This window comes from Bos indicus, chromosome 27 (assembly GCF_029378745.1).
Source record: "Bos indicus isolate NIAB-ARS_2022 breed Sahiwal x Tharparkar chromosome 27, NIAB-ARS_B.indTharparkar_mat_pri_1.0, whole genome shotgun sequence".
Lineage (NCBI taxonomy): Eukaryota > Metazoa > Chordata > Mammalia > Artiodactyla > Bovidae > Bos > Bos indicus.
The window spans coordinates 24,829,760-25,110,684 of record NC_091786.1 but is presented as its reverse complement, the minus strand read 5'-3'; the positions used below and the strand labels follow the sequence as shown (position 1 = coordinate 25,110,684).

Sequence of the window (280,925 nt, the reverse complement as noted above, 5' to 3'; positions counted from 1 at the left end):
AAAAGCTATGCATATTCAATTAGGAAAAATTTTTTAAATAGAGCAATGCATTCCTTTGAGAATTTAATGTCAATAATATCAGATATTTTCTCTTTAAAGACAACCCATAGGCTGTACCTGAAGTTAGTTTCTTGAAATGCCACTAGAGGGCGATAAATTCAAAAATTGATTTATGATGTATAAACAGGCTTCTGTGCAGCAGAGGTGCTGATTTTCAGTTTTAATGTGGAAAGACAGCAAAAAAAGAAGAAGAATTAAAAATGTAGTTGGTAGAAAATATATCCAAATAATTGTGGTGCTGGAGAAGACTCTTGAGAGTCCCTTGCACAGCAAGGAGATCAAACCAGTAAATCCTAAAGGAAGTCAACCCTGAATATTCATTGGAAGGACTGATACTGAAGCTGAAGCTCCAATACTCTGGCCACCTGATGCAAAGAGCCGACTCATTGGAAAAGACCGGGATGCTGGGAAAGATTGAAGGCGAAAGGAGAAGAGGGTAGCAGAGGATGAGATGGTTAGATAGCATCACTGACTCAATGGACATGAATTCGAATAAACTCTGGTATATATTGAAGGATAGGGAAGCCTGGCATACTGTAGTCCCTGAGGTTGCAAAGAGTCAGACATGACTTAGCGACTGAACGACAACAACATATCAAAATAAGTGTTTGATTTTTTAGAAGGTTCACCACTACTCTTTTGGGAATCTAATTATTGTACTAAAAATTATTGAATGCTTTGAAGGACAAGATTAATTCTGCCAAAGGCAAATAAGTCAGAAGAATGCCTCTTGAAGAATTGAACCTTGCAGAATGAATAGACTCTTTTGAACTTGCAGGTTAAAGTAGTGGGTTGAACATATGTGTTTAATTTTCCTCCCGTTTGAACAGAAAAAAATAAGTGTTTTAGGACCTAAGCTCACACAGATTAGGAAAATAGGAGAGGAGACAATAGCAACAAATTTATGGAAGCTGAAAAACTTACAGATCAATGGTAAGTGATTTAACAGACCTGAGAAAATGAAACTTCAATCCATCAGTGGGAAAGCTGAGAAATATATACCCATAAAGGGAAAGATATACCCATTTGATGCAGAGTTCTTCCCTGGTGGCTCAGGTGGTAAAGCGTCTGTCTACAATGAGGGAGACCTGGGTTCAATCCCTGGGTCGGGAAGATTCCCCTGGAGAAGGAAATGGCAATCCACTCCAGTACTATTGCCTGGAAAATCCCATGGACAGAGGAGCATGGTAGGCTACAGTCCATGGGGTCTCAAAGAGTCAGGCACGACTGAGCAACTTCACTTTCCTTTCCTTTCCTTTCCAAAGAATAGCAAGGGGAAATAAGGACGCCTTCCTCAGTGATTAATACAAAGAAATAGAGGAAAACAATAGAATGGGAAGTCTAAAGATCTCTTCAAGAAAATTAGAGATATCAAGGGAACATTTCATGCAAAGATGGGCACAATAAAGGACAGAAATGGTATGTATCTAATAGAAGCAGAAGATATTAAGAAGAGGTGGCAAGAATACACAGAACTATACAGAAAAGATCTTCACGACCCAGATAATCACGATGGTATGATCACCAACCTAGAGCCAGACATTCTGGAATGCAAAGTCATGTGGGCCTTAGGGAGCATCATTATGAACAAGAACTATACAGAAAAGATCTTCACGACCCAGATAATCACGATGGTATGATCACCAACCTAGAGCCAGACATTCTGGAATGCAAAGTCATGTGGGCCTTAGGGAGCATCATTATGAACAAAGCTAGTGGAGGTTATGGAATTCCAGTTGAACTATTTCAAATCCTAAAAGATGATGTTGTGAAAGTGCTGCATTCAATATGCCAGCAAATCTGAAAAACTCAGCAGTGGCCACAGGACTGGAAAAGGTCAGTTTTCATTCCAATCCCAAAGAAAGGCAGTGCCAAAGAATGCTCAAACTACTGCACAATTGCACTCATCTCACATGCTAGTAAAGTAATGTTCAACATTCTCCAAGCCAGGCTTCAACAGTATGTGAACTGTGAACTTCCAGATGTTCAAGCTGGATTTAGAAAAGGCAGAGGAACCAGAGAACAAATTGCCAACATCTGTTTGATCATTGAAAAAGCAAAAGAGTTCCAGAAAAACATCTTTATTGAGTACGCCAAAGCCTTTGACTGTGTGTACCACAACAAACTGCAAAATTCTTCAACAGATGGGAATACCAGACCACATGACCTGCCTCTTGAGAAATCTGTATGCAGGTCAGGAAGCGACAGTTAGAACTGGACATGGAACAACAGACTGGTTCCAAATAGGGAAAGGAGTACATCAAGGCTGTATACTGTCACCCTGCTTATTTAACTTATATGCAGTGTACATCATGAGAAACGCTGGGCTGGATGAAGCACAAGTTGGAACCAAGATTACTGGGAGAAATCTCAGTAACCTCAGATATGCAGATGACACCACCCTTATGGCAGAAAGTGAAGAGGAACTAAAAAGCCTCTTGATGAAAGTGAAAGTGGAGAGTGAAAAAGTTGGCTTAAAGCTCAACATTCAGAAAACGAAGATCATGGCATCCGGTCCCACCACTTCATGGGAAATAGCTGGGGAAACAGTGGAAACAGTGTCAGACTTTATTTTTCTGGGCTCCAAAATCACAACAGATGGTGATTGCAGCCATGAAATTAAAAGACGCTTACTCCTTGGAAGGAAAGTATGACCAACCTAGATAGCATATTGAAAAGCAGAGACATTACTTTGCTAACAAAGGTCCGTCTAGTCAAGGCTATGGTTTTTCCTGTGATCATGTATGGATGTGAGAGTTGGACTGTGAAGAAGGCTGAGCGCTGAAGAATTGATGCTTTTGAACTGTGGTGTTGGAGAAGACTCTTGAGAGTCCCTTGGACTGCAAGGAGATCCAACCAGTCCATTCTGAAGGAGATCAGCCCTGGGATTTCTTTGGAAGGGATGATGCTAAAGCTGAAACTCCAGTACTTTGGCCACCTCATGTGTAGAGTTGATTCATTGGAAAAGACCCTGATGCTGGGAGGGACTGGGGGCAGGAGGAGAAGGGGACGACAGAGGATGAGATGGCTGGATGGCATCACTGACTCGATGGACGTGAGTCTCAGTGAACTCCGAGAGTTGGTGATGGACAGGGAGGCCTGGCATGCTGCGATTCATGGGGTCGCAGAGAGTCGGACGTGACTGATCTGATCTGATCTAATCTGATTGATTAAAATCAGGCTTCTCAAGATAATCCATAGGAGGCTTTCCTGGTGGCTTAGTGGTGAAGAATCCCCCTGCCAATGCAGGAGACACAGGTTCAGTCCCTGGTTCGGGAAGATCCAGCATGCTGTGGAGCAGCTAAGCCCGTGCACTGCAACTATTGAGCCTGTGCTCTAGAAGCTGGGAGGTGCGACTACTGAAGCCCTAGAGCCGTGCTCCGCAGCAGCAGAAGCCTCTGCAGTGAGAAGCCCGTGCATCGCAACTAGAGAAAAGCCTGCACAACAGTGAAGACCCAGCACAGCCAAAAATAAGTAAATAAAACTATTTCTAAAAGAATCCGTAGGATATTTAACTGTTAAGAATTTAGCTGTCTTTCAGTCATCAGGAATGTGACTTTCAGTCACAGAATAAGTCACGGAATAAGATAACCACACTGTTATAAAAACACTGAATTAATTTTTTGTTCCGTAGATTATGCTGATTGAAGAAATTGGAATTTGCCCACCATAGTAAATGAACTCGCTCAGTTTGTGTTAACTGACTTCTTATATTCTTATGTAGGTGCTTCTATTAGAAAGGTCCAGGCACTGAGGCTTCGTTTTCTGTTTCAGCCTGTTCCGTATAGAATGTATCTTTAGCAAACAAATCCAAACACAACAGAAAAGCTGGTTCCTTTGATGTACTTTGCAAGTACTTTCATTAATAATGAAATAATCTTATTGCTATATTTACACATATTTGCCAATCGAATCCTGAAAAACAGCTACGTGAGTTACTCAGGACAGTTCTGTGCTCCCCCACTTAATGGAGTTGCTGTCAAGAGATTCAGAGAGCGTTCTTCCCAGTCTCTCAAAGCTGGGACTTGACTGGTCCAGTCAGCCTCAACTAAAGATCCTGCATGTCAAAACCGAAGATCGAGGATCCAGTGTGCTGCAGCTGAGACCCGGTGCAGCCAAACAAATAAAATATTTTTTTAAAAGAGTTATCTTCTAAATCAAGCGAAAAATATATCTTCCTTTGAAAAAGAAAGCATAAGAGGATACTGCAGTTACATAACAACAACAAAATCATGTCTTTCCCAATCTATGAAAATATTTGTTTTTAAAAAAACAAGGCTTTTTCCCTAGAAAAGTCATCCGTAGGGGAACTCATTCCAAGAATGTGGACAGCAGCCCTCCTCACGGCCCTTTCCCACTGCATCTCCCAGGGGCTGGGATGCTCATACGTCGAAATCACACACAGGGGTGTTTACTTTCACCACCACAGGACCAGAGTGTATGTTTTGAGATTCAGTCCTTTGGGGAATTGCTTTCTCTTCCCCAGTCTGGCCTAGCCTGCTTGTCTTTTGGAGGGCTCCATCTCTTCAGGGCTTCCCTGGTGGCTCAGATGGTAAAGAATCTGTCTGCAATGCGGGAGACCTGGGTTCAGTCCCTGGGTTGGGAAGATCTTCTGGAGGAGGGCATGGCAACCCACTCCAGTATCCTTGCCTGGAGAATCTGACTGACAGAGGAGCCTGGCAGGCTACAGTCGATGGGGTGGCAAAGAGTCGGACACAACCGATCGACTAAGCACAGTGCAGCACCTCTTCAAGAAGCAGATGAAGAAAGCACCTACAGGTGGTGGGGGGGGGGGGGTGGGCTGCTGGAGGAGCAACGTCAAGTTCCCAAAGGCAGGGGCAGTAATGCCCACAGCAGTGCCCACTACCTCGTGCCAGCATCAGTGGTGGACAGGCTGCAGGGGCGGGGGCGTGTCTCATGTCCGCGACAGCAGCAGTGGTGTCCTCGTTGGACTGGCTGGTGGTTCTGGCAGCTGCCCAGCCTCCTTCGACACTGTCTCTAAGCCTGATCCTCCAGCGTCCTCACAGAAGTGGGAGCTCCCGAATAGCCTTCAAATGCTATTCTTCCTTCTTCAGGTATTGGAGTTGGATTCTGTCCTTTGCAAATAAGATCCTTCCAGGTACAGTTTGCTGGATTAGAGGGATTTTGATCTAGCTCTCAGGAAGGAGTGCAATCCCTTCTTCTTCCTTGGATTGCTCATCTGTTTGGGCTGCTCTGGAGGTTGTGATTTGAACTGGGTTTAGAGGAAGGAGGCCCCTAGAGGCCGCTCATCCCGCTCTTAGGGTGAAGCCCCTTGGATCTGCCTCTAGCCTTGGCCAGGTGAATCCTGCCCATCACTTAGCCCAGCTCACCACTCTACAGCCTGGGAGCTAAACCCTCTCTCCCTCTATGTTCCTGGTGGTAGCAAAGGAGTGAAGTGAGTAACAGCTTGACTCTCCCACCCTGTTCTTTCAGTCTCGATACCACAGATCAACTTACACTTTCTGGGTAGACTGTACATTATAATGAAGATGCTAGTCCATTTGGTAGAGCCCTAAGGTCCAGAAAAGTGCTGGTTTCACAAGTCTGGGGTTGGTATTTATAGAACATCAGTTCAGTTCAGTTCAGTTGCTCAGTCGTGTATGACTCTTTGTGACCCCATGGACTGCAGCACGTCAGGCTTCCCTGTCCATCACCAACTCCCAAAGCTTGCTCAAACTCATGTCCATTGAGTTGGTGATGCCATCCAACTATCTCATCCTCTGTCGTCCCCTTCTCCCACCTTCAATCTTTCCCATCATCATGGTTCTTTTCCAATGAGTCAGTTCTTCGCATCAGGTTTCTAGAACATAAATTTCTATCCATTTATAGAACATAAATGGGTAGAAATTAAAATACAAGATATTTTTAGAGGAAAATGAATGAAGCCTAGTATGTGCTTTTGTGGAAGAGAATTAACAAGTCCTATTGCATAGGCTGATTGCTAAATGGGCTTGGCAATGGGCATCCCCTTTGTCTCCATCCTGAGTTCCCTCAGGGTTCATCATCGACTATAATATCCTTTGTTTACTGATAAGGCAAGCAATGCTTTAGTTCATATACTAGAAAAAATGAATACCAAAGGGAAGGGCCTAGCCACCCTTATTTTTTTAATGTTTTCCTAAATGATCTCAGTGTGCAGCCAAAGTTGAAAATTCTTGCCTCATCTCCTTCCTCTTAGTATAGGCTTCTTTGTTTGGACAACTCCATGTCTATTTGGTAGATAGCATATAGAATCTTCTTGGGATTTATGTTATTTCCAGACAAGCAAATGACACTTAGCCCTGCAGAAGGGATGCTGTGCTCAAGCAGGCTTGACATGGTTCTTACAGACAGGCAGCTGTTTGGAGATGGAGAAGCTGAGAATTCTGTATCTCATGCCCTCGTTCCATTGAGCTCATCACTGGCCTCATTTTGGGCTGCCGTGTTATTCTCCATGGCTGAGCTGCTAAGGCATCACCTGGCCTTGGGACAAGCTGCTCTTACATAAAATGCTTAGAAAAGCTTTTGGAGACCTAGCTTTTTTTGATTTGTGAATAAATAAGTCATTTCAGCCTAATCTCAAAGTGCCAAGTTCTCAGAAGCTATTCCTTTTATTATGACCATTTTACCACCCAGCCTGTGGTCTTCCCTGGCAGTCCAGTGGTTAGGACTCTGCACTTCCTTGCAGGGGGTATGGATTCGATCACTGGTCAGGGAACTAAGATGCTGCATGCTTCATGGCATGGCCATAATAATAACAACAGTAAAATTAAAAGAATAACAGTGTTCCATCTATTTAAAAAAAGAAAAGTCTGGTTTTCAGCAACTTCGCCTTCCATTCTTTGATTCAAATCTCAAAACAGTGAATAAAATATGCCAACACTGTGTTCTTGTTGGAGTCAGAATTCTATCTAGAACAGTGGTTTAAAAGGTAAGGCTTTCCTTGTGGCTTAGCTGGTAAAGAATCTGCAATGTGGGAGCCCTGGGTTCGATTCCTGGGTTGGGAAGATCCCCTGGAGAAGAGAATGGCTACCCACTCCAGTATTCTGGCCTGAAGAACTCCATGGACTGTATACTCCAGGGGATTGAAAAGAGTCGGACACGACTGAGTGACTTTCACTTCACTTTAAAAGGTAAGATGGTTTGGAATTACCCTGAGGAGATGTTCTGGAAACCTGTGTGGGAGAGAGGATTAGTTGTCACAATATTTGGATAGTGTTGTTGGCATGGGACACTTTCATCAACTTTTGAATACCCCATCAGATCTTTGTGTACGAAAACCAAATAAACCAAACACTGTATTTACGATTACCAGAGCCTGGAACCCAACTCATTTTACCTATAAACACAAAATATTTTTGCATGGCTTTCATATACACTGAATTTCATGAATGTAATTATAAAGTAGAAAGGGGAAGATCACACTTTGTTTTGCTTGCTTTACTAAGAGTTATTTGTCATTTCAAAAAATACTAATAGTATCACCAATTTGGGATATTTTACTTGTCAATATGAGACACTTGTATAAGCCTTCACTTGCGGCTGTCACTTTCATATGTGACTCTACATGTAAGGGATGCTACATCGTGTCCCTGTGTCATATTAGTATTAATGTCTTCCTTTTTATCTCTCCTTTATATTTTACTTGGAGCATTGTATTGATTTTTTTAAATTAAGTTGTAGGTAAATGATATCAACTATAAATTTCATTTCAAGATAGTTAAGGAGGTATTACAAAATTTCCATGATAAAAAAGTGAGCACAGTGTCTAATAGGATCAAGAACTCTTCTGTTAGAAGGAAATGGAACCTTGCTTTTCAAGTTGGAGCCAGAGGAATCTTGAACCTCAACTCTATTTAATATAAGAGTGTTATATTAAGTGCTAAAAGTGTTTTCCAAACAATATCTGCTCAGAAGTACAAGGTTTCTAAATAAGTGGAGCATTATGTAATTATAGGCAATCAGTTCAGTCAATCATATCCAGTTCTTTGGGATCCCATGGACTGGTAGCACGCCAGGCTTCCCTCTCCATCACCAACTCCCAAAGCTTGCTCAAACTCATGTCCATTGAGTTGGTGATGCCTTCCAACCATCTCATACTCTTTCATCCCCTTCTCCTGTCTTCATCTTTCTAGCAACAGGGTCTTTTCTAATGAGTCAGATCTTTGCATCAGGTGGCCAAAGTATTGGAGCTTCAGCTTCAGCATCAGTCCTTCCAATGAATATTCAGGACTGAATTCCTTTAGGATTGACTGGTTTGATCGCCTTGCAGTCCAGGGGACTCTCAAGAGTCTTTTCCAATACCACGGTTCAAAAGCATCAATTCTTCGGGGCTCAGCTTTCTTTATAGTCCACCTTTCACATCCATACATGACTACCGGGAAAACCGTAGCTTTGACTGTACAGACCTTTGTCGGCAAAGTAATGTCTCTAGTTTTCAATGTGCTATAACTATATATTTTATATGCAATAGCTATATATAATCATATATGCATGTTGTATGCACTGTATATATATATATATCTCCATCTATATCTTGCCATATCTATCCATGTCACATCTATATATTTACAATTATCTAGAACAGTGCATGCAATTATATAAATGTGAACTAAGGTGCAATACTTGCCCCTCGTGTAACTGTTCGAAATAAGCATTAACTCTTTTTTTAAAAGACTTTTTATTTTATATTTGGAGTATAGCTAATTAACAGTATTGTAATAGTTTCAAGTGGGCAGCAAAGGGACTCAGGCATACATATACATGTGTCCATTCTTCCCCAAACTCTCCTCCCATCCAGGCTGCCACATAACATTGAAATAAGCATTAATCAAAGGGAAGGGCTTACTTAAAAATTTTTTTTCAGTTGAGTTAGCACCATGCAGGACTTCATGAATACATCCTTGCCATGCTGGTCTTAAAGGCCTGCTCACCAGGCCCTCCCTTCCTGTGTGTGTGTGTTAGTTGCTCAGTCATGTCCGACTCTTTGTGACCCCCATGGACTGTAGCCCTCCAGGCTCCTCTGTCCATGGAATTCTCCAGGCAAGAATACTGGAGTGGTTAGTCATTCCCATCTCCGAGGGATCTTCCTGACCCAGGGATCGAACCCAGGTCTTCTGCATTGCAGGCAGATTCTTTAAAAGGGAGAGTCACACCTGTGGAAGAAAGCAGGGCTTGTCTTTCTTTGGAGGCTTCATGTTCCCCAGCAGAGTGGAAGCCTCATCTTGTTTTGCCATAGGAGCGGTAAGCCTGTGTTGCAAGGGTGACTCCATCAGTGAAACAAATACAGGCAAAGAGCTGAGAAGATTTCAGTTTTCAGAAAGTGCTTCAGACCCCGAGGAACGAAAACAATCTGTGCAATTTAAATAGGATAAATCTCAATGCCCCCAAGGGAAGTGGGGGTTTATTTTTAGGCTGCAAGCACTGCCACCCAGACTTTGGGAATGACAGACTGAAAGTCCAGAGCAGTGTGGAAGTGCGTCTGTGGCCTTGCAGGGTTAGGACCCTGAGCCGGACGGAGAGATGGAAACAAAGCAGCATGGGGGCTTTCCTTCCCAACCACCACCTCCAGGCTGCCTGCTCCTGCACCCTGTTAGCCAAGACCCCATTTCTCAGAGGGGGACTCACAGCAGACCCGTTCGCTCCACATCTTCACCATGCTTGGGAGCCAGGTGGCGGCAGGAGGGGCTCGTCTGGCAGGTGAAGCCGGTGCTGTGGGATGCATGGACCCGGTGGCACGGCTGTGGCCGTGGTCCACAGTGATCACCAACCAATGTGAGAGGCACTTGGCAGCCCAGGGGGGCTGCCTCTAGTGCCTGACAGCCTGGAGGGAACCAGAGGGATCCCGGAGATAGAGGCCGAGCGAGACGAGCTTTTGCCAAAGTCGTGCCAGTGGACAAGGGCACACCAGGTCCACACCAGCTCCACCTGAGGCAGGACCTGGACGGGTCCCAGATGGCTAAACAAACTAGAGAGGGAAGAAGAGCATATGGCTCTTATAAAACACGATTAGAGCATCATAGTCCTGGTTTGGTTTTGAAATGCTTATTAGGCCAATGTTATTATTGGCCTTTTATTGTTACACATGAATATTAAAAGCCCACATTAAGTTAGTTTAAAATTAATAGACTTCTTACAACCCCACTCCAGTACTCTTGCCTGGAAAATCCCATGGATGGAGGAGCCTGGGAGGCTGCAGTCCATGGGGTCGCGAAGAGTCGGACACAACTGAGCGACTTCACTTTCACTTTTCACTTTCATACATTGGAGAAGGAAATGGCAACCCACTCCAGTGTTCTTGCCTGGAGAATCCCAGGGATGGCGGAACCGGTGGGCTGCCATCTATGGGATCACACAGAGTCGGACACGACTGAAGTGACTTAGCAGTAGCAGCAGCAGACTTCTTACAAGAGCAGCTTCAGTTTTACAGAAAAATTTAGCAGAAAGTGTAGAGAATTCCATGTGCCCCTACTCCCCTCCCCAGTTTCCCTCTTAACATCTTGCATTAGTGTAGTACATTTGTGACAACTGATCAATCAACATAGTGAAAGTGAAACATGAAAGCAAAAGTCACTCAACCATGTCCAACTCTTTGCAACCCCATAGACTATACAGTCCATGGAATTCACCAGGCCAGAATACTGGAGTGGGTAGCCTTTCCCTTCTCCAGGAGATCTTTCCAACCCAGGGATGGAACCCAGATCTCCCGCATTGCAGACAGATTCTTTACCAGCTGAAACACAAGGGAAGCCCAAGAACACAGCTGCATTATTACCGACTCCATAGTTTACCTTAGGGGTCACTGTTGTTATTGCCTTGTTCTATGGGTTTTGATGAATGAATGTCATGAATGGATCATTACAGTAGCACACAGAATAGTTCCATTGTCCTAAAAGTCCCCTGTGCTCCACCTGTTCATCCCTCTCTCCTCACTCCTCTCCCAACCGCTGGCAGTTGCTGATCTTTCATGTCACTGTAGTCTGGCCTTTTCCAGAATGGCATACAGTGGGAATTACACAGAATGTAGCCTTCTCAGATTGGCTTCTTTCAAGCAATATGCTTCTTTCTTAACAATGTGCATTTAAGGTTCCTCCGTGTCTTTCACGGCTTAATAGTTCTTTTTAAATCACTGAATAATATTCCATTGTATGGATATTCTATGGTTTGTTTATCCATTCACCTATTGAGGGTCATCTTGGTTGCTTCCGATTTTCGACAATTTGTCATCGGCCCTTTTTGGTATCTGCAGTTAAGAGATTATAGATCAGAAGTAATCTGAATACCAGTATTTATTAGCCAAACATGATTATCAGTGACATTCTGCATCCAAACGCATTTGGGCACTGTGATGTCACTCTTACATTGCTCTAACACCTCTTATGCCTTCTTTTCCTTGCATAGATCACGTGCACAAAGAAATTTTCTAAAAATATTTATTTATTTACTTGGCTGCGTGGGGTCTTAGTTGCTACATGCAGGATCTTCCATCTTCGGTCTTCTTTGCAGCACGTGGGGTCTTTAGTTGAAGAATGTAAACTCTTAGTTGCAGCATGTGGAAACTAGTTCCCTGACCGGGGATTAAACCCAAGACCTCTGCATTGGGGGTGCAGTGTCTTAGCTCCTGGACTGCCAGGGAAATCCCCACAAAAATACTTTTAAAAGTTTAATTGTTATAAAATGATACCTTTGGTACATCCACTATACTTCAATTTTTAAAAGGTCCAAGCACAAGAAAAAAAGCAAAAAGGAAAAAGTATTAAAAAAAATGATACCCACTCAGGTCAACTTTTTTTTCAAAGATGGCATATAAAGTGGGAAGCAAAAACTCACTCCCTCAGCCGTCTCCAGCCCCATCACCTCCCCAAAAGTAGCCACACTTAACATTTTTATACATGTCTGTCTAACTACTTTTTCTTCATATACAAGCATTCATGTATAGCTTTCTTTGGTAACAAAATACATATGCTTTTCAGAATATACGTGTGTAAATAATTTCTAAAGACGATGTCCTGCTTTTGTTTATAGGAAAGTGCATTTGAAAATATAGTCAAATGGAACAGTTATTTTTTAATTTGTATTTATTTTATTACATGTTTATTTATTTATTTTTGGCTGTGCTGGGTCTTTGCTGCAGTGCAGGGCTTTTCTCTAGTTGCAGCGAGCGGGGGCTATGCTCTAGTTGCAGCGTATGGCTTCTCGTTGCGGTGGCTTCTCTTGTTGCAGGCTCTCGGCATGCAGCCTCAGTCGTTGTGGCACGTGAACTTATTGCTGCTTGGCAAGTAGAATCTTCTCGAACCAGGGATTGAACCTGTGTGCCCTGCATTGACAGGTGGATTCTTAACCACTGGACCACCAGGGAAGTCCTGGAACACTTATTCTAAATCCTCCTTCTGGCATCTTCAGTGGGAGAGAGCCTTTTGATTTCTTTTCTCCAAAATGCTACCTTGTTCCATGGTCCCTAGAGCTACAATCAGTGAGAATACACTGGTATTACTCCAAGCAGGAGGGAGTTTGGAAGATGGGTTATGTATCCCACTCCCATGGCAGATTCTTCAATCAGCCATAATTTATCTTCTCCTACTCTCACCACATTCTTGGTGATGTCACCCTTTTCCTGGGAAGCAACTTGTCCCTTCCCTGATAACCAAAGTTCCATTCAGAATTTCTCATATGGTTTTCGCACAGTAAACTCTTTTTTGGGGAGGTACCCTTCTATTTCCCCATGTACTTATACCACAAAAGCTGTTTTTGTTGTATTTTAAGCCTAGGTACTTCCCTCAGGTATCTGTCCTGCCAAAGATATCTGCAATTCTTTGGAAAAAGAAAATAATTCAAGTTCCTAAACTCCCATAAGGGGAATAATAACCATAGGAGAAGCTATGGATAACCTAATAATAGAAGCTAATAATAACCAAAGGATAACCAAACATTCATCATTTCCATGGGCTTCCTTGGTGGCTTTCCTTCTTTACCCCAGTGGTAAAGAATCCACCTGCCAGTGTAGGAGATGCACTTTGATTCCGGGGTCGGAAAGATTCCCTAGAGAAGGAAATGGCAACCCTCCCCAGTATCCTTGCTTGGGAAATCCCATGGACAGAGGAGCCTGACAGGCTATAGTCCATTGGGTCACAAAAGAGTGGGATGCGACTTAGTGACTCAGCAACAACAACAGAAGACCCAGTTGCAAAAGCCACTCCCTTTTACAAACTGTTGCTTTTCCAGTGATCATTTACAATCAAAACATCTTTTTATAGGATAAAGTATGGCTGCAGTCCATGGGGTCGCTAAGAGTCGGACACGACTGAGCGACTTCACTTTCACTTTTCACTTTCATGCATTGGAAAAGGAAATGGCAATCCACTCCAGTGTTCTTGCCTGGAGAATCCCAGGCACGGGGGAGCCTAGTGGGCTGCCAACTATGGGGTCACACAGAGTCGGACACGACTGAAGTGACTTAGCATAGCATAGCATAGCATGAGTGTTTTTACACTGGATCTTTGGACCTCTCAGAGGATGTTTTATTCTTTTGAAAGCTGTCTTGAGTACTCAACTTTGAACATCACTGTCTTATTAAACTGCCTTGGGAAGAGGCTCTCATCTCAGCAGGGGTGCTCAGTACATGAATGAGCCCCTACACTAGCCCTTTGGTTGGTTCCACTGACAGAACCTTTGCACAGAGTCAGCTGCACTCTGTAAGTCTGGTGTGTGAGCAAAACCATAGTTCAGTGAGAGACCACTGTATATAAGAAATCCCTGCCTGAGAGATTCCATTCGGTTCTTGTGTGTCCATTTCAGTAGGCTCTTGAACATCAACTAAATAAAAAAGTAGAAAATGGAGTGGAAAGAAGCCAAAGAATGGGCATCAGGAAATATAAACTATCTAAGGAGTTAACAGTAAGGGAAGGATGATGGGTTTTATCTGATGCATATGAAATATTAATATTTAATTTATCTAGATTGTGTAGATAAATGTGTATAGTTAGGAGAGATTAGAGGTTGTCTTTTTAAAAAAAAGTCATCTAGCACTATTACCGGCAAATGGTCATATTTGTTCTATTTGTAACCACTATATGTATAATATAAGGAACTGAGGTAGAAGAGGGTTTCCCCAGTAGCTCAGCTGGTAAAGAATATGCCTGCAATGCAGGAGACCCCAGTTCAATTCCTGGGTCGGAAAGATCCCCTGGATAAGGGATAGGCTACTCACTCCAGTATTCTTGGGTTTCCCTAGTGGTTCTGCTGGTAAAGAATCTGCCTGCAATGTGGGAGACCAGAGTTTGATCCCTGGGTTGGGAAGATGCCCTGGAGAAGGGAACTATTTCTATTTGTAAAATCCCTAAGCCCAAGTATGCAACAAAATCTAGGGTATGTGGAAATGTTGGGATGACAGAACAGTGAAGTCATCCAAATGGTCTTGTTATATTCCTAAACTCCTAAAACCAAGTAGGTTAGAGGGGACTATTTCCTAGAGCTGAGTCTCCAGTAGATAAATTACTAAACACTATGAATTACTTGGCCAAATGCTGCATTACTGTTTCGATTATGCTTTGATACAATAATTAAACAATTCGGCCACTGAACAGGTCATTTATAAGTACATGCAGGCTACTCATTGGTAAAAAAGGTACTCTGTGACCCTGAGATTCTAGGATAGTTTTGAACTTTTCCAGCACGTGCACCCACTTGGTGCAGACTGTCTGAAGGGGACAGCTAGCCAACTGTTCTGCCAGTGAGCTCAGAGTACCTCAGCAGTTCAATGTAACAACCGTGAGTAACCTGAAAATTTGTTTCTCTTTCTTGTTTTGAAATATCTTCAGGTTCAAGAATTCTAGCACTTCTGCATTCACAAATGTCACACAAACAAAATCAAATACCCCTTAGTTTAACAGGTCAACAGGCTGCTACAGCCAAATGCGTGTAAAATTTTTTGCGTCCAAGGAAAAGACACAGACTAGGAGGTAGAGAAAATTCTTAATTTTATTTTATTACACTTCTTAGGCTTTTTTTTTTTTTTCAGGAAAAATTGATTTAAAAAGAGTTTTGCTTTGGAATATTTCTTTTGCTATTTATATTTGTGAAATCAATTTTATCTAATTGTGGCAATAAGCTGTTATTCATAAAATGTTACATTGTATTTTCTATGTAAGTATTTATTTATTTGATTTGTTATTTACCATTCCATTGACTATCAGATGTGACACATATCATCCTAATTGAATTCCATTATTATCTCTGATGATCATACTTGTTTTTTGATCATATTTGACCATTAATTATTAAGCAATTTTAAGGCAAATTTGTTCACTTTAAAATTTCATGCAATCATCTGATCATTTTCCTTTTAGTTTGGCTAATAAAAATACAGGAATGGGTTAAATGTTTACAGAAAATATCTCAAGTAATTGGGAACAACTGGTGCTTTCATATTTGCACACTTTTCATTTGGAGGGAAGGTAATAAAGCCCTAAGAATTACAGTCAAATAGCCTGCCAGCCATGGCATTCTGAGCACATAAATCACACCTTGTCAATATCCCATCAGTCAAATGGGCCAAATAGCACTAATATATTTATGAATTCTGTGTAACTATTAATAGAACATGAACAAGTACATCTGCAGATGACATCACCCTTATGGTAGAAAGTGAAGAGGAACTAAAGAGCCTCTTGATGAAGGTGAAATAGAATAGCGAAAAAGCTGGCTTAAAACTCAACATTCAAAAAACTAAGATCATGACATCCAGTCCCATCACTTCATGGCAAATAGATGGGGAAACAATGGAAACATTGAAAGACTTTATTTTCTTGGTCTCCAAAATCAGTGCACATGGTGACTACAGCCATGAAATTGAAAGACACTTGTTCCTTGGAAGAAAATCTATGACAAACCTAGATAGCATATTAAAAAGCAGAGACAGTACTTTGCTGACAAAAGTCCATTTAGTCAAAGCTATGGTTTTTACAGTAGTCATGTATGCATGTGAGAGCTGGATCATAAAGAAGGCTAAGTGTCAAAGAAATTATGCTTTTAAACTGTGGTGTTGGAGAAGACTCTTGAGAGTCCCTTGGACTGCAAGGAGATCCCATCAGTCAATTCTAAAGGAAATCAGTCCTGAATATTCATTGGAAGGACTGATGCTGAAGCTGAAGCTCCAATACTTTAACCACCTGATGCGAAGAGTTGACTCATTGGAAAAGACCCTGATGCTGGGAAAAATTGAGCATCTTCCCTCCCAGCATGGAGGGAAAGGCAAGAGAAGGGGATGACATAGAATGAGATGGTTGGGTGGTGTCACCGACTCAATGGACATGAATTTGAGCAAGCTCTGGGAGATAGTGAAGGACAGGGAAGCCTGGCACGCTGCAGTCCATGGGATCGTAAAGAGTCAGACATGACTGAGTGACTCAACATCAATAAGTAAATCTGAAATCTGAAAGGGTTTGATTCCAAAAAGCGTCTATTTTCATAAAAGGAAGTGGTAATTCAAACAAAGACCGAAAGAGATTATTTCTTGGCCATCCACCCTCTAGATTTTCAGAAAGTTCTTGTTGGATGTACCTTAAAAGGACGGGGAGGGAGACCCTCCTATGTCCCTGGATCTATGTTCACACTGTATATGGTATCCTCCATGTCATCCCAGTATCAGAGACAGCCTTTTCTGAACCTTATGGATTCTGAAGTCCAGTTTGTGGTTCTGACAATACCTTACACTGAGAGAATGTAGCTGTCGAGTTTACCTACTCTTGCAGAAACAAACAGATGCAATGTGCAGTATATACCTCCAGCATTCATTTGTCTGAAAAGTGAAAGTGTTCGTCGCTCAGTCCTATCTGACTGTTTGTGACCCCATGGACTGTAGCCAGCCAGGCCTCTCTACCCATGGAATTCTCCAGGCAAGAATTCGACCTTTAATATGTTTGGAACAGAAAAGCCATGCATTGTTTCTAATTTGCTTCATAACATGTGGCAGCGGTTACCTCTTATGTAAGTCCACGTGTTTATGTTTGTTTTTAAATACTGGTGCTCCCTAAGCATTTCTATCTTAGACATTTTGTGAAGTGAATGTACTCAGGAAGACACAGAATGGGGGAAAAGCCACATTGTCCATTCATTTATCCAATAAAAAATAATTACCAGGCTCCTACCATATGCCCGGCGCTCTTACAGACACCAAGGATGCAGAGGGGAGCGGTATCATCGCCGGTTTTGGTGGCAGTTGAGCATCCATCGGAGAAGTTTCCTGGAATGTGTTTTGAAAAAAAAGCATCGCTCCCACCACCTTCCAGTTATTTCTGCTTTACTCTCGAAGTAGAGAGGAGGTCCTCAGGGTAACCTGTCTCTAGAAGCCCGGAGTGAGCGGTGGGGCCAGGTATGGAGCCGGGGTTGTGACCACCCAAGACCGGAACCCCCAGTCCTGGACCCCCTGCCCCGACCCCTCTCTGGGCAGGGAGGGGCGGCGCTCTCCGCTCCCGGCTGCGCCCTTCGCCCGGGGCCTGCAGGGGGCGCACGCAACCAGGCCTTGGCGCCGGCTGTGCGAGGGGTAAGGGGTGAAGGGGGGCGCGTGTCCTCCTCTGTGAAGGTCCTCAGCTGAGCCGCTGTCCTCCAGCCGCTGCAGGCGCCCTGCTCCTCCCTGCCGCTCCCGCGGCTCCCCGGAGCCAGAGGGGAAGGTAGTGTGACACCCCCCGACCCCGCCCAAGGCCTCCCCGCCGCCCTCCAGACGCCCCCGCCCCGGGCCGAAGCCCCGGCAGCCCCGGGGGCCGGCGTCAGGTACGTGCGTCCGTCCCGGGCTGAGGCGCCAGACCATCTTGTGAGGTGTTCGCTGCGAGCCGCCGCCGCCGCTCACGGAAGAGCGGCGCCTCAGTCCCGGGAACTTGGGTCCCCCGTCTAGGGCTGCCCTCCGCCCGGCTCCCTGGGCCCGGCCTGCGCGTCCTGAGGGGAATCGGGTAGCAGCGCCCCTCGTCCCGACAGCGGGGACGTAGAGGGTTGGGGGGGGGGGCGGCGCTGTGCGGGGTCCCGGGTGGGACTCAGCCTCTCAGCCTTTAACCTCTCCTCTCCCTCACCCCTTACAGTACGTTCCTGTAATATTTTATTGACTCTTGGGGAGACCCAGGTTCGATCCCTCGGTTGGGAAGATCCCTTGGAGGAGGGCATGGCCACCCACTCCAGTATTCTTGCCTGGAGAATTCCATGGACAGAGGAGCCTGGCGGGCTACAGTCCAGGGGGTTGCAAAGAGTCAGACACGACTGAGCGACTAACGGTTTTACTTACCTTTCCTGCTTAATACTGGTCCATAGGCTGGCAGCCCCCTTGATTCAGCCACGTTTCTCTGTGCTCCTTCCTCTATTGAATGAAGTTCCTGAGGGTCGGGGATGGGGGATCGGCTGGAGGGACCCTTGAGGCCCTGGTCTCGCCCGACTTTAGGTCACAGACTCCCGAGAACCCTTCGGGTGGAAATGAGGGGATTTCAGTGGCTTTTGGAGCAGTTGCCTCTGCTTCTTCACTTCTGTCTTCAAAACTATGCAAAACCAACTCTTCATCCTCTTGCTGCTTTGCCAGGATTTTTTTCTTTTTAAACTCATTCCTGCTTTATCTCAGTAGTCACAACTATTATTATTTCTGCTTTACAGGTGAGGAAATTCAGACTTAAAGAAATTAAGTAACTTGTCCAAGTTTACATAGCTACAAGGTGGTAGAGTTTTAATTCTGTACGGTTCTTTTTAAATATAATTTATTTTTAACTGGAGGATTATTGCTTTACAGTGTTGTGTTGGTTTCTGCTCTACATCAACATGAATCAGCCATAGGTATACATATGTCCCCTCCCTCTTGCCAGGATTTTTAAAGCACTGTTCTGTTGGTCTTGCCTCATTTGGTTTTTGGTTCCCTGAACAGCAGTTTTGAGCTGTCCAAGGTATTTAAAAGTGTTCTCTTAAAACTGAGACTAAACCCGGCTCTTGGAAAAACTACCCTAAATTCAGAGGAGGTATTCCTTTCTCCCCATTCTTTCCACTGCCCTCTTGGCAATCTCTGGTCTCAAAGACTTTCATGTTTTATTTTTTGCTTTATGTGAAAAAACCTTCTCCCTCAGTTCAATTCAGGTCAGTTGCTGTTGTGTCCAACTCTGCGAAACCCATGTACTGCAGCATGCCAGGCCTCCCGGTCCATCACTAACTCGCGGAGTTTACACAAACTCATGTCCATCATCGAGTCAGTGATACCATCCAACCATCTCATCCTCTGTCAGGCCTTTCTTCTCTCACCTTCAATCTTTCCCAGCATCAGGGCCTTTTCTAGTGAGTCAGTTCTTCGCATCAGGTGGCCAAAGTATTGGAGCTTCAGCTTCAGCATCAGTCCTTCCAGTGGATATTCAGGACTGATTTCCTTTAGGATAGACTGGTTGGATCTCCTTGCAGTCCAAGGGGCTCTCAAGAGTCTTCTCCAACACCACAGTTCAAAAGTATCAATTCTTCAGTGCTCAGCTTTCTTTACAGTCCAACTCTCACATCCATACATGACTACTGGAAAAACCATAGCCTTGACTAGACGGACCTTTGTTGGCAAAGTAATGTCTCTGCTTTTCAATATGCTGTCTAGGTTGGTCATAACTTTCCTTCCAAGCAGTAAGCATCTTTTAATTTCATGGCTTCAGTCACCATCTGCAGTGATTTTAGAGCCCCCCAAAAATAACATCTTTCACTGTTTCCATTGTTTCTCCATCTATTTGCCATGAAGTGATGGGATTGGATGGAATAATCTTAGTTTTCTGAATGTTGAGCTTTCAGCCAACTTTTTCACTCTCTTCTTTCACATTCATCAAAAGGCTCTTTAGTTCTTCCGTTCCTGCTATAAGGGTGGTATTATTTGCATATCTGAGGTTATTTATATTTCTCCTGGAAATCTTGATTCCAGCTTGTCCTTCATCCAGCCCAGCATTTCTCATGATGTACTCTGCATATAAGTTAAATAAGCAGGGTGACAATATGCAGCCTTGACATACTCCTTTCCCGATTTGGAACCAGTCTGGTTCCATGTCCAGTTCTAACTGTGGCTTCTTGATCTGCATACAGATTTACTAGAAGGCAGGTCAGGTGGTCTGGTATTCCCATTTCTTTCAGAATTTTCCACAGTTTGTTGTGATCCACACAGTCAAAGGCTTTGGCATAATCAATAAAGCAGAAGTAGATATTTTTCTGGAACTCTCATGCTTTTTCGATTATCCAACGGATGTTTGCAATTTGTTCTCTGGTTCCTCTGCCTTTTGTAAATCCAGCTTGAGTATCTGGAAGTTCATGGTTCACATACTGTTGAAGCCTGGCTTGGAGAATTTTGAGCATTATTTTACTAGCGTGTGAATTGAGTGCAATTAGCTTTTGCCCTGCTTCATTCTCTAATCCAAGGCCAAATTTGCCTGTTACTCCAGCTATTTCTTGACTTCCTACTTTTGCATTCCAGTCCCCTATAATGAAAAAGACATCTTTTTTGGGGTGTTAGTTCTAGAAGGTCTTGTAGGTCTTCATAGAATCGTTCATCTTCAGCTTCTTCAGCATTACTGGTCAGGGTATAGACTTGGATTACTGTTATATTGAGTCATTTGCCCTGGAAATGACAATATCTGTCATTTTTGACATTGCATCCAAGTACAGCATTTCGGACTCTTTTGTTGAACCCATTTCTTCTAAGGGATTCTTGCCCATGGTAGTAGATATAATGGTCATTTGAGTTAAATTCACCCATCCCAGTCCATTCTAGTTCACTGATTTCCTAAAATGTTGATGTTCACTCTTGCCATCTCCTGTTTGATCACTTCCAATTTGCCTTGATTCATGAACCTAACATTCCAGATTCCTATGCAATATTGCTCTTTACAGCATCAGACCTTGCTTCTATCACCAGTCACATCCACAGGTGGGTGTTGTTTTTGCTTTGGCTCCATCCCTTCATTCTTTCTGGAGTTTTTCTCCACTGATCTCCAGTAGCATATTGGACACCTACTGACCTGGGGGGGTTCATCTTTCAGTGTCCATCTTTTCGCCTTTTCATACTGTTCATGGGGTTCTCAAGGCAAGAATATTGAAGTGGTTTGCCACTCCCTTCTCTAGTGGACCACGTTTTGTCAGAACTCTCCACCACGACCCGTCCATCTTAGGTGATCCTACATGGCGTGGCTCATAGTTTCGTTGAGTTAGACAAGGCTGTGGTCCATGTGATTATATTGGTTGGTTTTCTGTGATTGTGGTTTTCTGTGATGTGTAGTTTTCTGCAATGTGGTTTTCTGTGATGTGTAGTTTTCTGTGATTGTGGTTTTCATCCAAAGATGGGAACAATATAGGACAGAAATGGTATGGACCTAACAGAAGCAGAAGATATTAAGAAGAGGTGGCAAGAATACACTGAAAAACTATACGAAAAAGATCTTCATGACCCAGATAATCACAATGGTGTGATCACTTACCTAGAACCAGACATCCTGGAATACAAAGTCAGGTGGGACTTAGGAAACATCACTATGAATAAAGCTAGTGGAGGTGATGGAATTCCAGTTGAGCTATTTCAAATCCTGAAAGATGATGCTGTGAAAGTGCTGCATTCAATATGCCACCAAGTCTGGAAAACTCAGCAGTGGCCACAGGACTGGAAAAGATTAGTTTCATTCCAATCCCAAAGAAAGGCAGTGCCAAAGAATGCTCAAACTACTGCACGATTGTACTCACCTCACACACTAGCAAAGTAGTGCTCTAAATTCTCCAAGCCAGGCTTCAACAGTATGTGAACCGTGAACTTCCAGATGTTCAAGCTGGATTTAAAGCTTGGATGTTCAAGTAGAAAAACATCTACTTCTGCTTTATTGATTATGCCAAAGCCTTTGACTGTGTCAGTTCAGTTCAGTCGGTCAGTTGTGTCCAACTCTTTGCGACCCCATGAATTGCAGCACGCCAGGCCTCCCTGTCCATCACCAACTCCCAGAGTTCAACCAAACTCATGCCATCGAGTCAGTGATGCCATCCAGCCATCTCATTCTCTGTCATCCCCTTCTCCTCCTGTCCCCAATCCCTCCCAGCATCAGGGTCTTTTCCAGTAAGTCAACTCTTCTCATCAGGTGGCCAAAGTACTGGAGTTTCATCAGTCCTTCCAATGAAAACCCAGGACTGATCTCCTTTAGGATGGATTGGTTGGATCTCCTTGCAGTCCAAGGGACTCTCAAAAGTCTTTTCCAACACCACAGTTCAAAAGCATCAATTCTTCTGCATTCAGCTTTCTTCACAGTCCAACTTTCACATCCATACATGACCACAGGAAAAACCATAACCTTGACTAGACAGACCTTTGTTGGCAAAGTAATATCTCTGCTTTTTAATATGCTATTTAGGTTGGTCATAACTTTCATTTCAAGGAGTAAGTGTCTTTTAATTTCATGGCTGGAATTGCCATCTGCAGTGATTTTGGAGCCCCAAAAAATAAAGTCTGACACTGTTTCCACTGTTTCCCCATCTATTTCCCATGAAGTGATGGGACCAGATGCCATGACCTTAGTTTTCTGAATGTTGAGCTTTAAGCCAACTTTTTCACTCTCCACTTTCACTTTCATCAAGAGGCTTTTTAGTTCCTCTTCACTTTCTGCCATAAGGGTGGTGTCATTTGCATATCTGAGGTTATTGATATTTGTCCCAGCAATCTTGATTCCAGCTTGTGCTTCTTCCAGCCCAGCATTTCTCATGATGTACTCTGCATATAAGTTAAATAAAAAGGGTGACAATATACACCCTTGTCATACTCCTTTTCCTGTTTGGAACCAGTCTGGTTCCATGTCCAGTTGTAACTGTTCCTTCCTGACCTGCATATAGGTTTCTCAAGAGGCAGGTCAGGTGGTCTGGTATTCCCATCTCTTGAAGAACTTTCCACAGTTTGTTGTGATCCACACAGTCAAAGGCTTTGGCATAGTCAATAAAGCAGAAATAGATGTTTTTCTGAAACTCTCTTGCTTTTTTGATGATCCAGTGGATGCTGGCAATTTGATCTCTGGTTCCTTTGCCTTTTTCTAAAACCAGGTTGAACATCTGGAAGTTCATGGTTCACATACTGTTGAAGCCTGGCTTGGAGAATTTTGAGCACTACTTTGCTAGCGTGTGACATGAGTACAATCATGCAGTAGTTTGTGCATTCATTTGCCTTTCTTTGGGATTGGAATGAAAACTGACCTTTTCCAGTCCTGTGGCCACTGCTGAGTTTTCCAGACTTGGTGGCATATTGAATGCAGCACTTTCACAGCATTATCTTTTAGGATTTGAAAGAGCTCAACTGGAATTCCATCACCTCCACCAGCTTTGTTCGTAGTGATGCTTTCTAAGACCCACTTGACTTCACATTCCAGGATATCTGGCTCTAGGTGAGTAATCACACCATTATGATTATCTGGGTCGTGAAGCTCTTTTTTGTATAGTTCTCCTGTGTATTCTTGACACCTCTTCTTAATATCTTCTGCTTCTGTTAGGTCCATATCATTTCTGTCCTTTATCGAGCCCATCTTTGCATGAAATATTCCCTTGGTATCTCTAATTTTCTTGAAGAGATCTCTAGTCTTTCCCATTCTGTCATTTTCCTCTGTTTCTTTGCATTGATCACTAAGGAAGGCTTTCTTATCTCTCCTTGCTATTCTTTGGAACTCTGCATTCAGATGCTTATATCTTTCCTTTTCTCCTTTGCTTTTCGCTTCTCTTCTTTTCACAGCTATTTGTAAGGCCTCCTCAGACAGCCATTTTTCTTTTTTGCATTTCATTTCCATGGGGATGGTCTTGATCCGTGTCTCCTGTACAATATCACGAACCTCCGTCCATAGTTCATCAGGCACTCTATCAGATCTAGTCCCTTAAATCTATTTCTCACTTCAACTGTATAATCATAAGGGATTTGATTTAGATCATACCTGAATGGTCTAGTGGTTTTCCCTACTTTTCAATTTAAGTCTGAATTTGGCAATAAGGCATTCATGATCTGAGCCACAGTCAGCTCCCGGTCTTGTTTTTGCTGATTGTATAGAGCTTCTCCATCTTTGGCTGCAAAGAATATAATCAATCTGATTTCAGTGTTGACCATTTGGTGATGTCCATGTGTAGAGTCTTCTCTTGTGCTTTTGGAAGAGGGTGTTTGCTATGACCAGTGCGTTCTCTTGGCAAAACTCTATTAGCCTTTGCCCTGCTTCATTCTGTACTCCAAGCCCAAATTTGCCTGTTACTCCAGGTGTTTCTTTCTTTCTTTTTTTAAATATAAATTTATTTATTTTAATTGGAGGTTAATTACTTTACAATATTGTATTGGTTTTTACCATACATCAACATGAATCTGCCTCAGGTATACACGTGTTCCCCATCCCAAACCCCCCTCCCTCCTCCCTCCCTGTACCATCCCTCTGGGTCGTCCCAGTGCACCAGCCCCAAGCAACCAGTATCATGCATCGAACTTGGACTGGTGATTCATTTCATATATGATATTATACATGTTTCAATACCATTCTCCCAAATCATCCCACCCTCTCCCTCTCCCACAGAGTCCAAAAGACTGTTCTATACATCCGTGTCTCTTTTGCTGTCTCACATACAGGGTTATCATTACCATCTTTCTAAATTCCATTTATATGTGTTAGTATACTGTATTGGTGTTTTTCTTTCTGGCTTACTTCACTCTGTATAATAGGCTCCAGTTTCATCCACCTCATTAGAACTGATTCAAATGTATTCATGTATTCTTTTTAATGGCTGAGTAATACTCCATTGTGCATATGTACCACAGCTTTCTTATCCATTCATCTGCTGATGGACATCTAGGTTGCTTCCATGTCCTTGCTATTATAAACAGTGCTGCGATGAACATTGGGGTACATGTGTCTCTTTCAATTCTGGTTTCCTCGGTGTGTATGCCCAGCAGTGGGATTGCTGGGTCATAAGGCAGTTCTATTTCCAGTTTTTTAAGGAATCTCCACACTGTTCTCCATAGTGGCTGTACTAGTTTGCAATCCCACCAACAGTGTAAGAGGGTTCCCTTTTCTCCACACCCTCTCCAGCATTTATTGCTTGTAGACTTTTGGATCGCAGCCATTCTGACTGGCGTGAAATGGTACCTCATTGTGGTTTTGATTTGCACTTCTCTGATAATGAGTGATGTTGAGCATCTTTTCATGTGTTTGTTAGCCATCTGTATGTCTTCTTTGGAGAAATGTCTATTTAGTTCTTCGGCCCATTTTTTGATTCCAGGTGTTTCTTGACTTCCTACTTTTGCATTCCGGTCCCCTATAATGAAAAGGACATCTTTTTTGGGTGTTAGTTCTAGAATGTCTTGTAGGTCTTCATAGAACTGTTCAACTTCAGCTTCTTCAGTGTTACTGGTTGGGGCATGGTTTGCCTTGGAAACAAACAGAGATCATTCTGTCGTTTTTGAGATTGCATCCAAGTACTGCATTTCGGACTCTTTTGTTGACCATGAAGGCTACTCCATTTCTTCTAAGGGATTCCTGCCCACAGTAGTAGATACAATGGTCATCTGAGTTAAATTCACCCATTCCAGGCCATTTTAGTTCACTGATTCCTAGAATGTTGACGTTCACTCTTGCCATCTCCTGTTTGTCCACTTCCAATTTGCCTTGATTCATGGACCTGACATTCCAGGTTCCTATTCAATAGGAACTGTGTGGATCACAACAAACTGTGGAAAATTCTTCAAGAGATGGGAATACCAGACCACCTGACCTGCATCCTGAAAAATCTGTATGCAGATCAAGAAGCAACAGTTAGAACTGATCATGGAACCAGACTGGTTCCAAATCGGGAAAGGAGTATGTCAAGGCCGCATATTGTCACCCTGCTTATTTAACTTATATGCAGAGTACATCATGAGAAATGCTGGGCTGGTTGAAGGACAAGCTGGAATCAAGATTTCCAGGAGAAATATAAATAACCTCAGATATGCAAATAATACCACCCTTATAGCAGAAACCGAAGAACTGAAGAGCCTCTTGATGAAAATGAAAGAAGAGAGTGAAAAAGTTGGCTGAAAGCTCAACATTCAGAAAACTAAGATCATGGCATCCAGTCCCATCACTTCATGGGAAATAGATGGGGAAACAATGGAAACAGTGAAAGACTTTATTTTGGGGGGCTCCAAAATCACTGCAGATGGTGACTGCAGTCATGAAATTAAAAGACAGTTGCTCCTTGGAAGAAAATTTATGACCAACCTAGACAGTATATTAAAAAGCAGAGACATTACTTTGCCAAAAAAGATCTGTCTAATCAAAGCTGTGGTTTTTCCAGTAGTGATATATGGATGTGAGAGTTGGACTATAAGGAAAGCTGAGTGCCAAAGAATTGATGCTTTTGAACTGTGGTGTTGGAGAGGACTCTTGAGAGTCCCTTGGACTGCAAGGAGATCCAACCAGTCTAACCTACAGGAAATCAGTCCTGAATATTCATTGGAAGGACTGATGCTGAAGTTGAAACTCCAATACTTTGGCTACATGATGCAAACATCTGAAACAACCCTGATGCTGGGAAAGATTGAAGGCAGGAGGAGAAGCGGATGACAGAGAATGAGATGATTGGATGGCATCACCAACTTAATGGACATGAGTTTGAGTAAACTTCGGGAGTTGGTGATGGACAGGGATGCCTAGTGAGCTGCAATTCATGGGGTCACAAAGAGTCGGACACGACTGAGTGACTGAACTGAACAGGACTCAGAAGCACTTGCCTTCAATAGAATCAGAGTTCTGCTCTTGTATTACCATGTGAAAATGTGCATGGACATAAAACCTATACTGTTCCTGTGAATGCTCAGTCTCATGTTTATTCTTCCAGACACACTCTCAGCATAATTTATTTGGAGCAGGAGCCAATGGGGTCCAGTGAGCTTCCCAGCATAAGACACGTACTTTCCTAGAGCTTCTACATATTTCTTTAAAAATAGTTTTTTCCTGAGGTTCCTGAGTTGGTTTTTAGTTGTTCTTAAAAGACTTTTATCCCCAGGATTCTGGTAGCAACATGACATTTTACTTGATCATTGATTTGTCTTAAGGAGATCCTGCTTTGGGAGGTTTTGATTAAAAAGTGCCCTGTACTAAAGGGTTTCTTGATGTGTATGTAGACTTCTGATTTTTAAAATACTGCATTTCAGTTAGGAAGAAGCAAATATGTTACCTGTTTTTAAGGAAGTTTTATGTAGTATTGCAGAAAGTAGAGGCATTGATTCTTCTTGTCAATAAGATGATTGGAGTTCATCATCATGTCTGAGCATTTTTAGACTATATTGACTATAAGGAATAATCACAGAGAAAAAATTGGGTTAATGATGGACTCTTGATTCTTAATTGCATTTGAGTCTTTTGCAAAACCAACTGAATTTATGTATATGGTTTACACTCTGCATTTCTCTCTCTTCTCTTCACAAGTTCCCTGAAATATAACACTTTAGACCTTTCTGGTCACCTTTATTTACATAAAGAAGGAATTTTTCCATTTGTGGGTAAACATGTTGCAGGTGAGTAGTTAATATTGTGTAGATTCCATGTCCCACATTTTCAGAGAGTTCTCAATTGAGAACAGAAAATTGAGAAGAGGACTCTGATAATGCCAGCCCTGCTGATTGGGAGAAAGTCTCTATACCAGTTGGGAAAGTCACTTCATGAGCCTTTGTATAGTCAGAGAGATGACCAGAGGACTGAGATTTCATGCATTTTGAAGAGAAAAGGGGCTGAATTTACTCTGTATATTTACTTTTCCCATTTTTGTCATGTTACTATTTTAAAACAAACAAGCAAAAATACCTTTGGATCCCTGCAGTAACCCATATTGTCTTGGCAACAGTAGCTAGTCCACTGGAGTCACAAAATATCAAGACAGAAAAATTAAAATGCATGTAAGGAACTTCTCTGGCAGTCCAGTGTTTAAGACTTCACCTTTTAGTGCAGGGAGTGAAGGTTCAAATCCTGGTCAGGGAGCTAAAATCCTACTTCCCTTATAGTCAGAAAACCAAGACATAAAACAGAAGAAATATTGTAACAAATTCAATAAAGACTTTAAAAATAGTCCACATCAAAAAAATCTTTTAAAAGAAAATGCACTTACTATGTCCGATGGTTCAATGCATTAGAACTGACCTTCCAGCACATGGTAAAGGAGTTGGCTTTAATTCTCTTCCTTTCTCCTGATTGAATGTAGATGGGAAAGATAGATTATAGAACTTTACTTCTTTTTAGGATGTCCTAAAATTCTTTAACGGTTTTTCTTTTGAGGGAAGCATGTTATCAACATTAAGGGGGTTGGAGCAATACCTTTCTTTGAGTGAGGTGCTCTTGTGGAGGTTGGTGATAAGTCCAAAATCAAACTCAATCAATGGGTCAGACAAGATGTGCCGTGTTTTCTGTGCTATTTGAAATAGTATATAGTAGAACCTCAGTTAGCATTAAACTTAACCAGTGAGTATCTGCCAAAACTTGTGACTGCAGAATAAAGACATAGTAATGCCTATTATGGGCTTCCCTGGTGGCTCAGAGGTTAAAGTGTCTCCCTGCAATGAGGGAGACCTGGGTTCGATCTCTGGGTCGGGAAGATCCCCTGAAGAAGGAAATGGCAACCCACTCCAGTATTCTTGCCTGGAGAATCCCATGGACGGAGGAGCATGGTGGGCTACAGTCCATGGGGTTGCAAAGAGTCAGACACGACTGAGTGACCTCACTTTCACTTTAATGCCTATTATACCATCAGTTTTTCTGTACTGGCAATCACATTTATGTGGGAGCTTTCTGTTTAGTCTATTAACTACTAAATACATATATATGAAATATAGTATATGTTTTTGCTAAGTTAGGAAGTGCTAGGAAGTCCTGCATAGATTTTGTGACCCAACTACAATAAATTATGGGATAAACTCCTGTGCTTTCATCTCTTTTTTCCTTCCTTTCATTTTAAAATCTCAATATATTTTTTCTGTATTATTATATTGATATATTTTTGCTTGCTGCTACAAACTCCTATTTTTTTGGACAGAGAAGAGAAAAAAATAGTAACTGGATAAACCTGTCTTTCTCTTCCTTCCCCAGAGAAAAGAGCTGAAATATTGTTAGCCCAGATTATTAGCTTTGAAAGAGCCAGACTACTCTTTGAATTGAAGTGACCTTCTCATTTCAGAGGTCAGTATTCATCCTTCTCATTTCAGACCTGAGAAAATAGAAACTGAAGGTTATGTGATTAGATACTAGTTAATGACACCATCTGCATCCTTGATTATTCAAAACACATTTGCCAATTGGGTGTCTGGTGTCTAGAAAGCGAGGCAGCTGTAGGTGGAATTTCATACAGTGTTACAGACTAATAATGCCACTTGAAATTATTTATGTTGTTAATCATTGACAGTAAACATTGCCTCATATCATAAACATTTTTATCCTTTAGTAAAGTCAAGCTGCCACTGTTCTACATTTTTCCGTCAGGTTTTTTTTTTTTTTTTAATAAAAGACTGTTTTCGAATAATATTTGAAAGGGGTGATGGTGAGAATGGGGAATCAAAACTGCAGATGCCGGAAGAGAACTCAAGAGAACACCCCGCTGACCAAGGTTGTTAGCCCTGAGGGGCAGGAAGAACAGAGGTGAAGTCCAATAGGGAGGGCAGTTCTGGAAGGCTGTCCCTATAGCCTTTAACCTCAAATTGCAATAACATCAATGAGAGTTAAGTAGAATTAAACATGCTCTTCTGCATCACAACCACAAGAGACTAGAAAGTGCTACTTGGAACTGAGCAGAACAGGAGGAAGAAGGAAAAGAAAAAATAATCCCACAGAAAATTGGCCACAGGCCAGTTCTCACATGCACTTGAATTTGGGGTGCATACAATCTGAGGGCAGAAAGTGAAGAGGAACTAAAAAGCCTCTTGATGAAAGTGAAAGTGGAGAATGAAAGAGTTGGCTTAAAGCTCAACATTCTGAAAACGAAGATCATGGCATCTGGTCCCATCACTTCATGGGAAATAGATGGGGAAACAGTGGAAAACAGTGTCAGATTTTATTTTGGGGGGCTCCAAAATCACTGCAGATGGTGACTGCAGCCATGAAATTAAAAGACACTTACTCCTTGGAAGGAAAGTTATGACCAACCTAGATAGCATATTCAAAAGCAGAGACATTACTTTGCCAATAAAGGTCCGTCTAGTCAAGGCTATGGTTTTTCCTGTGGTCATGTATGGATGTGAGAGTTGGACTGTAAAGAAAGCTGAGCACTGAAGAATTGATACTTTTGAACTGTGGTGTTGGAGAAGACTCTTGAGTCCCTTGGACTGCAAGGAGATCCAACCAGTCCATTCTGAAAGAGATCAGCCCTGGGATTTCTTTGGAGGGAATGATGCTGAAGCTGAAACTCCAGTACTTTGGCCACCTCATGCGAAGAGTTGACTCGTTGGAAAAGACTCTGATGCTGGGAGGGATTGGGGTCAGGAGGAGAAGGGGACGACAGAGGATGAGATGGCTATAAGGCATCACTGACTCAATGGATGTGAGTCTGAGTGTACTCCAGGAGTTGGTGATGGACAGGGAGGCCTGGCGTGCTGCGATTCATGGGCTCTCAATGAGTCGGACACAACTGAGCGACTGAACTGAATTGAACTGAACTGAACAATCTGAGGGAGCCAGAGAAAGTCACGCCTTAAATTTGGTTTGACTTGATTCCCAAGTGGTGGCGTTTCTAACTCTGACAGCAGCAAATGCAAAACCCAGAGGAGGATGCATATTCATCTCAGGCCATAGGAAAACCTCACAGGCAGTCTTCAAGGTCAGTGGCAAATGTGCAGTTACAGGTAACCAAGCTCACAAGAGAGAAAGACATCAGGAGGGAGAATCAGCTGAAATAGGACAGCAGGAAAAGGCTGTATAGACTTCCAGTGTCAGATAATAAGCTGTTTTGCTTACTGGATTTAAAAAAATAATAATATTGAAAATATTTGCAGGAAACAGAAAACTATAAAAATAACTTTGGTTAAGGAACAAACATTATATATATGTGTGTATATATATAATAAACTGTATATATTTTATAATTTATATATATACACATACATATATGGACATCTTTTTCAGCAGGTTGGACACTAGAATACAGCAGAAGAAGCTTAGTGAACTAAACATAGCTCAGAATATATTATCAAGAATTTAGAATAGGGAGTCAAAAACATGAACTAGAGAGGAAAGAAACTTGCCTTCCTGCATCCTGCTTGGATATGTCCCTCCACTCATCAGATGCTGGCATCTCTGCCTCATGGTTTATGTTCGGATAGTACTCAGCTTTCATGGTTTAGCTGAGGCATCTTTTCCCCTGGAAACTTTTATGAGCTTTATGCTGGGCTAAGTGGTCCTTTTCTGTGCCCCATTTCACATTTCACTAAATTTAAACATGAGTTTAGTCTCCTTCATGTGGTTGTAAGTGCTTTGAGGAAGGAAATTTTGACTTAATCATTTTTGTAATTCCAGTGGTCAATACAAATGAGGGTAGAAAAGATGGGAAGAAGGATTAATAGGTTAAAAAATAATTGGTATGATATTTAACATATCTAATCTGATGGAGTGAGTGGCACAGGAAGGTTTCCTTGTCTTGGAGAGTAAAATGTTGTGAGAAAGAAAGGTTGGGGCAGAAAGAAAAGATCTTGCTTGTGGTCCTATTTGGCACTTTCTTAACATTGGTTTATTTATGAATGTGGATATGACATAGGTGTGGCCTTTGCTGTTAACACAGGAGGCTGCTTGTTCTAAATAGTTCTCTGTGAAGGACTAAATCAAACCACTTTATTGTTCTTTTGACCCTTGCCATTTGCCTCCGAGGTCTTTTGGTCCCTGTGAAAATCATGGGAACAAGGAACGTGGATACTTTGATCTGGTCATACAGAAATATAACTCCCATGAAAGTCAGGATGAGACGCTCTTGTCTAAGTTTCTATCTTTTCTTACCTTGTGCTATTCGTTACATTATCTGGCTACTGGTTTCCTTAGTAAGTAATTAGGAAGCATTAAGTAATTAACCAGGAGCAGCATAGAGCCAGTAGTGATTATCCTCAATCCCTAAGTGGAGTGCAAATTGTAGTGAAAAAAAACAAGAATTAATTTAGTGAATAGAGAAAACAGGCAGAGCATCTAACCACAACCACTAGTTAAACCATTGACCAAACAAGATCACTCTCCCTAGGCAGGGTGAAATTGAATGCCAGAAATAAACTGAATCGAATAAGTATCAAGAGCAAAACCAGAAAGCCATAGTGCAATCCTAAGATGGGGTGCAAGGCAGGATCCATATGTTCTAAATAGTAACAGGAAAAAACCCAATGCAAACATGTTTAATCAATAAAAAGGATTTTTGAGACCATAAAAAGGAAAAGAGGCAAAGAAGTGAACTAATCAGGAGAGACTAACACTAACTGATAACCTCAAAATTCTGATGATTTCACATAATATAAAATTGTTTTTCCATGCAGTTCAGTCCAGCATTCCTGGTCAAGCAACAGCCCTGGTATGCTGTCCTCCAAGTGGTTACCCAGGCTCTCCCCATTGTGGTTCTCCTCTCAGTCAGCAGATGGGGAAAGAGGAGGGAGGACCACTCGAGCAGGCTTGAAAGAGGAGACAGGAGTTTAACCCACATTCCATTGGCTAGAACTCGGCCATATGGCCACGGAGGCTGGGAAATGTAGTGACCTGTGCGCCCAGGAACAAAGGAAACACTGGCAAATGTTTAATTAGCTTTTGCCAGCTCAATGGAAGCCGAATGTTTTCTGGCTTGTTCCCAGTGAGAATAGGGCGCCTCAGTCCCTGTATTCTAAGAAAGACACTGAGATTCACTTGGAGTCACAAGCACTTCCCTGAACCGATGAACTGACCAGGGGACTATAACGGGCTTATGGCCTCTAGCCCACCTCTTGAGCTGGAGGTGGGGTCGGCTTTCCCTGAAATGTCTGGATTGCGGAGGAAATTGGAAAATATCAGGAAGACAATGTAAGTATATTAGGAAGTAGAAACAGATGGTGGTTAGTGAACTAACAGTGTCCATCTAAGGTCCTCGCCCTAAAAAAATGGGATATCAAAAAGAGATGCCAGGATAACTCAAAGATCTGGAGAAAACTCGGAGAGACATGTGACCTGGTTACTGAAACTTGTACCTGCCAGACCCTCAGGCACTGGGGATGAAACATAAGAATAGAAAGAGAACTTCAATTCCAGAATCCCACACCCCTTGATCCTGTGAAATTTTTGCTCGTTTTTAATATTCTTTGTTTTTCAAATTCAGAGCGGCTACCTGTATTCAGGACTCTCCGAGTGCCACTATCTTTCCAGTTATATGTTTGGATTTTGCTGTCATCCATCCAGGGAAAGATGTTCAGGAAACTTTCCCTTTAAGGTTAGATGTGCTTTGAAATCTAGAGCATATTCCTGCAATACCATTTTGTTTCCTGAGCAAATGAGGTTTCCCACCATTCAGAAAAGCCCTGAGTGTTGACAGCCCAGAGGGGAGAGAGAAAGAGAGAGAGAGAGGAAGGATGTAAGGATGTGACAGGCATTCAGAAATAGAGTCCTGGTGATTTGGTCCCTGACTCACCACTCCACCCACAGGGGTGCTTCAGAGTGGAAATCACCGCCTTTTAGCCCTGTCAAACCTGGAAACTACACAGCTCAGAACAAGGCATCAATTCAACAAACATTTAATCTAGGGCTTATCCAGGCTCTGTTATTATGGAAGGCATCTCCCAATGAGAGAATCAACACGTGGAAAAAATTTAAATATCATTCTTTCTCTCTCTTGCTTGCTCTTGCTCTCTCTCTAATATATATATATATATATTACATTATGTATTATATTATTATATATTATTATATTATGAGGTCAAAACCTGAATCATTCCCTGATATTTGACCCAACCTTGGCCAACCTTCATTATCTCAGACAGTTGGAGTATAGAGACATTATCTTTTCTATTATTCCAAAGAATGCCTCCTGCAATTCCTTCCTAGCCATTCCTTCTCTTAACTAGTAACCCCTCCCTCCCTGTGTTTCCACACCTGTCTCTGAGTAAGATAATTCACAGGCTTTGTAATCAGAAATCCATCATTCAACCAACAGACATTATCTCTACCCTATGTCCAGCCAGCCCAGAGGACACACTCTCTCATCACCATTCTCCAAGTTCTGCTTTTCCCTGTTTCCCAGTGACCAACTTCATGACCTTTCACTTCATTGCCTTTAACCTATATTTCCTTAATCTCACATTGTCTCTGTTTCTCTCCCACTCTGCTCATTTTCTGACAAAAAGCAAAAACCAAAAGGGCATGTATGTGTTTCTAGGACAGAGACTATTTCTTACTAGTGATGAAAATTTTCAAGCACAATAAATGTGCCTAACATCTATTCAAAACTTCAGACAAATAAAAATAGCTAGTAAAAAAATAAAAATAAAAAAAATAGCTAGTAAAATCCATAAAACCAACAGCATGCTTTTACTTTATTATGGTGCTTTTTCACATATGTTTTCCTGAAGGGGTAATATATGGTGCCCAGAGAGGTTTAGGGCTGTACAGTGCTGTGTAAAACTTGCTTTTTGAATCAGCTACACTTCCCTAAGCATCTTAATATTTTAAATTTTGCATTACAAGTCAAAATGCTACATTCAGTCAGTAGTTCAGTGCAGTTAGTAGACTGTAAACTATTTGATCATTATAGAATCACTGCAATAATTATTTGTGATTAAACTTCATTTATGTGAATTGAATATTCAAGAAGCATAATTTAACTATACCTATGCTATGCTAAGTCACTTCAGTCGTGTCCGACTCTGTGCGACCCCATAGATGGCAGCCCACCAGGCTCCCCCGTCCCTGGGATTCTCCAGGCAAGAACACTGGAGTGGGCTGCCATTTCCTTCTCCAATGCATGAAAGTGAAAAGTGAAAGTGAAGTCGCTCAGTTGTGTCCGACTCTTAGCGACCCCATGGATTGCTATATTAGTTCAAATTAAGTTCAGCTTCATGTAATAGTTGGCCACTTTCTCTTGCAAAGGGATTTTTACAGGCAGTTTGGGGTTTTCATGGCCAAGAGTACTGAATTCATTTTAAGAACTCAGTCTCCTTCTGGTTGTTAGCTCTGTAATCTCTAAAAGTATGGACCTGGTATTCATTGTCTATGAAGGTAACTGGCGTGCCAGCCATCTCATCTATGTTCCAAGCTGGCAACAGATGAGGAAGAATAAACACATAAACACTTAATAAGGAGACTTCACCCAGAAGTGCTACACAGTATTCTCATATCTCTGTGGCAAATACCCCAACATCTGACTCAGTCAACTGCTCATGAGAATCAGAAATGTCATCCTTTAATTGGACTGCAGTGTACCAGCCAAAAATTTGGACTCTGTTACTAAAGGAAAAGGGGAAAATTAGACTGGGTGAAGAAATTTGCATTCCCTCACACTGTCTTAAATAATAGCATGATGATTGAAAGATGTTATACCTCTTTATAATACTTTGAATTCTGTTAAAAGATAAAGCATATAAAAACCTTAATTAAAAAAAGAAGAAAACCTAGTTCAATTAGTACAGTGTATCATCAGAATTGAGATAGAGTCATAGTGTCAGGAATGCACAGATGGGCTGCATGTGAGCAGAGGTTGCTCTCAGGGATGCAGAATATTCTGAAGCAACCACAGCTTCCCATCATAACAGTGGCTCAGGAAGATCTGGGAAGTCCATTTCAGATCTTCGTGTCTGACTGCAGAATTCAGTGCAGACTACAGAAGGAAGCGGAAGGTAAGGTTCCTGTCCCCAAAGGCTTTTCCATTTAGCCTGGGAAGTAAGTTCAATAAATCCTTCAACTTTTCATGTATTCAGTATATAAGAGCTCTCAATACAGTGATAGAAGACAATCCACAAGTCAATGTGTGATTTTCTTTTTTTGCCATTCAAACATATAGAGGATTAGTGAAGCTATCACAACATTATAAAGCAACTATATGCCAATAAAAATTACTTTTAGAAAAAAGTAAAGGAAGAAGTGGTTTGTAAGAGTAGTAAATCCAGATTGCAGATTGGGGAATTAACATTCTTTGAGCTGTGCTCTGTCAGGCACTTTTCCAGGTGCTTTATGTAATCTGTGGGATAATCATTGCTATTCCATTTTTTTTAGATGAGGAATCTGAAGCTCACGTAAGTAGCTTCTTGTTAACAGCCAGTTAGAAGAGGGATCAGAATTGGAATGTGGGTCTCTTTCAAAATCTGTGCTCTTTCCATTACAGAATTCCACCTGGGATGGGAGTCAGGGTGGAAGAGTGTTGTATAAACGTATTGTTGTCTAAGTATCACTAGCTGGGAGGTTCTAGATGAGTTCACATTTGTATAGTCAAGATTTCACTAGCTCAAAGTCCCTACCACTCGTTGAAGAATTCTGATTTTCACCCAGTGAATCCATCTACTCTGCTATCTGCACTGGCCTCTTCCCCCTGGGAAAACTGTCCCTCACTGACCTTGACTGCTCCATGTAGACCCCCAGTTCCTCCCTCCACCCCACCATGATTCTCTCAGTGCTGACAGCTTAGCAGTCGCTTTCACTGTCAGAAGCCACCAGTCAGGGAAAATCGGTGACATCGCAGGATTGATTGACTTGCTGGAATATTTATCAGGGGCTCTGTGAGAGGGGGAGGTGAGCCAGAGCTCTGAACTTGGCTCTTACACAGAGGCAGGTGTTGGTTTAGTGAGAGGAGGCAGACAAGAAGCATGATAATTGCCAATTGTGGTAAACGCTGTGAAGAAAATAAACAGAGCCCTGTGATAGGAAATAATGACAGGCAATGGGAGGGGTGAGGGCTTCTCAGAGGACAGCCGTTTCTTTTCACAAGGCCAGCTTTTTAAAATTTGTTAATTACTTTATTTATGTATTTATTTGGCTGCCTCAGCCCTCAGTTGTGGCACACAGGATCTGTTTTTTGTTGCGGGGCACAGACTCTCTGGTCGCGGCACACAGGCTCCAGAGCTCTCGGGCTTCGGTAATCGTGGCATGCAGGTGTAGTTGCTTCCTGTATGTGGGATCTTAGTTCCCCGACCAAGGATCAAACCTGAGTCCCCTGCATTGCAAGGTGGATTCTTTACCACTGGACCACGAGGGAAGTCCCCAGCTTTTTTTTTTTTTTTAAACAGAGCAGTCATTCACATGCCTTCCCTAGAGCCATCATTGCCCTCTGAATTCCATGTATGGGCACAGAATCCCAACAGCCGCCTTCATCTGTCTAGATCAGTGGTTCTGAAACTTGGCTGAGTTATCAGAATCACTGAGAGAGCTTTCATAAATACAGATTACTTGGGCTCTGCCTTTAGAGACTAGAGTTAGTTGGTTTGGGATGGGTCTCAGGCGTGAAGTTTGAAGTTCCTAGATGGTTTTAGTGTGTAGGCAAGCATGCAAATCACTGGTCTAAAGCAGGGGTCCTCAAACCACTTGAGCATGCATCAGAATTGTCTGTAGAGTCTAGTCATTGCTCTGCTGGCTGGTTTCCATTGCCTGACTCAAGATCACAGCCTGGGTGCCTCAAGAAAGTCACAGTGGCTCCTGATTTTATGATGTGTGGGTCTCATACTTAGGGCAGTGCCTCTCAACCTTTAATGGGCATATGAATCAGCTGGGGAGCTTGTCAAACTGAAGTTCTGTGTGGTTGCCACTGGCTGGCGAGGGGGGCAGGGAGGAAATGCAGAGTTGTCTTAATGGGTACAGAGTTTCAGTTTTGCGAGATGGAAAGACTTCTGGAGATTGGTCACACAACAATGTGAATAGACTTAACACTCCTGAACTGTACACTTAAAGACGTTAAGATGGCAGATTCTGTGTTATGCCTATTTTAGTGCAGTTATTTAAAAGTGCAGATTCAGTAGGTCTGGGCAAGGCCTGAGCATCTGCGTTTCTTACAAGCTCTCAAGTGATGCACTTGCAGAAGCAAGGGTTCAGGGTGTGCACCAGGATTACCTGGGAGGACCTGACTCAGTGTAGGCTCTTCATCCCCATCTCAGAGATCGTGATTCAGAGAGTCTGAGATGGGGCGTAGGTGTAGCTGCTCTGAACACCCACTTTGAGAAATAACCTTCTATGGGCTTCACTTCCAAAGGTGAGATAGAGTGTTTACAGGTGCAAAACTGATCCTGGCGTTTTATGTCTGAAATAAAAAATTCTGAGTATTTCACAGCTTTATAAAGTGCAGTGGTTTCCATAGTTAAGTAGGCTAGGAATGGAAGAGATCTTTAGCTGCAAGACCCTCCAGAATCTAGGGTCAGGGGCAGATTGTGGGTTGATGATTCTCCTGGAGCTCCTGGAAAGTGTGTCGCCCCCAGCTGATCAAACCTCAGGGCCCCACAGTGTGCTGTACATGACTGGTATCCACGAGGCCTCCCATCCTACCACCAAACCACTCTCACATTTTATGGGTGAAAAAATAGTCTCTCTTTAATTTGAGTAATGCACCCAAGTCATAGAGCCAGGATGTGACAGAGCCAAGATTTGAAATGAGCTTTGCCTGGCAAAGATGCCCGGATTCTTTACACCATGGAGAATGGCTTTGCACAGGCCAGGAATCTGGGCCAAAAGTGGATTGCAGTGCAGGAGCACTAATTAGCATTAGAGCTGTAACCTGTATGCCTGGAGAGTCCTCCATTCAAAGTACGCTTCTCCATGTGGTGATCATTTTGTATTGTACAAAAATATCAAGTCATTCTGTTGTACACCTGAAACTAATATAATATTGTGAGTCATTTATACTTCAATAAATAAAAGACAAAATGAAGCTAATATAACATTGTGAGTCAGTTATACTTCAATAAGCAAACAACAAAGTATTCTCACTGCCCCCAGCATGTGGCTTTCCACAGCAAAATTTCTATTTAGAATAATTTGCACTGAAGGGTAAATAAGGCTTAGCTTTCCCAGCAAGTAATGAAGTTTCTTAAAAGAGTAATTTGTTAGCCTAAATAGGCCCTTGGTTGATAGAAAATGTAAGAGAGGACTTCCCTGGGGGTACAATAGATAGGAGTCCACCTGCCAGTGCAGGAGACGTGAGTTTGATCCCTGATCTGAGAAGATCCCACATACCTCAGAGCAACTAAGCCACTGCACCACAACTGTTGAGCCTCTGCTGTAGAACCTGAGAGCTGCAACCACTGAAGCCAGTGTGCCCTAGAGCCCGTGCTCCAAGACAAGAGAAGCCATGCAAACGATCAGTCCCTGCACTGCAACGAAGAGTAGCCCTCACTCACCGCAACTAGAGAAAGCCCACGTGTAGCAATGACAATCCAGCACAACCCCCAAAAAAAGTTGTAAGAGAAATTCATGGGAGAGTGAACTGGGGGTTGAATGTGGAGGGACTTTCCTCTTAGATAAGATCTTTGAAACTAAAAAGAGACCCTATGTCATCTGGTCTCATTTTCCTTTGTTTAAAGATGAGTTTCCATAAAGCAAATTGAAGTTTGAACATGGTTTCATATAGATTCTCCCAGGGCAGTTTACACAACTTTTTTCATCTAAAGCTCCTCTTCCCCTCCCCCTGTTCTAAATAGGAATTGCAGATGAGATGATTAGAACGCAGATCTAAGTATGGACTGAGCACCTGTTTGCCAGATTCTGTGCTGGAAATACAGACATCAAAATGAAATGCGTGGTTCCAGAAAACTCTCGCTGTCCTCTGTAGATAGCGTTGTCTTGGGTGCTAAGGCAGTTCGAAGGAGGAAGGGACACAACACCTGGAAGAGACACTCTAGCTGGATGTTGAGTGGTGACAGGCTTACCAGTTGACCAGGCTAGCAAGCAGGGGCAAGAACCTTCCAGGTAGAGAGCCAGGGAAAGGCACCTGAAAGCCAACAGCAGATGGTTCCTCCTGGAGCTGAGGAGGGTGTAAAGAGCAGCATGGTGTTCAACCAGGTGGCAGGGCTAGTGAAGTTTTAGGGAGAAATGAAAGTGTGACTCTAACAGACATTTGCAGAGGTGTGCAGCCTGGGTGAGCCGGAGGCCACTGGGATGACCACACAGCCTGCAGAGTGCATGCACTAAGAAGGCTGAGCACCAAAGAATTGATGCTTTCAAATTGTGGTGTGGAGATGACTTACAAGAGTCCCTTGGACTGCAGGGAGATCAAACCAGACAACCCTAAGGAAATTCAACCCCAAATATTCATTGGAAGGACTAATGCGGAAGCTAAAGCTCCTATACTTTGGTCATCTGATGTGAAGAGCTGACTCATTGGAAAAGACCCTGATGCTGGGAAAGATTGAGGGCAGGAGGAGAAGGGAGCAACAGAGGATGAGATGGTTAGATACCATCACCAATTCAGTGGATGTGAATCTGAGCAAACCGGGAGATAGTGAAGGCCAGGGAAGCAGGCGTGCTGCAGTCCATGGGGTCGCAAAGAGTGGGACACGACTTAGTGACTGAGCAACAATGACAGCAACCTCCCTAGATAACTCTACTGGCCATTTCTGTTAGAGCTAACAGTGACTGCCAGGCAGGTGTAGCATTTAGTACATGCAGCACATTGGCAGTACCTGTTCACCTCTGAACAGGCAACTTTCTCCACCACTTCTTGCATCTTCCTCTCAGCCATACAAACTGTCTGGGCAGCACTGGACGAGCTTTGCAGGTTTTCTGGCAATCTCTCTGTGACCATGAAGTCAGAGTGGCCTGATTCCTATTTGCCCAAACATAAGAGAACACTGGTTTTTTTCCAACCTGTTTTTCAATTACTGATACTAGAGAAGTAGGAAGCTCTCCCAACACACACACAGACACACACACACAAACACACACACAAATGCAACGAACAACAGCAGCACAACATTTAGAAAAAGACTTTATATATTATTTGGCTCTCTAAATGACCTTTGCTGCATATAGAAAGATTGAGTGTTAGATTCAACTTTGTAGCTGAAGAAACTGAAGCTCAAATAGTAACTTGGTTACTATAGCTGTTTAGTGGGAAAGCTGAAACCAGAGGCATCTCTTAGCCTGCACTTTTTCATTATACCTCCTCCTAATTCCCATTTATAAAAGAACTATCTGGGACCTTCCCTGGCAGTCCAGTGGTTAAGACTCTGAGCTTCTCTTTGCAGGGATTCGATCCTTGGTCAGGAAATAAGATCTTGCATGCCATATGGCAAGGTCAAAATTTTTTTGAAAAATAAAAAAATATCTGGAGAGGAAAAATGATCCATGTGGAGTTCATCATTCAACAATCAACCACACTAGTCCCTTCATTCGTGATATAAGTAAAATTCCCCTGAAACATCTTATAGGTAAAGTTTCTACTGAAACATATTTCTTTAGTCAGATATTTCTTCTTTGATTCCTGAAGCTATCCCTAAAGAAACGGCCTGGAGGAAAGCAAAATTTCAACTAAAAAAGGAATCTTTTAGAAACAACTCCTGCCATTCTGAGCATTTAAGTCTCCAAAAACAATATCATAATTGATATTGTGAGCAGGTAGAGCTCAGGAGCCTTGGAATCTGCATATATCTTACAAACATTAAGATAGTATTTCCAGAAAACTGAACCAGATCATGAGGAATATATTGTACTTTATATACATGTGGCACAAAATTAATGTCCCTGGCTTTAACCTAAAAAATCTGTGTGGCAAGCAGTTCTTTTAACAAAATTACTTTGCTCTGAATCTAATCCAACTGAGAAGATGATGCCTGAAGCCTCAAATGGGAAGACATTTATTCTCTGAAAACCAGGTCTCACGTAAATAGAGGATGCTAAAACTGGAAAAGAAGGTTAACAGGTCAGGGTCTTTGCATTTCAAAAAAGAGGATTTTTAGCCAGTGGGAGACATGTTCCAGGATCAGAGAAAATCTAACTATTTGCCTTTCAAAAATTATGATATGGTTTTTGTATATCCTGATTTTATGCCATCACCAGGATTAGATTTCATTTCTAATTTGTCTGAATTGTGGTTTATCATAATTAAGTTTTGGATGGGGTAGGGGTGTTGTACTAAGAAGATGTACATCATCTAAAGAAGAATACCCCAGCTACTATTTGGACTCAGCCATTCTTCTTCCAGGAATTCATTTTAAGGAAATATTTCAGAAGGGAAAAATGCTAATCATGCAGAGATGTGTGTAATCAGCTTTTTTTTATGATAGCAAAAAGCAGGAATAAGCAACAATTAGACAGTGTTTAAATAAACAATGATAGCAATTCAATTTGAATATTTTGTAACCATTGAAAATGATGCATAAAAAGCATGTAAGAAGCAATCACTTGTGAGTATTATATCTCACAATCTTACGCTTTAGCGTTTACAAATTGTGTTTATGTTATATTATCTCACTTGTGCTTCATAATAACCTTGTGAAATTGAGGCAGTTCTCCCTGTTTGCTGATAGGAAAACAGACTAGTGGAGCTGACGTGGTTTGTCTGGGATCACTCATGAAATATTCAACACATTGACCACAAGATTTAATAAACATAGGCTTATAGATCAAGATTGGAAAGACCAGATAACAAGTTGCAAATAGTTGTGCTGTTAAAGTGTTTTTCTTCTGTGGGTATATGCATGTGTTGGGGGGTATATGTCTTTTCATGTTTTGTCTTTTTGGTAAAACTACTTTTAACACTGAATACTTCTAAGATGATTTATTCTAATCATTGACGCTAAGTTCTTCAGCTTTCTTATTAGACATCAGAGTCCTGAGATTACCAATGACAGATTCTCTTTGCTTTTTTGCACATACACACTAAATCATGTTTATGGCCTGCATTCTCATACAGACAAGAAGATTCTCTGGGATGGCCAAACACGTGGCTTTTACATCTTGCTTACCTTTTATGTTCCCAACTCCAATACTGCCATGGCCACCGGGGAGCCCAATTCCACTGAATTTTGCTTGAGACATTCTCTTATATACCCACTAAAGTAGTTCCTCTGTGAGAATCAAGGCCTTGAGTCCTTCGGGGTTGGAAGTTTTCAGATTTCTGGAAAGGTGTTCTGTAGTAGTCAGAGTGATTTAGTGGTTACATGTGGTCAAGCTTTCAGCTTGTGTTCCTGTTTTAATATTACAAATCCCTCATCCTCAATATTTTGTTCCCTCTGTTTCTCTTTGTTCTCTTTGAGTCTGAGTGTCCTTTCTAAGATCTAAGCATTTTCCACTGGGAATGTTCACTCCGATTCAAACATCTCCAAAGCTGGATAAAGTTGCACACAAGACAGGATCAGTGTTCTCCTTGTCAACACAGAAACAGATGTTTACTTCTGTGGAGATCATCCTTTTTCTGGTTCAGCAGGAACAATTTCTGTTGAAAAGTCTTCTTTAAAGTGTTACTGCCTGGCTGCGACTTAATTGTAAACTACAAATATGATCAAAGCAACTGAAATCCCCAAGTAGTTTTCAGTTACCAGTGGGCATTCAGGGCATACGATTTGTATGGTGTGTGTATGTGTGTGTGTTTAAATTCTCAGGTCTGATGGACTGAGAATACTTTGCAAGATCCCAGTTTGAAAAACATTGCTGTAAACCTACAGCCTTTGGGCCACAGCCCCCTTTCTCTCCTCCCTTTCAGAATCGAGCTTTCTGAAAGAACTGTCCACACACATCATCTCCACATCTTTCTCTGAAGCATTCTGGCATAAACCACTCCCACTCCACTGACTCTATCCTTCCAACAACTCCTTTGGAGAAATTGATGGCATATCCCTTAAGTTATCACATACACTGTCCCTGGGTCATCCACCCATAATGACAGATGGAAATTGATGATAAATAACTCACCCTTCATGGGGTGACAGCTCTGAGATGCATATTCTTCACTATTTCTAAAATTTCTAATCTCCTGAGAGATTAAATTTCAATTGTCCACAGCATGACTTCCTTGACAACATACCGTCTTGTTTGTTTTCTTCTCTTCCTCATTTCCTTAACACTATTTCTTGGGATCACCCTGCCTAAATAAATGACTTGCATTCAAGGCCTTGTTTCAAGATCTACTTTTGGACAATCCCCAAGTAGGACTCCATATTTCTTTTGGGAAGTAGTTACTTTGCAATGTGGAACTGTGGGGCTACTTGTCTTCCCATTGGGTAAACCCAAGCAGAAGGCCGGAAACCCAGGTGACATGATGTGTATACGAGCTGTGTATATGAGGCATGGCTTCTAAGAGGATGAAGCAGCACAGAGGAGGTTGGGAGAGTGCTTCTGGAGGAAATGGGGTACAACAAATAGAACATAATCAGCACAGCACTGTTAGAGGCAGACAGGCTAGCCTACCATGCTTTTTCGATGGAATTCTCTTTGGCCATTGGATTATGTTGTGTCCTAGGACTTGTTAGGCCTACATGTGTTTCCTGATTTTTCTACAATATTGAATAGATAGACTTTACTTTTGCAAGAGGGATAAAGATTAAAGATAATATATATATCAAAAGATGAAAATCATGCTTTTAAATAAAGTGATTCTTCTTTATAAAAAGTACACATCATAAACATGTGACTCAAAAGAGCCTAAAACTCTAATCTGGTCTTCATTTGGGGTCCATTGTGATTAACCTGGGTCTCTATAATTAGCATGTATGTATCTCTGTGTGATAGTATCTCAGTGTTTCTGTTTAGGGCCCAGATGAGAAAACAAGCAAAGCTAGTGATATTGCCATTACATTGCTGAACAGGATCATTTACAAAAGCCATGTAGAATTTACGAAAATTCTGCTTAGACAAAGCAATAGCAAAATACAATTTCAAGTCTAGTTCAGTTTTAAATATATTTTGTTTAACTCTTCAGGATAGACAAATTTGAATGTCTGGCCATTGAAGGAAAAAGACCAAGGAGGAAACAACACAAAGGATATTTGTTAGAATACATATTGTTAATCCCTTCCCTCCTCAAAAGAGTCATTCTTTCACTTAAAAAAAAAAATTATTGTTCATCTGATACCAGAATTCCCAGCAAGAATCAGGCAGGATCTTGTTCTTTCCATTGTGTGGTCCTTCTGTTCATCACGCAGTCCCCACAGTAGATTTTTCTCTCCCTGCAGTTATCCACTGGCACACACGGAAAAATCAGAGTACTGTTAACATTTGGTCTGGATCAAATAAATGCTTTGGAGTTTTTAAAAATTGTGGTAAAATATATATAAGTGAAATTTACCACTTTAGATTTCGCTGTACAGTTGATTAGCATCAACTACATATACAGAGTTGTGCAGCCGTCTCCACTGTCCATCTCCAGAACTTTTTCATCTTCTCCAACTGAAACTCTGGACCCAACAAACAATAACTCCATCATTCCCTGCCCCTACTCTCACTGCAGTCCCTGGAAACCACCACTCTACTTTCCATTTCTGTGAATGTGATGACCCTACATACCCCATACAAGAGAGTCACACAATATTTATGCTTTTGTGCCTGCGTTATTTCATTTAGCGTCATGTCTTCAAGATTCATTCACATTGGCACTTGTGTCAGAATGTCCTTCCTTTTTAGGGATGAATACTATTCTGTTTTTTAATACAAGCCACGTTTTGTTTATCCATTCATCTGTTGATAGACCCAGGTTTCCCACCTTTTGATTATTTTGAATAATTCTGCTATGAACTTTATCATGTACAGATATCTATTGTATATACAAATATCCAAGTCCCTACAAATTTGATTTTTAATAGATTCCTAACCCATTCAGCACGTGATGTGTATTCAAACAATATCAAGAGGCTTCTTTTTCAAGAGATTAAAGAGCTCCAGAGACTTAACCAAGAATTCATACATTTGAAATATTTTCCTAATTTTGAAATGTAGTTAAACCAAAGGAAATCAAAGTGCAGCTTAATGACTAGATATAAATATCAAATATCATAACCACTGTAATACATCCTGCATTTATACATCTCCTTTTATAGGTATTTGTCTTAGTTTCCTGAAACTGAACATAAAGACATGAAAACGTGGGGGGCTAAATTGATTACAGTGCTCTTGTGTATGCATGCTCAGTTGTGTCTGACCTTTTGTGACCCAGTAGACTGTAGCCCACCAGGCTCCTCTGTCCATGGGATTTTCCAGGTAAGAATACTAGAGTGGATTGCCATTTCCTCCTCCAGGGGATCTTCCTAACCCAGGGATTGAACCAGTGTCTCCTGCATCTCCTGCATGGGGAGGTGGATTCCTTATCACTGTGCCACCTGGGAAGTCCCTAGAGTGCTCTTAGAATGATACTAAACTCCAGTGAAAATTACTTACCACTGATTTAAACTCTTCAAACTTACTTCTGTGGGTTTCAGGAAACTTAGTTTTCTTAAGTTTAAAAGTGGACTTAAAATATTTCCAAACTCAGCTGCTATCCCTTGCATCTGGGAATTTTGAGAGAGATTTTGTCTTGGCTTCAAATACCATCATACTTTCTCCTCACAACCTAAGTGAGGTGTTTTCTGTAAACACAAGTACATTCTCCTGTCACAGGGAGATACAAATAAAACAGATGGTCTGTTGCACATCAGCCCACGTGACCCCAAATAGTGATTCTTATTTTGAAACCTATGGAGAAGAGATGTTTAGTGGAGCGAGTGAGTATGTAGCTCAAGCAAGCTTTTAACTGTAAGCCTCTGGCACTAGTCCTTGCAACACCAAGCTCAGACTGTTGCTAGGTAACCATTTTGAAATGGACACCTAGCGACTATTAACTGCCATCCTTCCTTTCTGCCCCATTATTCTATAAACAGACTTGTAATTGCTAAATCCAGTGTAACATCAGAAGTCCAGGGCAGGAGCTAGGGGGAGAAAGAGATTTTAGACTATTAGTGCCTATTTATGGAAATACTTGAGAAACATATGTCAGTCATGAATGACTATATTATTATTTCTACTGTTTTAGACCACAGACTTACCACTTTCCAAACCAATGTGTTAGTATTTTAGTTTTGTGTTGCTTTGCATTTTAATTTATTTTTTATTTTTGCCTTTTATTTGCTTCAAAATCTTTTTTCCAGTTTTATTGAAGTATAATAAAAATTGCATAGTTGAGGTGCACAATGTGATGACTTCATATTAATGTATGTTGTAAAATGATGATCATCATAGTCAAGTTGATTAGCATTCATTACCTCACATGGTTACCTTTTTTTTTTTTTTTTCATTTTTCCCCTCTTCCCACCTCCACTCTGGCAACCACCTGTTTGTTCTCTGTACCTGTTTCTGTTTAGTTATGTTTGTTGATTTGTCTTGTTTTTTAGATTATACTTGTATGTAAAATCATATGGTATTTGTCTTTCTCTGTCTGACTTATTTTACTCAGTTTAATACCCTCTAGGTCCACCCATGTTGTTGCAAATGGCAAGATTCTTTCTTTTTTGTGGTTGAGTAATGTTCCATTGTATGTGTATATATACATATACATATATATATATGTATATATATCACGTCTTTTTCCATTCATCTACTGATGGGCATTTAGATTGCTTCCATGTCTTGGCTGTTGTAAATAATGCCGCGATGAATATAGGCATGCATGTATCTTTTCAAATTACTCTTTCTGTTTTCCTTTAAAAAATACCCAGAAGTGGAATTGCTGGATTGTATAGTAATTCTGTTTTTAGTGTTTTTGAGGGACCTCCATACTGTTTTCCATAGTGGCTTCACCAAATTTACATTCCCACCATGTTGCTTTAACTTTTAAAGGTTATGCTTAACATTTCTCTCAAAATCCAGTAAGTACATAAATTTGATATAAAAGAAATAAAAACTAAATTTGTACTGTCCTTCAGCTCATTTAAAAATGCTTTTGTGAAGATGATGCGTTCATGCAAATTATGTTCCCAATTATTACTCCATTCATGGGCATAATCTTGTGAGCAGGAGTCCACTCTATGTCCCCCTTTCATTGGCTAGAATTAGGTGCTTAAGAAGACCACAGAGTGCCTTAGAAAGAGAGTTATATAGTGAAAAGTTATGTACCCTCACCTTGTGAGGGATTCAGGGATTGGTGGAAGGATAGAAGGTAGGAAGGAAAAGATACAAGTAAAATCTATATTAGTTGGGATTAGATTCCTTTGTGACATTCAGAACAAGAGTGGGTTAAATAAGGCAGAAATATCTTTGTCATTCCATGTCAATTCAGCTAGTATGGTGGCTCCACAGTCACGAGAAGATGAGTTTCTTCTGACCTCAACCCTGTCTTCCACCTTGTCCCAGGTGTGGGTTCCTGCTGGACATGGTGCCCCACTGTGCTCAGTGGAAGTTTCACATCCCACTTCCAACTAGACCACAATGTTCATGGACAGTTTCTTTTGCCTGTAGTCTGACAGACTCCACTCACTGCCAGAGTTACTTAGATTAACACTTGATTCCCGGCTACCCTCTCCTCCCGCCAGGAGGCTGCTTTATACATTTAATACAGATAAATTGTTTTGTCAATGCTGTGTTCTATCTAAGGATCTCTCACCCTCCTCTAAACGATTTATAAATTTGAATATACTATGATTCACTCTTTGTGCTATAAATATAAAATTCTGTAAGCTTTGTTACATATAATTTTAAATATTAATAACATATACTGTTTTGATATTTTAATATGTATAATAATTTAGTCTAGTAATTTAATATATTATGTATAATAATTTACATTAAAATAGATTATGCTATGCTATGCTATGCTAAGTCACTTCAGTCGTGTCCAACTCTGTGCGACCCCATAGGCAGCAGCCCACCAGGCTCCCCCGTCCCTGGGATTCTCCAGGCAAGAACACTGGAGTGGGTTGCCATTTCCTTCTCCAATGCATGAAAGTGAAAAGTGAAAGTGAAGTCACTCAGTCATGTCCGACTCTTATCGACCCCATGGATTGCAGCCTAACAGGTTCCTCCATCCATGGGATTTTCCAAGCAAGAGTACTGGAGTGGGGGTGCCATTGCCTTCTCCGAAAATAGATTATAAACCACAGCAAATAGTTTGCTTAGCGTTCCACAGCTGTTAAGTGGCAGAGCTTGAATTCAAATCCAGATGAGTGAATCTTCAAAGCCTCCACTCCTTCTACCATGCCAGTCTCTGTCTCCAAGAATCTGAAATCTGAATCTTCTCATGTGATGGGGAAAACTTTAGATGTCCCTATGTAGAGTTGCTTGCTCTTTCCCATATATTGGCATAACACTTTCTAGATACCAGGTCAGGCCTGGAGAATGGCTGTGAAAGGTTGTTTTTTGTTGGTTTTTTTTTTTTTAGAATTGCCAAGTGTCATTGGATGAAAACAGCACATTGGCAGTTGATTTGGTAATAGATCAATGAAAGGGCACAGACCTGTCAAAGCTGTGGATAAAGCCTCATTAGCGGTCAACTGTAAAATCCCATTCCATCACACATATCTCCCCCTTGTTGTATTAATACGTCGGACCTGTCAGTACCTATTTGCAATCTCTGCTACCTCCAGCTGACCAGCAACTAGCTGATACTTTGTTTATCCATCGCTCGCCACCTTATTACCCAGCTGTGCCCTCTCACCTCACATGTTGTAATGTACCTGGTAAAGTTGCTCCCCTTCTGTTATGATTATGGCTGTGGAGGCTGAAAGAAGGTGGAACTGGCTCAGTGGCAGAAGAGAACATGAGCTTTGTGTCAAAAGTTTTGCAGTCCAAGGAAGAGAACAAATGCCTTTTTCATAGAAACTCAGCTAAAATTCAAAATGAACCTCACTGTATTTTTCTCTGCCCTGACCTGCCATACCAATGCTTTTTATGGTGGAGAGCATTAATCCATTAATGGTCTTTATCCATTCCTCATTCTTCCTTGGTAGAAAATCGTTCAGTGATACCAGGCTCATGGCTGTCCAGAATAATGTTTTTCATACTCTCTGGAAAAGCACTCTATTGATGCAGTTGCCTCCCACAGGAGTGAAGGTTAACAACAATTCTGAAACTGCTATACATGTGTACCAGAATTGAACAGTTAAGTAAATAGACATGGATGGTGAGAAATAGTTTTTCCTCTGTTGTAGCAAGGGAAGTTGGCTATACTGATCTATGTGGTAATGGTTTGAGGTGAAAGTATCTATATGATTTCAGGTTTAGATTAATATACATACAAATAGTTATGTATAGAAATACTGAAGGATATGTGTCAATACATGAGTTAGTATACATACATATAGTTCCTCTTTCAGCTGAGAAGCAAAAACACTCCAGTAGCAATGAGCACATTTATCACCCAGATCTTGATTTCTAATACCATCCTCCAATAAAAGGAACTGGGGCATCTCAAGAAATGTCTCATCCTAAGACTGTGGCAGAAAATATGCAAGATGAACTTGGAGCATCTTATAGAGCCAGAAACTGAAGAAGTGCTGAAGAAAAACCACAATGAAGGGCCATGTCAAAGAAACAAGGAGCCAACTGAAAGGTTCCCTGTGGTCAGAGCTGGAAAACTTGAGCAAGAAATTTAAAAGTGTTTACATCAACAGAGGAATGGATAAAGAAGATGTGGTACATATATACAGTAGAATGCTACTCAATCATAAAAAGGAATGAAATTGTATCATTTATAGAGATGTGGATGGACATAGAGACTATCATATAGAGTGAAGTAAGTCCAAAAGAAGAAAATCAGATATTGTATATTAACCATATATGTTGAATCTAGAAAAATGGTATAGATCATCTTATTTGCAAAGTAGAACTAGAGACACAGAGAGCAAACATCGATGCCAAAGGGGAAGGGGGACGGGTAGGATGAACTGGGAGATTGGGATTAACATAGACACACTACTATGCATAAAACTGATGACTAATGAGAACCTACCGTACAGCACAGGAAACTCTACTTGGTGCTCCGTGATGACCCACGTGGGAAGCAAATCCAAAAAAGAGGGGAGACATGTATGTATACATATGGCCGATTCACTTTGCTGTTTAGCGGAAACTGACACAGCAGTATAAAGCAACTACACTCCAATTTTTTTTTTTAATTTAAAAGTATTGGATTATAACTAAAAGTGTATTTCAAAAAAAAAAACCATTAGTCTGTACAAATACAGAAAATGACTGAATAAATAGGATCTTCAAATAATTTATGTAGATAATCCACCCTCAAGGAGATGGATCATAACTCCCTACTCCTTAAGTGTGAACTATGCATTGTGACTTCCTTGTGAAGGCTACAGAATGGAAAAGTGGGAAAAGAGGGCAAATTGTAAAGTTACCATAGTGGAATCTGACAAATGTTACCTCAGCCAAGAGATTAAGGGTAACATTAATAATGATAACCCATGCTGATAGTTTATGTTCTTGACATGATATGATGAAAATGGCATTCTACTACCTCTGGGATCTTCCTCTTAAGAACACTTAGCCCCAGGGGAATTCCTTGGTGGTCCAGTGGCTAAGACTCCATGATCATAATGCAGGGGGCCTGGGTTCAATCCCTAGTTGGGGAACTAGATCCCACATGCCACAACTAAGACCCAGTGAAGCCAAATAAATAAATGAAGATACATTTTTTAAAATGTCCTTAAAAAAAGAACACTTAACCCCAGTCTAATGAGAAAAATAAGAATTAGACAAATCTCAATGGAGGGACGTTCTATTTATTCCTCAAAACTGTCAAGTTCACCAAAAAGAAAGTCTGAGAATCTGTCACTGTCAACAGAAGCCTAAGAAGATATGATGATTAAATGTATCCAGGACAAGGTCTTAGAACAGAAAAAAGACAGTAGGAAAAACTAAGGAAATATGAAAAATAGGGATGATAGTTATTAATAATATGTCAATATTGTCATGATAGTATTTCATTACACTAATTGTAACAATTATACTAATGTAAAACAGTAATAGGGAAGACTGGGTGTGGGATACATAGAAACTCTCTGTACTCTTTGTAATTTTTCTGTAAATATAAAACTGCTCCTGGGCTTCCCTGGTGGGTCAAAAAAAGTGGTTAAAAAAAAAAAAAATCCATCTGCCAATGGAGGAGACTAGGTTCGATCCCTGAGAAGATCTTGCCTGGGAAGACCCCACATGCCACAGAGCAGCTGAGCCTGTGTGCCACAACCATGAAGCCTGTGCTCTGGAGCCCAGGAGCCACAGTCACTGAAGCCCAAGCGCCCTAGAGCCTGTGCTCCACAACAGGAGAGTGAGAGTGAAAGTTCACGTCATTCAGTCCTGTCTGACTCTGCGACCCCGCGGACTGTCCATGGAATTCTCCAGGCCAGAATACTGGAGTACGTAGCCTTTCCCTTGCTCCAGGGGATCTTCCCAACACAGGCATTGAACTGGGGCCTCCCACATTGCAGGCGGATTCTTTACTAGCTGAGCTATCAGGGAAGCCCACAACAAGAGAAGCCATTGCAATGAGAAGCCCATGCACCACAACCAAGAGTAGCCCCTCGTTCTTGGCAACTAGAGAAGCCTGCATGTAGTAATGAAGACTCAGCACAGCCAAAATAAATAAAAATTTAAAAACGGCTCTAAAACAAACTTTATTTTTAAGATAATGATACATGAAAAGTACTTGGTACATTGTAAGCGTTCAGTATGTGTGTGTTGACCTGTTGTTTCGTCGCTCAGTTGTGTCTGACTCTTTGCTACCCCCATGGACTGCTCTCGCCAGGCTTCCCTGTCCTTACTATCTCCTGGAGTTTGCTCAAATTCATGTCCATTGAGTTGGTGATGCCATCCAACCATCTCATCCTTTGTTGCCCTCAATCTTTCCCAGCATCAGGGTCTTTTCCAGTGAGTTGGCTCTTGGGATCAGGTGGCCAAAGACTGGAGCTTCAGCATCAGCCCTTCCAATGAATATTCAGCATTAATTTCCTTTAGGATTGACTGGTTTCATCTCCTTGCAGTCCAAGGGAATCTTGAGAGTCTTCTCCAGTACCACAATTCAAGAGCATTTTGGGGCTCAGCCTTCTCTGTTGTCCAACTCTCATTTCCCTACATGACTACTGGAAAAACCGTAGTTTTGACTATGTAGACTTACTGGTAATGTGATGTCTCTGCTCTTTGATATACTGTCTCGGTTTGTCATAGCTTTTCTCCCAAAGACCAAGAGTCTTTTCATTTCATGGCTGCAGTCACCATCTGCAGTGATTTGGGAGTGATAGCTTATGGTGAACAGTGTCAGATTTGTGATCTCTGAAGATTTTGCTTCAGGACCAGGGACCAGGCTTGATCACTCAAGAGCTTTTGCGTAGCAGAGTTTTATTAAAATATGAAGAGGGACAGAGAAAGCTTCTGACATCGACATCAGAAGGGGGACAGAGAGTGCCCCCCTCGCTAGAGTTAGCAAGGGAGTTATATACTTTTTTAATTAGTTCTTACAATAAATCAAAAGAATGTCTCAATTTTGTAAAGATCTTAACTAGACCCACTCCTATAATTTACATTCTAAGATAACAGGATTAGTTAGAAGGTTTTTAGGAAGGAGAAACTGTCCTCAAGCAGGATACATTGTTTTATAATCCTTGCTGCTGCTGCTGCTGCTGCTGCTAAGTTGCTTCAGTCCTGTCTGACTCTGTCCAACCACATAGATGGCAGCCTACCAGGCTCCCCTGTCCTTGGCATTCTCAAGGCAAGAACACTGGAGTGGGTTGCCATTTCCTTTTCCAATGCATGAAAGTGAAAAGTGAAAGTGAAGTCGCTCAGTCGTGTCTGACTCTTAGCGACCCCATGGACTGTAGCCCATCAAGCTCCTCCATCCATGGGATTTTCCAGGCAAGAGTACTGGAGTCGGATGCCATTGCCTTTGTACAGAGTTTAAACTGAGTAGTTTGTTGTGTAATCATCAGTTCCGGGATTAAAGAAAAAAACATTTTATGTGACTAAGACAAAGGAATGTAGAGAACAAAAAAAAGACACATTTGTCCTTTTCTCCTTCTTGAGAGCCCTAGACCCCTCTCTCCTCCTCAGGGACCCCAGACTTTCTATCAACCTGCCTAGGAATTGACTCTCTCAGGAGCCCAAGAAAATAAAGTCTGTCATTGTTTCCATTTTTTCCCCATCTATTTACCATGAAGTGATGGGACCAGATGCCATGATATGAGTTCTTTGAAAGTTGAGTTTTAAGCCAGCTCTTTCACTCTCCTCTTTCATCTTCATCTAGAGCCTCTTTATCTCCTCCTCACTTTCTGCCATTAGGGTGGTGTCATCTGCATATCTGATGTTATTGTTAGTGTTGACCTGATCTTGTTAGTGTTATTAGTATTAGTATTGTTTGTGCTGACCTGAGCTTGTTGTATTGTTGGTACAGTTCCCCAAACTGAGGGAACAAATATCTTCCCTGCCATGGGAACTCTGTATAGTGAGACAGCATTTTTGGAATTTCTCCAAATTCCTGCAGAGTTAGTTCTTCTCCTGAGAGGGTGTATAGAACATGTTTTCATAAAGAAAACAAACAGCCTTTTTTTTTTTTTTTAATCATCCAGAGTCTGGAACAAATATGGACTTGAACACCAGAGAGTAGGGAGTGACATATGAGCACAAAGCTTATGTTGAAACTGACTTACTTCTCAGAAGATAACAGAGTTGCAATGTCCTGATTAGTCACACCCCCTACTCTGCTCTAATGGTGATTACAAAAGCCATACTGTTTTTATGGGCGACACCCAATGAGCCAGACTGAACAGGAGGAATTAAGGGAGTATTTAAATAGGAGTGCCGAATAATGACACCAGCCTAGTTGCTTCAGAGAATTTATACCAATTTCAAGCCCAGCAACTCGGAGCAAAGTGGGGGAAACCAACTCTTTGAAGGAGCTTAAGTAATCAAGTGACATGAAACACAAGATGCAGAGGGACTCAAGATCCAGACAGTTCTGGAAGCACCCAGCAAGATGAGCCACTGAGAGAGACAGGGTTTCTCATCCTGGCTTTTAGGGACCTAAGCTCATGTACTTTTCCATGCTGATTTCTTTTTTTTTGACAAATCATTTCTTTTTCACTAATTCTTTCCTCATTTGTTTCCATTTTTCTCTGTTGCCTTTGCTCCATTCATAATCGAGCAAACCAAATAAGTACCAAGTGTAAGAAGTTGACAGAAAACAAATGAAAACCATATATGCTTTTGTGGTGGAGGGATCTTCATTGCTAAATGTAATGAGTGTGTTACAACAGGGTTCTGTTTTACTTGAAGCTGTAGGTATTAGAATGGGTAGAATGTTCAGACATGGGAAACAAACATCATCTTCTTTCTGCCAGTGAGACTGATTGATGATGAAGGCATAATGTGTCCAAAATACAAGTAAACACATTTGGAGTGAATTTTGTTTATTACTAAGAATGATTTTGTAAACAGTTTATATCATACAAATGGCTGTTTTGATCCTGTGTGGCTCACGTAGCATGTCAAAATTTTGACTACTATTAATTGTATCTCACATTTCCATAGCTTGACAGTTTTAAGAAGTGTTTCAGACACTTCATCACCGTTGGTGTCACCTTGACATCTGTTTCATTTTAGCTCAAGGTAACTTAAATCTTAGAAATGTATTTAAAACTAGATCCTTCTAAAAAACAAAACAAAACCCCAGGATGAAGAATACTGTAAGATGTTAACCATTTCGTAATAATTTAAAATATGTAGTGTGAAAGTGAAAGTCGCTCAGTCGTGTCTGACTCTTTGTGACCCCATGGACTATACAGTCCATGGAACTCTCCAGGCCAGGATACTGGAGTGGGTAGCCATTCCCTTTTCCAGGGTAAAGTATGTAGAATTACACAGAAATCTAGAAACCATTACATCATGGTCCTCTGGCTTTGTCTCCTTCCTGGAGTCCATTCTTAGGTCATATCAGAAGATCCCTGAACTGAGGCTCTTCTACAAAAGTTTCCATTTGGCTGCACTTCAGAAGTTTCTATAAGGAAGCCACACCTTGGATAAAATAAATCAGTATCTCTGAGAGTAGGGTCCAGTTATCAGTATTTGTAAAATTTTCAGGTGATTCTAAAATACAACCAGATTTGAGAACCACTGTCCCTATACAAAGGAGAAGGAAATGGCAACCCACTCCGGTATTCTTGCCTAGAGAATCCCGTGGACAGAAGAACCTGGTAGGCTGCTGTCCATAGGGTCGCACAGAGCCGGACACGACTGAAGCGACTTAGCATGCATGCGTGCATTGGAGAAGGAAATGGTCTTGCCTGGAGAATCCAAGGGACGGAGGAACCTGGTTGGCTGCTGTCTATGGGGTCACACAGAGTCGGACAAGACTGAAGCAACTTAGCAGCAGCAGCAGCAGCAGTCCCTATTCAAAAAGGAACTGCTTGATGAAAAATGAGATTGTGTGGTCCTCCGGCATACAGAATTTTGAGGTCCCATCATTTCTAATAATGTTTGAAGAATCAAAAGCAAAATTAGACTTTGAGAAATTCTTTTACAGATAGTGCATAAAAAGCTTTCTCTGTGTTTGTAATTGATTTGGGGTGGTGGAAGCATTTTAAAATTAAATGAGGGATGGGCATAATGAAACTAATTGGTAATTACTTGTAGACCATATATTTTCTGCTAGGGCAGCAGCTTGCTTTGTTGGAATTACTGGCTACAGATTAAGGAACAAGATCTTGAAAGAACATTTACAGTAACTGAGTCACCTGCTGTCACAACAAACTGATTTCTTACCTGAAAGGCTTTCAAACTCAGGAATAGTAAATGCTTTTAAATGAGTTGTAACAAGCATAAGATGTAGATAAATGACTTTGGGGAGTCGGTTGCTCAAGACTGAATATCCAAAATTCTTCTCTAAATCTAGCTCTGACATTGATTCACTCATTGATCTTTTGGGATTTAGTTTTTTATGCTTTCATTTTCCCAGCTATAAAACAGAGTATTAGGATGTGTTTCATGGAAGTATTAAAAAATTATTTATAATGTACTTTAAAGATGAAAAATACATGTAATTAACTTCCATGAGAGTTCCCATAGAAGCTGCTGAAGATATGACTAAAGCTCATTGTTCAAGCTGAAAGTTAGACTCTTAAATGCATGCCTTTTCAACTCTTTGTCCATTCATTGATTCAACAAATATTCAATTGTGACCAACCATGTGCCAAGGCTTAGGTTACTCGGGGATGAAAAAAATCCCCTATCCTCATGAAGTTATAGTCCTGTGTGGGGAAACAGAAAACAACCAAAGATATCCAGGTAAAGATAAGTGCTTGAGGATGGGGTAGAAGGAGATGGGTAAAGAGATAGAGTTAAACATGGTAGGAATGTGGATCCAATTTGGTTAGAGAAGGTCTCTAGGGAAGGGAACAAGAAAAAATGCAGGAAGGAATTTCATGCAAACGTCTTAGGAGAGAGATTTCCAAATAGAAGGATTCATTAGTGGACAGGGTTCCAGATCTTCAGGAATGATACAAAGGCCATCACAAGTGGGATGGAGTGAGTGGGGAGATACTATTTTAAATTAGTATTAATCCATGCATTATCTGAGTCAAAGTAATACTATACTTCTTTTCCAAGTATACAATGATGGTTTACAGATTACCATAGGAACTCCAAAAACATAGACCTAAACATTCTTTTCTCTCCTTCTCTCCTTCCTTCCCTCCTTCTTCCTTTTCTTTCTTCCTTTCTTCTAGTTTTATTCAGATATTAATATAATTGACATACAGCACTGTATAAGTTTAAGGCATACAACATAATGATTTGACATAGATACATCATGAAATGATTATCACAGTAGGCTTAGTGAACATCCATCATCTCACAGAGATACAAAATAACAGAAAAAGAAAAAAATATATTTTTCCTTGTGATGAGAATTCTTAAGAATTACTCCCTTTAACAACTTTCATATATAATATACAGCAGTGTTCATTATATTTATCATGTTGTATATTATATCCTTAGTATTTATTTATCTTATAGCTGGAAATCCTTTTTTTTAGTCAAATACTTACTAGTATTCATTATTTCCTAGATTAAAAAGGTAAATTTTGTTCTCAAGCAGTATACTGTTTAGAGAATTATATACCAAAGTTTGCTCTCAGATGAAACTAAATTAAATTAGTATTAAGTTTGTGCTAGCATTTAGACAGATTCTATGGTGATGTTACACTTTTTAAAAAAATTCTAGCCAAGTTACATAATAAGAAAAAAGTGACTCCTAAAAAATAATGACATTGGAATTAGACTCCAAAAGACTAATTTTTAAAATTTTCTCTATGATCTCAAGCAATCCACTCTATTTTTTGATTAGGCTGGAGGATTATTCAGAAGCACACAGTGAATGCTTTCTAGAAGTTATATCTTGTAGAATATAGTACTGACAAAGGAAAACATATTAACAGGTTTATCAGAATAATAAGAAAACATCCAAAAGATATTGAATATTTTAGGCAAACCAAAATGTATAGATAATAACGTAATGGATAACACGTTTTGGTTAAAGATAATCTGTAATCTGTGTTTTATTTCATTTATATAAGATGAAAAGCAATGCCTGCTTAAATAACTTGGTCTTTTTTTCTCTTTCTCTTTTTTTAAAAAAATTTAAACAACTCATGGCCAAAACTGTATCCAGTATTACCCAGATGACAAATAACATATCATTTTATCTGTAAATATTACATTCTGTACCTTGAAAATTGGCTTAGTCATTCAGTCATATCTGACTCTTTGCTACCCCATGGACTGTAGCCCACCAGGCTACTCTGTCCAGGGATTTTCCAGGCAAGAATACTGGAGTGGGTTGCCATTCCCTTCTCCAGGGCATCTTCCTGAACCAGGGATCAAACCTGGGTCTCCTGCATTGCAGACAGATTCTTTACCATCTGAACCACCAGAGAAACCTGTACCTTGAAAGAAAGTGAAAAGTGAAGTGCAAGTCACTCAGTCCTGTCCGACTCTTTGTGACCCCATGCACTATACTGTCCATGGAATTCTCCGGGCCAGGATACTGGACTGGGTACCCTTTCCCGTCTCCAGGGGATCCCCAGAGATGGAACCCAGGTTTCCCACATTGCAGGCAGATTCTTTACCAGCTGAGCCACAAGGAAAGCCCAAGAATACTGGAGTGGGTAGCCTATCCCTTCTCCAGGATATCTTCCCGACCCGGGAATTGAACCTGGGTCTCCTGCATTGCAGGCAGATTCTTTACCAACTGAGCTATCAGTTCAGTTCAGTTCAGTCACTCAGTCGTGTCTGACTCTGTGACCCCATGAACCACAGCACACCAGGCCTCCCTGTCCATCACCAACTCCTGGAGTCCATCCAAACCCATGTCCATTGAGTTGGTGATGCCGTCTAACCATCCCATCTTCTGTCGTCCCCTTCTCCTCCTGCCCTTGATCTTTCCCAGCAACAGGGTCTTTTCAAAGGAGTCAGCTCTTCGCATCAGGTGGCCAACGTATTGGAGTTTCAGCTTCAACATCAATCCTTCCAATGAACACCCAGGAGTGATCTCCTTTAGGATGGACTGGTTGGATCTCCTTGCAGTCCAAGGGACTCTCAAGAGTCTTCTCTAACACCACATTTCAAAAGCATCAATTCTTCAGCACTCAGGGAAGCTCAAAAAGATAGTCTTAACACAAACAAACAAGTAAAAAACACTGAACAATTGTTCAGTAGTAGTGTGACAACCTCCATTCTACTTTTTGTCTCTGTAAGTCTGACTACTCTATATACCTCATGGAATTGGAATCACACAGTATTTGTCCTTTTGTGACCAGCTTATCTCACTGAGCATAATGTCTTCAAGGTTCAACCATGTTGCAGTGTGTGTCAGAATGTTCTTTCTTTTTAAGACTGAATAACATTGCATTGTGTATATTTTGTCTATCTGATTATCTCATAATTCTTTTTTAACTGTTTTATTTCCATCTTTATTTAGAAATTCACTGAATTCTTTAGGGGCAAAAGGCCACATAGAAATAGTGATATTTCAAAACCCAAAGAGACAAGGAATCTAAGAATCAACTGACAGAATATAAATGGTTTGTAAGATCATTTTAGGAACTCCAACAATCCAAAGTCAACCACTTCAAAAATAAAAACAAACTGCTTGGGAATCCCTGGGAGCCCAGTGGTCAGGGCTCAGTGCTTTCACTGCCATGGGTCTGGATTCAATCCTTGGTCAGGAAACTAAGATCCCACAAGCCATGCATTGTGGCCAAAGAAACAAACAAAACCAAACCAAAAACATGCTACCTTCCACAGGACCAGTTTGGTGGATACGGTAATCTGCCCCACAGTCCAACATCATTGCAGAGTGCTCTGAACCAGTGAGCCAGGCTCTGTGTGCCCAGCTTGGCTGGCTGGGAATGAGGACTGTGCTCTGGCATGTTGATTCAGTGCCCTTGGCAGGGGCACTGCCAGTGTTTGTTCCCACACAGAATTTCCCAATACATCTGAAGTCAGCCTGTAGAGCAACAAGATGCCGTGAGCCTGCATGGTCATTAAGTCACTTCTAATGCAGTCTCTTGAAAGACTATGTAAATATCAGAGAGTCAAATGGGAATAGATATTTTGCATTATTGATGTCAGACAGGGAATGAAAATCTGAAGGTTCTGAACTTATTGTAGTTAATTATATATTAACAGGGTTGGAATATTGGAATTACAGTTCTAGGACTTCCCAACTTCTTTCCAACCTACTCTTTAAAAATATTATACTAAGGTCAACATCAGGATCATATATTAACATTTATGAAATTTAAAATATATTTTCCTTTTTTTTTTTGGCTGTGCCAGACAGTATGTGGGATATTAGTTCCCAGACCAGAGCTTAAACCTGAGCCCCCTGTATTGAAAACAGAATCTTAACTATTGAACCTCCAGGGAAGTCCTTGAAATATTTTAATTACATTGACTAAACCAACAAATTGTGTGGTTACAAAATTTTCACCATTGACTTGAAATATATTGTTGTTGTTCAGTCACAAAGTCATGTCTGATTCTTTATGACCCCATGGACTGCAGCCAGGCTGCAGGCTCCTCTGTCCTCCACTATCTCCTGGAGATTACTCAAATTCATGTCCATTGAGTGGGTGATGCCATCCAACCATCTCATCCTCTGTTGTCCCCTTCTCTTTTTGCCTTCAATCTTTCCCAGCATCAAACTCTTTTCCAATGAGTTGGCTCTTTGCATCAGGTGGCCAAAGTATTGGAGCTTCAGCTTTGGCATCTTCCAATTTTCTCTCTTCCAATGAATATTCAGGGTTGATTTCCTTTAGGAGTGACTGGTTTGATCTCCTTGCAGTCCAAGGGACTCTCAAGAGTCTTCTCCAGCACTGAAATTCAAAAGCATCATTTTTTCGGTGCTCAGTTTCTTTATGGTCCAACTCTCACATCCATACATGACTACTGGAAAAACCATTCTTTTGACTATGTGGACCTTTGTTGGCAAAGTGATATCTCTGCTTTTTAATATGCTGTATAGGTTTGTCATAGCTTTCCTTCCAAGGAGCAAGAGTCTTAATTTCATGAAATATAATTGATAGTTAACTTTTTTTTTTTGAAGTATACTTGATTTACAATGCTGTATTAGTTTCAGAGGTACAGCGAAGTGATTCAGTCATATATATATATACATATATATATATACACACACACATATGTATATATATTCTTTTTCATATTTTTTTTTACCTTATATATATACCATAAAATATTGCGTTGAGTTCCTTGTGCTATACAGTAGGTCCTTGTTGGTTGTCCATCTTATATACAGTAGTGTATATCTTTAATCCCAAACTCCCAATTTATCCCTCCCCCACACTACTTTCCCCTTTGGTAACCATAAATTTGTTTGCTATGTCTGTGGGTATATTTCTGTTTTGTATATAAGTTAATTTGTATCATTTTTTGTTTTAATAAGCTTTCTGTATTTTGTTCTCTTGTACATATGTATCTATACAGACCCTTCCTGTCACAAAATGCCTTATATATGAGAGAGGAAATTAATAATATTCACTTCATCTTCTAATATTATTATTGGGAGAAATAATATTTACCAATTTGAAGTCTAAGTAAACCAAGCATGATATAAAATACAGTTCTCTAGTTGTGCTGCTGCTGCTGCTGCCAAGTCGCTTCAGTTGTGTCTGACTCTGTGCGACCCCATGACGGCAGCCCATCAGGCTCCAGCGTCCCTGGGATTTTCCTGGCAAGAACACTGGAGTGGGTTGCCATTGCCTTCTCCAATGCATGAAAGTGAAAAGTGAAAGTGAAGTCGCTCAGTCGTGTCCGACTCTTAGCGACCCCATGGACTGCAGCCATATCCAAAATATGCCTAAATGGAGAATCATGGAATATTAATGTTGAATGGAATGTGAAATTTCTGTAACTCGGGGATACATCCCTTTGGATACATGAATTGAGAATCAAGTGAAAGCTATGGATCTTCTCTCTCAAAAAATGCATATAATTTTTCTTATAATTTCATGTGTTTATGGACCATCTGATACCTCAAGGATCTGGTATAATTCATTTCCTTTCTTTTATGCTTAATGGAATTGAGAGTCATGGTGACTAAGTGTCCTGCCCACAGCTACAGATTGAAGTAGGGTAGAGAGTTCACTCGGAGAAGGCAATGGCACCCCACTCCAGTACTCTTGCCTGGAAAATCCCATGGATGGAGGAGCCTGGTAGGCTGTAGTCCATGGGGTCGCTAAGAGTCAGACACGACTGAGCAACTTCCCTTTCACTTTTCACTTTCATGCATTGGAGAAGGAAATGGCAACCCACTCCAGTGTTCTTGCCTGGAAAATCCCAAGGATGGGGGAGCCTGGTGGGCTTCCATCTATGGGGTCACACAGAGTCGGACACGACTGAAGCAACTTAGCAGCAGCAGAGAGTTCACTCCAAATGATTTTTACTATCTTGGTTATGAAATTCCTAAGCAAATGATTGATGTGAGCAGCCTCACTGGGCCCAAGGTATCACTCGCCCAGCTTCTGACAGTGCCTCAAATTTTCACACGTGGGGGGTTTCAGGTAACACTCAGCCCTTGGTATCTGAGGGGGCATTGGTTCCAGGAGCCCCATGCATAAGAAACCCATGGATGCTCAAGTCCCTTATATTAAATGAAGTATTTGCACATTACAGACACACATTCTCCCTTATACTTTAATTCTTCTCTGCTGCTGTGGCTAAGTTGCTTCAGTCATGTCCAACTCCATGCAACCCCATAGACGGCAGCCCATCAGGCTCCCCCGTCCCTGGGACTCTCCAGGCAAGAACACTGGAGTGGGTTGCCATTTCCTTCTCCAATGCATGAAAGTGAAAAGTGAAAGTGAAGTCGCTCAGTCATGTCTGACTCTTCGCGACCCCATGGACTGCAGCCTACCAGGCTCCTCTGTCCGTGGGATTTTCCAGGCAAGAGTATTGGAGTGGGGTGCCATCGCTTTCTCCATTAATTCTTCTCTAGATTACTTATATTAACCAACACAATGTAAATAAATGCATGTACATGACAAATTCAAGTTTTTTTTGGATGTGGAATCTGAGGATACGGAAAGCCTGACTGCACTTGTATTAACATAGACAAGACATTAAGCGCTGCCCTGCATCCAAATGCCAGGTTCAGGCACCCAGAGGATGACCAGGGTCACTCACCCAGACTCTCTCTAAGGCTGAATTCTCCTTTGGGACTCTTGGACTCCTAATCTGTTGTTGTCTTTGAGGCTTTTATGCATTTGCCTTTTCTAATGACCAGCTCTGTAGAACATGGAAGAAAAGAGGCTAGAGAAATCTGACGTCAAAAAAGCGGGGGGGGGGGGGGGGGGGGGTGGGCAGAAAACTCTCTTTACCCAGATTAAAACTAAGCAAAGGCAGCATTTTCAGAAATTGAACTGATTCGATTTTTTTTGTAGCCAGAAGTGAGAGTTCTGGGAATTTTTTTTTTTGGCGGGAGTTGGCGGGGGTTGGGGGTGGGGGTATGTTTTGTATTGAATTACGAGGCAATGTATTCTCAATATTTTTGAAATGTATTTTAAAATACCAGCTTTATGGGTCTCATGCAATTAACCTGGGGAAATTGCACATGCTAAATAAAGGTTGCACAAAGGGCAAGAAGGAAGCTTAGATCCGTATTCCAGGGAAGAGGGGGTATTTCCTTGTGAACATACTTGCTGTCAAACAAATCACAAACTGAAATATAGAAACATAATCTTAACTATAACTTAAATATAACAAGCACTTTTGTGATTGCTTGAGCAAAACATATGTACTTTTTTGCATGACTTTCTTTTGAAATATAACTTATTCTAATGACAAAGATAATACCTATTATAGAAAATTTGGAAAAAAATTTGTAATTCCAGGTAAAAAAATTTTTTTCCAATTCAGGTAACAGCTACTGACAATTTGATGTATTTTCTCTGATATTGTCAGGCTTTTTTCTGTAAAGGTCCATTTATACTTCCTACCTCCTACCCCAAACATACACACATATACATGTAGGTACTAGAATTGAGCAGAGCCCTATGGGGCCTTCCTGCCATACCTCCCCCTCATCTCTGCCCCCCAACCCTGTCCTCCTCTGCTTGCCTCATGTTTGTAGAAAAAATTTAGCCTCCTAAGCCTTCCCTGAGTTCCAAAGAATATATTAAATCACAGAAATGAGAAAATGCAGAAAGGAAAACAGTCAAGCAAGACAAAATAATAATAGTTTAGGTCCATTACACAAAGTCAAGGACCTTTAGTTCCTCCTCAAGGACTATAGATAATATTTTGAGACAAATCCTTTGGGCTGTTTTACAGATACTGAAACCTACACCAAGTGGAAGAAGTTAACTACTTATTGACCACAATTGCGTAGACCCCAGACCATGTGAAACCAGCAAATTGATAATGTTGAGTCCAATTACCTCACCACCAAGCTATCAGAAGAATGTCCATGAGCTGATCACGTACCCCACAGCTCTCTTCCTCACCCTGTCTTTAAAAACCTTTCCCTGAAACCCATCAGCAAGTTCAGGCCTTATGAGCACTAGCTGCCTGGACTCCTTGCTTGGTTTCCCACAGTAAATGGTGCACTTTCCTTCGCCACAACCCAGTGTCAGTAGGTTGACTTTACTTGGGAATGGACCCTAATTTGTTTTGGTAATAGTATGTGTGTATGTATTGGGTTGGGGCTTCCCTGGTGGCTCGGTGGTAAGGAATCTGCATGCCAGTGCAGGAGACATAGGTTCAATCCCTGGGTGAGGAAGATCCCTGAGGAAGGAAATGGTAACCCACTCCAGTATTCTTGCTTGGGAAATCCCATGGACAGGGGAGCCCGGCAAGCTGCAGTCCATGGGGTCGCAGAAGAGCTGGACATGACCTAGTGACTAAACAACAGAGACAAATGTATTGATTTGGTCAAAAAGTTCATAACAGCTCATGGAAAAACCTGAACAAAAGTTTGGCCAACCTAGTATTTACATTAACATGAGGTAATGCTTATATGAAGAACTGTATATTTTCAACAAATGTTATGACATAGGTATTTTTTAAGTTCTTAAATTTTCTTGGAGAGCAATTTCTAACGGCTACATAGATTCTATTATATATGCATGCCAACATTTACTTAACTGTTGGAAATCAGGATGTTTTCAGTTTTCCCAACTGGATATCCTTGGATATGGATATTTGAGGGCCATATCTACCTTTAGAAGAATTCCCCTGGGTAGAATATTTCTTAAGGATTTTTCTACATATTATTAAGTGCCCTGAATGAAATTGTACCAATATTGTATTAGCTGTAATAACCTGAAAGTACCCCATTTTTTCCTATTAATATTGCATGTTAAAACATTTTTTTCTTTTTTTGCTTTTACTTTTTATTATACCTGCATGAAATGATGGATGCTAACTAAACTTATTGTGGTAATCATTCATAATATAAGTCAAACTGTTGTGCTGTACACATTAAATTTATATAGTGATATGTATATGTATAAATTATATCGCAACAAAACCGAAAAAATTATATACACACTGTATGCCAGTTTTATAGGCTAAATATGGTATCCTATTTTAATTTGCATTACTTTGATTACTCTGGAGTTTAAACTATTTTTAAAATATATTCATTACCTATTTGTATTTCTTCTAGTGTAAACTATTTTCCTTGCCTTTAAAAAAATTAGTTTATTCATCATTTGCAAACTGATCTGCAAGAATTCCTTGTATTTGTTTAAATAAAAACCCCATGTTGTATGTGTTGAGAATATTTCCTATTTGTCATTTTCTTTAGCTTATGTTGGCACTTTTTTCCTCCAGTGTATCATGAAATGTCACCTGTGCTCCCAAATTGATTTGAGCTGAACTATTTTACAGTGGGCACAGGTCTTGTCACATTTATCTGTTGAGATGAGTGGTGGCAGGGCCACAGCAGATTTGAGGTGTTAAAGCTGGAGTTTGGGGATTGAACTCTGTAGCACACCTGACTTTTTCAGATATTCCAACACTAATTGTCGAGATTATACATTTTCTCAGTAAATACCCCAATTTTAGTTTTGAAAACAGTCACAAGATAGAATCTGGTTATATTGGTCTGTGTCTTTTTAGATGCTTCTTAAACTGACTTTGAGCAGTTAGATGGCTGGCTGCGGTCAGGAAGGATCCTGGTACCCACTTGAATTACGACTGCTTTTCTGTCTGCTTTTGGCTGGGCAGCCTTGGCCTCAAGCCTCTCTCCTTCTTGCTCTTATTGCATTTCCTTGAAAGGCTGCAAGAATGGAACACACTTTATCATCTTCTCTTTTGTTTCCAGGACTACCCACTTCTCACCCCATCTGCTTTGACAACCGTTTCCTTGAGCATGGTCTGTAACTTGCAGACTCACTTCCAGAAAACAGTTTCTCTGCTAAGAGTGCTTTGGTTTCAAGGAAGAGAAACCAATTCAAGGGTGTTGTAGCAAAAGCTCAGACTCAAGAATGCCAGGCAAGAAATCAAAGTGCTGAAAAACCAAGAATTATGCTCTCTCACTAATATCTGTGGTCGTTTCACTTCTGCCTTTTTCTTTCTTGGTGAACCGGATTTCCTCTGTTCCCAAGTCTCTCTGATAGTCTAAGATAACAGCTCAAGGTTTCCAGTGTAACACCTGGACCCACAGAAAGACTGACTTTCATACTTTTGGTCCTGAATGATAGCAGAATATCTCACCCTAGCATATGCCACTTTGGCATAGTTATTATTTTGAGCTGAAGGCAGTTGAAAAGCAGATATGAGAAAAATCTGTCTTCCCCCCGATTTGCCAACATCCAGTGAAGTTCCTTAAAAAAAAGTCTTTTCTCTGCTTCTTTTCTATTTAATATTTTTTGAGCATGACCAAAATGAACCCTTGTTAATTCATCAAAAATGCTGACAATACTAAGGAAAAGGAGGACACATAGTTTCAAAAGTGTCCCTTCCCTACCAGGAAGGACAAAGGTTAATCCTTGTAGGCAACTTTAGACCCTTATCAATGGAGAAGGTATGGACCTAAATGTTCATAACACACCCTCCCATCACCCACAAGACTGGTCTGCCCTGTACCTTTCTTATGTCTTCAACTGGAGATGCTGTATAAGCCAGCATTCAAAGCCACCGTTTTGAATGACTCCTTTTCCCTTGGGTTTCTCCCATGTATGCGTGCATGTGCTTAGTCACTCCATCGTGTTCCACTCTGCAACCCCATGGATGGTAGCCTGAGGGCTCCTCTGTCCGTGGGGGTTCTCCAGGCAAGAATACTGGAGTGGGTTGCCATGCCCTCCTCCAGGGGATCTTCCCAACCCAGGTATCGAACCCAGGTCTCCCACATTGCAGGTGGATTCTTTGCCGTCTGAGCTCCCAGGGAAGACCTCTCCCATGTATACGTGAGGTATATGTGTTAATAAACTTCTGTTTGCTTTTCTCTTATTAATCTGTCTTTTATTACAGGGTTTTAGCTAAGAACACAGAAGTAGAGGGGAAATTGTTTTTCCTCCCCTACAAAGCTCAATGGGTATGATAAAGCTCCAGTAATCTAATTGGTTTATTTTGGGGCACAATGTCATTTAATTTGTACATCATGTTAAACTTTTTTAAACAAAAATTTATTTTTAAAGCACCAAAGTAAGAAAAAAAGAATAAATTTAATATTCTGCACTAGAACATTACCCAAACTCCTAATATATAAACTTAATACTCTTCATTTTGAAAATGTAAAGTACATGTTAATGTAACAGCCTTCAAGAACTGCAAGACCATCCCTTGTGGCTGAGCTGGTAAAGAATCCACCTGCAATGCAGGAGACTTGGGTTGGGAAGATCCCTTGGAGAAGGGAAAGGCTACCCACTCCAATATTCTGGCCTGGATAATTCCATGGACTGTATAGTCCATGGGGCTGCAAAGAGTCAGGCACAATTGAGTGACTTTCACCTTCTTTTGTCTCTGAAGAGCCATTGTGGTGCAAGGACAAAGGGACGAAATTGAGACATCTGCTAGACTTCCATCAAATCTGCTCTGAAAATTTTGAAATAGACAATATCTTTGTAACTGATGAGAGGTCCTTGGCTTTTGAAGACTGTCTTAATCAGCAGTAGACAATGCTTTATTTTTATACCTTGACAAAGACAACAGAGACAGAAGCCTCCTCAAATTATCTCGTATCCAGGCACAGTGCACAGTCTTACATAAGTATGTGCTGAATTAATATTGACCGACCAAGTTATGACCGACCATGATGCTTGTTTCATGACGTGCCATCATCCCTATTGTTTGTGCACCATTTTTCCAAGTTACGTCACCATTTCTCCAAGTTACGTCACCATTTCACGTTATAAAGTGGAGCAGGTAGGGAGTCATGTTTTATTGTTCTACAGAAGAGTAAATAGAAACTTTTTTTAGAATGCAAGAGTAATGAAGTATCAGGAAGAATATAAATGGTGACTTTGGCTTCCTTGTCTTTTAATAAATACATGAATTTATTATGTTGTTGTTGTTTAGTAGCTAAGTCATGTCCGACTCTTTGTGACCCCATGGACTGCAGCATCCAGGCTTCCCTGTCCTTCACTATGTCCCTTCACTATTACTTTTATTATAATGATCATCAAAATTACAGTTCTTTGAGGACTTCAGATTTGTGATGCTATGCTGTGCTTTATATTATGTGTTATGGTAGACTTTATTTCTACTATGTCATGGTAGACTGAGTTTATATTTTAGAAATATAATGTTTCTCAAGGAAGAAGCAACATCCCAGATGTCATTTATTTAAAAGCCAGCAGTTAACTAAATTTGTTTTTTAAATGGGAAATACTTTGCAAAACTGTGCAGAGAGAAGGACGATCTGAAACCATTTGTCTCTGTCACTGAATCTCACGAACATTTCAGACCAGTAACTAAGACTCCACTGCCACGGCTATGCAGCTTGTGCACTGCACATACCACCCTTGGAGGCAGGGACCAGAAGCTGAAACCACATGATTCTCCTAGGTCTAGCAGGGTGGTGCACTGTTCCACTTTTCACAAAGGCACACCATATGGTGGCTCCCTGTCCATGGCTTACCTTCCACCTGAGGCACTAAATTTGGGGGGAACAAACTCTGCTCCCCATCCTCCCCACCTGGTGCTCAAAGTGCCAAGTGAGCTATGGTTAGTTTCATTTGTCGTAACTACTTAACATGTTTTTCATTTATCCTTCACTGGAATGATTTTCCTCCATTTTCTCATAAAGAGGATGTTTGCACCAGGATTGGGGGTGGTGTGATGTGTTTGGGGAGAATGCTATTTACAGACCCCTGGGGCAAGTTCTGGAATTCTAGGTAACATTGCTGCAAATCCTTTGACTCTCAGTGAAATTGCCTAGATCCTGCAGACGATCTTCAGCTGAAAGTACTTCCAACGGATGCTAAAAATACATTGCAGTTTATTTTCCTCAGTAGGGAGCATATGTGTTCCCACTTGACCTGGAAACACAAAGAGATCCAATGTTAAATTTAATGCTGCCTATTCCAAGATAAATTTGTTTTCTGGAGAGCAAGGGAAAGAAAAAACAACACCCATATTGATATAATTTTTCTTTTGCTCTCTGGGGGAGACAGTGCCTTGAACACATTTTTTATGTTCCCTGTTGGTAAATGACCATTCTCAGACTTCCTAGCCATTGCTGATATAAACTGGCTTGTATACAAATCAGATGGAGAGTCCAAGGCAGATTTATTAAATATGGGGAAAGCGGGGGAGATGGGGTGAGGAAAGTTTGATTTTTTTTTTCCTACCCAAACAAAAATGTCAGATTCTTTGTATCTAATCTTAGCTTGATAATTCAGGTTTCCATCGTTTTCTTTCTTTCTTTTAATGCTCTTCTTAAAAGACAGAATCTGAAATGCCCTCTAATTGAAGTATAGATTTAATGGACATTTACATTAAATCCTTTCTCTCTAAAACAAAAAGCAAACAAATCAAACACAACTACGGATGGTGTAGAGATTCTGTTTCCTGCTGTAACACTGAATAACAGATGTTCAATCCAGTTCTTGTAGTTTGGGGATACTGTTTGTTTAGAGCTTTGGGTTGCCCAATATGACTTTCTTCAATATTGTAAGAGCAAAGTTCAGTTTCTACTGAAGATGAAGTGTCAGGCCTGCTCTCCAGCTGGTACCACTCTCTGCAGCTTTAAATACACTGTCTGCTGACGGTGAACTGAGACGCATCCCCCTCTCCCCCTGCCCAACCCCCTAAGAAACAGAACAGCGAATAAACATGAGCTTTGGACTCTGCCTTGTTTTGAGTCTCGATTTTGCCACTCATTAATTCTGTCCATCTGTAAAATGAGGATGATGATGGACCTGCTGTTCAAGGCTGTTGTGAAGGTTAAATGTAATACTATGTGAAACTCATATAGCACAGTGCCTGAGTACGTAGAAAATCTTGAATCCATGTTAGCTATTATTACCAGTGATGATTCTCAGATACGCCAGTTAGTTGTGCCCAGTATTAAAGAGTTAATCGACACCTCCTCGAAGATCCACTTCCTGAACTGACCCACATCAGTTCTTAAGGCTTGATTTCTAGCTTCTTCTTTGGGATAAGCCTAAAACCTTTTACAGAGGCATCGCTTCCTTTGTCCTCTCTGTTTTTTTCCCTTGATTTCTTCCTCTAACAAAACTAAGACAAGAAGGGTATTGTTGTTGTTTAGTCACTAAGTCATGTCTGACTTTTGCAATCCCATGGACTGTAGCCCAGAGGGTCCTCTGTCCATGGGATTTCCCAGGCAAGAATTCCAGAGTGGGTTGCCATTTTCTCTTCCAGGGGATCTTCCTGACCCAGGGATGGAACCTGTATCTCCTGCATTGTAGGTGGATTCTTTATGGATGAGCCACTGGGAAGTCCCAGGAAGGATATAGTCTGATGAAAATCATGGAAGTGGATTTTCCCTTATGACCTTTAATCAGATAGGAGACAGCATTTTTGTTATTGTTTATTTAAAGCAAAATATTCACTGGATCTAAATTGTAGGAAAGGAGAAATGTGGGAAGCCCTTTCCCTCTTGGCATGATAAAGACAGCATGTACTGGGGCCCTCCAGACTTCAAGGAGACAACTAAGTTAAATCCCCTCATTGCCCATCCTTGGGTCTCATTTACACTGAAGTCTTAAGGAGTAGCCGCGTTTCCTTTTGAGACTAGATAGGTACGTTTGATAGTCCTAATATAGTTAGAACCTCAAGCCCATGAATGTCTTTTCTGATGAGTTAATAAGCATTTACAGGCCTGCCTCAGAGCTGCAGTGGGTTCAGTTCCCGACCACAGCAGTAAAGCAAATGTCACACACATTTTGGTTTCACCGTGGATATGAAAGTTATGTTTCCACTATACTGTAGTCTATTAAGTGTGCAATAGCATTATGTCTACAAATAGTGTACAGATCTCTTCTTCTCCTGTACAAGGAAAATGTAATTTATGTCAGAAATAATGGTTCAAGTGAATGGGCTGTGTAGGTGTTCATTGGTGAATTTAGACTAAATAGGAAGTGATGTAAATTATACTTATTACACTGCTGGGAAATATATTAAATCCAGACAGCATTCAGACAATGCACAAGGAACTCATTGTGTTGAAGGAAATCAGGCAGCTTTGGTGGGAAGACAATGTACTATATGGTATGAAAACCATCGGTGGCCACTTGGGACTGAAATAACTTTTTAGGGAGTATGATTTTGTTCTAACACTGAAATATTTTTCTTTTTTGATAAAGCACCGAGCTATTCTAGTCTTTTTTTAAACTAATTTTTATTGGAGTATGGGTGCTTTACAATGTGGTGTTAGTTTCTGCTGCACAGCAAAGTGAGCCAGTTATACACATACATTATGTGTGTGTGCTCAGTCGTATCTGACTCTTTGCAACCCTATGGACTATAGACCACTAGGCTTCTCTGTCCAAAGAATTTCCCAGGCAAGAATACTGGAGAAAGTTGCCATTTCCTCCTCCAGGGGATCTTTCTGACCCAGGGATCGGACTCACATCTCCTGCATTGCAGGTGGATTCTTTACCGTTGAGCCATCAGGGAAAGCCATATACATACATATATCCCCTCTTTTTTAGATTTTCTTCCCATTTAGGTTGCCATAGGGCATGGAGTAAAGTTCCCTGTGCTATACAGTATGTTCTCATACCTTAATTAAAAAAGTACTTTATTGTTAAAAAAATGCTAACCATCATCCAAGCCTTCAGCAAGTCATAATCTTTTTGCTGATGGAGGGTCTTGCCCTGATGTTGATGGCTGCTGACTAATCAGGGTGGTGGTTGCTGAAGGCTGGGGTGGCTGTGACAATTTCTTAAAATAAGACAACAGTGAAGGTTGCCAAATCAGTTGACTCTTCCTTTCACTTAACACTTTGAGGCTATTGTAAAGCTATTGAATAATAATTTCAATATTATTGTGTTTCAGGGAGGCCTGAGGAGAAGGAGGGAGATGGGGAAAGAGCTGGTCATTGGAACACTCAAAATATGCACATTTATTACGTTTACCATCTTATATGAGTACTTGCCCTGAAATACTTACGAGAGTAACATCAAGCATTGCTGATCACCATAACAGATATAATAATAATTAAGTCTGGAATAGTGCATGGATTACCAGAAAGTGACTCGGAGACATGAAGTGAACAAATGCTGTAGGAAAAATGGTGCTCAAGGCAAGGATGCCACAAATCTTCAATTTGTAAAAAATGCAGTATCTGCAATGCACAATAAAGTGCAATAAAACGAGGTCAGCCTAAGTAAATACAGAAGTAAATAATACAGAACTATTTTGAAAGTCTAAAATAGCTGAAGCAAGTAAAATCCTGCATTTCTGTTAAGCTGCGTATTCTGAACTCTTGAAAGGTAAAGGGAGAGCAAGATAAAGACGAAGTAGGTTCAGTAACTATACTAGTTCCCTAGGATTGCCCTGGTTTTAGGTATAGAACATCTCCTGTCCTGGAACACCCCTCAGTCTTGTGCACCCTGGGACATTTGGTCACCCTAAAATAAAGACCTCAGTTGTGGTTGGTGAAATTAAAATTTAGTGCCAAGGGTACTTAGATGATTTTTTCCAAAGTATGCATCTTTAATATAAATAGAATAATATTTAAAAAAACTCCATAAAAACCCTAATGACTACTTGCCGAGGAAGCTCTCCATATATAAGTGAATCCCGGACAGTTGTCCATGCAGTTATAGCGGTTCATTTGGTAGCACTTACTCTAATGGCAAACTTTTTTTTCCTAAAAGGAAATAATTAGCCTTTAGGGCATTCTTTTGGAAATCCAAATCTTAACACGACACCAAATATCCTACAGGAGAAGAAAGGAGAGTTTCCAAAGGAAACTGCTTAACACCTTCAGCGATGGGAAGTCAAGGAAAGGAAAGGGGAGGTGACCGTCCAGAGAGCAGAGCTGGGGACAGGTGGTGATGGGAGCCAGGTGACTGGGCCCAAGGAGGGACCAGGGGAGGGGCTGCAGACAGCTGGGCACCCCTTTGGTAAGATATGTGACAGGGAAAGGAAGTAAACCGAGGAGCCAGTAGCTGGGGGGTTTGACAGTCAAGAAAAAATCTGTCAAGATGGAGGAAAGTGTGTCAAAGACAGCACAAAAGAAACCAGGGATGGAAAGCTTACTTGGAGCTTGTTGCTACCAAGAGGAGAGGACCCCTGATACCTGGGCCATTCAGATCGTTACTGACAAATATTTTAATGGAAGATTCTGGCCCATGTGCCCAGGGTCCTCCCTTCTGGCTTACCATATCTTTTAAGGCCCAGCTCAAGACTCCTCCTCTTCACATGTGGTCTCCCGTGCCTTTAAATGACTTGTGCCCTCGCAGAGGGTCTGGACTCGGGGCAAGCCAGTTGCAGTCATATGGCAGCAGCTAAAATGAAAACATTGTCAGAATAAGAAAGACAGGATAAATGTCAAGGCTTTAGAAAGTTGATAGCTTCAGGCCATGACATTGGGTAAATATCCAAGCAAGAAAACTTCAAGTAATCAAAGTTGCTTTTCTCCAAGCAGAGATTGTTCTCAACTTTTAGGAAAACCCCAACACATGCAGGGCCACCTAGTATTGGCAGAGTCTGGGGCAAAAGTACCAACAGAGGCCCATCTATATAATACCTAATCTTAAACGAGCTACCTCAGGCCAACAAGCGTGGTATACCCACCTCCCTCTCTCCTAATCTGGGCTCTACCCAGCACAGCGAGGGCCCTTTGGGCTCAAGGACAATCAAGCTCCATCCACACCGTGAGGATGTGCACATCAACAACTCCTGAATGACGGTGAAATGTTGCCTGCTTTCTCCAAGCAGGCTTCAGGGTGTTTGCACTGGGCATTCAGGGTCCTTCATATCGAGTGTGTTCTAGAAGGCTGATGGACCATGTCCATCAACCTCTTGGCCCATCAGAAACTTTACAGCAGGTGGTAGAACGTCACAAGAGGAGGACCAGCTTGTGTGCCAAGGCCAGGATCCTTCTTGCCCGAGTTTAATAACTATACTAGACACACTACCTTTTTTCCAGTTATATTTGATCATTGCATTCTCCTGATCTGACTTTCAAAGAACTCATGGACAAAACTTTACAGTAAGGCTCCCCACAGTATTGAATGCAACAGCTCAAGCAGGCTGAAGGGCCCAGAAAGAATGTTCTGTTGAGAAAACTCATCCACACCAGGCTGTGGTGCTCCAGTGAGAGGCCCCAGACAGGGTATTCTCTGGTTCTATCCACCTTTGTCAGATAAAGCAAATTACATATTATCTCCTGGCAAAGGAAAAACAGAGTTCTCAAAGACATTTGAGATGGAAGTGTAATATTCTGATGCTTTCTAAAAGGGAGCAGTTTAGCCTGGGTTATTATCACACCCAGAACACTTCAGTTTACCCCAAGTTGGGCAGGAAGCTGATGCCTTCTCCAGTTCATCTTCCCCAGGAGATAAAGCCCAGAGAAATTGGGTCTGACTTAAGAATACCTTGAAGGTGATACACTCTGGGGAATAACCCCACAAGACCCCCTTGACTATTCACTCCATGGAATTCTCCAGGCCAAATATTGGAATGGGTAGCTGTTCCCTTTTCCAGGGGATATTCCCAACCCAGGGATTGAACCCAGGTCTCCCACATTGCAGGTGCATTATTTACCAACTGAGCCATCAGGAAAGCCCTAAGAATATCTTGAAGGTGATACACTCAGGGGAATAACCCCACAAGGGGAGTTAGCACACCTGGCTTTTCCCTTTTACATGGCTGGCCAATTGAGAGGTTGCTTTACTTGGGCCTGTTTGCATCTCTGTGAACAGAAGGGTTGGCCTAGGTGATCTCGAATTTTCCTCCTCCGGGGCGGGCGGGAGGGTATGAGGAATTCTTGAGCAATTTGGTCTTCCAGGAAGCCCTGCAGGGTGAACACAGCTCACTTGCATCCTGTTAAGGTACTTGGGGCCTCTGGGATCCACCTGGCTCTGGGAGCATCCTTCAGTTACAGACTGTACCACTCCAGGCTTGTTAACCCTCTAGGGGATAGATTTCCAGTTTCAGATGTTCAGTCACTCTCTTTGAAGAGACAGACGTTTACTACTCAAATACCTGCACCGAATCTGGGTCTCCAGATAACAGCAATGTCATGTGTAGAGGAGAGCCATGACTGTTAACTGGCGCAATTAACCAATGAAATTTGGTTTTGCATCTCTGAAAACTCTTTGCTTTATTATTAGCTAAGCTGGGGGCAGTAATGGAGGTGGTATTCGCGGGCCTGATAGATTTCAAGGTTTGGGTAAATTCTGAAGAAATTATTCACTTAGTATAGACGTGATCCCAAAGAAACTGCCTCACTTAAATAAAATAAATCTTCAAGTTGAGCACTGGGCTGCAGATTTTGCTTGAAACAGCTTTCATTTTCTTGAACCTACAGCATAAGGAGTACTGTATAGTTGAGATACAGTATTTGTTCTGTATTTGGCTGTTGGGAGGATGAATAGAATACCCTGGACAAAACAATGCCTGGCACCCCTTGCTTCACCCTCCAATTAGGCCAGCAGGGATCCAGCTCAGAGCCTCCCCCAGGGGAGTGGAGAACGTCTGTCTCTGTTGATCTGGCACAAAATAGGGCCTCAATAAATATTTACCAAGTGAATGAATGGTTGCCTGCTTTTCTCCTTCTTTTGTTTAGTCACACTGTCTTTTTAATCTCCTACAATAAATCCCAGGGCCCTCCATGGGCCAGTTCTACTAGGGTGTGGATGTAGGATGAGTGGAAGAGGTAAGGGAGATGAGGGATGAGTAAGGGAGGCCAGGGATGAGTAAGGGAGGCCAGGGATGAGTAAGGGAGGCCAGGGATTCGACGCGCGAGCGAAAAAGAGTAAGATATCCTTAGAGGTGCAGGGCCAACAAAGAGCCGGACGCAGGCGAACCCAAGCTGGAGCACCCAGGGATCCGGATCTGCAGCGGGGACGGGCCCCACCCGGGGCATCTCCCGCCCAGCGCTGTGCACGGTGCTGGCCTGCACCGGCGACGCGCCCCCAGCCCGCACCCGGCGCCGGTCCTTGGCCACCGCCCCCGGGGCGGTGCCGGGAACACGCGGCGCCTCCGCCGGTCACGTGGGGCCGCTCCGCCGGGCGGCGCTGCTGCTTCCCGATCTCGCCCTCCCCGTGCTGGGGACGCGGCTCGCGCTCCCGCCCGAGCCCGGGGAAGCGGAGAGTAGGCGGCGGCGGCGGCCCGGCCCTGCGCCCGCATGATGCCCGTGGCGGAGCCGGGCGCCACCGTCCTCGTGGAGCTCGCGCAGGCTACGATGCTGCGGGCCGCGGGGCCGCGGCGGCGAGGGTAGCGGGGCGGCAGTCGGCCCCGAGGCGCCGGAGGCGGGCGAAGTGGGAGGAGGAGCGGCAGGCATCCTCCGCGGCGCGGCGGGCGGGCGGCGGCCCTGCTGCCCCGGCGCGCCCCTGGCCCGGGAGCCCGGAGAATGCGAGCTGCGCTCCCCGCCTGCCGCCGCCTCTCCCCGCGCCGTGCGCCCGGCGCCCAACGGAGCTGCTCGCGTCGCCGCCGCCCCCCAGCTGCGGGCACCCGGCCGCTGGCTGCGCTAGGACCCGCCGCCGCGGGCTGCCGAGGGCCGGTGGGAAGGGAGGAACGGGAGCGAAAGGGCCCCGGAGACTGGCGCCCGCCGGGGCGCAGCGCGGCATGTAGCTGCGGGCTCCCGCGCGAGGGTGTCGGCCCGGGGCCCCGCCATGGCAGGGACGGACAGCGGGAACCTGAAGACGGTGAGGCTGTGGCGGGACGCCGCCCTGCGCGCCAGGAAGCTGCGGAGCAACCTGCGCCAGCTTACCCTCAGCTCGGCCGGGGGCTGCCCGGGAACCGACCAGCTCGACTCCCCTGACGCCCCCCAGCTCCTGCTCCCGGCCAACATCGGGGACATTGAGGTGCTGAACCTGGGGAACAACGGCCTGGAGGAGGTGCCCGACGGGCTGGGCTCGGCGCTGGGCAGCCTCCGTGTCCTGGTCCTGCGCCGGAACCGCTTTGCCCAGCTGCCCCAGGCAGTGGCCGAGCTGGGACACCACCTCACGGAGCTGGACGTGAGCCACAACCGGCTGAGCGTCCTGGGCGCGGAGGCGGTGGGCGCCCTGCGCGAGCTGCGGAAGCTCAACCTCAGCCACAACCAGCTCCCTGCCCTGCCAGCCCAGCTGGGTGCGCTGGTCCACCTGGAAGAGCTGGACGTCAGCTTCAACCGGCTGGCGCACCTGCCCGACTCCTTCGCCGGCCTCTCTCGCCTGCGCACCCTCGACGTGGACCATAACCAGCTCACGGCTTTTCCCCGGCAGCTCCTGCAGCTGGTGGCCCTGGAGGAGCTGGACGTGTCCAGCAATCGGCTGCGGGGCCTCCCCGAGGATATCAGTGCCCTGCGTGCCCTCAAGATCCTCTGGCTGAGTGGGGCTGAGCTTGGCACCCTGCCGAGCGGTTTCTGCGAGCTGGCCAGCCTGGAGAGCCTCATGCTGGACAACAACGGGCTTCGGGCTCTGCCCGCCCAGTTCAGCCGCCTGCAGCGACTCAAAATGCTCAATCTCTCCTCCAACCTCCTGGAGGAGTTCCCGGCCGCCCTGCTGCCCCTGGCTGGCCTGGAGGAGCTCTACCTTAGTCGCAACCAGCTCACCTCGGTGCCATCCCTGATCTCGGGCCTGGGCCGTCTTCTCACCCTGTGGCTGGATAACAACCGGATCCGCTACCTGCCCGATTCCATCGTCGAGCTCACCGGCCTGGAGGAGCTTGTCCTGCAGGGGAACCAGATCGCCGTGCTGCCAGACAACTTTGGCCAGCTCTCCCGCGTGGGCCTGTGGAAGATCAAGGACAACCCTCTGATCCAGCCCCCCTACGAGGTCTGTATGAAGGGGATCCCGTACATCGCCGCCTACCAGAAGGAGCTGGCTCATTCCCAGCCGGCGGTCCAGCCGCGCCTCAAACTGCTTCTGATGGGTCAGAAGGCGGCAGGAAAGACCCTTCTCCGGCACTGCCTCACTGAGGACAGAGTGGAGGGGAAGCTTGGAGGAGGGGGCCAGGAGAAGACCTACCCGCCTTCACCGCCTCCCGGGAGCAAGGGCATCGAGGTGACCAGCTGGACGGCGGATGCGTCCCGGGGCCTGCGGTTCATCGTGTATGACCTAGCCGGGGATGAACGCTACGAGGTGATCCAGCCCTTCTTCCTCTCCCCAGGGGCCCTGTACGTGCTGGTGGTGAACTTGGCCACCTACGAGCCACTCCGCTTTCCCACCACCGTGGGCTCTTTCTTGCATCGGGTGGGGGCCCGGGTGCCCCACGCCGTGGTGTGCATCGTGGGCACCCACGCTGACCTGTGCGGGGAGCAGGAGCTGGAGGAGAAGTGTCTGGACATCCACCGCCAGATCGCCCTGCAGGAGAAGCACGACGCCGAGGGGCTGAGCCGTCTGGCCCAGGTGGTGGACGAGGCGCTGGCCCGGGACTTTGAGCTCCGCTCCGCCAGCCCTCACGCGGCCTACTACGGGGTGTCGGACAAGAACCTTCGGCGGCGCAAGGCCCACTTCCAGTACCTGCTCAACCACCGGCTGCAGATCCTCTCGCCAGTGCTGCCGGTCAGCTGCCGGGACCCGCGCCAGTTACAGCGCCTGCGCGACAAACTGCTCTCTGTGGCCGAGCACCGCGAAATCTTCCCCAACTTACACCGCGTGCTGCCGCGGTCCTGGCAGGTGCTGGAGGAGCTGCACTTTCAGCCCCCGCAGGCGCAGCGGCTCTGGCTCAGCTGGTGGGACTCGGCTCGGCTGGGGCTGCAGGCCGGGCTGACCGAGGACCGGCTGCAGAGCGCCCTCTCCTACCTGCACGAGAGCGGCAAGCTGCTGTACTTCGAGGACAGCCCGGCCCTCAAGGAGCACGTCTTCCACAACCTTTCCCGCCTCATCGACATCCTCAACGTCTTCTTCCAGAGGGACCCTTCCTTGCTACTGCACAAGCTGCTCCTGGGGACCAGCGGCGAGGCCGAGGCCGAGGGCCGGGCTGAAAGCTCCCCGCTGATGGCGCCGCCCGCCCCGAGCCAGGACGCGCTTCGGGCCACCCAGCTCCATCACTACGTGGAGGGCTTTCTGCTGCACGGGCTCCTGCCAGCCCACGTCATCCGGTTGCTGCTGAAGCCTCACGTCCAAGCTCAGCAGGACCTGCAGCTGCTGCTGGAGCTGCTGGAGAAGATGGGACTCTGTTATTGCCTCAACAAAGCCAAGGGCAAGCCCCTGAATGGGTCCACGGCGTGGTACAAGTTCCCCTGCTACGTGCAGAACGAGGTACCGCATGCGGAAGCCTGGATTAACGGGACCAACCTGGCCGGGCAGTCCTTTGTGGCTGAGCAGCTGCAGATTGAATACAGTTTCCCCTTCACCTTTCCACCCGGCTTGTTCGCCCGCTACAGCGTCCAGATCAACAACCACGTGGTGCACAGGTCGGATGGCAAACTTCAGATCTTCGCCTACAGGGGGAAAGTCCCGGTGGTGGTGAGCTACAGACCTGCCAAGGGGGTCCTGCAGCCGGACACCCTGTCCATTGCCAGCCACGCATCCTTACCGAACATATGGACGGCATGGCAAGCCATAACCCCCTTGGTAGAGGAACTGAATGTCCTACTTCAGGAATGGCCTGGACTGCACTACACCGTGCACATTCTCTGTTCTAAGTGCCTTAAGAGAGGGTCGCCTAATCCACACGCTTTCCCAGGTAAGAGGTCAGAGGGACCTGGTTCTTCTGCGGGGTGTCTTAATATGCATTTGGGGAAGATGTTTGTTTCTCCTGTGTTAGACTGTTTGCTTAATCTCACCTGCTTCCCAGCAAAGCTTTTCGAGGTAAATAGAGGGGAATTGGCGACCAGAAAGAGGCAGTCAGTATGTGAACAATATGAAATACAGTCCTTAGGATTCTACTCTTCTAGAAGAAAGACTTCTGAAGTGGGTTCTGGTCCAAACATTTTGGATCACCTTTTCCGTCTTCCCAGTTCAGTCCGCCTTTCCTGGAAGGAAATTTCAAATGGTTGCACAGCAGATGGGTGGTGTCTGATGTTGAGTCATGGGCTGTAATGCTTGTTAGACACATATCCAAGGGGTGCTCCAAATTTGAAATATCTGTCATCATATTCTTTTGTTTACGTTCAGACTGTGACCATAATGTAGAAATTATTGCACCATTTTCTTAAACTCCAGAGAAGAATGTTTTGTAATCAGGGTGAATGATGATTAGTAAAGACAAAAATGTCAGTCTGTAAGGCGTGACTCAGTTCTGGGATCTCTGTTTCACCCAGTACACTCTGGGGCATGAAAGATTACTGAAATCTCTAAGGGGAGTTTTGGGGGTATTTCCTGGTAATTTTGTGCTTTACCGACATCTTGAAGCCTGGTTTTGGTTAAGTGTTAGAGAGTGGAGCTTTATGGAAGTGCTTTGTAAGAAATGGAATGGATAAGAAACTGACAAGTTTTGTGTTTTTTTTCCCCTCTCTTTGGGGAGTGTTTTCCAGAAGACTTTTTTTTTTTCCCCTAATGTTTTAGGTGAGTGGAAGAATTCCAAAACTAGGGGGATTTTGTGAGCCTGGTTAATTGGTATACTAAGTGTCTGAGAATGGGTCCATTTATTTGGAACTCTTCTCTAAACAGCTCTGATTTTTGTGGTGCTGGCTTGGTTAACAACATTCAAAGTGTCCTAAGGACAAACCCAATGATAGCATCATTGCCAGTGTCTCCCCTCGGTCCCCCCCAGAGTACATTGGGGCGGTGATGAAATGGAAGACTGCATGCCACAGTCATCTTTGTCCTAGTCTGAATGCTGCTTATGATAGTATCGGGAAGGAATTGGACACCAATATTTCTGAAGGTAGCATCTCCCTGTTGCCCTAGATCTAGGCTGAGTGTAATTCTTCAGCTTGAGAAAAGCTACCATATCCAGTTACCAGTCAGTTGAACCTCCATTCTCTGTATTATCTAGTGTCTCATCAGTTTTGTGACTTGGTAGCCTCTTCAGTTTTATGTTTGCCATCGTCTTTTATGCATGAAAGCAAACTACTTCTTTATTGTGCCACTAAATTGAAGAAGGAGGTTAAGGGTTACATATTCACAGAGCAGATTATTGAAAGAGCTACGTAAAGGCAGTTGTTAATGCAAAGATGGAACATTAATAAAACTGATGTTATTAACAACAAAGGGAAAGACAGAAATTATTGAACAAGTAAGGATCTGTGTAGAGGAATTCCAAGAACTTTGAAGAGTAAACAATGAGGCTGAATTTTTTTTCTAACCTCAGCTCTTTATTTTTTAAGTCCACAAACAAGCTCGCCTCCAGATGCAGAAAGGACCCCCCCCCCATTCTCCTATTGTTGTTTTGCCTTTTTGTCTTTCAAAGGAGGTTCACCTGGTTTACAATCCATCTGTAGGGAAAAGGATTCAACGTAAAAAGCAATTAAATGGTTGAAAATTGTCAGAATATCTTAAATACTGAGTAGGAAAAAATCATCAGCTTTTTTTATAATATGGACTAAACCTTTCTGTCTTATTTATGGTCAGAAAAAGAAATTACCTTTTTTGCTTCATTTAGGACTATATTTCTTCCAAACATAGCAGAGAGTACTGTAGTAAAGTAGTGGGGAAAAGGATGATTATAATACATTTATTACATTAAAACAAGGGGGGAAAGCATTTTCTTCTTTTATCGTTTTCTGTGATAGCCATCATCTGTTAGTATTTATCACAATTCTGAAAGATTTAGAAGAGCTAAAATAATAAAAAGCTAGAAGGTGATATAAGAACAGAATTCTAACACTGGGTGTTCAATTAATGAAGGCATGCATATATTTAAGAATATGCTCAAGTCCCTAGTTTATTAAAATATATTGTAGCTCAGCAGAAACCTTTGGAAGCTCTCTGCTTAGCCTTTCCTCTCTTTAAGAAGTCATTTGGCTTTTAGAGATGTTAAAAAAGTTGGTTACTTAGTTTTACATTTTATTGCAGTGTCAAGTTCTCTTGTAAACTAACAATTTTATATACAATGGTGAAAGAAACACTGGCTCTTTAGTTTTTTCAACTTCAAGACCTTAAGATTAAATAGGAAATTAATCAGTGTTTCCTTTGATATTATAAAGAAGAAACAAAGTTGCATTATTATCTTACCTTTTCTTTCTTGTGTGTGAAAAGCCCATTTTTGCTCTGCCTCTGTCCATAGGACACTGAATTTCCTGGCCTGAGCTGCGCTAGGGTAGTTGGCCTTGGGAAGTATAATGCCAGATTTCTCTTTTCTTATTTTGATTTACAAAAGAAATGGCAGTATTCTGGAAAGTCCTTAGTCCCCTGGCTGCTTGTTTTTAAAAGTTGTTGTTAAAAAGATCTAATCACGTTGTTAGAGAAATCACCTGTTTGTTTCATTGGCAATAAATGATTGAGTGACGAGAGGCTTTTGCAAACTGAAAGGAGGCCCAGGATGCAGCCTGTGTGTCAGTGTGAGTCCTTACCTGCCTTCTGCAGATACTGATTTGACTGCCAGCCCTGACAGCCTCTTTAACGAGGGAACTCGGTGGAATGTTCTTGGCCTAGAGTAAGTTTCTTCTTGTGGGATATTTACCTATGTGAGATTCTAGTGCTTTGCTATCCATTTCAGTGTTTGAAAGCATGCTGTGTGTTTTACAATTGGAAGAACGCATCTTGGTGAGTTGAACTTGGGCCACGTATGATTTTGCCTGAAGTATCCTACTCTCCAAATTATTCAAGGTTGTTCTTAAGAATAATTGGAAAGCCACCCAAAGCGGTAGGCAGAGAACTGGTAGATGATCGTGTATACATTTGATCCCTTTGATTGACTTGGTGGCCCAGCACCTTGCTGCCTCTCCCTAGTCAAGTGCCTTTGTCCCTGTTTAATTTCTTACACACTGTACCTCTCTGAAGCCCTCAGTTTTGTCTTGTTCTGTGGCTGTTTGTGGAGGTCCTAATATCTCTTTGGTTAGCTTGTTCACTGGTTTTCTCCAAGCAGGAAACACGCCAGAGGCTCTGTGGCTTCTGTAAGAACTTCTGAGCTGTCTGCTAGATGACTGGTCTTTATGAGAAGTTTTTTCTCCCTTTGATACTCAGATGCTCTGTCAGATTCCCAGGTGGTACTCTTGTGGTCATTTCCCTTTGTCCTGTGTCCTAGCGTCCCTCCCCAACCCCACACTTGTCCCTCTGGTGTTCTCATTGTGACCTTGCCCTTGAATGGGCCCTTCACTTTGACCACTGAAGCAAAGCAAAATTCTTGCCTTATTCTATCTCACTTTTAGATTTACTGGAATTTGAGCATGACCTAGTTGCTTGGATTGAATTAGTCATTGTTTTTAATTTTACAAAGGTTATTAAATATCTCTTTAGTTCGGCATTATTAATATTGATGCCGCTCGGCTTTTATTTTTGTGGTGAGTCCTCTTTGAACTCTCTTGGACTTTGTTTCACATAAAAATCAAAACCTTCATCTTGCAGTGGAAGAAAGAAACTCCCTGCATAACAGAATTCAAAGACTTGAAAGGCCATTGGAGTGTTCAAATTATTTTAAATATTTGAGGCCTCTCCTTCAAATTCTAGAATCAACTCTCAAGTCCATCTCTGCACAAGCAGTTTAGAAGTGCCTAGAGAAAGTATTTTTTAATTTGTTAACAGATGTTTTGTGCATCCTCTACCACCTGTTCATCTTATTCCCCAGGAAATCCAACCTGTTTTATTTAAACTTATTTTGTATTGGGCTATAGCCAATTAACAATGTTGTGATGGTTTCAGGTGAACAGCAAAGGGACTCAGCCATACATATACATGTATCCATTCTCCCCCAACTCCCCTCCCCACCAGGCTGCCACATAACGTTGAGCAGAGTTCCTTGTGCTCTACGCTAGGTCCTTGCTGGTTATCCATTTTAAATACAGCAGTGTGTACATGTCCCAAACCTTACCTATTTTAGTTCTTACTCATTCACTTTATCTGGACACCTAGAAAATGTATAGGGTCTATTTAACAGGGTCGTTTTGAGCATCAGGCGGGAGACTGTCTGGGAAAGTAGTTGTTTTCCAGCATCTGGAGGAAGTGAGGGGCTTCTGCTCCATGTACTGGGGGTAGGGAATGTGAGGGTGAGGGTGGGGGGAGGGTGGTTGCTGATATTGGAGTGAGCATTTCTGGTTGATTTCACCTACTAACTTGCTTCTCTCCATGGAAGTTTTAGTTAAGGATCTGACCATCAGGGAGGGTTTTTTATTTTTAAGCAGGGGACCAGTGCTGGCCTCATCTCTTGCCCTCTCTTGTCTGCTGCAGCCGTGGCCTGCCTGAGCCCAGGGCTGGAGAGGAGGGTGGTTTGTGTTTCAGGCTCTGCCTGGGGCAGGCTCAGCCAGGCCTCTGTTCCCCCTGGTTCAGCTGCTCTGATTGCAAAACCAGTGCTGGTTGCTGTTGGGTTTCCCGTCCTCTCGAGCTGGCTACCTTCACTTTAGAGGGGAGGGCTGGGAGACCCCATTTTGGCTGCCTTCTCCAGTCCTGCTCCAGCACTCATGAAGCTGACCCTCCCGTCCTGGCTTATGCCTCAAGACCGTATGGCCTTGGGAACCCAGAGTGATTGACAGGCATCTCAGATATCCTCCAAATATATATGATGACCTGTCTTTTTTTTTTTTTTTTAATTACTTTTTATTGAAGTATATTGCTTTAAAATGTTATATTTCTACTGTACAACAAAGTGAATCAACTGTGCATACACATATATCCCCTCGCATTAGGATTTCTTTCCCATTCGGGTCACCACGGTACATTAAGTAGAGTTCCCTGTGCTATAGTGTAGGTTCTCATTAGTTATCTATTTTATACACAGTATCATAGTGTATATATGTCCATCCCAGTCTCCCAGTTCCTTCCTCCCCACCTTTCCCCCTTGATATCCATATATTCGTTCTCTATGACTGTGAATGACATGTTTTGTCAAGCCGTCAAGGCCCTCTCTGTGTACAGCATGGCAGTTTGTTCTGTGGTTATACCCTCACTTTTCTGATGGTTCATGTGATGGCACACTGCTCCCCAGGTGGTACCTGTCATGGGGCTGGGCAGGTAGAAGGGACTCAAAGCAGATTGGTTATTTTTCAAAAACTCAAGAAATTCTAGTGTTTCTTAATTGGTTCCTCGGCCAAGTGCTTTTTGTAGATTGCTTGTGATGTTCTTTTTCTCAAAGTGTGTACTTTCAGAAGCATGTATAGTTTTCCCTTGGGACTGGCACATCAGTCCTTGCCCTCTGTGTCCATCCTCCTGATCCTTACAGAGATGGTGGAAGGGCAGTCAAGGGGCAGCTTATCAGGATGCGGAAGTGACAGAAGCGTGGACGTTGGCCTCAGAAAGTTTCTACCACCTGATCTTGCAGTCACTCTCTTTGAGGCAGTAGGTGCTTCCCTCCCTCCAGTATCATAGCTCTTCCTTTCTAACTAGCCCCTGACCCTCCCGTGACATTGTCCTGTAGATGTGGGAAAGTATAAATGGTAAGGAGAATGAATGAAGGTGTGATGGTGGTGATGCAGGAAAGAAGGGGTTTGCCGTGGGTACCTGCTGTTTTGCCTTCTTCGGAGTGTTGTTGATTTCCAGAAGCTCCTTCCAGCGTTCTTGCTGGTTTAAGTTCAGAGGAGACCATGGAAGAGTTGCTGGCTGTAACAAAGGCAGCGCTGGTTCCCACATGCTACATACAGGCTATGGTAACGACTCCCAGACACCATTGCCAGCAGGGCTGACTTATTTGTGGAAAGGGAGGAGAAAACTTATAAAGTTATTTTTATATTTGGCTCTGAAAGCAAGAAAACATTTTCTCATTTGTCCTTCCTTAACCTAATCTCTTAGATGCAAATAATGATGGCTTGTTTCTCCAAGGGTAAATTAGTGAAAAGCCATTCACAAACTTCTTTCTCTTTAGCTGTCTGTTTACAAAAAAGTAGAGAATACAGAAGGAGAAAGAAAGCCAGAGCGGGGAGCACAGGAGCAGGGGAGAGGCCCTCGGGTCCTGGTGAGATCGCGCAGAGGTTTGCATGGGCTTTGCAAGCCTGGAGCCTGGTTTACCGCCTCAGGAAGGAACTTCCCGCTCTGGACTGGCAGTCCTAGGCACCCGGGCCGTACCAGCTGTTTCCTTTGCTTTTGCAAATCTGCGCACAAGGGTGGGTGGGAGAAGGTCGAGAAGGAGAAAGGAAGTTGTGTTAAGTTGTATCAAGACTGCTCTTGTCTGTCTTTCTGCTTTTTTGGGTGGGCTGGCTTCCTGAGTCCAGTCCTGTTGTTCTTCCTTCTTCTTCTTATTGAGGTGAAATTCACATACGTGATATTAACCATTTTTAAAAACAATATAGTTTTTATTTTTTAAAAAAATCATGAGTAACCCCAGCAAAAGTATTTAAAGTGTTTAAATACTTTTAAAGAATATTCAAAGTATTTAAAGAATTGACATGATTCCTTCTACTGCCCATCACCTTGGTTCCTCGATGTATGGGTCATCGTCTTCAAGATAACCCTTTTAAAGAGAGCTTTTGCTAAGATAACAAAAGCTTTTAGTCCACCCACACTTCTTTTGAGTTGGGCTTGTTTGATCTCCACTTGAACATGGAATTGCTTGCAAAATTCTCCATCTGTAATCTTTGGGGTCCAGTTTCTTTATGCAATTTACTTTAGGGCCCTGGAAGTTGTAGGAAGTACCTTGCTGTTTTGGCAAATGATCTAAGGTAGATTGTTCCTTCATCTTTTCTAATACTGAAAAGTTTTGTTCCATCCAGCTTTCACTCATGAGCCTAGCAAAACAGGTCACAGGTCTCCCTGTCACCTCTGCAGTAAAATTACTGTGATGACAGCAAAACCTATGTCTCAGCATGGCCACATCAATAATATCTGGACACCATGAACAACAGTGCCCATTTGCATCTAGAATGAGGCTTGAGATGAACAATTTTTTTTAATAGCTTATATTCCATTTTATTTTTTAAATTAATTTTTATTGGCATATAGTTGCCTTAAATGTGTTAGTTTCTGCTAACAGCAAAGTAAATCAGCTATACATATACATATATCCTGTCTTTTTTGGATTTCTTTCTCATTTAGGTCACCACAGAGCTGAGTAGAGTTCTCTGTGCTAGGTTCTCATTAGTTATCTATTTCATGCACAGTATCAATAGTATATATATATCAATCCCAATTCATGCCACCCCACCCCACCCCACCCCTCATTCTCCCCTTGGTGTCCATATGTTTGTTCTCTACATCTGTCTCTCTATTTCTGTTTTGCAAATAAGAGCACCTATACCATTTGAGATAAACTGTTTTTGAGTGAACAGTTCCCTGGTATTTAGTGCATTCACAGTGCCTTGCAGCCACAACTGTAAGGCAGATGTTTCTGGAAGGAAGGAGCCGATGAGGTTGGCAACTTCCTTCCTGGGGTGAATGGTCTGGGATTCTTTTGCCAGGCTCTTTGTGGCAACTGTCTTTCTAAGGCAGGACTTGAGAAGGGATTCTTAAGCTGGGCCTTGAGATGCCACACTGATGGACATCTTTTAGCACGGCTGCCTTGAGAGTTCTCTTCCTTAGTGTTGATGCTAGAGAAACCTTCTGGTCTGTTTTGTGCATGTGTGATTTAACGGGGGACGGGCACACCAAGGACATGCAGGAGAGAAGCACACATAAGTACCATGTAATCACTGTCTTCTGGACGGTGCTTTTCCCCCACATAGATTTTGAGTAGGGCTCTGGCAGGATTGGCAAGGCTGTAGGCATATATGAGGGTTAAGGGGATGGGAATTACATTAATTCAAAATTAGGTCGTTACCAAAGACAGACAAGTGTATCATAAATTTATGAGCTGGATGCTGTCATCAATCACTGTTGGGTACCTGCTGTATATGGATGTCTTGTGCCAAATTAGGATTTTTAGAATAAAAAAATACCTGGCCTTGGTCATGAGGAATCAAGATGGGATTTCAGTTGGTGTAATTGTTGACTTTTGTACATGTGGAATCTGATCATATATGAAGAAATTTCATCGCATGTTTGAGGAATGACTAAACAACACTGGCTTTTTATTTTCTAGAAGGAAATGTCATATGGAGGATAACTTGGGTATAATTTTGAATTTGCTTGACATAGTCATTCTTTGCAGTTGTTTATAGTTCAGGTCACTTGTTTGCAAGAAATCTCAGACAGATCTTGAGAGGATGCTGAAAAATGAAAAGGCATTGTATCTGAGGATTTCTCAAAACTTCCAAAACGAATCAGCTTTTTTGAGGAGGGAAAAATGCCCCCTTTTCAGGAATCGTTTACATTTCTCAGAGTCATTTGTGGATTTGCATCTGTTCTGAGACAAAATGACATCAGCAGTGATTTCTGAACCCCAAAGACTGCATGGAACCGCCTCCAAAGACGGTCTAAATTAAATTGGATACTGTCATGTTATAAATGTATGGCTGCTGCTTGGAGATGTCTTTGTTAAGGAATGCTTTGTTGGGGTGGTTTTCTACTCTTAGGCTATTAAATGTTGACAGAATTTAAAGAATTAACATTCCTAGATCTTCTCCACTTCCGAAATGAAGCATGTGATCTTGACACTGTATTAGTACTGTCTTAACAGTAGCAGTGAACTTGAGGGTAGCAGAACAAGCCTCCCTTTCTTTTCTTTCCTTCCCCCCCCCCTTTTTTTTTTTGAAACGAACAAGTTTAAAAAAGCTAATGGGGAAGGAAAATATAAAATAAAAACATAATATTTCTCTTAGGTACAGTTGTTTGACTCCTCACTTTGTTGTTTCCAGGGGATTCTTCTTTTTCATGGCATAGAGGTAGTGGTTATATTAATCATCACATCAGTCACTCTGGGGCTACAGGGTTGGGAGAAAATATGAGAGTCAGTAACACTCTTGAGTTCCTCTTATGTTCTAGAGACCATGCGAAGTACTTCTTATGGGTGATGTCAATGAATTTTTCCAGCAGCTCTAGAGGGTTGGTATTATCATTGTCCTGACTTTCAGGGGGAGAAATTGAGGTTCACAGGGTTGGGTTCCCTAGAATTAGAACACCCTGGGATTTCAGCCTCGACCTCTGCTTCAACCCACTGTCCCGCCCTGCTCCTCGAGGTTGGGTTACCCACTGCCCCCCAGGACCCACAGACTCACCTCTGTCCTCTTCTTTCCTAAATGTCCATTCTGTGTTACTGCATGCTGGCCACAGTCTCAGTGTTGGACATTTGGGGTCCGATAAAGCATAGACCTGCTGCACAGAGGTCAATAGAGGTCATGGTCAGGCACTGGGGACAGGTGAGGTCTCAGAGAGGTTCCTAAAAGGGCTGCACTGCAGCTCAGTGCAAGATTTCCCATCCCAGTCAGCCATGGAGAAGTGGGAAAGGGTATTTTAAATTAGAAAGGCTCTTAAAAAGGTGGAGGGCATTCAGATAGATTAGCAGGCAATGCCTTGGGGCGGGTGTGTGTGCCCAAAAGCAGTTAGCAGTTGTCATAAAGAAGAGGCTTCTTGCTGTTAAGTTTTATTTATGGCCTGGTCAGAGTTTGCCACTGGCCACTGCTGGCCCAGGAACTAGAGTTTCGGGAGCACTGCCCTAGCTCGTGGAGAAGGCAGTGGCAACCCACTCCAGTACTCTTGCCTGGAAAATCCCGTGGACGGAGAAGCCTGGTAGGCTGCAGTCCATGGGGTTATGAAGAGTCGGACACGACTGAGCAACCTCACTTTCACTTTTCACTGAAAGTGAAAAGTGAAAGTGAGGTTGCCTTGGAGAATTGCCTTGGAGAAGGAAATGGCAACCCACTCCAGTGTTCTTGCCTGGAGAATCCCAGGGACGGGGGAGCCTGGTGGGCTGCCGTCTATAGGGTCGCACAGAGTCGGACACGACTGAAGCGAATTAGCAGTGGCAGCCCTAGCTCATTCCTTGTCCATCCGACAGGGCTCTGTTGAGACCATGGAGGGGATTTATGGCTCGGAGGACCTAAGAGTAGTTTCAGATGATTTGCTCAGACTCATAGTCACTGTCAGGCTGACAGAGCACCTGTCCTGTGTGATCCCCAGTTAGGCGTGCCCCTGGCCCCTTTCTCCGTGCCTGAGTCCAGAGAGAACACAGACGTTGGATGTTCCCCCAGCCAGATGGCCACATGCCTCTGTGATCCCTAGGAATGTATCCAGAACACCGATTTTCCTGACTTGAAATCTTACCATAACAGATCTTGCGATAAAGGCAAATTTGGCTGTAACACAATTAACATTTTATTGTGGACTGTTTCCTGTCTTTATTTCAGGCTTTCTTGTGACACTGCAGACTGACTGAAAATACCATCTTTAAAAATAATTTTGCACTTATGGAGTAGCATATTTTATGCCCTTCATTTGTTCGGATTTCACTTACCACTCTGTGATGGCATTTTTTTTGCACCTTTCTTCATATCCCCATTGGAGTGTGTCTCCCTGTGCCTCTCAATTTATCAAAATACACTTAGTTACATTTTAATTGAAATCCTAAGAAGTGCAAGATGTTAAAAAAACTTTTAATTTTGTTTATATTTTCTTAATATCTTGACTTGAAACCCTTGGAATTTTGTGTTGCATTTTAAAATGGATGTATTATGTCAGTTATTTGTAAGGACTCTTGAGATTCTGCTGGGTTCAAATCCTCGGTCCACCACTTGGTAGCTGTGTGATTTGGGTGTCATAATAGTTTCTGTCTCACAGGCTGACCGTGCAGATTGAGTTAATACAAGTCAAATGCTTTGAATGACACTTGACTTGTGGCAGGAATCCCATTGGTATTAGCTTCTGCTGTTTCTACCATTATTCCAAAAAGATCTACTTGGAAATCCTCAAGATCTATTTGGAAATTAGATCAGCTTATGGATAAAACTCCTCTTTTTCATAGGAGCATAGTACAGTGTGATTTATATTCATGCTCTTTTCAAAATGCATTTTTCTTATTAAAATATTTACAATCTTGAAGTGTGAAGAGGAAGAAATATAGTCATGTTGGTATCTAACATAATTACACATTTTGCTCTATTTATTTTCATCTTTTTCCCTTTAGGTTTATTAAAATGTCTGTGCTGCGCTTAGTCGCCCAGTTGTGTCCGACTCTATGCAACCTCATGGACTGTAGCCTGCCAGGCTCCTCTGTCCATGGAGAGTCTCCAGGCAAGAACACTGGAGTGATTTGTCATGCCCTCCTCCAGGGGATCTTCCCAGCCCAGGGATTGAACCCAGGTCTCCCACATTGCAGGCGGATTCTTTACCATCTGAGCCACCAAGGAAGCCCATTAAAATATCTAGTGATAATTGTGATAATCATATTGTGTAAATAACAATTTTCTTAACCTAGGCTACCATGAGTATGGTTTCATATTATTAGTAGCTACATGGTAATTATAAATGCTTGCATAATAGTACATCAAGGAGATTTTTACCTTTGTTTATTTAACCATTAAACACTTTAGTAGTTTCAAGTTTTGTTGTTATGAGTAATTCTGTGATGACTGTACTTCTTTATAAAGGCTCTTATTTGGGCAGTAATTGTAGAAGCAAACTCAATGAGTCAAAGGCAAAGAATGTCTAATGTTTGATACATGCTATGTTGCTTTTCATTTGGGAAATACTGTGCTGCCTGCATGGGATGCTAGATTGATTTCACTGCATTTCCTCACATTTCCTCACTGCATTGGGCTTCATCTTAAAAATACACTAACAATGAATGGGAGGCAATATATCACTGATATATCAGATTTTTAATTAGGGAACATGCTTATTTTCTTAAATGAATGTTGCCTATTGTGTTGCTTTCTCTGTGGATTGTCTGATCATGCCTTTTGGGGTCATCTTATTGATAATTGATATTTTTTTTAAAAATCACAGTGATTTCTTATAATCACAGATTTCAGTTTATATTAACTCTATATATGAAGGATGGTAACCTTTTGTCTGTCAAATTGTCAGGGAAGGGAACATTTCCCTCTACTCATCTTGGTTGCTTTGACTGGTCTAATAGTTAAATTGACACATGGCAGATTAATAGGAAAAAAACAAATTTAATTTCATAAGGACAGAGATCTTATAGATATGGAATCCAAGAGGTAACCAAAGCTGGCTGTTTCTATATTTTTTAGACAAGGAAACAAATTTGTGAAGAACTGACAAGACAAGCTTCGGCTTTGGTACTAATTCATGATGAAACTAAGTAGAGTTTGTTTATATATCTTCTTTACCCCGAGTTCCCTATCTCCGGTGATCAGAATGTCTCTACCTCCTGATACAGGTGGGCACCTTTCACCTGGGAGATTTATATCCTACTTTCAGGAAGGACAAAGGAGGGTCAGAGTGTCCTTGCATTGGCTGTCTCTTAAGTAACTTTAATTCAAAATTATATGTCACTGTGGGGTATTTTGGGGTGGCCTGCCCTAAAGCCCATTGTACTTAAGGTCTTGTTTTCTGGCTTGTTTGCCTTTTCCATCTTTAAAAAATTTAATTTAATACAATGAATTGATGACTTCCTTTGTGATTAAGGGCTTCCCTGGTGGCTCAGATGGTAAAGCATCTGCCTGCAATGCAGGAGACCCTGGTTCGATCCCTGGGTCAGGAAGATCCCCTGGAGAAGGAAATGACAACCCACTCCAGTATTCTTGCCTGGAAAATTCCATGGTTGGAGGAGCCTGGTGGGCTACAGTCCATGGGGTCCCAAAGAGTTGGACACGACTGAGCGATTTCACTTTCACTTTTGTGATTAAGTGAAATACCATTATTATTTTTCTAAATACAGAGAATTAATAGGAGGGACCACACAGTGAACCATAATTCTCTTATATAACCTCTACTTCCAATAAAAAAGTAATACCTGCAGATGGATGACATATTCAACAGCAAAAGGCCCTCTCAGCCCCCTTTCTTATCTTTAAACTGTTTCTAGTTACTGCTTTCAAGGAAGATAAAACATGTATTTGCATATATGTTAACCTGAAAGAGATCATACTGTATTCATTGTTCTGCACCTTGCTTTTGGTCACTTAAAATATATTTTGGACATGTTTCCATATGGGCAATTACAAACCTATTGTGCTTATGTGTGTGTGTGTGTGTATGTATACATAACGTTCTAGCAATGGATGTACTGTTTGCTAAGTCGATTCAGTCGTGTCCAACTCTGTACAACCCCATAGACGGCAGCCCACCAGGCTCCCCCATCCCTGGGATCCTCCAGGCAAGACCACTGGAGTGGGTTGCCATTTCCTTCTCCAATATATTGACAGACCTTTGATTCTTTTGAGATTATTTTATAGTTTTTAAACTAAGTTCTTCCTTTCCAGAATTTTGGGAAATGCTCAATTTTATTTCCTTCAGGGGTGGTGATCCCTCTTTGTGCTCAGGACACTGTCGAGATGCAATTAGAAAAAGACAAATCTCTCAGTCACATGGTGGGACTTGGGGGCTGGGGAATTATAAAAACTTAACTCTGTGATTTAAAATGAGGGTAATCTTTTTAATTGGCTTCTGTGATGCCTATTGGAATACCATTGTTTGCAATGTAATTACACATTTACCAGCTTAATTCATCCATTATAACGTGATGTAATGTTTAGACATTGCAATAATTACAAATCTTGCATGTCTACAGATAAATATACCACTGATCAAAATAAGACAGTGGCAGCAAGAATAGTGCTGCATCGATGGGGGATGTTAATGAAAAATAATGGATAATAAACCATATCTCATTGGCTCAAAACATTGCTTCTACTTTTCTACCCCAACTACCGTCTAAAGGCCAGTGCACCTAGGCCCGCGGAGCAGTTTTCACTTGTGCCCTGTAACTAGCCCCAGAGTTCCATACCATTGTATTTTCTTGCCCTCAGCTTGGTGTGTTATCCAGAGATGTGCCTGGATATTTTGTCCTGGGACTGGTAGGGGTCCAAAATTTAAGAGATTATCCAAACTGTTTGTGTGTGTCATGAATAAAGAATGGGTCTAACCCAGACCACTAAAATGTGTTTGATGTGGGAAAACAGTAAACAATTAAATTCTGGTAGAGTGGCTTATGTGTTTAAAAGCTATTTAGTTGTATGTTTTGCTTAAAGCAAACAAAATCATCACCAGTCAGGTTCTTGGGGAAAAGAGATTGTACACAGCGTTCATTGAAGCGTTTGGTCTTAAAAATCCTCCCTCTTACAGGAAATGTCTGATTCAGTACAGACAGCATGGTGGGGAAAAGGAAGCCACATTTTCTCACTGAAGTGTATGTATTCACTGCGATGACCTTGGCTCACCTTAGCTGCACATCAACATGGCATAGCTGGGGTGTCTTTGATTTAGGGGGCTTGTTTGATTATGAATCACTTGTTCAGTCGCTCAGTCGTGTTCAACACTTTGCAACCCCATGGACTGAAGTTTATGAATCACTTGGGGAAGAGCCAAAAAGTGAGATATGAAATTTTCTAGAACACTGTGATGCCCCCACACAGCTCACTGGTCTGCTGAGAGCTGGGCCATTTTGTGTCCAGGTTACAGAAACAAAAAAATGATATGCCAGGCCCCATAGGAGGATGCGTGTGTCCCCTCTGCTGACACCACTCACCCCCAGATGGCTAGTGACTGGCACGGCCCTGGTTGTGCCCTGCTTTAGCTTGGGGCAGGTGTTCTTTCAAATTCATTTCTTTTATTAAGCCTCTGCCACTACATATGCCTTTTCTCCTTCTCAGGAAGAACACACGTGCTGGCCCTCTGGTTACTGTATACTGTAATGTGCATCCTCCCATGCCTTGTTTCCATCTTTATTCCCTTGGTGTAGGGAGGAGGAGAATTCCCTAGTGTTCTGTTTGGTCATTTCAAGAATTTGCCTTTGGGGCTTTTGGATCAGGTGTTCCGGTAGCCCCACAGAGTCTGTGTTCGCCTCTCACCCGCTTCTTGAAAACTGTTGAAGCATCTGAGCTTTGTCTGTGCGGTGGGGCACAGCATTCAAAGCTCGTCCAAATAGCAGGGATGGTCGCGTCTTGTCGATTACCAGGGCTGTTAAATTCTCTTGTGGAGCTGGCAAGATAGGTGACAGTCTCCAGGAACTGAAAAGCTGCTGCATACACAGCCCCAGGTGTTCCAAGAAGGTTGGACCACTCGTGTCATCCCTTTTTACAGTCCATAAATCTTCTGATTCATTGTGCCATCTGGGACTCAAGACACATTTATTCGTGGGGGGAAGTCTCCATTGAAATCAGAGCCCACTGTAAAGCAGGAGGAAGAGTCTGGAATTAGAATGCTGTACATTGTTCTTTGTTAGAAAAGAATCCTGGTTCTCTGGCTGTAGACAAATATTTGCTTTTCAAGAATCTGGTGGCGTTTCGGTAGCTTTGTTCACATGCATGTGGCAAACACGCTCTCTTGCCTTCTAAGGGTGCAGGCACTCACATCGTGCTGATGACTTGATAATGCTTGAAATCTGGGTGTGTGCTACTTCAAATGCCTTTCTACTTCCTCCTCCACCGACTTAGCTAATTTCTCTAACGGAACAGATCTTTATCCCAAGGAGTCTAAATAGCTTCTGCTGGAGGGTGACATTGGAAGAATGTCCCTTTAGCCACAGCTAGATATGCATATTGCCATGCAGCTTCCTTGTGTTAAGCTATACCAGCAACAGAGAAAAAAGAGGCCTGTGTCTTTTACCTTTTAAAGCCAGTGGTTTAGGGAGGAAAGAAGCCCGTACCTCGGGGAAGCCACCCTGAACCTCAGTTTCTTCATCTGTGAATGAGAAAAAATAACTCTGACACTTCCTAAGCATTTGCTCAGCTGCCTCAGATGTTGTGAGGATTAAATGACCTCATGCACGACAAGGATCCAGGGTAGTTTCTACCATGTAGTGAATGCTCAGTAAATGTTAACTGGTGATCCCTGTTTACAGGGAGGGACACCGAGGCACAAGGGTCGGGAAGGGGGGGTTGCCGAAGAATGTGGCCAAGTGCACCCAGTACGTGGCAGGGCCCACCTGCCAAAAACAGGCAGTTGGTTGAATGGAAAAATGAAATAACGTATGTGAAAGATGTGTGTCTAACTCTGCAGTGTCAGACTCTATGCACTAACGGGGACTCTGCCATGACGATAAGGCAGGTGATGGGAAGCCCAGGGTGAAGAAGCGGTGGTTTAGGAAAGTGGCGCGTGCAGTAAACGGGCAGTTGCAGTGCTGCGATAAATACTGGGATAAAAAGACTTCAGGGGCCAGGAGGGGCTTGAGGATGGGAGGGGCTTGTGGGTAGGGTTGGATGGATGGGAGCAGGTCTCTAGCTGAGTGGAGGTGATGACAGGGGACTTTGTGCAAACCACCAGGTCCATTAAAGTGCGGTGGAGTCAGAATGGGGAAGAGGAGTCAGCTCTTTTACTTATCAGTGTACTTGGCATGCCAATATTTTTTGGCCTGTCTACCGGATTAGCTAAACTTCTTGGCAGAATTTTTGGCAGCTTGATAGAAAGCTGAAATATTTTGATTTGATTTTTCCCCCTCCTAGGATGAGAAGGACGTATTGAAGGGTCAAACAGGTGAAGTGTCAGTTTAGTTTTTGTAAGACCACTCAGGGCAGCGGCATGGAAGATGGACTTGAATGGAGCGGGACTAGAGTCAGGGGATCACGCTTGAGGTCATTCAGACTCTGTGTTATGTGATACAGGCTCTCAGGCAGGTCTCTGGGAATGAAGGAAACAGGCCAGGACGTTAATGAGGGCTTCTCTGCTTGGCTGGGAGATCTTGAGCAAGCTAAGTAGCTCTCTGGGCCTCACTTTTACAGTCTATGAGGAGGAAAGCATGTCTCTTTGATCTGGTTGTATTGGGTGGGGTGGATTTTAACTGTAATAAGAAGAAAGCTGGGGCGTTCATTTTTAAAAGAGAAAGCAGAAGCTATTTGAGACGATTAATTTCAACAGAACTGGTATGTGTACGCTGCCTGCTGGCTTAATTGGTTTACGAGGGCTGTCTAGTCACCCTCCTATGATGGATACCAAGTGAATTCTAGTAGATTTATAGTCTTAGGTTTGTAAGTAATGTCATTTGCAGAAGAATAAAGTTCCCCATTTGTTTCTCAATTTGGAAGGATCCTGTAAGAATCAGCGACTTTATAAATATCCAGCAACCTTTCACCACTTTAAAATATTGAAAGGATAAACGATGCTGAAGGCGCTGGGTTTGCATCATGAATTATGGATGTGGTGTGCCCTGGAGATCTTTATGGCTGTGCATAACGAATCTTCTTTGTTCTAGCTTATTTTCAGTGGGGTTGCTTGTAAAAGAAGGGGTCAAAGCAAATCCATTGAAGAGATCTGTTTGCTGCAGGATGATTTTTTTTTTTTTGGCCATCCTATTCTGTTGGTTGCTTTTGTTGGCGCTTTGTTTCTTCATTATCAAATTGGTCCACAGTAGGGTGGGATTTGGGGATAGTGGCAGAGCACCCCCTGTGGAGTTAACAGCTGTGGGTCAGGCTAATGACCCAGCAGGGGGCTGGCACACCCCTTGTTGGTCTCTGTGTCTCTAAAGCAATTCTCTCCCTGCCCCTTCTTCCTCTGAGCCGCAGCCTCTTTCAGTTCTTCAAGGCAGCGAGCCTCAGGAAGATCTTTATGCTCTGTGTAGGAGTGGGTTAGGCCTTAACTACTTTTCAACCTAATAATAATTAAACAGAATAAACTGGAGTTATTAACATGCTCATGATCTTTTCTCCCAGTTAATTTTCTCTAGACTCTCAGTGCAATCAGAGAGGATTAAAAAAAACATGGAACACAGCAGGGAATTCGTTTGTACTCTTTCCCCCTCTCGTCCCCTCCTCTGGCAAAGATTCTTTTAGGATCTGAGTAAGCTATCAGAGGTACTGTTTACACTTCATACATGGGGGAATGATGACTGTAAGTGGAAGCTGGTGGTCACATTAGCCCTTTTAGTCACTCATAACTTCTTTCTATAGTGAACGTACTATCTACTTAATGAAAGTGGAGTCTCCCAGACCCAGGTGTCAGGCCTGGCTCATCTAGAGTCCATTAGAAAGGGTCTCCCCTGTATTTCACCATGGTTAGGTGAGCCGTACTCTCAGCCCTAAGATGGTCGTTGGTGGGATGACAGGAGGCAAATATCTAAATAATTAACAGTGGTTCCAGATTGGGGCTTCCCTGATGGCTCAGTGGTAAGGAATCCGCCTGCCAGTGCAGGAGGCACAGGTTCGATCCCCGGGTTGGGAAAATCCCCTGGAGAAGGAGATGGCAACCCATTCCAGTATTCTTGCCTGGAGAATCCCACGGACAGAGGAGCCTGGTGGGCTGCGGTCCATGGGGTCACAGAGTCAGACATGACTGAGCACGCAGCAGATGAGGCTCCAAGGTCTGTGGCTACCTGGGGAAGTGCACCTCTACCAAGGGTTGGCTCCTGTGGATTCATCAGAGCTCCACAGTATAGTCAGTTGGATAATTTTGAGGCTACTCTGGTCTCAGTGGTTCATCACAGTTTTAGCTCATACTAAATTAAAAAAAAAATCTTTGTAGGAAACATCACTTAATTCAGTTTGTCTATATTGTTAACCAAAAGAAACAACACAGTGCTCATGCAGTGTGGAGAAATGGGATAGCGCCTGCCAGGTAGACATTTGTGACGATACGCATTCACTTAATCCTGCATTCATTCAGCAGGAGGTCGCTTGGGCTTCCCAGCAAGGGCTGGGCACCAGGGGACATCTAGCAGGAATCACCCTCAGAGCCTGTCCTCCAGGACCTCGGTCCAGAAAGGAGATGAGGCTTGGGCACCACCGTGATGCATTGTAAAATGAGTCTAGACCCAGTGTCCTGAGGATTCAGTGGAGAAAGAGACTCAGCCCAACAGAGCAGGTCATGGGGAAACTAGAATTCCACTTACAGGTGGTAGGAAAGGCATGTTGTGAACAAAGAAAATCACAAATGGTCTTTTTTTCTTCTAATGAAAGTGATAGTTGCTCAGTCGTGTTCAAGTCTTTGAGAGCCCATGGACTGTAGCCCGCCAGGCTCCTCTGTCCATGGAATTCTCCAGGCAAAAATACTGGAGTGGGTTGCCATTTCCTTCTCCAGGGGATCTTCCTGACCCAGGGATCAAACCCAAGTCTCCTGCATTGCAGGCAGATCCTTTACCATCTGAGCCACCAAGAAGCCCCCTCCTTTTTTTTTTTTTTTCAAGGATCATCAATCAAATCCCTGGGCTTTTAACCTGTTAGCTAAAAAATGCAGTAATCCATAATTTTTGAATTATCATTAGCCCATTCTCTTGTAATAGTACTTTGCTTTGCTTTTCAAATCCTGGGATTGAAATAATAATTAAAAAGTAGAGACATTGATTACTTAAAAAAATTTTATGTGCAATGCATATAAGGAATCTAATGTACCTCCTTTTATTTTGATGCTATTTTTGGAACATTTATTTTCTTTGCTATCTTAGAAACAGTTTAAAGGCATACTTCTGGTAGTGTGAGATTACATTTTTAATTTGGGCTGTAAACCTGGGACAGTTTTTATGGTGAAGAATTTAGCGGGTCTACCTAGGCTATTAACCATTGTGATTTTAATAAAACCATATTCTTTGTTTAATTAGCCTTTGTTTAATTGCATTCTGCGCTAGCGTGGACTTGAGCTCAATCCATCTGCTTTATTGTCTGGTTTCCTTCCATCTGAGTCCTGTTTTCTTTTCCCTTCTCTATTATACTGATGTGTCTTAGTAGTATAGGAAATATTGTGACTATATTTTGTGTAGCTGAACTGTATGCTAAAAGTAGATCATACAAAGCCATTTCGCTCGCTCTCCTCCTCTGTTTTTGCTCAGTAAATGATGGGATTATACTTTTAGAATTGTATCAGATATATATTTCCTCATTCTCTAAAGCCTCATTATGCAAATTAGCTGCACTTTCTTGATTCATGAATTCATACTGTGGTTTTATTTGGGGATTCCTCAAGGTAATTGCTTATTTGGGTGGTTCAGAAGATCAGAGCGATCCACGTTACGTAATGAACATTTTCCATCACATCCAGACAATTCTGTCTTCCTCAAAAAATAAATGAAGCATTCCCTGTGACACTAAGTCAGAGACTAGAGAAAGAGTAAATCAACCTGGGGTCATTTAGGATCACTTTTCCTTTTTCCCAGCTCTAAGAGTGGTCTTTACTAGATAACCATAGAACCCTCTTCTAAATCCCCATTTAAATGCCCGAGTTTTATCTTCTAAAAAACAATGATCAGGTAGGAAAGTGCCAGGTTCCCTGAATCTCTCTATTCCTGCTTTGAAAAAGAGCATAATAAAACCACTTCAGCAGGGAGTAAAGCTCTCCTCAAGCTGCCCAGCCAAATCCAGGGAGACCCAGCATTGGAGTGTCATCCTTTCTCCTCCTTTTGAGGCTGGCATGATTGGTACTTCCTGTGCAGAGGGAGAAAGGTGGTGGTGGGGGGGCATGGAGCATGCCATCTCTGCCATGGGAGTGGTCCCTCTTCATCCTGACTTCCCCAGTAAACTAAGAGCACACAACTCTCCTATAATAACCAGGTTTCTGACCTTTCTGTCCTTTTTAGAATGTGAAAATTTAGTTTTTCTAAGATTGTTCCTTGTTCAGTGGCTAAGTTATGTCTGACTCTTTTCCACTCCATGAACTGCAGCACACCAAGTTCTCCTGTCCTTCACTATCTCATCGAGTTTGCCCAAACTCATGTCCATTGAGTTGGTAATGCCATCCAACCATCTCATCCTCTGTTGCCCCCTTCTCCTCAGGCCCTCAGTCTTTCACAGCATCAGGGTCTTTTCCAATAAGTTGGCTCTTCGCATCAGGTGGCCAAAGTATTGGAGCTTCAGCATCAATCCTTCTAATGAATATTCAGGGCTGATTTCCTTTTGGATTGACTGGTTTGATCTCCTGTTGTCCAACAGACACTCAAGAATCTTCTCCAGCACCACAGTTTGAAAGCATCAGTTCTTTGGCCTTAGCTTTCTTTATGACCTAAATCTCACATCCATGCATACCTACTGGAAAAACCATAGCTTTGAGTATAGACCTTTATTAGGAATGTGATGTTTTTGCTTTTTAATATGCTGTCTAGGTTTGTCATAGCTTTTCTTCCAAGTTTCTAAGGTACTGAATGTCAATTTGGGGAACAAAAAGTAGTTGATTAAGGGGCTGTATGGTTTAATGAAAGTGAAAGTCTTCTCACTCAATGGTGTCTGACTCTTTGCGACCCCATGGACTGTAGCCTGCTAGGCTCCTGTGTCCATGGGGATTCTCCAGGCAAGAATACTGGAGTGGGTTGCCATTTCCTTCTCCTGGGGGTCTTCCTGACCCAGGGATCAAACCCAGGTCTCTGGCATTGCAAGCAGACTCCTTACAGTCTGAGCCACTCAGGGATGTATGGTTAATAGTGTGACTCAGTTTTTTAACTTGATACAGAGTTGGTTTACAATGTTGTGTTTCTGGTATACAAAAAAGTGACTCAGTTTTATATATATATATATATATATATGTATATATATATTATATATGTACATACACACACTTTTTTTTTCCTATTCTTTTCCATTTTGCCTTATCCCAGACTCAATTTTTATAATATGTAGTTACTAGGAATTTCAGAGAAGTCTCAGTTAACTCACCTGGAACAGCCTAAGATTTGACACTTGAGTGATTTTAAATTGTACTCAACAGACATTTTCTAAAATGAAGAGAAGGCGTCCAGAGAGTAATTGATATCAGGTGTCATTTGTTGCTTTTTGGCGTGATTCTCCCTTGCAGGGCTTTCCTGGGCCATGGCCCTGGTTGGGCTAGCAGTCCTTCTGAGTTAAGGTAACTAGTAATCCGTGCCTTCACCAGCTTCTACCTGTTTGTCTCCCTGCATATTTCTAATCATTATATCCAGGAGTTTTCCATTTTTGTATTTATTTTTGGTTGTACTAGGTCTTCCTTGCTGCATGCAGGCTTTCTGTAGTTGCCGTCAGCAGGGTCTGCTCCTCATGTGCTGCACCAGCTTCTCCTTGTGGTGGCTTCTCTTGTTACAGAGCACAGGTTCTAGGTGCACAGGCTTCAGAAGTTGCAGCACGCAGGCTCAGCAGTCGTGGCTCCCGAGCTCTCGAGCACGGGCTCGGTAGTTGTGACACACAGGCTTAGTTGCCCCTCGGCATGTGGAATCTTCCCAGACCAGGGATTGACCCCAGATCCCCTGCATTGGTAGGTAGATTCTTATATATTGTACCACCAGGGAAGTCCTAGGAGGTTTCAGTTTTGCTTTTTGAGTTTAGTTTCTTCAAGAAGAGCTAAGAAACAGTTTCTAAACCTCTCATTTTTTGAAACTTTTTTTTTAAACCTAGGTAGACTCTCAATTGATTTGTTTGGAAACTAGATACCCTTTTTAGTAGTTCCTGTTATTCAGTCATGTCAGACTGTTTGCAACCCCACGGACTGAAGCCCGCCCAGGCTCCTCTATTCATAGAATTCTCCAGATAAGAATACTGGAATTGGTAGCCATTTCCTTCTCCAGGGGATCTTAATTCACACATAAGGCTAAAAGAAATCTCAAGTATCTCTAAGATGAGAAAAATTCAGTGCTATGTAATAACTTTAGGATATTTCATCTCAGTTCCTGTTTTTCTTCCCTTCTCTCCCTCCCTCCTTCATTTTATTATTGCTTTTCTTTAAACAGAGCCTAGAGCATATAAGTGAGTTTCATCTTGGGATGCAACTGGGAAAATTCATGATAAAATAAATTTCAAAAGTATTGGATAGATAGCTGTACACATTACAGGAAGGGAATAGATAACTTTATGCTGATTATAGTTCTATAAGAGTCTTTTCCAATGAGTCAACTCTTTGCATGAGGTGGCCAAAGTACTGGAGTTTCAGCTTCAGCATCATTCCCTCCAAAGAAATCCCAGGGCTGATCTCCTTCAGAATGGACTGGTTGGATCTCCTTGCAGTCCAAGGGGCTCTCAAGAGTCTTCAACACCACAGTTCAAAAGCATCAATTCTTTGGCACTCAGCTTTCTTCACAGTCCAACTCTCACATCCATACATGACCACTGGAAAAACCATAGCCTTGACTAGACGGACCTTTGTTGGCAAAGTAATGTCTCTGCTCTTGAATATGCTATCTAGGTTGGTCATAACTTTTCTTCCAAGGAGGAAGCGTCTTTTAATTTCACGGCTGCAGTCACCATCTGCAGTGATTTTGGAGCCCAAAAATATAAAGTCTGACACTGTTAAAAAAAAAAAAAAAAAAAAGACAACATAAATATGTTTGAACATTTTAGGGGAAAGAAATGTAAAAAGAGCTTTCACAAGTTATTTGAGGTCTTCTGCATTTGGACATGTCTGAAATACACCTAAGTCAACATAAATTAGGATATGAATTTGGGCCAGGGAACACTGAACATATTTTTACTCTGTAATATTTAATATGAAGATGTTATGTCACTACTGTGTGAGTCTGGGTGGGAGAGGGAGGAACAGAATCAGGGCAGGGCCGCATTCTTTCACAATCCCGCTGCAGGCAGTGTGAGCAGTGCCCCTGTTGTCATGCCCTAAACAGCTCTCTTGGTCCTTGGCAACAGGCTTAGTTGGCTTGCAGGTGGAAATATCTGTTCATTCAATTATTCATTTGTGGTTATAGTTGCTTAGGGGTAATGTCCAAACTCAGAATGAACTAGGTCACAGCACCCCAAAGAAATCATTCTCTGGGGCCACCCAAAGTGGTAGGAGTCATCTGGTCAACACAGAGGTTAGCAACCTTTTGGTAATGTGGTCTGGAGAAATTTAAGGAGTAGAGACCAAGAGTCTAGGGGATCATGGCTGGTGGCACAAGAGCATGAGTGGTAACAACCTAGGTGAGGCCAGTTGTGGGTAAGGTCAAATGAGTAGGAATTCTTTGTGCTGTATCTAAGCAGGAAGTAGATGAATGTCTTTGATGCTTATGGTATGTGTGGTAAAAGATGGGGAGATGTGAGCAACAGCATCAACCGGAGGACTTACGTTGTGTCCGTTGGGGGCGAATTGTCCCCTGCAGAATCAATCAGTTATTAAATTATATAAAAATAGATATTTTAATTTGAAGGCTTCCTAGGTGGCTCAGTGGGAAAGAATCTACCTGTGATGCAGGAGCCACAATAGATGTAGGTTCGATCCCATCCCTGGTTCAGGAAGATCCCCTGAAGTAGGAAACAGCAACCTGTTCCAGTTCTTGTCTGGAAAATAACATGGACAGAGAAGCCTGGTGGGCTACAGTCAATGGGGATCTCAAAAAGTCAGACATGACTGAATGAGCATGCACACACACACACACACACACATTCTAAGTTGAGGGATTTATACTACCTGATTTCAAGACTTCCTTTGAAGCTACAATAATCAGGACAGTGTGGTATTACTATAAGGATAGATAAATTGGTCAGTAGAACAGACTGGATGTATGTATATGTATGTATTATATATATATATAATGGGTTAATTGATTTTTTGCAAAGGTGCAGGAGTAATTCAATGAGGGAAGGATACTATTTTTAACAAATAGTGTTGGAACAATTAGATATCTGTATTTATAAAAATGAACCTCAACCTGTACCTTGTACCAAAGGCACAAATCAACTTGAAATGAGCCTTAGATCTAAATGTAAGAGCTAAGACTATAAAATATTACAAAGGAAGCATAGGAGAAACTCTCTGTAACCTTTGAATAGGCAAATATATTTTCTTAAAGCATAGAAACTATATAAAAAATTTTGTCATACAGTATAGGACTTAAAATGAAAAACTTTTGGTCTTCAAAAGTTCTGTTAAGAAAATTAAGAGGCAATTTATAGTTCAAGAGAAAATATTTACAAAACACATGAATTAATGAGGTATGTGTCTTGTGATCCTATCCTTTGTATATTAATATTTTGATAAGTAAGGCATGTTATGAGGATAGATCCAGATTCCCACCTTTGGGCTATTGGTTGTATTGTTAGGTTGAACTATATGAAATCGCTGATATCCAGTAATTTTTGATCTGCAGAAGTGGCAATTTCCTGTACTTTAAGAAAAGAATTTGCTTTCTAACTTATTAGACTTTTGGCAGCTATTATAGCTCAAAATTATGTGGCAGTGGTCAAATATAAAGGGTTTTGTAAGCCAAAAAGCCTACATTTTTGTTCTAAGTTGCGCATTTTCTTTTCCCTCACTTTTTCAGTTCAGTAGATGTTTCATGTGTCTACCACTGCAGGACATTCTACTTGGAATTACAGTGGATGGATATACAGATCAATTTGTTGCCCTTGCCTGGGAGAATTTAGGGGATGAAATTAAAAGACATGTACAGACTTTGCTGTAAATCATGACGGTGAAATACAACTCTTAGTCATTGTTGTCTCTGTTGTGGTAACTGTAAGAAGGTAATTGGAGTTTCTTATTGAAGAAGTAAGTAGTTGTGGATGTGTATATATAAATATGCGTGCATGTGAGCCTGAAGAAAAAAATGAAAACAAGACCAGCAATTTGCATAAAATTAGAGTCTCCCAAGAACGAGCATGTCTTAACCTTTTTCAAGAAAAGTCCGTATAGTTTGCTGTTACTTAGTAGATGACCTTGCACTGACTCTTCCTTTAGTTATTAGGTGACAGTATTGAGCCATTGGTCATAAATGAGTGATCACTGCTTAAGGAGGCTGGCTTCTGGGTGTCTTTGGGGCCTTTTGTTTGGTGTGCAGAAAATGTGGGGAAAGTGGCTGTCACTTTATCCTAGATTTCATTGTTTGCTGGGGTGGTGAGTGACAGGGGCCATCAAATGAAGAGTCCTGGGAAATTTCTAAAGACATCCTAGAATTCAGTACAGCAGTATGTCCAGGTTGGTCAACTCAATGCCCTGTTTCCTTAAGTGTCTAAATGGAATCCCATTTGAACAAAATGGAAAATGATAGAATGCATGTTTTATGTTTCCCAGCTCTGGTGAATTTCTTCCTTCTCTTTTCCTAAATAAGGAGAGGGGGGGGACTGAGAAGGCACATGGCTGTTATTTTTATGTAGAGTAGAGCTATACTAGCAGTCAGAGATGAGATGCTTGGCAGTTGACACATGTTGACTGGAGTTGACAGTTGACACAATTGACTGTTGTTGGCCCTCTGCCCCAGGAGAGTGTGTACCCAAGAAACCATGCTGTGTAAGTGGGATGGATTTCCGTGTTTTGTTCTGTGCTCTGTATGGAGTCTCATGTCTGTGGGTGTGTTCCCTCTGACTATAGCTTTTACTCTCGATCAAGGCTTTGCAATTCTGAGAGGGAACAGAATACTCAAATTAAGTAATGCAGTAGTGTTTTTGGTGCCATTGTTGGACAGTGGAAGGGAGTAGATGTTTTGGAGCCAGCCAAATGTGGGTCAACCTGAGATCCTCCACTTAAGGTATATAATCCTGAGCATGTTATCTAATGTTGAGCTGCCACTTTTCTTATTTGAAAAAAATGGAATTAATACTGAGGTCACCTAAGATGGTTGAAAAATAGACACTAAATGCCAATATTCTTTTAAAAATTACCATATGGTAAAATTGACTTTTTTCAGTGTATAGTTCTATGAATTTCAACTTATGTATGGACTCATGTAGTCACCACCACAATCAGGGAACAGAAAAATCCTATTCCCCGCAAAACACCCTCCTGCTGACCCTTTCTACTCACACCCTTCCTCCTTCACAAAGACTTGTTCTTGAAAAAGGTTGTGGGGTACAAATTATGCTCAATTTATATGTCATATCACTCTTCAATTATGAAAATCTTTAGCTTATGATTAAAAACATGCATATATCAGGAATCACTTTTCTGCTTGTGACAGGAGAGTGTGTGTGCACGGAGGGGGCATGTGATTTTTTTTTTCCCCTTCTCCCTTCACCCCCTTCTTAGGAAATACTTAGATAGTCCTGCATATTGGAAAAGCTAAACTCCGGGAAAGTAATTCCCAAACCATGTCCTCTGCTTTGAGAATCTTTCTAATGAAATCATACACTGACATGAAATTTAACAAAATTGTGTTTTGTACCACATTTAATATCAACTCCAACCACTGTTGTAAAGTGTGCACTTTGTCTATAAAATCCATCCATCTTTTGAGACAATCTGAGTTCTTTCAAAAATGATATCCAGCCTAAGTTACTTGTATTCTAATTTAAAAGATAAAACTAAGACAAGTCTCCTGTCCCTTATGAGTTGAATTGTGTCCCTGCCGTAAAAGATATTTTGGAGTCTTAACTCCAGTACCTCAGAATGTGGCCTTACTCAGAGATAGAGTCATTATAGAAATAAGTGAAAAATGAGATCATTAGGGTGGGCCCTAGTTCAGTATGACTCGATGTCTTTATAAAAAGGGGAAATACAGACTCAGAGACATGCACACAGGAGAAAGTACCGTGTGAAGAGAAAGGCAGAGAGTGGGTGCTCTATAAGCCAAGAAATGCCAAAGAGCCAAAGCTTGCCAGCACAGTGCAGAAGCCAGGGGAAGAGGCATTGAACAGCTTCCCTATCACAACTCTCAGCAGAAACCACGCTGCCAACACCTTGCTCTTGAACTTCTATTGAGAAAATACATTTCTGTTGTTTAAGCCACCAGTTTATGGTATTTTTATGGCAGCCCTAGGACTTTAATACACTGTCCTTAATAAAAGTGATATTTTAAAACGGCAGTTTCTCTGTGTATAGGAAGAAAGGACACCGGTGTTTGGTAAATTTGGAATCTTTGTGCTGACGACTGCTCAGTACGTGACATGGACATTTCCTGCTGCTGACACCTCCATGTGTAAAACTCATTAATTTCTTGACTCTTTTTTAAAAGTGGTTTTTATAGTTACCGTCACCTTCAGCTCTCAGCCTTCTTTTCCTGAACCCCGTCTCACTCCTTTTCTCTTCCCGATTCTTCTTCCTGTCCCGTGAATGCCTGTTCTTCTCCCTTGCATCCCCTAAGCCTGCTTCCTCCTCTCTTTTTCTCTCCTTAGATGTCTTTTCACTCATGGCTGCACAGAGAAGATGTGAATCAAATGATACTGTACTTCATCGAGTCCTCTCCCTTGACAGGAGGAAACTAATGGTTGATGGGTGGTTAGGGGTGACTGCTTCTTAATCGATTATGTTTTTGTTCAAGAAAACTCCTGTCAGACACCAGCTTGACCTCTAGATGTTCGTGCTAAGTTGCTTCAGTGGTGTCTGACTCTGTGCGACCCTATATGACCAACCTAGACAGCATATTGAAAAGCAGAGACATTACTTTGCCAACAAAGGTCTGTCTAGTCCAGGCTATGGTTTTTCCAGTGGTCATGTATGGATGTGAGAGTTGGACTGTGAAGAAAGCTGAGCACCGAAGAATTGATGCTTTTGAACTGTGGTGTTGGAGAATACTCTTGAGAGTCCCTTGGACTGCAAGGAGATCCAACCAGTCCATCCTAAATGAAATCAGTCCTGAATATTCATTGGAAGGACTGATGCTAAAGCTGAAACTCCAATACTTTGGCCACCTGATGCAAAGAGCTGACTCATTGGAAAAGACCCTGATGCTGGGAAAGATTGAGAGCAGGAGGAGAGGGGGACAACAGAGGATGAGATGGTTGGATGGCATCACCGACTCAATGGACATGTGTTTGGGTGGACTCCAGGAGTTGGTGATGGACTGGGAGGCCTGGCATGCTGCGGTTCATGGGGTTGCAAAGTCGGACACGACTGAGTGACTGAACTGAACTGAACTGATGGACCGCAGTCTGCCAGGCTTCTCTCTCCGTGGGATTCTCCAGGCAAGAATACTGGAGTGGGTTGCCATGCCCTCCTCCAGGGATCTTCCCGACCCAGGGATCGAACCCGTGTCTGTTATGTCTAATCTGCATTGGCAGGTGGATTCTTTACCAGTAGCACCACCTGGGAAGCCCCTGACCTCTAGACAAGACTCTGCTTTACCTCTTAAAAAATGTAATATTTGAAGATCCAAATTCATAGGGCATACTTAACATAATCTACTTTAAAATTCTCTGATCTCACTGAGACGTCCAGACCTTTCCACTTTTATATTGTTTTCCAACCCCACTCATGCCCTTCCTCACCTCCTCACCCAATTTAAATTGCACGGTCCATTACTGACTGTTCTTCTCAGTTCCCTTAGCCGGCTTCCCATGCTGCACTGACAGTTTGGTGTTCATGTATTTGAGTGCAGCTGCAGAAAAATCCACCACGTGGAGTGGTTTTCCTTAAAAGTATGATACTCCGTCGTTCCCCTGAGAACTGAGATAGTCCTTCCATCACCCCAGTCAGCTCCCTTTCTCCCCCTCTGGGGTGAGTTTCTTATCATCATCTCTTCTTTAATGTCCAGCAGCCTTCCGTGTCCCCCTGTCAGCTAATGTCTTTATTTTTACTCAGGAAAAAGCAAGCATAGGAAGAGAACTTTCTCGTCTTCCCACCGCTACATTTAGCAGCTGACTGGCATACACATCCATACGCTTAGTCCACCTTGCCTTTTGCGGTAGATGAACTCTCTCTGCTCTGGCCACTTACTCACAGGCCGTCTTCTGCTCTCATCCGCCCAGAAGCCCTTCCTCCTAGGGTCAGTGTCTCCCCTCTCTCCTGCTTTACCAGTTTCCCCTCTACCTGATCAGTCCTGTCAGCCAGTCATCAGACTGTAGCATCTCCTTTCTTAAAACGAACAAGATGTGTTTTTCACCTTATGGCGCACTCTGGTTGCTGTCTCTACCCTGTTTATAGTAAGGTTCCTTGAAAATGTTGTTCACCCTCCATAGTTATCTCCTTGCTTCCTGTTCTTTCTTTGAATCTCTTTCAGTCTGACTTTGTCCCCGCCATTGGCCCGGCACTGCTCTTGCCTCGGTCTCCAGTGATTTGCACATGGTCAGTGGTCAGTTCTCAGTCCCCCTCCCACTTGATCTTCTATTGTTTCCTCCATCCTGGAGACACTGCCTTCCCCCAGGCTTCCTGCTGCTTCGCTGCTTTCAGGACATTATTTGCCCAGGTGTCTTCTTTCCTCGCTGGGGGCTCCGCTCAGTCCCCTTTGTTTGGTGTCCTTCCTTATCCCAGAGTGAAGGTCACAGGCCACCAAGGATCCCTCCATCCTGACTTCTGCTCTCTCTTCTCTAGGAGAGATTGGCAGACTTTTTCTGGAAAGGGCCAAATAACAAATCTTTTAAGTTTTGTGGACCATATACTCAGTTATTCAACTTTGATGTGGCACAAAGACAGCCCTAGATAAATGAGTGGCATACAGTGTATTCCAGTAAAAACTCTTTCTGGACTCTATTTTAACTTCATCAAAAAATATTACTTTTTTTTTTTTTTTTTTTTTTACCATTTCAGAAATGTAAAAACCGCTCTTAACTCACAGGTTATACAAAATCAGCTGTAGTTTGCTGATACCTACTCTCCATCACTAAGTGATGTCATCCAACTTTGGTCTAACTGTAGCACACATATGTGGATGAATGAAAAGTATATACTTTCTTTTTTTTAAGCTTTTCTTAATTTATTTTTGGCTGTGCTGGGTCTTTGTTGCTGATCACAGGCTTTCTCTGTGACAAGTGGAGGCTACTCTCTGCTCTGCAAGGGCTTCTCATTGTAGTGGCTTCTCTAGTTGCAGAGCACAGGCTCTAGGGTGCATGGGCTTAAGTAGTTGCAGCTCCCAGGCTCTAGAGCATGCGGGCACACACAGTTTTAGTTGCCCAGTGGCATGTGAAATCTTCCCAGACCAAGGATCCAACCCATGTCCCCTACATTGGCAGGTGGATTCTTAACCACTGGACCACCAGAGAAGTCCAAAATGTATACTTCCAGCTCTAACCATCCCTTGAATTTCAGGCTAACATATTCAGCTCCCTGTGTTATATCTCCACTTGAATGTCCAATAGGCATCTCCTGTCTAAAACAGAGCTCATGATTTTTTTTCTCCCCTCTCTAAGCTATTTCTGTGAGTTCAACCTCAGTCAGAGTACAAGGGAAATGCAGCCATCCCATATCGTGGTGGAAAGGAAGGGTCGGGATTCTGGAGTCAGATGTATGTTCCAATCCCAACATTTTGCTCCTTGCTAACTATGTGACCTTGAGAAAGTCACCTGCCTACTCCCTCTCTTTAAATATGAAAAACACCTACTTGTCCCTGGTGGCTCAGATGGTAAAGAATCTGCCTGCATTGCAGGAGACCTAGGTTCAATCCCTGGATCAGGAAGATCCTTTGGAGATGGGAATGGCTACCCATTCCAGTATTCTTGCCAGGAGAATTCCACGGACAGGGGAGCCTGGGAAGCTACAGTTCGTGGGGTCACAAAGAGTTAGACAGGACTGAGTGACTAATACTTTCACAAAGGTAAGTGAGGATGGTCAATACTGTGTCTGACATATACTAGGCTCAATAAATCATTAATAGAAACCACAGGGAGAAGCCACCTATACGCAGATATCAGATGAAGGAGAACATTTTATAGTCTATTTACATAACACAATAAAGACAGCTTGCCAAATCAGGGTGTAAATTAGAGAATACATAAGGACATTCAGCTAAGTAACAATTGATGAGGTCCAACTTCCACAGGTAGGGTGACCCTGAAAACTGGACATCTCTTAAATCTCTGGCCTGTGAGCTCTATTGGAGGACGCTGTGGGTTCAATTGTGTCCCAAAGTCTTAAGTCCGGCTACTTCAGAATGTAACCTTATTTGGAGACAGTCTTGACAGAGGTGATCAAGTTAGGATGAATTCCTTAGATGGGCCTATTTCAATCTCTCTGGAATCCTCATTTTGAAAAGGAGAAATTTGGACACAGACAAGCAAACGGGAAGAACACAGACGTCTCCAAACCAAGGAGAGGGGCCTGATTCAGATTCTCCTTTGAAGCCGTCAGAAGGAAGCAACCCCGCTGACACCTTGATTGTGGACTTCTAGCTTCCAGAATTGGGACAATACATTTCTGTGGCGTAAGCCCCTCAGCTGGCGGTCCTTTGTTATGGCAGATGTTGTGGGGCACTGATACAGGAAGGGTCAGGAGGACATCTGCAGCTTGGCTTCACTTACAGTCTCTATTAACACCCTCCGTTGCCCTTTGGTGCCTCTGAGTAGTGCACTCTGCCCCTTACCCTTGCTGACAAGGGAGGGACGGGTCATGAGTTCAGAGCTACAGTGATTCTCTGGGCTAAGTGCTGAGATCCCCAGACTTGCTCATCCCTAAATGCCCAGCCAATACAAACCCCAGGAGTCTGAATTAAAGCCCTGGTTCCTAAAGTATGTTGTATAGATTATCAGTCCAAGGAGATCCTCTGAATAAAAGGGTTTTCTGGTAAAATTATTTCAGAAAAACTGTATATTATAGAGCTGTTTTCGAAAAACACCACGTATCTTAGCATATGAGGAAGACTGAGAATGTCTAGAGTTAAGAAATGTGGTGTGCCTACTTTAAGCACATATTCTTCCAATTTATGTGACCACAGAACCTGTGTGCGTGTGTGTATAAAACACTTCTGTACATCCCCCAAAGTTGATGTTATATAGAATATACTTTGAGAAATGCTGGCAGAAAAATCTTTCTTACATTCATCATATGGCTTTTTTGACTCAAGATATTTTATCAGTTATGGATATTTTCACTTTCATCATACCTGTTTGGGTCAGATCCATGAGCATATCTTTGGTTTCTTTTTCTTTTTTTTACAATTTTATTGAAGTGAAATTGACATACAATAAACCACACGTATTTCAAGTATACAATTTAAGTTTCTACCTATGTGTTTTCCCATGAGACTAACACCACAATCAAGATAGTGAATGTATCCACCCTGAAAGACATGAGCATTTTTAATGTAATTGTAATCATAGTGTCATGTTAAGTTGCACTGACCCTGTAGTTTTAGTTTTAGTTTAACACAGCCTGTAGTTTTAGGTCCTTCTTTCCTGGAAAATCCCATGGACAGAGGAGCCTGGTAGGCTGCAGTGCATGGGGTCGTGAAGAGTCAGACACGACTGAGCGACTTCACTTTCACTTTTCCCTTTCATGCATTGGAGAAGGAAATGGCAACCCACTCCAGTGTTCTCGCCTGGAGAATCCCAGGGACGGGGGAGCCTGGTGGGCTGCCGTCTATGGGGTCGCACAGAGTCGGACACGACTGAAGCGACTTAGCAGCAGTAGCAGCAGCAAGATAAATAACTCAATATTAAACCCTTCTTAGCCTCCAAAACTGGACGGGCCATTTTAATAGAATTTTCTTATATAACAAAGCATAAAAAAAAAGAGATGTGAAAGAGTACTTTGATATATTTAGATGACATGGGGACATCTGAGTCTGTTTCCTGCAGTATATGCAAAAGCTAAATCTGTTTCTTAGAGCTATTGTGAGGACTAAAGAAGATACTGAAGTATAAAAGTGCCTAATTATGCCCGGCATGGTGTGGGCACTTACTAAACCATTTCCTTCCTTCCCTTCCTGGTTCATTAACCACTCCCATCTCTTCCTGGGGGTTGAGTGCAATGCTAGATAGATGGTGATTGCTGTAGCTTGGGTCAAGGGTTGTCAGGTTCAAAGACTGGGAAATGACCCAGATCATTGTATTGGAGCATTTTGTTCAACAGAGTTCAGGTATTGGAATTGTCTTGGTTTTTCTCAATCCAATTAGAAAATGTTTTACCACAAGTTGGTGTTGGTGGGTTATTGATAGCAATGTGTATATGTAAGCAAGTGGGGCAGATAAGCAAGTGGAACTTTCCTGACTGTGGAGGAAAACTTGCCTTAGATTTTAGGCAATTTTATAATTAGTTTATAACAGTCACCGATAGTTAAAAGTCATATACATCTGTTGAGCTCTCAAAACAGAAGATTGACTAATGTTGAACTCATTTTTAATTAAAATTATTCTTAGAATTAATTTCATCATTTTAATTCATCACTTGACAGTTATCTGTACTCACTTTTGTTTTGAATTTTATATACATACTATCTATATTTACATATATACACTAGTTATGTGTATATATAAATATGTATTATGTGTTTTTAATTATACACTACTTACGTGTATTACTAAATGTGGTTGAGGTGACTAGACCATTTGTGGCTGAATAAGAGGAGGAAGAAAGTATCTAAGCCCAGAAATGTCACATGTTTATTTTAAGGCAGAAAAAGTTGGCCTGTGTTGGCTTGGACAGTATCTCATTACGGAGTCAGGGATCTGAAAGGGATATTAAATTAGAAGCAAGCCTATCCTGGGTTGGTTAACCAATAAAAGTTGGGTTGACTGTTTACCAGTTAAACAGTGGGGGCACATCTGGAATTTATTTATTGATCTTTCATGAACTTTCTGTTTCAGCTTCCATTGCTTTGAATTAATACAGTTGTTGTTTTTTTCCATTTTGTTTAATGGGCTGAATTTGTTTTTTACTTTTTCGGGAATTTTTTTCCCTAAGATTTGGCAGTGCTTTCCAAAGTGTTTCCTTCTGCACTGCCTCCAAAACAAAATTATAAGCAGGTTGGCTTCTTTTGATGTAGTGTAAAGTAGTGTTTTTACTCTTCTGACTTATCTGCTAAGTCACATCAGTTGTGTCCGACTCTGTGTGACCCCATAGATGGCAGCCCAACCAGGCTCCTCTGTCCCTGGGATTCTCCAGGCAAGAATACTGGAGTGGCTTGCCATTTCCTTCTCCAATGCATGAAAGTGAAAAGTGAAAGTGAAGTCATTCAGTCGTGTCCAACTCTTTGCGACCCCATGGACTGCAGCCTACCAGGCTCCTCCGTCCATGGGATTTCCCAGGCACGAGTACTGGAGTGGGTTCTTCTGACTTATTAATGTGTCTGATTTGGAGTAAGTTTTAATGTTAGACCTTGAAAGATGAGATTTGAGATCTGCTCATTTCTCTTTAGCACCTAAAGGATTGTGTTGGCTGTTAGGAAAGTGTATGAACAGAACTGTGTGGCTACAAGCTTCCCTGAGAACAGTAATAAACAAATTAATGCCTGTGGTAGGGAACCTGCTCAGAGGGTTGAAGCTTTGTGGATACTATCCAATGACTCATCGACATTAGAGGGTATGCGCTAAATGCCATGATAGTGTTCAGTGTCGGAGATGCAAAGATGAATAGGCTTGGCATAAGAGGCCTATTTTTTAAAGTATTAATATTTTTAATACTGAACTGTGAGACTTGTGGGCTTCATTGGTGGCTCAGTGGTAAAAAATCCATCTACCAGTGCAGGAAACTCGGATTTGATTCCTAGGTTGGGAAAATCCCCTGAAGATGGAAATGGCAACCCAGTCCAGTATTCTTGCCTGGAGAATCCTATGGACAGAGGATTCTGGTGGGCTCCAGTCCATGGGGTTGCAAAAAGTTGGACACGAATTAGCGACTAAATGAGACCTTGTAAGTAAAATTATACAAAGCTAATTACCCAATTTTAAGTCTTTGAATTATTGCCTTTGGTGTGATATATGTCCTTGATTTCCCACCAGTGAATCCCAGAGGCAATTCCAGCAGGACACATCACCCATTTCTTGGCTTCTTTTTCTCTTTACCCACCTTTTGCTTTCTCTCCAGTCATCTTAGAATCCGGGGGTAGTGCTGCAGGAGACTTCTAGGCCAGAGCCGGTTCTGTGCCCAGTAGTGCCAATCACACCTCCTGGGTGCCCTCTGAGAATGACGTGAGCTGAGCAGGTCTTTCTGGACTATCCTTGCCTGACCCCGCCTGACCAATCAACTCTGTGCCTTGCCTAGCTCCCTTGGCTGCTGGCACTAAGACAACTTGAGACAGAAAAGGAGAGCTGGTTTTCCAAATATGGGCCCCAAATCCTTTCAGAGCTGTTCTCATGAGTAGTATGTGGGGAATCTCTGCTCTTAGCAGAAACGGGGAAGAGTGTTCTCTGCACCATATTCGATACAGACACATTCCCAGACTGCGGGAGCCCCCAGGTTCGGATGAAACGCATTTGGAGATAGAAACGACTCAGTATGTTCTCTTCTCTCAGTATGTCTTTTCAAATCTGTTTCATGGCCAGTATCCTCTAACTCTCTCCAGATTAGCTCGACAGTAACTTGCTTCAGATGTAACTAACAGCAGAAAGTGGAATGAATGATCTTCATGACTGTTCATGTTTTGGGGTTTCCACAGAGATGGTGTGGATTTGGGACCTTTGGTTTCCTCATTCAGATGACCCTAATGAGCACCTATGGGCAAGCCACACTGCCCTCTCTGCTTTCATGTGTGTTCCTGGGAGGTTAGCAGCAGAGCTCTGGGTCAGGGAGCGAAGTTCTTCACTCCTGGAAGTTTTGGAAGCTTCAGCTTAGCTTGGAGTTTACTTGTTCCTGTGGATGTTATTCCCAAAAGAGGAGTGGTGGGTGATGGCCAGTCAGGGAAGAATGTGTAGAACACTTAGCAAGTTCAAGTATCAGGATTAGAAATCTGTAAGATATACAGAATTCTAGAGTTTTAAAAATTCCATAATATTCACTTTCATTGTGAAGAACAGGGTATTTGTGTGCTAAATTAGGATTTAATGGCTCCTTTGCTGTGTTTCTAAAAGCACTTGGTGTGTGTGCGTGTATGCTGAGTCACTTCAGTCATGTCCCCTCTTTGCAACCCTATGGACTGAAGCCAGTCAGGCTCCTCTGTCCTTGGAATTTTCCGGGCAAGAATACTGGAGTGGGTTGCCATGCTCTCCCTCAGGGGATTTTCCCGTCCCAAGGATCGAACCTGCATTGGCAGGCGGGTTCTTTACCACTAGCGCCACTTGGGAAGCCCCAAAGCACTTGGTAAGTGCCTCTAATCCTCTATAGTAACCTGTATTGTTTTGGTTCTCATCAGACTTTGAGCTTTTTGGGGTCGGATGCCATGTCTCATTCATCCTTGTTCTTCCAAGCCCTAGTGCAATGTCAGTGTCACCAGATAAAATGTAGGATGTTCAGGGAAATTTGAATTTCAGATAAATAACAACCAAATTTTATTCTAAGTAGGTTAAATTTAAATAGTTAAATTTGAATAGTTATAGTTACATTTGAATTTTAGATATGCAACAAATAATTTTTAGTATAAATATGCCCCCATGCAATATTCAGACTTAATTGGCCACCCTGTATTTTTATTTGCTAAATCAAACAATTCTATGTAATGTCCTCTACTTAGAACTATTTTGTTAAACCCAAATAAGTATAATTCTATAATGTGACCCCAACTAAGGCAATTAAGGCTTGTAGTATGGGAATTGCAAATAGGAATAATCACCCTCCTTCACAAATAGCATTTGCGAAGATGAACCATTTCTTCTGCAACACCTGCATAGCCTTGATAACAGAAATAGGCAGTTAGGACTTGAATTAATGGATTTGCTAGTGCTTCTGGCCTTCTCTGAGCCAGGCCCTCCCAACCTAAGGTTTTTGTTGTAATGAAAAGCGGACATTTGGGGTGATTGTGCATATTAATTAATAAAATATTTGTCTGGTTTGTGGAACTGTGGTTAAGAGGTACTGGCCTCCTTCTCCCCTTCTGCCATGTCTATTCTTCTGGGGAAAGCTCACCAGTGCTCCCTTTCCTTCTTACAAGATGGGGAGGGTCAGGCAGGTAGGAGCTTGTCATCTGTTGAGCTGGAGGGAGATAACTTCATGGAGTTGCTTTATGAGTGTGTATGTGTGGATTGGTGTGTATCCAGGATGTAACTAAATAAGCATGTGCTGTTGTGTGTGCGTGCTCAGTCATGTCTGACTCTTTGGGACCCCATGGACTGTAGCCTGCCAGTCTCCTCTGTCCATGGGATTTCCCAGGCAAGAATACTGGAGTAGACTGCCATTTCCTTCTCTAGGGGATCTTCCTAACACAGGGATCAAACCCTCTTTTATGTCTCCTGCAGGCAGGTTCTTTACCACTGAGCCACCTGGGAAAAAAATTAGCATGAGTGGATGGTAAATCCCCATTTTTTTTTTTTGCTGATTTCTTTTTTTCTAACTTTTCATTTATTTTTAAAATAAATTATTTATTTTTGTACACCAAAACATTTTGTATTGGGATATAGCCAATTAACAATATGATAGTTTCAGGTGAACAGTAAAGGGATTTAGTCACGCGTATACATGTATCCCCCTGGAGAAGGAACGGCAACCCACTCCAGTATTCATGCCTGGAAAATCCCATGGACTGAGGAGCCTTGTGGGCTACAATCCACGGGGTCACAAAGAGTCAGACACGACTGAGTGACTTCTGTGTGTGTGTGTATACATGTATCCATTCTTCCCCAAACCCCCCTCCCATTCAGACTGACACATAACATTGAACAGAGTTCCATGTGCTATATAATAGGTTTTTGTTGATTATCCATTTTAAATATAGCAGTGTGTACATGACCTTCCCAAAGTCCTTAACTATTTCTTCCCCACTGGGCAACCATGAGTTTATTATCTGAGCCTGTGAGTCTCTGTCTTATAAGTAAGTCCATCTGTATCATTTCTTCTTAAGAGTCCACATATAAGGGATGTCATATGATACTTCTCCTTCTCTGTCTGACTCAGTATGACATTCTCTAGGTCCATCCATGTTGCCGCAAGTGGCGTTATTTCATTCTTTTTAATGGCTGAGTAATATTCCATTGTATGTATGTACCACATCTTTTTTATCTGTTTCTCTGTCAGCGGACATTTAGGCTGTTTTCACGTCTTGGCCATTGTAAGCAGTGCTGCAGTGAACACTGGGGTGCATGTATCTTTTGGGGCCACGTTTTTCTCTAGATACATGCCCAGGAGTGGGATTCCAGAGTCTCATGGTACCTCTAGTTTTAGCTTTTTAAGGAACCTCCATCCTGTTCTCCATAGTGGCTGTACCAATTCACATTCCCACCAACAGTTCAAGAAGGTTCCCTTCTCTCCACACCCTCTCCAGCATTTGTTGTTTGTGGATTTTTTGATGATAGCCATTCTGACTGGTGTGAGGTGATATCTTATTGTTTTGATTTGCATTTATCTAATAACTAGTGATTTTGAACATCTTTTCATGTGCCTGTTGGCCATCTGTATGTCCTGAATGGAGAAATGTCCATTCAGGTCCTCTGCCCATTTTTTGAGTGGGTTGTTTGTTTTGATGCTATTAAGTGTCATAAGCTGTTTTTTTAAATTCTGGAGACTAATCTCTTATCAGTCACATCATTTTCAAATATTTTCTCCCAATCTGTGGGTTGTCTTTTGTTTATTGTTTCCTTTGCTGTGCAAAAACTTTTGAGTTTACATACATCCCATTTGTTTAGTTTTGTTTTTATTTCCATTATTCTGGGACAGGGATTAAAAAAGAGTTTGGTGTGATTTATGTCAGAGAGTATTCTGCCTGTTTTCCTCTAAGATTTTTATAGTATCCGGTCTAACATTTACGTCTTTAATCCATTTTGAGCTTATTTTTGTGTATGGAGTTAAGGAATGGTCTAATTTCATTCTTTTACATCTGGCTGTCCACTTTTCCCAGCACCATTTGTTGAAGAGACTGTCTTTCCAACATTGTGTAGTCTTGCTTCCTTTGTCATAGATTAATTCACTATAGATGTATGGGCTTATTTCAGGTTTTTTTTTTTATCCTTTTCCATTGATCTATATTTTTATTTTTGTGCCAGTACCTTACTGTTTTGATGACTGTAGCTTTGTAGTATAGTCTTAAATCAGGGAGCCTGATTCCTCCAGCTCCATTTTTCTTCTTCAAGATTGCTTTGTCTATTCAGGGTCTTATGTGTTTCCATACAAATTTTGAGATTTTTTTGTTCTATTTCTGTGAAAAATGCCATTGGTAATTTGATGGGGATTGAGCTTAATCTTTAGATTGCCTTGGCTAGTGTAGTCATTTTGACAATATAGATTCTTTCAATCCACAAACATGGTATATCTTTCCTTCTGTTTATGTCTTTTTTGATTCCTTTTATCAGCATCTTATAGTCTTTGGAGTACAGGTCTTTTGTCTCCTTAGGTAGGTTTATTTCTAGGTATTTTGTTCTTTTTGATGCAGTGGTAAATGGAATTGCTTCTTGAATTTCTTTCTGATCTTTCGTTGTTAATGTACAGAAAGAAATGCAGCAGACTGATGTGTATTAATTTTGTAACCTTCAACTTTACCAAATTCATTGATGAGTTCTAGTAGTTTTCTGGAAGTATCTAGGATCTTCTATGTACAGTATCATGTCATCTGCAAACAGTGACAGTTTAACTTCTTTCTTTTCCAGTTTGGATTCCCTTCGTTTTGTTCTCTGATTGCTGTAGCTAGGACTTCCAAAACTATATTGAATAAAAATGGTGAGAGTGGACATTCTTTTCTTGTTCCTGATCTTAGAGGGAATGTGTTCAGCTTTTTACCATTGAGTATGATGCTAGCTGTAGGTTTGTCATATATGGCCTTTATTATGTTAAGGTAAGTACTGTCTATGCCCACTTTCTGGAGAGTTTTTATCATAAATGGATGCTGAGTTTTGTCAAAAGCCTTTCCTGTATCTGTTGAGATGATCATATGGTTTTTATTCTTCAATTTGTTGATGTGGTATATCACATTGATTGATTTGCAGATGTTGAAAAATCCTTGCATGCCTGGGATGAATCCCACTCGATCATCTTTTTAATGTATTGTTGGATACAGATTGCTAGTATTTTGTTGAGGGTTTTTGCATCTGTATTTATCAGTAATATTGGTCTGTAATTTTCTTTTTTTGTGGTATCTTTGGTTTTGGTATGATGGTGATGGTGGCCTCATAAAATGAGTTGAAGTTTTCCTTCCTCTGTGATTTTTTGGGAACAGTTTCAGAAGGATAGGTGTTAACTTTTCTCTAAATGTTTGATAAAATCCGCCTGTGAAGCCATCAGGTTCTGGACTTCTGTTTGTTGGGAGGTTTCTAATCAGTTTCTATTTTCGTGCTTGTGATTGGTCTGTTCATATTATCTATTTCTTCCTCCTTCAGTGCAGGAGACTGTACCTTTCTAAGAAATTGTCCATTTCTTCCAGGTTGTCCACTTTATTGGCATACAGTTGTTCATAGTAATCTTTTAGGATTCTTGGTATTTCTGTGGAGTCAGTTGTAACGTCTCCTTTTTCATTTCTAATTTTACTGATTTGCGTCCTTTCTCTTTTTTCTTGATGAGTCTGACTAAAGGTTTATCAATCTTGTTTATCTTTGCAAAGAATCAGCTTTTAGTTTCATTGACCTTTGCCATTGCTTTCTTTGTCTCTATTTCATTTATTTCTGCTCTGATCTTTATGATTTCCTTCCTTCTAAAAAAAGCTTTAGGTTTTGTTTGTTCTTTCTCTAGAGGTTTTAGGTGTAAAGTTACATTGTTTGAGATTTTTCTTGTTTCTTGAGTTAAGATTGTATTGCTATAAACTTCCCTCTTAGGACTGCTTTTGCTGCATCTGTAAGTTTTGGACTGTTGTACTTTCATTTTCATTTGTCTCTAGATATTTTTAAATTTCTCCTTTGGTTTCTTCAATGATCCAGTGGTGGTTTAGTAGCATATTGTTTAGCCACCACTTGTTTGTGCTTCTTAGAGTTTTTATCTTGTAGTTTATTTCTAAACTCATAGAGTTGTGATCAGAAAAGATGCTTGATGTTATTTTGATTTTCTTAAATTTACCAAGGCTCGCCTTGTGATCCAGCATGTGGTCATTCCTGGAGAATGTTCCATGTGCACTTGAGAAAAATGTGTAATTTGCTGCTTTTGGATGGAATGCTCTATAAACATGAGTTAAGTCCATCTCATTTAAAGTGTTATTTAAGGTCTGTGTTTCCTTATTGATTTTCTGTGTGGATGATCTGTTCATTGATGAAAGTTGGGTCTTAAAGTGCCCCACTATTATTGTGTTCCTGTCAATTTTCCCCTTTGTTTGTTAGTATTTGCCTTGTATATTGAGGTGCTCCCATGTTGGGTGCATATGTATTTATAATTGTTACAGTTTCTGCCGGGGACCAGCCCCGGCTGATCCAGGGTATTCGAAGCGGGGACGGCGTCGGCGACCTATTTATTTAAATATTTTATCACAGATATAAAGAGTAATAGGATGAGGATAGCTCAGTAGGAAAATTTAGTGGAGAAAAGAGGCTGAGTAGCTTGGTTTACGCGGGAGACCAATAAAACTTCAAGACAAGAAGTTTGCACCACTTACGTAGGCCGCAGGCGTCCTTCCGTTCTCCCAAAGGAGAGGAGACACTGAGGCCTCCCCGGTCGGATCTTAGAAGCCCAGGCATAATTAGTAAGCATGGCGGGTTCCGCGCTCCAGATGGAGACTCAGCCAAAATTTGTGAGAGAGCGCGACATGGGGAGACCAAGTTTCGGTGAACAAGGCCCGCACTTTATTTTCCAAAGTAGTTTTTATACCTTAAATTGTGCATAGAGGATAATGGGGGAAGGGGTGGAGTCATGCAAGGACAGCAGCTCCTGGTCCTAATCGAAGCCAGGCTTTCAAACTTATCATATGCAAAAGTTCAGGTGAATTACATCATCTTCTGGCCAGGAGGCCTGTTAACATTTTAAGAAACTTATCTTTCTCTAAAGGTGATTATTCCAAAGTCAGGCACCAGCCTCCAAAAAAGCATTGGACAAAGCTGCATTCCTATAGGGCAAAGGTGAGGTGGGCTCAATCAAGAAAAGAATTAACTCAAGGGTCCAAGGTTACAAACATTGAGGCTACTACTTACATTTCTATACACCCATTATATCAATCAATACACTGCCAAGGACACAGTAGGTAAGGGGTATGGAGACTTAGCAGCAAACATTGGCCCAATAAGTGAAAAACCCTTCACCAATACAATTTCTAATCAATCTTTTAACTACTCAAAGGAATCTGTGTTTAGACAGTTTAGAACATCTCCTGCCTCTCACAGTTGGGAGGCTCTGAACAATCACATGTGACCGGAAAAACCTATTCAGGCAGGCTAGAGGATTTCCAAAGGAGTTTGCAGGTTGAAACACTGTCACACTCAGATTAACTGGAGCTGTAAGCTAACTCTTTTTTCAGAGAGAGGTAGTGGGGAACAGCCCCCCGTAAAGTCAGAGGTGTAGGTGAAAGCACAAAACATAAAGTAGGCAGACTCTGGTTTTGGGGGTAGATGCTCAAGAATTTCCAGGGAGATTCCTGAGGCTTGATCCCACCTTTGCGTATGCCAAGCCTCCTTCCTCATGACCTTTGCCACGGATGGAGCTCGCTCCCTGCAAGTTTCTTCTTGGGTTGAACCCTTGATCATTATGTAGTGTCCTTCTTTGTCTCTTGTAACAGTCTTTGTTTTAAAGTCTGTTTTGTCTGATATGAGTACTGCTACTCCAGCTTTCATATGATTTCCATTTGTGTGAAATACCTTCTCCCATTACCTTACTTGCAGTCTGAAGTGTCCGTAGGTACGAAGTGGGTCTCTTATAGACAACATACATATGGGTCTTGTTTTTGTATCCACTCAGCCAGTCTGTGTCTTTTGGTTGGTGCATTTAATCCATTTACATTTAAAGCTAATTATCAACATGTATGCTCCTATTACCATTTTGTTAATTGTTTAGTGTTTATTTTTTTTGTAGGTCTTTTCCTTCTCTTGTATTTCCTGCCGAGAGAAGTTCCTTTAGCATTTGTTGTAAAACTGGTTTAGTGGTGCTGAATTCTAAATTTTGCTTGTCTGGAATGCTTTTGATTTCCCCATCACATCTGAATAAGAGTCTTGCTGGGTAGAGTATTCTTGGTTGCAGGTTCTTCCCTTTATCACTTGAAATAGATCAAGACATTGCCTTCTGGCTTATAGAGTTTCTGTTGAGAAATCGGCTAATAACTTTATGGGTTTTCCCTTAATGTTTGTCTTTTTTCCCTTGTTGCTTTTACGAATTTTATCTTTGTCTTTAATTTTTGTCAGTTTGATTACCATATGTCTCAGTGAGTTTTATTGGATTTATCCTGCCTGGGACTCTGTGCTTCCTAGACATGGTTGACTATTTCCTTTCCTCTGCTGGGGAAGTTTTCAGTTATTATCTCTTAAAATATTTTCTTGGGTCCTTTCTCTCTCCCTCTTCTTCTTCTGGGACCCTTCAAATGTGAATATTGGTGCATTTAATGTTGTCCCAGAGGTCTGTTAGGCTGTCTTCATTTCTTTTCATTCTTTTTTCTATATTCTGTTTTGCAACATTGATTTCCACCATTCTGTCTTCCAGGTTACTTATCTCTTCTTCTGCCTCATTTATTTTGCTATTGATTCCTTCTAGTCTACTGTTCTTGAAGAGATCTCTAGTCTTTCCCATTCTGTTGTTTTCCTCTATTTCTTTGGCTTGATCGCTGAGGAAGGCTTTCTTATCTCGCCTTGCTATTCTTTGGAACTCTGCTTTCAGATACTTATATCTTTCCTTTTCTCCTTTGCTTTTCGCTTCTTGCACCGAAGAATTGATGCTTTTGAACTGTGATGTTGGAGGAGACTCTTGAGAGTCCCTTGGACTGCAAGGAGATCCAACCAGTCCATCCTAAAGGAGATCAGTCCTGGGTGTTCATTGGAAGGACTGATGCTAAAGCTGAAACTCCAGTACTTTGGCCACCTCTTGCAAAGAGTTGATTCATTGGAAAAGACTCTGATGCTGGGAGGGATTGGGGGCAGGAGGAGAAGGGGGACGACAGAGGGTGAGATGGCTGGATGGCATCACCAACTCAATGGACATGAATTTGAGTGAACTCTGGGAGTTGGTGATGGACAGGGAGGCCTGGCATGCTGCGATTCATGGGGTTGCAAAGAGTCGGACACAACTGAGCGACTGAACTGAACTGAGTGACTGAACTGAACTGAGTGTATTGTTCATCTCTGTTTGTTTGTTCTTTAGTTCTTCTAGGTTCTTGGTAAACATTTCTTACATCTTCTCCATCTTTGCCTTCATTCTTTTTCTAAGATCCTGAGTCATCTTCACTGTCAGTATTCTGAATTCTTTTCCTGGGAAGTTGCCTATCTCCACTTCATTTAGTTGTTTTTCTGGGGTAAATCCCCATTTTTATAGTCGGGAAAAGAAGAGCAGGTATGGGTGAAATCGGATCCTTGAGAACAGATACATAGTCTCAGTCAGGCAGTTACTGTTGCCTAGGATAGAATTAGGACCTCCTGCCTCCTTCTGGTTAAATGGGATTTTTAAGGTTATCCTCCCATCCACAAAGTAAGATTCTGATAGGTCTGGGTATAAACGTTTTTGTGGAAATATAACTGTTATATCTTCTGACCTAAGGTATTTGGAAGTTGAGGACTCATGCCCTTATTGCTGCAGCTTGTAAACTTGACTCATTAGGGCTGAAAGCAATTATAGCCTACTATAAGAAACTGTTTAACAGACTTTGTTCTGCTGTCAGCCAAATTAGAGCTGTGCCTGGTGGGGATGCTATGTTGGCTCTACCCTATTAGGGAAAGCAAAAATAGAAAGCTTTTTCTCTAGACTTGAGAACCAAATCGATGTATAGTTATTAAAAGCAACAGTTGGAAATGGCCATGGCAGTTGGAATCTCAGCCTTAATGAAGGGTGATGGTGTCCTGAGAACACAGAATTTGCAAAGAAACAAAACGCTCCCATTAGTTTTGAAGCCATGGAGACTCACAGATGCTATATTGAAAACTGTGTGTGGTATGTTTTCAGTAGTCATGCAAATGATGCATGTAACATATCAGGCACTCCTGAAACCTCAGCTCTCTGAAAGAAAGGATAGTGGGGTGGGGGCGGGGAGTGCGGATCATGTGGTTGCTGGAGCTGGCTGTCCTGGACAGGAAGCTGGCAACCCACCCTCACTGCCTGCATCTCCAAAACTGAGCTCTATGAAGGTGTTTCTGAAGAACATTCAGCCCTTGGTAGGGGTCTTGACGACCTGGAATTTACAATTAAGTTTCCACTTTACTCAGAGAAAATATTTTCTTTCCATCAGCAAGGACTTAACCGGGAATGGATGACAGGGCATTCTGGAAGTCTCACAGGTTCAGGAACCTTCATTTTTATGGGAGGCCTTGAAACTTCCTATTTTCCATTTACCTTAGTTTTAACATTACTGCCAGTGTTTAGCTCAGATTAACTTCCTGCATTTGTTTTTATCTTAAGCACATTCTTTGGTTAAAGTGTTACTAAGTGAATGGAAGGAGAAAAATAAGGTAGGAGGAAGGGGTCTGCTGTTAAAGAATAGAGCCTTGTTTCCAGTTATGTTTGCAACAGTGGCTAAGTGCTTTCCACTTTCTATTCCCTGGTTCTTTCGGAATGCATTAAAACTCCATTATTTTTTTAAGGAATGTGGTTAAACTTCAGGTGGCAACTGCACACAGTTTGCAGAGGTCCTTTGTTGGAATCTCCTCATTTTTCAGGAGGGTTCACCTGCACCTGTGCATTGTGGGGTACTTGTTTGCTGACTGTTCGTCTTGTCCCCTGAAGCCCAGTGTTCTCAGCTGCCAGCGTACTACTCATTTCAGGGACGGAAACTGGGCAAATAGTAAGTGCCAGAAGAATACTACATATCAATATTTGGGATCAGATAATAAATCTAGTTCCTATTAATCAGATACCCAAGTCAAGATCTTAGCACAAATGGAGACTTGAGTGCAAAATCTTGTCAGCAGAATTGGGCATCCTGAAAACAACCAAAGCTTAGTAAAAAAGGAAAACAACCTTTCAGTTTGCTGTACTGTACTTAGTTTTGGAGTTTCCCCCTTGAGAGACACTTACACACGTAACTCTGGGTGAGACTTCTGGGCTCTGAAGTACAGAGGTTCTCTGTAAGGAAAAGGTGATTGGCTGGAGGTGACTGGTTCCAAGGATGATTTAAAAAAAAAACAACAACAAAACTGTTTATAGAGTTGTGGGGTGTGTATGGAACCTGCTGGAGGTGGGGTGGCTAGTTGGGAGCCAGTCAGGGAAGGAGAAGAGTTTGCTGAGATCACATGGGTGGTGAAGGGCCCGGTGGGTTGATGTATAGTGTGACAGCATGGAATTCAGGGCCTTCTGGTGTTATTTCTACTAATAAGCTCTGTGACTTTGGACATCTCAACTCTCCAGTCCTGTCTCCTAATCTTTAATGAGCAGCTGGATTAAATGACCTTTAAAGTCCCTTCCAGGTTAAAAATTCTGCTCTCACTTGGAAATATACTGTTGTGAAAATATTGGCACTACAGTCTACTTTTCTAATATGGGGAGTATTTTCAGGTTGTGAGTGTGAGTGTGTGTGTGTTAGTGGCAGATTCTTTACTGAGGTTAAGTGTCAGCAAAAATTACTATTAATATTAATATTTTGTAAAAGTTAATATTTTATAAAAATATATTTTATAAAAGTATAAAGTGGGAAATGATTCATGTATATTGTCACATCTGGGTTTAGCTATTTGTGTTTCAGTTAATGGAAGAGAACTTTAAGTGACTGTTAACCTTTACCAAGGGGTGCAGCTCAGAGTTAATAGTTTGTAAGATCACTGCAGATGGTGATTGTAGCCGTGAAATTAAAAGATGCTTACTCCTTGGAAGGAAAGTTATGACCAACCTAGACAGCATATTGAAAAGCAGAGACATTACTTTGCCAACAAAGTTCCGTCTAGTCAAGGCTATGGTTTTTCCTGTGGTCATGTATGGATGTGAGAGTTGGACTGTGAAGAAGGCTCAGAGTCGAAGAATTGATGCTTTTGAACTATGGTGTTGGAGAAGACTCTTGAGAGTCCCTTGGACTGCAAGGAGATCCAATCAGTCCATTCTAAAGGAGATTGGTCCTGGGTGTTCTTTGGAAGGAATGATGCTAAAGCTGAAACTCCAGTACTTTGGCCACCTCATGCGAAGAGCTGACTCATTGGAAAAGACTCTGATGCTGGGAGGGATTGGGGGCAGGAGGAAAAGGGGATGACAGAGGATGAGATGGCTGTATGGCATCACCGACTCAATGGACGTGAGTTTGAGTGAACTCCGGGAGTTGGTGATGGACAGGGAGGCCTGGCATGCTGCGATTCACGGGGTCGCAAAGAGTCGGACACGACTGAGCAACTGAACTGAACTGAACTGAAGAGCTAACTAGTTTACTAGCTAGTTGCCACAGGAGTTACAAGTTTACAATCTGATTTTTAGTTTTGGTAGCCCACACCTAGTCAAGAATAGATGATTCATGTAAATCATCTTCATAAGCACAGGCATACAGTATTAGCTTTTCAGTGTTGCTCATGACAAAGATATCAGACTTCCTGTTAGATTGAAGTAATTTAATTTCCTTTGCTTTTCCAAAAGTGTCCACCATCCTGAGAAAGTCTAGTGGCTTCTTCAGAAACCTGCCTGCTTTCTATCTCAGGGTATTTAAGGCAAGTGTATTTTCTCAAGATGGAATTTTTCCTGGATTACACCAAGCAATCAGGGTTTTGAGCCATATACTACCTCCTTGGAGAGAAAGGGAAAGGAGAGAACTTTCACCCTTGCTACAAAATAAAGCTTATCTGCCCCTACCTGTCTGCGGTTTTAAAAAAGAAATAGTTCATTTATACAAAAGCCTAGCGCCCTTGACCATGATAAAGCAGCACTTAGACTGCTCATTTTGTGTCCAGGAGACACAGATGCACTTAACAGTCTATGGAAGACTTGTTCAGTACCAGATTTGGGCTGAATTCTGAGGCATCTATCTATCTATATATATATATTTTATATGTCCCTGGAGGGGCAAATGGTAACCCACTCTAGTATTCTTGCCTGGAGAATCCCATGGACAGAGGTGCCTGGTGGGCTACAACCTAGTCCATGGGGTCACAAAGAGTCGGATATGACTGAGCACAGGGCACATCCTTTATGTGTATTATATTTTATATCCTTTATGTATATTATATATATAGTGTATGTCCTTTATGTTATATATCTTTTATATATTATATATGTATAATATGGACATCCTCTCTATACATTATATATATCCCTTATATATTTATTAATATTATCTATATATAAAACTAGAATATAAAAATGAGAAAATATGTAAAATACTCTATCATATTAATAATATGTATTACTATATTCTAATATTACTATATTAGTATATATTACTAATTTAATATATTACTAATATAATATTACTAATATTACTATATTAGTATATATATATTACTATAATAATATGTATATACTATACACACACACTATATTGGTGTGTCATAGTAATAAATATTACTGATATAAAATTACATATACATCTGTAGGCATATATAGATCAGATCAGATCAGTTGCTCAGTCGTGTCCAACTCTTTGCAACCCCATGAATCGCAGCACGCCAGGCCTCCCTGTCCAGCACCAACTCCCGGAGTTCACTCAGACTCACGTCCATCGAGTCAGTGATGCCATCCAGCCATCTCATCCTCTGTCGTCTCCTTCTCCTCTTGCCCCTAGTCCCTCCCAGCATCAGAATCTTTTCTAATGAGTCAACTCTTCGCATGAGGTGGCCAAAGTACTGGAGTTTCAGCTTTAGCATCATTCCTTCCGAAGAACACCCAGGGCTGATCTCCTTCAGAATGGACTGGTTGGATCTCCTTGCAGTCCAAGGGACTCTCAAGAGTCTTCTCCAACACCACAGTTCAAAAGCATCGATTCTTTGGTGCTCAGCCTTCTTCACAGTCCAACTCTCACATCCATACATGACCACTGGAAAAACCATAGCCTTGACTAGACGGACCTTTGTTGGCAAAGTAATGTCTCTGCTTTTGAATATGCATATATAAATACATACACACATACATATGTAGGTGCAAGAAGGAATAAAAATGACCTGCAAACTTTCAGAGTTGTTTCTGAGTGCTGTTCTTTCAGTTGCATATCTTTACCATGATATTTAGGAAGGAAATACTAAGTTCAATCAGTTCACAGTTTAAGAGGAAAATAAGTGTAATGGTGCTTTGAAATCAGAAGTAAGTCTCCCTCCCACTTTCAGAAGAATAAAAGGGTTTTTTGATTTAACCACAGTTTTTCTAACCAGGGAGAAATGCACACTGCACTGAGTTTGATAAAAGTACTTGTGTGGACATTTAATTTTTTGTGTTAAGTTACCTATAAGGCGGTAGCTTAGTCTAGTTGCCTGCATTTTTCATTTGTTAACTTTAAAAAAAAAATCCTAATATTAGGACATAAAACTTTATCAGTTCTCTGTTGACCATTTCACTTATTGGTTAAAAATGAGTATCCAGCTCTGTTATTAGTCAGAGGATTTCCCATCAACTCTTGAAGTGTTTCAGTATCTCCATTTTTGCTTAAAAGATGAGGGGGTTTTGAGTTCCCTGGGAGTTCTATTTGCTGTTACCCTTGTGCTTTTTATATTAATGGCTTTCATTTTTATTCTTTTGCTTGAGATGGAGAAGAAAATGAAATTGGATGACTGTTTTCATGCTTCAGCCCGACTGGCTCTTTATGAACTGGGGTGAGGAGTCACTCCCTCAAAATGGCTAAAGTGTTCAACTGTGTATAAATTGGGGTCATAGTCCTTTCTTTGATGAATAGGAGGAGTGCTATTCTGATAAATGTGCTGGAGATGATGAAAGGTATCCGTCCAGCAGGACACAGATGGCCCTTTCAAGCCTTTTGGTAACAGGTGGGACACTGTGTCAGTCAAAGACACCGAGGAGAAAGGGCATCCCTTGCCGTGAGAGTAAAACACAGGTCCAGGGTGAATGTCCAAACAGTCTCCTTACATCAGTGTCTACATTGTGTTTTGTCTTTTTTCACCTTTTACTGTAGGCTGGGAGAAGATATCCCAAAATAGGGAGGGATATCTGTTAACTGCTTTATCCTCCCCGTGTGTGTACCAGATAATACACACCCCCAGTGTCTGTGGGTGTTTTTCTAAAGCATTAATAGAGTAGAAAATTGAGGTTATTCGGCCACACAGGCTATACTGAGTATTGGTTATAAGCAGAATATGTCATGGAAGAATGGTTTCACTTTAGATGCCTGCTATTTGAAATGGATGGGAATGGAAATATTCCTTTCACCATTCGTCATCAGGAAGAACTTTAGTCAACACATGTTTTCTGAAGGCGAGAATGAGCAAGGAATTTTACTATAAAACTTTGCCATGAAGTGTCTTCATTCAGGAAGTTAATACATGACAATTAAAAAAAAATAGGTTACTTTTATTGTATATAACCACTGCTGCTGCTACTGCTGCTGCTAAGTCGCTTCAGTCGTGTCCGACTCTGTACGACTCCATAGACGGCAGCCCACCAGGCTCCTCTGTCCCTGGGATTCCCCAGGCAAGAACACTGGAGTGGGTTGCCATTTCCTTCTCCAATGCATGAAAGGGAAAGTGAAGTCGCTCAGTTGTGTCCGACTACTAGGGACCCCATGGACTGCAGCCCACCAGGCTCCTCCGTCCATGGGATTTTCCAGGCAAGAGTACTGGAGTGGGTTGCCATTGCCTTCTCTACCTTATCAATAATGAATTCCTATTCTATTCCATATTTTCTTTCTTCAGTTTAAGTGATTCCTATCTACTTTTGAGAATCTTTCTCTCTCAAGACATTTGTAATTAGTTTATTGGAAACAAAAACTCTGGCTGCTCCTTCCAGGGACAAAGAAAAATATATTTATTGTCAATGCACGAAAGTGGAAAGAAAATAAAAATCACTTGTAATCTCATCAACTCTGACAACTGGGAAGCCAGTGGAGGTTTTTGAACTGAGAAAAAAATAATTAAGGAAGTTTTTAATTAAATATTTTTAAAGGATCACAGAGGATATGTGGGTGAATAGACAAGGGAGAAAGCAGGGAGGGAAAGTAGGCCGGAGAAGGCAATGGCACCCCACTCCAGTACTCTTGCCTGGAAAATCCCATGGACAGAGGAGCCTGGTGGGCTGCAGTCCATGGGGTCCCTAGTAGTCGGACACAACTGAGCGACTTCACTTTCCCTTTCATGCATTGGAGAAGGCAATGGCAACCCACTCCAGTGTTCTTGCCTGGAGAATCCCAGGGACGGGGGAGCCTGGTGGGCAGCTGTCTGTGGGGTCGCACAGAGTCGGACACGACTGAATGACTTAGCAGCAGCAGCAGCAGTCTAGGCACGAACTGATGGTAGCTTGGAATGCTTCCTAGCAGTGGAGCTGGTGAGCAGTGGTCAAATTCTAGACCTAATGGGAAGATGGAACTGAAAGGTTTGTTGAGAGGTTCTGGGTTATGAAAAAAAGAAGTAAATAAAAATGAAGGGTTTTGTCTTGAAGAACCAGAATGATAGAGTTGCCACTTACCAAGCTGGGAAGGAAAGGAAGAGGAGGAAATTTTGATAGGAAAAATCAAAAGCTGAGTGTGGGACTCATGTAGTTTTTTATTACAGTACTTGATCAGAACTGTCTCATTCAGTGTTCCCAGTGCTTTTCCATGGGGATGTATGCTTTTATTAATAAATCTCAAACACTAAGCTTAAGGTGCAGAAATGTTTAAGTCAAGGAAAGAAAACTTCTGGATAAAGATCAGAAAAAGCCAGTGAGGAGAGACATTCCCAGAGCCTGGTGTTGGCCCTAGCAGGAACATCTTGTAAAATGCAATTTAATCAAACTGTAGGCGCCTGACTGAGAACCGGTTTCCAAACAGCCTCACACATGCCCTCTAACTTCCTTTGTTCATGCTTCTGGTTCTAACTGGGTGTGTTTCCAGGTTTGGACTTCGTTACCTGACATGCTGTGTGATGGGGCTAATATTACTGAAAAGGAGTATGGATTTTTCCTGGGCATCATAGATAGATCAATTCTAATCACCTTTCCAATATTGGTTTGCACTGTGGAAACAGCTTATTTTTTTAATGGAACTCTTTCTACCTTTTACATGAACTAAACTAGAAAACTCCATTAGTTGTTTAGCTGATCATGCCTGAGAAAGAACGGCAATTTTGAAGCAGAATGTTTTTAAAAAAAAATCCACTTTATTATCTTTGCGTATGGCTGAAAGCCAGCCAGTTTAAATCTCTAGCTTTAAAGGAAAAAAAAAAACATATGCTTATTCAAAATACCTAGGGACATTGTAGCTTACTCCATTTGGAATGTCCTCATAGTCTTTCTTATATTCCAGGTCAAGTGAATATTTTTTCCCTTTGTCCTTCATCTTTTATTGTTATTATTTATAAATTCATCCAAGAGTTGTTCTATTAATGCTGATAGTATTGGGGCCTTCTTTTAAAAACAAAGCAACAACCTAAGTCCCAGGATGGGAACTTACGTTTGCTTACTGAAGCAGTGTTTATGGAGCATCCTTATGTGCCTAGGGGTGCTCAGTGCAACCAACGCATCTGTTGTTCAGTTGCTCAGTTGTGTCTGGCTCTTTGCGACCCCACGGAGTGCAGGACGCTAGGCTTCCCTTTCCTTCACCGTCTCCCGGAGTTTGCTCAAACTCATGTCCATTGAGTCGGTGATACCATCCAACCATCTCATCCTCTGTCATCCCCTTCTCCTCCCGCCTTCAATCTTTCCCAGCATCAGGGTCTTTTCCAATAAGTTGGCTCCTTACATCAGGTGGCCAAAGTATTGGAGCTTTGGCTTCAGCATCAGTCTTTCCAATGAATATTCAGGATTGATATCTTTTAGGGTTGACTGATTTGATCTCCTTGCAGTCCAAGGGACTCTCAAGAGTCTTCTCCAGCACCACAGTTTGAAGGCATCGGTTTTTCGGCACTCAACCTTTTTTATTGTCCAACTCTCACATCTGTACATGACTACTAGAAAAACCATAGCTTTTATTATATGGACATTTGTATGCAAAGTAATGTCTCTGCCCTTTAATATGCTGTCTACGTTGGTCATAGTTTTTCTTCCAAGGAGCAAGTGTCTTTTAATTTCATGGCTGCAGTCACCTTCACAGTGATTTTGGAGCCTAAGAAAATAGTCTGTCACTGTTTCCATTGTTTCCCCATCTGTTTGCCATGAAGTGATGGGACCAGATGCCATGATCTTAGTTTTTTGAATCTTTTAAGCTAGCTTTTTCACTCTCCTCTTTCACCTTGATCAAGAGGCTCTTTAATTCCTCTTTGCTTTCTGCCATAAGGGTGGTATCACCTGCGTATCTGAGGTTATTGATATTTTTCTCCCCAGCTGTCTAGGAGTTGAAAGATCTAGCTTAGTGTGTGTGTGTTGTGTGGAATGGGTGACTGATCAGTAATCCAGTATGCAGATATACGACTTAAGCTTTAGTGAGTGTAAGGCGAGTCTTACACTTGCCTTACAATCTTTTTAGAGAGTGATGGGCAGTGCATAGGATTATCTGAGGAGACATCTGAAGCTGAGATCGACCTTGCACCAGCCTCCTTGTTTATGACAGAGAAGATGGATGGAAGCCAGTCTTGCCTCTGCAGAATTAAAGCATCTTACTTGTGTAGTTTTAGATCTTTTCAGATAAGAAGCTGGTGCAAGAGCACTGTTAACTTTAAACAATGACAGGAGTGATGTATGTGCTTGTGCCTATTATATTTGCATTTTTGTAAAGAAACCTGGTTAAGTGTGAACAGAGTTGTATTTGAAGAAAGTGGTACTATTTACCCAAAGGGAACAAGTAGCACATTTGACGCCTGCATCTGCTGAGAACATCTGTGGGTTATTTCCCCCATTTTTAAGAGAAGTAGTAATATTGGGACAATGATTATATGACATAGAATCATATCATTTTTAGAACATTTAGAGACTGAGCTCTCTGAGCTCTCCCATTTCTTTGAATGACAAAGCTGAAAAGGACAAGCTCTGCCCTGCATTTCCCTGCTAGTTAGTGGAGGGGCTGACACCATAGTCAAGGGTTCCTTTCCTGTCTATCATACTTTTCTGTGTGATTAGAATCTCTGTCTCTGTGTCTTTCAGCAAGACGACCATGCAGTCAATGTCTTGGAGAAGGGCAGATTTTTACCTACTTGAGATTGATCTTCTTCTTGTTCACTTACTCAGTTGTGTCCAACTCTTTGTGACCCCATGGACTGCAGCACACCAGACTTCCCTGTCCTTCACCATCTTCAGGAGCTTGCTCAAACTCATGTCCATTGAGTCGGTGATGCCATCCAACCATCTCATCCTCTGTCACCCCCTTCTCCTCCTGCCTTCAATCTTTCCCAGTTTCAGAATCTTTTCCAATGAATTGGCTCTTTGCATCAAGTGGCCAAACTATTGGAATTTCAGCTTCAACATTAGTCCTTCCAGTGAATATTCAGGACTGATTTCCTTTAGGATTGAGTAGTTGGATCTCCTTGCTGTCCAAGGGACTCTCAAGAGTCTTCTCCAACACCACAGATCAAAAACATCAAATCTTCAGCACTCAGCCTTCTTTATGGTCCAACTCTCACATCCATACATGACTACTGGAAAAACCATAATTTTGACTAGATGGACCTTTGTTGGCAAAGTAATGTCTCTGCTATTTAATACACTGTCTAGGTTGGTCATAGCTTTTCTTCCAAGGAGCAAGCGTCTTTCAATTTCACTGCAGTCACTATCGGCAGTGATTTTCTAGCCCAAGAAAGTAAAGTCTGTCACTGTTTCCATTGCTTCCCCATTTATTTGTCATGAAGTGATGGGACCGGACACCATGATCTCTTTTTTTTAATATTGAGTTTTAAGTCAGCTTTTTCACTCTGCTCTTTGACCTTCATCAGGAGGCTCTTTAGTTCCTCTTTGCTTTCTGCCATAATGGTGGTGTAATTTGCATATCTGAGGTTATTGATATTTCTCCCAGCAATCTTGATTTCAGCTTGGGCTTCATCCAGCCTTGCATTTCTTTCACATGTTGTACTCTGCATAGAAGTTAAATAAGCAGGGGGGACAATATATAGCCTTGACATACTCCTTTTTCTTTTTGGAGCAAGTCTGTTGTTCCATGTCCAGTTCTAACTGTTGCTTCCTGACCTGCACACAGATTTCTCAGGAGGCAGGTGAGATGGTCTGGTATTCTCATCTTTCTAAGAATTTTCCAGTTTTTTTGTGATCCACACAGGCAACAGCTTTAGTGTAGTCAGTGAAGCAGAAATAGATGTTTTTCTGGTATTCACTTGCTTTTTCTATGATTCAATGGATGTTGGCAGTTTGATCTCTGGTTCCTCTGCCTTTTTTAAATCCAGCTTGACCATCTGGAATTTCTCTTTTCATGTACTGTTGGAGCCTGGCTTGGAGAATTTTGAGCATTACTTTGTTCAAAATCAGTGAAATGAGTGCAATTGTGTGGTAATTTGAACATTCTTTGGCATTGCCCTTCTTTGGGATTGGAATGAAAACTGACCTTTTCCAGTCCTGTGGCCACTGCTGAGTTTTCCAAATTTGCTGGCATATTGAGTGCAGCACTTTCACAGCATCATCTTTTAGGATTTGAAATAGCTCAACTAGAATCCATCATCTCCACTAACTTTGTAGTGATGCTTCTTAAGGCCCACTTGACTTCACATTCCAAGATGTATGGCTCTAGGTGAGTGATCACACCATCGTGATTATCTGAGTCATTGAGATTTGTATAGTTCTTCTGTGTATTCTTTTTAATATCTTCTGCTTCTGTTAGATCCATACCATTTCTGTCCTTTATCGAACCCATCTTTGCATGAAAAGTTCCCTTGATATCTCTAATTTTCTTGAAAAGATCTCTAGTCTTTCCCATTCTATTGTTTTCCTCTTTTTCTTTGCATTGATCACTTAGGAAGTCTTATCTCTTTGGTATTCTTTGGAACTCTGCATTCAGATGGGTATATTTTTCCTTTTCTCCTTTGCCTTTCATGTCTCTTCTTAGCTATTTGTAAGGCCTCTGCAGACACCAATTTGGCTTTTTGCATTTCTTTTTCTTGGGGATAGTTTTGATCACCACCTTCTGTACAGTGTTATGAACCTCCATCCATAGTTCTTCAGGCATTCTGTCTATCAGATCTAGTCCCTTAAATCTGTTTCTCACTTCCACTGTATAATCGTGAGGGATTTGAATTAGGACATAATTGAGTGGCCTAGTGGTTTTCCCTACTTTCTTCAATTTAAGTCTGAATTTTGCAATAAAGAATTCATTATCTGAGCCAGAGTCAGCTCCTGGTCTTGTTTTTACTGACTGTATAGAGCTTCTTCATCTTTGGCTGCAAAGAATATAATCAGTCTGATTTTGGTATTGACCATCTGGTGATGTCCATGTGTAGAGTCATCTCTTGTGTTGTTGAAAGAGGGTGTTTGTTATGACCAGTGTATTCTTTTGGCAGAACTCTTTTAGCCTTCGCCCTGCTTTGTTTTGTACTCCAAGGTCAAACTTGTCTGTTACTCTAGGTATCTCTTGACTTCCTACTTCTATATTCTAGTCCCCTGTGACAAAAAGGACATCATTTTTGTTAATTCTAGAAGGTCTTATAGGTCCTCATAAAACCATTCAACTTCAGCTTCTTCAGCATTAGTGGTTGGGGCATAGACTTGGATTACTGTGATGTTGAATGGCTTGCCTTGGAAATGAACAGAGATCGTTCTGTCATTTTTGAGATTGTACCCAAGTACTGCATTTCAGACTCTTTTGTTGACTGTAAGTGCTACTCCATTTGTTCTAAGGGATTCTTGTTCACAGTAGTAGATATAATAGTCATCTGAATTATATTCATCCATTCTGGTCACCCATTTTAGTTCACTCACTGACTTCTAAACTGTCGATGTTCACCCTTGCCATTTTCTGTTTGACCACTTCCAATTTACCTCTCTTCATGGACCTGACATTCCAGGTTCCTGTGCAATATTGTTCTTTACAGAATGGGCTTTACTTTCACCATCAGACACATCCACATCTGGCCGTTGTTTCCACTTTGATTCAGCCTCTTCATTCCTTTTGGAGCTATTTCTCCGCTCTTCTCCAGTAGCATATTGGGCACCTACTGACCTGGGCAGTTCATCTTTCAGTGTCATATCTCTTTGTTTTTTCATACTGTTCATGGGGTTCTCAAGGCAAGAATGCTAAAGTGGTTTCTCATTCCCTTCTCCAGTGAAATTGATCCTATAGTACTTATAAAATATGTCTCTGCTGTTTATATTTTGTCTTCTTTATGCATAATTCTGCCCCCAGATAATGATACAACAGAGAAATAACTCTTCAGTTTATATACATTTCCACTTTTTTTTGTTTTCACTGATCTTAGTGTAAAAGCTAAATTTAAGCAAAATGCTAGTCTCTGGTTTCCAGCCTATAAAATGAGTGGATTTGCTGGTGTTTATGGGGATGGGGCAGGCTTGCCTGGTTCCTCAGACAGTAAAGAATCTGCCTGCAATGTGGGAGACCTGGGTTCGATCCCTGGGTTGGGAGGATCCCTGGAGAAGGGAACAGCTACCCTCTGCAGTATTCTGGCCTGGAGAATTCCATGGACTGTATAGACCATGGTGTCGTAAAGAGTCAGACACAACTGAGTGACTTTCACTTTCATGGGGATGGGACACACGGTGGTGTCCAGGGAAGAAAAGGCCTTATCTCTATCCTCTCTTCTCTTCCCCTTCCCTGCCTTGCCCCATCCAACCTATACCCAGTATTTTCACTCTTAATTTGTTCTCTCTCATACAGACCCCCCTCTTTTTCTCTCTAACAATCTTATATGCAAACCTATTTCTGTTTGTTTTCACAGTGGTTAAAAGATGCTAAGTTATAAATCCAAATTGCCAAACCACAGGAGAGGTGGTTGAGAGAGAACAAGGAAGGACATATTTTATTTTTCTGGCTTATTTCACTCAATATAATGTCCTCAAAATTCATCCATGTTGTGGAATGTGTCAGAATTTATTCCTGACTAGTACTTCATTGAATGTCTATACCACATTTTGCTTATCCATTCATCTGTCTGTGGGCTCTTGGGATGATCCCATGTTTTAGCTATTGTGAATAATGCCACTTTCAACATGGGTGTAGAAATAGTTCTTTGAGATCTTGGTTTCCATCCTTTTGAGTACATACCCAGATGTGAAATTGCTGGATCATACAGTAGTTCTATTTTTAATTTTTAAAGAAACCACCATAGTGTTTTCCCCAGCAGCTGTACCACTTTTCATTCCCATCAATACTTGTTTTTGGTTTTTTGACAGTAGCTGTTCTAATGGTGCGAAGTATCTCATGGTGGTTTAGATTTGCATTTCCTTAATGAGTACTGATGTTGAACATCTTTTCATGTGCTTCTTGGCTATTTATATATCTTCTTTGGAGAAAATCAAGTATTTATTTCATTGCTACTTAAAATATTTTGTCCTGATTGCCTAGCAGGATAACTTATTTGGTCATCTGCTTCAAGAATATATAAAGAACTTGCTCAAAATAGCAGAGCGTTTGCATCATCATTTAAGAACTTCAGTGTTATAAACATCTAGTTGCTGGTTACATACTGCTAACAGTTTCTATTTCACAATACTAAATGAATATAGACACAGAATGTAGCTACATTTTGCCAGAGTCACAGGCCACTCTTCCCACATTGCTCTTCCTAACTCACTTCAACTTGTACAAAAATATCTTTTAAAAATTTACATGTAACTATGCTCAGTCTCTACATTAGGCAGAATGAAACTCATACATATGTAAAAAGCCAGTTTAAATAAACAATGAGATGACTATTACTTATGGGGTTGGGGGTGGGGCAAAGATTGGTTAACTTAGAGAAAAATGATTAAATTTAGCTGAGAAAAGCAGTCAGGTTTTTGTGAGGAGAAAGGGAAACTAAAGAAAGTCAGTTCCACTTTATTTTTTCTCTCCTGAATTAATCTTGCTCATAAAAATGTCGAGTTCATGGATAGATGAATCACTACACCCAGGAAGTGTTTAAAATAGAAAACTGGGTAGACGTCTAGAGCCATTGATGATTACAGCTTGAAACAGCCCACAGAAGTAGGTTTTTTTGAGTCAAAGACAATCCAGAACCTGGTACTCCTCAAGCTACACATTTTGTGAGAAAAAATGAGTAGCCTGAAATCTGCATTTGAAACAATAATCTTCCCTCCTGCATCACAGCCTGCAGAGAATTGCTTCATCCTGTTTAAAAAGAAATCCTTCAAAGGTTTTGGTTTTCTCCTCCTCTGTCTCTTCCAGGCTTCTACGGTACATGTTTTAGATCAGATACATCTTAGGTCAGGGTTCAGCAGACTTCTTTCTGCAAAGAGCTTGTTGTTGTTCAGTGCTGAGTCCTGTGTCGATTCTCTGCGATCCTACAGACTGTAGCATGCCAAGTTCTTCTGTCTTCTGCTATCTCCTGGAGTTTGCTCAAAATCACATCCATTGAGTCGGTGATGCTATCGAACTATCATGCCTCTGCCGCCCCCTTCTCCTTCTGTCTTCAGTCTTTCCCAGCATCAGGCTCTAGATATTATTTTCAGCTTTATAGGTCCTAGAGTGTTTCTGGCAACTGTTCAACTCTGCTGTTGTAGCGAAGAGGAAAAGCAGAGTTGTACCATCTTGGAAAGCAGCCATGGATAATTGTTAAAAGACTGGCCATGGTTATATTCCAATAAAACTTTATTTACAGGAGCAGGCAATGGGCCCTATTTTGGTGATTTCTGTACTGACTAATCTCAGGGGTCCATGGTTTAAGCTTAAGACATGGCTGATGAGAGCTGTCTCCAAATGTTGACTCTTCTCCATGGTATTATTGGGATCCAAAAATATTCTTAGCAGGTTAAATGGTCTTTTAAATTTTTCATTTGAAACCTTATTCAGTGACTAGACTCTTGAGGGAATAAGAGAGAAAGGCTTTATAAATATTTATGAATGCTAAAAATAAACTGCTGAGCTAAAATTTTGTTCTCATGAAAAGATCATTATATGGCAAATTTGGAGTTTGGTTTCAATTTTCATTTCCTTATGGAAACATCTTCATTGTGAGGAAAATTAGGGGATTAATGAGCACATGTTTTCAGAGCATGAACTGAGATGCTTTCCTGGGCCCTGAGGGCAGCTAAAATACTGTAATGGCATCACACACTTCTGCTCCAAGGTACTTACCACCTGGGAAAGATGCTCAGGGCCCACGAGAGAGGATATTTTTTTTAATTTGTTTCAACTTTGGGGGGATATTTTATTTTAAAATAAACCTTTTGGAAGTATAATTTACTTAGAAAAAATGTACCTATTCTAAGCATATGATAAATTCCACGGGTTTTGACGTGCAGTCACCATCCTAATCAATATATGGAACGTTTCTATCTTCTCAAAAGGTGTCCCAGTCCTCCCCCGACTGAACCCCAGACAACCACTGATGTGCTTTTTTTCACTGTAGCTTGAGATTGCCTGTGATAGAATTCAGAGTATGTACTCTCTCATGTCTGGCTCAGAGGTTGCTAGACATTCTTGGCTCATAACACCTTTAGAGAATCAGTCATTTTTTTCACAAGTCAGCAGCAATACCTAATGGTTCCTTTAGGTCCAGAGAACTCAGTAGAACTACTTGGCGCCATGGTTCAGCTGTTACTGTGTTTTCCTCAAAAATTTAAAATACCCTTTGGTACCTGTGAGTTCACCATGGTGCCTCAGGCTAGTACAGAGTTTGAAAACCAGACATCCAGCTTCTTTGACTCAGCATAACTTTTGGGGATATATTCCTGTGGTTGGGTGTGTTACTAGTTTGTTCCTTTATTTTATTGCTCAATACTAGTTCATTTCAGAAAACACCATTGTATATTCATTCACTTGATGGGAGCCTTTGTTTCCACTTTTTGGCTATTGTGAATGGAACCATATTCACGATGTTCATTGTTCACATTCATGTGTGAGTCTTTGTGTAGGCAGATCCGTATTGTCATTTCTCTAAGAATAGAATTATTGGGCCATATGATAAACACATGTCTATCTTTATGAGAAGCTGCTAAATGTTTCCAAGTGATTGTACCATTGTACTCCTACCAAAATGTATGAAAATCGTAGTTGCTCCAGTACTCACAATAGTTGGTGTTGTCATTTTTTAAAAAGTTTAGCCAGTCTACTGGATATGTTATTTATCTTTGTATGGTTTCAATTTTCATTTCCCTGAAGATTAATGATGAGCATCTTTGCAAGTGTGTGTGTGTTGTGCATGGTGTCTCTTCAGATCTTTTGCCAATTTTTTTGATTGGGCTGCTTGTCTTCTTTTTACTGAGTTGTAAGAATTTTAGTGGCTCTTCTTTTCATTTTCTTAGCAGTATTTTTTGAGGAACAATAATTTAAAATTCAAATATAGCAGGGTTTTTTTCTGATTAGTGTTTTTTTTTTTTTTTTTTGGCTATCTCAAGATTAAGATTTTCACCTATATTTTCTTCTAGAAGTTTTATAACTTTTATGTTGTGGTCTAGGATCCATTTCAAGCTATTTTTTGTGTGTGCTATGAAATAAATAAATTCAGGGCTTCCCTGATAGCTCAGTTGGTAAAGAATCCACCTGTAATGCAGGAGACTCTGGTTCAATCCCTGGGTTAGGAAGATCCGCTGGAGAAGGGACAGGCTATCCACTCCAGTATTCTTGGGTTTCCCTTGTGGCTCAGCTGGTAAGAAATCTGCCTGCAATGCAGGAGACCTGGGTTCAATCCTTGGATTGGGAGGATCCCCTGGAGAAGGGAACGGCTACCCAGTCCAGTATCCTGGCCTGGAGAATTCCATGGATTGCATAGTGCATGGGGTCGCAAAGAGGTGGACACAACTGGGTGACTTTCACTTTCACTTCATGAAATAAAGGTCAAGGGGTTTTTTTTTCCCCCCCACCATTTGTTGAAAAAAACTGCCCTTTCTCTTTGGAATTAACTAGACCCTCTTGTTAAAAATCAATTGACCATGGAAGTGCATATCTGTTTCTGAACTCTGTCCCATTAATCTATGTCTGTTCATGGTACCTGGATTATTGTAGATTTTTAGTAAGTTTTGAAATCAAGTTGAGTTATGGAAAAAATGTGTTTTTAAGTTTGATTTCTTTTGTAAAATTTTCTCAAATATTTTATTTATTTACTTCTGAAAACTGAAGAGTTAGACATTAAATTGACTTTATTTCTTCTTGGAGTATAGGTGTTTTAAAACTGACGTTAAAGTGAAGTACACCAAGCATACAGGACAATGATCTTTCTTCAGTGTGAGCTTTAAATGACCTTGGGCCTCAATTTTCTGTCAATGAGGAAATTTTGACTCTAGAATAGTCTCCACCCAGTGTCCCATTTAAATCTAATAATCTGTCATTTTAGATCATAAATGCTTTTTTCTTTTACTTGTGCATTTTGCTGTGATTCAGGTTTTAAAATAGCCAAGCACAAGCAACACTGAAAACCAAATAGCTTCATGAAAACGGTGCCTGGCGCTTACCCATTAGTATCCTTTTAGTGGGAGTGCTTCAGGAACACTGTGATGCCCATGGGACGCTTTCTTTTATTTTAGGAGATTTTACAGTCATTCCTTCCTCGGGCCCTTTATCTTGTTGTTTCCCAACATGTAACTCTTCATTATTAACTCTTGGTTCATGCCTACCAGACCAAAGGCTGTGGGGCTACCTCTCCTGTCATGGGCTAATCTCAGGATTGGAGAGAGCTAGAGGCTATCTAATCCTCTGATCTTCAAAGTGTGGTCCTCGAACCAGCAGCCTTGGCATCATTTTGTTAGAAGTGGAGAATGTCAGCTTGTACCCCAGACCTATTGAACCAGGTGTGCGCAGGTATATACCTTCAAGGTTGAGAAGCACTTTTCAACTGTGGATGGTGAGCATCGTTTCTGGCCTTCCCACCAGACCACCTGGCCTCAGGACACCTCTGAGGGTAACCCCATTAGAGACAGTCTGTTCCATTTGTGGCTTCTGTGATGGCTCAGATGGTAAAAAATCTGCCTGCAATGCAGGAGACCTGGGTTTGATCCCTGGATCCAGAAGATCCCCTGGAGAAAGAAATGGCAACCCACTCCAGTATCCTTGCCTGGGAAATACCATAGACAGAGGAGCCTGGCGGGTTACAGTCCATGGGGTCACAAAGAGACTGAGTTTTATTCGAGTTTTGTTCAAGTTTCTTTTTTCTCTTGATCCCCACCAGGCCTCCCATCTGCACTTCCAGGTAGGAAAAGATATTCAGAGAAAAGTAGAAAGAAGGAATGATTCCTATATCATGAAAGCCAAAAGATTTCCAGAAACCCTGAGCAGATTTCTGCTTATGGTTCATTGACGAGACTAACTGTCCCAGGGCTCCCTAGACTCAGGGGGTCTGTGAAGGCAAGGATTTTAATGAGGCACACAGTCTTCCTGACATCACCCAGGGTCCTGTAGCATGGACAAGGAGGAGAGGGGATATTGGGTAGGCAGCCAGAAACCTGTGCCGCACATAACTCACACACATGGACGTTTGTGTCTGCATTCCAGTATTTCTGGGAGGGCCTTGAAAAATGGGTAACAGATGTAGTTACCTCTTCAGAATAGGCTGGCAGTTGGAAGAGAGACATATTTTTTTCACTTTATATTGTTCTTTCTGCTGAGATTTCTTTCTTTTTTTTTTTTTTTGAAAAAACAATGCATGTGTGTTAACTTTAAAGGAAGGAAGTTGATGGGAAGTTGATGAACCCTTTGGGTACAGCTGTCGGACCAGTTCCTCAGAGCCTGGGGGCTTCAGCTATAAAATGAAAGATTAGATTAGACCTTTTTGGTCTAAATCTCTTCCAGTTAATTTCACAATCTCCAGGAACTGGAGAAGGGGATTAAGAGTCAGGCTCCTTGAGTCACAAAAGAAACCTAATACCTTGATGAGGTTCTTATTTAGTCTCTGTTAGGGGCTGAATTGTGTCCCCCCTCACCCCCAAATGCATGTTGCCGTCCTAGCCCACAGTATCCCAGAATGTGCCTGTATGTGGAGAGAGGTGGCAAGGTTAGATGAGGCCGTGAGGGTGGGCCCTAATCCAGTGTGTGTGTCTTTATTAGAAGAGGAGATGTGGACACAGACACACGGAGGGACGACTGTGTGAAGACACAGGGAGTAGCCAAAGAAGAAACCAGCCCTGTTGACACTTGGATCTGGGGCTTCTAGCCCCCAGCACTGTGAGATAATTTCTCCTTTCTGTTTTCTAAGCCACCCAGTCTGTGGTGCTTTGTTATGGCAGCCCTGGCAAAGGAATACAGTCTTCTGTCCCTTTAAATTCTGTGGGGATAGTTTTGTATTTTGCAGCATCTCCAGGATAGCTTGAGATGGCCCTAGACTTGGCTACTTCCTCTAGTCCTGTCCCCATTGAAATCTGGTCCCCAGGGAACCTGGAAATAAGGAACAAACATGGGCAGGAAGAAGCACGTGCCTGTTACTCCGAGGCCAGCGCCAGCCTCTCGCCAGGTCTCACTGCCACGCACACCTCACTCCTGGGGTCCCTGGAGCCCTACCTCCAGCTTTCTTGCCTCTTTTCTGCTCCATCTTCTGTCCCTGACCTTTGGAACTGATGGATGCTTTCCTGTGCTCTTGATTCTTTGCACGGCCTCTGGCCGAGAAGTCTGTCTTGACCACAAACGGTTTTGCCTTTTAGGGAAGATCTGCACCTGGGCAGCTGGTGAGATCTGAGGGTGGAATCCTGTGTTACAAGAGTTACTTTATGACACCTATTGGCAATATGTATATTCCACTGCTGATGAAGCAGGGAGGAGAGAGAGAGAGAAAGACAGACAGACACTTTTGGGATCTCACACCTTCTCCAGCCCAGCACTCCGATTAAGCCAGATCTTGACTTTGACCAGGGCCATAGGACTCTGAAATGGCCTGCAGTCTTCCAGTTAAAGGGAGACTCTCATCTTTCCTGGAGCCAAATGAGGGCCCATTTCTGGAGCTGCTGTGGGCAGTGACTAGGGTCAGCAAGGTGCAGTGTGGGAGGGACCCAGGCCTGGTTTCTAGCAGGGGCTCACTTGACTGCAGCTGAGCAGAGGCTGGCCTCAGGGCACTCTGCTCCCTGCTGACTGTCTCAGGAGGCGACCTCATTTGTGAGGTCTTCGTCGGCCTGTGTACCAGGTTTTTCTCCTGGAAGCCCAGAGCATGGGTGGGTCAGGGCAGTCTGGATGGTCAGCATGTCCCCCTTATGGAGGCCCTGGTGTAGAAGGAGAGAGCCACACAGATAGAAATATTTAGGTCTGGCCAAGTGGCATGTCACTGTGTGTGCCTGGGGGATATTGTACTGGTTTTTTGCTAAGTGAGAAATGAAAAGCACTTTTATTTATATGGAGAATTAAATCTCACCACTTTTTTATGATTTAGCATTATTTTCTCACTCCAGGGAAATTTGCTGTGATGAGAAGAACAGAGTAACAGGCCTTTCATGCAGATGCTCAGCTATATATGATGCCCGCCACAGCTGAGCTCTTTGAAGCCCAGGGAGGCAGACACATCTCTGGATGGAGGGTTTTTCTGGCCATATAATTTCTTTCATCCTCCTTCCTCTTCTCCGTGCTAAGCAAGAGACTGAGCTCACAGATAACACTCTTCTTGGTACCAGCCTTGTGTGGAGGCAGGGGCATGGATGAATGAGGCAATGGTGGAGAGTGGCCACAGAGAGCCCGGGACATGTTCGTTGGCCTAATTTAAGAGATTATTCTACTTCATGCCAATTTTGTGAGGCATTTAATTCGAGAAGCTTAGAAAATTCAGTAGAAAATACATTTTCACAGTATTTTAAGCTGGAACAGACTATTTTAAGCTGAGCAGACCCTGGAGATAAACCAGTTCAGCTTCTTCTTTTTGTGGCTGAAGGCCTAAGGCCCAGAGGAGTCGGGGTTTGCTGGGAACTTGCAGGATTGGAGCCCAGGACCGGACGCCAGGCCGCTCGCCCCTTCCCTTCCAGCAGGGATGCTCACCCGACTTTTGCAAAACCTTTCCCTGGACACAGAGGGATATGTTGTTCATCTCAAAGCCAAGGTTTCAGAAGTGGTTTTTACAGTAATTCATTAGAGCTACATAATTCATGGCAAATAACAATAACACAGCTAATGCACAAGATGGATACTCTCAGTAAAAGCCATTTTTAATCATTACATTCTAGTCAGAGCTCTTGGGCGAATTTAAGGGGGGAAGAAAAAGCAGGATTATATCAAGAGTAGAGCCTTCCCCTGGAGCCACAGAGAGGAAGTCCCTGTGTCCCTTGTCCCAGATTCCCTGTCCTCCCCCTCCCCCCAGCTTAATCCACTGGTACCTCCTGGCTTGTCCTTCTAGTCATCTGTCATCCTGTCTCCACCTCCCTGGCTCATCCCGGTCTCCCCTCCTGGGCCCCCTCCCGCCCCTGCCCTCTGCCCCAGGTGTGCTCACCCCTCCGTGTCATCTCTCTCTCTCCCCAGGGACTTGCCCCATTTTCCCTGCTCCCCTCAGACCAGCTTCCTCTGCAGCTCATATGTGATCCACGTGACTGCGTCTGCCTCTCCCTGCTTCAGTCACCACCTCCCACCCCGACAGACCAATTCTACCTCTCACCCCAACTTGCAGTTGCCAGTGAGCCATCTGATCTACCTACGTCAGCTTTTCTCACCAGCACTGCATTGCTGTGACTGAGGAACTGGCTGCCTCTGGCCAGGTGGCCTGCCCTGGTCTAGTTCCAAGGCCTGGGTCCCAGGGGGGCCTCACGGGCTCTGGGGAAGGGAATCAGCCTCTTGCTAAACACTTGTGCATATATGACCTTATTGAGTCCTTGGGGACCCTGTGATGCATCGTCCCCCACAGGGATGTGCAGACTCAGGCCCAGCACCAGGAAAGCCGTTGCCTGGGCACCCACAGCCAGGAGGTGGCTGAACTGGCGGGCAGCCTCCAAAATCAGTCCTGCACCCTCCTCCTCCTCATGCCAGGCTTTTGTGAAGTTAATCAGTGGATCCCTAATAAGACAGAACACTCTGATGCTAAGTCACGCCTGTCTTTGGCGTGAGTCTGGACATCCCCATGAAGACATCTGGGCTATCGGTACAGGCTTGATGTCAGCAGGATTCTTATACAAAATCTCACTCGAGCCCCTCATGGTGTCTACCGTGCTTCAGGTCCAGGAGGATTTCTTTGATCTAGGTCAAGTCCTCATAAATAGAAACACCCAAGTAAGGTTAAACATTACTAGCTGGTGTGTGGAATTTTAAAAGCTCCTGCATCCCTTTTGAAAGAAATTGTGAAGCTCTGCTGTAAATCAACTTTTGAATAATCAGTAATCAGATTGACTTGTCCCTTCATACAGAGAAGGCAATGGCACCCCACTCCAGTACTCTTGCCTGGAAAATCCCATGGACAGAGGAGCCTGGTAGGCTGCAGTCCATGGGGTCGCTAAGATTCGGACACGACTGAGTGACTTCCCTTTAACTTTTCACTTTCACTCATTGGAGAAGGAAATGGCAACCCACTCCAGTGTTCTTGCCTGGAGAATCCCAGGGACGGGGGAGCCTGGTGGGCTGCCGTCTATGGGGTTGCACAGAGTCGGACACGACTGTAGTGACTTAGCAGCAGCAGCAGCAGTCCCTTCATAACGCCTGACATCAGAAAAGATTTCCCATGGACGCGAAAACTGTAAGCGTAGCTGGGAGCGAGGTGATCATTCCTAGCCTAGCCTCCTTGCTGGACAAAGGTCGCAAGTCTTTCACTGTGTTCCATGAGATGTGCGGGGTGGCAATAGGCCTGGTAGTGAGTGACCTTCCATTTCCACTGCCTCCTCCTCGTTCCTTTGACCTCCTGCCACGGGGGCCTTGGAGGCATCCCATGAGCTTTACACGGAAGCCTCTAATCCCCTCGCAGTGCATTCCGGCTCCATCTGGCAGCTGCTTCCTCCCCGCCAAGGCCAGGCAGGCCGTGGCCTCGGACCCGTGGGGCGGGCCGCGTGAAGGTGCCTGTGACTGGTACCCCCGATCGGTCCCATCCTGACTCATCACGTTCTCTCATCTCTGCAAGGGAGGACAAACAGGGAAGGATGCTGGAACTAGAGGCCATTCGTTGCTGGAGAGCTTTTCTCTGTCTCTTGGGCTACTTTCTCTCAATCAGATGTGATTTGGGTTGCTGAGAGTTTCCAGTGGCTTCTCCTTTTAGACTGTTTAATTCCATGATGCAAACGGTGCCTCGGCTGGAGTCTGGACTCACACTTGACACGTGGCCAGGCCCAGATTCTCTGACAGGCCCCCAGGCTGAGGCTTGCCAGAGGGCACCCCTGAATCGGAGGACCCTGCTTCAAGAGTGAGCCTGGGGAGACCACGGGGTCTCTTGTGGGCACACAGACCCACCCTCCAAAGGGCCATGAGACTGTTTAGAAAATGGGACTGCGTGGGAGCCAAAACCAGAAGGACTCCATTAAAGAAAGAATGTGTGATAGAAGTCCATTTATGTGAAGTTATTTGTGGGAGTGAAGGAAGGGCGAGGAAGAGAAAGACATTAAGATTCAATGAATAAAGAAATTGGGAACAAATACAGCTATCACTCTTACATGACTGTTATATAATATACGGTCAGATGAAAGAAAGGAATGCTACACTTAGGCTTATGATTGGATTCTGCCTGGTGGAATAGAAATCAACCCCAGAGGTCCCTGGTATGTATATATGTTTTATATGTATATATGTTTTATCTGCATGTCTGAGCCAGGAGAAAGGGAAGGAAGGGTCCACACCAGTTCACCCCTGGATACTTGAGATGGTGTAAGGGATTATAGCCTTTTCTTTACACATTTTGTGTTCATTTTTTTATTAAAAGCAGTGCATGGTAATTTTTATAATTACAGAAAATCAATTTAAAGAAATATTAAAAACAACAACAACAACAAGAAAGCTATTCTAGGGAGGGAAAAGGGGAAAAAAATTTATCCTGGGGTAGATTAAGTTTTATGCTTAACAGTCTATGTAAATGGTACAAAATTCAAAAGATACATAAGGCTCTGTGGGGAAAGGGAAGTCTTCTCCTCTTTCTCCTGGAGGCAGCCAGTTTCTCTGGATGGGGTTGTTTGCCTGTAGTCTGCCCTGGGTATCCTTTCAAGATGCTCTGTGTTTTTGCAAATATACATTTGAATGTAAAAATAGGGGAAGAGCAAGTCATGCCTCCCTCCCCCCTGCCCCTACCCGCAGTGGTAGCACTAAACACTGCTTGGGTCTTTTCTAAGTTAAAAATATTTATTGGACGTACAGAGCCACCTGACTCCTTTTACATTTGTTATACGTATATTCTATTATTTACACTGGTTTTGTTTAACCAGCCTTATGATGAACAAGCATTTGAGGTGTTTTCAGTCTCTCACTTTGGAAACAATGCTGAAGTAATTACCTGCTAGGATATCCTTAGACATTTATGGGTATATCCATAGAATAAATATCTTGAAATGGAACTGCCAAATTTCTCTCCAGAGAGGAGGTACAAACTGATGGTTCTTGCAGACATGTGCGGAAGTGCTAGACAGACTTCAGAGATCAGTGCTGCCTTGGAGATGGGTATCGTGTAAAAGCAGCAACAGGAATTTTAGACAAGGCATTAGGAAAACCAGGGCCTTCTCAACTGCTCCTCTAAGGCTCTTCTCTTTCCAGAAGTTTATTTTTGCTCAAACCTTGTTTTTTATGTTTCAGATGGCAAGGTTGTGAGGAAGAAATAAACGTCAGTCAGTTCGTAGTGAGCTGCTATTATGTGCCAGGTGCTGGGTTAGGTCAGTTTCCAAATATTATCATTTTAATTCTTGTAGCACACATATGTGAGGTATGTATTTGACATTTACTATCCACAGTTCACAGATGAAAAAAGTGAGGCTCAGAGAGGCTAGGTAGCTTACCTAAGGTCACACAGTAGGTAAGCGGCAGAGCTAACTTTCTGAGTGTGTCAGAGTACTTACGTTCTTTCTGATCTTTCTCCTCTCTCTTAGAGAATTAGAAATCTCGATAGCTCTAGCCCTGCAGCAAAGGTAGGGATGTAGTGAGCAAAAACTAGGTATAGAGGACTGGTGTCACTTAGAGTTGAAATATGAATGTCTGCCATTGCTTGTGCCTTGGAAGCTCTGTAAATAGATTTGTGGGTTGTAGAGGAAGTTTGCTTTTGGATTATATGGATTGTCCTTAATGTACAAAGGGCTGTGTTCCAAAAATTCTTTAACTCTGAAGGAGAAGACACGGCCTGAGGCAGTGATGCTCTGACTGAAGCACGAAGCCCACGTAAACCTGCACTGTTTCTAACAGTATTGGTGGCCGCAACGCCTTGGCACTCCGGTCCGTAGCAAGATGCATAGGTGAGGATGTACGAATAGGTAAGAGATATAAGATATAAGGAAAATATGGCAGTGTCTCCCACATCTGGGAGCTGGGATGGGGTTTGGGGGCATGGCTAAAGTGAGGCTCAGGGCTGGCACAAAACGCAGGGCAATAGAAAGCTTACTTAGGTGAAATTGTTAAAAGCATCACTGCTAAGCGGAATGGGGCCATGTATTATTTTTGAAAGTCAAATGTATGTAGATTGGCAACTGTCTGTACTTTTTGTTTGAAATGGCTTTATTAGACTAATAGCCTCTGATACAAATGGGCTTCAATTAAAGAGCCTGAATATAATTTGGTGTAATTTCTCAACTCAAGAAATAAGGGGATTTTTTCCTCCCATAAAAACCAGGATAAATTTTCTCATAAGTGATAGAGCTTATTGTGGTACTTGTTCATTTTTCTGTTCATTATCAAAAGTGGTGTGATTTCCACTTGATGGAGATTAGATGGTACTCTTTTGAGCTAATGTTATGAGTCAATCACTAGATTACTTTGTGCTTCAAGACTGAAAGGAGGGACTTCCCTGGTGACCTGGTTAAGACTTCACCTTCCAATGCCGGTGATGTGGGTTCGATCCCTGGTTGGGGAGTTAAGATCCCACATTGCCTCATGGCCCCAAAACAAGAACATGAGCAACAGAAGCAGTACTGTGACAAATATGAAGACTTTAAAAATGGTCCACATTTTAAAAAAAAGAAAAAGAAAAACTTATAAAAAATTGAAAGGATCCAGTGTCGTGATATCCTCTTCTCCTTAGCCTTGTCTTCTGGAAGTTTGGTGGGATAGCATTGGATGAATAAAAGCTTATGTCTCACCTCTAATGATACTCCAAAGCATGCAATAGGCAGAGAGTGGTTTCCTGAGACAGAAGAGGAAGCCAAGCTAACAAGTCTTTAGTTGGTCAGAGGTGGATGGGGATAGGTGAACCCTGACTTACCCTGTCGCAAGTGTCAGCTCTTACATTCCATGTTGCTGCTACTTCCTGAAAGTTTATAACCGTTGATGATGTTTAACTGCTTTGATCCACTAACTTAATAGCCATTGGTAGGTGGTATCACCTGCCAATTATTACCAGGTATTAGATAGTATCTACTATTATTACTATTAGAAGTTTCTGTGTGATTGTGTATGGCTTCAGTTTGAGTTTCATCTAAAAGAATATACTTTTTCATTTTACAAATATCACAGTGTGAGGCACATGTGAAATAATCATAAAAGCTGAAAAAAGAGTCTCAGCCAAAAAATGCATGCTTATGTAACACTTCCACCTTTTATGGAGTTGATCTGAGATTCCCTGGTTTTTCAGCTTGGACATCATGGAAGATATGGTTAAATGAAGTTTACCCTTCCCAGAATCTGTCGAGCATTTCATTTTTGAGGGGGTGAGGGTGGTTATGCTGTAACACCAGTGGGTGTTTCTTAGTGATAGTTTGGGTTTTTAGTTAACTTAATAGGGTTTGTTTTTGCTTTTATTTTTAATTGAGATATAGTTGAGATGTAATTGGCATACAGTAAAATGCACAGTTTGAAAGTGTACCATTGTAAGTTTTGAGATGTGTATGTACCCATTAAACTATCACCACAGTCAAGATAATGGACAAACCCACCTCCCTCAGGAATTTCCGCTTGTTCACTCCTGTCCCTTCCTGTCCTCCACCCTCACCCCAGGCAACCACCAGTCGTGTCCAACACTGCGACCCCATGGACTGTGGCCCGCCAGGCTCCTCTGTGCATGGGATTTCCCAGGCAAGAATACTGGAGTGGGGTGCCATTTTCTTATCCAGGGGATCTTCCCAATCCCGTGATCAAACCCAAGTCTCCTGCATTGCAGGTGGATTCTTTACTGCTGAGCCACCAGGGAAGTACCTTCTTTCACTCAGCACAGTTATTTTCAGATTCATCTATGTTGTGTATAGATGATCCAGTTGTGTATATCCATCCACTATAGCTGGATATACACAGTATATCCAGTATTTTTTATAGCTGATCAGTATTCCATTGTATAGATATATAACAGTTCATCATCTTCTCACCTTTAATGAACATTTGGGTTGATCCTGGCTTTTGGCTAGTTCAGATGAAGCTGCTATGAACATTTACATGTAAATCTTTCATTGGATTTATGCTTTTCTCTTGGGGAAAAATTTAAGAGTGAATAGCTGGATCACATGGTAGGTGTATTCAGCTTTTCAAGAAATGCCATCAGCAATGTCTGAGTCCCAGTTCCTCTATACCCTCACTAATGCTTGGTGTGGTCAGTCTTTTTCGTTTCGTCACCCCCATAGATGTGGTCTTCTGGTTTGGTTGCATTTCCCTAATGATTAATGACGTTGAGCATCTTTCCATATGTTTATTTATCATTGGTGCAACTTGTCTGGAGAAATGTCATTCAGACTTTTGCTTCCGCCCCCTTTTTAAATTGGGTTATCTTCTTCTTACTGTGTTTTTAGAGTTCTTTATATATTCAGAATACAGATCCTCTTATTAGATTTATGCTTTGCCAATCTTTCCTCCTCATGTGTCTTATCTTTTCATTCAGTGTCTTTGGAAGAGCATAAGTTGTTAACTTTGACGATGGGTTTACCATTTTGAAAGAAACTATTTTATTTACGGTATCAAAAGCACTTTCAAACTCAATAACCACACTTCTACTTGCAGCTAAGGTAGAGGAACAGAGACTGTACTTACTCTTGCACTTGGAAAAGAACCCAAGAAAAATATATAAAATCATGATATTTGAGACCCTGAGCACCAGGTGACAAAGGACAATGATCTTGAATCCTGGGCAACAAATAATTGTTCCAGCCTAGTGCCTTGAGAGTGCCCAGGCTGCGGTGCAGAGAAGGTGAGCTGAGGCTGAACCCCTGAATAAAGGAGTGCAGGATGAGTAGAGTTTAGAAGACAGAAGACTGGAGAGGAGAGAGACCTCCTGAGGGTTCCCTGGAGAACCAGCAGGATGCTGATCAGCGCAGTGTGTGAGCAAATGATCTAAGACTGTGGAAACCAGGGGGTGCTTAGATCTTATTTCTGCTGTGGTCTCCTCCTACCCCTCACTCAGAGCACTAAATAACTTGTGCCCCGCTTCCCTATTCCCCACCCCCACTCTCTAAATAACCCATTTCCAACTATAATTCAGAAGAGAGCATTTTTAGCCTCACCAGTTTCCCCAGAGCAGCAGTCCCCAACCTTTTTGGTATCAGGGTCCAGTTTCATGGAAGACAGTTTTTCCACAGACTGGGGTTGCAAGGGGTTGTTTCAGGATGACTCAAGTGCATTACATTTATTTTGCACTTTATTTCTATTATTATTATGTCAGCTCCACCTCAGATCATCAGACATTAGGTCCTCGAGGTTGGGGACCCCTGCCCTGAAGAGTCTCTTGAGTCATAATTCTCAAAATTTACAAGACAATCCAAGATGTTGGCATTAGAATCTCCCCAAATGGATCTTAACTTTGGCGTGATTTTAGTTTGTCAAAGATGTGAGAACCAGGTAGGATGGAAAAACAGACTGAGTTCCAGAGGAGTGCAGCGCTTCTGGGTTCTGCACCAAACTCTCTGTGTGGAGGGGGCAGTGATGTGCCCAGAAGTCTGCACACCTGCCCAGCTGGGCCTCTGTGTTCCCTTGGGAAGAAGAAGGTGTAGACTGTGGCCCCGGCGGCCTGACTTGTATGCCACACCAGCATCAGGTTTGGAACCACAGACCTGAGGGAGCTTGGGAAGCCAACTGAATATGCTGTCCATTTATGGACTCATCAAATGATGGATTCTGTTATTTACCATCTGTCTCAGGCCTGCTGCAGGCTGGGCATCGCTCCGGATGCTTGGATCCAACAGCGAACAGGAGAAATCCCCACACTTGTGATGCCTACATTCTAGAAGAGGAGACACACCATCAACCAGAATGTCAGGTGGACAGAAATACCATAAGGAAAATAAAGCAGGAGATGGGATGCGGGTGACCAGAAGATGGTGGGAGTGGGGATGATGCTGTTTGTACAGGGTGGTCAGGAAGTCTCTTTTTGAGCAGAGACCTGAATGAAGCGTGTATGGGGTGTGGGGAGGCTGGTTGGGGACCAGTGGTTAAAACGGGGTCCTGAGGTGGGAGTGTGCTTTGCAAGGAGGCCATGAGGCTAGAGCAGGGTGAGGAGGGGCAAGAGAAAGGAGCAGAAGATGCAGGACCCTGTAGATGTGTGAGTGACAAAGCAGGCAGAGAGTCTGAGCAGATGAGTAACGTGGATTGTGTGGGAATCCCTCTGGCTTCAGTGGGGAACAGACTGTGGGATCAGGAACTCAGCTAGGAGAGCATCCCACATGCAGGCTGATGGTGATGTGGACCAGGGAGCTGATGAAATGGTCAGATAGATGGGTTTGAAGCTAGAGCAACGGGATGTGCCGATGTATTCAGTGTGTGGTGTGAGAGGAAAGGAGAGATACAAAGGAGTCCACGTACTTTTTCCAAAGTAAGCGAAGAACAGAGTGGACATTCACAGACATGGGGAAGCTTGGAAAAGGAGTACCATGTGGGGCATGGGGCCAGTGGGAATCAAGAGTTTGATTTTAGACATATTAGTGTCCAAGTGACAGTGTTTAATAGGTAGTCAGATCTCAGTGTGATATTCAGGCAAGAAGTCAGGACTGAAGGTGACCTGAGACCGTGGCTAGGCAAATGGCCAGGTTTCTGGGAGTTTCCACATAGACTGAGCTGCCCTTGGAAGTGGCTCTTTGCCCTGATGAAGCCGTCCTGTTTGGGGGTCCCTTACTTTGTAATGGACATTAACATTTTCATGATTATGTTCTTTTGGCTTCACTGAGGCTTCATTTGGAAGCCGGCTGCACCTACCTGCTGGAAGATGTACCTGAAAGATAAGAAAAAATAGACTTAATTGAATAAGAATTCTTTCTTGTTCACAGTTACAACTTTGAAGAGGTTAGAGATGAGGGCTCGGCTGCCATTGGTCTTGTGATATAACACTTTTCACGATGCCAGGGGCTTTTTGTTTGTTTAAAACAGACTCAAGTCCAGGCTGGATCTTCTGGGAATGAATCTTGGATGGGGGGAGTAGATAAAGAAAAGCTGATGTTGGAAGAGGGTCTGGCTGGACCACTTTCCTGGTAGTGTTTGTTGATACAAGTGGGTGATATTCATGTGCAAAGTAAGGAGGTGGAAGAATTTCAAGGTTCCTTCTAGGCTCTGTGGATCTGACTCTAGTTTGTGGGGTCTTTCAGGCCCCTTTAGTGGCTTCTTAGCAGCCTCCTCACCCAGAGAAATTCATTCTGCCTGCCCCTCCCTTTCTCCAAAGAAAAAATGAATTTGCAGGAATTCTTGTCGTCTTCCTTCAGAGACGTGAAGGTAAGATACAATTTCCAACTGTTCTTCAGGACTTCAGATTCCTCCCTTTGTCCTTCAAAACCAGGTCGACTTCGACAAGGCGGCCTGGCCACTGTTTCAAATTTCAGTTCAGGTCCTAAAGGTTGCTCCCCTTTTCAGATGAGAGGAGAACTCAAGTTGGAGGGAAACCGTTTTAGCCTGAAGGCTTTTATGAAACTGTCTGCATTCACTCCTCTGAGCCTGGAACCGTTTCCAGGAAGAAGTAGCTGACAGGCTATCCAAATAAAGAGTCACCTTTTGAAAGCACTCCAGCCCAGCAGCGTGGGGGCTTTTTATGATCCTGACTTGTATCTTGAGAGCAGGCAGGCCAGAGCTGGGTCTGGGCTCCGTTCCTCCTCTCCCTCTCCTCCCCTTAGCGCACTTTGATCTGCGAAGCATGTCTAATCCTCAGCCAAGTCTGCTAGAACTTTATCCAAAGCAGGAAAAGGGGAAATATTTTTCCTTTCTTGGGTGGATTTGTATTTATATAAACCCTTAGCAATGCTGATGGAGCCAAGTGGCCAGCACACAAGTCTGAGGATCAGGGTGTTGGAATGACTGAGTGCAGGATCGGGCAGGGCAGTGGGTCCCTGTACCCTGGGTCAGTTTTGACATGGGTCAAAGGTCGGGAAAGGGTGGTGTAAGTCCTGGCGTGCATTTTGCTGGAGGATGTGCTTATACATAAGGCCGTTTATACAGCAGCTCATGCTGAGCCAGCAGCTGATCAGTTAACTCCAGATCATAACTCCAGTGAGATGTCTGTATGTATGTGAATGATTAGTTCACTTTATTTCTTCTGTCGTCACTAAGAATATAGGGTGTGGAAGGTCTTAGCTGTCCTCTGAAACTTTAGTGTCGGAAACTTGACCTTTTCACAGTGTGTCTGTTATTGACTTACTGATACTTGCATGGATCTGTCCACACCTTTTTGGACCAGCTCTTGCACTCCTCAAGGGTAGTGAGTTTTCGCTTTTTTTCTTGAGGTAACACTGATCTGTAGCATTATGTAAGTTTCATGTGTCCAACATTGTATTTCTACTTCTGTCTACCCTACAGTGTGCTCACCACCAAGAACTAGGTTTCCATCCATCACCATCCATTTCACTTCAGTTCAGTCGCTCAGTCATGTCTGACTCTTTGCGACCCCATGAACCGCAGCATCCAGGCCTCCCTGTCCATCACCAACTCCTAGAGTTTACCCAAACTCATGTCCATTGAGTTGGTGATGCCGTCCAACCATCTCATCCTCTGTCGTCCCCTTCTCCTCCTGCCTTCAATCTTCCCCAACATCAGGGTCTTTTCAAATGAGTCAGCTCTTTGCATCAGGTGGCCAAAATATTGGAGTTTCAGCTTCAACATCAGTCCTTCCAATGAACACCCAGGACTGATTTCCTTTAGGATGGACTGGTTGGATCTCCTTGCAGTCCAAGGGACTCTCAAGAGTCTTCTCCAACACCACACTTCAAAATCCTTTTTCACTCCCCCGACATCATCCTTTCCCTCCTGGGAGCCACTGTTCTCTTCTCTGTATCTATATGTTTGTTTATGTTTAGTTTGATTTGTTCGTTTGTTTTTGCTTATTAGGTTTTTATATTCCCCATGAGTGACATCAGACAGTATTTGTTTTTCTCCACCTTATTTCAGGGTGGTGAGTTTTTCAGGCATGTTTCACATCGATATGATGGCTTTCTTGTCCTAAAACCACTTCCTTTAAGCTTCAAGTGGTGCCTCATTGTTCTATGATTCTAGGCTACAGCATGATTTGTTTCCAGACGTTCTAGAGAAATCTTGTACAGAATCTAAAGATAGCATCCCTTGTTCTTGTGATACCATGATTTGTCTATTGTCACTGTGGTTTAGTCACTAAGTCGTGTCCTACTCTTGCGACCCCATGGACTATAGCCTGCCAGGCTCCTCTGTCCAGGGGACTTCCCAGGCAAGAATACTGGAGTGGGTTGCCCTTCCCTCCTCCAGGAGACCTTCCCAACCCAGGGATCAAACCCATTTCCTGCATTGGCAGGCAGATTCTTTACCACTCAGCCACCAGGGAAGCACATTGTCTGGGCTAGTCTGGACATGATGAAGTTATTGACAACAGCCAGTGTACAAAACATGGATATAAATCAATCTTTTTTAAAATTTTTTAAAAATTTATTTATTTTAATTGGAGGCTAATTACAATATTGTAGTGGTTTTTGCCATATATTGACATAAATCAGCCATGGGTGTACATGTGTTCCCCATCCTGAACCCCCCTGCCACCTCCCTCCCCATCCCATCCCTCTGGGTCATCCCAGTGCACCAGCCCTGAGCACCCTGTATCATGCATCAATCCTGGACTGGCAATCTATTTCACATATGATAAATATACATGTTTCAATGCTATTCTCTCAAATTATCTCACCCTAGCCTTCCCCCACAGAGTCCAAAAGACTGTTCTTTACATCTGTGTCTCTTTTGCTGTCTCGCATATAGGGTCATCGTTACCATATTTCTAAATTCCATATATATGCATTAATATACTGTATTGCTGTTTTTCTTTCTGACTTCACTCTGTATAATAGGCTCCAGTTTCATCCACCTCATTAGAACTGATTCAAATGTATTCTTTTTAATGACTAATACTCCATTGTGTATATGTACCACAACTTCCTTATCCATTCATCTGCCGATGGACATCTAAGTTGCTTCCATGTCCTGGCTATTGTAAACAGTGCTGCGATGAACATTGGGGTACATGTGTATCTTTCGATTCTGGTTTCCTCAGTGTGTATGCCCAGCAGTGGGATTGCTGGGTCATAAGGCAGTTCTATTTACACTTTTTTAAGGAATCTCCACACTGTTCTCCATAGTGACTGTACTAGTTTGCATTCCCACCAACAGTGTAAGAGGGTTCCCTTTTCTCCACACCCTCTCCAGCATTTATTGCTTGTAGTCTTTTTGATAGCAGCCATTCTGATCGGCGTGAGATGGTACCTCATTGTGGTTTTGATTTGCATTTCTCTGATAATGAGTGATGTTGAGCATCTTTTCATGTGTTTGTTAGCCATCTGTATGTCTTCTTTGGAGAAATGTCTGTTTAGTTCTTTGGCCCATTTTTTTGTGATATAAGTCAGTCTTTTATTTCACCATTTTTTGCTCTTTCCAAACTCCAGATTCTGGAAACCTCTCTGGAGGAATTCTTCTACATATTAGTAAGTGCCATGGGAGCCACATTCACCTGCTGTCCCAGGATGTTTATCCTGGCCCCCAGGAATGTGTGTCTGATAGGGCCTCACACTTCAAAGGGGAACCTTCTTCAAGTTTCTCCCTGGCATCTCATCCCAATGCTGGGGTAGACACTTGGGCAAGAAAACTCCCTGGGGACCCTAGGACTCTATCAGCAGGTGAAGAGAGTCTAGACAGAAAAATATCCTGGAGGAGGAGAAGAGGATGGGGGCTCTTGTTTCACTACAAGTAATGGAAATGGGGGGGGGGCGGTGTAGAAGTGGTAATTTCAAAGTTTTGAGTGTGAGGAAGAATGGTGCAGAGGGTAGCATGTGTGCAAATAAAAACAAAAAAATGAAGAAAAAGGAAAAAAAGACATTAAGAAGAGGAAGTGTACACTTGTGAGGGAAGATCTGCAAAGAAATTTTGTCAGCCGTTTTTTTTCCCTCCTTGGTTGAACTTTTGCCAAATGCTTGATCTGAGGTCCCAGCTCTTTTGATCCAGAAGAGACCTGTGTGATGATCCATCCAGGAGGCGCCTTGGACCAAATGCCATTCTTCTTAGTGGAGCATACCTGAGACGCTTAGTCACCTCCTTCTGTCCCTCAAACAAAAAGCTTTATGTAATTAAAAGCAAACATAACTATGAGGACAATCATCTTCTGTCCCGAATTGGGTTAAACAAGGAAAGGCTGGGTCTGTCTGCTCCCAGGGGAGCACTGGGCAAAAAAGGAAAAATTCAAAGTGTGCGTCATCTGTGCCCCGATTTGCAGGGGAGGCTTGGCTTCCATTGAATTACTCATCAGGAGTGTCTGAGGGCTTCACAGGTTAGCATCATTTTTATTGAATTGAATGCGTCAAAGAAGGCATCAGGAGCATGGTCTTTGTTTTTCCTTCTGCGTGTAACCGTCACCACTGTTACCACCTTGGAGGGTGCTGGGAGGAAGCTGAAGTGTTGAAATTTTGTTTGTTCAGTGCAGCCTAATGACAGGCCATGCAAACTCGCTGAAGGTAGGTACTGAGTTGTACCGTAGTTCAAGGTCATCTCTAAGAACCCCAGATGGCCTGCTTCTGTAGGCTTGTTGTAGGTTGTACTCTCTTAATGATAAGACTTTAAAATTGTCCCCAAAGCTTCAAGGCACAGAAGGGCATTTCTGAGTGATTTTTTTTTAAAACAAAGTCCCAGCATTGAGAATCAAAACTGGAGAATGCAACAGATCTTGGAGACAGAAATGCCTTTACACTGTTAACTTGCCTAGAACTCACTGGGTTCCGACATTTTGAAGAATGACATGACTAAATGGTGAAATGAAAACAGTTCTGGAAGAGATTCACAGTGTCTGATGGTGTGAGTTTTTGCAGCTGCCTTTGGAATTCATAACTTAGGATGTGTCTGATTATTAAGTGGTCCGATCAGTCTATTTCCAAAAGGAACAAATTGAGCCAAAAGCAAAGTGTTCACGGGAGGAATGCAGAATCCCTGAAGTTTAGGGAACCCTTCTTGGAGTCTCAGAGTGCCCTAAGAGTGTATGGTATGGCGAGGTGCCGGACGAGAGCTGTGGGCACCCCAGCTGACTTCCCTGTGACCAAGCAGAAAGACGCCTGCTGAATCGAGGGGTACCCCAGTTTCCTGGCGAGTTCAGCAGTAACTCCCAGGAGACCTCCCCGGAGTGTTTTGAGGGTGGCCTAGCTGGCTTTCTCATTAACTCAGCAGCACCCAGTGGGGGCAGCTTTTCAGGGACTCCAGTTGGCGCCCCCATCTAGCCTCATTTCAACAGCATGCTCCCCACCTTCCCCCACAAGACAGCTTCCTGGGGAATTTTGTCAGCACCCAGAGGACAGTCTGCTTCTGGCTTCGGCCACTTGACTGTGAACTAGTCTGGCCTGGGCAGCCCAGCGGGCTTCTCCCCAGTCCAGGGACTACACCCCACCCCACCCCAGCTCATGAGATCTGACTCTTGGCCTGACCGGCGGCTCCCCCATGCCCAAGCCCTTCTTCCTTGGCTCTTCTCCCTCAGCCTTGGCATATTCTTTAGAATTCTCTTTCCCCTTGGTAGTGAATCCCTTGTAATAGGTTAATAATTATTTATATTAAACCTTAGTCTGTGGTTTCTGTCTCCTGAGTAGGCTGAACCATAGAGCCAGTAAATCTTAGCCAAGACAGGAACTAAGGCTAATTCCAGAACCCAACTGCTTTGTATCATTTCTCTGCGATCAGCAGTTTCATATACACTGAGGTGATTATTGTGATTAAAGTGCTTTAGACTGATTTATTTTTGTCTTTTAAAATTTTTATTGGCGTATAATTGATTTATAATGTTGGTTAGTTTCAGGTCTATAGCAAAGTGAACCAGTTATACATATATTTACTGTTTTTTATATTCTTTTCCCATATAGAGTATTACAGAGTACTGAGTACAATAGGTCCTTATTAATTATCTTTATACAATAATAGAGTGTATATGTTAATCCCAAACTTCCAGTTTATCCTTCCCCCTGGTAACCATAAGTTTGTTTTCTACATCTGTAACTCTGCCTCTGTTTTGTGAATAAGTTCATTTGTAGTATTTTTTTTTGGTTCTGTATATATAAGTGATGTTGTCTTTCTCTGACTTCACTGTGTATGACAGTCTCTAGGTCCATCCATGTTACTACAAATGGCATTATTTCATTTTTTATGGCAGTAATATTCCCTTGTATATATGTACCACATCTTCTTTAGCTACTCCTCTGTCAGTGGACATTTCAATCGCTTCCATGTCTTGGCTATTGTAAATAGTGCTGCAGAAAGCACTGGGGTGCGTGTTATCTTTTGCAATTATGGTTTTGTCTGGGTCTAAGTGTAGGAGTCGGACTGCTGGGTGATAGGGTAGTTCTATTTTTAGTTTTTAAGGAAATTCCATACTGTTCTCCATAGTGGCTGTACCAATTTACATTCCCACCAACAGTGTAGGAAGGTTCCCTTTTCTCCACACCCTCTCTAGCATTTACCGTTCGTAGATTTTTTGATGATGGCCAATCTGACTGATGTGAGGTGATACCTCATTGTATTAATAGTTTTGACTTGCATATCTCTAATAATTAGTGATGTTGAGTATCTTTTCATGGGCTTTTTGGCCATCTGTATTGTCTTCTTTGTTGAGATGTCTCCTTGCTGCTAAGTCGCTTCAGTCATGTCCAACTCTGTGCGACCCCATAGACGGCAGCCCACCAGGCTCCCCCGACCCTGGGATTCTCCAGGCAAGAACATTGGAGTGGGTTGCCATTTCCTTCTCTGATGCATGAAAGTGAAAAGTGAAGTCGCTCGGTCGTGTCTGACCCTTAGCAACCCCATGGACTGCAGCCCACCAGGCTCCTCCAGCCAAGGGAATTTCCAGGCAAGAGTACTGGAGTGGGTTGCCATTTCCTTCTCTGATGCATGAAAGTGAAAAGTGAAGTCGCTCAGTCGTGTCTGACCCTTAGCAACCCCATGGACTGCAGCCCACCAGGCTCCTCCAACCATGGGAGTTTCCAGGCAAGAGTACTGGAGTGGGTTGCCATTTCCTTCTCCAGGGGATCTTCCCAACCTAGGCATCAAACCCCGGTCTCCTGCATTGGAGGCAGACGCTTTAACCTCTGAGCCACCAGGGAAGTGTCTCCTCAGACCTGCCCATTTTTTGATTGGGTTGTTTTTTATATTGAGCTACATGAGCTGTTTGTATATTTTGGAGACTAATCCCCTGTCAGTTGCTTCGTTTGCAGTTCATCACATCGGCCTCCAGGGCCTTTGTGCTGGGCTCCTTTCTCTTTTTTGTCTTCTAAGCCTTGTGATCTTTCATTCACTCACTCACTCCTCCATCTACCCACCTGTTCACTGTAGTAGTGACACAGAGCCTTAGAGCTGGAAAAAACTCAGAGATGAACAAGGCCCTCACCTCAATTCTGTTTTTCGGGTGTTGGAGGTACAACATAACTCACAGCTTCTTAGAAAATTGTTTCTGGTTGTGGGCCCCATTTCCACCTCCCATTCTTTCCCTAGGCCTCTTCAGTCACACAGCCGTCCCCACCTTCTCCCGTCACCTCCAAACCCAGTGGCTCCATGTCTACTGTTACTTTGCTTGTCCACCCAGCCGAATTTGGTACAGCTGGTCACCCTCTTTTTTTGAAGGGGTCTGGTTTCTTTTGTGAAGCCACGTTCTCCTGCCTTGTGGCAGCTCCTGACTGGCCTCTCTTCTTTCAGCCATCAGCTAGGAGCACCCCAGGCTCCGTCTCCAGTTCTTTCACTTCTCTATCTACTCACTTTCCTGGGTGACCCCATTCACTTTTATGCCTTTACCAATCGCATGTTTGCTGATTTCTTCCGAATCTTTACCTCCAGCCTTAACCTTTACCCCAAAGTCCAGAATTGAACAACTAGTTGCACACTTACCGTGTGTGTCTAACAGTCAGATCTAACTTGACCATAAGAGAGCTCCTAATTTCTCCCCTTCCCACAAGTCACTTCTCTCTCAGTCTCACAAGTAGCACCACCAGCTGTCATCTTCTCAGACCAAAGATTTGGAGTTATCCTTGGTTATTCTCCACCTCTTACCTCCACATCCAAGTCACTGGAAGTCCTGCTGACTGCCTACAGAACACAGCAGTCTCTCCATCTCTGTGGGCTCCTCTCCAGACCAGGCCTCTCCCACCTCTCACCTGGGATCATCTGTGAGCCTCCTCAAGTCCCCCTGCCTTTATTTTGCTGTCCTTACACAGGAGCCAGAGTGATCTTCTCAGATCAGATGCCATTCAGTTCAGTTCAGTTGCTCAGTTGTGTCCAACTCTGTGACCCCATGAATCGCAGCACGCCAGGCCTCCCTGTCCATCACCAACTCCTGGAGTTCACTCAAACTCACGTCCATCAAGTCGGTGATGCCATCCAGCCACCTCATCCTGTGTTGTCCCCTTCTCCTCCTGCCCCCAATCCCTCCCAGCATCAGAGTCTTTTCCAATGAGTCAACTCTTCGCATGAGGTGGCCAAAGTACTGGAGTTTCAGCTTTAGCATCAGTCCTTCCAAAGAACACCCAGGACTGTTCTCCTTCAGAATGGACTGGTTGGATCTCCTTGCACTTAAAACCTTCAGCATGGCTCTTTACCACTTAGAATAAAGACCAAACATTTACCCCTGGTCTGCAGAGTCCCCAGTGTCTGGGCCTCACTCCCTTCCTTCCTCCTCTTGTCATGCTTCTCTTTCACCCCACAATCTAGACTCTTCTCTGGGCAACCAAGCATCTTCTACTTTCATGATTTTGCATTAGTGGTTTCCTCTGCCTGGAACGTTCTTCCCATGGTTTGCTTCTCCTCATCATTTAGATTTCAGCTTTAACGTCACCACCTCGGAGAGGTGTCTCAGGCAACCCAGTCACTCTCTCTCTCATTACCCTGTTTTAATGATCTGTGTAATGAGGTCTTAAGTAGTTATGCAGTTTTTTTCTTACCAATCTTCCTCCTAGACTCTAAGCTTTATGAAATCAGGGACTGCTGTCTACCTTATTTCCTGCTGTTCTCTCAGAGTCTCTGGTGTTGCCTGTCTGGCATTAATTGGTGGTGGTTATGTACCTGTTGAATGAATGGTGAACTTAGTAGCAGAACCAGACCTAGGACATAAATTTTCCTCTTTTGTTTCATATCTAATTTATACCAGGATTTCTTTTGCCAGTAAAGTCTTTCCTGCCTGTTAAGTTATTGTGTCTCCTGTATACTTAAAGGTTATGTTAGGATTTCCAAAAACAATTCCAAAGCCACATTACCGTTTTGATTTTAAATTTACTTATAAATTTCACCTTTCATTTAAATATGATAGAAAAGACCACGTTCAGTGACATTTTGTGACCTATATCCCTTGGTTTTAAAACTTTTTTCCCATTTATTCCAATTGGTTATTATAAAATGGCCCTTTAAGATACTTTTATAAGTTTGGAAAAGCAAGTTTCCATAGTTGTGCATGGTTTTTACCTCGTGATAAGGATGTTGGCTGGTGATGGGTCCAATCCTGGGCTTGGGGATAGAGGGACCAGGTCTGTTGTTGCTCGTGACATGGACTCACTGTGTTACTTCCTACATGTCAGTTTCTCTTCTTAAAAAGTCATCAATTCATTATCACAATGGATTTCTTTTAAATCAAGACTACCAAAATGTACAACCAACTCTATTGCTTCGGAGCAGCTGCCCACCTGGAGCCTCCCAGCTACTGTGCTGCGAAGAGGCTCAGCTCTGGGGACCCTCCCCTGAGACAGAATCAGGCAGCCAGACCTGCAAAAGCTGGTTTACTGGGAACCAACAGGTATCGAGAGCTCGCTTCTGCTCCCTTCTCTCATGCTCTTGAGTGCGCACAGTGGCATGTTTCTATTATGTTTTTATTCAAGTGCACTTGATTTACAATTTATGTTAGTTTCAAGTATACAGTGTAGTGATTCATTCTTTAGATTATACTCCATTATATGTTATGAGATAATGGTTATAATTCCCAGGGCTTACAGTATATCCTTGTTGCTTATCTAGTTTATGTATATTATTTTGTATCTATTAATCTCCTACTCTTAAATTGTCCCTCCCCGTTCCCTCTGGTAACCACTAGCTTGTTTTCTGTACCTGTGAGTGTTTCTGTTTTGCTATATACATTTGTTTGTATATTTTAGATTCCACATATAAGTGGTATCACACAGTATTTGTTTTTCATTCTCTGACTTATTTCACTAAAGCAGAATATTTTCTAGGTCCACTGATGTAGCTGCAAATGGCAACGTTCCATTCTTTTTTATGATCAAGTAACATTCCATTGTGTGTATACACGGAATCTTCTTTATCCAGTTACTGGTGATGGGCTCCTGGGTTGCTTTCATATCTTAGCCATTTTAAACATTGCTGCTATGAAAATTCGGTGCATGTATCTTTTCAAATTAGTGTTTTCCCAGATACATACCCAGGAGTGGAAATACTGAATCATTGGGTAGTTCTATTTTTAATTTTTTGAGGAACCTCTATACTGTTTTCCATAGTGGCTGCACTAACTTACTTTTTAAGTGTTTACTCCTCCTGTGTATATACTTTCTAGGTTTTATTCTGTTTTAAGACAAGATATCCTTTTATTTTTTTCTGGCTCTCGTCTTCCATATAAAAGTGACCGTGGAGTTCTCGCATCTTTGCTTCTCTGATAACTCTGTGGGCTTGCAGAGTGGGAGCCTTCCTGCTCATGGGTTTCCGAGGATGCTGCCTTTGCCCTGAGGGGATGTGGGAACATGTATTTGTGTATCACTGCGCCTCATCCAGAGTCACGTTTAAGTAAAAGACCGCAATGGACTTTGGGCGGTGAAGGAGTGAACTTTAGACTATTCCAGCTCTAAGAGGCCTTGAAATCTAGATAGTTCCTTGTTTAATAGAACTTATATAATTGCTTATTTTAAAATTTCCAGGCCACTTTTTCTGTTTTGAGGGATGTTCATAACTCAGAACTTCCTGGATCAGGAAGCGGATTTTATTCGCATGGAAAAAGGCAGGTTTGGGCCTTTTGAAATGTGGTTTGGGTCATCAGAGTGATACACTTTCAGTATTTTGCATAATGTGCCAATATTTGTGAATTCTGATGATAAGCAAAAAAAAGACAAGCTCATTTCACTTATTTCCTGTTGTTTAAAAGTCATAATAAAACTTGATTTTCTATCCTTTCACAGGGAAAAAACAGCTGATGAGAGTTCAGTAGCATTTTAACACCAGAAATCTTGAGACAGAGTAATTAAGTAAGAATAGCTTTTCATAACTTTAATGGGCACAAAGAGACTGTAGACTTTAGCCTCAGGGGATGCAGTGGTCTGCTGATGTGGCCAGATTTCTGCTTCTTCAGGAAGACTGTATGAAGACCCTACATGAATAGAAAATTGCCAACAGAGGAGAAAGCACCAGCATTTCAAGCTGGCACCTCCCATCAGTGTGAAGCACACTTAGTCTTTTACTTAATTGACTCAAGCATAGAAATAAATTACCTGAGAACCTTTAGGCCTGAATGACTCATTTCACTCCAAATCCATTTGTGTTCCTTATCAGTATATGTTTCCAATGAGAATGCACTTTCAAATGTACTTTCTACATAGAAATATCAGTCTGTTTTTATTGACTACAGAGAATTCTGTCTTCTGAACTGTGTCGTACTTTTTAATCATCTCCCCCTCATTGAATATTTGAAACGGTTACTAAGTTTTCAGTGTTTTATATGACTACAGAGAATTCTGTCTGCTGAATTGTGTCATAATTTTTAATCATTTCCTCTTTGTTGAACATTTGAGAAGGTTACCAAGTTTTCACTGTTATATAAACAGTGTTGCTATGAACAGTCATTGTATAATTTTTGCCAGAAAGAAAGACCCATTCCTTGAAGCAAACCCCTAAAAATGGAAATATACCAGGTCACATGTATATTTATCCTTACTCTGTTGGTAACACATTTTCTGTGAATATAACATTTCATTTTGCAGTTCCTACCAACTTTGGAATTTCTTTTTATTAGCATTTGCTAGCAATAACAGATGCATCATGAATCTAAAATTGCCACACTTCCAGGTCTTTTCCAGTCCTGCAAATCAGGACTGTCCTTATTAGTATGTCCTTCGCATTCATTCTCTAGCATCTCATAAACTTCCTTTGGGGCACCTTTGGGGCACCCACAGTTAGTACATTGTTCTTCTTTTCATGTACTTGATTCTCTCCAATGCCTGAACCCTCTCCCTCAAGGTCTTGGCATTAGACTCCTGTATCCCTGCCCTGTTCACACTGTAAGATCTCCCTAAAGTGAAAGTCGCTCAGTCATATCCAACTCTTTGCAACCCCATGGACTATACAGTCCATGGAATTGTCCAGGCCAGAATACTGGAGTGGGTAGCCTTTCCTTTCTCCAGCAGATCTTCCTGACCAGGAATTGAACCTGGGTCTCCTGCATTGCAAGTGGATTCTTTACCAACTGAGCTATCAGAGAAGCCCCACTAATTAGATGCTCAACCAATAGCCCTGCTTTTGTTTGAAAATCAAGTTTGTGTTATGGAAATTTGAGCCAATTAGCTTCTATTTTAAGTAGCTAACACATTAGGAACCATTCTCTGTATTATTGATTAGTTTTGGGGGGTTTTTGGTGGGGGAGGAAAAGGCTATTTTTCTTCCTTTCTTAATTTAGCAACTGGGCACATTTCTTTTTTTTTTTTTAATTTTATTTTATTTTTAAACTTTACATAATTGTATTAGTTTTGCCAAATATCAAAATGAATCTGCCACAGGTATACATGTGTTCCCCATCCTGAACCATTTCTTAAATCCTTAGAATCCTGGCCCTGTACAGTAGCTTGTTTGAGTACACATGCGTCCTGGAGCTTGTGAGCAATTCTGTTTCTTGCTCTGTCTTCCACAGTTCAAGTGAAATCTTCATATGCATGAAATTTCTTGATGCCTTCAACTTTCCAACTGTTTCAGTGGCTGGCAGAGCTGCTGGGGTAGGACCCAAGCAAAATCAGTTACCTAGACCTTTCCTTTGTGAGTCTGGAAATCTGGGGCGGGGAGCATAAAGCTCTTGGTTTAGAGAAACTGATAGCCAGTGCTTAATAGTCAACTGCAAGTTATTTCAAATTCTCTGGCAAACTGGTCTTCTCACCAAAACCTGCAGTACCCCCAGCAAGGAAGCCAGCCATGCAGGAACCGCAGCCTGGGGCGGGGGTCTGTGCCCTGTGGGCTCAGAAGTTCAGTTGTGTCTGACTCTTTGCAACCCTTTTTTAGGACTATAGCCCACCACGCTCCTCTGACCATGGGGTTTTTCAGGCAAGAATACTGGAATGGGTTGTCATTTCCTCCTCCAGGGGATCTTCCAGACCCAGGTATTGAACCCGTATCTCCTGTGTTGCAGGTGGATTCTTTACCACTGAGAAATCGGGGAAGCCAGGGTAGGGGCTTACCGTCTGCATTTGTTATCCTGGGCTCTTAGGCAGCTGCAGGCAGAAGGAGCCAAGCCTGTGTGAAAATTCCAACTGGGAGAGAGTTCTCAGGGGAAGCCAGAGATCTCCAGTTTAGGTTCAAGCCTTGGGAGTAACCTTGGGACAGAAAGTAGAAATTGAAAATATCAGGTGAGGAAGCATGGGAGGGCGGCCCAGGAGTGGGGATGTTAACAGGCATGAGTGGTTCAGAACATCCTCTTGGGACAGTTGTAGCCCCATGGTACGTGGTCGGTTGGTTGGTTTAAAGTTCTCTGTGGGACTTGGAGCAAATCTGTTAAACTCAGAGAGCTTCTGACTCATAAAGTGGTATTTGGACTGGATGCCTTCCAAGGCTCAGTCTGGTGTAACACACTTTTACTTTGGTTCATTTTATGACTTTGAGAGCATTTCATGTTTATGTTTTTAATTTTCATTTTTATAATTTAGATTTTTTCCTGGCTGGTGTCAGATACCATGTATCCACGATACAAGCTGCTGCTAAGTCACTTCAGTTGTGTCCGACTCTGTGCGACCCCATAGACGGCAGCCCACCAGGCTCCCCTGTCCCTGGGATTCTACAGGCAAGAACACTGGAGTGGGTTGCCATTTCCTTCTCCAGTGCGTGAAAGTGAAGTCGCTCAGTCGTGTCCGACTCTGTGCAACCCCATAGACGGCAGCCCACCAGGCTCCTCTGTCCATGGGATTTTCCAGGCAAGAGTACTGGAGTGGGGTGCCATACAAGCAAATGATGCTAAATTAACTTTTGTAGTCATTTGGTGTTTATATTAGTTTGGTTGTGTGTGCTCAGCCATTTTAGTCGTGTCTGCCTCTCTACGACCCCGTGAACCATAACCCCCCAGGCTTCTTGGTCCATGGGATTCTCCAGGCAAGAATACTGGAGTGGGTTGCCACACCCTCCTGCAGGGGATCTTCCAGACCCAGGGATCAAACCTGCACCCCTTATGTCTCCTGCAAGCCCTTAGCTCAGTTAAGAAACTCAAATTACATTAGATTCATATTGTTCAAAGCCATATAAGAATGTTCAAACCAGGAAATAGTTGTCTTTCAAATACGTCAATACTTAGTTCATTACTGAATAATAGCATTTTTGGACTACTTTTCTACGAAAGATGTGTTCTGGAGTAAAGCAGCAGTCTCCACCTTGCGGGGTGGGGGGGGAAGAGCCCCAGAGATGGGCTCCCCAGGTCACATTCCCCATTCAGTCCCTGCCTAGGCTTGACTCTAGGTACATCACATAACCTCCCTGCATATTAGCTTCCTCTTTTACAAAACAGCCTTCCCCCGTGGCTCAGATGGTAAAAAATCTGCCTGCAATGTGGGAGACTTGGGTTCAATCCCTGGGTCGGGAAGATCTCTCAGAAGAGGGCATGGCAACCGGCTACAGATTCTTACCTGGATAATTCCATGGACAGAGGAGCCTGGCCAGCTACAGTCCATGGAGTCTCAGAGTCAGATACAAGTGAGCAACTAACACTTTCACACTTTTTACTTTTGCAGAATGAGGATAAACCTTATAGTAACATTGTAAAGAGGAAATGACAGGTATATGTACAGCTGTCTGTTCAGTGCTGGGATATGGTTATGCTCTCTCAATGTGAGTTCTGCTGAAGGTGAGATGTTTAGATATATGGATTTTGAGGCAAAGGATTTTTAGTTTGTATCCTCACAGGTTGGCATACACTCTGGTTCCCTAGAATTTCAAATCAGTAATACAAGCAATGGCTGTCACAGAGTCAGTGTTTTATTTGCAGTAGCATCTTTCCCCAGTTGGCATATGATTGGTCTCTGGTTTATTTACTTTCTAAGTAGGGGGATTTGGCACCATTGTCCACCAAAATCTGTTTTTTGAAATTTTCTGAGCAAGAGCACCATGCTGACCATGAAAACAGAGAAAGGTCAGGGTGCTCCTGGTTAAGTGGACGGTGGGGAGGAAACCAAAGGCACCGCTGGTCTTAGGGGGGATTTGATGATCTGGTTGGAGAGACCAACCAGGGCAGAGTACACAGATTTCCTTTGGGGCTTGTGGTAATCCAGTAAGTGAATTATCTGTTTTTACTAGCTCCCATGACTCATAAGAGAGCTTTGTGTTGGTCCTTTCAAATCTGCACACCTACCCACCCAGGAAATCCTCTTGCCAGCTTGAAGCTGGGCTGTTTACCTTGATAACACACCTTTAGTTGAATGCCCTTCCAGATCATTAACGCAGGGCTTTGTTGCAAGGCTGCCGCGACTCCCATCTGCCCAGATCCTAATTATGAACGCCTCCTTGGCAGCTCTGCCTCTCTGGGGCTCCAGGGACCCTGGCTCAGTTTGCTGTGATGTCTAGATACAGATCTCTGGAGCCCGTCTGTGGAAAGGAAGGTGAGGAAAATAGCGGCAGATGCTGTCTTTGTCTGGAACGGTGGCCTCCCACCACCACCGTTAGCAGCTTGTCCACCTCACCGTGGAGAATGTTCTAAGGACAAAGCCTGTTTTGCTCTGATTGATTGATTGTTCTCTGACTCACTCCTCCTTCCTACCTCCCCTGTTCCCCCCACCCCCAAGTGCTGGATTCCTCTCTATGGTGGTCCAACTTGTGTTTGTTTTTTTAAACCTGTATTTATTAATTGCTATAGCATGTAGCATGTGGGATCTTAGTTCCCCGGCCAGGGATTGAACCTGTGCCCCGTGCAGTGGAAGTGCAGAATCTTAACCACTAGACCACCAGGGAAGTCACAGGGTAGTCCCATTTTTGAAGGCAAGTCTCATTCATTAGGGCTTCCCTGGTGGCTCAGATGGTAAAATCCGCCTGCAGTGCGGGAGACCTGGGTTTGATCCCTGGGTTGTAAAGATCCTGTGGAGGAGGGCATGGCAACCCACTCCAGTATTCTTGCCTGGAGGATCCCATGGACAGAGGAGCCTGGCGGGCTACAGCCCATGTTGTAGCAAAGAGTCGGACATGACCGAGAGAGTAAGCACAGCACAGATTTAGAGGTGTGCAGACACAAACATACACATGCATACGAAACACTGAAAGCTACTGGGATGATACCTTGTGAGTAGGTTCTCACAAGAACTTTCATACAAGCTATGTATACCCCACTCATTAACGCATGTTTCTCTCTCTGCCTGCAGGGGAGTTGCTGAGTCAGCCCAGACCAGAAGGAGTGGCAGAGATCATCTGCCCCAAGAACGGCAGCGAGCGAGTGAATGTTGCCTTGGTTTACCCACCCACACCAACTGTGATCAGCCCGTGTTCCAAGTGAGTTCTGACCCCATAGCCCCCGTCCCTCACTCTTGGACCTGCCTCAGTCACTGTGAGAACGAAAAGCCACATTAAAGTACCTTTCATCAAACTCTGAAAAGCCCCCCTCCCGGGGCAGACCTAGTTTTCTGGGTGATAGCAAAACCATGGCTTATACAACAAACTAGGAACTTTCATGTTTTGTTATTTGTGGTTTTATTTTGCTGATAAAAGTTAGAGCATTTTAAAATAGCTTTCTTGAGATATTACCCACCTATTATACAGCTCACTCATTTAAAGTATATGACTATTTTTTAGTATACTTGGAGATATAATGCAACTAAAGAGAGCAGTTTTTTCTTTTAATTCTGCCATTGTATCAGAAAACAGTGAGAGCTCATTAAGTAAGAAAAGCTGTAGAAAATCTAAAGTAGACCCCTTTCTTGCTTGCGGGTCTCTGATTCTCTATCAGTCCTGACAATCAGAGGCTGTGGTTTGCCCCCACCCTCCCCAAAATGAACTTAAAGACACAGAACATGCCCGTGTGAACTAACTTCCGTATACAATGTTAGCATTAAACTCACATGATGAATTTAGGTTAACTCATCTGTTTGGCTTTTTCTGTAGTGTTAAGAACCCAACAGCCCACTTTTACACTGAGATGAAATACCTTTCTTTCTATTGCAAATCTTGAAAAGTAGCAGTCCCTGGTCATCTGGGTGATATCAGCAAAGGATTCATGAAGGAAATTTCCATTTTTATTCTTAGTTGACCATACAGAATTTTTTTTTTCCCCCCCATATCTAAGCTTTGTGTAGGGAGGTTGGAAAGTTCACACTGGAGAATGGTGACCTGTCATGCATCTTGAGAAACTTGCTATCAGGCTGCATTCCTGAGAGCTTGTGTGATAGGAACTCATGTCTCTCGACCCTCCAAGTGTCTGCAGACTGGGGGTCTGCAGGGGCTTTCTCATGCATTCATAGCTGCCCCCTTTTCTCTAAAGCAGCTGACTCATTAGACAGAACATCCCTAATCCATCTTTGCTGGAAAACATCACTGAACACCCAAGGGAAACTTCTCTCGGCTCTTCTCTTCAGAATGCTTTTGAAGGTTAACATGTACATAGTGGTAATTCATCACTAGTATATGAATAGTATATTGACCATGTGAGACCTTGACGTGCTTCTTAGGATTACATAGTAACTAAGCAGGAATATTCTACAGCTTTTCTTATTTAATGACCATTCCCCTGCCCTGAGCATACCAAACAAAATGTTACCATTCTTTGAATTGGTCTCCGCTGGTCCCTCTCTTACAGATAGGGTGAGGATAAAGGGATCTTATAGAAACAGCAAGGTCTGGGATGGAGGGAAACGACTGTTCAGTAGATTCTGCCTGGGTATAGATTTTCCTGAGCCAGGAGAGATGGTAACCTATTGTTTGTCATAGCTATGTGGCATTTAGTAGGCAAGATAGAGGTCGGAGTTAAAACATCCGTTTGTTCAGAAACCACAGTGGCACTGAGCTGCTGTTATCGGTGTCTTTTCATGGGCTCCTGATGTCCTGCAGAAATGCTATCAGCTCCCCTCTTACCCAGTTTCTCGTACCTGATACGAACAAGCAGCTTTAAAGTCTTGGGTAATCAGAGCCTCATGGCCTGAGACATCGGGATGCTGGAGGGGATACCTTTAGTGACTGACCTGCTGTTGACCCAGCTCTGTGAATAGTTTTGTTCTGAAATGGATTCTTTTAAAGGGGTCTCATAGAATGGATGGTAGGTTTAGAGGGTAACTCTCAATTCTAAATAAAGGAACATCCTGGAGAACAAAATGTAAACCAACAGGCCCTGCACGACCCAGTGTAGGCTCTAATTTACAAGTGGACAGCAGTGAACCAAATGTGGGAGATTTGGGAACCAATGAGGAAAACTGTCCCAGCAGATGGTCCTTAGGCCCACACAGCGTGGGTCTGATCCTGAGAGTGAGACTTGGGGAGACTGGAGTTACTGCCTGGGTTTTGCAACTCCAGCCGCAGTTAACTTAGGCAAGTCACTAGAGAGTAACCTTTTATGACTCTCTCATCCCCTGAAACGCAGGTCGATGGTCAAGATCAGACTTCCTTGATCAGGCATGGGTGTCAGAATTTCTAGGGCTAGGCACTAGGCTTTAAGAAACAAGAGTCACTCAGATGGTCGTCCAGTGTGTGTGCTGGAGGTTCTACTCACTGAAGTTCTCCCACCCACCCCCGCCCCCACCCCATGGCTCCCAGGTGGGAGGCCAGCAAGTCTAATCTTCAGGAGAAATTAGTAATCATGCCAGGACGACAGGCACCAACCAGAACCATCCCAGGAAAGCCAGAATAATCACCTGATTCGTAGGTCACTGATCTAGATCTTAGTATTTTTTAAAGAGGCATTCAAAGCTCTATGACCAGTTTCAGTTCAGTTCAGCCTCTCAGTAGTGTCCGACTCTTTGCGACCCCATGGACTGCAGCATGCCAGGCTTCCCTGTCCATCACTAACTCCCTGTTTGACCATTTTACGCCTCTTCCTTATAGGTCAAATAAGACTGGTCATTAACAACCTGCCTCGGACCACATGTAAATTAATGGTGCTATGCTGAGCTTTACAAGCAAAAACCACTGATGACTATTATTTGATTGGATCTTCCTTATGAATTCCAAGCTTTCTATTCTATCATTTTTAAAAAATTTCTAGCTGTTTTGTTCCCCTGCAGAGAGAAAATAAAGAGTAAGTAGTGATTAAAAAAAGAGTGACTTACTCTCATTAAGTCACTTTGGGAAGCATTTCATTGGGAAGAGGTTACATGAATTGAATGGAATGCCTGTCCACTTACACCTCACCTTCCAGGGAGAAACCTAGCATCTGAGTGACTCCTTGGTGCCTTTGCTGATTATCAGATAGAAATATGAGTATTTCCATACTCTGGTGATCCTGGGCTGATTTTCAAAGATACCTGCCTTTGAGATGAGATGAAAGTTCATTTAGTAGCAGATCTGTTGGGTTGCTTTGAAAACTTCTCATCCTAAAGAATATGGATTCTGATACATTTTTTAAAGCTTTATCTGTACACTTTCATAAAAGGTGCCTATTTAATGGTTCATATATCTATAGAGTTGGACAACCATCATCACAGTCTCATCCTAGAACATTTTCATCATTTCAAAGAGAAATTTTATGCCCACATGCAATTACTTCTGTCTAATACAATACCTGGTTCTATGCAGAAAATAAATATTTTTAGTGCCACTTTCAGTAATAGCCTTGCTCCCTGCTGTGTTGGTATTAAAGATATTTTTAAAGAAATTCATATGAACACTTGTTATCCCTGGCCCAGTGCTGTCTAAAGGCAGTGAACTGACTTGCTTCCCCCACTGCCAGTCCTCTGTTTACTGCACAAGAGGAGGGAAATGGTGTTTCTTGGAGAAAAATCAGCCTCCTTCAGAACTCGCTTAAAGTATAGGGAGCAATATTTTAAAACCCTGACTTAGTTTTTTAGAGCAGTTTTAGGTTCACAGTGAAATGGAGCACAAGGTCCAGAAAGATTCCATATACCCACCATCTCCCACCATCAACATCTCCCACCAGAGTGGAACATTTGTCCCACAGACACCTCATCACCCGAAGTCCATTCTTTATATTAGGATTCACACTTGGTGTTGTACATTTCATGGGTTTGAACAAAATGTAGAATGATGTGATCCAGCATTGCAGTATCACACACAATATTTTCACTGCCCTGAAAATCCTCTATGCTCCCCCTATTTATCCCTGCCTCCACTTTTAACCCTTGGCAACCAGTGATTTTTTTTTTTTTTTAGCTTTGCTAGGGTAAAATTGATAAATAAAATTGTAAGATATTTAAAGTGTACATTGTGATTTGATATCCACATTCACTGTGAAAGGATTCCCATCACCTAGTTAATTAACCTATCCATCCCTCACATTTCCCCTGCAGAACTTCTGAGAGGCAACCTCACTGACCTTTAATCTAGACATTAAAGGGGTACTGAGCCTTGGTCATGAGGGATCAGAGGGAGCAAAAATATTTTTTCAGTGGGGAAAGCAAGGAGAAAGTAGAATAAATTTATTTTTAGAACTTTTGTCTCTGAATTCCTGTCTCCATTTTATTGCTCTTCAGGTTGAGATACTTAAAATTCCAATTTGGAAGGGAAGTGTGAACTTCTTTGGGGAAATGGCAGCTTGCTGTTTGCCTTTCATTTTTAGATACCTTAGAATATTTCTCTTTTTCATTTACAAAGAGATTTCCTTCCTTTATCAAAAGTATATATTCTGAAAAACTGCCATTTAACTCAATTTATCTACTGATTTTCATTTAAAAGACGGGATCTAGAAGGCTAGCTATGCATATAGCTAAGACATGTCTTTTACCTTAAGACATATGAGAGAGACATTCAATAGGCAGAGACAAGACAGCAGAGGAGGAGGAGACATGCTCACTCCATCTCATGGAAACAAAATCACAACTAACAGCAAAACACAAAACCCTGGAACCTACCAAAAAAAGATCCTGGATCCAAAGACACATATAGACACCACCACAAGATGGTAGAATAGGGGCACCATTGCAATCAAATCAAGTTCCATTCCCGCCCAGGTGGGTGACTCACAAAAGCAGAGAATTATTATAATGCAGAGGTTCTCCCACAGGAGTGAAACTGCTGAGTCCTGGGTCAGGCTCCACAGCCTGGGGGGTCTGGCATTGGGAAGAAGAGCCCTGAGAGCATCTCGCTTTGAAGACCAGTGGGTTTGATCGCAGGAATTGCACAGGACTCGGGCAAACAGAAACTCCATTCTTGAAGGGAAAACACAAGACCTCGTGTGCCCCAGGACCCAGGGTAAAATGCAGTGACCTCACAAGAGCCGGGGCCAGACCTGTCTGCTGCTATTGGAGGGTTTCCTGTGAAGGTGCTGCCGGGGGGGAACTGTGGCTCACGTGGGGACAAAGATTCTCTCAGCAGTAGTTCTGGGGAGTACTCATTGGCATGAGCCCTCCTGGAGGCTGCCATTTTTTCACCAAGACCTGGCCCCACCCAACAGCCTACAGGTTCAAGGGCTGGGATGACTCAGGCCAAACAACCAAAGAGATGGAAACACAGCCCCACCCATCTGCAGACAGGCTGCCTAATGTCTCCCTGAGCCCACAGCTGCCCACCTCTCCCCTTAGACCAACTTCATCCACCATGAAGCACACAGCAGGAGCAAGAACTACAGTCCTGCAGAACAAAAACCACAGTGACAGAAAGTTAGACAAAATAGCAGAGAAACAAGTCCCAGATGAAGGAACAAGAGAAAACCCCGAAACAACTAAGGTGAAGTAGATATACGCAAGCTACCTGAAAATAAATTCAGAGTAATGATAGTAAAGATGATCCAAGATCTCAGAAAAAGAATGGAGGAACAGATAGAGAAGATACAAGAAATGGTTAACAAAGAGCAGGGCTTCCCCGTTGGCTCAGTGGTAAAGAATCTGCCTGCAATGCAGGAGATATGGGTTCGATTCCTGGGTCATGAAGATCCCCTGGAGAAGGGAATGGCTACTTACTCCAGTATTCTTGCCCAGGAAATCCCATGGACAGAGGAGCCTGGCGGGCTACAGTCTGTGGGGTCGAAAAGAGTCGGACACGACTGAGCGACTAGCACTCACTGTACAGAGTGCGGTAGTACAGCATCTTTATTTCAAGCTAGATCTGTAAGAGGATGACTTCATTGAACTTCCTGCTGTGCAACACGAAGAACTCAGTAATGAAGATCTGATGGAGTTGGAGGTCCAGAGAAGGGCTGAATAGACAAGAGGAAGAAGAAGTAACTGAAGAACTGGATAGATTCACCATGCAGGAAATGACAAGGGGGCTTTCCTTATTTGAAGAGGCATGGTTAGTTTTTGAGGCACAGGACTCAAACATAGAATGGAACAGGAAGGTTTTGCAGCAGCCATTCACAATGCCACCCAGTGGTACCAAAAAACTGAAAGCATTTCCTCTAAGATTAGGAATAAGACAAGCCACTATTATTCAACATAGTTTTGGAAGTCCTAGCCATGGCAATCAGAGAAGAAATTAAATGAATCCAACTAGGAAAAGAAGAAATAAAACTGTCACTATTTGCAGATAACATGATATTACACAGAAAATCCTAAAGATGCTACCAGAAAACTACTAGAGCTCATCAGTGAATTCAGTGAAGTTGCAGAATACAAATAAATTGGGAGCTTGGGATTGACATATACACCCTATTATATTTAAAACAGATAACCAACAAGGACCTACTATATAGAACACAGGGAACTCTACTTACTATTCTGTAATAACCTAAATGGGAAAAGAATCAATATATGTACATGTAAAACTGAATCACTTTTCTGTATACCTGAAACTAACACAATATTGTATAAAATAAAAATTATTAATTAAAAAAAAAAACTGGAGTGCAACTTACATTCTTCCATGTGGTCTCCTGATAATAAAAGACAAGGCTCAGACTGCATTTCAAACTTGGATTATTGCGTGTATACTGGAACATTCCAATTTGAGTCAGATTCCCGCTACTTACTGTTTGCAAGTATTCTCCAATGTAGAATGATTACTTTGCATAGGAATTTTGGCAGTTATATTGTTAAGACAAGGATACTGAAGACCAATTCAAATTAGAATGAAGAAGATTCTGTGGTCTTTATCTTACTAGATGGGCAAAGTATGTTTAAATGCACTGAGATCAGTTAGTATGGACTTGATTAAAAACTTTTTTTTTTTTTTTAAGGAATGGATGAATTTGACTTAATCACAATGGAGAATTTTTCACTGATCTCAGGGTGGGGATGGGATGATATTTCACAAGGAAAAGAGGCTGAAATCTGGAAGTTGCCTGTGGGGCATGTCACACTGATTTGCATTGATTTGTTTTGTTCTCTGTAAGGAGTAAAACAGCTCCCTGCCTTGTTGCTGTCACTGGCTGGGAGGAACAGTGTTTCTCTGATTATTTAGTCTCCCATCAGCCACATTGATACTGGAATTTGTTCCCTCTCTGCTCAGGTATCTCCATACTTTCTTGGACAATTAAGTGGAAAAGATAGTGCTTCTTTCCCTTATGCCATCATTTTTACTGTACCCAATCTGTGACTTTAGGAGCACCAGTTTTTAAGGGTAAGTCTCTGGGAAGCAGAGAGGGTTTCTTAAATAGATAAGGGCTTCCTAAGGACTTGGAGAGTTTAGGGGGAAACGGCGGGAGGATGGGTTTGGGATGAAGAGATTCCAAAGAGCTGGACACTTTAAGATTACAAATCTTTTATCCAGAATCAAGATGTGTTGGGGATTTAAGAATAAGAAAACTGCTCGATTCTTTTGCCTGATTTACTATAATGCATATATCAGTAACCTTAGATCCTTTTTGAAAAAAAAGTCATTTTTTAAAAAACTCATGTAATGCAGAAACATAACATCAGGAAAAGCTCAAGCTGATTAACACAGCAAATAGGTGTTTAAAAAGCAATGTTGGTATTTATTTTCCCAAGCCTGTTTGATGGATTCTGGAGTTATGCCTCCAAGTTTGAATCCTGTGATTCGTTGGGGCTATGACGGGTGCAGGGCACAGCGGCACCATCCCGTGGGGTCATTCGCTGCATTTAGAGAGACCATTGCAGGGGAGACATTTAGCATTATTCCTTACACTGAGTGTCATTCAATAAATTCAGCTGTTATTTCTACTAGAAATATTAGTATGCATACTGTGGATGACCTATAAAGGGAATAATTTAAAAAACTCAAAATCCAAATATAGATGCTTGAGTAGAATCCACTCACTGACTTACCTAGGACCATCTAGTGTATTAATGAGGTGACTGTGCACAGCAGGTGAGCGTGTGTGCTGAGTGTGCGGAAGAGAAAGCGGGCTCGCCTTCCTGCCCACCGCTGTGAAGGAGTCAAGGTGAAGTTCACGCGGTTCTGTGAGGCCGCCTACAGCTAGTTAGTAATGTCAGTGTCCTAACCATGCGTTCCTGGGATAGACAGACAGGTGGGATCCTTCCTTTCGTATTCTCAATGTCTGGACAGTTGACATTGTGGGGATGGAAAAGCGGAGATACAGTGAGGCCAACCCATCAGGAAAGGACTGCTGGGGGGAAGACAGTTTATGACAGTTCCTTAGAGCAGGGGGCAGGCGGGGTATGGGGGACCCAGGGATACAGGGAGAAGCACCTGGAGGGTCAGGAGGCCAAGGGTGGGGGAGGAACTGTGTGAGGAGCCCCTGTTGTGGTTTCTGTGGGAAGGTGCAGGCAAGGCAGGGGGCAGGTGTAAGATGGGCCAGTTGCCTCAGGGTCTGGGGCATAAAGACAGCCCGAGTCATGTGGAGCCTGGCCCTGGAGTGATTAGGGCAGGTGGATAGTGGCCCGGAGTGTGGCTCCCGATAAAGGGCGTGGTCAGGGGGTGTGGACTCTGGATCCCCTGGTGTGGAGTTGAGAAGCACACGCTTGCATCTGAGTGGTTGACTGTCTCTGGAAACTAACTGGCTGATGCTGGGAGGGGCCGCCCCTCCAGGGTGAGCAAAGCGTCAGTGGACAGAAAAGAGCTGCTTAATACAACATGATATGGCATCACTTCAGCCTAAGCTCTTAAATACCCTGAGTGCACTGTCACACCCCAGGAAGGGCAGGTTCTGTGACCTGGGAGGATTTGGGGTCAAGCCTCCCACGCTGACCTCTCCTTTCTCCTGTGGGATTTGTGGGCTACGTGGCAGCTCCCCTGGATGTGCCAGGGTCTCCATAGGTGTGCATTGTGCCCTCCACCCCAGAGCCCTTCGGGGTCTGTGCCTCCCGTCTCCAGGGATGGCCTCGCCCTGCACCCGCTGCCAGGCTGGGGGTCGGTGGGGGGTCTGTTCACTCTTCTCCCCCTCTTCCCATACTCGGCCGTCCACCTTGTCAGTGCATCTTATTTTTTTAAGGAATCGTTTCCATCTATTGAGCTCCCCGAGTTTACGTGCAGAACCTTCCCACATCAGCGTGTCTTGAATGAGTGAAGCTGGCCGTTGAGCTCTATCCACGACCCGTGCTTTGTAGTCGTCCTGTCTCTGCCAAGATCCCTGTGGGTATCTCAACCTGCCTCCCCCTTGCTGGTCATTTTGTCCTTGAAACCAATAGGATCTTTCAACAGCAGACCCCCATCACCTTGCTCCCTATTGCAAAGCATTGAATGGCTTCCTGGTGATTATGGTTCAAGTTCAAAATCCTGGGCAAGACCCACAAGGCTTCCCAAGCCGACCCCAGCCCCGCTTCTGACACGTGACACTCCCTTACTGTGAAGGGTCAGCCACACCTGGCCTCTGGCCTGCTCTCAGTCCACGGCCAGGTGCCACCCCTTCTCTCCTACCTGATGACACCCCATCATCCCTGTGACCCGGGCCGTGTGTCCCCTCCCCTGAGAAACCAACAGCAGCCCTTCTGACTGTGCTCAGCCCCTCTTTCCTTCTCATCTCCTCCACCCTTCTCATCTGCTCCTCTTATAGCATGGCTGTCTTTTGCCTGAGACTTTCTCATGACATCCTATTCCTCCTTCACTCATCAAATCTTTGTTGAGTATTTGCCCTCCATGAGGCCACTGTGCCTAATGGCAGAAAGTGAAGAGGAACTGAAGAGCTTCTTGATGAGGGTGAAAGGGGACAATGAAAAAGTTGACTTAGAACTCAGCATTAAAAAAAAAAAAAAAAACTAAGATCATGGCATCTGGTTCCATCACTTCATGGCAAATAGTAGGGGAAAATATGGAAACAGTGACAGACTTTATTTTCTTGGGCAGTGACTGCAGCCATGAAATTAAAAGATGTTTGCTCCCTGGAAGGAAAGCTATGACAAACCTAGACAGCATATTAAAAAGCAGAGACGTCACTTTGCCAACAAAGGTCTGTTATCATCAAAGCTATGGTTTTTCCAGTGGTCATGTATGGATGTCAGAGTTGGACTATAAACAAAGCTGGAAGAATTGATGCTTTTAAACTGTGGTGTTGGAGAAGCCTATTGAGAGTCCCTTGGGACTACAAGGAGAGCCAACCAGTCAATCCTAAAGGAAATCAGCTTTGAATGTTCATTGGAAGGACTGATGCTGAAGCTCCAATACTTGGACCACCTGATGTGAAGAGCCAACACATTGGGAAAATACCCTGATGCTGGGAAAGATTGAGGGCAGGAGGAGAAGAGGGTGGCAGAGGATGAGATGGTTAGATAGCATCACTGACTCAATGGACATGAATTTGAGCAAACTCTGGGAGATGGTGAAGGACTATAGTGAAGATATAGCGAAGGACTGGCTTGCTGCAGTCCCTGGGGTCGCAGAGAGTCAGACGTGACTTATCAGTTGAACAATAACAAGCACTGTGCCACGTGTTGACAGTACAAAAATAACAGAGAATCTAAGAATCAAATCAGGAATATAATAGCCTCCCTGGGGAGAATAGGAACCAAAGATACAACCAGCGAAACCTGTGCCTAATTCCAGTTAAAATGTGATACCTGCAATGACAGGTGCCTCGACTAAGTCCTGTGGACACAGAGAAGAAAGAACCCTGCCGGAGAATTGGGAAGAACCCCAGGAGGTAGCATTTGAGGTGGATCATGTCGGATGAGATCGAGTTTGAGATGGAAGAGCAAAGAGAGGTGGTGGGGTAGGGGTGGGGGTGCCGGTTAGTGATTGACAGCTCTTCTCTCTCCCTCAGCACCCAAACAAGAAAAATGATATCCATGTGGAAAAATGTTCAGACTGGGTTTCCTTTTTCTCCCTTGAACACTGGAATATTCCCTCTGGGTGCCCTTGATTACGTATTCTTCTGTTTCTCAGTCTTACGTGTGGCCCAGGGGAGCAAGCGGCCAGACACAACTGTCTGTGTTTCTCCATATTTGTTGGATTCGGTAAGAAAAACAAGACGTAGCACCTCCCCCACATGAAGCCAGAACGCGCTGCACCAGAGTTAACTGCTTGGCTGGAGTGGTGTTTTCACCCTGCCGTCCTCTTTACACTTCGATGTATGGTTACTTGATTTTGAGGCAGTTTTCAAAACCTTCTCTGCTGAGAAGCTGACTATATTAACAGGCCTTCTGAAAGTCCCCATGGCTCAGGGCCAAAGAAACATGATACTACCCGGAGGGCCCCACATGCTCCAGCCTTGCTTTTTGCTGTCAAGCATACCTCGGAGTCAAATAACCCTCTTTAAAGGCCTGGCCCTGCTGTTCACTGGTGTGTGCCCTTGGGGAAGTTATCTAACCTCTTGGAAACTTAGCTTCCTTTTTGGTGAAGGCAGAGCCTACCTGCTAGAGCTTTAAGAGTTAAGGATTAATCAAATAATGCACTATGGTGAAGGCAGCCATTCCTGGTGTGTAGTAAGTACTTAGTGACTAGAAGGTGCTTATTTTTGGTGACATTATTGATCCTATGCTCCCAGCCGATTCTTGTGTGTTAGGTAGATACTAAATTATCAGTTTCCAGAAAGTCAGGCAGTATTAAGAGAGGGATGCCAGCGACTTCCCTGGTGGTCCAATGGCTAAGCCTCCACGCTCCCAATGCAGGGGGCCCAAGTTCAATCCCTGGTCAGGGAACTAGATCCCATATGCCACAGCGAAAGATCCTGCATGCTGCAAAAAAGACTGAAGATCTCACCTGCTGCTGCTAAGACTGGATGCAGCCAAATAAATAGTTTTGAAAAAGAGATGCAGGGTGGAGGGTAGCGGAAGTGGATCTATTTTATTAAATGTTGCCAAGCATTTTGAAAGACATCACGTCATGCATCATTACAGGAAAGCTAAAATAAGGGATGGGAGCATCTCACACGTTTTCATCTAACTATGTTATCTGAATTGAACACCACTTTGTTTAAAGACAGTAAAGCCTCTGCCTACAGTATGGGAGACCTGGGTTCGATCCCTGGGTCGGGAAGATCCTCTGGAAAAGGAAATAGCAACCCACTCCAGTATTCTTGCCTGGAAAATCCCATGGGTGCAGGAGCCTGGTAGGCTACAGTCCATGGGGTCGCAAAGAGTCGGACACAACTGAGCAACTAAACTTTAAACTTTAATTAGCTGGTGATGCAGCAGCTTCTTCATTTTCTGTTCATCTAACTCCAGGTTTTAGTTTGACAGTATTTAAGTAAAATCATGCTTTCAATCTTGACACTCATTCTCACGTTTTAGTATATATTCCTACTTGTAGGGAGTTATTGAGTGTGTCTGTGTGTGCTTCTTGAAAAGGAACAGCGCTGTGTTTGGAGTTCAGGGTTCTTAGTTAAGCTGTGAAATTACAGTAGATAGGTTCAGTTCAGTTCAGTTGCTCAGTCATGTCTGACTCTTTGTGACCCCATGAATTGCAGCACGCCAGGCCTCCCTGTCCATCACCAGCTCCCGGAGTTCACTCAAACTCATGTCCATCGAGTCGGTGATGCCATCCAGCCACCTCATCCTCTGTCGTCCCCTTCCCCTCCTGCCCCCTCCCTCCCAGCATCAGAGTCTTTTCCAATGAGTCAACTCTTCGCATGAGGTGGCCAAAGTACTGGAATTTCAGCTTCAGCATCATTCCTTCCAAAGAACACCCAGGACTGATCTCCTTTAGAATGGACTGGTTGGATCTCCTTGCAGTCCAAGGGACTCTCAAGAGTCTTCTCCAACACCACAGTTGAAAAGCATCAGTTCTTCAGTGCTCAGCTTTCTTCACAGTCCAACTCTCACATCCATACATGACCACAGGAAAAACCATAGCCTTGACTAGACGGATCTTTGTTGGCAAAGTAATGTCTCTGCTTTTCAATATGCTATCTAGGTTGGTCATAACCCTCCTTCCAAGGAGTAAGTGTCTTTTAATTTCATGGCTGCAATCACCATCTGCAATGATTCTGGAGCCCCCCAAAATAAAGTCTTACACTGTTTCCACTGTTTCCCCATCTATTTCCCATGAAGTGATGGAACCAGATGCCATGATCTTCGTTTTCTGAATGTTGAGCTTTAAGCCAACTTTTTCACTCTCCTCTTTTCAGTTTCATCAAGAGGCTTTTGAGTTCCTCTTCACTTTCTGCCATAAGGGTGGTGTCATCTGCATACCTGAGGTTATTGATATTTCTCCCGGCAATCTTGATTCCAGCTTGTGATTCTTCAGCCCAGCATTTCTTGTAGTTATGGCTAATTCATCTAGTTCTTGCTTTATGTCTGAATTTAATGTCATGAACAGAAATGTTTGACTAGTTTTCTAGTGAAAAAGCCTCTTTCCTTTGTAGGAATATTAGTTGTCTGCATTTACCATTTTACACGGAGCTGTAGAAGTAGACATGAAAATCTGTGGCAGAAAAAAAATTATTGCTTACTGTTCTCATAATAGAGAATGTCATTTCCTGTTTCCCTGGTTCATTTCTGTGCTTTCTTCTCATCTATCCACATAGGAAGAACGCTGGGGAAAAGCACAGAAACCAGTGACTTCTACGGCTGTGGGATTTCCATGGAGAAAATAGCATCAGAATGCACCTGGACCATCTTCTGTACCTGGCAAACCCTCACACTCCCAGGCGTGTTCTGTGAATTCGCGTGCATGTGTGTTCAGGGTGTTTTCGTGCGAGGGAGCACACCTAGCCTGTAGATGAGGCAGGGAGGGTGCAGGGGGGGAGAAGGACGGGAGAGACTATGGAGCAAATGTTTGACAACCTGAACCTCAGAACTGTGATCCTCCAAGGAGAGCGCTACTTGAAGAAAAGAAAAAATAATAAAGTCGAATGGCTTCTCAGGGATTTTTTTTTTTTTTTCTGTGCACATATAAGCCATAATTCCAGTACAGGTGGCAGTATTCAGAGCACTCAGATTTCAGTTCTGTTAAATGTGAAAGAGGGATCGACTGACCATTCATTGCTGTTCCATAACTAGTGTAAAATATGTATATGTTTATCTTTATTTTTATAATACACAAATACATTTAAATTTATACAGTTTGAAGCTTCTAGCATTAGTTGACACTGGGTGCAATATTCTGATGAGAACTGTGCCAACACGGGGCTGATTTCTTACTTTAGCATCGGACGTGTTGTTTATTCTTTAAGCCTTCGCAGATTTAAAAAAGAAAAGATACCTGTCTCTTTGCTCATGGCTTAAGTGTTGGTTCATAGAGGTTGACAATAATCATCAAGAACCTTAAACATGCATTTCAGGCAATAGCCCCTCTTCACCTTTTCAGTAAAGGTCCCTGGTCACTGGGTGATAGTCTGATGGAGGCCTGGTGATTAAGATTCTTCAGGGGAGGGGGATTAAGGGATCCACATATCCAAGGAAAAGTGGAGTCTTGCAATAGCTTAGATAGTCAGGCGTCAGTTCTGAAGCATGCAAAGAGCTCTGCTAATAGGTCCTGTTCCCACCCCCCACTGCCCCCTAGAACAGAGTCTGTGAAATTTAGCAGAGCTCTCTGAAAGCTGGTATCAGACCCTAAGATAGTGAGTTGCCTAATTGGAGAGCACAAGCCCACGTTGGTTATTTATAAATACAGAACCTCTGATTGGATGGTCTACTGCCACAAACTAGTAAAACCCTGGTTGTAAAATCTCCATGACGTAAAACCTAAAAAGCCAACCAACCAAACTGCTCTCTCCTCCTCATCGGGGCCAAACAGCATCCACTGCAATAGTAACACGTTCTTTGAAGAGTGTGCACGCCTCTGTTTACATCTGCCGCCTCTGCATGTGGATTGAAAAATGTGTGAAACTGTTTCTTTCCAGGGTAAGGCAAGAAAAACTAGTCAGTGGTATTATTCGTTTACTTCTATAAAGTATTGTCTCTTGGAATGCCACAGTATACAATGTCTCCACATATTTAAAAAACAAAATAACAAAGAAGCAAGTGGCTGCATTGCAACAACAACAAAAAAAAATACACAAATCAATTTCTGTAGACTGTTTTGTACCCCAGGAATTAACTTTATGAACTCCAGAACCTCCAAACAAGCATGATTTCTTACAATCGTAAAATCAAATGGGATCAGACTAGTTCCGCATTTTAACAGTCGAATATGACACCTCCAATTTGCAGTTTAATTTTCTTTTGGAACAGTCACAAGATTCACCTTGTTAATCCTTCTGTCACAGTTCTCCTGTGTGTGTGTGTGCATGTGTGTGTAAGTGTAAACTGAATGGTAACATTTAATTGCTTTACGGACCACTAAATTGTTGGGCATCAAAGTTTTCCAATTGGCAGGAGACAGTTCTTCAACTGTCAAATTAACCGACTTTGACCAAAAAAAGGCTTGGTAAAGTGACTTCAGGCTAACTCCCCAGGGGACTGTATTAACTGAAGAAAAAAAAAAAATGTTCCTTTGGGTGACATAGCCTGCAAAGTGTGTGCTCTTATGATGAATATAGATGCCCACATTCTTAATAACTGCTCTTTTTGGATCAGTGATGCTGTATGCTGTCATCTGACCTTAGAGAAGCAGTGTAAGAAGAAAGCTTGGTGTCACATGTATTTGAGCAAAAAAAAGTCATCCTGATAGAGGGTCATGTGACCAAAAGCAGCTCCAGAAAAGCTTGAGAACTCGCGTTGGGGCAGAGGGGAAGGTTGGAGATACAGAAAACACACTGCTCTATAGGAATTTTCTTCATCTATGCAGGAAATTCCATTCTCTCTTTCAACACCTGGGAAGACTCAGCTGGGGAGGCTGACTGATGCACTAAGCACAAAGGGGGATCTTCTCCAACTAAGTCGTCCCTGCCTTGCAAACAGACGCCCTCCACGTTTGTTATGGTTTCTATTCCTGCATCTTGTGGTATCAAAACCACTTCCTGGAATTGTAAACGCGCTGCCAGAATAAATGTTTTTTCCCCCTTCCAAGAAAAAAACCGCCAGTGCTCATATTTGACACTTGTGCACTGGACTCTTTTTGAATGAATAAAATGGAAAGGGTTTGGTGTCAATTCTGATGGAGTGTGTGTTCTTTTTTCATGCCACAGTTTGTGCGTTGTAATTGTGGTTTCCTATTTAATTGCCATAACTGGGCAGAATTTAAAAAAAAATTCAAAAAAGTTTAATAAAAAATACAAAGAAATGATGAAGCAGTTATATTTCCAGAGTTTAGTTATTTCTGTCTGTCTTTGTTTGTTTCAATTTTATCAGCTAGGAAATCACTGTTTTGTTTTTAGTCTTCAGTCACTTTGAGCCACAGGAGGTGGATGGTGGTGGCTCTGGTTGCGGAAGGAAATGAAAGAATCTCTTTCATGGTCTCCCATCTGTGTTCAGGCTGGAGAGTCAGGGCTGGAATATCAGTTGTCTCTTAAAGCCTTTTCTCAGTGATCTGCTATGTTCCTACCAAAACTTATGACAGGTGTGGAAGTTCCCTTTCCCTGGCCTTTCTTTGCCCCAGGGGTCTATATTTGCTGCCTGAAGGAGCTGACCCGTGGATACTTGGTCAGAGACTTCTATTCACCCTGTTTTTTTTTTTTTTTAAAGGACAGTTAAGGATAAGAAAGGAAATGCATGCTGTAACAACCTTTAGGGAAGGACCCAGTGCACACAAGCCCTGCCCTGAGGCGCTGGGGCTTTGGGGACACAGGGGAGAAAGGAGGACCTTGTTGTAAGACTCCTTAGAAGGTAAGTGGTATCACTGGGTGCCCTGAAGTCAAGTCTCCCTCTGCCAGTGGAAAAGCTTAAACCAAGTGCTGATCAGAATTTTTAAGAGTAGGGAAGCACCCCAATCTTCAAAGCAGCTCTCTTCACAATAGCCAAGACATGAAAGCAACCTAAATGTCCATCAACAGAGGAATGGATACGATGTGGTATATTATTTACAAAGGAATATTATTCAGCCATAAAAAGGAATGAAATAATGCCATTTGTAACATGAATGGACCTAGAGATTATCCTACTAAGTAAGTCAGACAAATGATATCACCAATATGTGGAATCTAATAAAAAGCGATAGAAATGAACTTACTTACAAAACAGACAGACTCACAGGGCTTTCCCTGGTAGGCCAGTGGCTAATACTCTGTGATCCAAGTGCCAGGGAGCCTGGGTTCAATCCTTAGTCAGGGAACTAGATCCCACCTGCCACAACTGAAAGACCCTGCTCCGGGCAACTAAGACCAGACAAAGCCAGATTAATTAATTTTTAAAAATTACTCACAGATCTCAAAACCAAACGTACGGTTACCAAAGGGGAAATGGGGGAAGTGATAAATTAGGAGATTGGGGCTAACATACACATACTACTATACATAGAATAACTAGTAAGGACCTACTGTATAGCACAGGGAACTCTACTCAATATTCTGTAATATATGGTTAAAAAAAGAAAAACTTGAAAAAGAATGGAGGTATGTGTATATATGTGTGTGTGTGTGTGTGTATGTGTGTATAACTGATTCAATTTTCTGTACACCTGAAACTAACATAATGTTGAAAATTAACATAGTCCAATAAAATTTTTGTAAAAAAGAGTAAGGAAATGAGGTGTGGCCCCCGTGGATGGGCTGGCTCTTACAGCCATGTCCAGGTAAAGCAAAGTCCTCAGATTCAGTGCCACCGCTAACCCTCCTGAACTGGAAAGAAACAAGGAGCAGAAACCACACTTTGGGCCTCATTTTTCTTTGCTGATAAGTTTGGAGTTCTTTACACTTGCTAAGTAGGTCATGGACCAGCAGACACCCCCAGTGACGATTACAAATGCATTATCTGTCACATGTATGTATCCTTCCCTCCCAAGGCTATTTCTCCTGTTTAATTGTGAGCTTTTTGAAGTAGATTCCTAGTTTGCTTTGAATGTACAGTGTCCCCAGATGGTGGGTTCAGATGCTCAGGGTTTCCCTTGCCCATGACTGTTACCCAGCAGTCCTGGAAGGAGGAAGAATATCGCCTGGCAGAACCTGCATGGTTGCACCTAGCAGGGAGGGGTGTGGAGTTATTGGAAGAGGTTTAGAAAGTACGTGACCCTTTAAAATATGGGTTTGAACACACGAAAAACTCATCAGGTATTAGAAAACCTATTTGAATATTTAAGCTCAAGTAAGAAATATCTTATTCAAGGGCTCCAGTGGTTAAGAATCCACCTGCCAATGCAGGAGACATGGGTTTGATCCCTGGTCTGGGATGATTTGCAGGGCAACCAGGGCTGTGCTCTAGAGCCCGGGAACCACAACTACTGAAGCTGAACGCCCTAGAGCCTGCACTCTGCAACAAAGGAAGCCACTGCAGAGAGAAGCCCAGGCACTGCAACCAGAGAAAGCCTGCATGCAACAGTGAAGACCCAGCTCAGCCAAAAATAAGCTTTTTGCAAAAGAAAAGAACCTCTCCATCTTTAAACACAAGAAATAATTTAGTGTGAAGTAAATTTCATTCTAAACACAAAGACAAACTCAGTTCAGTTCAGTTGTTCAGTCATGTCTGACTGTTTGCAACCCCATTGACTGCAGCACACCAGGCCTCCCTGTCCAGCACCAACTTCTGGAGTTTACTCAAACTCATGTCCATAGAGTCAGTGATGCCACCCAACCATCTCATCCTCTGTTGTCCCCTTCTCCTCCTGCCTTCAATCTTTCCCAGCATCAGGGTCTTTTCCAAGGAGTCACTTCTTCGCATCAGGTGGCCAAAGTATTGGAGTTTCAGCTTCAACCACAGTCCCTCCAATGAATATTCAGGTCTGATTTCCTTTAGGATGGACTGGTTGGATCTCCTTTCTGTCCAAGGGACTCTCAAGAATCTTCTCCAACACCACAGTTTAAAAGCATCAATTCTTCAGTGCTAAGCTTTCTTTATAGTCCAACTCTCACATCCATACATGACTACTGGAAAAACCATAGCTTTGACTAGAAGAACCTTTGTTGGCAAAGTAATGTCTCTGCTTTTTAATATGCTGTCTAGGTTGGTTATAACTTTTCTTCCAAGGAGCAAGTCTTTTAAGTTCATGGTTGCAGTCACCATCTGCAGTGATTCTGGAGCCCAAAAAAATAAAGTTTGCCACTGTTTATCCATCTATTTGCCACAAAGTGATGGGACCAGATGCCATGATCTTAGTTTTTTGAATTTTGAGTTTTAAACCAACTTTTTCACTCTCCTCTCAGTATTTCCCAAACTGCTCCATGAAACATTCCTGAGTTACTGAGACATGTTCTTCTATTTTAATTTTAAGAGGTTCTAAGTTTGAGAAAGTGCATTACATAAAGCTTAAAAAGAATCCACCTGCAGTGCGGGAGACCTGGGTTCGATACTTGGGTTGGAAAGATGCCCTGGAGGAGGGCACAGCAACCCACTGCAGTATTTTTGCCTGGAGAATCCTCATGGACAGAGGAGCCTGGTGAGCTACAGTCCATGGGGTCACAAAGAGTCGGACATGACTGAGCCGACTAAGCAGGCACTAAGAACACTGCCCCCAGATCACTTTGCGTGAATCCTGGCTCTGCCAGCCACTTTCCTGTGCCTCAGTGTCCCCGTGTGAAATGGAGCAAACCATCTACCTCACACAGTTGTGATGAATATCCAACAAGATCCCGTGTGTAAAGGACTTGGGACAACTCTTAGTATGGGCATCAAACATAGCTCATCCTATTCTAGTAACACAGAGAGTTCTCTTTTTTACTGGGAAAGCTAGTCTTAAGCTCTGAGTCCTTGACAATATCTAACTAGAATTTTTAACAGTTATGTCTTCATCATATTTACTAATTGATTATTCCCACTAGTGATAAAACAGTTGCTTTACAAATGAATGTATTTAGGGACTTCTAAGAGTCAGACACAACTGAGCAACTTCACTTTGACTTTTCACTTTCATGCATTGAAGAAGGAAATGGCAACCCACTCCAGTGTTCTTGCCTGGAGAAACCCAGGGATGGGGAGCCTGGTGGGCTGCCGTCTATGGGGTCGCACAGAGTCGGACACGACTGAAGTGACTTAGCAGCAGCAGCTGGTGGTCCAAAGAATTTATGCTTTTGAACTCTGGTGTTGGAGAAGACTCTTGAGAGTCCCTTGGACTGCAAGGAGATCCAACCAGTCCATCCTAAAGGAGATCAGTCCTGGGTGTTCTTTGGAAGGAATGATGCTAAAGCTGAAACTCCAGTACTTTGGACACCTCATGCGAGGAGTTGACTCATTGTAAAAGACTCTGATGCTGGGAGGGATTGGGGGCAGGAGGAGAAGGGGACAACAGAGGATGAGATGGCTGGATGGCATCACTGACTTGATGGACAGGAGTTTGGGTAAACTCCGGGAGTTGTTGATGGACAGGGAGGCCTGGCGTGCTGCAATTCATGGGGTTGCAAAGAGTCAGACATGACTGAGCAACTGAACTGAACTGGTGGTCTAGTGGCTAAAATTCCGAGTTCCCAATGCAGATGGCTTGGGTTCAGTCCCTGGCCAGGTAACTAAATCCCGCATGCCACAACTAAATGATCCGACGTGCCACAACTGAGACCCACTGCAGGCAAATATTTTTTTTTTTTAATGAATGCTTTTAGAAAGAAATACTTCAAATGTATGAGAAAGAAAAATATTAAGTGAATAAGTGCAGGTGGTACACAAACATAGAAAAAAATGGTGACTAGATGGTAAAAATTATGAAGATGGTATACGTGAGCCTCTGGGCAACGTAACAGAGGGACCCAGTCTGGTCTAACGCTGCCCATGGAAAGATCATGCAATTTCCGTGTTCATCAGAAGGACCTCCCTGCACCACAAAATACTTGCCCTAGTTTTAAAATTTCTGCTAGAAAACTTGAATGAAAGATTATAGAAGAATGATGCTTAGAAAATGAGTGTTTCTTAAATTTGAAATTTAAGATCTGCATTCTTAAATGTTTCAATATAGCCAAACTGTTCAAATAAATACAACTCAAATTTGGGGAGATTCAACTTGTGGGAATGTACATATGTTTTAGGAAGATCTTACAGGTATAATACTTTGTCTCTGGATATTTTGCTGAAGCCAAAAGTGAACCTGCATGTTTTACTCATCAGAAAGGGAAACAAAATCTCACTAACCAATTTGGTACACATTGAACAGAACAAATGGCTTCGTTTTATAGTCACTTGGTCCTTGAGAAATCATGGCACGAAATGAAGCTGGGTAAGGCCACATGCCCAGGGAGCATGGAGGGGTAGAAGTAACGCCTGGCAACCAGAGATACAGTCAGTCTTTTCTCTCCTGCTCCAAAAAACAGGTCAAGATGACAGCTGAGCTAGTGAAAATTCTCTCCAGCAATACAACGTGGGGAAAATTGTTGAAAACATAAGAAAACAAACCCACCATTATTTTAAAATCTCTGAAAACTGTCCTGAGAACTTAAGAAATAGTCATTCAAGAAATGAAGAAATAGTCATTCAAGAAAATGCACTAAATATAAGCTCAGCCAGCATCTGTGACCTTTGCCCCATGACCTCCCTAAACCCCACCCCTGCCCCCGCCCATCCCTCCAGGTCGTGGGTCCTCTATTCTGGGCAGACATGGCCAAGAAGATAGGGTTGGTCTCTTCCCTCACAGCTGTCTGGGGCTACGGTTTCATCTTGGGGAAAGCGGGCTGCCTGCATCTCTCAACCTCCCCAGGGCTTGATCGCAGAAGCTCTATTTCAGGCAAGAGGGACCAAGAGACCAGGGCCTCCTTCCGCTCGTGGGCTGAAGCTTCACCACAGGCAGGATGGGCCAACGGTACCCGGCTGCGAGTGCCCCCACCCCAGCTCTCAGGTAGGGTGGAGATTCCACTCCAGGAGAGGAAGCCAGGAAGACAGAGCTACCATTTCCGCCTCCCTCAATGCCCAGCTGTAAAGCAGGGGTGTCACTCCCAGAAAAAGAGGGTCCCCACCCTGAGTTTCAGGGCAGGGCCCAGAGGTTTGTCCAGGGGAAAGGGGGCCATACACCTGAAGGTCTCCACAGCTGTGCCTGACCAGACTGACCTTCTCAGGAACAGAGCCGGGGAGCTGCCTGCCTCAGCGATGGGGACCTGGGGGAGAGCGCTGAAGGAGGCTGGTAGCTCTACCACATGACTCAAACAGCAGAGAACCCGAAGAACCCGGAAGTGTTCTCCGGGGATCACTGTCAATTCTCGGGGTGCTTGGGCTGCACCACTCAGGGGTGGTCGGAGAGGACATGGGGGAGGCTTCAGAACATCCCCAAGCCACAGGCAGACCCACTAACCCAGGGCAGAAGCTTCACTGGAGCCACAGGCTGAGACACAGTCTCTGAGCGAATCTGGACTGAACAGTCAGTATCTCAACCCGGGGCCACTCCTAGGAAGCCAGGCTCGTGTCTAAAAATCACACTACTCCTGGGAGCCTGGAGACGACGTGTGCAGGAGGAGCCCTCTCAGGAGTGATCGGAGAGGGAACTCCAAGCTGCTAGTCCCTGGCTGAATGTGGAGCCCAAAATGTAAATTCCCCTAAGTGTGATTGCAACCTGCAAGCTAGACACATATCCAACAGTAAAGGTAAAAATGTAACTGATGGAGGGGCTGAAGCACAACTTTTTAAAATTAACTTATTTTAATTGGAGGATAATTACCTAACAATATGGAAGCACAACGTTTAACCAATAAGTGACTTATGCAAAACCAGAGCAGTCCCTCTGAAAGATAAAAGGATAAAATAAAAAAAATAAGGGGGAAGATAAGCCCATGCACCAAGACAGCCTCTTCAATAAGTGGTGCTGGGGAAACTGGACAGCTACATGTAAAAGAATGAAATTAGAACACTCCCTAGTACCACACACAAAAATAAACTCAAAATGGATTAAAGACTTAAATGTAAGAACAGATACGATAAAACTCTACAGGAAAACATAAGCAAAACACTCTCTGATACAAATTGCAGCAAGATCTTTTTTGACCCACTTCTGAGATTAATGAAAATAATAAAATTAAACAAGTGGGACCTAATTAAACAAAAGCTTCTGCACAGCAAAGGAAACTGTAAAAGAGTTGAAAAGACGACCATCAGAATGGGACCATATTAGCAAATGAAGCAACTGACATGGGATTAACCTCCAAACAGCTCATATAGCTCAATATAAAAAAATTTTTTTTTTAAATGAGCAGGAGACCTAAACAGACATTTCTCCAAAGAAGATATACAGATGGCTAACAGAGGAAAAGAGGCTCAACATTACTGATTATTAGAGAAATGCAAATCAAAACTACAATGAAATATCACCTCACGCCAATCAGAATAGACATCATGAAAAAGTATACAAACAATAAATGCAGGAGAGGGTGTGGAGAAAAAGACCACCCCTACACTGTTGGTAGGAATGTAAATCGATACAGCCACTATGGAGAATAGTATGGAGGTTCCTTAAAAAAACTAAAAATAGAACTACCATATGACCCAACAATCCCTCTGGGCATATACCTAGAGAAAACCACAATTCAAAAAGACACATGAATCCCGATATTCATTGCAGCACTATTTTCAATAGCCAGGACACAGAAGCAACCTAAATTGTCCATCAGCAGAAGAACAGATAAAGAAGATGTAGTATATATTTATAATGGAATACTACTCAGCCATAAAAAAGAATGAAACTGGGTCATTTGTAAAGATGTGAGTGGACCTCGAGATTGTCATACAGGGCAAAGTAATTCAGAAAGAGGAAAACAAGTATCATATGTTAACATATTATCATATATATGAGGAATCTATAAAAATGGTAAAGATGATCTTTGCAAAACAGAAAGAGAGGCTCAGATGAAGAGAAAAAAATGTATTGACACCAAAAGGGGAAAGGAGGTGGTGGAATGAACGGAGAGACCGGGGTTGTCTTATACTCTTGAGACTGTATCACTGTGGACAGTGACTGCAGCCATGAAATTCAAAGACGCTTGTTCCTTAGAAGGAGAGCTATGACAAACCTAAACTGCGTGTTAAAACGCAGAGACATCACTTTGCCAATAAAGGTCCATATAAAACTATGGTTTTTACAGTAGTCATTTGGGATGTGAGAGTTGGACTATAAAGAAGGCTAAGCACCAAAGAATTGATGCTTTTGAGTTGTGATGCTGGAGAAGACTCTTGAGAGTCCCCTGGACTGCTGTTAATCTTAAAGGAAATCAACCCTGAATACTCATTGGAGGGACTGATACTGAAGCTCCAATACTTTGGCCACCTGATGCAAAGAACTGACTAATTTGAAAAGACCCCAATGCTGGGAAAGATTGATGGTGGGACAAGGGGATGACAGAGGATGAGATGGTTGGATGGCATCACTGACTCAATGGACATGAGTTTGAGTGAACTCTGGGAGATGGTGAAGGACAGGGAAGCCTGGCGTGCTGCAGTTCACGGAGCATGACTTACCAACTGAACAATAAAAACAAACAGGTAACTATTGAGAACCTACTGTATGGCAGAGGGAACTCTAAGTGCTTTGTGATGACCTAAGTGGGAAGGAAATTCAAAAAAAGAGAGGATATATGTATATGTACAGCTGATTCATTTTGCTGTACAGTAGAAACTTTATAACACAACACTGTAAAGCAAATATACTCCAATAAAAATTAATTCAAAAAAAAAAAAAAAAAAAGATGGAGCACAGGCCCAGCTGAAGCAGAGGAAGCTGGCCAAACAATGCAGGAGAGCACGCCAGGGACCACACCCCCCTGCAACTGGATCTGGAGACAATCGTGGGTCCCTGGAGTCTCCTCCTCTGTTCCAGTCCAAATATATTCTTTAAGCGGCACACCTCCCCTGAGCCCCACCCTTCCCGAGAGGTACCTAGAATGGACCCCTGCATTTGCTCCCCCTAATACCCGGCTGCAGCAATACGCCTTTCCTAGGAATTCCTTCATTCAATTATTGGGCATCCCAGGAAACCAACAAAGATCTGCAGTAGAGTACAGGGAACTGTCCTCAGTATTTTGTAACAACCTATAAGGGAAAAGAATCTGAAAGGAATTTATATGTGTGTGTATGTGTGTATATATACACAAACAGAGAAAATTGAATCATTTTGCAGTACTCTTAAAACTGGGGCTTCCCTGGTAGCTCAGTGGTAAAGAATCTACCTGCAATTCAGGAGCCTCAGGAGACATGGGTTCTATCCTTGGGTTGGGAAGATCCCCAGGAGGAGGGCATGGCAAGCCACTCCAGTTTTCTTGCCTAGAGAATCCCATGGACAGAGGAGCCTGGTGGGCTACAGTCCATGGGGTCACAAAGAGTCGGACACAACTGAGCGACTGAGCACACATGCACACACACCTACAACCATTCATAACACAGCATTATAAATCACCTAGACTTCAATTTAAAAAAAATGTAAAATTACTGGGCACTCGTTAGGCACTGGGTGCTGTTTGGCACTGGAGATTCAGCGCTAGCTAAGGCAGGCCAGGCCTCTGCAGAGAGATGGTTTTCTCGTGGTCAGAGACCATCATGCTCACTCTTACCCTGGATTACCCTCCTCCGGCCCCAGGCCCTGCACTCTCGCATCCTGGCTACAAGCCTTTGGCTCAAACTGTTTAGAAATGTTCCTCTCCACAGAAACACCTCCACCTGCTAAATGCTACCTGCTCCTTGCAGCCTCCCAGGATTTCCGAGGCAAGACGGTTCCCCTCTTTCTTATACTACCTAGCACTCCTGTGGCCATTGCGGCCACACTTTTGCTGCAGGGCTCATTGTTCACACGCCTCTCTCATCTTTAGGAACTTGAACTCGTTGAGCACAGGATCTGGGCCTGATTCCTATGCCTGAACCTTCCCCATGGGCCGCCCCCCCTCCAATGCATACTGGTGAAACCAAATTCAACTCGACCTGTAAGGAGCTAGGGGGGAGACAGTGAGGAGGACACATGCCCTGTGGTGATGCTGTGTCCACATTCAAGTCCATGGTCACCGTGTCTCCTGGGAAAGTACAATTACACCGGTGACCAGCAGCTAAAGACTCTGGTCCAGTTGCCTTCCTCCACATCATCCCTAGCTCATGGGCGAGCTGGTTATTTTCCAGCCCTGGCACGTGGTCAGTGTCGCCCAGCCAGGCCGAAGGCATAATGAAATACTTCCAAGTGCTTTGAACTGGGCAAACTGTGTTTATACAATTACATGCAAACAAGCTAACGTGATGGCTTTGCTGAGCTTTAATGGTGCTGGGTCAGGAAATTACAGTCTCCTTTCACGTTTCACTGCAGGTTGGTTTGCATCTCATACAGAAAGAATCTCAGTTTGGAATCATTCCCTTTGTGCGTGGGGGGCTTGCTATAAATGAGGGGGTGTGAAAGGGGGTGCTTATGTGAATTTTATTTCCTCCTGAGACACATATGTGGGTGAGGGGCTGACTGTCTGTGTCTGGGCTGCACCAGAAAACACCATTTACTGCAGGTGGCGTGCATGCTCAGTCGTTCAGTCGTGTCCTGCTCTTTGTGACCCTGTGGACTGTAGCCCACCAGGCTCCTCTGTCCACAGGATTTCCCAGGCAAGAATACTGGAGTGGATTGCCAGTTTCTCCTCTAGGTAATATTCCCAACCCAGGGTTCAAACCCATGTCTCCTGCATTGGCAGGCAGATTCTTTACTACTGAGCCACCTGGGAAGGCAGCAGCATAAATAGTAATAATAAAGGATGCTTTCTCTTGTGTGCAGGCTTGTCTCTCAACCAGTTCTGCCAAGCCCTGTTGACCTTGCCAAGACTCCGTGGACATGGGCCGGAGGTGCAGTTAGCACAGGGTTAGAAAGTGCCTTGAGCTTTGCAGTCAGGAAGCCTGGTTACAGACCCAGAGAGCCTCTAACTAGTCATGGGTCTGGGGTGTGTCCCTGGGCTTCTTTAGGCCTTAAACTGCTCCTCCACACACTCAGCAATTGCTTGAGGTGCCTTCCAGGGTTAAGTTGAATCTGGGCCAGTCCATGAGATTGCAGTCTCACAGCGACAAAGCCACTGAGCAGATCCACCCACACGAACATGATCATCTAATCACACTGAGCCACATGTGTGTTCTGACCCAGCTCTCCATGTGATAACCCTGCGTCTGTCACATGCTGGCCTGAGGTCATGGGGTCCGGCCAGGGTGATGACACTGAGCCTCTTACTCATACACAATATTAGGGGCACAGACCCCAAACCACTGTCTCCCTAGCTACAGAGGATCAGAGACAGTTAATGAACCAATTCATGAGGTCACCGGCCCTCCAGCATTTTATTTTGTTATTTTTAAACCCAAGTGAAAAGAACTAAATGTTCACGTTCTTTAGTGGAGAGGTCGGAGGAGTGATCCATTTTCTGCGCAAGGGTGATGCCTTGTAAAAATGAGGCAGGCATTCAGCACAGCTAAAGGACAACCATCAATCTGGCTTTACGGGAAATGGTTACACCCTGGCGTCCCTTCTAGAAGACTGTTCTTAGAACCTGAGTTTTGAAAACGTGGACTGACTGGATGTTAATGTGAGGCATTTCTGAGGCCAGACTTCCCAGGCAGGATCCAAAGTGGACGCATGTCACATCATTAGGATTGTAAAATACAGATGTTGACCATGTTGCTAAGAAGGATCATATCAGTAAACACCTTATTTTTGGCATCTTATGTTGTCTGGTGCTACAAACATTCCCATACAATGTGCTTCTCAAGTCTGCCTCTTCTGCACATGTGCTGAGGCCATGGCAGTGGGAACTGGACCACCCTGAAGAGCAATTAGGAACAGCTATCAAAAGCTACCAATTGTCCAAATTTTAATCCCGCTCTCAGGAATCTATCCCAACATCATAGCTGCTGTTGTTGTTCAGTCGCTCAGTCGTGTCCAGCTCTTTGTGACCCCATGGACTGCAGTACCCCAGGCATCCCATCACAGAGAAATGGTCAAAGATCTGTGTATAAGAATGTTTCTAGCAAAAATGTAAAGCAACAAGCGGGAAGTGACTTAGAGATGCATGATGGAAAATACCACTACAATGACACTTCTCAAGAACGTTTTATAATAACATACAAAACTTTTTGCTACAATTTTAAGTGGAAAACTGAGGTTGCAAGTACTATGTATAGTATTTTTTCAACGCTTGTGAAAACAAATAGACAAAAAGATGCAAGGCAAAATGTTAACAGGTTACTTTAGATTTGGGAGGGTGGGTGATTTTTCTTTTTCCTTTCTCCTTTTCACTTTACTCTGCTTTCTGAATTACCTACAACAAGTTTTATCTTTAAATTATAATATCATTACAAAAAACTGAGTGGCCCTTAGGTCAGGGGTCCCCAACCTCTGAGATCTAATACCTGATGATCTGAGGTGGAGCTGATGCAATAATAATAGAAATAAATGTAATGCATTTGAATCATCCTAAAACCAACCCCTGCCGCCCCCCCCCCCCCCCCCCCACCTGGCCTGGCCCATTGAAAACTTGTCTTTCATGAAACCAGTCCTAGGTGTCAAAACAGTCGGGGACCACTGTCTTAGCTGACTACTCCTCCCTCACTGGTGACTACTCCATCTCCCTGTTCATCCCTACCATGCCCTTCTCTCAGCAGATACAATGGAAACAAGAAAATCAAAGCCACAAATTCACTTCTGCTCGTAATAACTACTACAAATGTCACTTCCCATATTGACCAGTGTAATGGAGAGTTTCAAGATAGGTAGGAGCAATATCCTACCTAATTTCAAATAACTCTTTTGAAGATAATAGGAAAAAACATGGCAAGGAAACATGAGAGGATACAGAGAGCCAACATCCATGGACCATGGCTTAGTTCTGAAATCCTTAGCATTACCCAAGAGCCAGGTGAAAGCGGACTATCCCAGCACACCTCCATCTTCCGGCCCCGGTGACTCCACACTTGCTCTTGGAACCGGCTTTTCACTTGATGAAAGCCCAGAACTATAGAAAGATTTCAGCATCTTGTCTCCTTACTGCCTTACTAAGGCATCATAAAATAAGTCAAAGCAGTGCTAAGGAAAATCAGAGAGCAGATTAGAGCCTTGGGACTTTTGGGCCACATTCAGCATAGGGAGCTTTTCCTGGAAGTCTGCCCTGTGGGGTAACCCTGAGTGTGCTTTGCATATTACACAGCATAGGAGGAAATCACGTATGACTTGCTGGAGAGGAGGACGGAATCAGAGAGGAGGAGACAGCTACAGAGCATATACACGGCTTTTAAAATACATACAAAGACACACAGAGTCTGGAGAAGATACCCCAGAGTATTAACATCTCTGAATGATGAAATTAACTGGTGTTATTCTTTTCTCTGTGATGCTGTCCTACATTTTCCAATCTTTGTGAGTTTGTGCTGTGCTTGCAAGGGAAAGAGTTAACATGATAACTAAGGGATATGCATAAAAGCCCATAAAAAAGACTCAGAAGGTGGTGGAATAAGAGATAAATCTTACTTTCTTTGCATTTTCAAACTGTTTTGAAATAAAACTGCATTCCATTCTCCATCAGGAAAAAAATATAATTATTTAAATGAGTTCTCAATGGATTATGGAGAAATGTTTTGTTTTCACAACTAAGATGAAACTGGGGGAGTGGAGGGAAGGATTTTTTTCAGTGATTTGTCTGCTCTGGTTCATTAGGAATCCACCTCAAGCTCAACGCTGCAGAAATTATTTACTAAACATTTATTAGTGAGGACTGCAACAATGTTCACTTGTTTCATTCATTTATTAACTAATATGTTTATGACTACACTTGTCTCTGTCCTTAAGAAACTTTCTGTCTGGCTGAAAAGGTGTGCTTAGTCACCCAGTCGTGTCTGACTCTCTGCGACCCCATGGACTATAGCCCACCAGGCTCCTCTGTCCACAGGGATTCTCCAGGCAAGAATGCTGGAGTGGGTAGCCGTGCCCTCCTCTAGGGGATCTTCCCAACCCAGGGATTGAACCCAGGTCTCCTGCACTGCAGGCAGATTCATCTGAGCCACCAGGGAAGCCCCTTGCTGAGAATATAGAAGAGTTAACCAGCTATTACAAGTCCTTCCTCAACATCTCTGGGGGCTTGGTTCCAGGATTGTCCACCCCCCACCACCCCACTCTGCACCATAGCAAAATCTTAGGACACTCCAGGCTTATATAGAGCAGTGCATTACAACTTGTGTTCTGTATCCAGGGGTTTTGCATCTATAGATTCGGATGTGTGGCCAGCTGAATCTGAGGATGCAGAAGCAGAGGATACAGAGAGCCAGCTGTATGGACTAGTGCTGGTCCCTAAAATTTAGCATGGATCAACGGGGGGTGCTTCTTAAACCATAGGTGTCTGGGCTCCACCTTCAGACTCTCTGAGTCGGTCAGTCTGATCCCAGATGATGCTGACCTGGGCTTCACTCTTGGAGGACCACTGCATTATAAACACTTGAAAGAGAGGTATGTAGGGTACTCTGGGAGCCCGGAGTTGCATCCCCATCAGATGGTGTGCTCCTATTGAAAGTGGAGATGCGGGAGAATGGGGAGGATAGGACCGCAAGGAAGGATTAGCAATCAGTCCTTGATACCTTACTAGGTAGATCTCTAGGCCAAAGTATTGGAGCCTCAGCTTCAGCATCAGTCCTTCCAATCAATATTCAGGTTGGCCACCTGATGCGAAGAGCCAGCCTGTTGGAAAAGACTCTGAAGGTGGGAAAGACTGAGGGCAGGAGGAGAAGGTGGTGACAAAGGATGAGATGATTGGATGGTATCACCAACTCAATGGACATAAGTTTGAGCAACTCTGGGAGATAGTGAAGAACAGGGAAGCCTGGTGTGCTGCAGTCCATGGGGTTGCAAAAAGTCAGACATGACTTAGTGACTGAACAACAAAGAAATTAGATATTCTACCTCTTCCACAAAGGATAGGTTTCCACCTATAGGCAACTAAAAATTGGGCTCAAACTAAAAAGGACCCCAGAAAGTACTAACTGTGTGAAAGCCACGAAGTGCGCCAAATGCTGGTATCCCCTCCGAAATTCATGTGTTGAAACCCAACCTCAAATGTGATAAAATGAGGAGGAAGGGGCCAGTGGGAAGTGATGAGGTCATGAAGGTGGAACCCCCATGAATGGAATTCGTGCCTTTATAAAGAAGCCCCAGAGAACCTTTGTCCCTTCTGCTACATGAGGACACAGTCGGAAGATGACTGGGTCTATGAACCAGGAAGAGGGCCCTCATCAGACAGGGACTCTATCACACAGTGCTCTTAGTGGACTGCTAAGCCTCCAGAACCGTAAGAAATAACTTTCTCTTGTGTATAAGCCACCTAGTCTAAGGTATTTTGTTATAGCCGCCCGGATGGACTAAGGCATACCATTAGACATGTGAAAGCATAATCCTGCCACTAGTGAGACGACAGACCACTAAAACTCAAGCCCTTCAGGAAGGAGACTTTGATAATAATACCAGCACACTTAGAGCCTACAGAGACTCTTCCAAATGCTTATGTGTGTGTGGGCAAGGGAGGAAGAAACAGACCAACATCCATGATGCTGGAAATGGTAATAAAACTGACCATGTTGGGTAAAGCCTTTGCTGAGCATGCAGTGACTCTGTTTAGTGACTCTGTTTTACAACTGCCTAACGTCACCGATGGTTTATCTAAGCCTGTGATCATAAAATGTTACAGGAGGTTCCTATATTATTAAAATAGTAAGGCCACTTATAAAATGATTTCTGGATGAAGGTCAGAAAGATGACTGCAGTGTTCCCTGGGTAGAAGTTCAGCTATATATAGACTAAAAGCCAAAGGGAAATGTCACAAGATTCATATTCTGTACCCACGAACATTGCATTTTGTCCACCAGGGCAGGGTTTAAATGTACCAGGATGGCTAATTCTTTAAAAGGATCCACAGAGCAGATAATTTCGCAGTAACATAGGTGCTCTCTAATTTATGTTTTACATAAACTTGAAGTTTTACATAGTAGGCGTCAGGGGTTTTATCTGCAAAACTGAATGTTTATAAGAGAGTATGTCATTACATTATTTTTTTTTCTGGAACAAATGTGTGTTTAAGGACCAAATATGAGAATAGCATACAGAGGGAAAATGTGGAATCAAATTTATGTAGGTGAAATGATTCGTACATTTCTCTTTTATGTAGGTGAATATTACTGCCCACTTTTTCTGTTACCTCTTTCCCTTTCCCTGTCTTGCAGCTAATCTGACTTGTGTTCCTCTGAATCTTAGGACATTGAGAACACCATAAGTGTGGACATTTTCCCCAAAGTCCTTCATCTTACCTATGGTGGGTTACAGGTAGAGTTAATTTAAGCTCTCACTGGTACATTAATTCAGGGCATCAGAGTTTCATAATCCTCTTTTAAAAGTGCTTATCTTGTACATAAGAACTAGCCTGGAGAGCAAATGATGAGGTGGAAATTATTACACCTAGTTTACAGATGGAAAAACCAGGACAATATAAATAAAAACCTCTGTTTTGAAATGGCATTTGTTCTTTAGAAATATCACCAAAATGGTTCTGGAAAATGTTTTACTACTCATCAGAAAAAAAAAAAAAAAAAAGTTAGATCTTTTCTTTTTAATACACACCTAAATAAATTCCAAACAAGAATAAGGAGATTAAGTGTAAAAACTAAAACAGACACTGGAAAAACAAGTGACTATTTACTTGATTTCAGAAAGGGGTTGAATTTTCTAACAAGAACTATAAGGGAAATCACATTTGATGAAGTATCAAAAGTTCTGTCCATCTAAAAAATGAACAAAATAAGGAGTTAAAAGACAAATTTAAGGAAATATTTGCAACATACATGAAGAGATGGTATACTATAAAAAGAAATTGTAAAAATCAATTAAATTTAGCAAAATGATCAAACAACCTGGAGAATTCACAAAAGGAGAAATGCGAATAGTAAGTACACATATGAAAATGTTTGACTGCCTTATTTATGAAAAGCGTATGAGAACAATCTCACAATTGTGCATACTGAACTAGCAAAGATGTGTTAAAGATGCAATATCCTTGCTGACGAGGGGAGTGGAGTGGGTGTACACACACACAGGCGTCCCTCAGCGTCCTCAGGGATTTGGTTCCACCACCCTCGCAATACGAAAATCCACAGGTGCTGAAGACCCTGGTATAAAACTGCACGGTGCAGTCTGGTCTCATATCTGTGGATTCTGTGTCCATGGATACAGAGGGTCGACTGTACTATACAGCCTACAAGACTTTGTGGGCAACCAGCAGAAAGTACAGCAGGGCTTCCCTGGTAGCTCAGCTGGTAAAAAATCCGCCTGCAATGCAGAAGACCCCAGTTTGATTCCTGCATCAGGAAGATCCCCTGGAAAAGGGATAGGCTACCCATTCCAGTATTCTTGGGCTTCCCTGGTGGCTCAGATGATAAAGAATCCGCCTGCAATGCAGGAGACCTGGGTTTGATCCCTGGGTTGGGAAGATCCCCTGGAGAAGGCATGGAAACCCACTCCAGTATTCCTGCCTGGAGAATTCCACGGACAGAGGAGCCTGGAAGGCTACAGTCCGTGGGGTCACAAAGAGTCAGATACAACTGAGCGATTAAGCACAGCATATCAGTAAATATTAAGTGCCTTAAAGGTGACTATTATTTTTTTTTCTCCTGGCTCCCCTGGTCTTATATCTTGTTTCACAGTTTTATTAGGGTACAATTGGTATACCATGAACTGTATATGTTTTAAATTAACAATTTGAAAATTTTGATATACACACACATTCATAAAACTATCAGCACAGTCAAGCAATGATGCCTAAATGTCTCTTTGTACGCTTTATAATCTGCTCTATCTCTAAGCAAAGACTGCTATGCTGTCATCATAGATTAGTTTACATCTTTTAGAATTTTACATACATTAATAGTACAATACATCCTTTTTTTCTCTCTCTACATATTCACTCAAGACCATGATTGTGAGATTTATCCATGTTGTTGCATCTAATTAATTCCTTTCTCTGCTGAGTAGTATTCTACTTATGGATATACCATAATTTATTCATTCACCTGTCAACTGGCATAACACTGTCCATTATGTATTCTAAGGAAATAATAAGATCCGTTCAAAGATTTATGTATAGGAATATATATTACAGCATTATTTACATTATCAAAAAATTAGAGGCTATCTAAATGTCCAACTGCCACTGTCTGCTGTCACTTTGCTTGTTTAATCTATATGTTGGTCATATCATGAGAAATGCTGGGCTGGATGAGTTACAAGCCAGAATCAAGATAGGTGGGAGAAACATCAACAACCTCAGATATGTGGATGATACCACTCTAATGGCAGAAAGCTAAGTGGAACTAAAGAGCCTCTTGATGAGAGTGAAGGAAGAGGGTGAAAGAGCTGGCTTAAGACTAAATATTAAAAGAAAAACTAAGATCATGGCACCTGGCCCCATTACTGCATGGTAAATAGAGAGGGAAAAGGTGGAAGTAGTGACAGGTTTCCTCTTCTTGGGCTCCAAAATCACTGCAGATGGTGACTGCAGCCATGAAATCAGGGGACGATTGCTTCTTGGCAGAAAAGCGATGGCAAACCTAGACAGTGATTTGAAAAGCAGAGACGTTACTCGGCCGAGAAAGGTCTGTGTAGTCAAGACTACGGTCTTCCCAGTAGTCTCATACGGTTGAGAGAGCTGGACCATAAAGAAGGCAGAACGCCAAAGAATTGATGCCTTCGAACTGTGGTGCTGGAGAAGACTCCTGAAAGTCCCTAGACAGCAAGGAGATCAAAACAGTCAATCTTAAGAAAGATCAACCCTGAATATTCACTGGAAGGGCTGATGTTGAAGCTGAAGCTCCAGTATTTCAGTAACCTGATGCAAACAGCTGATTCATTGGAAAAGTCCCTGATGCTGGAAAGATTGAGGGCAGAAGGAGAAGAGGGCAGCAGAGGATGAGATGGCTGGACAGCATCACCGATGCAACGAACATGACCTTGGGCAAACTCCAGGAGACGGTGAGAGACAGGGAGGCCTGGCGTGCTGCAGTCCATGGGATCGCAGAGTCAGACATGACTGGGCAGCTGAACGACAACCATGTCCAACAGTAAGAGATAAATGAAGCAATTATAATCCATCCATTCAAACAAAGGGCTCCCCAGGTGGCTCAGTGGTAAAGAGTATGCCTGCCAAGCAAGAGGTGCAGGTTTGATCCCTGGGTCAGGAAGATCCCCTGGAGAAGGAAATGGCAAGCCACTCTACTATTCTTGCCTGGAAAATTCCATGGTCAGAGGAGCCTGGTGGGCTACAGTCCACGGGGTCACAAAGAGTCAGATACAACTAAGCAAGTAAATAGCAGTAGTAACATTCAAAGAAAAAGCAGAAACTGCACATCTTCAGAGAATTCTTAACATAGAAAAAGCCTTCATGTATAATGTTAACTTTTTAAAAAGGGATATAAAATCCATTATCTTAATTTTGTAAAATGAAATAATTGAAGTACTAGAAGAAAGCAGGGGCAAATTCCATTGTAACACGTAGTGAGGAAGGTTTTTTAATATTAAAAATCCAGAAGCAAAGAGAAAGAAGAAAAGATTGATAAAAAATCTTTCACCAAATGATGTATAAAGTCAAGATATACCTGATAAATTTGCAGTGTATTTATCGCACATAAATGGATAATGTCCCTAATATGTAAAGACCTCTTTAAAATTAAGGAAAGAAAACCAAAAACTAGGTAGAAAAAGGATAAAAGACACTGACAGTTCATCGAAAAAAGAAAAAACTAAACATAGCCTAAACAGGTGAAAAATGTTCAGTTCAGTCGCTCAGTCGTGTCCGACTCTTTGCGGAAAAATGTTCAACCCACTCATAATTAGGGAGATGCAAATGACGACTTCACTGAGGTGCCATTTCTCACGTATCACGTTGGCAACACTCAGAAAGCATGACTACACATTCTACTAAAGAAACCAAGAGAAATCACCTCGTATGAGAATACCCGATAGGAATGGACACTCGTGCAGCACCTCTGGCCGGGACCGCAGCAGTATCAAATCATTGCACACTTAAAACCACTTTTTATCCAGCAAGTCTACTTTTAAGAATTTACCCCGAATACAGAACCCCAGCAAAATGAAAATCACATTCATGGCAGCACTGTTTGTAAGTTCAAAATACTGGAACAACCTGAGCCCCTGGCTGTGAGAGGTTATGGTACGCTGGTACATAGCATACAATCAGCCATGGTGTGTTGGTACAATGGAGTCCTTTGCACCTGTGAAAAAGCGTGAGTGTCTCTATGAACTGATATGGAGTGATTTCTGTTAAACAGAAAATAGTGTGCAAATGAGTATCTATTGTATGTTACTTTTTGTATAACAAAAAAAGGGGGAGGAATAAGAAAGTATATTTGCTTATTTTTGCAAAAGGAATCCTAGAAAGAGAGACTAGAAATCATCGAGCTTGGAAACTTTCAGGGCAGGTGGATGGGAACAGGGTAGAATGGATGAGGAAGTGATACTCTTGAGTAACCTTTTTGTATAGTTTTGACTTTTTAGAACCATGTCTGTGTCACATACTCCACAAATACACAAATGCATTAATTAATAATTAGAATCTAGGAGGATGTGGAATAAAAACTGCAAATAGAATGTCAGCAGAAGCCACCCTAATAATATCTAAAATAGCCACCACATAAGAAAGAGAGCTTGGGGAACCATCCAAGTCATTTTTGAACACAGTAGTTTGATTTTATATCCTGAGGCTAAAGACAAAAACTAGAAGCGATTATCGTAGTGAGGAAGTTTGTTGTTCACAGTGCTGTATGTTAGCAATTCTGAAATGATTTTTTGTATGTTCTTGAACTGAGCAAAGGGATCCAGATTTTACCATTAGGGAAGGGAGCTACAAATAACCAAGGGCAAAGTTGGGATGTGTCCTGCGGTGTGGAATTGGAACTGGACGTGTGAGAATAAACACGTGGTTTTTAAATATATAAACACTGAAATTAATATGACTCGCAGGACACAAAGCACAAATTCCCAGCTCTGTTTGCCAAATATGTTGGAGAGCAGTGCCATCCCAAAAGCAATGAATGCATTTACTGGCAAGATCTGGTGCCTGAATACCATCCTCCACTAAAAGGAACGATTTCCTGGGGAACCAGCTGATCCCAGGGCTGCTGGAGCATCTTGATGTGCAAACAGGTAAGCTCAACAGATGATGGGCCATCTTCAGAAAGATGGAGCCACACTGAAGGGGCTCCCTTGACCGCCTGTGGGGCCGTTTGGGCATCAAATAAATCAAGACAGCAGCAAATGATAAGCCAGACTCACGAGAATCTCTGAGTTTCTTGCTCTTCCCGTGTTTACATCTTATACTGACATAAATAAGGGAACAAGTAAGTAAGTGGGGAGGAAAAAAGTGCTCCCTGCCAGTAGAAAACCAACTAACAAATAAATAAGGGTTGATGGAATTAGAAAATGGCTACATGGTCACCATCATAATAATACTGAATTCAGGCAAGAACATCAAGGATTGTAGAAGTAGTACGTAAACATTGTAAGATTAATACAATTGTTATATAGTATTAAAGTTATCTCCCTGCAAGATATTCTTTAATTGCAAAGGATAAAATGGTATCATTTATGACACAGCATGTGGGCAGACACCACTTTAACCGACTGACCGAGGTTAATATTATTGGCATGTGTCAAAACCACGGCACACGCCCTGATAAGGTGCCAGGGGGAGACCTCCCCTCACTTCGGTGCATCCCTGCAGAAGCTGTGTAGCAGGAATCTCACCACGAGGAAGCATCAACACAACCAAACCTCTCTCTCAGGGAAATGGGCCCATGTTCTACAAAGATGTCAAAGCCGGACAAAAGCCTGAAGAACCACCCAGACAGAAAGACACCCAAGAGACTAGATGCCGTAAGTGATGTGGGACTGGATCCTGGACTAGAATTTTTTTCTTCTTTTGCTAAATGAGCAATAAGGAGACAACTGGCGAAATTCTGTAGATTGAGTAATACAATATATCACGGTTAATTTTCTGATTTTGTTAAGGCTAGTGTAGGTATCTATAAAACTGGTATTGTTTTTAGGAAATATATGCAGATATTTTTTAGAGGCCATCAGTTTGCAATGTGTCATCAGATGGTGCAGGAAAAAATATACATATGAGAGACGGGGGGAAGCAAATGTGATAAAAATGTTAATATTGGTGGAATCTGGGTGAATGGCATTTTGGAATTCTTTATACTATTTTTATAACTTTTCTGTAAACCTGAAACTATTTCAAAATAAATGGTAGAGATTAGTGAGGGGGGGCGGAAAGGAAAAAATATCTTCTTTTTCAACCTCTCTCTCCCTTTCTTCTGTGTCTCTGTGACTCTCTCTGCAAACCCACCCACAGAAACATGTCTGAAGGAAATGTAGCAAACCTGTTAACAGTATTTATATCTAGATGGTGGGACACTACATTTAAAGTTAATCTTCTTGCAAAGGCAGCAAAAGCAAAAAGTCAACAAGTGGAACTACATTAATCTAAAACGCTTCTGCACCAAAGGAAACCAAATGATTAGGAAACAGCGAAGTGAAAAGGCTACCTACCAAATGGGAGAAAGTATTCACAGGTCATATATCTGATAAGGGATTAATTTCCAAAATCTATTAAGAAATCGTGCAACTCAGTAGCAAAAATCAAATAATCTGATTAAAAGTTGAGTAGAGGATCTGAACAGACATTTTTCCAAAGAAGACATACAAGTGGCTGACAGGTCCGTGAAAAGTGCACAACATCGCTAGTTATTAGAGAAATGCAAATCAGAATCACAATCAGACACCATGTCAACTATCAGAATGGCTATCTTAAAAAAGACAAGACATAACAAGAGCTGGCGAGGCCATGGAGCAAAAGGTAACCCCTGTGCACTGTTGGTGGGAATGTAAATTGGTGCAGCCACTATGGAAAAAAACAGTTATGAATGTTCCTCAAAAAATTAAAAATGACCATATGATCAAGCAATTCCACTCCTGAGTATTTATCCAAAGAAAAACACTAATCAGAGAAGATACATTCACCCCTAAGTTCACTGCAGTATTATATACAACAGTCAAGATACGTGAGCAACCTCAGTGTCTACTGACGGATAGATAAGAAAAAGCGAAATATACATATATCTGTGTATTATGTGTATGTATGCATATGTATGTGTGTATATATATGTATGTGTATGCAGAGGAATATTATCTAGCCTTAATGAAGAAGGAAATCCTGCCATTTGTGACAACATGGATGAACCCTGAACATTATACAAAGTGAAGTCCAACAAAGAGAAATATGTATGTTCTCATTTATATGCAGAATCTAAAAAAAAAACACAAAAAACCTCAGAAAAACAGAGAATATTATAGTGAATGCCAAGGGGGTGGGGGAAATGCAGAGATGTTGGTCAAAAGGTCTAAACGTCCAGTCATAAGGTGAATAAGCTCCAGGGGTCTGATGCAGAGCATGGTGATGAAAATTAACAACACTGATTGTGTTCTTGAAAGTTGCTGAGCGTAGATCTTAAATGTTCTCACCATAACAACAACAAGGTAATGATGTGAAGGTTGCAACTGACCTAACTGTAAACTGCACCATTTCTTGTTGTTCAGTCACCAAGTCACGTCCGGCTCTCCACGACCCTGTGGACTGCAGCATGCCAGGCCTCCCTGTCCTTCACCATCACCAAATCTACACCTTAAACATGGACCATGTTATATGTCAATCATATCTCAATAAAGCCGGGGGGAATAGAAAAAATAATAGAGTAAAATTAATCTTGTTTATGCTTTTATGTTTTACACATACTCAGCCGCGTGTATTTGTTCTTACAGAACATTAGCGATTTTAGAAAACGCCTCGCCCCTGGTCCGCCCTCCTACCTTGCGGGAGTCGGCTGTTTACACTATCACTAACTCTCCCAACGTGGTTACACCCATCTGGGCTCTGCCAGCAGCTGCAGAAACGCCAAAATAGTCCTCAGTGGGGTCTTGATCGTGAGACAGCTGTGGTCTCAAATGACTGGGAGTGTCACGTGATTCTCCCCTGAGGCCAGGACGATACTGGATGACAGAAGAAATGCTAAATACGGCAACGTGCACACTCTTTAGGACAGAAATGCCCTGTTCACTTTCTGGGGGCAGCAGAGTTCCAGAGCGATGAACTTGGCGTTCATCTGCACAGTTCACGTGTCACTGATTTTTTTAAGCAAATTATTATTTATTGCCAGTTTCTAGAACATGCCATCTCAATCTTTGGGTTCCCTGGAAAAACTACTCAAATTCTTCCCCTGTTAAAGTTTTTAAAATAAATTAAAAGCATTTCTCACAGTGTTGGGCATACATAATAGCTAAGAAATGTTCCTTTAATGAGCTAATTGAAAAATAAATTGAAAAGTTGCGAGTGACTGGTGTGAGGAGAGAACTCTGCAGTCTGGGTTTTAAAGTCTGGATTATGCAATAGGTTGGACAGTTTCTGGCCAACTTGTTTAGCAGTTTTCCAGTTTCTGCCAGTTGGAGGGGACTCCAGTGGGTCACAGCGTTTTCCTGACTCCAGGCAGGGAACTGTCGACATGTCGGAGTGTAGGCTGCTCTCCAACATTCCCCAGAAGAGCTTCCACAGCTTAATGCCAAAGGACAGTCTAAGTTCAATACCACTGAAAATTTGGTCTTCACAGATCAAACTCTTCATACCACGAAGGTGGGTCTTCATTTGTGATTTCAGAGAAAGTCACGTGTTCAATTACTCGAGATTCCTTTCATTCCCCTTTTGTCACTGTGAGATCAGTCTCTGAATTTATTCACAAAGGCTGCCACCATTCGAGTATGGAGACAAATTCTTAACCCCTCATTAGGGGAGTTAGATGTGGGTTTTCTATTAATTCCATTTCTGAGCAACCTCTCAGCTTGACAGGGACAACCCAAGATATACTCTTTGGTAAAACGGTGTGCTCTTTGGGAAAACTCAACTTATTCTCTGATTATTTACAAAATGCTTAAGACATCAAGATAGTCCTTCAAACTACACTTTGGAAAATTTAACTTCCCAAATGTTAAAAAAAAAAAAGAGACGTATGACAGTGAGCATTATTCTGTTTTGAAATGTGGCATTATATTTAATCTCTTTTCAGAAAATAAATGGAAATCACGATGTGAAATTATATGTAAAGATCTAACACGATTGGAAAATACATAGCTTTAGGGTCTTAGAATTCAAATGTATCTCTGCTGTTGGCATCAACTTTCCTTCTGTCCTGAGTATTCATAATCTCATCACCTTTCAACAAACAGAATAACCAACCCATAGAGCTATTAATATTTACCCTGGGTTGGGAAGATCTCCTGGAGTGGGAAATGGCTACCCACTCTGGTATTCTTGCCTGGAAAATTCCATGGGCAGAGAAGTCTGGCAGGCTGTTACAGTCCATGGGGCTGCAAAGGGTCAGACATGCCTGAGTGATTGAACACACACAGCTATTTAAGGTGACATATATGTTGGCTCATTTAATCCTTCCAGTAATCTTATGAAGAAGGTACTGTTACGTTCTCTTTATAGATAAATAAGCACTGAGAGTCAATCGCCTAAGGGATACAGTTAATAAATGGCAGAGCACAGATTCAAAGCCTTGATTCTGACCGTTGAGTATGAGTTTTTAAGTTATTGTATTTTGTTCTGTCTGAATTAACATCAGAGGCAAATTGTAATTTCAAGCTCCTTTTCCTTGACTCCTGGCATCATACATGGGCCAGCTCTCCTTTCCCTCACCCACTGGTATTTGGTAAATGCTTACCATCCAGCTCTCTGAAAAGCTCATATGTAGCATTTGCCAGTTTCCATGGCCAAGTTCCAAGTGGTTAATTTCAAATTACCAAGAGATGTGTAATACAGGCTCATTACCTAATTTATAAAGATAGAATATAACCTCAAAAAGCACAAAGACAGTAAAATGTCAAAAAATAGATAATTAAATTTGGAGTATTTGTTTTAATATAACCTACTTAATTAAACATTTATATAATCTAATTCTAATTTTTAAAAATGTTAATTCCTGAAAATTTAGCAATTGGCTCTCAACAGCCAGTTCTATCAGATGCTATATTTTCTGGAAGTATTTTTTAAAGGAAAATTGGGAGAGTGGTGAAATTAAAACACTGGGCTACAATCTCAAGGGTGTCTAATTCTGAGCCCTCCTCCAGATAAATTTTTGGGGTTACCAAATTTGAACTGTGGTGTTGGAGAAGACTCTTGAGAGTCCCTTGGACTGCAAGGAGATCCAACCAGTCCATTCTAAAGGAGATCAGCCCTGGGTGTTCTTTGGAAGGAATGATGCTAAAGCTGAAACTCCAGTACTTTGGCCTCCTCATGCAAAGAGTTGACTCATTGGAAAAGACTCTGATGCTGGGAGAGATTGGGGGCAGGAGGAGAAGGGGACGACAGAGGATGAGATGGCTGGATGGCATCACCAACTCAATGGACGTGAGTTTGAGTGAACTCCGGAAGATGGTGATGGACAGGGAAGTCTGGCGTGCTGCGATTCATGGGGTCGCAAAGAGTCGGACACGACCAAATGACAACTGAACTGAGCTAAACAGAACTGAACTGAAACTCCTCTTCGGGGAGAGCTTAAGGGGTGGGTTTACCCTGGCTTGCGGAGAATTTTGTGGTCTGCTGCGCCATCTGGTGGTTAAAGCTTGCAATTGCTATGCTCCCTGCTGCCATCCTGTTGGCCTGGGTCTGCTGAGAATTTTGTGGTCTGCTGCGCCATCTTGTGGTTACAGCTTGCAATTGCAATGTTCCCTGCAGCTGTCTTTTGCTTCAGGGTGCAAGTCAGATAGGGAAATTCTTTACCCACTAGCATTTTCAACTATTAATTAGTCTTCCAGTGAGTAATTTGACTCTTTTCTCCCATTCTAAGGCCTTTAAGATAAAGTCCCAGGAGTTGGGCCAAAGGCAGGACTTTTGTCCTCCACTGAAATTACCACCCCAACTCCAGAGCAGAGGAGAGATCTCCAGGCCTACCTTATAAATGTTAATCAGGATATATCTAACGTCCTAACAAACATCCCGAAGTTCTTGTCACTCTTCCCTAAGAGGCTGACAGGGTCCTCAGCAAACAGATCTTCACGCATTCCATCCTGATATCTCACAGATGCCCAAACTGAAGGCACAACCCTATCGTCCATCCCAGAACCCCGCTCTCTCCATCATGGACCCCATCTCATGACATACATTTAAGATAATAAAAGTGTACAGGTAAGAGAGGCGTGATCTGAAGGTCACCTTTTGGTTGTGCTAATCCACACCACCAGTCTCTTTAGTGTGATTTTAATGTCATTGAACCCTAACCATATATCGGGGGCAGGTGTCTTCAAGCATTCTAACCCCCTTCTTCACTTCTGTATTTCTACTGGGATATTAATTCATTCACACAACTGTTGTCTACTGGGCACACATGTGTGCTGGTCACTTGGCTGAGAGATGTGGCTCAAGGAGACGCAGGGTAAGTCCCTGCACCTGAGGGCTCCCCAGGGTTGCGGTGGAGGCGAAGGATTGTATTTGGAAGCATCAGTGAAGCAGCATCTGTGCGTTCCAGGGAACAAAAGCAATTGACTGGAAGCAGGAGGACCAGGGACAGCTTCCCGGCGGAGCATCTAAGGTGACCTTGAAGTATGTATAGACTCTGGACAGAGGGAGAAGACAGGGAAAGAGGAATCAAGGCCTGAAAGCATAGACTGGAGGATTTTCAAAGGAACAAGCAGGGCACTTTGGCCAGAGGAAAGAATGTCCATGAGGCAGAAACAATGAGCCACAACACGAAACCAGGCTGGGGACCGCCCTGAATGGTCTCCATTACCACGCGGGAAATGGACTGCGTGCGGGGGTAATAAAATGTGAGCCTTTCAGTGTTCTTGAGCAAAGGAGAGAATCAGATCCACGGCTAAAGGAGTTGTCTGTTCAAGCTTTGCTGGGCACAGGTGCCAAATGTGGGCTTATTTTCTGCCAGGACACAGGACAATTCAAGCTCGCGGTCTAAAAATGATAAAGACATGGACATTTTTAGCAAGAGAGGAAGAGCCCTGCTCACTACACTAGCCACTTCCGGCGAGTCTTGTCCCACAGAATGAACTGTGTGTCAATAAAAGGGGAGGAAAGGTGATGGAGCAAAGGAAAGCAAAAATACTAAAAAGAAAAATTATCTAAATCACAGAGGAGGAGGAAGTACAGGAAGAAGAACAGATGAGGGGGAGGGGAGGGGAGGGGAGCAGGGGAGGGGAGGGGAGGGGAGGCGGGGGAGGGGAGGGGAGGTTCTCCCCCACAGTGTGAGAAATGACAGGTCTTGAACTTGGGCAGCAGGAATGATAAGACGGAATCTGCAGGAGAAGAGCTGATGGCTTTCACTGCTGTGGAGCCTGGGAGCTAGAGAATTTCAAAAGACTCAGAGAGCATTGCTAGAAAAGTGATTTGATAAAATACCATGCAAGATTTAAATGTTCTTACCTATGGATCTAGTCATTTTGCTTCTAGGAGTTTATTCCCAAATAATCACAAATGAGCATAAAAACGTGTGTAAAAGATGCTCATCACAGTAGAGGTGTAGCAGAAAATAACTTGAAACAACCAGAGAAGATACACACATTTTGATACATTTAGAAGAGGGATATATTTAAAAAAATCATGTTTATCAAGAATGTTTAATGACCTGGTTAATGCTTTTGATAAATATAATTATGTTATGTTTTTTAAAACCTGGATTCACAGTGTAGAGTATGATTCTAGGATTTCCCTGGTGGTCCACTGGTTAAGATTCCACACTTCTATTGCAAGGGTGCATGGGTTCGATCCCTGGATGGGAAACTAAGGTCTGATATACCACACAGTGTGGCCAAAAAAAATAAAACAAAAACTTCATGTGTATAGAAAGAGAAGAAAATAAATGCAAGAAAATATTAATATTAACTCTGGCTATTTCCAAATAGTAAGATTACAGACCAATTCTTCTTTATACTTTACCAAGCTTAAAATATAAAAAGGAAATAATTGGCCTTTCTGGCCTAAGTTATTACACTTATAAAAAGGCTTGTCCAAGATTTAGACTTGAATAGTTTATTAAAAAAGCACAATGACATTTTAAAATATGAAAAATTCAGAATCAACAAAAATGAGAATTTTAATTTTTTCATAAAAATTTTATCATGAAAATCCTTCTTTTAATTGCAAAGTTCAACATGACTGTGATTAAACTTTAACATGTGAGCTTCTGGCAGTTAGGGCACAAAGGGAAAACAGAAACAGCATAATTTCTATTGTGATGTATAACTGGGTCTCATTCCAGACCAGCAAGGGAGATACTTGATTTCTAAGCACTGCTTTCTAAACTAAAATCTTTAACAGGCTTGCAACAGGGGAGACTAAGTGATGTAGATGTCCACACAAACTATGCTATTTTAATAACTGGTACCGTGATACCACACATGATTATCTGTGACGTTTACCAAATCCAAGGGTGTAACAAGAAACCTCAGTGAAGGACCTGTGGGCAAAAGACGAAGCTTCCGATGCTTCATCTAGACCCCCAAGCATAGAAACGAGATTGCCTAGACAGTATTTCTCCCACGTTAACTGTGCTTAAGGAACATGTAGGCTGCTTGTCGAGGTTTCCTAGGTCCCTCTTCCTAAAGACTTCAGCTCGACTGGTTCAGAGCAGAACCTAGGAATCTTCATACTAAACATATTAAACAAACACCCAGATCATACTTGATGCAAGTGGTCATTCACTTCAGAGAAATGTCTCCCCAGAGTGGACTGTTTCCAAGTCCCTTTGGCATCTTGCCTAAACAGCACTTTCCTTAGCAGGCTGTGCTCTTGGCAAGAACTGGTAGTCCTGGAGTTCAGGATCAGTATTTTTTAATCTAGGGGACGACGTACAGTCTTAAGATCACACAGACTAATCACAGGGCTTCTTGCCAGAGGGTTCTCAGGGCATCTGTTTATAGGCAAACGCCTTTCCTCTGTTCAGTTCAGTTGTTCAGTCATGTCCGACGCTTTGCGACCCCATGGACTTCAGCAGGCCAGGCTTCCCGGAGCCTGCTCAAACTCATATCCAAGTCGGTGATGTTATCCAACCATCTCATCCTCTGTTGTCGCCTTCTCCTCCCGCCTTCAATCTTTCTGAGCATCAGGGTCTTTTCCAAGGAGTTACTTCTTTGCACCAGGTGGCCAAAGTATTGGAGTTTCAGCATCAGCATCAGTCCTTCCAATGAATATTCAGGACTGATCTCCTTTACGATGGACTGGTTGGATCTCCTTGAAATCCAAGGGACTCTCAAGAATCTTCTCCAACGCCACAGTTCAAAAGCATCAATTCTTCGGCGCTCAGCTTTCTTTATAGTCCAACTCTCGCATCCATACATGACCACTGGAAAAACTACAGCTTTGACTAGATGGACCTTTGTTGGCAAAGTAATGTCTCTGCTTTTTAATATGCTATCTAGGTTGGTCATAGATTTTCTTCCAAGGATCAAGTGTCTTTTAATTTCCTGGCTGCAGTCACCATCTGCAGTGATTTTGGAGCCCCCCAAAATAAAGTCTGTTACTTTTCCTATTGTTTCACCATCTATTTACCATGAAGTGATGGGACCGGATGTCATGATTTTCATTTTTTGAATGTTGAATTCAGCTTTTTCACTCTCCTCTTTCACTTTCATTAAGAGGCTCTTTAGTTATTCTTCACTTTCTGCCATAAGGGTGGCATCATTTGCATATTTGAGGTTATTGATATTTCTCCCGGCAATCTTGATTCCAGCTTGTGCTTCATCCAGCCCAGCATTTTGCATGATGTACTCTGCATAGAAGTTAAATAAGCAGGGTGACAATATACAGCCTTGACGTACTCCTTTCCCAGTTTGGAACCAGTCTGTTGTTTCATGTCCAGTTCTAATTGTTGCTTATTGACCTGCATACACATTTCTCAGGTAAGGTGGTCTGGTATTCACATCTTTTGAAGAATTTTCCACAGTTTGTTGTTATCTACACAGTCAAAGGCTTTGGTGTAATCAATAAAGCAGAAGTAGATATTTTTCTGGAACTCTCTTGCTTTCTCGATGATCCAGCGGATGTTGGCAATTTGATCTCTGGATCCTCTGCCATTTCTAGAACCAGCTTGAACATCTGGAAGTTCACAGCTCACATACTGTTGAAGCTCTTCATCTGTTCAGTTCAGTGGCTCAGTTGTATCTGACTCTTTGCGACCCCAAGGACTGTAGCACGCCAGGCCTCCCTGTCCATCACCAACCTGGAGTTTACTCAAACTCATGTCCATTGAGTTGTTGATGCCATCCAACCATCTCATCCTCTGTCGTCCCCTTCTCCTCCCGCCTTCAATCTTTCCCAGCAGCAGGGGCTTTTCAGCTGAGTCTGTACTCTGTATTCCTTTCCTCTGCACTGTCGCTAAAGTCCTTCTGCAGTGGCGGTTCAGAGCCACCAGGGGGCTTCTCTTCCCAACCAGCCTTCCCCACCCTGCCCTCTAGTGTGATGTCTTTGAATGTTCATTGTCTTTGAGTGTTAAAACCTCCCCAGGACAAGAAAAAGGTCAGTTTTATATAAAGCACTCCCATGCTGAGGAATAGAAAACACTCTAGTACCCAGGTAACAAATGCTTTTGCAAGTGAGGTACAAAATGAAGAAGGACCTAATTGATTTGCCAGATGATAGATGATTGGAAATGACTGTTATGATAGATCGCGCTGTGTGCGTGTGCTAAGTTGCTTGTTATATCACTCCAAAGGAATGTAAAGACTTGAATAACATTGTAGCAACAACATACCTTTCATTTCACTTATTTATATGAATATCATTTCTCATCACTTAAATCTTTCATAAGAAAAAATAGGAAGAAACTGGATGCTGAACCTGGCCTAATTCGAACTAAATTTAATCTATGGATACACAAACTTAGTAAGTAAAGTCCACATTCACTTAATTAAATGATGTACTTCTGATGCAATTTCACTTATGCTTAATATTTATCACAATTTGAAAGATATTTATGCTATTTTGATTAAAATTGTATACCACTAGCTATAAAGACAATCCAAAAAAGAAATTTTTAGCATTTAGAGGTTAATTAATTCAGTTCACTTCAGTCACTCAGTCTTGTCTGACTCTTTGAGACCCCATGGACTGCAGCACACCAGGCTTCCCTGTCCATCACCAACTCCCGGAGCTTACTCAAATTCATGTCCACAGAGTTGGTGATGCCATCCAACCATCTCATCCTCTGTTATCCCCTTCTCCTCCCACCTTCAATGAGCATAGAGATAAAAAAGAGAAAATATTGTGAACAATTATTTGCCAGCAAATTTGACAACCTAGAAGACATGGACAAGTTTCTAGAAACCTACTGCCCACCAAAACCAAACCAAGAAGAAACAAATAATTTGAATAGATTGATCACTAGAAGTGAAAATAGAATCTGTAACACACACACACACACTCCTTACAAGCACAAGTCCTAGACCCGATGGCTGCACAGCAGAATTCTACCAAACATACAAAGAAGAACTTCTACCAGTTCTTCCCAAACTCTTCCAAAGGATTAAAGAGGAGGCAACACCCCCAGAGACATTCTATGACGTCACCATCACCCTGATACCCAAACCAGACAAAGATGTCGCCAGACAAGAAAAGTACTGGCCAATAAGCTTTGATGAATATAGATGCAAAAATTCTCAATATTAGCAAACCAAACCCAACAACACACACACACACAAATCATTCATCATGAATAAGTTGGATTCATCCCAAGTTCATAAGGACGGTTCCACATAAGCAAATTAAAGAATGTGATACACCACGTGAAGGCCGGACAAGAACCACATGATCATCTCAACAGATGCAGAAAAAGCTTTGATAAAATTCAACATCCGTCCATGATAAAAACTCTCATCAAAATGGATATAGAGGCAGGATGTCTCAACATCACAGAATCCTATGTATGACAAACTCAAAGCCAATATAATTCTCAAAGCCTTGCCACTAAAATCTGGAATAAGACAAGGATGCCCACTCTGATCACTTGTGTTCAACATGGTATTGGAAGTCCTAACCACAGCAATCAGACAAAGAAAGAAAAGCCATCCAAACTGGGAGGGAAGAGATAAAACTGCCATTATGTGAAGATGACATTATTTCTAATATATAGAAAACCCTAAAGACTCCACATAGAAACTGCTGGAACTGAAACATTCTGCAAGGTAGCAGGACACAAGATTAACATACAGAAACTGGCCACATTTTTTACACTAACAATGAAATATCAGAAAGAGAATGTAATAAAAACACTTTTTAAAATCATACCACAAAAAAAAAACCCCACTTAGGAATAAACCTGACCAAGGAGGTGAAAGACTTAAATGCTGAAAATGATGAAACAATAATAGAGAAATTTGAAGATGATTCAAAGAAATGGAAAGATATTCCAAGCTCTTTGACTGGAAAGAGTTAATACTGTTAAAATGGGTCATACTACCCAAAGCAATCTACAGATTTAACATGATCCCTATTGAATTACCCATGACGTTTTCACAGAACTAGGACAAATAATCCTAAAATTTATATGGAACCATAACAGCCAAAACAATACTGAGGGAAAAAAATAAAGCAGGAGGCATAACCCTTCCAGACTTAAGACGTTACGAAGCTACAGGAATCAAAATGGCACAATATTGACCATTGACAAAAACAGACATATGAATGAATGGTACAAAATAGACCAGAAAAAAACCCACACATCAACAGTCAATTAATCTTCAGCAAAGGGAGCAAGAATACACAATGGGAAAAAGACAGTCCCTTCACCAAAGGGGGCTGGGAAAGTTGGATATCCAATGCAAATCAGTGAAGAACACACCCTCACACCATACACAAAAATAAACTCAAAATGCCTTAAAGATTTAAACTTAAGGCACAATACCATAAAACTCCCAGAAGAGAACATAAGCAAAACATTCTCTGACAAAAATCATACCAATGTTTCCTTAGGTCAATCTCCCAAGACTATAGAAATAAAAGCAAAAAATAAACAAGACCTAATCAAGCTTTTGCAGAGCAAAGGAAACCATAAACAGAATGCAAAGATAACCTACAGACTAGGAGAAAATATTTGCAAATGACGCGACCAACAAGGGCTTACTTTCTGCAAATACAACCAGCTATGGCTGCAGTCCAAGGGGTCACTGAGGGTCAGACACGACTGAGCGACTTCACTTTCACTTTTCACTTTCATGCATTGGAGAAGGAAATGGCAACCCACTCCAGTGTTCTTGCCTGGAGAATCCCAGGGACGGGGGAGCCTGGTGGGCTGCCGTCTATGGGGTCACACAGAGTCAGACACGACTGAAGTGACTTAGCATAGCATAGCATACAACTCAACAACAGAAACACAAGTAACTCAGTTGACAAATGGGCAGAAGAGCTAGACATTTCTCCAAAGAAGACACACAGATGGTCAACAGACACATGAAAAGATGCTCACCATTGCTAATTATCAGAAGAAGGCAAATCAAAACTACCATGAGGTGCCGCCTCACACTGGTCAGGACGGCCATCAGGAAAAAGCCCACAAGTAAATCCTTGGGAAGATGTGGAGTGAAGGGTGCTGTCCTCCACTGTCGGTGTATATGTATGTTGGCACAGTCCCTACGGAAACCAGTGGGGAGGTACCTAAAAAACTAAAAACAGAGCTGCCATATGATCCAGCAATCCCACTCCTGGGCGTGTATCAGATAAAACTGTAGTTCAAAAGATACATGCGCCCCTACGTTCAGAGCAGTGCTACTCACAATAGCCAAGACAGAGAAATGGGCTAAACGTCCACTGACGGTCAAACGGATAAAAAAGATGTGGGGTGTGTGTGTACATGTACACATGGACTGCTGCTGCTGCTAAGTCGCTTCAGTCGTGTCCGACTCTGTGCGACCCCAGAGACGGCAGCCCACCAGGTTCCCCCGTTCCTGGGATTCTCCAGGCAAGAACACTGGAGTGGGTTGCCATTTCCTTCTCCAATGCAGGAAAATGAAAAGTGAAAGTGAAGTCGCTCAGTTGTGTCTGACTCTTCACGACCCCATGGACTGCAGCCTACCAGGCTCCTCTGTTTATGGGATTTTCCAGGCAAGAGTACTGGAGTGGGGTGCCATTGCCTTCTCTGTATGGAATACTACACATTCATAAAAAACAAAAACAATTCCATTTGAGGCAACATATGGAACTATAGATTATCAAATTAAGTGAAGTCAGAAAGGGAAAGACAAATACCATATGATCTATTACAAACTTCAGGCTCAAACTGAAGACAGTAGGGAAAACCACTGGGCCATTCATGTATGGCTTAAATAAAATCCCTTATGATTACATAGTGGAGGTAATGAATAGATTCAAAGGATTAGATCTGGTAGACAGAGTGCCTGAAGAACTATGGACTGAGGTTCATAACACTGTACAGGAGGCAGTGAACAAAACCATCCACGAGACAGGAAATGCAACAAGGCAAAATGGTTGTCTGAGGAGGCCTTACAAATACCTGAGAAAAGATGAGAAGCAAAAGGCAAAGGAGCAAAGGAAAGATATGCTCATCTGAATGCAGAATTCCAAAGAATAGCAAGGAGAAGAAAGCTTTCCTCAGTGATCAGTGCAAAGAAGTAGAGGAAAACAATAGAATGGGAAAGACTAGAGATCTCTTCAAGAAACCTGGAGATACCAAGGGAACATTTCATGCAAAGATGGGCACAACAAAGACAGAAATTGTATGGACCTAACAGAAGTAGAAGATATTAAGAAGAGATGGCAAGAATACATAGAAGGCCTGTACAAAAAAGGTCTTAACGACCCAGATAACCACTGTTACAAAATAGGTCTTAATGACCCAGATAACCCTGATGGTGTGGTCACTCACCCAGAGCCAGACATCCTGGAGTGCTAAGTCAAGTGGGCCTTAGGAAGCATCACTATGAACAAAGCTAGTGGAGGTGCTGTAGCTCCAGCTGAACTATTTTGAATCCTAAACGATGATGCTGTTAAAGTGCTGCACTCATTATGTCAGCAAGTTTGGAAAACCCAGCAGTGGCCACAGGACTGGAAAAGGTCAGTTTTTACTTCAATCCCAAAGAAAGGCAATGCTAAAGAATGTGAAACGAGAACTTCCAGATGTACAAGCTGAATTTAGACAATGCACAGAAACCAGAGATCAAGTTGCCAATATCTGCCAGATCACAGAAAAAGGGAATTCCAGAAAAACATTTGCTTCACTGACTACACTAAAGCCTTAGATTGTGTGGATCACAACAAACTGTGGAAAATTCTTCAGAGATGGGAATACCAGACCACCTTACCTGCCTCCTGAGAATTCCGTATGCAGGTCAAGAAGCAACAGTTAGAACAGGACAAGGAACAATGGACTAGTTCCAAACTGGGAAAGGAGTACATCAAGGCTGTATATTGTCACCGTGCTTATTTAACTTTTATGCAAAGTACATCATGTGAAATGCCAGGCTGGACGAAGCACTAGTTGGAATCAAGATTTCAGGGAGACATACCAATAACCTCATGCAGATGATACCACCCTTATGGCAGAAAGTGAAGAAGAACTAAAGAGCCTCTTGATGAAGGTGAAAGAGGAGAGTAAAAAAGCTGGCTTAAAACTCAACATTCAGAAAACTAAGATCATGGCATCCAGTCCCAACACTTCATGGCAAATAGATGAGGAAACAATGGAAACAGTGACAGATTTTATTTTCTTGAGCTCCAAATCACCAAGGACAGCATGACTGCAGCCATGAAATTAAAAGACATTTGCTCCTTGGAAGAAAAGCTATGACAAACCCAGACAGCATATTAAAAAGCAGAGACATCATTTTGCTGACAAAGGTCCATATAGTCAAAGATATGGTTCTTCTAGTAGTCAAGCACAGATGTGAGAGTTGGACCATAAAGAAGGCTGAGTGCCAAAAAATTGATGCTTTTGAACTGTGGTGCTGGAGAAGACTCTTGAGAGTCCCTTGGACAGCAAGGAGATCAAACTAGTCAATCTTAAAGGAAATCAACCCTGAATATTCATTGGAAGGGCTGAAGCTGAAGCTCCAATCCTTTGGCCACCTGATGCAAAGAGCCAACTCATTGGAAAAGACCCTGATTTGGGAAATATTGAGGGCATGAGGAGAAGGGCATGACAGAGGATGAGATGGTTGGATGGCATCATCAACTCAATGGACTTTAGTTTGAGCAAATTCAGGGAAACAGTGAAGGATGAGGAAGCCTGGCATGCTGCCATCCATGGCATTGCAAAGAGTCAGACACGGCTTAGTGACTGAACAAACAAAATAATTTACATGGAATCTACAATATGACACAAACGAATTTATGCACAAAACAGAAATGGATTCACAGACAGAGAACAGACTTGTGGTTGCTAAGGGATAAGTGAGGTGAGAGAGGGACAGAGGGGTAGTTTAGGGTTAGTAGATGCAAACTATTATACAGAAAATAGACCACAAGTCCTACTGTATACCACAGGGAACCATATTCAATACCTGATAATAAACCATAATGGAAAAAATATAAAAAGAACATTATATAAATACATATGTATATATATATATGAATCACTTCACTACTCAGCAGAAATTAACACACTGTAAAGCAACTATAATTCAAGTTTTAAAAAAAGCATTGCCAGAGGATAAAATTATGGATGATATGAAATAGAGATGAGGAGAAAAAATGTCAAGTATCTTATAAAAGAAGAGCCTGTGTATATATATGTTTAAAATGGATGCTGATGGCTATCAAATCTCTATAGCATTTGGATTCTATTGAATAGATTAAGAGACCGGTAGGAGTTTCACTGCTAATGTCAATATTTACAAATACATCACAAATGACATCTTGTGTAGCTATTTCACATGCATTCATGCTCTGTCATGTCCAACTCTTTCCAACCCCCTGGACTGTAGCCCACCAGGCTCTCTATCCATGGGATTTCCCAGGCCAGAACACTGGAGTGGCTTGCCATTTCCTACTCCAGAGGATCCTCCTGACCCAGGGATTGCACCTCTGACTCTTGGCAGGCAAATTGTTTTACCACTGAGCCACCGGGGAAGCTATTTAAACGTGATGGAAAATATTGATATCAACTTAACCACATGCAAGAAGTATGTAGCTTTTACCAAATTCTATTCTAGGACTAAAAATGGCTGAGGACCACTCTCTGAATGATCAGGGCAGCTGGAGCATTTCTCTGTGGGCAGGACTTGGATACAGCAGAGGATGGGGTAGGGGATGTGGCTGAAAGCTGCATTTATTTGCATAAGAATTTCATTGTTTTTATATTGCATGTTACAGATCACAAAAACGAGTAAAGCTTTCTAACAGCTGCTTTTAATTCACAGCTTATTCTTATTCTTTTATCACAGCTTACAAAAGGTTAAAAAAGCACCACTTGTCCATATCTCAAGAATATCATCAATAATTTTATGGTGGATTTGTAAGGAATGGAAGATGATTGAGTCCGTTTTGAAAGGAGATGTACTATGGGAATTTTTTTCACACAGCATCTATTGATTCACTCCAACAAATGAGCATATGCTTGACGGAGCGTGTAGCTTTCTCCCTGAAACATGACGTAGCTCTTTGTTGAACCACTTCTCACATCTCCGTAATCAGCTGCTCACTCTCCTAGAATTACCTCAGTAACACTCCACAGATCAACCCATTTGGAGCAGCAGAATTTCTCTAGCTACTGTGTGTGTGTGTGTGTGTGTGTGTGTGTGAGCAGCAGAATTTCTCTAGCTACTGTGTGTGTGTGTGTGTGTGTGTGTGTGTGTGTGTTTTCAGTCATTCAGTTACTCAGTTGCGTCCAACTCTTTGTGGCCCCATGGACTATAGCTCGCCAGGCTCCTCTGTCCATGGGATTTCCCAGGCAAGAATACTGGAGTGGGTTGCCATTTCCTCCTCCAGGGATCTTCCCAACCCAGGGATCAAACCCACGTCTCCTGCATCTCCTGCATCGGCAGGCATTCTTTACCACTGAGCCACATCGGAGGCCCAGTAGAAGCCACAAAATGTGCCCCTAAATCACTGTAGAAGCTAATGCCCTCAACAGTTACTGGACTGAGGGAGAATTCTGCAGGTGCCGGAGATATGTGACTGGAATTTAAGGGAGAAGTTGTGGCTGGAAATTTCAGACTTATCCACAGAAAGGTCACAGAGAGTTGGATAGTATATGTTCTCCAAATCGCACATACGGTCTTTGTGTGTATCTGCTCCACCGAATGCATGCTGACTACAGAACCTTTAACAGGACTGAAAAAGCATTAATGCAAAATGAAACAGCACCAAAAAGGGGAGCAACAATAAAAACTTCCTGCAATCCCATCACTCACAGGCAGCCACCACGGATATTTTGTCCTGTTTTCTTCTATTTGTCTATGTTTGTAACATTGGAGACTGCAGACTATCTGGATTCATGATGTGGTCTCAAGCCAACACAGACTGACAACCACCCAGGAAACTGAGATGGACCGTGGGGAGACAGCAGAGAAGAGCAGCCAGAGGTATTCCTTAGGCAATGCCTTGACCTTCTAGCTGGAAGAGGAGGGGCCCTGTGCATGGTAAGTCAGGTTCAAGAACAAGAAAAGATCAATCTTCATATTTCTTCCAAAGGGAGCACATAGATTATCCATGTATGTTATTCTGGCTTGAGGACATAAATTGAGTATAAGAGCTGCTTGCTCAAGTCTGATGAGTCCCACCTGGACAGAGAGTGACACCAGCCCCTTCAGAACTGCTGGGAAGTCAAGGACCAGGACACACCCCTCGGGGTCTCGCATTTGCTCTCCCACCAGGAGCCACCTCGTTTCTGTTAATTTGTCTCTTTTCGGTGAATTGAACTGGGAAATAAAGCAGGTGTGCGGGTATGTCTGTGTGCATGTAGGATGAGGCTTCCTACTGACCTGTAATCCGCCTTAAACACAGAAACACTGTATCATGAACACTACAGACTGTTGTTGCTCAGTCGTGTCTCTTTGTGGCCCCAAGGACTGTAGTCCGCCAGGCTCCTCTGTCCATGGGATTTTCCAGGCAAGACCACTGGAGTGGGTTGTCATTTCCTAACCCAGGGGATCTTCCTGACTCAGGGGTTGAACCTGCATCTTCTGCATTGGCAGGTGGGTTCTTTGCCACCAGCACCAGCTGGGAAGCCCATCATGAAAACACTGTCCCAGCACAAAACCACTACCATCACACCCCACCACTCAGCCTACTAATATACACAATATTCTGTTCATGGCTATGCCATACTTAATTTTTAAAAAACTATTTATTGATATCTACTAAGTATAAGTCACTGGCCTGGATAATTTAGAAAGTCCAAAGTTGAAAATACATCACCCCCGAGTTTAGAACTTTCATAGAAATTAGTACGCTATGGATGGAAGCTGTTTTGTTTTACCTTAACAAGGACTCTAGGAGATGGGCAAGGAGAGTGATATGTCTCCGTTGTTTCTATAGGTGGGGATGTGGGCTGCAGAGGTTACAACTCCTCTGAGTAACACAGAACTTGTCTTTAGTTTGGTTGGCTCTTTATTTCTGGGCTGAAAAAAAAAAAAATCACTTTCATTCAGAATTTTAAAAGGCATGCAATGTTTTCTTCCTATTAGGGTCACCATTCAGAAATCTGGTACCATTTGGATTCCTTTTTATCATCTTTGTCCTGGTTAATCTGGAAACCTTTAGATTTGTCCCTTCATCTCCAGCTCTGCAATTTAGAGGGGTGTGGCACATGAGTATTTACTGCCATGGGCAGACAGTGGGTCTGGGATTGGAGACCTAGGTCTTTAGGGCAGCAAGTTTTCTTCTTTTACCACCTCTTTGCACTACTTTCTACACTTTTTTGCACTCTCTTCTTCACCCTCTCCTTTTGGAATTCTGACACTTCTGCTGTTGCCACCCACCGAAATGGTCTTGTAATTTACTCATCTTTCACCTCCTGCTGCTGCTGTTGCTAAGTCGCTTCAGTCGTGTCCAACTCTGTACGACTCCATAGACGGCAGCCCACCAGGCTCCCCCGTCCCTGGGATTCTCCAGGCAAGAACACTGGAGTGGGTTGCCATTTCCTCCTCCAATGCATGAAAGTGAAAAGTGAAAGTGAAGTCGCTCAGTCGTGTCTGACTCTTATCGACCCCATGGACTGCAGCCTACCAGGCTCCTCCGTCCATGGGATTTTCCAGGCAAGAGTACTGGAGTGGGGTGCCATTGCCTTTTCCTCACCTCCTGTTATCTTCTTAAAAAACTATCCAGGAGATTTTTTCCAACTTTACTTTCAACACTTTCCCTGACTTAGATAAGTTATCAGATTTTTAACTTCCAAAGCTTTTCATGTTCTCTGTTCTTTTAAAAAACATATTTTTCTTGTTTCACATATACACATCTGCTTGTTTCTCTGAGCACATTCATCGTTTTATAGGCTTTTTTTTTAAAAAAAATCTGCTTCCTGCATTGTCTCTGCTTCTTCTAAATGTCTGGTTTCCATTTGTCCATTTTGGTCTGTATTTTACTTTTGTTTTAGACCAGCTCCTGAAATATCCAGAAAGCTATGCCTGACTGTTTATGCTGTTGCTAAGTCACTTCAGTCGTGTCCGACCCTGTGCGACCCCACAGACTGCAGCCCACCAGGCTCCCCTGTCCCTGGGATTCTCCAGGCAAGAACACTGGAGTGGGTTGCCATGTCCTTCTCCAATGCAGGAAAGTGAAAAGAGAAAGGGAAGGCGCTCAGTCGTGTCTGACTCTTAGCGACCCCACGGACTACAGCCTTCCAGGCTCCTCCGTCCCTGAGATTTTCCAGGCAAGAGTACTGGAGTGGGTTGCCATTGCCTTCTCCAGACCATTTTTATGAGTGAGATATATTTCTGAGCTGATTGTAACTTGTGTGTTTTATGAGGCAAGTGTCTGGTGGGCTTTACTGGAGCATGACTAGGAAGGGACCTCACCACTTCACTGGGCAGCATTTCAATGTCAGTGTTCCCTAGAGGAGTCCGTGACCCCCTTTCTTGCCATAAGGGTTAAGTCTGGCTGCAGATGTATGGAGCTGGATTGAGGAAGGGGCTGCATGGAGAGCGTTTTCCTGGTTGCCTATACAGACCTTTCACTTACCCACTTACAATGGCACCTATTGGAGAGATACAGACAACCATCTCTAAAGAAACTTGCGGCTGTTCTTAGGATTTCTTAATAACTTACTAAAATACCAACCGAAGCTGACTGTAGCATGTCTCTTAATTCTCTCATAATCCTGTGACTCAGACGGAAAGCTGCTTGCTCTGTGGCCACTCAGCAGGAAGCTAAGAGTTACCGCTCAATTATCGGGTTGGCCAAAAAATTCCTGTGGCTTTTTAAAGTATGATGTTACAGAGAAACCAGAACAAACTTTTCTGCCAATCCAATAATATTTACACTCTGAGCTACTTAAATTTCAATCACGATATACACCTAAGGGAAAAAAATTCAGTAAAATGCACATCTTACTGACAACAGCTCAAAAACTGTCAACAGTAATTATTTATAACCAGTAAAATTAAAAGTCTAATGTCACTAGGAGGACACATTTGTGGAGAAATTTTTTTCAGTTTCACAGTGTCAAATACTGGCAAATACAACTAGCCTATCATCTCCTGGCTACTGAAATGAAAAGCTTGAAATGATTACCACTTACAGAGGTTTATTTCATTTAGTTCCCTGAAGCTGAGGATCCGAGTGGTGAAATAATTTGATTATTCTCAATTAAACCTTATGTACTTTTGACAATACAGATTATTTTTTTTTAATTTTTGGGCATCTCTGCTCTGCAGCAACTGGGGCTTCCTAGGTGGCGCTAGTGGTAAAGAACCTGCCTGCCAATGCAGGAGATGTAAGAGATGCGGATTTGATCCCTGGGTAAGGAAGATCCCCTGGAGGAGGGCATGGAAACCCACTCCAGTATTCTTGCCTGGAGAAGTCCATGGACGGAGGAGTCTGGCGGGCTACAGTCCATGGGGTCGCAAAGAGTCAGACACGACTGAAGTGACTTAGCACACACACAGCAATTATACCAGATCTTCTGTGTTTTGAAGATGGGCCGCCAAAGTTGAATTTCCAGGCTGGGGAGATGGTGTGAACCCTGGGATGCCTCACTCCGAGGTCATCTCAGAGCCTGGCAAAGGAAGATGCTCCTCCTATGGGTTCATTATCCCACTGCTTTCCCTAACATGTACACGTCTGCCTGAAATTCCTGCACAGGGTACTCACTGTATTCATACAGCCTTCATATTTGTAAGTCCATTGTGCAATTTGCAACATATATAGTACTTAAGGGACATTTTGGCAAGTGTGAGACGTAGCATTTTTCTAGGCTGTGTCTAGACGGAGACTGCAGTGGCAGCAGAAACTCAGACGTGGAAAAAAGCCGGCCTTGTATCACAGCGGGCCCTCTACTCACTTACTGGGACTGGCAAAACAGACCTGGAAGGCTTTCACAGCCATACTTTTTGTGGATTTGACACATCATTTGAAGTTATCCAACCCTGAATATTCATTGGAAGGACTAACAATGAAGCTGAAGCTCCAATACTTTGGCCACCTGATGCACAGAGCTCACTCCTGGGAAAAGACCCTGATGCTGAGAAAGATTGAAGGCAGGAGAAGAAGGCGACAGAGGATGAGATGGTTGGATGTCATCACCGATTCAATGGACATGAGTTTGAGCAAACTCTAGGAGATGTTGGAAGACAGGGAAGGCTGCTGTGCTTCAGTCCATGGGGTTGCAGAGTCGGACACGATTTGGCGACTAAACAATTTGTTCTTCGGTATTCATGAAGAGATCTGAGATCACGAATACAAACTCCAGAGAATGATGCACTCATGTTTAAGTTAAAAAAAAAAATCAGAAGTCCTTCTCAGCCACAAGGAGTTATGTTGGCTAAGTTTGACACTTAATGAGTGACAGCTTCCAAATGACGGCCTGTGACAGCCGTTGTTCACAGTCCTTATGCTGGAACAAACTCTCCCCGTTTGACTGGGTTGCTAAGGAAACCATGCAGACCCTCCCAGGGTAGACAGGAGACAAGGAGGCATCCGATGATTCCTCATCACTTGCAAAGCCATATGGCTCTCCCACAACTGTTATCAGAGTTACTGCTTCTGCACCTCGTTTCATCTGATATTATTCAGTTTGCACATGCCTGACTTATTTTCGGTCATCCCTTAGTTTTTAAAACTTCTGCTGTATATTATACTTTGTGTCTTTGAAGGAATCTGTTTCATCTAAGACATCTTTTTCATGTCTGGGAAAGGGTTAGTTTACAATGACCCCCTCTTTCCTTCTCTCCATGCTGATAATTTGTGCCCTCTCTTTTACTCTTGGTGAATATGGCTAGAGCGGTTTTCTTATTGTTTTATTCTTTTGTTTTGTTTTTTTGCCATGACTCGGGGTTTGCAGGATTTTACTTCTCCAGCCAGCGACTGAATCCAGGCCACTGACAGTGAAAGCGTCGAATCCTAACCACTAGACTGCCAGATCAGATCAGGTCAGATCAGTTGCTCAATCGTGTCCGACTCTTTGCAACCCCATGAATCGCAGCACGCAAGGCCTCCCTGTCCATCACCAACTCCCGGAGTTCACTCAGACTCACGTCCATCGAGTCAGTGATGCCATCCAGCCATCTCATCCTCTGTCGTCCCCTTCTCCTCCTGCCCCCAATCCCTCCCAGCATCAGAGTCTTTTCCAGAGTCAACTCTTCGAATGAGGTGGCCAAAGTACTGGAGTTTCAGCTTTAGCATCATTCTTTTCAAAGAAATCCCAGGGCTGATCTCCTTCAGAATGGACTGGTTGGATCTCCTTGCAGTCCAAGCGACTCTCAAGAGTCTTCTCCAACACCACAGTTCAAAAGCATCAATTCTTCGGTGCTCAGCCTTCTTCACAGTGCAACACACATCCATACATGACCACAGGAAAAACCATAGCCTTGACTAGACGAACCTTTGTTGGCAAAGTAATGTCTCTGCTTTTGAATATCTAGGTTGGTCATAACTTTCCTTCCAAGGAGTAAGCGTCTTTTGATTTCATGGCTGCAGTCACCATCTGTAGTGATTTTGGAGCCCAGAAAAATAAAGTCTGACACTGTTTCCCCATCTATTTCCCATGAAGTGGTGGGACCGGATGCCATGATCTTCGTTTTCTGAATGTTGAGCTTTAAGCCAACTTTTTCACTCTCCACTTTCACTTTCATCAAGAGGCTTTTGAGTTCCTCTTCACTTTCTGCCATAAGGGTGGTGTCATCTGTATATCTGAGGTTATTGATATTTCTCCCGGCAATCTTGATTCCAGCTTGTGCTTCTTCCAGTCCAGCGTTTCTCATGATGTACTCTGCATAGAAGTTAAATAAACAGGGTGACAATAAACAGCCTTGACGAACTCCTTTTCCTATTTGGAACCAGTCTGTTGTTCTATGTCCAGTTCTTACTGTTGCTTTCTGACCTGCATACAGATTTCTCAAGAGGCAGATCAGGTGTTCTGGTATTCCCATCTCTTTCAGAATTTTCCACAGTTTATTGTGATCCACACAGTCAAAGGCTTTGGCATAGTCAATAAAGCAGAAATGGATGTTTTTCTGGAACTCTCTTGCTTTTTCCATGGTCCAGCGGATGTTGGCAATTTGATCTCTGGTTCCTCTGCCTTTTCTAAAACCAGCTTGAACATCAGGAAGTTCATGGTTCACGTATTGCTGAAGCCTGGCTTGGAGAATTTTGAGCATTACTTTACTAGCGTGTGAGATGAGTGCAATTGTGTGGTAGTTTGAGCATTCTTTGGCATTGCCTTTCTTTGGGATTGGAATGAAAACTGACCTTTTCCAGTTGTGTGGCCACTGCTGAGTTTTCCAAATTTGCTGGCATATTGAGTGCAGCACCTTCACAGCATCATCTTTCAGGATTTGGAATAGCTCAACTGGAATTCCATCACCTCCACTAGCTTTGTTCGTAGTGATGCTTTCTAAGGCCCACTTGACTTCACATTCCAGGATGTCTGGCTCTAGGTCAGTGATCACACCATTGTGATTATCTGGGTCGTGAAGATCTTTTTTGTACAGTTCTTCTGTGTATTCTTGCCACCTCTTCTTAATATCTTCTGCTTCTGTTAGGTCCATACCATTTCCGTCCTTTATTGAGCTCATCTTTGCATGAAGTGCTCCTTTGGTATCTCTGATTTTCTTGAAGAGATCCCTAGTCTTTCCCATTCTGTTGTTTTCCTCTATTTCTTTGCATTGATCTCTGAAGAAAGCTTTCTTATCTCTTCTTGCTATTCTTTGGAACTCTGCATTCAGATGTTTATATCTTTCCTTTTCTCCTTTGCTTTTCGCTTCTCTTCTTTTCACAGCTATTTGTAAGGCCTCCCCAGTCATTTTGCTTTTTTGCATTTCTTTTCCATGGGGATGGTCTTGATCCCTGTCTTCTGTACAATGTCACGAACCTCATTCCATAGTTCATCAGGCACTCTATCTATCAGATCTAGGCCTTTAAATCTATTTCTCACTTCCACTGTATAATCATAAGGGATTTGATTTAGGTCATACCTGAATGGTCTAGTGGTTTTCCCTACTTTCTTCAATATAAGTCTGAATTTGGCAATAAGGAGTTCATGGTCTGAGCCACAGTCAGCTCCTGGTCTTGTTTTTGCTGACTGTATAGAGCTTCTCCATCTTTGGCTGCAAAGAATATAATCAATCTGATTTCGGTGTTGACCATCTGGTGATGTCCATGTGTAGAGTCTTCTCTTGTGTTGTTGGAAGAGGGTGTTTGTTATGACCAGTGCATTTTCTTGGCAAACTCTATTAGTCTTTGCCCTGCTTCATTCTGTATTCCAAGGCCAAATTTGACTGTTACTCCAGGTGTTTCTTGACTTCCTACTTTTGCATTCCAGTCCCCTATAATGAAAAGGACATCTTTTTTGAGTGTTAGTTCTAAAAGGTCTTGTAGGTCTTCATAGAACCGTTCAACTTCACCTTCTTCAGCATTACTGGTTGGGGCATAGACTTGGATTACTGTGATATTGAATGGTTTGCCTTGGAAATGCACAGAGATCATTCTGTCGTTTTTGAGATTGCATCTAAATACTGCATTTCAGACTCTTTTGTTGACCATGATGGCCACTCCATTTCTTCTGAGGGATTCCTGCCCGCAGTAGTAGATACAATGGTCATCTGAGTTAAATTCACCCATTCCAGTGCATTTTAGTTCGCTGATTCCTAGAATGTCGACATTCACTCTTGCCATCTCTTGTTTGACCACTTCCAATTTGCCTTGATTCATGGACCTGATATTCCAGGTTCCTATGCAATATTGCTCTTTACAGCATTGGACCTTGCTTCTATCATCAGTCACATCCACAGCTGAGTATTCTTTTTGCTTTGGCTGCATCCCTTCATTCTTTCTGGAGTTATTTCTCCACTGATCTCCAGTAGCATATTGGGCACTTACTGACCTGGGGAGTTTCTCTTTTAGTATCCTATCATTTTGCCTTTTCATACTGTTCATGGGGTTCTCAAGGCAAGAATACTGAAGTGGTTTGCCATTCCCTTCTCCAGTGGACCACATTCTGTCAAATCTCTCCACCATGACCCGCCTGTCTTGGGTTGCCCCACGGGCATGGGTTAGTTTCATTGAGTTAGACAAGGCTGTGGTCCTAGTGTGATTAGATTGACTAGTTTTCTGTGAGTATGGTTTCAGTGTGTTTGCCCTCTGACGCCCTCTTGCAACACCTACCGTCTTACTTGGGTTTCTCTTACCTTGGGCGTGGGGTATCTCTTCATGGCTGCTCCAGTAAAGTGCAGCCGGTGCTCCTTACCTTGGACGAGGGGTATCTCCTCACCGCCGCCCTTCCTGACCTTCAACGTGGGATAGCTCCTCTAGGCCCTCCTGGGCCCGTGCAGCCACGGCTCCTTGGACGTGGGGTTGGTCCTCCCGGCCACCGCCCCTGGCCTCGGGCGTGGGGCTGCTCCTCCCCGCCGCCGCCCTTGGCCTCGGGCTTAGGAGCGTGGGGTAGCTCCTCCTGCTGTCGCCCCTGACCTCGGACACGGGGTAACTCCTCTCGGCCGCCCCCCGCTGACCTCAGACGCGGGGTAGCTCCTCTCGGCCGTACCTGCGCCGTCGCAGTCTGGCACTCTCGGCCGCTGCCCCTGACCTCGGACGTGGGGTAACTCCTCTTGCCCGCTGCCCTTTGGGCATGGGGTCCTCCCGGCTTCTGCCCCTGACCTCGGGTGGGGTGGCTACTCTCGGCCACGATTTGGCGTGCCGGTCGCAGCCGCCTGCGCGGAACTCCCTAAGTTTTTTTTAGTAAAGTTCTCTCCTATTTTGTCTGCTAACGGAACCCCAGCAGAAACAAACCTGTTCTTTTTTGCCAGCCTCCTCACCCTCCCTCACTGGCTGCCTCTTTATGGGGAGGGTTCCCTCAGCCCCCACAGAAGTCAGGTTATTGAAAACAACAGCCAGTTTTTGTTGTTTTGATTTGGTTCTGGTTTAGGTTTGCCCTGGTTATATCTGAAGATTAGTATTTGTTTACAGAACAACTACAAAAATTACTGCTACAGTGAAACGAAGACAGAACAGCAGTCTAGACATTCTTTTCTTGCCCTGATGCAAGAAATTTGCATCAAAGAAATTTACAATAAATTTGTTCTATGAAACTTATTAAGCTTCTTAGCCTACGTGTTCATTTATACAATCAGTGTAAATCGGGCCTCTTACAGATCTTTTTAAACTTCGGCATTCTATAAATCAAAAACCATACTGTTACAAACGTCTAAAGACACTCTTGAAAACCAACAACAAACGGATCTGAGAAGATGTCAGGTTAAGCCTCCATTTCTGGATCCTGCATCCCCCATCCCACCTTCTTGCTAGAGACACTCAACAGACAAGGTAAGTATAATATGCCAGCAGGTATCCATGGCTGGGGGCAGTGTCCCAGGGCGTGCTTTAAGGCAGGGGTCTCCAACCTCTGGGATCTAATGCCTGATGATCTGAGGTGGGCTGATGTCATAATAATAGAAATAAAGTGTCAATAAATGTAATGCACTTGAGTCATCCCGAGACAACCCCCCCACCCCGCCCTGGTCTGTGGAAAAATTGTCCTCCATGAAACCTGTCTCTGGTGCCAACAAGGTTGGGGACCGCTGCTTTAAGGAATAGACATATTATCTGGGACCTTCTTATTAGGTACATTTCTTTCCAGTAGATCTGAGGCAAGGAATGAGATTCTTCATTCCACTCCCCCAACAACAAAAAGAAAGAAAGGAAAAAAGAAAAGAAAGGACTGGACGGGAGGAAGAAAAAACATCTGGTAAATGAAGTATGAAGTCACAGTTTCCAAAATCGGACAGCTAATAAAACTAACAAAGTCTGATAACTATATCTTTCCCTGAGCCACGATCTTGCAGGACTGGGTGAAAAGCAGCAGAGAAAGAAAATTGCTGAGTAAATCAAGATCCATCTCTCATCAGGAGTACAGGAATGGAAGAGTGCTTGCAAGCTTGCCAGAGAGTAACCTGCTGCAGAAACATGAACAGCTGCCCAGCACTTTGATCACAGTGCAAACCCGCTGAGAAGGGTGTGCGGTAGGGATGCGGAGGGGCCTGTGGGCGTAAGGAGGCGGGACAGAGATGCCAGAGAAAGCAGGTACCGGAGGTGGGATAACAGCCTGGCGAGCACCTGATTGAACAAGCTGGGCAAAGGTTAGTACAGTGCAGAAGAAAGTTACTAACTGCTATCTTTCTTGTTAGAAACTTAATGTGTGAACAGACTGACCCCAAACCAGAGGCTGCAGCTCTGCAGTCTTTATCTGTACGGCTGGTGGTCCCTGTTGGTGATGATTCTACGCTGACCTTTGCCACTACACTTTTGAAGATGAAGAATAATAACGGTAAGTGACATACCAATAATGGCTGTGCTATTTTTTTTTCTTGCTCTTTCCCTTTAAGGTCTCTACCCTGAGTCCCTGGGGTACACTCTTTGGAGAAACAGCAAAAGCAGTCAGGATGACTCATTTTGACCAGTGACAACAACATTTTAGAGGCTCGTTAGAAATGGAAAGTACATGTTAAATGGAAAGCATTAAGTGATACAAATTTGGGCAAGAAGTGCCATCAAATAGCTCCACGGAATGGAAGACTCCGCTAGAAACATGGTTCAAATCACCGGTGTAGAAGCGGGTTGTCACTTAGAATGGGACAAGGATAGCAGCTGCTAAAACGTCTCGTGTCACACCAGAGTACATTAGCAATCTGTTAATCCGATGGCCCAGATGGACACCAGCAAGGGAGGCTTGGAAAAGGTGATGCTCTGGTATTTATACTCAAACAGATGGATTCTTCCAAAGTAATTTAGTTGGCCACACTGCCAAATCAACAGCTATGAGAATTAACACAGATTGGGCTTGCTGCATAAATGGTCCTCTGTAGCAGCCTTCTTTCTCCTTTCAAATTGCTGCTTAAATTTCACCTCTTTTTAAATCTTTTCAGGATGATATCGCCTGGCATGTCATCATTCATCATTTCTTCCTTTTAGCTGTTGATACATACACAGATACCCATACAATTCTCTGATACCCAGCCTGCCAAAGGGTAAGGTGTTGGTGAATCAACTCACTGATGGAGATTCACTGTGCTTAAACATATATAAATTAGCAAATTCCAAAGTTAGAAAATAAAATGCACCTAACACCAAATCAGCTGATAAAAAACCCACTTGCCAATGCGGGAAATGCCAGAGACCTCAGGTTCGATCCCTGGGTCCAGAAGATCCCCTGGAGAAGATATGGCAACACACTTCAGTATCCTTGCCTGGGAAATCCCATGAACAGAGGAGCCTGGTAGGCTATAGACCATGGGGTCACAGAGTTAGACATGACGGAGCATGCACACACACACCACCAAATAAATCATTTTAGTATCAATTTTTAAAGCATTATGCGTCATCGTAATTTACCATATCATTATTATTATTTATTATTAACTGCACATTTTCCAACTTCTGTCAGCACCCAGCATTCACAAGTCACAGTATTTATTAGATCATATATATATATATATATATATATACACACACATATACACACACACACACACACTATGCTGACTACACACTCATGTTCTCATTAGTCAATGGAGGGGGTACAGTCCATTAACCACACTATATTTCTTTAATACAAATTTATATTTATGACCAAGTGGGATGAATTTATTCCAGGAATGCACGGTTGGTTGTACTGGAAACTCTTACTATTAGTATTATTTTTGGTACTCTGAGAGCCTGACATTAAGCTTTTCGATTGTCAGGCATCCACTTGGAAGGATGGTATCTCAACAAAACACACTGCCAAATACATAACCACACAGAGACCAGGCCGCCCCACCCATGCAGCTCCCCTTTTTAGAAAGCACTCAGTGACTTAAATAACTGACCACTTGACTACTTTTCCATTCCTGCACTTTAATTCCTCCTCATACATTTAAAATTCACCAATAAAGAATGAAGCCTCAAAACATGAGGCCCCCCCACTGCCAACCTCAATAAAGGCAGAACCCCAGGTCCACACTTGCTCTCTCTATCGAGACCTCACAGTGCCTCTGGGACCTGTGAGAAACAAGCCTTGTTCCACGAGGGCTGGTCCAGCCACACTTTGGCTGTGGTCTGGGAACTGTCCATGGGGGCTGCCAGTCACACAGCCCAGGTGAGTGCCCCAGGCATGTCTAGTCCATAGCATCACTATTAATAGGCTGAGACTGACCCCAAAATTGGTTTAACATCTGAAAAGTAGATCAACATAATGCACCATATTAATAGAATGGTGGTGGTGGTGGTGGTTTAGTTGCTAAGTTGTGTCCGACTCTTGTAACTCCATGGAACGGTAGACCGCCAGGCTCCTCTGTCCATGGGATTTCCCAGGGAAGAATACTGGAGTGGGTTGCAATTTCCTTCCGCAATGTGAACGGAATAAAGGATCAGAATCACATGTTCATATTGATAGGTGCAGAAGAGGCACTTCACAGAATCTAAGTCCTTTTCACGACAAAAATGCTGAACAAACTAAGGATGAAGGAACTTGTGTGGGTGCATCATTATTTCATGTAATGGACAAAGGCTGACTGCCTTCCCTCAAGGTCAAGAGTATTTCTGGCTCCAAATTTCAAGTCCCAGGGGAGATGAATCAGCCAAGCTAGGTGCCCACTTTCTGCCAGGCTGGGGAGGACCAAAAAATAATCTGTCCTTGGGCACTGGTAGGAGGTGGGGACTGGGCTCCCACCAAGACCACAACAGGGAGGAGGTAATTCTCCACAAGGAAATTCAGGTGCTCCTGGGAAGGGGCCCAGACACCGAGTGGCAAAAACTCAATCCAGTTTTGCTTTATAGTAATAGTCAGGCCCTCTCACTCCTGTTCTATACCATCTCACAATATTTCAAAATATCTTTCATAACTCAAAATATTTCGAGGTCCTAATTATGAACATTGATGTTATTAAACAGTCTATGGCCCCACTGAACTGCATAGTAGAATATAGTTAAAACAGTATGTTTTGTATTATGTGACTTTCACCACAATGAAAAAAATATTAAAAAAAAAATCTATGGCCAGTGGGTTTTGAAATATATGTGGTTGCCGATTCTGGCCTCCAGACCATTTCTTTCCAGGCAGATTCTGCTTATGGTGGCTCCATGCTTCTCCTGGGCCCAGTGAAGGGAAGCCTGCAGCATGTGTGGGTTCTTTTGCCTTCAACTGCTGGACCACTGCCCCCATCTAATCAGAACTCCTAGAGCAACTCCAGCTGGGTCCCCTCTTAATGCTCTCAGCCTGGCCTTAGTTGGAATCTTTGTACTCCTACTTGAAGTGAAAGTCGCTCAGTCATGTCTGATTCTTTGGGACCCCATGGACTATACAGTCCATGGAATTCTCCAGAATACTGGAGTGGGTGGCTTTTCCCTTCTCCAGGGGATCTTCCCAACCCAGGGATCGAACACAGGTCTCCCTCATTGCAAGTGGATTTCTTATCAGCTGAGCCACAAGGGAAGCCCAAGAACACTGGAATGGGTAGCCTATCCCTTCTCCAGGGGATCTTCCCGACCCAGAAATCGAACCAGGGGTCTCCTGCATTGCAGGTGGATTCTTTACCAACTGAGCTATCAGGGAAGCCAATGTACTCCTACTCAGAACTAGCTTTAGAATGCCAGCTTATCACCTCGAATGGCCCAGTCTCAACCAAGCTGCAGCCCTAATTCTCTCCTTCCTTCTTCCTCCCCAAGATGCTATGGAAAAGATGGCCAAGGTGTTGTCTCTAAATCACTGCTCCCAGGAAGTCTTGAGGAGGTTCCGAGCAGTCCTCCCAGAAGGCTACAAATTTACTATAATGACATTTCCATAACATGTTTACTTTTTGTCTTTTGGACTCTGAAAATTTTCTGCAGGTCCACTTTACAAGTCACATACAGAAAGAAATTCCACTAGAACTATACCTTGAATATTATTACACTGTTCTTTTGAACAGTTTAGGCCTCTCCCCTACTACAAAAGAAAATTTATGACAAACCTAGACAGCATATTAAAAATCAGAGACATTACTTTGCTGACAAAGATCCATACAGTCAAAGCTATGGTTTTTCCAGCAGGCAAGGATGGATGTGAGAGTTGGACCATAAAGAAGGCTGAGCGCCGAAGAATTGACGCTTTTGAACTGTGGTGTTGGAGAAGACTCTTGAGAGTCCCTTGAACTGCAAGGAGATCCAACCAGTCCATCCTAAAGGAAATCAACCCTGAATATTCATTGGAAAGACTGATGCTGAAGCTGAAGTTCCAATACTTTGGCCACCTGATGTGAAGAGCTGACTCATTGGAAAAGACCCTGATGCTGGGAAAGATTGAAGGCGGGAGGAGAAGGGGACGACAGAGGATGAGATGGTGGATGGCATCACAGAATGAATGTGAGTTTGAGCAAACTCAGGGAGATAGTGAAGGGCAGGAAAGCCTAGGGTCCATGGGGTGCTAAAGAGTAGAACACGACTTAGCAAATGAACAACTACTACAAACTGTCCCAAAGGTTCCCCGGAACTTTCCTTGCTCTAGCCCATGGCACTTCATACCCTGGGATCTGCCCATTTGCCTAGCTTCATGGCTGTCCATCACCCGGTGAGAACCCTCACTCCAGCCATTCTGCAGAGGCAGCAGTTTCTCAGAACATGCTTCCAGGCCTTTGTGTTTTTCTATTGCCTGCCTGGAAGGTTCTTAATCTGCATAACATCTTTGAGAAATTTGCTCAGTGTCATGCTTTCTGTGAAGCCTGCCAGATCACGCCTCTCCCAGCCCCATCTCTGTCTCCTCCTCTTTGTTTTTACAGAACATCCACGTATCCCCCATCACACGTATCACACCAAACTGCAGTCACAGGGATGGGAAACCGTAGGACATGTTATCTTAAATTATTTTGAATCTCCAGTGCTGGGTGCTCCTTAAAATTATGGAAGCGTCTACTGAATGGGGAGAAGGGTGGTGCACCTTAACATTATTTTCCCTTTAAATCAAAACGAGCTGAGAGTGAGTGCAGATTTATTACTGATGATAGTCATGAGACTTTTAATGAGTAATGATTTGTTTCAAATCAACTGAAGTCAAAGTATTTTTTAGTTTTTACCACACTTATTTTCCAGATCTGATCAGAAAGTTTAGGCATTAATTAAAAACTCAGGATTAAGGGGGAAAAAAAAAACCTCAACAGCAGATCATCAGCAGAAGTTTAACCCAATTTAACATTTGTTGTGTATATCCTGTATGCACAAATAGCAACCCACTCCAGTATTCTTGCCTGGAGAAGCCCATGCACAGAGGAGCCTGAGAGGCTACAGTCCATAGGGTTGCAAAGAGCTGGACATGACTGAAGCAACTTAGCACACATCCTTATATGCAAGACACTGGTTACTAAGATATTGGTTCAGTTTCACTAGACACTGAGTTTCAGAAAATCAGTGAAAATATAAACTTCCAGAATGAAAATACTTTCAGTTTTTCTGCATAGATTCCAACTCTAAGTGTCCAGCATTGCAAATTATGTTACATGGATTCTTCTCTCTTGTTTTGTTTATATGAGTTGAAATTTTGGGATATGACCAGAAATGCAAATGTCTTGTTAGCATATATATATATATATATATAAGAACAAATACAAAATTTTTTCTAGGCAGAATCCTGAACATGCAAAAAAATTATCTACTAGAATTCTAGAGGCCCAGGGGCTAAAGTCTAGATTTTGGTTTTACATAGAGTTCCAATTCAGAAGGGCATTCATTTCATGACATAGCTATGTTAGGGTTCTTCAGAAAAACAGGTACCTTCCTTCATAGCTCAGTCGGTAAAGAATCTGCCTGCAATGCAGGAGACCTGGGTTCAATTCCTGGGTTAGGAAGATCTCCTGGCAAAGGAAATGGCAACCCACTTCAGTATTCTTACCTGGAGAATCCCATGGACAGAGGAGCCTGGCAGGCTACAGCCTGTAGGATCGCAAGAGTTGAACATGAGTTAATGACTAAACTATTACTACTAGAGAAACAGAGCCAAAAGGATGCCTTTAGATCTATGTGCGCGTGCTAAGCCACTTCAGTCATGTCTGACTTGGTGACCCTATGGAGTGTAGCCTGTCAGGTCTTTCCATGGGATTCTCAGGTAAGAATACTGGGGTTAGTTGCCATACCCTCCTCCATGAATTTAGATCTGTAAGAGAAAGTTTATTATGGGAATTGGCTCACATGATTATGGGGGTTCAGATATGGTATGAGATGCCATTTACAAGCTGGAGAACCAGGAAAGTCAGTGATATAATTCAGTCCAAGTAAGAAGGCCTGAGAACTGGAGGCCTGCTGGTGTAACTGTCCGAGTCCAAGGCTTCTGATGCTGGAGGGCAGGAGAAGATGGACATTCCTGTTCAAGGAGAGTATGCTTATGCACCTTTCCTCTGCTTTTTTGTTCTATGGGGTCCCTCAATGGACTGCGGATGCTCACCCACATGGGAGATGGTGGATCTTCTTTACTCAGTCTACTCATTCAAATGCTAATCTCTTCGCTTCTGGAAACACTCTCAGGGACACACCTGGAAATAATGGTTTCTCAGCTATCAGGACATCTCTGAAGCAGTCAAGTAGACACACAAAATTAACCATCACAATTGATCAGGAAGCCCCACTAGGAGATTGCAAGATGTGCCTTGCTGGGCCACACCAAAGGTCAGTTACACATTTGTACACCAGCTTCTGGAGCACCTGGGCTATTACAAGTGCCCTCAACGGGAACAGAACAGTTGGCTCCTCTGTTTAGAAGTCATTTACTCACACGTTCACTCACTCACTCACTCACTCACAATCACTGATTCTCTATCATATACCAAAGATGTGTTAGATACTGGAGCTCAAAGATCATTAAGACAAGGTTCTTGCCTTGAACCTCAAGGGTATTAGGGTACAGAAGTATAAAAAGAAAGAGTATGAAATAACATCAGAAGCAATGGTAGCATGACCCCGTAAAAACTGCCACAGAAAGTCTTTCAATATTTTGAGTATATTGCTTATCATGTAATCAAAGAAATGTTTATGCAATTAAGGTCTTCATATCTCAAGAAATATACTATATCTAATATATACTTAATATTAATAAAAGTCAATGTGTTTTTATAGCTTTAGTATATATGCTGTACTTTGAGTATATATCCTTTTTTAGTATATATCCTTTACTTTTTTGCTTTTCCACGTCGACTGCTTTATTTGGTAGCATAGAGAGAAGATACCAACTGTTACATTGCTTACAGGCATATTAGCATATTCTCTGATTACTTTCCTTTTTGTGTGTGGGGGCTCACGTGGGGTCTTGGTTCCCTGAACAGAGATTGAATCTGTACCTCCTGCACTGGAAGTGCAGAATGTTAACCCCCGGACCACTAGGAAAGTCTCTCATTAGTTTCAGCATAACTTAATATTTATTAAGTTTTATGAATGTAGCAAATATTTTCTTTATTTCTAATACATTTTATTACACTGCTTATTTTATCTTCCTGCATTAGCTAGGATTTCTAAGACAATGCAAAATAATCATGGAAGCAGAGCATTAGCATTTCATTGTTTATTATGATGCTGGCTGTTGTTTTCATTTAGTCCTATACTCCTTGTGAAGATTTCTCTGTTCCTATTTTACTTATACTTGTAAAAACTTATGAATGGCTGCTGAATTCCATTGAGCTTTTGAGCATATATTTACAAATTATATGGATAATATAGTATTAATCCTTTAGTATTTAAGTTAATTAATAAACTTCTTAATGGTGAATCAACTTTGCATTACTAGAATAAACCCTACTAGCTATTTAGTATTATGTTCCTTTAAACTACTTGACATAATTTCATTTAATTATATTACTACTTAATTTTTGCAGACTTTTACCTTCATTTTCATGTGTAATGCTTGTCTATTATGAAGAATTAAAAATTCTTCATAATTCGCTAATTACGCTAATCCCATAAGACAAATTGGCACTATTTCCATATTTTTCTCTGATGTGTAATTTTTGTTACAGATTGTCTCAGTAGTTTTCAAATTATTTATCCTTTAAAGGTGAGCTAGGATTCAAGTTAAAAAAAAAAAGTCAACCGAGCCTAATCCTTTAAAAAACAAAAAACCATCTCAAGTATAAGCTCAGATCAGATCAGTCGCTCAGTCGTGTCCAACTCTTTGCGACCCCATGAATCGCAGCACGCCAGGCCTCCCTGTCCATCACCAACTCCCGGAGTTCACCCAGACTCACGTCCATCGAGTCAGTGATGCCATCCAGCCATCTCATCCTCTGTCGTCCCCTTCTCCTTCTGCCCCCAATCCCTCCTAGCATCAGAGTCTTTTCCAATGAGTCAACTCTTCGCATGAGGTGGCCAAAGTACTGGAGTTTCAGCTTTAGCATCATTCCTTCCAAAGAAATCCCAGGGCTGATCTCCTTCAGAATGGACTGGTTGGATCTCCTTGCAGTCCAAGCGACTCTCAAGAGTCTTCTCCAACACCACAGTTCAAAAGCATCAATTCTTCGGTGCTCAGCCTTCTTCACAGTCCAACTCTCACATCCATACATGACCACAGGAAAAACCATAGCCTTGACTAGATGAACCTTTGTTGGCAAAGTAATGTCTCTGCTTTTGAATATGCTATCTAGGTTGGTCATAACTTTCCTTCTCAGGAGTAAGCATCTTTTCATTTCATGGCTGCAATCACCATCTGCAGTGATTTTGGAGCCCCCAAAACTAAAGTTTGCTGCTGTTTCCACTGTTTCCCCATCTATTTCCCATGAAGTGATGGGACCGGATGCCATGATCTTCGTTTTCTGAATGTTGAGCTTTAAGCCAACTTTTTCACTCTCTTTCACTTTCATCAATATGCTTTTTAGTTCCTCTTCACTTTCTGCCATAAGGGTGGTGTCATCTGTATGTCTGAGGTTATTGATATTTCTCCTGGCAATCTTGATTCCAGCTTGTGTTTCTTCCAGCCCAGCGTTTCTCATGATGTACTCTGCATAGAAGTTAAATAAGCAGGGTGACAATATACAGCCTTGATGTACTCCTTTTCCTATTTGGAACCAGTCTGTTGTTCTATGTCCAGTTCTAATTGTTGCTTCCTGACCTGCATATAGGTTTCTCAAGAGGCAGGTCAGGTGGTCTGGTATTCCCATCCCTTTCAGAATTTTCCACAGTTTGTTGTGATCCACACAGTCAAAGGCTTTGGCATAGTCAATAAAGCAGAAATAGATGTTTTTCCGGAACTCTCTTGCTTTTTCGATGATCCAGCGGATGTTGGCAATTTGATCTCTGGTTCCTCTGCCTTTTCTAAAACCAGCTTGAACATCTGGAAGGTCACGGTTCACGTATTGCTGAAGCCTGGCTTGGGGAATTTTGAGCTTTACTTTACTAGCGTGTGAGATGAGTGCAATTGTGTGGTAGTTTGAGCATTCTTTGGCATTGCCTTTCCTTGGGATTGGAATGAAAACTGACCTTTTCCAGTCCTGTGGCCACTGCTGAGTTTTCCAAATTTGCTGTCATATTGAGTGCAGCACCTTCACAGCATCATCTTTCAGGACTTGAAATAGCTCAACTGGAATTTCATCACCTCCACTAGCTTTGTTTGTGTTGATGCTTTCTAAGGCCCACTTCACATTCCAGGATGTCTGGCTCTAGGTCAGTGATCACACCATCATGATTATCTGGGTCGTGAAGATCTTTTTTGTACAGTTCTTCTGTGTATTCTTGCCACCTCTTCTTAATATCTTCTGCTTCTGTTAGCCTGAACATTATTAATTGGAGACAGTTCAATATTTGGTTACATAGCAAATTGCCAGCCACAGGCATTAGTTTCTACAGATAACCCCCAGTCAATAATGTGTTAAAATATACCTGTTTCACTTAAGAATGTATTTAATGATGTAGTAAAAATTATTAACTTTATTAAATTTTAACCCTGAAGTGCATGGCTTTTTAACACTGCTACTACATCAGGACAGCACAGCACACAATATACATGGGAAGTTTGCCTAAGCCCTTCTGCTGAATGTCAAGATTTGAGGAGGAAAAAAGCTTGTGCACTTGCAAGCATACCTAGCCACTCTTTTCACAGAATATCATTTTTACTGGAAAGAATGACTGATAGACATCTGGTTATTCAGATTTGTGTGCTTGGCACACATGTTTCTCAAAAAACAGAATGTGTATGTGTCACTTTAAGGAAAATGACAGTTTTTTTCCCAGTGATAGAATTTGAGCTTTCAAGGGAAAATTAGAATTTTCAAAAACTTGAATCCATCATCATGAGCTTGATAGCTTCCCAACAGTTAACATCACTACAAATGTCATCAGAAATTATTTTAACAAGTTCAATTTTCAAAATATTGTGCAGTGGAAGGTGTCAACATTTGGAATATCAGCGTAACTTAATGAACCAATATTTTTCAAATGAGCAAAGTATGAAGTTACAGTTTTGCATGGTTAGAAAATCCACCCACAGTATAAAACAGGCCGGTAGATTTTAATAAGGACAGTATAAAATGCTCGTTGATGTGGTTTCAGATTTCACATTACAGCTAACCTTTAAGAAATTTCGTAAGTGTTGGTATATACATATTACCAATAGATACTAATTGGTATCTATTCATAGAGCTGACATAACCCACAAACTAGATGGCTTAGAAGAACATAAATGTATTGTGTCACATTGTGGAAGCCAGAAGTCTGAAGTTAAGCAGGCACGAGCTCTCTGAAGGCTCCATGAGTGGTCCTCAACCTTCAGGATCTAATGCCTGATGATCTGAGGTGGAGCTGATGCAGTAACAACGGAACAAAGTACACAATGAATGTGACATGCTTGAATCATCTGAAAACCATTCCCTGCAATCCCAGTACGTGGAAAAATTGCCTTCCGTGAAACCGGTCCCTGCTGCCAACAAGGCTGGTACTGCTGCTCCAGAGGAAGAATCCTTCCCTGCCTCTCCTAGCCTCTCGTGGCCCCAGATGGTTCTCGGCTTGTGGCAGCCTAATTCCCGTCTCTGTCTCTCCACCTTCTCATAACCTTCTCCCTGTGTCTTTTTCACTTCACAGTGTTTTGTTGTTGTTGTTTTTTTGTATGTCTGTGTCTGAAATTTCCTCTTATCAGCACACCAGTCATAATGTATTAGGAACCACTCTAATGCCCTCGTCTGAACTTGATGAAATCTGTAGAGAACCTATTTCCACGTAAGGTCAACATTCTGAAATCCTGGGAGTTAGGACTTCCTTTTTGGGGGGAAACACTATTGAACCCATAACAGTATCAAAGAAGAATATTTGCAATGATCTGAAAAGGCTTGTGAAATATTTCTGTGGCCAACACATATCATTGTGAGGCCAGATTTTCGTCTTATACAGCAACCAAAACAACATATCATAACAGATTGAATGCAAAACCACATATGAAAATATAGCTGTCTTCTATCAGTCTCATTAAAAAGATTTGCAAAAATTTAAAATCCTGCCACTGTCCTAATTTTGTTTGTAGTTTGGGAAGTGTGATTATTTTTCATAAAAATATGTCATTTATGTTAACATGTAATCAATTTACTGTTCTGTCTGAATTAATCATGTTTAAAATTCTGTTTTAATATATGATATAGAAAATATTGATAGGTACAGGGAAATACTTTACCTCTTTGGTACCTAAAAACCTCTTTGGGTGAGGGGTGTCTTTAATAATTTTATGAGTAGTCTTTACTTAAGGGCTAGTGGCCTTGTAGGCATCTACAGAATGTTCCAGGTGTTCAACAACTGCTCCAATGTCTTGAACCCTTTCAAGGTCAGGAGTTGTTCAGGTTATAACTAACTCTTCAGTGGTCATTCTTCATATGGACCCACAGAATCTCACTGTGTACAGGGCCAGCTTAGAATTCAGCCAGTGAACCCCTCTGCAGAAACTTTTTCTGTGTGGAGCCCTACTCTCCAGCACTCGGCTCCCCACAATTCAGCTGCGTCAGGCTCCCAGGACTCTGATCTGTCCCTCTGCCCCCGAGACCACCTGTTTCCCCTCCCTTTGCAGGTTTGGCAAATGCCTCCAGGGAGAATGCTTTTCTCAACCTACGTGTTGAGTTTAGAAGACAGAGCACAAGATAGATTGCTTTCATCATTAGGCCTGTTGTTCTGCTTTGGGGTCAACTACACATACCACTGCCCCTCTGAATCATTTCTGGAATGTAAACCTATTGCTTTTGTTCCCTGATGTATCCTCAGGACTTGAATAGTGCTTGGAACAGAGGAGGTGTTTGAGAATTTGTTAAATGAATTCAATGAAGGTGTGAATTTTCATGCTTGTCATATAGGACTTGCATGAAAATATTCGATAGAGAGAATATAACGATTTAAAGATAACCTGCTTAGTGGCTAAGTCGTGTCTGACTCTTCCATGACCCATATGGACTGTAGCCCACCAGGCTTCTCTGTTCATGGGATTTCCCAGGCAAGAATGCTGGAGTGGGTTGCCATTTTTTTCTCCAGGGGATCTTCCCAACCCAGGGATTGATCTCTGCATCATCTCCTGCATTGGCAGGGGGATTCTTTATAGTTGAGCCACCAAGGAAGTCCAAAGATAAAGAGGAACCTATTTGAAATCACTTATTTCTATCACCTGTGTCTGTGGCATCCTCAGAGGGTATGGGTTAAGAGCTGATGTTGGCTGTATCCGAGCATCAGCTCTTAACCCATACCATCAATAAAGGTGCTATTTCTGTGTGCATAAAGTCTTGTTTAGCTGAGACTGGAACCCAGGTCTTTCATACCCCCATCCCAAGTACCTTACCACTAGCTTCAATGCCTCTTTGAGGACCAGTGAGGAAAACTGGTCTATATTCTTATACTTCTGTGTCACCGAACATTATTAAGCATCTCAAATAATCTGGTTCCAAAGCAGGAACATTTCAGCAGAAATCAATACATCTTAGATTTTTGTTAAAAGCAGAAGGGTCCTTTTAATTGGCTTATGTAAGCAGAGCCTACGATGACTTTAAAGTTCCATAGCATATGGCATTCCGATATCTTCCAAGTGTGGTTTGATGGGACCAGCAGCGAAAATGAAGAGGAGGTATGATTTAAAAGAAAGCTGTTGGAGGACTGTGTTGCAAATAAAACCTAAGAAAGCACTTTGCAATTCGATTTTCTATTTTTTTTCCTGGTGTTTTATTGCTGCCTTTCATTTGCAGACACTATAAATGTTCCCTGCCAGTTTCCATCTAAATTCAAACCTCATCGTGTTCTCTCCAAGAATCTGACACTTACTTCTCCTGGTAGACTGGAAAGAAGGAATGTCACAGCTGAGCTGAGGAAGGGGGTAGGAGGGCAGTCTGAGCCTCCCTGGCATGTGTCACACAGTCTCATTTTTATCCACCATCTCAATCCTAAATGGCAGCATTTGGGTAAAATGACCTCTGAATTCTTCCAGTCCTTTAAGTCTACCACCCTACAGGGATTATGTGTGACTCTGATTCAGATTCATTACATTTGATACACGTCTACATCCAACTTCTTTGGATGCGGACCATTTTTAAAGTCTTTGTTGAATCTGTTACAATATTGCTTCTGTTTTATCTTTTGATTTTTTTGGCCCTGAGGCATGTGGGATCTTAGGTCCCTGTGGAGGGTTGAACCCTCACCCTCTGCCTTGAAAGGCGAAGTCTTAATCACTGGACCACAAGGGAAGTCCCCCAACTGTTTATTAAAGCATTTTCCTCCCGGCTGTGACAGAGGCTAAAAGGGGAAGAGTGTTTTTCAGGACTTTTGTGCTGCTACTCAGTATTAACAGCGTGCTGATAGCCAGCTAAAGAGGACGGCTGTCTCAGCTGTCATTACAGACCTGGGTCAAGAAGGCCTCACTGCCCAAGTGGGAAGACAGGAGGCAGCAAGGGGTCCATGCAGGCAGGAGCCCAGAGGTTTGCAGTCATAGTGTTGCCCTCCGTTTGTGGCCCTCAAACCCTTGCTTTTCCAAAGTGAGGTGTGAGGGCAACCGACAAACGCATCACCTAAGAGTCTCTTAGATTCTCAGGCTCCTCCCTGGACCTGCAGGAGCAGAGTCGGCTTATTTAGGCGGTTTCCAGGTGTTTTGTGGACACATAAAAATCATACCAACCCACTCTCCCTCTCCCCCAAAAAACCTTAGGAGGTGAAAGTTCTAATATGTTGAGAACTATAAAACATGAGTAAAGGCAATCAAAGATGATTCAAAGAAATGGAAAGATATTTCATGCTCTTGGATTTGGAAGACTATTGTTAAAATGGTCATACTACCTGAAGCAATCTACAGACCTAATGTGATCCCTATCAAATTACCCATGACATTTTCACAGAACTAGAACAAATAATCCTAAAATTTATATGGAACCACAAAAGACCCAGAATGGCCAAAGCAATCCTGAGGGGAAAGAATAATGCAGCAGGCGTAATCCTCCCAGACTTCAGACAATAGTAAAAAGCTACAGTAATCAAAACAGTGTAATACTGGCACAAAAATAGACACATGAATGAATGGAACAGAGAGGCCAGAAATAAACCCACACACCTATGGTCAATTAATCTTCAACAAAGGCGGCAAGAATACACAATGGGAAAAAGTCTTTTTAGCAAGGGGTGCTGGGAAAGTTGGACAGTCAATGGAAATCATTGAAGTGAGAACACATACACAAAAATAAACTCAAAATGCCTTAAAGATTTAAACATAAGACATGACATTATAAAACTCTTAGAGAACAAAGGCAAAACATTCTCTGACATAAATTATACCAATGTTTTCTTAGGTCAGTCTTCCAAGGCAATAGAAATAAAAGTTAAAATAAATGGAATCTAATCAAACTTACAAGCTTTTGCATAGCAAAGGAAACCATAAGCAAAATGAAAAGACAACCTACAGGACTGGGAGTAAATATTTGCAAACAATAGACTGACAAGGGCTTAATTTCCAAAATATACAAATGGCTCATACAACTCAACAATAACAAAAACCAAATAGCCTGATTGAAAATGGGCAGAACTAAATAGACATTCCTCCCAAGAAGACATACAGATGGCCAACAGGCACATGAAAAGATGCTCAACACTGCTAATTATTAGAGACATGCAAAGCGAAACTACAATGATGACACCCTGTGATAAACTCTTCTGTCTTGACTGGGCTCCCAGGGAGGTGCTCCTGATCCTGTAAACCCCCAGGAACTTGTTCACAGTCTTGCTCATCTGTCAGTGTGTATCTGCCAAGACCCTCTTGTTCCCACTCCCACCAGCATGGTGGCAAGCATTTTCTTTATTGATTGTTCTGAGAGGCAAAGTGGCTGCTTGAACAGAGCCAGAAGCCAGATCCGCCTGACACCCTAAGAATGCAGGGGCAGTAACTGGATGAAGGATGCAGAGTCTGCTTGAGTCATCCCGCTCCTCTGACATGTACAAGCTCATCCTTCTTAGCCTCTTGCCCTTCCTGGGGTCTTATGAGGCCTGACTACTGCCCAACTAGGCCTAGATGCTTTAGCTCTGCTACTGCTAAGTCACTTCAGTCGTGTCCGACTCTGTGCGACCCCATAAACGGCAGCCCACCAGGCTCCCCCATCCTTGGGATTCTCCAGGCAAGAACACTGGAGTGGGTTGCCATTTCCTTCTCCAATGCATGAAAGTGAAAAGTGAAAGTGAAGTCACTCAGTCGTGTCTGACCCTCAGTGACCCCATGGACTACAGCCTTCCAGGCTCCTCCATCCATGGGATTTTCCAGGCAAGAGCACTGGAGCGGGGTACCATTGCCTTCTTCTGCTTTAGCTCAGAGCCTTCTAAGTCCTAGAGGTTGACATGTCACCCAGGGTCCAAGATCGGTTCCAAGAAAGTCAGGCCTGTTTCCCAAGAAGAGGGGGCCACCTTCCCAGCCCTGTATGGGAGCCCCACAGCCCCAATGCCATCTTGTTTGATACACAGATACTATAGGCTTTTTGTTATCTTTCTTATTGTTACAGTGTTTTTTAACACAATGAACACACTATGTTTTTTATTACTCATTTGATTCCTCAAGTTTATTTCAGCAATCACTTGGACAGTCAGTTTGTGTGAAAGCTCCCCTTTTCAGATATATTTTCCATTTGGCTATACACAACATATACCTTGGCAAGAAATACAATTCCAAAATCATTCACGTAGCATGAGTAATAAATGTGAAATGTATTTTTAAAGTGTTAAAAAAGATAGTTTGAATTTCAAAAAAAGAACTACAAAAAGGTACCACTTCACACAAGTCAGGATGGCTATCATTAAAAAGTACACAAATAGGGCTTCCCTGGTAGTCCAGTGGTTGAGAATCTGCCTGCCAATGCAAGGGTCATGGGTTTAATCCCTGCTCTGGGAAGATCCCACATGCCATGGAGCAACTGTGCGACCGTGTGCCACAATTAGTGAGCCTGGGCTCTAGAGCCCGGGAGCCGCAACCACTGAGCCCACGCGCCCTAGAGCCCGAGGTCTGCAACAAGAGAAGTCACTGCAGTGAGAAGCCCGCACACCACAAACGGAGAATGGCCTGCGATCTCCACAAATAGAGAAAGCCCGCAAGCAGCAACGAAGACTCAGCACCACCAAAAATAAAAAAAATAAATCTTAAAAAAAAATAAAAGTCCACAAATAACAAATGCTGGAGAGGGTGTGGAGAAAAGGTTACCCTCCTACACTGTTGGTGGGAATGTAAGTTGATGCAGCCATTTATGGCAAAGAGTATGGAAGTTCCTCAAAAAACTAGAGTTGTCATATGATTCAACAATCCTGCTGCTGCTGCTGCTAAGTTGCGTCAGTCGTGTCCGACTCTTTGCGACCCATAGACGGCAGCCCACCAGGCTCCCCCATCCCTGGGATTCTCCAGGCAAGAACACTGGAGTGGGTTGCCATTTCCTTCTCCAATGCATGAAAGTGAAAAGTGAAAGTGAAGTCGCTCAGTCGTTCCTGGGCATATATCCAGATACGACTACAATTCAAAAAGATATATGTACTCCTATGTTCATAGTAGCACTATTCACAATACCCAAGACATGGAAACAACCTAAACGTTCAACAGATGAATGGATAAAGGAAATGAGGTACATATATATGATGGAATATGATTCAGCCATAAAAAAGAACAAAATAATGACATTTGCACAACCCAGCAGGACCCTATGCGGCCTTCCCAGACCAACTACCCCCACTCTCATGTCCTCAGCCTGCTTTTTGTCTGCAAAAAAAACCTTCATTCAAAGAATAAATTTAATCAAAGAAGTGAAAACATTCAGAAAGAAAGGGAAACAATGAAGCAAGACAAAATAATAGTAGTTTAAGCATTAAACAAAATCAAGGACCTTTAGTTTCTCAAGGGCTAGAGAGACTATTCTGAGCCATGTCCTCTGAGTTGTTTTGCAGATACTAAAAGGGCCACCAGGTGGGAAAAGTTAACTATTCATATGTTTCCCATAAGCAAGCAGATGCCAGATCAGTTGCACCCAGGTTAGTGATGTTGACTCCTGATTACCTTACCATTAGCCAATTAGAAGAACGTCCAGGAGCTGATAACACACCCTACAACCCGCCTCCCTCACTGTCTTTAAAACCCTTTCCCTGAAAGCCTTTGGGAGTTTGGATCTTTTAAGCACTAGCTGCCCTGGACGGCTTGCTTGGCCCTGTAATAAAGGCTCTAAGGGCCTTTACCACCACCAGGTGTTTGAAATTAGTAGATTGCCTTTACTGCCCTGGGGCAAGCAGACCCGAGTTTGGTTCAGTAAAATTTGCAGCAACATGGATGGAACTGGAGATTATCACACTAAATGAAATAAGAAAGAAAAAGGCAAATACCATATGATATCACTTACATGTGGAATCTAAAATATCACACAAATGATATCTGGGAAACAAACAGGCTCACATGGAGAACAGACTTATGGTTGCTAAGGGGGAGCGGGGTTGGGGCACGATGGAGTGGGAGTTTGGAGTTAGCAGATGCAAACTATTATATATAAAATGCACAAACAACAAGGTCCTACTGTGTAGCGCAGAAAACTATATTCAGTATCCTCTGCTAAACCGTAATGGAAAAGAATATAAAAACGTATATGTAACTGAACCACTTTTCTGTACCGCAGAAATCAACACAATATTGTAAATCAACTATACTTAATTTTTAAAAACCAAAGTTTGAAAAGCCTTAAGTATGGTCGACCATCCCTACCTTAAGTGTGACAAGGACCTTGAATCATCTGAGCGTCTGCTGTCCTGCTGCAGGAGGGGCGCGAGGGTGCCAGGCACTCACAGTCACCGAGCACCTCCGGGGGAGACGCATGCGAGGCGCCCTGGCTCAGTATGCAGCCCCACTGCGTCCCCGCTGCTCTTCTCGGAGATCTGGAGGCGCCAACTCCCCGCACACCCCGCCCACTGCCGCCGGCGTTCCCCTTGAGGGGCGGGAGCGCGAGTTAAAGCCTCCTGGGCGCCCGGGGCGCTCCGCCCGCCCGCGGCATCAACGCGCAGCGCGCCCGGGTCCCTGCGCTGTCCCCTCGCGGCCATGGGACTCCAGACGCTCCTTCTGCTTTTGCTTCCCGTGCTGGGCGGCCTCGGGGGCTCCACGACCGGTGAGTGGGGCCCCCGGGGAGGGACGTTGAGGGGCGGAGGCAGAGGAGAGCTTGGGGCGCCCTCGCTAGGTGTGCGCCGCGTCTCCCCGGTCCTGCGGTGACCTTTTATCCGGGAGGGCGAGGCTGGACCATCTGGAGGGGCCCCTGTTTCTCAGCCCTTAACTCTTTAACAAGCCCGCTGGGTAGGTTGGCTCAGCGGACCAATGGATTGTCTTGATCTCTCTGGCCCTCAAGCCTCAGGGTAAGGAAGCTCTCTCCGCACCTGAGTGCTTGGCACACCCTCCCTCCTAGGTTCTTTCTTCCCGGAGCCTCCCGGGGACTGGGATTGGCTTTCTAGCCCGGGTCTCTGATGCGCCCGCCGCCAAGGTTTAACCAGGCAGCAAATTTAGCCTCTTGGAGGCCCGAGACCTTGGGAGGAGATGCTTCTCTCTACCAACAGCCGCGGGGGCGACGGAGCCTGGTCCTGAGGTGCAGTTAGCAAGCAACTTGAAGCGGCACTTGTTAATACCACTTAGATGCAGGCGGACCGTAAGGCAGAGGAGAGCTGAGTCGGGTCCCAGGGTGACCGAGACACCCTCAGCTCCCGTAGGGTCGGTGGCTGGTGACTTAGCCGGTGCAGGAGCTGCCCAGCGTTTGTAAGACCACCTGGCCTGCGGGAGTGCATCTCTCCTGACAGGTGCTCCTGATTGGCCCTCAAGGATGGAGGTAGGCTTTACATCAATTGTTCAAGTACGCAGGCACTTTCTTGGTCAAGATACTGTAAACTGGTTTGCAGGAGATGGCCCTTCATCTCTGAGTTGTTTGTCTTCCAGGAGAGATTCTAACGCTCAGGGTTTTCCCCTAACTTTGTGGAGGGTCTCTCTTGTGGCAGGAAGCCCTTCCACGTGTGTGGTCTGTCTGCCCCACTCCAGAAATGGGATTTAAAGTTACTTGCCTTTTTCACTAAGCAGCGTTTCCCGAAGCCTTCTGGTGTGAAGACATCTTTATGACGTCTGTTGTAGAACAGTGTGATCTGCTTTGTATATGGTACACAATATACTTTGTATATTGACAGACTATGAGAAAGCTACTGTAAATTTAATATGTAATTAGATTAGTAAAGTTTAAATTTATTCACAGCAAGCATGTACCTAAATTTGAAAAGTCATGTTTGAGACTCATCTACAGATGGTGTGCAGAATCCATGTGCACACTGGGTCTCCAGACTGAGAATCCCCAGGGCAGAATAGTGTTCTAGGTGGGACTCGCCTAGCACTATAAGTCTCTGAGGGTTAACTGCAACCCTAACTGGGATCCTTCTGGAAGGATCTGCTAGAAGAGGTAGCAAAGGAGCCCAGGAGCATTTATTTGCTGGGTTTATGCCAAGTGATTTTGTGCTCATTTAATCCTTGAATTTTCCTCTTAGTACTACTTATTCACTATCTTCACTTTATAGACAAGAAAAACTGAGGCAGTAAGTCTCCCAGGATGATATTGTTAGTGAGTATTCTAACCAAAACTCCAACTGAGTAGCCTGACGACTGACCTGGGATACATCTTAGGGGTTGCTGACCTTACCTGCTTTCAGATGGATGGTTTTGGTCCAGTTAAATGGCATCGCCTGGATAGTGTGTGAGTAGCTGGCAAAGTTGTGAGCTATTCAGTAATAACCAGTTCCTTCTGAGTCTTTCAGTTATAATGCAATTTATAAGCCAGCATTTTAAAATCAAACATTGAGTAACTATGCTAAAAGCACTATCTTAGATGGATATAAGTAAGGCTAAGGTCTGGTCCTTACCAAAGAAGGTGAAGTCTATGCAGTGGGCTTCCATTGTCAACTCCCAACACATGGCTTTGCACACAACTTTCCATCCATGTGCGCACATTGTCCCTGGGGTAGGACTGCTGGGTCTTCACTGTGTCTTGCAGAAACTTCTACTGAATGGGCCATGTAGTTTATGTTTTCTTGGAACCAAGGATTGACTTTTTCTCTTTGAAAGTTAGGACAAACAAGTAAACTAAATACAGTCAGCCTTTCCAGTGTTTTCCTCTGAGCCAAGTCCATAACAGACTTATATTTGACCATTAATCATTCAGAGTTGATAAACTCAAGTTCATCATGTGAATAAAACTGATAATATAAATCAATGCCCTGCAAATAACCAAAAACTTAAGTGTATGTAACCAGGCTGCTAGAAGCTTATAAAGATGCCATGTAGGACCCCAAACCCTGACTTCACTTGAAGTTATATCTGCTGCTGCTGCTGCTGCTAAGTCGCTTCAGTCTTGTCTGACTCTGTGCAACCCCATAAACGCAGCCCACCAGGCTGCCCCGACCCTGGGATTCTCCAGGCAAGAACACTGGAGTGGGTTGCCATTTCCTTCTCCAATGCATAAAAGTGAAGTGAAGTCTTTGCGACCCCATGGACTGCAGCCTACCAGGCTCCTCCGTCCATGGGATTTTCCAGGCAAGAGTACAAAAGTAAAGTATGGTCAAGTGCTTTGAGCCCAAACCTCTAAATTTGCAACTCTTCATACTCTGAGTTTTTAAGACCAAATCACACCTGGAGGAAGTAGTCATATCTTGTCAAAGCACAAGTCTGAGCCATTCTAACAGGACAACAAGGAGGCAAATGACAGCCCTCCAGCAGCAACTCCACAGCGTCAGAAAGAATGGTCCCCAAGGATCATCACTGGTGAAATCGCATGGGTTTTTAGGGTACAGAACTTGCTAGCATTCTCCTCAGTAGTAGTCAGAAAGGTCTTCCAAAGAGAACACTGACTTCAGCTTATCATGAAAAGGTCTCCTGGACCCAAGGAAGCCGGGAAGTCTGATGGCTTTGCTTCTTGGTCATCCAATGCAGATGAAATGCAGTGTCATGCGACGAGGCAAGCTGCATGTGGTGGGAGGTGCATTCCTGTGGCCTGGCTCTGCAACGGAGAGCGCGAGTGCCCGGATGAGGCTGACGAGCAGTGCGGTAAGCGGTCTCCCAGCTGTGCTGTGTTATGTATCGTGCACTCACCTACACCTGGTCCATAGTGCTACATGCCTTGTTGACAGTTCTCTCGGTTTTTCACCCTCTTAGGAAGTGTTCTAAAACGTTGGGAGCTCTGGGTTGTTGCAGGCTTTTGGTGGGGAAGGCCAGGGATATGTCTTAAAGTATTGGCAACCCTGTTGTGCAAACATGTGGAGGGAGACTTGGGATGGAAAAATCCAGCAAGAGTCTGGCTCCTCATCTTAAATTCAGACCTAAACATCTGAAACAGTGTTACTCAACCTGGAATACTACAGGGATTCATTGATAGAAAACCCCTGCATTGTGTACACAATTGTGTGTTGTGTATAAAAGTTGAAGTAGTTTACTGTATATAAAAGTAATTGTGTACACACAATTTTATATGTGTGTACTTTCAAGTTGGGGACAAAAACTATAAAATCAACAGAAGTCAGTTAGCCGTTTGGTAAACGTCTTCCTGAAATAAATTTCTAGTCCGTCTCTGCTGAGAGAACTTAAAACCCCAGAAGGGAGGCTGGAGGACTTGTGTGAGGAAAGCCTCTCACTCGGCGCCTGGCACCTGGGGGTGCAGTGAATATGAGGGCAGACGTTCCTCATTAAACGAGGAAAACCCCCACAGCACTGGGTGAGTGCTCCCCTCATGCACATCCCTGGGCTGGTCACTTGCTGTAATTTAACACGAAATCTTGGATATCAAAATGTGTACTATTAAAGGTTAGGGTAAAATTTCAGACTTGCAGAAATGCCTTGCACTCGAGCCCCACAGACACTTCAGCCCAGCTCCTTAAGTTGACTTGCTTCAGCCTGTAGTCAGACTTTGGTGGAAATACTTGAAGGTCTAACTAAGCCCCCAACCCCAGTTCCCAGGTTGCCTGAGGTCTTAATGGAGTCTCAAACGTCAAAAGAAATCAGAGTAGTAAACCTATAAAACTGAACTAATTTAGGGGCCACTAACCACATGTGAAGATTTAGATTTCTTTAAATGAATACAAATAAAGTTCAATTTCTGGATCATACTGGCCACATTTCAAGAGCTCAATGGCCGCATGTGACTGATGACTGCCATTTGGGACAGCAGAGATGTAAAATGCTTCCATTGTCACAGAAGGTTTTAGTGGACAATGGTGTTCTAGAAGAAAAATGGGAAAGAGATGTTAGATTTTTTATTTTTTTAACTTTTTATTTTGTACTGGGGTATAGACGATTCACAATGTTGTGATGGCTTCAAGTGAACAGCAAAGGGACTCAAACATATATGTATATCTATATCTGGATATATGAGGCGATGTCTACGGATCCACTGACTGATTGCCTGCAAGGTAGGGCTACTGAGTGATGTCGTCGAAAGTACATAAAAGGATGGGCCAGTTTAGGGTTCACTCCAGGGACAAATCAGGAATGAATTATTCCTTTGCTAATGAAAATACCTGATAAGAAATCCAAATTTAAAAGCTGATAGTGCCCTGACAAGCACCTCTTCCTTTGTTCTGCACCTTGGACGCTGCTGCTGACCCACAGAGGAGGTGTGTCGGGGGCACCCACAGGCCTGGCAGTGTGATGACGGAAGATGTATTTCTTCCCACTGGCTTTGTGACGGTGTTGGCGACTGCTTAGATGGCTCTGATGAGGTTAACTGCGGTATGTACAGCTTATCTTTTTATCTTCCATCACATTCTGTTTATTAGCTGCATTGATTAGCATCAACTGTCGTAAGTGAAGCTCCTCACAAAGTAGTCTTCTGCCTATATGCTAAACCCAGACTTTAAATTGTCTCCCATATTGCAGATGACTGTTTTCACTCACTTCTCCATTTTTTAAAACTACCTAAAATTAAGATTACTAGCTTGGGACTTCCTGGCAGTCCAGTGGTTCAGACTTCATCTTCCAATGCAGAGGGTGTGGGTTCAATCCCGGTTGGGAAGCTAAGATCCCACATGCATTGCAGCCAAAAAACCAAAACATAAAACAGAAAGAATATTGTAACAAATTCAATAAAGACTTTAAAAATGGATCACATCTGAAAAAAAAAAGTCTTAAAAAAAAAAAGATGATTAGCTTTATTGACTTAAAACCTATTTTGGGGTGAAATGTCAGATCACAAAATTATGGCCACATCTCTGACAGCTTCCATCCCCTCCCATTCTTGGTTTTCTTAAATTCATGAGCAAATCGTAAATCCCTAAATAATAAGGTCATGACGGGGGTGTTCTACCTTACCCGCTAACTCTGCCTTTTAGAGAGAAGGACGGCATGTCCACATCTGAAAACCCAGTGTCCAGGAGATCCGCGGTGCCGAGATGCCTGGGACCCCTGTGATGTCAGTGAGGACTGTGGAGGGCGGTTCGGGGATGCGCTCTGCCCCCAGCACCGCTGTCTGAGTGGGCAGTGGCAGTGCAGGAACGGGCTGTGTATCCCGGACAGCTGGCGGTGTGACGGCGTGGACCACTGTGGGGACTCCTCAGACGAGCAGGGCTGTGGTGAGTCTCGGCCTGCCCCACCTTTCGTTAAAGGAAAGGTTGGACCATGTGGGCTCCTTTCTGCAAGCGGTGCTTTAATCCCTATGACTGAGACTCCCATCTTATATCTAAACATGGGGTGTTTCCTAGCAATAACCAAGATTTCCTTATTCATGGAAACATAAAGCAGTGCTTAAATAGCAACTGCAGTGGACACTCGCAGCACGGCCTAGACTGTTTCCGCTGTTCAAGTCTGGCCAACTCGCAGAACACCTGAGCGCCAGCATCCGGAGGCAGTCTCCTAACAGATGCCTACATCCTTGTGTGGTGAATATGGAAAGAGAACATTCGTCACTAAAAAAGAGAAAGCTTCCCCCAAACATGGTGATTGCTACATTCCTTTTTTTTTTTTAATCCTCAATACACAGTGTAGCAGAACCTCCAATTTTTTTAATGAAATTCAGTACTTTTCACTATTCTTCCCTAGAGTTAAATCTGTAATAGAAAATGTGTTCAGATTCTAACATTTTTTATAGTAATTTATAACCTGGTTTCTTAAGAGAGTATTTTTTTAGGGCTCATGTTATCTGACTTTAATGACTTCAATTAGAACTATTTAATGCTGCTACTGCTGCTGATGCTAAGTCGCTTCAGTTGAGTCCAACTCTGTGCGACCCCATAGACAGCAGGCCACCAGGCTCCCCCATCCCTGGGATTCTCCAGGCAAGAACACTGGAATGGGTTGCCATTTCCTTCTCCAATTCATGAAAGTGAAAGTGAAGTTGCTCAGTCCTGCCTGACTCTTCGCAATCCCATGGACTGCAGCCTACCAGGCTCCTCCGTCCATGGGGTTTTCCAGGCAAGAGTACTGGAGTGGGCTAGCTCAGTTCAATTTTAATACAATTTCAATCCAGTGCCCTGATGTCTTAACATTGTTGCTATTGAATCTTAAGTCCCAGTTCCTGAAAACTCTGCTTAAAATGATAACTTCCTTTCCAGCCTAGACTTGCCCTGGGTTATAGAAATCGTGCCACCTCCCTTCCCGGCTGTAAGACTTGTCTATTTTTACTACCACCCCAAATATTAATGAAAAGAATGCTTAACTTCCTACACAGCTTCCTGTCCAGAAGGCATGGTTGGATGTGATGAGGGGAAGTGCATTCTAGAATCCCTGATGTGTGACGGGGAAGTGGACTGCACAGATGGTACTGATGAGCCCGTCACATGTGGTAAGAAATCAATTGCTCTGCTTAAATTAACATGGGAGAGAGGAGAGTAAGATGAAACAAGCCAGCACCTTAGTTATCATGTGGGTCTACTCTCTGAGACAACTCCTGGGCTCAAACTCCTTTAGAAGCAGTTATCCTTCAGTGATGGATCCCTTACAAGTTCCAGCCCTTGGCTTTGGTCTCCTGAATTCGAGGAAATGTTACCTGACCTGTAAAAACTGAGGGCCATTCTATATTGTAGCTTTATGGAACTAGATTAGCTAAATAGCCCCCAAATTACAGGGCTCCTAAAATTCTGGAAGAAAGAACATAAACTTTGACACAAAGAAGCAAATCATTTAGCCAAAGAACTGAGGAATGATGAACCTATTTGCAGGGCACCAATGGAGACACAGACAATAGAGAACAGACTTATGGACACAGTTGAGGGTAGAAGGGAGGAGAGGGAGGGATGTATGGAGAGAGTAACATGGGATGTATGGAGAGTAACATTCCCATATATAAAATAGATAGCCAGTGGGAATTTGCTGTATGACTCAGGAAACTCAAACTGGGGCTCTATCAGTTTGGGAGGGGTGGGATGGGAAGGGAGGTGGGAGGGAGGTTCAAGAGGGACATAGGTATACCTATGGCTGATTCATGTTGATTGGCAGAAATCAACACAATACTGTAAAGCAATTATCCTTCAAATTAAAAATAATTTAATTTTTAAAAAAAGAACTGAGAAAGACTTTCTTGATGAGAAGGAACCTTCTGAACAGGCAGCTCGCAGCTCTGACTTTTAAATCCTGGTGGTTCCAGTTGGGGCAGAGGAAGAAGGGCATCTGTCCCCAGTCATCTGTCCCCCTCTCATTTCCACCCATATCGATCTTAGACATTATGATGCAGGCTCCTTTAGTACTATTAAAGGCCGTGAAAGAAGTTTTGCACTTAAGAGATACTAAAAGCATAAACAGTAGGACCCAAAATACAGGCTTCTGTTCCTGTATAGATAATTCATTGGGATTAATAAATTATTATATCACTTCCTGAACTAATGGTCCCAGCTGTCTATAGATTCTAGAGAAAATAGAAGAGAGGTGGCTGGTCCCTCCATGGGTGAACCGTACACCAACACTTGGAATGGTCCAGACGCTCCACCTTTCCCCAGCTCTGTGATTCCTAACTTTCCCTCTTCTCTGGTCTCCCCACAAAGCCTCCACTTTCCTAGGGAGGAGGGCGGGGTCAAGGGTTATCTTTAGCCAGTCATCTACTCCTCACACAAGTATGGAAGGCTGTGACACAGCATGGTTTATAAAGCATTTGATCCTGACCATGTTCATCTGTACTGACCACTGTCCTGTCTGTCTCTACCAGGGAAAAACTGCTCTCTGGCCAACGGGGGCTGCGAGGGGCAGTGCGGGGACTCACCCTGGGGTGTCCGGTGTTCATGCACAGCCGGATGGCAGTTACAGCCCGATGGTCAGAGCTGCGGAGGTCAGAATTCTTTTGGCTCATCTTTACAAGTTCTCATTGGACTAACTTAACATTTACCATTTTCATCATTTTTAATGGGCATTTTGATGTACATTCACAGTGTTGTGCAACCATCACACTATGTCCAGAACTTTTTCATGATCCCAGACAAAAACTCTGTACCCATTAAGCAATAACTGTCCCCCTTCCCTGGTAAACTTTATTGATTTTCTACCTATGAATTTATCTGTTCTAGTACTATGTATTGGGCTCCCCTGGTGGCTCAGATGATAAAGCGTCTGCCTGCAATGTGGGAGACCTGGGTTCGATCCCTGGGTCGGGAAGATCCCCTGGAGAAGGAAATGGCAACCCACTCCAGTACTCTTGCCTAGAAAATCCCATTACAGAGGAGCCTGGTGGGCTACAGTCCATGGGGTTGCAAAGAGTCGGATACAACTAAGCAACTTCACTTTCACTTTCTTTCAGTACTATGTATAAGTGGAATCATACAGTGTTTGTCATTTTGTTTCTGGCTAACTTCACTTAGCTTGTCTTTAAGGTGCATTCATGTTGAAGAGATATCAGAATTTCCCTCCTCTTTTAAGGCCAAATAATATTCCATTGTATGCATACAGTTTGTTCTTTGTCTATGCAGGCTCCACATCTGCAGATTCAACCAACTGCAGATTGAAGATACTGGGATGGGGGTGGTGTGGGGTGTGGGATTCTAGAAAGTTCCAAAAAGCAAAACTTGAATTTGCTGTATTTACATTGTATTAGGGATTATGAGTACTCTAGAGATGACTTAAAGTATACAAGAGCATGTGCATAGGTTATATGCCAATGCCAAACTATTTTATATAAGAGATGTAAGCATCCACAGATTTTGGTATTCTCTGGGGGTCCTGGAACCAATCCCCTGTGGATCCCAAGAGATGACCGTATGTCACATTTTGTTTATCCATGCATATGTTGATGCACACTTGGGTCATTTCCACCCTTTGGCTATTGTGGACAATGCTGCTGTAAACACTGGTGTGCAAACATTCGTTGAGTGCCTGCTTTCAATACTCTTGGGTATATAACAATAGGGGAACTGCTATGTCACATGATAAATTCTATCTTTAACTTTTGAGAAACCATCAAACTTTTCCATAGAGGCTGCACCATTTGACATTCCCACTAGCAATGCACATGGGTTCTGATTTCTGCACATCCTTGCAGCTCATTCTAAATTGGGCTCTGGCTGGCTTGAGATGGGTCACATCCCCAGGAATGCTGCTAGAATAACAGGGATGCACATCTAGGGTCCATGTATTGATGGTTCTGCTGCAATGCACTCACATACATGGGAATCCTATGGACATGGGGATTGTCTGTCCTAGGACCCACACCGTCATCTCCACTTAATGCATGCTCCATGAGCATCTGAAAAGTGGCCCCAAAGAACAAAAATACTTGAGATCATTCCTCAGTCTTCACTAATTTCCAACTCTCTGTCATCAGATGTGGATGAGTGCTCGATGGCATACAGCCCCTGCGGCCAGCTATGTCATAACACACGCGGCTCTTACTCCTGTGGGTGTATTCAAGGTTACCAGCTCCACAATGGCACTGACTGTCGAGTTACAGGTGAGTTTCAGTCCTGTAAACAAAGTGAAGGCCCTGCTCTATCCTTAGCAGCATTTAGGTAAGAGTGATATAGACGATTCACTTCAGGGTCTGGTATTAGAGATGACTCCTCTCTTTCCATAAAGAAACTGCTATTATAATGTTAGTTGATCAGTTTTGAGTATCAGTTGCTATTATGTGTCTTTAAAATGATTGGGCTTTCCAGGTGGCACTAGTGGTAAAGAGAAGGAAACACAAGAGACATGGGACATGGTTCTATCTCTGGGTTGGAAAAAACCCCTGGAGGAGGGCATGGCAACCCACTCCAGTATTCTTGCCTGGAGAATCCCATGGACAGAGGAGCCTGGTGGGCTACATTCCCCTGGGTCACAAAGAGTTAGACATCACTGAAGTGACTTAGCACACATGCTTGTCTTTAAAATGATTTAGTTTTTCTGTAGGATCTACAGCTAGGTGCTCCAGAGACCAATTGATGATCTTAGTTTGTCCTGTGCCACTTCCACGATGGGACACTTAATTATATTTGGCTGTTGTCTATAAGGCCTGGAGAGGACCTCTGTCTAGGGGTGAGGGGCTGAATCTGAAATCAGGCAGAAAAGTTCCAAAGATTCATTTCAATGTGCTAGAGTTCAGAGGAGGAATTGAGGCTTCAGGTGGTCAACCAGGTCTCCTTTAGATCCACCTTAGTCCAGACTTCAGAGATAAGTAGGTTTTGGCATGGGCCACTAGTCAATGTCTTTAGTTAAGGAGATGGTGTGAAAGGAAGTTTCATAGTCATGAGTCACCTTCTACTTCTATTGCAGATGATGCTGTTAAAATTCTTATTGCAGCAGATAGAGAACTTGGTATCCTGGATCGAGGAACAGGCATCTATGAGACACTGATACCTGTAAAATCAAGGCCTATTTCTGTTGCATATGATCTAGAGAGAAGCATGTACTTCTGGGTGGATGAAGTCTTAAATGTGTTTGTTCTTGGGAAGCCAAACCCTGCTTCTCTCTATCCAGGTATATTTCTTGATATTAAAGCTCTAGCTTCTTTAAGCTACTTAAACATGGTGTGAGAAATATATGTTTATCTGGACATCATCTGTGACTCACTTGTCATGCATCATGAGAGTACATAAAATCTTGATTTTAGTCTATGTAGCTTGGTTCTATAGGAGCTTTGTAGAGCATAACCTGAGATGAGATTGTTAAGCAGTTTGGAAAGTATAGAGATGTGGGCTCAGGCCAAGGTTAGTCTCAGCTCCATCACTTGGTATATGACCCTGAGCAAGTTGTTAATTCCTTTGAACCACCATGTAAAAGATGAAGATAACAGCACTTGTCTCATTGGGTAAGTGTGGGGATTAAGGAGAAGAAGAGCTTAGCGTAGTCCTGGATGTACAAAAATCCTCTGCTGACAGTTAAGAGGTAGCATTCATCACAGCCTTCCCAGAAAAAAAGTATCAAAAACTTTGATAATGAATATTGTCCCAAACTGAGGTCACATTCTCCTGGATGTCTTGGTTATACTTCTCCTAAGGCCTTTGTCTTTCCTTCCTGCCCACTGTATACTGGGAATACCTCACACAGCAATAGCTCTCATTCATTCCCTGTGTCCTGTTGGCCTCATTATGTGACTTGAGATCAGAAGGTGTAGAAAAATTTTGTCTGAGTCTCTTTTTTCAAGGTGAGATGGGTATAGGAGAACACAGAAACATAACACTGTCTCTTGTAATCCCCAGAACTTAAAACTATCAACAGTATCTCTTTGGACTGGTTCACGGGGCAGTTGTATTGGGCTAGCAGCTTTGCCAGGGTCATCTGTGCTGGCTTAAGTGATGGCAGAGGCTACATCAGAATCTTGGAAAAGGATCTTGTGCCGGAGCAACTCATAGTGTTTCCTGCAAAGAAGTAAGTTGCGCTTTCTTCGGAATATATCCCAAATCATTGGTTGTCTTAGGTATTTAAGTTGATAGGAGAGCAGGTCAACCTTTTCGACCTACGTCTCATTTGCTCCAAAAAATTCTTAATTTTGAAGTCTAAATTGAATACCATGGAGCCAAACTTTTCAAAGTCTAGTGAGTCTGAGAGCAGAAATCTCCAGGATTCTGACCAGTGGAATGATAAGAGGTCTATGCCAGCAATCAGGGCAGCCTGGCTTGTCAGAATCGTATACATGGCCTGGAGTGGATTTTCTAACCCTTGTGTCTTTGCTGATTTCAGGTACTTGTATTGGGTAAATCGAGGTGGGAAAGGCCTGAGGACTATCGAAACAGCAGGGATGGATGGCTCTGATAGGAAGGTGTTGGCGGTGGTCAACATGGAGGAACCCACAGGGCTGACGCTGGACCATGTGGCTAGCAGACTCTACTGGATCAGTGCATACAAAGAGGTACCATGGATGGGTCAGGAGGAAAAGGTAAACCTGTTTAGTAGGAGTAAAGGGTTCTTTTGAGTACAGAGTTCTGTGTTGCATCAACTCGGTGAAGTACCTTCTGGCCATGAAAACCGAGAAAAGCCCAGCATCTTCAGATGAAACTGGACTGTATCAACACAGGTTGGGAGACTCTGTGACTTTCTTAAACTCTCTATAGTCAAACTCAGCTCTGGAATTTCCTGGTTGTCTAGGTCATGTTCTGTGTGGTATCTGGAATATAAAACATTTTAAAACGGAAAAAACAAACAAACATGCAGTTACTTAAGTACCTCAGTGTCTTCTCCCACATTTCTAGGTTTTCGTATTACAGGTCATGTTATCTTATTTTTGAAACCATCAAACTAAAAGACCAGTTGGACATGGGGGCTGAAAGCACAGGCTTGGGAGTCATATTTTTAAGCCTATTTCTTCCAGCTGTGATTTCTGGTTACTTAGGGTGCCTCTTTGAGCTCTTCTTGCCCTCTCTGGAAAGAGAGAGAAAGCCTGCCTTGGAAGGTGGTTGGGGAATGTAGTAGAAGGATTTGGTACAGTGTCTGATGCAGACACTAAGTTATAGTAGCTACTTGTATAAGAATTGTGACCCTAATTGATACAAGAAGCAGCCCAATCCTCTGCCTTTGGCATTAACCTCTGCAGATCCCAAGATAACTTCATCTCTATCAAATTGATATCAAAACGTGTTTAATTGGTGTCCAAGAAACTGAGGTACTCTAAGATGGTCACCCCTCTTGCTGCCACACTCTCAAGAGACCCTGTCACCCTTCAGTCCATAGAGACAGTGAACGTGGATGGCTCCGGGAGGCACACCTTTCCCAAGGTCTTCCTGGAAGATGACGATCCAGTGGGACTGGCGGTATTTGAGAACTCTTTCTTCTGGGCAAATAAACTACAGCTGTTTCATACTTCACCCCACACCACAAAGGAGAGAGAGGTGCTGCTAAACGCTTCCATATCCGCCTTCTTGGTACTCCACCAATCCCAACAGCCTAAAAGTAAGTCTCATCACTTGCTTTCAAAACACTTATGAATCAGAACTCACACTAAATGGAACCCCCGCCCCCCCCGTAAATTACTACCTCCATCTGTTGTTGGAACTTGCTATTTTGGGGCCGGGGAAATGTTCTGGGTATCGTTCCAGACGTACCCAGGACTTTTGAGTAAGATGAACAGAACGAAAATATCTGCTGGAAAACTTGTTCCAGGCACATACCTGGCTTTTATCTAACATAGCAACCAGAGTTTTAATACACAAAACATCTGAGTTTTAATACACAAAATGGGGGATGTGCTGTTCACAAAAGGGCTAGAGTAGCTTTCTCACTGACACATCAATTGATAACAGAAAATGGAACCAAGCTTGGCATCCTGCTTTTAGGAGGAAGTCACATGTTTGTTGACTAGGAGTTAAAAGCTTGTTAATCTGAATTTGTCAGCTTCAACTCAGATTATACTTCTTCATGGGCCAAGAAACTAATTAAAGTGGAGAACTGGGAACCTCTATTTACTTCCTATCAGCAAGCTAGACAGTTATTTTGCCTTAACTTGGAAGGGGAAGATACCGTTGGTTGAAGCTTTCTTAGCCTGAGCTTATTGTAGAGAGGTCATTGTCACCATCTGAAAGACGGGACCCCAGGAGTTTAAGGTCAGCATGCTTAACTTAGAGGGTGACAAATATATTGGGGTTCCTTTTAAAGCAAAAATGCCTTAACTCCTTTGAGTCTGAAGTTTTGAACTGGTTTGGATAAATCCATCTGAAATTGTGTCCAACCTGTTTTTACTTTAAAACAGGTAAATACCCAGCGTATGTTCCAGGTTCTTGCAGCCACCTGTGTCTCCTGTCCCCTGTCCATCCCAAGGGTTATAAGTGTGTTTGTCCAGAGGGGATGTTTCTTTTACCTTCCGGAACATGTAGTGGTAAGGATGGTGGGTGAAGTGGGTTTGGCTCAAGAAGCCACATTCTGGTAGGTCTGGAAATAGTGTCACTTCTGTTTTTGAATTAATCACTTTTGTCCTAAAAGCATAAGAGTTTGATTAGGTTTTTTATTGTGTTAAAAATACACATAACAAAAGGTACCACTTTATTTTTAAGTGTAGTATTCAGTGGCATTAAGTATATTCACATTTTTGTGCAACCATCACCTCCCCCCTTGGTCTCCAGAACTTTTTCATCTCCCCAAACTGAAATTCTATTCCTGTTAAACAATAATTCCTCATTCCCCTCTCCCCCCAACCCCTGGCAATCACCATTCTACTTCCTGTCTCTGAATCTGACTACTCTAGGTACCACATCTCAGTAAAATGGTACAGTATTTGTCATTTTGTGACTGGCTTTTTAAACTTAACATATGTCTTCAAAGTTCACCCATGTTATAACATGTGCCAGAATTGCCTTTTTAAGGTGGAATAATATTCCATTGTATGTAGATACTACATTTTGTTTATCCATTCATCTATCAATGGATATTTGGGTTCAGTAATTTTTAAAACAAGAAAAAATAGCTTATACTACTCAGTTTTACATGAAAGACTAATGATTGCTATGCTGTCACTTCAGTCGTGTCCGACTCTGTGCGACCCCATAGACAGCAGCCCACCAGGCTCCCGTCCCTGGGATTCTCCAGGCAAGAACACTGGAGTGGGTTGCCATTTCCTTCTCCAATGCATGAAAGTGAAAAGTGAAAGTGAAGTCGCTCAGTCGAGTCCGACTCTTAGCGACCCCATGGACTGCAGCCTACCAGGCTCCTCCATCCATGGGATTTTCCAAGCAAGAGTACTGGAGTGGGGTGCCATTGCCTTCTCCGAGACTAATGATTAAGTTGGTATAAGAAAGAAACCCTCTACAGTCTCATGACTATAGTATTTTCTGACTCTTGCTTGTAAGCAGAGTGTCTACATTAACATTTTTAACATAATTCCTCATGTCACTGTTCCATCTTTGAAACTGTGAAGGCTACATAATCGGTTGAACATCACTGCCCAATTCCTTGAATTTTTCCTATAGAACAGTGAGGTTTTAAGAAGAATAAATGATATAAATATGTTGATGCTCTAACTACCTTTGTAGAAGGCAATTCACAATGGGTAGCCATGGAGCATGATTATAGTGTAATAAGCTGTTGTGCCAAACACAAGTCTTAGCTTAAAATGTTTGTGAACCTTATACACAGTTAAGCACCCAGGTAACTTTTCTTGAGATAGGCAGCAGAGCTTAAATTTCTTTGTGTTGAAATGTGTGTGCTACAGACAAGGATTTGATGACGTTACTGAATCCAACAGTAGCTGAGGCCCTAATCCTCAGGATTCTATGTTAATCTTTTCGCAGACATTTAAAGGCCTTGGTGAAACTGAGCAGCACTTTCATTTGCCCAAATGACTTCCTTCTCTAAGGAAGCCAAGGCATTCATGTTGTGTGTACATGCTTCAGAAGCAAACTTTATAAGATCCTAGAATTCTAGGGAAGCTTCAACTTGAAAGAGCAATGTTGTTTCAGAGGGGAGCATGGGGCTCTTCTGACAAATGCTCAAACAGTACATCTTGCTTTTTCTTCGGTAGAGTTAAAACTAGTGTTTTCCTCCGGCAAACGTCTCTACTTGTTGAAAGTTGGTTTTATGGGAACTGCTATAGAGAGAAGCCTAGTTCAAGAGCATCCAAGGAACATCTACTTGCTGGATATTGACTGGAAAAGAAATCTCATCTACTGGACAGATACCCAGGGACATCTGTTTCACTCAACTGGCTACCTGGGAGACAAGCAAGAAATTTGGACAGAACATACAGGTAGCTTGGGTTGGTTATTTTGAAATTTTTCCTTTACTTTCTGGCTCTAGATTTAAGTAGGCTCCCAAACATCTCCAAAACCCTATCTGTCTCTGACCTGAATCAAGCTTAATACCAAAGAGTGGTTCTTAACTAATTTAAATATTAAGTGTCTGTGATTTACCCTTGTTCTTATGGTGTGCAGACTCTTAAAAGGCTACCATGATTTGGGAAATACTGAGGTCAGTAATAAGGGTTTTAAAATTTTACTTTTCTGGCCTTACATCTGGATAGGATGGAAACAGACCTTAAATACTTCAACTTTGCATTGCAGATTTTTCTTACACTAATTTAGAAGCAATTTGCAATGCAGATTTCAGAGAGAACTAGCAAGATATTTTCTTAATTTGATAATATATGCTTTCTCTCCCCTTCCACACTCCTACATGGCATACCCCACCCTTAGCTCCCTGTACTCAGCCTAAATGAAAATATCTGCTTTATAAAAGTAAACTGAGAGGTGAGTTCCAGGGTGAGTAATCTTATTTCTGAATGCCTGTACTGTGGGTATTCTAAGTGCCAAGGAACTGCTTTACTATATGAAGTGCTGTATTGGAATCCATGTTCCCGAGACACCCTTCAGATCAGTGGCTGATGTCTTAATCCTTATGGAACTGGAATGGCATCAGACTTTTTTTTTTTTTTCTTTGTTTAGGACACAGTTTATGTTGCAGAATTGCTTGGTGTGGGGGGAAGAAGCACATGTCTGGTGTCACAAGTATTGAGGTAAAGGGCTTCCCAGGTGGCACAGTGTTGAAGAATCCACCTGCCAGTGCAGGAGACCCAAGAGATGTAAGTGTGATCCCTGGGTTGTAAAGATCCCCTGGGAAGATCCTGTGGATGGCAACCCACTCCTGTATTCTTGCCTTGGAAATCCCACGGACAGAGGAGCCTGGCAGGCTACAGTCTGTGGGGTCACAAAGAGTCAGACATGACTGAGTGACTGAGCACATACACACAGAAAGGAGACACACAAGTGTTTTTCCTACACAGTTAACTGGGAAGTGTGACACAGCCAGGCAGGCCTTTTCTGGGTAGTGATCAGCTTGACCTCTGCTCTCCAGGCCACTGTGCAGGATCTCAGGGCCTCCTGACAACTCTTGGGTCTGCACCTTTCACCTTATTTTCACATCAGCGTGTACACGTCTCTTGTGTCTCCTGCATTGGCAGGTGGATTCCTTACCACTGTGCCACCTGGGAAGTCCTTTACTATACCTCAGTACTTGTGACACCTGTAGTGTTCCCCCCGCAACACACACACCAAGCAATTCTGCAACACAAACTGGGTGTCCTAAACAAAGAAAAAAAATAAATATTGCCTGACGCAATTCTAGTTCTTTAAGGATCAAAACATCAGCCACCAATCTGAAGGGTGTCTCGGGAACATGGATTCCAATTCAATGGACATGAGTTTGAGTAAACTCTGGGAGTTGGCGATGGACAGGGATGCCTGGCGTGCTGCTGGCCATGGGGTCACACACAGTCGGACACGTCTGAGTGACTGAATTGAACTGAACTGCACTGACATCTGTGTTGTTTTCTCTTGGGTGTGTTAATCTTGTCCTCAGACTGAAACTTGAGGGTAGAAAAAACAGATGAAGTTCTGAATCAAAAATGGGAGGGCTTCAAAGTTCCACTTTAGGAAAGAGTGCATGTTTTTAAGAACTGGTGTAGAATCACTCTGAGGGCATTCTGTGATGTTGGCATGCGGGATTTTTGTGGTTACATCTGACTCCAGAGGAAAGCACATATTTTCTGCAGAGGGCAGAGCCCAGTGAGGTCAAGAGAAACAGAACCCCATGGGGCCAGTGTGTTCTTAGGAAGTTGCCAGTCTTCCTAAGCTATCCAACTTACAAAATGCAGTGCGTGTCTGCCTTGCCTAGGGGTTGTCAAGGATCAGGGGAGCTTGTACTGACAGACAAGAAACCAGAGTAGGCATGATGGGACCATTGTGGGAACAAGGTGTGTAGGTTTCTAGGGAATGATCTTTGCATCCTGAAACTATCTGCCTTCATCCCTGGCCCAGAGTTTAAGACGGTATGAGAACACATTTGAATGTCCTTCCTAATGGGAGCGACTTGTCCTCCTTACAGTCTGCTCAGCGAATGTGGACATTCCAACTGGGAACTTGTACTGGCTGCCCTGCGACAGAAGTGCTATTCAGAGGACAAGACTTGCTGGCCCAGACACCCATATCCTGTACAAAACGGGCAGCGTTATACTGCATCTCCTTCTTGACTGGCCAAGGAGGCTGCTCTACTGGGTGGAAAGTGGGGAACCCTTGAAAAGTATGACCCTTGATGGCAAAAGCATACAGACAGTCTGGAGAGGCACCTGGACGGCAGACACCCATGTAACCTTAGATCTCGGCTCTTCCAGCATCCTCTGGACCACCAAAGGGTCAGGTAAGCGCTGCATAACCAGTGAGGTTGGAAGAGGCTTGAGGGGCTGAATGAGAGTCTTCTTTTTAGTAGTAATGACACCATTTTTAGAACTAGTTAGATATAGTCTCAAACTCTGATTTTCATAGTTAAAGCTTGGGCATGAGTCACTGACCTCAAGCTCTATTCACATCTATGAGTCTAAATTTATGATTGAAGAGATAGAAAACTTTAGAAATAGCATACTTAATTTTTAACACTGCAAAAAGCTATTTGTTTCTACTTCGGTAAGTAGAAGTAACGGAATGAAACTTCCATTATAAACAAAGTACAGCTACTTTGGTTATAACTTGACAGCAGGTACATATTACACCTACATAGCTGAATGTGACAGTCTACGCACCCAGAAGTCTCAAGAATGGCCTGACAGCACTGTGCTGATGACTGGGGTTGTAGGACTGTGGTGGTCAAGTCACATCTGATGTTCCCATGCAGCACCCCTCACTTTTCTGGAGCTTTAAACACTTCCTTGGATTATCTTTAACTATAGAACTAAAACTTACAAAACTTCACAGATGAATCTGTGCATACTTTCGGTGCAAGGTCATTGAAATTTTCAATCCAGTGTTGCCCTTGCCTCCTTGCTGTCACAGGTTACTTGTTCTGTATCAGCTTGTAAGGACTTGACTCTTCCTTAGGGTTGCAAAGTCTGAGTCTCCTAAAAAATAGAACCTACACTTTGAACGAGACTTGGAGTGATGGCATGATTGCGGCCCATGAGCCCTACCTACTGACTCTGAACAGAACGGCTCTCGTGCTGTGGAATAGGAGGAAGCCAGAGCCCTTCTCAGTGTCAAAAGAGGCCTATGTTCAGAAGATGATCATCTTGGCTGAGAACCTGGAGGTGCCAGGCAAGTCTTCCCCTGGGGGTTTTCTTAGAGATCCACGTTACGTGGCATTCCTAGGTGTGTTTCCTACGAGAAATTCCCGGGTATCTTCCGATCTGTGTCAGCGTGGTCCCACCCCACAGTTCGGCAGGCCTTCTGCCTAACTTGTCCTTGTACTGAAACCTGTTCAAGTAAGAATCTAACACATTTCTCAAAGTTGCTAAACGGCACCAGTTCCTGAGTAATACCCCAAGGAGGGTGCACACCTAGCCCCTTTTGGGAATCATCTTTCATGTTAGCATGTTGAAGCTCTTAGTTTGGCTGTAAAGAGAGCCATTTAACTTGCTCTAAACAGGTTTCCCGGGCTACCTAGGTGGCACGGCAGTGAAGAATCTGCCTGCCAATTCGTGAGACCCAGGTTTAATTCCCGGGTCAGGAAGATCCCTTGGAGAAAGAAATGACAATCTACTCTAGCATTGTGGCCTGGAAAATTCCGTGAACAGTGGAGTGTGGTGGACTACAGTCCATGGGGTTGCAAAGAATGGGACACAACAGAGCACCAATGCATGAAAATCAGTTTCCCAAGCTGGCTTTTTTTTTTTTTTTAAACTGAGAAAGCCCCTTTCTCATAGCAGTGACATCTTGCAGGGGATCCTCTGTGAAGCTGCTCTGGGTCCTGGTTACCAGGGGAAGCAGCTCTTCTGTTAAAGCTGTGCCTTGATCATTCAGATTAATCTGCTTAAAGCTGGCTTAACTATTTTCGTATAAACCTTTTGCACGGTGCCAAAAAATCTGATTTCAGATCTTGAGGCAGAAGAAAAGGTCTTATCACAGGATTCAGGGGGCTTTCTTGGTGGAAGCAGCTGGAAACCCCGAGGAAGAATAGAAACAGAGATGCACAGACCTGTTCCTCCTCCTATGTACCTGCCCGCTAGAGGTCTTTCATCTCCCCCTGCAGTCTAAACTATTATTTCCTGATTCACTTGCTTGACCTGATTTTCAAGGTTAAGAACCATTAGGCTTAGGAACATGTTTCCTAGATGGTAAAATGTGTTAACAAGAGGTTAACTCTTGGTAAAAAAAAAAAAAAAAAATCCAATTTTGATTATTCTACTAGCATATCCATTAGGTTTCTGTGACAGGTGCTGAAGAATACTAACTGGTAACTTCTGGAAGTGACTAACTCAGACATCTCACCATGAAACTGAAGTCCCGTCTTCAGAAACTTACTTTATTCTGCATGCCTAGAATATAGCATCAGGTAGTGGAAAAAATTAAATTTATAGGCCTGAAAGGAAAAAACAATTTCCCCCAATTCAAAACCATAAGATAATGGGCCAACACACCACACACATGGTCTAAAGACCAAGGGTCTTTACTCTTTCTTTCTACAAGGTAGACAAACATAGCTACCTGGCCAAGACGTGGGGTTTTGGGGAGCGGGGCAGTAGAAGCCTGTCTCCACTGCTGATGTCTGATGGATTCACCTGCTGACATACTGCTGGTTCTAGATCCTGAGGTCGAAGGAGCAGCAGCCCCCAGCCCTCCTCCCCCACCCCCGCCACCCCCTGTCCTCTGCACCCGATCTTCTGTGCCCTGTCGTGATGGCCTGGAGTGCATCTCCCGGGGGTACCTCTGTGATGGCAAGCAAGACTGTGGGGATGGCTCTGATGAGGAGAACTGCTCCCGCTTCTGCAACAGACCAGGTGTGTCACCACCTCCTGGTCCTTGTCCCAGGCGTGCTGATTCTGCCTTGGAAGCATGCTATGAATTGCTGGAGTGTTCATTATAATCACATTTGCTTTCCCTATACATTTTCATAGATTACATAGCCTGTCAGAACACAGACTGTCTGATTGCCCGTTTTATCACATTTAAGTCCATAGTGTTTTGCCAGGTATAATTTGACTATAGTTTCCTTGCTTCCTCAAATTTGCCTAAGTATTCCAATAGCTGCCTTTATATTGGCATGCTATGCTATGCTGTGCTAAGTCACTTCAGTCGTGTCCGCCTCTGTGCGACCTCATAGACGGCAGCCCACCAGGCTCCCCCGTCCCTGGGATTCTCCAGGCAAGAACACTGGAGTGGGCTGCCATTTCCTTCTCCAATGCATGAAGGTGAAAAGTGAAAGTGAAGTCGCTCAGTCGTGTCCGACTCTTAGCGACTCCATGGATTGCAGCCTAACAGGCTCCTCTGTCCATGGGATTTTCCATGCAAGAGTACTGGAGTCGGGTGCCATTGCCTTCCTAAATGGACTACTTATAACTGACTTGGTTGTATTTTACAAGTTGTTCAAGTAACCAAATCAATATGAAGCCTTAGTATTTCAAGGACCTAGTTCAGCTTAATTAACCTTAGCACTTTATTAAAGCTCACTTATGGATCAATTAATATATAGAACTCAGGGGACTTCTCTGGTGGTCCAGTAGTTAAGCCTCCACCTTCCAATGCAGAGGATCCGGGTTCGATCTCTGTCAGGGAACTAGATCCCACATGCCATAACTAAGAGCGTGCTGCAGTTAAAGATTCCCCATGCCTTAACAAAGATCAAAGATCCAATGTGCTGCAACTAAGACCTGGCACAGCCAAATAAATAAAAAATTAAAAAATATGTATATATAGAACTCAAATGGGCTTTCCAGGTGGCACTAGTGGTAAAGAATCCCCCTGCTAAGGCAGGAGACATAAGAGATGTGGGTTCAGTCAATTCCTGGGTTGAGAAGATCCCTTGGAGGAGTGTATGGCAACTCACTCCAGTATTCTTGCCTGGAGAATCTCATGGATTGAGAAGACAGGTGGGCTACAGTCCATAGGGTCACAAAGATTCAGATACGACTGAAGCAAGTTAGCATGCACACCCAACTCAAGATTAGTCTACCTACCCCTCGAACTCCAGAATAAGGGTTGAGTTAATTTAGTAATAAAACTTCAGCTTGATGAAGATATATGGTCCTTGCTTTTGACTTGTTCCATGGAAGGGGTCTTCCAGTGTCTGGATGGAAACAAGTGCATTGAGGAGAAATATCATTGTGATGGAGCCCAGCAGTGCTTGGATGGCTCCGATGAGCTGGGCTGCTGGAAGCCCGTTGAAGACTGCTCTCTGCGCTGTGACAACAAGACCCGCTGTATCCCCAAGAGCTGGCTGTGTGATGGCCACCCCGACTGTTCTGACGGAAAAGACGAACAAGGATGTAGTAAGTTCCATGGAAGTTACTTGGAGTATTTCGAACTACACTGTAGTCAGTTCTCCTTATTTGTGGGAGTTATGTTCTATAAAGCTGCCATGAACACTGAATTAGAGGATATTGGATCATTGCTCCTGGAAAATATGCAGGGTGAGGTTTCTTAGAGTCTCTGGTCACATTTTTGTCAACTGATCAATATAGAACCTTTTTAAAATGTGTGTTTCTGTTTAAAGATGACTTATCATGTATTGTTGACTCAGTAATATCCAGCAGCACCAAAACTCATGCAGAATAGAGCTTATTGAATGCATGTATATTTTCCCATAAGATACACTGTAGACTCCTTACCCTTAGGAGCACCAAACAGCACTTCAACACTACATTTGAGGTCTTTTAGATAGAAAAATCACTAGAAAGTAAAAAGAAACAAAACAAAAAAACATGGAAAACATGGTCCTAAATGATTGCAAGACATCCCTGATGGCTTAGTGGTAAAGAATCCGCCTGCCAATGCAGGAGATGCAGGTTTGATCCTTG

The 280,925-nt window shown here is 42.8% G+C and overlaps 2 protein-coding genes and 2 non-coding genes across 6 annotated transcripts; 2 read left to right on the top strand and 2 right to left on the bottom strand.

Moving 5' to 3' along the window:
* Positions 1-77,154: 77,154 nt before the first annotated feature.
* Positions 77,155-189,883, top strand: MFHAS1 (multifunctional ROCO family signaling regulator 1). 3 transcript variants are annotated; one of them, XM_070781314.1, is made up of 4 exons: positions 77,369-80,675; positions 173,681-173,807; positions 180,861-180,971; positions 187,231-189,883. In XM_070781314.1, exons 1-3 carry the CDS (start codon positions 77,678-77,680, stop codon positions 180,886-180,888), a joined length of 3,153 nt encoding a protein of 1,050 aa, XP_070637415.1. In that variant the 5' UTR covers positions 77,369-77,677; the 3' UTR covers positions 180,889-180,971; positions 187,231-189,883. The 3 variants fall into 3 exon arrangements, with proteins under 3 accessions (XP_070637416.1, XP_070637415.1, XP_019809075.2); XM_019953516.2 differs by lacking the exon at positions 180,861-180,971 and having other exon boundaries at positions 77,378-80,675; XM_070781315.1 differs by lacking the exons at positions 173,681-173,807; positions 180,861-180,971; positions 187,231-189,883 and adding an exon at positions 92,013-94,946 and having other exon boundaries at positions 77,155-80,675.
* LOC139180258 (small nucleolar RNA SNORA1) lies at positions 87,753-87,887 on the bottom strand. The gene has a single exon (XR_011564591.1). It is a non-coding gene; the product is annotated as a small nucleolar RNA SNORA1 (small nucleolar RNA).
* Positions 173,204-173,276, bottom strand: TRNAG-UCC (transfer RNA glycine (anticodon UCC)). The gene has a single exon. It is a non-coding gene; the product is annotated as a tRNA-Gly (tRNA).
* A 67,929-nt stretch (positions 189,884-257,812) lies between the features above and the next one.
* On the top strand, positions 257,813-278,166 carry LOC109553336 (low-density lipoprotein receptor-related protein 4-like). The gene is made up of 16 exons (XM_070781613.1): positions 257,813-257,927; positions 260,771-260,884; positions 262,442-262,561; positions 263,161-263,400; positions 264,495-264,608; positions 265,965-266,084; positions 267,570-267,695; positions 268,499-268,702; positions 269,425-269,593; positions 269,906-270,074; positions 270,886-271,111; positions 271,908-272,033; positions 273,672-273,896; positions 276,029-276,340; positions 277,015-277,227; positions 278,006-278,166. The coding sequence occupies exons 1-16, from the start codon at positions 257,861-257,863 to the stop codon at positions 278,164-278,166; spliced, it is 2,706 nt and encodes a 901-aa protein (XP_070637714.1). The 5' UTR covers positions 257,813-257,860.
* The last annotated feature ends 2,759 nt before the right edge of the window (positions 278,167-280,925 follow it).

Excerpts from the sequence above, each read along its gene's own strand:
- MFHAS1 (XM_019953516.2), top strand. The coding sequence starts at position 77,678 with ATGGCAGGGACGGACAGCGGGAACCTGAAGACGGTGAGGCTGTGGCGG. Across the intron at positions 80,676-173,680 it reads TAATCCACACGCTTTCCCAG|GGGAGTTGCTGAGTCAGCCC; the intron begins GTAAGAGGTCAG and ends CTCTGCCTGCAG. Across the intron at positions 173,808-187,230 it reads GTGATCAGCCCGTGTTCCAA|GAAGAACGCTGGGGAAAAGC; the intron begins GTGAGTTCTGAC and ends CTATCCACATAG.
- LOC109553336 (XM_070781613.1), top strand. The coding sequence starts at position 257,861 with ATGGGACTCCAGACGCTCCTTCTGCTTTTGCTTCCCGTGCTGGGCGGC. Across the intron at positions 262,562-263,160 it reads CTCTGATGAGGTTAACTGCG|AGAGAAGGACGGCATGTCCA; the intron begins GTATGTACAGCT and ends TCTGCCTTTTAG. Across the intron at positions 264,609-265,964 it reads TGATGAGCCCGTCACATGTG|GGAAAAACTGCTCTCTGGCC; the intron begins GTAAGAAATCAA and ends TGTCTCTACCAG.